Below are 288,358 nucleotides of genomic sequence, written 5' to 3'. Positions count from 1 at the left end.
ATTTATAGGAAAACTTTTAAAGGCGTTTTTGATATACGCGTCTAGGTTTGATGTTCCATAAAGTTCTGTCTTGGGGTATTGCAAAAAATGCTTTCTATGGCCATGAAAGGTTATTATCTATTGACTGCATTGTTTGTATAAGACAAGTCAATAAGAATAAATAACAAATTAGTGTCTGACTTTAATTATATTTTCTTCTTTCGCATTGTAACATCGACAGGGACAATCTCTGACCTTACGAAATACAATCTGACTCAATAGTCCACCAAAGAATCACATGAGTCAACATTCTGGCTGTGCCAAATAAGGAACCTCTTAATATTGTGAACAGACGACAGCTGAACTGGTTTGGTCATATTGTGATATGACTTACTTGCAAAGGTCATCCTTCAAGGTACAGTGGAGCGAGCACAAAGTAACTGTAGCCAAAGGAAAGCGTGAAGGAGTGACCTCTAGAGTAGGCAGTTTTGATGGTCATAGGCAGCAGTCTCAGTTAACGCTCCATAAAAGACCAGTTTCGACAGTCCCATTTTTTTTTAACTTCCGGAATTCTTCAGTCTTTGAAGGACTGATTTAGCGTTGATACATTTTTATCTCAAAAACTAGAAAAGAAATTTAAAATCCGATTGCAAAGATAGGTTGTAGCGGCTACATTAGACTTTCAGAAAGCGAACCGTTTTGTTTTGAAAACTGAATATGTATTCCGTTTTTTAATAAAAATACACCATTATTCAACTAGGAACTATTAGTTTTAAAAACAACAACAAGGGAGGCTATATTAGAAAGGGAGGTAATATTTTTTTCCTTTGATTTCTGTCGAGAGCGAACCTTTAATACTTCCACCATACAATATTATTTTGTGCCACGAATGTAAGAGTTCCGATATTTGACTTTGTAGTGGTAATAAAAATGTAATACAATTACCCAATTAGCACTTTCTATAGAGTGTGCACTAAATCCACCAAAAAACAAACTAGATATATATGGTACCAGAGGCGTAGCTAGTATGGTTTCTCTTTTCTAATAAAAAATGGGATGGGTGGACGTCTAATTCTAGAGCCATTGCATATTTTTGTTTAGAATTCTTGAGTAATTTAAATAGTGTATGGCAGTGTTTTACAAACGTTTTCCTTAAGGAAACACTTCAATTTATTTTTTAAAGAGAGTTGAATTCACGTGGTGGTGGCGTACTAGTCAAGTATTCCAGTGGTAAGTGGAACACCTTTTCATGGATCGCAGAACACTACGGTTCGGAGGAACAGTTTGGGAAACACTGGTCCATGCTTCTTATTTCTTTGTACCTGACTGATTGTTTCCATCGGAACCACGCCACTCACTCTACTTTGTTACCTGACTGATTGTTTCCATCGGAACCACGCCACTCACTCTACTTTGTACCTGACTGATTGTTTCCATCGGAACCACGCCACTCACTCTACTTTGTACCTGACTGATTGTTTCCATCGGAACCACGCCACTCACTCTACTTTGTACCTGACTGATTGTTTCCATCGGAACCACGCCACTCACTCTACTTTGTACCTGACTGATTGTTTCCATTCATCGGAACCACGCCACTCACTCTACTTTGTACCTGACTGATTGTTTCCATTCATCGGAACCACGCCACTCACTCTACTTTGTACCTGACTGATTGTTTCCATCCATCGGAACCACGCCACTCACTCTACTTTGTACCTGACTGATTGTTTCCATTCATCGGAACCACGCCACTCACTCTACTTTGTACCTGACTGATTGTTTCCATCCATCGGAACCACGCCACTCACTCTACTTTGTACCTGACTGATTGTTTCCATCGGAACCACGCCACTCACTCTACTTTGTACCTGACTGATTGTTTCCATTCATCGGAACCACGCCACTCACTCTACTTTGTACCTGACTGATTGTTTCCATTCATCGGAACCACGCCACTCACTCTACTTTGTACCTGACTGATTGTTTCCATTCATCGGAACCACGCCACTCACTCTACTTTGTACCTGACTGATTGTTTCCATTCATCGGAACCACGCCACTCACTCTACTTTGTACCTGACTGATTGTTTCCATTCATCGGAACCACGCCACTCACTCTACTTTGTACCTGACTGATTGTTTCCATTCATCGGAACCACGCCACTCACTCTACTTTGTACCTGACTTGATTGTTTCCATCGGAACCACGCCACTCACTCTACTTTGTACCTGACTTGATTGTTTCCATCGGAACCACGCCACTCACTCTACTTTGTACCTGACTGATTGTTTCCATTCATCAGAACCACGCCACTCACTCTAATTTGTACCTGACTGATTGTTTCCATTCATCAGAACCACGCCACTCACTCTACTTTGTACCTGACTGATTGTTTCCATTCATCAGAACCACGCCACTCACTCTACTTTGTTACCTGACTGATTGTTTCCATCGGAACCACGCCACTCACTCTACTTTGTACCTGACTTAATTGTTTCCATCGGAACCACGCCACTCACTCTACTTTGTACCTGACTGATTGTTTCCATTCATCAGAACCACGCCACTCACTCTACTTTGTACCTGACTGATTGTTTCCATTCATCAGAACCACGCCACTCACTCTACTTTGTACCTGACTGATTGTTTCCATTCATCAGAACCACGCCACTCACTCTACTTTGTACCTGACTGATTGTTTCCATTCATCGGAACCACGCCACTCACTCTACTTTGTACCTGATTGATTGTTTCCATTCATCGGAACCACGCCACTCACTCTACTTTGTACCTGACTGATTGTTTCCATCGGAACCACGCCACTCACTCTACTTTGTACCTGACTGATTGTTTCCATCGGAACCACGCCACTCACTCTACTTTGTACCTGACTTGATTGTTTCCATCAGAACCACGCCACTCACTCTACTTTGTACCTGACTGATTGTTTCCATCGGAACCACGCCACTCACTCTACTTTGTACCTGACTGATTGTTTCCATCAGAACCACGCCACTCACTCTACTTTGTACCTGACTGATTGTTTCCATTCATCAGAACCACGCCACTCACTCTACTTTGTACCTGACTGATTGTTTCCATCGGAACCACGCCACTCACTCTACTTTGTACCTGACTGATTGTTTCCATCGGAACCACGCCACTCACTCTACTTTGTACCTGACTGATTGTTTCCATCGGAACCACGCCACTCACTCTACTTTGTACCTGACTGATTGTTTCCATCGGAACCACGCCACTCACTCTACTTTGTACCTGACTGATTGTTTCCATCGGAACCACGCCACTCACTCTACTTTGTACCTGACTGATTGTTTCCATCGGAACCACGCCACTCACTCTACTTTGTACCTGACTGATTGTTTCCATCGGAACCACGCCACTCACTCTACTTTTAACAAAAAGTATTGTTGGCCTACAAGTAACACTGTCTGATTAAAAAAGGTGTATACTTGTGAAGAAATTACACAATTAGTGAAAAATAAATTAGAGTGTTTGTGCTGTCTTCGAATCTACCCATGGGCAAGGAATATTTAGGTCATATTTTTGCTCTAATTGTTTAAATTAATACATTTCAAAGAATCATTTGGCGTTGTTTTTCACTTGAAAACAAATTGGACAACGTACTATCAATAATAAGACTTGTATACCTTTTTGCTAGGAAACTAAAATAAACGTAAGTCAGAAAAGCGAGTTCAAACGAATCATTTTGGTGTCGTTGTTTTTTTTTTTAAAGCAATCAGCTTTTTCAATATCTTTTCTAAAACAAGACAGACATATAGACAACGCAAAACTAATAGTGGCTTGTCATCAAACGGGGAAATCTTAAAAAAAACAACAAATAAAACAACATAAAAATATAAAGATTCTGACATCGGGATTTGAACTCTAGCCTCCTTGTTAGCAGAGTTGTGTGTTTGCTGAGCTCATAAAGACGGCACGGAGATCTCCCCCTCCCCAACAGGTCCACTAATGATATTGTTTTAGTGCCTAATTAGTGACGATTTTACAATACAATACTTATTTCTCTTTTGTGTATGTATAATGGCACAAACAGAATCACTGGCCTGGTAAATATTCAACGACTAAAATACCCTGAAGAAACTTCTAGACTTCTTTTTTCTTTCTTTTAATGAACTCCTTCAAAATATTAATTGAATAAATCAGCACTACTTGACATCTATTCTTACAAAAACATTGAAGTAATAAATCCCCATTGCAATAGCACTTCAATCTACTGATACAACTGAACAACTTCAATCTACTGATACAACTGAACAACTGTGATGCATTTCAAACTTTTTTATTTAAACTTCTCTTTCACTAATAATTGACTTCAAAGATAAAAAGTAGGCTGATTACGACTTATGGACCCGCATCAACCCAAAGACCCGTTACAACTCAAGGACTACGACAAACTCACTTTCCCACAATTTATACCCTTTTAAATAGTCTTTTATAAAATATTAAAATCTTCTATCCTTAGTATTTCTATTAGCTATGACCTTCTAGAAACTGATGTTCGCGACTTTTTTTTTTTCCTGACCCCTTTTTCTGGTTAATTAAAATCAGTGCTTTTTTTGTAAAAAAAAATAGGTGCCGGTACTCAGTGATTGATTGCCTAACTTTTAACTACTAATAAATTAATAATAAACGTTAAAATACAAGAAAAGTAAATTTTTTTTCCTTACCGGTGCGTACCGTCACAAAAAAAAAGCCCTGATTATAATTAACACATGCTTACCCTGTGAACTTCTTTTGACCTAACCCTTTCTAGAAAGAAGTAGAATTCTACCTCTTTGTACTATGTTCCCATTTGCAAACTTGTGTTTTTTCCATCTAAGTGTCTTTTCAGAGTTGATTTAGAAATACCATAAAGTCTAGACACTTCATTGAGACCATATTTATTCCTCAATGCCTCTAAGGCTTTCCGAATAATCTCCTGGGACCAAGTTGCAGCTCTGCCCCTGGGGGAAAAAAAAGGAATGTAAATGATTATTAAATTTATTGCCATAGTCTATATGGTATTTTATTTTTCAAAAATGTAGATCTACTTATAGTTAAGGACTAGAATTAAGATATAGCCCTAATCTCCTTAAATCTAAATCTACTAGATCTAGCACTTAATCATCTTAGTAGTCTAGACTCTATTTTTACTCTATAATTATATAGATCTAGAAGTTATAGCTACATAGATGGCTGCCTGGTCGTGCGGTTTGCGCGCTGGATGCTACGATGTTCCCTGGTTCAAACCCTGCCCGCTCCCATCCCCCGTCGTCCTGCGGGAGATTTGGACTAGGAAGTAAACTATCTTCAACTCTGAAGGAACATCCGAAACATGTAAAACATTTTACAAACAAACAAACATTTTAGAATATGATTCTAGATCTAAATTATATAGATCTAATTATAAATCTAGATAGATCTAATTATAAATCTAGATAGATCTAATTATAAATCTAGATAGATCTAATTATAAATCTAGATAGATCTATAGCAATGACTAGATCTAGATTCTAGCTCTAAAAACATACAAAAAGAAAGTTATTCGAATCTATATCTAGATATTAGGTCGAGATAAACTTTGGGGCTAAATAGTACCGAGTATCGGATAATTAATACATCCGGTACTTTTTACCCTCCTGTTTACCTCAAGTGGTCAGCCCACATAACGGTATAAGTATATGGCATTAACATGCCTAATAAAATGCTGTACAGAGGCATTCTTTCCAAGAGGAAAGGTTGGTTAACAATGCAATAGCTATTGGAACATGATAGGTTGCTTCATTAGTTAATTATACAATTTCAAAGATCAACAAAAATTACATCAAACTTTCAATGAATCAAACCAAACAGTTTTGGTGTCTGTTGATGAAACTCCATAATTTTAACATCGATGACGACGCTGTAGATGTAGGTCAATTTATAAAGCTGTTTTTTCAATCTTTAAAGACAGTTTCTAAATATGAACATGGTCGGTGTAATGAATTAACTTTAACAGTGGTACGATTTACCCCCCTTTCCCAGACATGTAGACCTAGATTTAGACCTACATTATTTAAATTTCGTTTTCAGTTTATTGATTAGATTACAGCCCCATCTTTAAACATATGTCTTAGTTACGAATGGTGATGTTTCTTCTTTCAAACTGTTCCTGGACAAGTATTTAATGTGTTAGTATTTAAAAAAAAATAAAATGTACATGCTAATCACTTGAAAACTTTGTATCAGCTGTTGTCGCATCCAGAACCTTACAGCGGTGCCTCGGGAGCCACCAAGAAAGCAAATGAGTCGAATAACTTAAATTAAATAACTTATAGCAAGACAAAGTTTATCTTATTTAAAGGGATAAACTTTTTTAGTCTTTAGCTTTGTTCACAGCCTCGAAATCATTGATTAATCACAACAATTATTTAAGCAGTTAAACATGTAACCAAATATAAAGCGAAAGGGTAAGGTAAAAAGAAATAAATAAAATGACATAAAAATGCTGGAATCTTCTGAAAAGAGAAGCAGTCAAATTAATGATTTCCTCGCCAGTAAGGTGCAACCAATTCAGGAACGTCGCTGACTCTCGTGATAACTTTCACGAAGGAACATTCACAACTGCATTTACTCCTGGAGAGCATGTTACATTAGACGACACGAATAAAAAGATGCAGACTTAAACGCTATAATATCTACATGTGTAACTTTAAAAAAAAAGGGGGGGGGGATATCTGTTTTTAAGTAATTGTATAGACAGGAGTGATTACCCTTAAGCAGGTTACATATCCATGTAATGTGTTTAAGTTGGTACTTGCTACTGAGTTTCCAGCCTGACCACCTTGGTGTGTGTTATGAGAACTGTATATAACATAATACTTACTTAGACTTAGGTCCTCCCGCGCCGTTCGGCGCATTGGGCGGCAAGCTGTCTCCATAATGATCTGTCACTGGCAATGTCTGAAGCCTCTTCCCATCTGGTGTCCACTGTTCTGAGGTCCTCCATGAAGGTGTGTCGCCAGGTAATACGAGGACGTCCCTGTTTGCGCTTTCCTCGTTTTGGCTTCCATGTTATCGCAACTCTTGGTGTGCGTAATTCATTTTGACGTAGAACATGTCCCGCAAACCTCATGCGACGCTCAGTCACAACCTCACTAAGTGTTCGACTCCCAGTTCGGCAAAGGATTTCCTTGTTTGAGATCCGGTCTGTGTAACTGACTCCCAAAATCCGTCTCAGCCATCTCTGTTGAGCCACATTTAGTCTTTTCTCAATTTTGACAGATGACTTCCACGTCTCACATGCATATGTAGCAGTTGGAATGACGATTGTGTTGAGAAGGTGTATTTTTGTCTCGAGTCCAATGGCTTGGCTAGTCCAAATAGGCTGCAGCCTTTGGAAAATGCTCCCTGCCTTTCCTATTCGGCACGCTACATCATGGTAAGCATCTCCATCATTTGTTATGATGCTGCCAAGGTACGTGAACTTGTCCAGCTCTTCAAGCTTTGACTCGCCAAGTCTGACGGGGACACCCTTTGCCTTATATCCCACTCGCATAATTTTAGTCTTATCCAAGTTTATGCGGAGGCCAATTTTGGGTGCCTCTCTGTCTAGGCTCTCCGTCATTTCTTGAATGCATTTATTTGTAGCCCCGAGTAGTGCAACATCATCAGCAAAGTCCAAGTCCGTCAATCGGAGTTGTTCATGCCATGGAATACCAAAGGCAGTCTGGTTCATTGCTCTCCTCATTATGTAGTCGATGGCTAGGAGGAAAATAATAATACATATATATATATAATTTATTTTTTTTAATCTCTTGTCTTGTTTCTTTGGGTTTTCAGGGGAAGTGTGCCCTGCTCTGGAGATCTTTGGGCTAAGTAATATCTTTAATCATTATTGAATTTCATATATTTTGATTAATAATAAGGCTTGTCTTCAACTCCGAAGATTAGTGAGGAATGCAGTATTTCCCGTGACGTCAGACCCGTGACATGGCAACATATTATTATTCTAAAATTGTCCATAGATTACAACACTGCTAGTCAGTGTTGAGGCCTTCTGTAACTAGTGGTAAAAAAATAAAATAAAGATAAAATGTTTGCTATTGCTTTTACCTTTTTTTTTCTTAAATCTTTCTTTTTTAAGCGTACAAGTAGACGTCTACAATTTCTTCTGGTATTTATTATTATCTTTAGTAGGTGCTAGAATTTAAACTGTTTTATGCAATAAACAATGAATTTCAAGTAGTAAATTGTTTATCGTTGTTTAATGTAATTATTTATGTCCCTTTATGTACTTTCAGGCCCCTTAATGTTAGCCCCATTCAGGCCCCTCAATGTTCTCTCCTAACTGACACCAATGAGGGTTCCATCAGGGCTTCATCTGGCCCCTCAATGTTCGCTCCGTACTGACACCCATGAGGGTTCCATCAGGGCTTCATCTAGCCCCTTAACTGAGCCTAAAATCACTGTATCTTTGGACCAACAAGTCCACTCCCTTACTGACCCTACTAGGGTTTCACAAGGGGTTAGTCTGGACCCCTTGACTGAACCCAATCTCAGCCATAAGGGACCGTTTGTGTCCTTTTTCATTCCCCAAATGGGCCCCATGTTGATAGTATGGGTTAACCCAGGTGGGCCCTTACCGAGCCCAAAATCTTTGCTATCATGGTATGAGCATGCAGCTAATTGTTTGCACATGTATTCGACTCTTTTGTAAATAAACTATTTGCATATAGGCTATGTTTACCTGGGACTTGTAAGTCTTGTTATTTGCTCACATTAGTGTAATTATATACTAAGAGGTTATACTTAATTAATAACCTAGGAAATGATCGGTTGATATTAAAAACCTAATTCTAGCTATACGCTTTATGGAAACTCATTATTAACACTAAAGTCGCTCGGGGACTGTTATTGACGATACATCTCATTGACTCTTTTAGCTATACCCACTACTAGGTAACATTAATAGGTTGATTTTGATTTGTAACATGGGGTGCTCAATAGAATAGCAACCTCCATCTATATGTAACAAATGTGCGCCTTCAGCTTCTGTCGTATTTCAATGACTTAGTGTCTCTAAACGCGAACAGGAAACATTAGTGTCCTGACGTAGATTTACCCGCGTAGTCATTAACAATTTACGTCACGACTTGATGAATAGAAATATAGACACTTGGAATATAAGGACGATGGCTATTGTGGAGATGGCTTTATGGAGATGAAAGAGTGCTGTCTTGTAATAACTGTCCCAATGGCTGTTAATGAATAGAAGGTACAACTTATTAAGAGAAAGGGTATTTTGTAATGATCAATCTAGGTTTTTGAGATAGTGCTAATGCTGCACTATTCGTAAGTAACTTGTGAAATGTTTCTGGACGTTTCTGCATGTAGAGAAATAGACCGCAAACCATCATGACACTAGAACACTTGCAGGATTTCATGTTGAAGGTTTTGGGAGAAAGACTTTCACCAGAAATTTTAAACCTGTCATAAACAATTGTAAGTTAGTAGTTTAAAATGTTTATGATCATAAACTTCTGTTACCCATTCAATGTGGAGACATTTCTCTGTTGCAAGAACGTTTCGTAATACTTCCTTTTCACATTTTTGGTTTCTTAAGTTTTACGTTTTGGTTGTTAGCCTACTCCAAAATAGCTCAAACATTTACAGATGGGGAGGTGGTGGCTGGCAGAGTTCGAATCAGGAACCATCGAGTCGACACACTACGACTAGGCAGCAATCTAGTTTTATGCTTTACGACTCTAGTTGTATCACAATAATAGAATAGTAATTCATTTAGACTAAAATTGCGATTGCATAGGCCTAAGTCTTGTTTTATACTATTTTTTTTTTTTACTATTCTATTAAATCCACTTTTGCATAAGATCAACATGCGTTCAGTTTTATGCATATCATGTTGTGGCCGAATCGTATGGTAATGTGAGGGCCGATTTAGATACAAATTCCGCCCCTGAGCACCATGACTGTGTCTCTATTACTGAAATTAAAATTTGAAATTCATTTATTTTGTCGATTTAGATGAGTGATTAGACAGGTTTTTAAAAACAAATTGCGTAATGGGATTTTTTCGTTATTTCTTTTCATTTTTTTTTTATTTCATTTGGGGCCACAAAATTCACTTTGCATAAAGTCTCCAGTAATCGAAGGCCGGCCCCGATAGACTGATTGATTAATCAATGGTTTCCATATAAGGAATAAAGGAGCAAATCCAATAGTTTAAAATTAGTATCTTAATAATTACCGGACTTACCGGAAGCTATAGTTTTTAAATAACAGTGTAAACAAATAAGATTTCCTACCGTATAAGCCATATAAGGGCAATCTACTACACTCTCTACACTAAAGTGTGACTAGATTATTAGAGTCTAGATCTAGATCTATATCTAGATATATTGATCCTGTTAAGGCTAGTCCCATATTATAGACTCTATATTTAAGATTGCAATCGACTTTAATTTAAAGTCTTGATCTAGGTAGGTAAACCTCAGTCATCAATGATTTGAATAATGATTTTAATTGAGTATGTAGATTTAGATCTAGATTTAGATGATAGTAGATCTACTATGTTTAATAATTAGATCTAGAACTAGATCTAGATTTAGATCTCTAACTTTAATTTGATTATGTTACGACAGTTACTGAGTTACGTAGATAAAAAAAAATAGACCTAGACTAGTACTAACTAGTAGATATCTATACTAGTATACTAGATCTAGATTCTATAGTATAGATCTAGTCTATATATAATATTAATATATATAGATCTAAACTAGACGACTAAACTCTCTAGATCATCTATGTCTATGACTATGTTAGTATGAGTATCATGAGTATGATTGAGACTGATGTTAGACTGAGACAGATCTGATGGTCTCACTGTCAGCTCTTGAAAGTCTTGTCTTATGATTATCTCACTGAATCACTGTCAGTTTTAAATTGAAGTTTATTCTGTGTTATTGATGTGTGTCTCAGACTCTGAGTTTCACAGGCAAGGGCGTTTTTAAGAACTGTAGATTGTAAATCAAAATATAATATCTATAGTTTAGTAATCCTATATATCTGAGATGAACCCTGCAGTGGTTTCCAGATCAGGCAGTTCTCCTTGTACATAGATCTAGTTTTTGTTCTACTGGAGGGTTTTGGGGCCAGAGTCTTGTTTGGGCCTCTTGATGTAGTAACAGAAGAGATATTAATGAATATCTTGATTTTTTTCATGGTGGTGATGGTGGCTCTGCAGGTCTCTGCTTCATAAAGTAGTATTGGCTTAACAATGATGTTATAATAAACAGCCGGATCTTGGTGTTGACGCTTACTTCCCTAGATCTCCAGGTGTTCTTCAGCTGATGGAAGGCTGCTCGAGCTTAACCAATGCAGGTTCTGACATATCTGCATATGTTTCTCCATGGTTTCCTAGGATAATGCTGAGATAGGTGAAGCTTTCCACCTCTTCCAACACCTCGCAGCTTTACCAATGCAGGTTCTGACATTTGTTCCTCCATGGTTTCCTAGGATATTGCTGAGATAGGTGAAGCTTTCCACCTCTTCCAATGCCTCACCTTGGACTGTAATGGGTGTATTGTTGGATGCCTTTATCTTGAACACCTTGCTCTTCCCTCTGTTTATAGTAAGACCCATTCTAGCTGAGTTGTCCACAATGACACTTATCTTTTCCTGCATCATCTAGTCTTTATAGACATCTAGAATTCTAGATCTAGATTTCAATATCTAGTGTATATAGTCTAGTCTATTTACTAATAATAGTGTTTGTCTAGATCTATATATAAATAAACCTGGTGGTGACACAAATGGGGGTAGTGGTATGTGTGTAGTCAGCCGACGCAAATCGACCCAGGCCAGCGCTAGACGAGCAGTCAACCGTGATGAGCCAAGACGGTCAATTACTATGACTGGCAAAGTTTAAAGAAACATCTAGAGTGAATAGAGCTCAGGAGCATCACGAGGGATGGGGTCATGTGATTAACCAGAACGACCAGTACAAGTCCGGGATGAGGCGGAGATGCCAGTGCCAGAGTTGATACTGCGGTTCGGTTGTTAACAGAGAGATATTTGTACAGTCTGTGTTACATGTTGCCATTTGCACAGTATTTGCTATTATTTATTGAACATTAAACCATTACATTATTTTGAAGCCCTGAGTTGTCAAATTCTTTAAGTTAGTGGTGTGTGGTGCAGTTTGCAGAGAACCTGGATAGAGAGATTTGTTACAATATATATATATATATATGTATAATAGATCTAGCTCTAGATGTCTAAGTTTTATATAATATATAATCTAGATCTAGTATTCTAAATTCTAGTCTAGATTAGAATCTCTATTGAAAATTCTATAATGTGGTAATTTTAAAATTGTGTGTACATAAAATCTATTTATTATTATATATATCTAGATCTATATAATATATTTTAAATCTCCATATTTCCATTAGAGATTAGAGTTTCACTTTGAAATGGAACACAAGGACTCTGAAGAATCTTTTGATCCTACACATCTCCCAATATCTTATGATGAACCATACGTTACTATTCCTAAGAATGAAGATACTATATTCAAAGCAGTACGATTCAATGACACAAACACCATTTTGAAGCGTCTTCGTGAGGCATTTGACATTAATGACAGGCATAAAGGTGAGAATATTGTTTTTCTTAGATGACCCAATATTGTAATGCAGTGAAATCATATTTTTACCCTTTCTGAAAAGATGCATCTATGCAGATATCATTCTTCACACCATTCTAGAAACAATGGGCTCAAGACCTCTCTATATTTGTGACTCCTGGTCTAGTGTAGTAGCTATTAAGATTGCCATGTTTCCCCTCTGGTAGATATGGATTTGTGTGGCAGGTTTTTACATTAATCGTTTGGCCCTGGTAACAAGTGCAATAACCATTTAATAATGCTTATGTGTAAATAACTGAAGTCATAGCTAGTTTCAGGAAAAACGTTGTTTAAACCTCCCAGTTGTATATTGTATTATGTACCCCCTTGCCCTTTGAACTCTAAGCAAATAAAAGTAAAGAAAAAGTGAAAAGTGTGTGGAGTCGAACCTATTATATGACATTGTCTTTTCTTCTTGTTCCATTCCTATTCCATATTATCTACTTCGCAAATACAGCTTCAAAACAAATATGTTTGTTTGTAAAATGCTTTACATGTTTTGTATGTTCCTTCATATTTGAAGATAATTTACTTCCTAGTTCAAACCTCCAGCGGGATGATAGGGGAAGGCAGCGGGAAGGAGCTCTTTTACAAATTTGTTGTAGCATAAGGAATAATAAATGTGCCTCTTTCTTTGTGTCTGTCTGAGTGTTTTGTTAGTGGCTTGTTTTCTATTTGTAAATTATGGTTTAGAGTTTTATGTATTATAGCTACTTTACTTTTTATTCTAATTTAAATAATCTAACAGTTTAGTAAGTAATAATGAATGGTTTAAACTTAGTAAGAAAAAAAAATTATGTTTAGTTTCTAGTGTAATAATTGTTCATTAATGTTTCTATCTTTAAAATAAAAGAAATTCAAGGGGACGAGGTCTATACAATTCAACAAAACACTAGAATGGTGCGATCATTGAGATTAAAAGAATATACTGCACTGCACATGGCAGTTATCCATGGAACTTTGGAGGTGAGAACCTCAGGCACTTGTATTGTCAGTAAGAGATATTTTTACAATTGCTTTGTCATTCTTTTTATAAGAGGCTAATTAATTCTAGAGGCTAGAATCTAATTCCAAATCAATGATTTTGTGTTTTAGAGCATCTGTAGGTTTGCCTATTAAATTATTAATATTTTTTTTTTAATTTTTTTTTTTTAATTTACAAATTTCCAAGTTGTTCTATTACCTAAATCCAATGGGCTTGGATTTTTACTAAAGTATTTTAAAGCATCCCTTCACCTTTATCTATAGTTTGTTTAAATATTTCCTTTGATAAAGACTTCTAATAAACAGTTGTTTTTTTCCCCCAATGACTTGAAAGCAAATGTAAAGTATATTTTCTGGCTGCTAGCTGCTATGAGTAGGTTAGATATTAAATTAACATGCAGACATGAGTTATATTGTTTGAGTTGACATTTCATATGAAAACATTTACTTGGTCTTGTGCAATTTTAACATTATAACTAAATCTTTGTATGGTGATCTCTTTGGAATGTGAATGGTTGTTAGCAAAACGAAAGTTAGCTAGTTGGAAAATGGATTGATGTTATTAGTTAACAAAAGACATAGCTTGATTGTCAACTACTTTTAACATTGTACTGTACTGAAGTTTTTGTGAACAATATTAAACTAAGGTCAATTAATAAAGTATATCTTTGTATTATGGTTTAAAACTCTCAAAACAATTTTTTTGTCTTAAATAGTTATGCATGACAAATTTTAATAGAAAGCAGAATTCTTAGCAGTCTTCAAATCTTAGGATGTGAAAAGTGTCTTAACAAGTCTCTCCAGAGTAGAAGCTGCAACACTTTGAATTCCATCTCCCCTTTCAATTTTCAGATAATCACATTTATAAGCGAAACAAACAGATTAGTATTGTCTCATGTAAGAGTTTTCAATGTCCCAGACTTTGTTTTTTAAAATAAAATATTTAATGTATGTTTGTAATATGTTAGTGCAACATTTTTTTTTTTTAGCAGACCCCCGAAAGGGGAAAAGACGCTATTAGTGTTGTGTGGCCTGTTTGTCCATTCGTCCCATTTAGATCTCAGAAACTAGAAGAGAATGAAAATCGGACATCATGATAATTTAGATCTTTCAAAGTTCTGATGCAATGGCTACTTTTTTCTTTTCCAAAAGTGAACTATCTAATTTTTTAAATCATATATATATGCAAGCAGATTTAAAAAACAAAATTACACCACTTTTCAATGAAAAATTTCATGGGAAGTAAGTCTCATTAACTCAATGAGTGCGGAGCGTCTATCCCATAGACGGTCTGTCTGCCCTAAACGCACGGAACGTCTATCCCATAGACGTTCTTACCCTACCTTTGTTTCGTTGCATTTTTAAATTAAAATTTTTAACTAACAACAGTGGAACTATTTTTACTTTATAAAAGAGTTCTTCATCCTTTGTTTACATAGAAATGAGAAGCTTTTGGCTTTATTTAGACATTAATTTATTACTTTTTTTACAATGTAAAAAAACGTCGCCATGACTACGCTAGTCCAAGATACACCCACAATGTTGACTTCTGAAGAAACTTTATAATTATTCTAAAATTTATCACAAATAAATAGTAATAATGAAGAATTTGATCTAGATATATATATTAGTTAGATCCAGGCAGGTCTAAATTTAGCGTATTTATATCTATATTATTAGTATTTAGATCTAAATCTATATTATTGTCAGTAGGTTAGGTGTAGTCTGTAGATTGAGATTGACTAGATCTAAGCTTTCATCTATAGACTTGGACTCTAGATCTAGATATATCTCTAGATCTAAGCTTATGGTAAATAAAAAGAAAGGAAATGGTAGATCTACATCAAATAATCATCCACTGTGGGCATTTTTTCCCCATTTTCTTTTTTTTTTTTTTAGTATTGTTTATCTGTAAAAATCTACAACATCATGGCTATGCTTGTCCAAGACACAACCAGAATGTTTACTACTGAAGAAGCTTTATTGTTTTATTTATACTTCTATGAATTGTAATAATGAAGATCTTGATCAAGATTTAGCATAGGATGAAGCAGACTTGGACATTATTAGCATTTAGATTTAGATCTAGTATTGCCTTATATGCTTAGGCCTTAGCCTTAGTCTCCCTTAGACTAGGGCTAGGTCCTGAATGTAGATCAAGGTTGACTAGATCTATGCTTTTATCTTTACACCTGTGTAGATTCCTATAGAACTAAGCATAAGATAAATGAAAACAACAGAAATGGCAGATCTAAATCCAATATTCATCCACCATGCTGGGCCTTTTCTTGGTATATTTTCTAGCAATTTTTTTTAGTATTGTTTTTTGCTAAAAATCATCACCATCACTATACTGGTTCAAGTTGCACTCCAGCCAAAAGGTTTACTACTAAATAAAAGTAAAATACAAAACTATTCTAAATCCATAATTTATCACAAAGGAACAGTAATAATGATCTATTCGATGTCTAAATCTTAGGTAAAATGAATTAGGATTTTTATTGTCCTTCATCTAGTTAGAGATTTAGGCTTTGATCTCTCGCTAGCCTATGTCTTGCACTGGTCTAGTATTAGAATGAAAGATGTTCTAGGCAAATAAAAAGAAGACAAATCTAGATCTATATCCCATTGATTCAAATGTACATAATATTTGAGTGCATTTGGTTGATAGATTTAGTACTGGTATCTATTGTTATTGGTAGTAATGAAAAGCGCAATAATTTTCACTTTTTTCAGACTAAAAAACCAGGTAAAAATAATAATATAATCAATGATTCATCATCTTTTATTGATTGTTTTATCACATTTCTTTTTGAAAATGCTGTAAATAGTCTAAATATGCTGTTTCAACAGTAATACAAAGAACAAAATCTAAATTTAGGTCTCAAAAGTTCTAAAGTTGGCATCCATTTTTTTTTTCTGAGTGTCATATTATTTAGATTATAATTTGTATCTTATATTTAAATAGAAAGATGTTTACATTTTCACATTCTCCATTCGTTTACCTTTACTTTGATACCAAATATGTTACTATAGCATTATTGGTACTTAAAAAATAAATTTTAGTTTTAGCCATGTTTGGAACATTTTCTTATTTTTTTTAAAAAAGTAGCATTTTTTTGAAAAAAAAACACAGCAGTCAAAGAGTTAAAAAGGTCACAGTCTTCTTCATTAATAAATCAAGCTTCATTCATAGATTCGCGCATTGGTACAAAAAAAAAATTGCATCAAAGGTCACAAACTGTCTTTGTAACCTTGTTTTATTATATATTTTTAAAAAAGTATAATTGTCTCAACAGATTATTGAGATGCTTTTATCAAATGGGGCTGATATCAATGCTATGGATGCTAATAAGTTTACGCCTCTACTGACAGCTGTGGCTGTCCAACGTCCTAATGTTGTCCAGTTGCTCATACAGAAAGGTAACACATCACGCTAGTAGCAGTTTTTCTTTAAGAGTTCTGTTGAATATCGTTAACTTTCCTTGAGAAACTACTGACTAAAGACTAAAATTGTGTATTCTTAATAGTCATTGTTTAAGATACTCAATTATTTAAGTATCTGTAAAATAAATCATCTCATTAATGTGTGATATCATTCTGCATATAATAGACTGTACCTATATACATCATCATTATTTGTTAGATTGTTAAATAATGTTATTTAAAACAAAAAGTAAAGTTCCCCTTTCAGATCTTGTTATTGATCTTACAAAAGAAAATATTTTAAAAAGTACCACTTCTAGACTATCTATGGGGGCCCAGGGATGTTATTATTTTATTTTTCACTTATAATTTGATTCAAAACTAAATATTATTTTTATTGGATTTTTTTTTTAAGGAAATAGCTCATTATTAAAGAAAATTAGGGTTTAGGGGCGACTTATGTAAATATTTTTAAATGCCAACAAAATCTGGAAATAGAAATGATATAAATTCTACTTCTAAAGCTTTTGAAATACAGTTTATTTTTTTAAATACATTTTTTTAGACTCACAAAGTTACTTTTGTTGTAAACTTAAAACAGAACTATGTGAATGCAAATTTGGAAAAAAAAGAGTGATTGACGATTAACACATTTATAACTCAGGATATTTGTAATAAGCCTTCTGATACTTTACCTTTCTTTTTTTTGTTTAAAAAAAACCCAATAAAAACAACAGTATGGCTTGTGTCCCTAACCAAAGGGGCATAACTAAAAAAAAAATCCTTAAAAAATTACAGTAACTTTGATTGTTTTTGTCTTGACAGGAGCCAACGTGAATAATGCTAGTGCCAGTGGAAGAACACCACTGCTGGTAGGAATAGAAAACACTAATTTTGTGATTGTGCAGGCATTGATAACTGCAGGAGCTGATCCAAATTTGTCAGATGCACAGGGGACTACACCTTTGTTTATGTGCTTCAAGTCTAAACAGAATGTTAACTTGGAAATCATAGATGCTTTAATACAAGGTAACTTTATCTAAGAGTATTATATAAATGTATTCATTATCAGAGGTAGCTGAGCAATAGTACTATTGCTGGAATCAACTCATGGTAAGCTTGTTACAGTGAATGGTTTGCTTGGAACAACTAAACACCTATACCAAAAAACTAAATTGTTCAGTGAGTTTGAGCTGTTTATGTTCATACATAATGGATGTCTTCCTGGTCATGTGTTATGTGCTTTGGACTGTCACTTATTGTGTGACAATGTCTTCCATATTACCTACTTATTAAATAAAGCTTCAAAACAAAGGTGGGAGGAGTCCAGATTTCTTGTAAAAGTACATTACCCAGCCTGCAAAATGCATTCCATCAGATTTTTTTTTTTTGTGTATATTATATATGGTTAGGGACACAAGCCATACTGTTGTTTTTATTGTTTTTTTTAAACAAAAATAGTAAGGTAAAGTATCAGAAGGCTTGTTACAAATATCCTGAGTTATAAATGTGTTAATTGTCAATTACTCTTTTTTTTCCAAATTCAAACCCTACATGCTTCCACCCCCTGCTGTATTTCAGACAATTTGGATTAAGATGTAAAAATCTTTATTTTTGAACTTATGTCTGAAACTCTTTTAAGTTTTATATTGTTTCAATTCTGCAACCATTTCCCTGTTGGCCAGTGAGAATTGGGGGGGGGGGGGCGCTTACATCACAGGGAGGCATTGTTTGCTTTTTAAATTCATTCATAGAAATCTGGCAAATTGTTGTAAGCTTCAGAATTGAGCTTTCATGGTTCCAAGCTCAATACCTACCAAAAGACCCCCCCCCCCCCTCCCCAACCCCAGCAGACCTGCAGGAGGTTTGGGATAATACAATAATCTTAAACATATAAATCTTATAACTTCTATTCTTTTTTGTAATTATGAGAGCTTCAAATTGTGTTAGAATTTTTACTTGATTTGTCATTATAAGTGGTCTGTATTCAGTTTTGTTAAAAAAAATGCAAATAAAAATGACATAATACAATTATTATTATTATTTTTTTAATTTTCTTATTGTTAGTTTCTGCATTTATGATGAGTTGGGATAAAATAGTGCACTATGTAAGGGGAGTTAATAACATAAACTTCATTAGTATTGCTCCTTTATTCTGAAATCTTTATTACCCGCCTTGTTTCAGGTGGGGCCCATGTTAACCACACCAACAAACTGGGGGCTACACCTTTAATGATGGCAGCACAGTTAGGGGAAATAAGAGCAGCAGAACTCCTTCTGATTGCTGGGGCTGATATCAATAAGGTTTGAGATTTTGTATGTTTTTTTCTAGTGTTTATAAAACTTGATAAAACTTACTTAGACTTAGGTCCTCCTTTGCCAGTCGAAGCATCAGGCAGCAAGCTCTACCTAGAGAGATCAGTCATATGCCTTAGCCTGTTCCCACCTTGTGCTCACAGATTTTAGGTTTTCTAAGAGCCATGTTATACATTATACTGTTTTCCACTTATACATTATACTGTTTTCCACTAGAGATCTAAGTAAGCCTAATCTATGTTTTCCTTTAGAGATCTGAAAAAGCCTAATCTATGTTTTCCTTTAGAGATCTGAGAAAGCCTAATCTATGTTTTCCTTTAGAGATCTGAGAAAGCCTAATCTATGTTTTCCTTTAGAGATCTGAGAAAGCCTAATCTATGTTTTCCTTTAGAGATTTGAGAAAGCCTAATCTATGTTTTCCTTTAGAGATCTGAGAAAGCCTAATCTATGTTTTCCTTTAGAGATCTGAGAAAGCCTAATCTATGTTTTCCTTTAGAGATCTGAGAAAGCCTAATCTATGTTTTCCTTTAGAGATCTGATAAAAGCCTAATCTATGTTTTCCTTTAGAGATCTGAGAAAGCCTAATCTATGTTTTCCTTTAGAGATCTGAGAAAGCCTAATCTATGTTTTCCTTTAGAGATCTGAGAAAGCCTAATCTATGTTTTCCACTACAGATCTAAGTAAGTGTAGTGTAACTGAGTTGTTTATTTTCTGTGTGTGTCCAGCGTGTCAGAAGGTCATGTCCAGTGTGTGTGTTTATAGTACTTCAACAATGTGAGACCTATTCATTCACTGTTGACTGTTGCCTAATCTTGTTGAATAAAGCCAACATAATGGTTTTCTAGTATTTATTTCATTGCAGTAAGCCTAATCTTTTTTTTTTCCTCTAGATATGTAAGTAAGGCTAATCATTGTTTTCCATGAGATCTGAGTAAGCCTAATCCATGTTTTCCACTGGTTTCTCTGTTGCTATTTATTGACTTTAAATTTTTGCTCACAACAGATGGATGTTTTGGGTAAAAATGCCTTACATCTCACCTCTGGGGTCAAGATGGCTCTGTTTCTAGTAAACAATGGAGCCACCAGTGACTACCCTGATAAACATGGTAATACATATTAGTTTCTTTGTACAGCATTAGCATTTTTTTTTTTTTTTCAAATCTATTAAACTTTAGTTTACACAGTAGCTTCCTTAACTATTAAAATTTATAATTCTAATTATTATTATTTTTTTTATTTTTGCATACTAATTTAAACAACAATGAAATAACATTTAATCCAAGCATAATTTGTCATTCATTGAAATCTTGTTAATATGCACAAATTATTAACTTTTCTTTTAGGTTTTCGACCCATTGACAGCGCAGTCAAAGTGGGACATTATGCAAGAATACGGTTATTTTTAGGCTCGGACTGTCAGCGCAAATCAGACATTCTCGACAACCCGAAGCTGTTTGAAGCCAGGAAAAATTTTCCACCATTTGATCAGTGGCTGCATGAAGAAATCTTGGAACCAAGAAATTTGAAGCGACTGTGCAGAGGGGTGATCAGACATTGCTTATCTCCCTTCAATACTACCAAAATAAGTAATCTCCCCTTGCCTGGCCTGTTGAAGGACTATCTGCTAGTAAAACATATAGACTTGACTTACGAAAATTTGATACAAGATAAAAGAGTCTTGATCTAAAAATAACAAAATGAAATATTTGTTTGTTTTTCAATGTTTGTTTTACAAAACCTGTAATAATATTATAATTTTTTTTTTTTTTTGCTATTTTTTTTTCTCAGTCATATTATTTAATTCAAACAAAATCATCCTGTTTGTAAAACATGCTCACTTTACAATAAATGGGTCAATATATGAGGTGTATGCTATTATAACGTGTTTTTGAAGGATAAAGCAGACATTTCAATTACATGTTTTTTACAGTCAAACCTGAGATAGTGTGTATAATGCTTTATTTCTTTAGTTGTTTAATTCAGTGTTTCCAGAAGTGGGGTAGTCCTTCCCCCAGGGGTACAGGAAGAGTTTGAAGGGGGTATGTGTTGCACATAGCTAACTATGCAGATTTAAAAAAAAAAAATACCCATCTAGTTTATAAATTAGTATAAAATATAAGTTTTAAATCCTTTTTATTATTTATTTTAAGTTTTTACAAACTCAAACCTGGTGCTATTTTACATCTTTAAAGACTAGTTTCTACAAAGATCAGGAAATGAATAGGTATATTACTACTTCCGATGACACCAAACCTTTTTCAATGTAAAAACTGTTTCCATTTTTTAAAAGTGTATTTGATGTGAAGCATGCACAAAATATACTCACTAATTAAATACTTAATTGTGATAGAGTAATTATTATTTTGTGCATGCAGGCCTACAAAACAAAAATAAAATACATTTTTATTGTTATTTTAATAAAACCTTTTTTTTTTGGGGGGTGGGGGGGGGGGGGAGGGATGCTGAGTGTTACGAAAATTCTAGAAGGAGCATGCATAGGTCAAAAGTTTGGGTAACAGTGGGTTTAATTCAAGCATGGAAATCCTTAGATTTCCCGTAGAACGTGTCCATAAGACAATCACTTCTTAAATAGAGTAATCTGAGCGCATTTGAAATCATTATTGACCTTTGATCGTAGGCCTAATACGAAACAAATATGCTTTTCTTATATATTAATTTACTATGTTGACTTATTATTTTCATGAAAAAAATGTTTGCAGTTATCTATATTATTCTTCTGGTGATCTACCTTACAATGAGTTGTTAAGTGCTCTGTGATTCAATGATATTTATTTATTGATATATGTATACATATCATTTTTATATTATTGTTATAATATTGTTATATTATTGATGTAAATCACTGAAAGGACATAATGTTTCTTGTTCATTTTATTTTGATAACTTTTAAGTTTAATGTTTATGCTGACAATGACACAACCCTCATCAGATTGTTTTCTCAATTCCTTTTTGTTATTCTCAGTGCATATAATGTTTAAACAACAATACTCTCCATTCTGTACCCTGCCATTCATTTGATTTCTAGCAGGACTGCATAGAATAAGAGTTGTCATTGTACCAGTAGTCTTAGGCACAGGAAATATGAGCAGAATCATTTTCTTTTAAAATAACTTACATTGATGTAATGCTGGATTTATATTTACAAATGTTTAAGCTTGGGAAATGTTCAGTATGAATTTTTTGTTACTGTGTTAGATATGTATAATGGTGTAAGTTTTGCTTTCATCTAAAAGCACTATCATTCGTGATTGTCCTGTGCCCCTGTACATCCTATGCAAACGTTGAAAGGTTGGTATTCAAAATACAAAGCAGTTACAAATGTGAATAATAATTTCATACATTAGTTACATTAGTATTTATACAAAAATAATACACCTCACTCATAGTACCACTGCCACCACAAGACTAAGACATATTGCACTATTATGTAATAAAGATTGCTATTTTGGAATATTGCTCTCTGGCACTGTCTATATTAAACGCAATATATTTATCTGTTTAGAAATCTTAAGTGCTACATTTCGTCGCAGCTTCTAAAATTTCAGCTATCATATTCTGCCTATCTTTATTTTTTTGGAGTACAATTCTTATGTCATATTCGGCAGCTTGCATCCAATATAAATCTCATGTAAAAATTTTTTGTTATGTCCCAGAGATAAAGGGAAGACATTTGACATTAAATATTAAGTAATGATAAAACCTGAGTCTTTGCCACTGAAGCTGAATCTAGATTCATTTAGCAACATTTTTTGTATACTTCTAATGAATACTTAAAGCTATTCAACTGTTAAGCTATTAAACCCAGGAAAACTTGTATAAAAACTTGTATAATAATAATAATAATAATCTTTATACATAAAGTATAAAGGGGACTAATTCAGTTTATGCCACCTCATATCTAGTACAAGTTCTTCCCCTTGTTCAATACCAAACAAAGTAATGAATTATCATAGTTCTTTAACTTATTTGTTTATTTATTATTATGTTGTTTTCTTGGGTACAAGAAATACTTTTGCAAAATTTAAACTTGATCTGAAATAGGGTGTGGGAGAAAAAATGTGTACAAACTTTTGACCAGACAGACCTACAGACAAAATGAGTTGATTTAAGCTTTGTAATAAAACTTTTTCCCCACAAATCTTTTTCTAATCATATTTTCTATGTTTGTTTGTCCCTGCATATAGAATAAGAACTGTAGTTTCATCATTGTATCTTCATCTGTATTTAGTTTGGAGAAAACTCTTTAATACAAATCTCTGCTACTTTGTGGCTATATCCTAACATTGGAACGGCTTCAGGCTTCTAATGGGTACCTGACAAACATTGGGGTATTAAAGGCATTTGGTCATGCTGACACCCTCATGAACACAAGAAACATGATTTTCACTTCATCTATCCCAGTGATGCCCAAAGTACGGCCCGCGGGCCGGATGTACGTGGTTCCTTCCGGCCCACAAGACATCGGCACATAGTGAAAAAATCTGTCTCCGCCAAAAAAAAATAATAAAATTATTTCATTACGTTAGGATTCTCAATGTTATTATTTTAATGTTTTGGTTGTAATAACAAATCAGCTTATTTATAGGAAGAGTGTCTCTATTTAAAGAAAACAAAAATATTCAATAACTTAAGTAAATGAAACATACAAAGAAGTCAGCATTCTTAGTTTGAGACGCCATTGCTATATAGCACCTAGAGTTGAGGATTGATAAGAATATTTACCGAAAGAGACAAGAAAATGAGTCGAGTGTAAGACAAGCCACAGAGTTTCTGATATTGCAAGTAGAAACCCGAAACCATTTGTCAACGATGGATGAAAAAAAGTTGCTTGTTAGCAATGATGGTAGAATCAGAAGAAAGCTGTTGGAGCTGCCTCGTGACAAGAACAAGGCGATTAGAAGATATGGGTAAATATCTCCATCCGCTGACAGAGTCTACTCTACTGACATACCTAATACCTCTCAAAATCATGGTATTTAAATTGCCTTACAAACAGAAGTTTTAAGATCAGAGAAGTTAGTAGTTATAAGAAGCATGTATGGGGCCACTACTGGCGAAGTCCTGTCAAAGAAGTTTCAATTATCACAGAAGATCTTCATTGGAAGAAATTAGTGGGAGTGACACTGATGGTTCCAGAAGTTTGGTAGACAGCAAGAATCATTTGCAAAGTTGGAACCGAGTCTATGTGGATTCATTGAATTATTCATTAACAAATTCTATGGGGCAAGGTGTTCAGTCTGGACGATGTGATGATGGTCGTGTTTAGATTGAACATTGTTAGTCATTTCAAAAAGTCATTGTGTCAAGTGCCCAGACAAAGCTACAACTGGTAATGATTGGCATACAAAGCCAGACATCCCAGCTAGATAAAATTCAAGTAATTCAGAAACTGATTTCTACTACGTGTTACTTTTAGAAACTTTTTCTAAATCTCTGATAACAGGTTTTAAGGATGATCACTATAATTACAAGTACTGAACACAAACTTTTTCAGCAAATTTTTCTCACAAACAAACATCTAGAATATTAGATTCAGTGCTCCGACTTGGTATCTCATCTATGCAGCTGTATAAGTAAAAGTTGGTTTAACATAGACGTCTCGTGAAGTACTAGTAAGTACTAGATTCACGGGTTTCTAATAAAAATATTTTTTTAATTTTAACTTTTTGGTGATGTGGCCCGCGACACGGGTGTCGGAAATTAAAATGGCCCTCCGACCTAATAAGGTTGAGCATCACTGATCTAGCCCATTTATTTAGTGTTTATACATCTAACAACTATTATATTCATTCTGTTCAATTGGTGACACTACTTAAACCCTGTTTGTTAAAATGTTTTCCATGTTTCGGATGTTTCTTCAGAGTTGAAGATAATTTATTTCCTAGTCCAAACCTTCCGCAGGATGAGGGGGATGGGAGCAGGCAGGGTTTGAACTCGGGACCATGGATAAGTCTGAACGACAGTCTAGCGTGCAAACTGCACAACCAGGCAGTCATCCAATATTTTTGGATTGGATGAATAGTAATCAAGACAATCATTTTGGCTTAGATCATTTCTCACTTGTGAATTGAGGGGATTTCATGTGGAAAATTAAATTTAATTTATATTCCCTTTTACCATTTATAACTTGTACAGTACCAGTACGCAACTAATAGAACACATAACTTGTACAATAAAAAACTACTTAAAGTAAAAACTTGTATATTAATAATAATAATCTTTATTATCCATAAGGAAATTTGTCTTACAATTTGTGCATTACACCAAACAAAACATTATAACTATAAAAAACAAAATATACATTCACACCAGACTCACTCATAATTTACATGTAAAAAGTTTATATCAAATAGTATAACACATTACTTCATAGATTGTCCAATATTTTTTACAAAACAAAACTTTTCAACACTTTCTATTTTATGAAATTAGGATCTTATACAATGATTTTCTTTGTATTTATTTGCTTTCAATACCCTCCACTCGCAGCAGCACGGTTAGGGTTATACTATGGGAGTTGTGTCCTATAAAGATGTGCAGTGTAAAGGCTGATTTTCATATTTTTTACTATCCAATTGTTTACAATGTACTGAGTGACATGCATCTCACAAGTGAAATGACTGTCTGCAATCCATCAACAAAAGGCGGACATGTTACAATGTACTGAGGGACATGCATCTCACAAGTGAAATGACTGTGTGCAATCCATCAACAAAAGGTGGACATGTTACAATGTACTGAGTGACATGCATCTCACAAGTGAAATGACTGTGTGCAATCCATCAACAAAAGGCGGACATGTTACAATGTACTGAGGGACATGCATCTCACAAGTGAAATGACTGTGTGCAATCCATCAACAAAAGGTGGACATGTTACAATGTACTGAGTGACATGCATCTCACAAGTGAAATGACTGTGTGCAGTCCATCTACAAAAGGCGGACATGTTACAATGTACTGAGTGACATGCATCTCACAAGTGAAATGACTGTGTGCAATCCATCAACAAAAGGTGGACATGTTACAATGTACTGAGGGACATGCATCTCACAAGTGAAATGACTGTGTGCAATCCATCAACAAAAGGTGGACATGTTACAAGCAAATTGAAAGCCAAGAACCTCCCTCTCCCCCATTTTCTACGTTTTTCTATTTTTGTTCTAAATAGATCTTGTTTACAATGAACACTTAGGGCCACTACAGAGTACAGACCCATACCCTACTCTTTCGTTCGCAGTATTCTCTCTTCTGTATAGCACAATAAAACCATCGTTTCCCCTGTAGTTTCTGTTGGATATTATGTGAGTTGAACAGGGCCAAGTCGGACTTAGTTTATAACATACAATAGACCACAGGAACTAGTTTATAACATACAATAGACCACAGGAACTAGTTTATAACATACAATAGACCACAGGAACTCGCCAACATTTTGTATTCAACTCTGAACATAATCGACAACTTATAAGTTAAACAGCTCTACTACATTGAAATAGTTTTTCTTCTTAACTTGCACACAAGTACTTAGGTTCACAGTGCTTATAGCAAGGTTTGATATCTTCCTATGGACAGATACAATTAAATAGTTTGATCACGTCTAAAAGAGTTTATATAATCAATAGAGTGTAACCGTCACGTCTAAAAGAGTTTATATAATCAACAGAGTGTAACCTGGAAACAGACCACCTGGTAGGCCTCTATTCAGTTGAAGTTTGATGTTACTATCGAGTCTACTAATGTCTTAAATCATTTTATTTTTACATGTTACAGTAACAAGCAGTTTATGTCCTGTCGGTCTGTAAACTGTAGTTTTTAGAATGACAGTGATGAGTCCACAGTACAATACAGTACTGGTCATGTTGTATGCGCGCTTGCCTGTCGTTCTATCGACTCGATGGTCCAGGGTAAATACCCTGCCCTCTGCCATCACCCATCGTTCTGCGGGAGGTTTGGACTAGGAAGTAGATTATCTTCAAATCTAAAGGAACATCCGAAACCTGTTATTGTTAAGCATTCTACATACAAAATTATAAAGCTGTGAAAAACTATTGCAATAAGCATCAACACATTATTTAACTACATGCTTGACCGGTTTATTTGACAAAATATGCACGATGTTATTAACCACAATTAAGTGTCATATTTACGTCTCGCACAGTCACTTGCAAATGATTCATCACAGCAATGCACACTATGAATAGGGATAGAGCAACTGGAACTGAAATGTTAATGCGAAGTAACAAACTCGCTATAATGATGATGATGATGAGTACATAAAGAAGAACTCCATGAAGCCTCATATCCTTCACCACTTGCTGTAGTCTGCCAGTGTGGTCGGCATGTTCATTAATTGTATTTTGAAGATCTTGCAAACACTGTATAAGATCACTGGACAGTTGAACCTCCTGACACAAAAATCTCTCAAACGTCTCATTATATATACCTCCCAGTTCTCTAGAAATAGTACAAGATAAAAACAAGCAAAATGTAAAAAAAAAACTTAGACTCTGCACATACAACAATATCTCTAACTTAATAATGTAGAAGTTATTTCCCGTATTCAGTTTCAAGCAAAATAAATAATTACCAATATATGGCCTCCTTTAGTCGCGAGGCGACTATGGATCGTCTCATGGAAATGAGATGAATGCCTGACAATAGCTGTGGTCGGAGCGATGTCGCCCACACAGCCGAAAATAATTTAAAACAACAATTAATAAGTAGTTTTTCATATTATCGTGTGAACTGCGTAGTCGCGTCAGGACTATGTAACTCTTAACTAAAGGATTTAAACATTTTTTTTTTTACGTAAAATGTTTTTTTTTCTTGAGACTTTGAATAAGAGAGTGACCCTTACAAAACAATTAGATTAATTAGATAATCAAAATAAGACAACATTCTTTCTCCATTCTTTCCTGTCATTTGCCTTGGATAGAATTTCATTCTGACATTCTTTCTGAAAATATTGAAACCTGCCTTTTTACCTGCCAGGGAGGGGGACCACTTCGGGGCCCGATTTTAAGTTTGTGTTTCCACACAAACTGTCTTTGTAATATTGTTTTTTTCTTCATTTGTAAGATTCTATCCTAAATTAGGATGCTTTGTTTTGGTGGTGTTGTTTTGTAATATTTAAAATAGATCGGTTCACAGTACAGAAAAGCACACGTCTTTACCATGAACAATATTTATTTATTTCATGTTGACAACACGAGATATATCTTCTATTTTTCTTAAAGCATTGCTGTAAAATGTGTATGTCTAATCGGACTAATCCAACAGTGCCGGTACTTTTATATTCAATACTACTCTTTTTGGCACAGCTTTAAAACAAAGTGAATGCATCTACCGGTTGAGTAAAAACGTAAGTAGAATTTAGTTCTCAATATTTCGACATACCGATATTGGTAATTTGAATAACATTTGTTTACAATAGTTTACATAAAACATTTTTAGAAATACAGAGAATGATTTATTTACCATTTTCATGATCAGAGTCGATAATATAAAATATAATAAATATATATACCCTAGACCAGGGGTCGGCAACCTTTTGAGTCGGAAGAGCCAAAAATTACAATTTTAAAAATTTCGAAGTTAAAGAGCCACAAAGTTTTTTCTTGCTAACTTTAAATAGTTCTCAGACGTTTGTTTTTTAATGGAAAAACAACGAATTCATATATAAGTAATGTTCTTCACCACACATTAGATAATATATATGATAGTAACAACTAAAGAAGTTAAACATTTTCTTACAACACTAACTTCTACTTCAATTACAAAGCAATTTGAAAGATTATTCTGTGCGCCCAATCAACTCGCAACATTCCTTTTATTTTTGAAAGCTGTCCACTTTTGTTGCGTTACATATATTTCTGGACCTCCAACACTTCCAACTTGCTTTTCAACTGTGTTAATTCTTAACCCCACAAAGCTTTACTTTTAAAATCGATCAATTACATTTCTCGAGATCCAGTATCAATTCCGCATGGATCAATGTGGATTTCGTTACTATTTGTTTTGAGATGGTGTACTTTGAATGCTAGAATATCTCAATATCTTTCAAGAAATTCATCTTTAATTTTTTTTCTAACTGTGCTGAAGTAATTTGTGTAAAAAGTTGCAGATTTTATCGCGATACAGTTTTAGACACTCAAAATGAAGTAATTGACCGCTCTAAATATCTTCTGCAAAAAGAATCAATTTTTCTTCAAAACAAACCAATTCTTTTAGCGAAACATAGGATGGGTTTTCCTTTCCTTGCAGTTTTAGATTCAGCTCATTTAATTTCTCTGTTATATCAATCATAAAGTAAAATGTTTGCAACCATTTGTCGTTCTCTAATTCGGTGTGATAAATGCCTTCATCATTTAGAAATGTATATATTTCATTGAAGCACAATGCAAAACGTTTCATCAAATTACCTTTGGAAAGTCATAGCTTTTATTTTGGGAAGAAGGAGGTCGGAATACTGAGTCTTCATTTTCTTTAGGTGGTGGAGTGCTTTTGACAAGATGCTGTTAATAATCTTTATTACTAAATTCATGACCTCGTCTATTTCGGTCGGAATCGTTTTGGGCACAAAGCGTTTCTTGGTGCATTATTCTGTGAAATGTAAGAATTTCTTGGTTTATTTTGCTCAGACGAATCGTTGTTGTACTTGTAGTATTTTTTCCTGTCATACTTCTGGCTCTATCAGTTGCTATTTAAATGATTTTATTCATATCGATCTTATTGTCTTCAATGTATTTTTGCACGGCATTCGCTCTATCTCTTGTTTTGTCATGAGAGCGGTAGCAATCCTTCTTCTTCTTCTTCTAGCCAGCTTTTTGCTTCTGAGCTATGAGCTCTTTTGTAGACTGTGCCAAGGAAAAATAGTGTGCTGTTTTCTATAGTTGTTCAGCATAGCCGTACAGGGTGTTGGTTATGTTGGGCTGTAGTGATAGTAGGGTCTGCCTAAGGTGGATTAGGAAGGGGCATTCAAAGAGGATATGGTTGTAGCAATCCTAGGGAAGACATATACATGACAAAATGGGCAACTTGGACCGTGTCTTTATGTCGCAAGACTAATCTATAGCAACTGATAAGGCAGAAGGAAGTTGAATATCTTCCACTTGCAAATATGTTACATTTGAAGATATTTTAGCTATTCTATCTTGTACTGTTTTAGAGGATACTGGCAAATATTTTTTTCAAGATTTCTGGTTTGTTTTTGTAATCACGAAACAGTTCTTCAGATGGACGTAGGAAGAAGTCTTTGACATACTTATCATCTGTAAATGGTTTGCATTTTTGTGCAATTTCTAGTGGTACGCAAAGCTTGCCCAGATTAGCATTACTTGTAGAGTGCTTCTAACTTTGAGAAAATAATTCGCCTCTAACACATTTACAAACAACAGCAAACTATACGTCACGGTCAAAGCACGTGGTGAAAATGCAAAATTTTCTTGCGTCAAAGCGAATTAAAACCTACATAGAAACATCTGACGACGGCCGAGAGCTTCCGACGGACTGACAACAGTGACGACGCATGTAATGGGGGCCGGTATGGTGAAAAGCAAGTACAAGGGGCTCAGAGATCGAATCGGCTCCTTATCTTCGTTAAAAGATTCAGAATTATTTTAAAAAATATTTCGATAAAATAAATAATATTTGCTTATGGAACTAAAGAGCCGCAGTTTCACATCCAATGAGCCGCCTGTGGCTCGCGAGCCGCAGGTTGCCGACCCCGGCCCTAGACAGAAGTTTCATAAAGTTTATAGATACTGAAAAGTGTTTTCTAAACATGTACATTTTTGTAGATGTAATCAGTGGAAAAAAAAACTAATTTCTGAGGCGTAATAGGCTCTATTGGGCCACCCCTGGGCCCTGTCTTAATGTAATCTCAGGCATATAGAAATAAAATTTAGGATCTGGTATAGGGCAAAATAAGTCACTAAAAGAATGTAATATAAACAGGTAAAATATAAAGAAGAAAAAAAAAAAAAAGCTTATCTTAAGGTAAGAAGCGTAAAAAATAACTGGCTTAATAACCACAAAATCACTGGCTTATCTCTCATTACTGCAATTTTGAACTGCTTTTTTATATATGCCAAAATTAATTAGCGTTAATTGATTAACTAGTTGATTGATTTTTTAAAATTTATTCATACATTTATTACCTCAACGAAATGAAAAGTTGTGTGAAAATTCATCTACATGCGAGAATGGGAAGTGGGAGAAAAAAAAAGATGTACAAACTTTGTTTCAGAAAGACTGACGGAGTGAATAGAAGCTTTTTTTAAAAAAAAACACTTCAATTTACCCTAAATAACATACGACATATTCTTCTAGTAGATGACATATATTCTCAATGTCCTTATTTAACTTGTAGGTCTCCCAACATGACTGACCAGGGGAAGATGATGCAACAGTGTTGAATCCTACAAGAAGAAACATGAATCTTTTGTTGAGATTGGTTCATAAAAACTTGTTTAATAAGAACAGAATATACATATTTTTTTTAGAGAAGCTTTACTGTTGTAAGAACAACGACTTTCCAAAGTATATATTCAAAATTTAGAAAAAAACAACAAATATCAATAAATTATAATTAGACTTACCATAACAAATAAGAGAGTAAAGAAGGATATACATATCTGTAATATAATTGATTAAACAATGCATACATGGCAAGTTTGAAAAATATCGATTTCATTGAGTCATTCTTGTACAATGTATATCTATATATGAAGTTCCTAAGAAATCTAAAAATGTTGCTTATCTATACTTTAATTTTGAAGTCTAGAACAAAAACTGTTCACCTAGAGCTTATGTCCTGGTTCTTTAACATGTCTTTAGAAAAAAAGAAAGTAAACTTTCCCTTTCAGACCTTCCGATTTATGGGACAGATGATGTTAAGGTCATCTGTTACAATGGCCAACGATTAACGAACAGAGTGTCATGTGGTCAGCACAACGACCAACTGCCGTAACTTCTCCAAGCCAAAGTTTGGTACGCATTTGAATTGGGGCGCCCTAAAAATCCCGAAATTCAAAATCACAGTCTTCACCGAGATTCGAACCCAGGACCCCATGTTCGGAAGCCGAGCGCTTAACCACTCAGCCATAGCACACCCTTTACAGGTCTTTAAAAGTAAAGTAAAGTTCCCCTTTGAGACCTTGTGATCTATAGGGCAGATGATGTAAAGATCACCTGTTTCTTTGGCCTACGGTTAACGAGGGTGTTATGTGGGCAGCACAACGACCAACCACCTTTACTTTTCCCCAACTATTGTCAGGTTCCCATTAGAGCTCGGTGGACTCAGAGGCGCCCAAAGATCCCGAAATATAAATCCCATTCTTCACCAGGATTCGAACCCGGGACCCCCGTAACGGAAGCTAAGCGCTATACAGCTCAGCCACCGCGCCTCCTTACAGGTCTTCAATTGAATATTAAATAAATAAATAATATAGTTAACAGCGCCAAAAGAAAATATACACATGTGTTTCGGATTGAAACTTAAAAAAAAAATACACATAAATAAAACAAGATTACAAAGACAGTTTGTGTGGAAACACAAACTCAAAATCGGCCCCCAAAGTGGTCCACCCAGGCAGGCTTCAATATTTTCAGAAAGAACATCCAAATGAAATTATATCAAAGACAAATGAGAGATAAGAATGGAGAAAGAAGGTTGACAGATCTTGTGCAGTGCCCCAACGGTACAGCAGATCAAAGGATAGGTGCAAGTGAATGCAAAGTGAACCTGGCCTAGCTTGTTCCCCTTTCAGACATTGTGGTCTATAGGGCAGATGATGTAAAGTTCATCTGTTTTTGTGGCCTGCGGTTAACGAAGAAGTCATGTAGCCAGCACAACGACCAACCGCCTTTGCTTTTCCCCAACTAATATCAGCTATCCATTGGAGCTGGGTGGACCCAGAGGCGCTTAAGGATTCCGAAGTTGAAAATCCCAGTCTTCACCAGGATTTGAACCCGGGGTCCCCGGTTCGGAAGCCAAGCGCTTTACCGCTCAGCTACCGCGCTTCTCCTGGCCTAACTGAAGTCTTATAATAGATGTAATTGTTTTGAAAAGGATCAATCTCTTATTCGAATGCTAAAAAAAAAAGAAAAATTTTCCTCACAAAAAATTTGTTTACGAAAATGACATTTACAAGATTACTATTCGTTTTCACTTAGGTCTAACTTATAATGCATACTAATTAGCTTTTTCTCTTTAAAAACTGCTTGCATAACTGATTTTAAAAATCAGATTTTTTCGCTTTCAGAAAAAAAAAGTAGCCGTTGCATCAGAACTTTGAATAGTCTAAAATATTGTGATGCCGGATTTTCAATATCTTTTCTAGTTTACGAGATCTAAACTGGACAGACGGACAGACGGACAGACATTTCGCACAAAACTAATAGCGTCTTTTCCCCTTTCGGGGGCCGCTAACAAACTACATCTAATTGAGACTGGATTTCAATCAAACACATCTCTTCCAAATCAGAGGCGGTTATTTTTTGTCTTTCTTCTCGTACGTCAGACTTTGAAATTCTATTCATCAAGTTGTCCACATACAAGTATACAAAAACAAGCAAAGTATAACAAATAAGAATAAAAATAAAAACTTCCCAAAAAAGGAAAACTGAACATCGAAGCCACATTTCTCAATACTGCTCGATTTATTTGCCTTATTATATCAAACAAAATAATAAACTACCACTAATAATGATTTAATCGGTTGAATTTTGTATTGATTCGTGTTTTGTTAGGTACAGGGAAGAATTAGGTTTAACTTGATCCGAGAATGGGAAGTGTAAAAAAATAAATTGTCCAAAAATAAATTGTACTAGATAGACCGACACACAGAGTATGTTGGTATAAGCTTTGTAATGACCGTTAATGAAAACAAAAAGGGAACTAACGCTAAAAGAAAAATAAAAAAAAATAATATTAAAAAAAAATCGGAGATACATTTAAATTTCAACTGCCAATAACTTCAAATGTAAACTGAAATGTGCACGCTAGCCCATACCATGTAACAAGAACCAAGGAATGCATTTTTCTAAAAAAATATTTTTAGACCTTAAGTCACAGGTAACTGTAACGGTTGGAGAAAAGAAAGTTATTGATTAACCGTGTAGGGGGTCAAAGAAAGGGTGTGTATGTGCGTTTTAGTTGTGTGCAGGAAGTCACAGAGACATTGTAAGTTCCTTGATGTAGACCTATTATCTATATATATAATTCTCTTCTTCCCTCAACATGTCAAACGAGTAATAAGGGGTAAAGGAAAGATCACTCTGGGATAGTCCACGAGAAAACAAGAGTAGTGTTCACACTACGGATGACTGGCTGCGCGATGGACTGTCGTATCAAACTATGCCCGCTCATATCCCCTTTGTCCAGCGGGAGGTTTGGACTAGGAACTAATCTAAGTAATCTACTATGTTTATATATATATATATATATATATATATACATATATATATATATATATATATATATATATATATATATATATATATATATGTAAACAGCAGGGCCGGACTTAACCATTGTGGGGCCCTATGCGAAACGGATTTCGAAGGGCCAAGTTTGGGTAGGGAAGAGGATAATAAGTGAAATTTAAAAGTTTGTTTTAGAAAATAAATTTGTCTATAAATTTTATTCATTCTTTACTACGTACAGAATTACTTTACGAGCCTTGAGTGTAGCAAAGTCATACAGTATATCATAATAATCACGCTTAATAGCAAGAATTACCGAATGTTTCAATCCATCTTTGAGAATTGTTGACCTTAAGTAATTCTTCATTAGTTTGAGGCACGAGAAGCTTCTTTCACCAAATTACACAATTACGGCTGATGCATAATGCCGCGCATAAGATTGGCGTTTTCCATATTGAATAACACCCCAAAATGACAATTTTCGTGTATATATATTTCCGTATATTTTTAGGACTTTTGTAAATCGACAGAAGGGCGCGGGAAATCTGTTTTGTTATAAAATGGTTTAATTTAATAATTTATACACCTTAAATTAGAGCGGGTCCTATGAAAGTGCGGCCCCACTGCGGTCGCATAGGTATCAGTGGCCTAAGACCGGCCATGCAAAATAGCTGCGTATGCTACGCCGCCGGTCGACTAGTAATTAATAATAATTAACTTAACAAATACAATAGAAGTCTTCTTCAAACTTAACCGCTGTCGATTGAGGCAACATTTGTCAGTGAAGGTCTTTCTGAAATCTGCATTAAAGAACATTTTTGTTTCATTCCAAATTTTCTAGATTGTTTTATTTTGATGCTAAGTTATTAATAATAAAAGAAAAGTAAAGATACCTCTTTTAGAAATTGCGATCCATGGTGACAGATGATGTAAAGCTTATCTGTTTCTATGGCCAACGGTTAGCGAGGGTGTCACTTGGTCAGCACACAATGAATCGTCTTTACTTACCCAACGCATATCAGGTTCTCATTAGGGTTGGATTGACACAGGCTCCTTTTGAGGATCCCGAAATTTGAAATCCCAGTCTTTATCGGGACTAGAACCCTAGACGACTCGGCTTGGAAGCCGAGCGCTTAGCCTCGAAGCCTGGACGCCCCCAAATTGGAAAATCCAGAATTCTAATTGAGTCAGTAAAACATGGAATATGATGGATACGTTTGTATTTTGCCTAGAGCAGAAAAGCAGCACTCTTTTTCATTTTCATTTTGGTCATTTATTTAGCCGCTTCCAAAAGGGGAAAAGGATCTAGTTGTTTTTTGTGATCCGTCTGTTCGTCCGACCCATTTAGATCGCAAAAAAAGTAGAAAAGCTATGGAAAATCTGATATCATGATATTTTAGAACTTTCAAAGCTCTGTTTCAATGGTTTCGTCGTCCTGCGGGAGGTTTGGACGAGGAAGTAGATTATCTTCAACTCTGAAGAAACATCCGAAACATGTCAAACATTTACAAACAATTGAAAACAATGACAAATATTTTGGTAAATGTCTACTAAAATTTAGAACCGTCGATTTTCAAATAATGGAACACTAGATCATAGGTATGCCAATGTAGACCCACGGGCTGTGGGTAACATTCAGCTAGTCAAATATGTAAATTATTAAAAACGTAATCACCCGATTTGTCAAAATAAAGTTTCTTTCTTTAATAGAGATTTTTTGGGTTATGTTTAGGGCCCTCTAGTTAGTAGATGGGCATTAAACATATACTAGGGTCTCCGCCTTGTCCTAAGGAACATTTATGCCAAATTTTAGCAAGATTTGTCAAACGGTTTTGATTTCTATTTGGGACATACAAACTTACATATAAACATACAATACAAAAATAAATATACATTACACTTAATAATATTTATATTAAAAGGTTGATTTCTTGCTAGAGTTAGAATTAAGGATTAAGAATTAAAAGTTAAAAATAAGAAATTGTAAAACTCTTTCCCTTCGTAACATTTAACAATCTGAAATATTCAATAAACAACAAGAACACAAAATCTCTTTGCTCCAAAAATTGAGCTGTTGAACGCAAATAAATGTGTTTCTCTTAAAAAGACAACTTTGATTAAAGATTAATTTTAAAAAATTATAAAAAAAATCAAGTGCCTTATCAACAAAATGAAAAAAAAACAAAACTGAGGCTCTGAGATTGAACAGAACCACACACATACAAAAGTACAGTTGTGGAAGCCTTTTTGATTTTGTAAAGAGATGAAATTTCTTGCATTCAAGTCTATAAAGGTAGATTAGGGTATGAATCTAATGCGCTTAATCATACTTATTAATGAAATAAGTTCAATATTGTCTCAGATTTTTTATTGCTGATATTTTTTTTAAAACAGCCGATAAAAACAAAATATTGAAAACTGATTGCAGAAACAATAATTTTCTAAGGACATGTCTTTGTACATGACAGTTTATAAGATTAAAATAATTGTAAGATTAATGTATTAACACATGTATTTTATGGAAGGTATTCTTTCTAAAGACTACACAGGCTGATCTGCTCTTCCCAAATATTTGTTTTGAAATTTGAAAAGCTGTTGGAAATCACAAACTTACGGTGATGCAGAAATTCACCAACTTGGGATCAACAATCGCCAGCAATCTAGATTTAGTAACTGAGCTGACAAAAAGAATAGGAAAGGCTTCTGCAGCAATAACAAAGCTTTTCAAACCATCTGGGAAAATTTCAAATTAACTACGGCACCCAAAATCGTAGTCTACAATGCCTTTGTTGCGAGTACTCTTCTGTACGGTAGTGAGAGCTGGCTTATATACATGCGGCACATAATGCGCGTCTCCTAGAGGGATCATGTCTTCAACAACGACGTTTTGAATCTGGCCAGTATGCACAGCATCTATTCTCTTTTGATACAGAGAAGACTACACTGACTCAGACATGTCACTTAGATGCGAGATAGAAGAATCCCTAAAGAATCATGTATGCATAGCTTGCGGAGAAAGTCAGACCCAAGAACCCCTCAAGACTAACCTACAAAGATGTCTGCAAGTGACGCATGAAAGCCACAGAAATCAACGAAAGTTTGTGGGGGGAGATAGACCAAGACAGGACAGCTTGTAAACAGACTACGTGCTGATACGAATTTTGCCGAGAGCAAAAGAAACAAAGCTACATCAGTCAAGAGAAAGAAAAACAAAGCTGCCCTATCAGCTAGCCCTAAAACAGATACAGACACAGAGGCATACACATGCACGAACTGTGGCAAACTCTATTGCTCCAGAATTATCTTAATAAGTCACTTCAGATTCTGCCCCGTTTCAAGAAGAAACCAAAGCCAGTGACTTATCTGGGCGCATCCGTTGTCTTCCGAGACAGAAGTGGCCATAATTGTAGAATACATCACTAACGGATCCTTAGTGAGTGTCTAGTAATGGTTGAGGTGCGCCTTTTTATAACCTTCACCAACGGAAAGAATTTCATTCACATATTAGGAATGAAAAATAGCCTTTCACCAATCCCTCTGGCCTGAGGTTCTCCAACTAGCTCACATCTGTTATCTTAAGACACGACTCCTTTAGCACATCTTTTGTCTTAGGTTTTCCTTTAATGTACGCCAATATCTGTGATAGGGTAATTACAACCCTTATGATAGGAGCTGCTGAGATACGCTCTCATGGAGTGTATCCCATTAAAAACAATTCACAAACTAAGTGAAATATAGTAGAGAGAGAGAGAGGACTGACATTGAAGTATTGGGAACAATCCAAGCACAAAGAGCTTAATGATAGCTTACTGCTCTATTTGGAGAGATGTTCGTAATTTTTATGATATCATCTAGTTAATAAAGACGTTTTGAAGGCTCCCTTTTTTTTTTTTATTAGCAAAATACAAGGAGGATGCTGCAAACAAATTTCGTAGATATACCTCCGATACGTAGAGTTACTTATTCCCTGTGGATTTTTTCTTGTCCTATATCTCGAGTATCAAGCTATTTACCTTTTATGTCTGTGATCGAAGGGTAGTCTTATATTTTACAGTTAATCTAATGAAATTTAGAAAATCATTTTTCAATGAATCCCATGGCTATAATTTGCATCTTTTCTAGTTTCTGTGCGTTTTAAAAGTTGAGGGGTATTCATTATAGGACGCATAATCTGATACTGGTCAAATCAAGGTAAAATAGAATTTCTTCTTTCATTTGTCCATTTCATTAAAATAGCTCGTGGAGCTCATTATGATTCTTCACTAATTATAATAACTAGGGATTTTGAATGTTTAGTCCATGTAACTAAAGCACCATAAATAAATAGGTTTTTTTTAAAAATAATTATTTTAGGTGGAAAACATGCTAAAATTTGATTTTCTTTTCTGTAGGTATAGTTTATGTAAGATATTACACTTGTGAGCATTCAACTGTTATTTGATGGACCCACGAGTTTGCTGTTGCGTTCATTTAGAACCATTTATTATTACAGCTTGACCTCTACCTAATAGGAATTCCTGCTTCCATTTGTATAACGAACTAATAATGTCAAAGTATTGTATTTTTATAAGTTACTGTAGTGTATGTCCACAAAAATTAAGATGTTTATGTATTGAATACTTGATAGTGGACCTCAAAACTTTTGTACTAATGAATGAGAATAGAAGGACAAATAGATTTAATGAGATAGAAGGGGAGGGAAAGAGATAAAAACAAAGTGCGTGTGTGTGAGAGAGAGAGACTGTTATTAATAGACATTCAAATAAAAAGCAAGACCTTTGTGAATGTTATTGACATTCGAGTACACTTTTATTTCTATCGATAGTTTCAGATCTGTTAAAGTTTACACTTTCGTTGTCTAAAACAAATCTCTCTCACACAGGACTCTAAGTGCAGTGTTACATGAAATATCATTCATTCTGCCCCGGAAGTGAAGCGGTGACTTGAGTTCAATGCAATCTTCGTTTCCACTTGTGTCGTTTGGTTCGCCAGGGATCCAATCAAAAACACTCATCTTAACTTGTGTTCTCTGAAAGACCCAAGTGAGTTGACTTTTGGCGTCGGAGCCTGCAACGAAGACTCTCAGGTCAGTCACATTTTTCACCAAATTTTCCAAAACCCCCATTTCCTCGACACTATCAATCTCTGCCGGGTAGCCTCCTCCATTGGTGGTACAGAACTCTTTAGCTTTGTCAAAGTTTGCTACTGTATCCTTAGAAGCGTAGTAGAGCTTATTCAAGAGAGCTTGTTGAAATAATATTTTCGAAATATCCAATGTAACATTAATATCTGTAAAGAAAAGAAAAACACTTATTCAATTAGTATAGGTATTTATTCATACTATTCAAACTAATAAAAATACCATACTTTTTAATTAATGTAGACCAGTGGTCTTCAAAGTGGGCACTAGTGCGCCTCTAGGGGTAATTACGTAAAACTGGAGGGCCCTGCAGCCAAAGGGGTGTCAAGAGTCTCTAGGCACAATGGGAGCGGTAAGGGGCGCTGGTCATAAAAGGAGGACGTATTGATTAAAAAAAGAAACTAGAGGTGCACTGAAGCAAAACAAAATAAACAAAATTAACACTGTCAAACTCATACAGACAAATTACAGTTAGCTTGCTTCTTTTTTAAGAACTGATTGAACTAAACTATATATACAAAAATTGCTCGCTTAAGAATTTAGGATTGAAATCGTATAAAATGTATCTGTGACACAAAAAGACTTTTATTTTGTTTCGGTTAGTGATGAATTATTATTTTAAAATTATGTAGTTGTATTGCTTAAAAGGTTTTATAAATAATATAGACTAAAGAAAATACAAATCTATCTACTATTCATTTGAAAGTTGTGATACACAGGTAATATCTTGTTAAAATTTTTGCACACTATTTCATTCCTTTTTTAGCGGCCCCCGTAAGGGGAAAAAGCCGCTATTAGGTTTGTGCAAAATGTCCGTCTGTCCGTCTGTCCGTCTGTCCGTCTGTCCGTCTGTCCGTCTGTCACACTCAGATCTCAAAAACTAGAAGAGATATGAAAAATATTATTTCATCATTAAATCCGGCTTGAAAAGTTTAGGTGCAACGGCTACTTTTGGTTTTCTAAAAGCAAACCGTTTAATTTATAAAATTAATTATGCAAGCGATTTTTTCATAAAAATACACCAATTCTAAAACAATTACGTAAATGTAAGGGAGGCAATGTTACAATATGCTAACAAAGATGGACAATTTTTGTGTATTTTCAGTATCACTAAGTCAAATATATTTTTAAAATGTACAGGAAATGTTTACAACAAATACAAATAATAGTTAAAGACGTTTTTTCTGGTCAACTAGCTGCTAAAATTAAAAGAAAACATTTCTGTTTGTTTATAAAGGCTAATAATGAACTTTGTATGTAAATATCACGCACATTTTTTTAAATGGACTTTTTATGCAGCGATTTTCGTGCAGTAGCGTAACGTCGCAACATGATCAGGTGCTAAACCAATTCCTTAAACTTTTTTTAAAAATCAGATTTTATTTATTTTTTGTTTAGTGCCCCCATCCGAATAAAAGAAGCTTATTTTTGTGCGTTTTGTCTGTTGGTCGGTCTGTCCGTCACGATTAGATTTAAAAAACTAGAACTCTAAAAGCTATTGAAAATCTGATTTACCCTTTAATGTTCCTCCCATAACATCTCAATAGTTTTAAGTATCTAAAATTGATTGTTCCGGATTTTTTTGTGCAAAACTAATCAACGCCAACAAATGTTTGTTTGCTCTTCTAACTTATATTACATTCAATTTCCATGCTTAAACGTTGCAAAAACACATTATCAATAATATGTTGTTCCGTTTTTTATGTAAATAGCATATTAATGCTAAATCATAATCTCTATACTGACTTATATTTATATGTAAAAATGTTCCGGATATTGTTTTATAAAACATGAATTATGCCTAATGATTGTTTGAAATCGCATAAGGCTTTTAAAAAAAGTAATTTACTAGAATTGATTACTGAAAATTACTTTTTAGACATTTAATTTTCTTGTAAAACATAACATTGAAGTTTTGTAATCGATAAAGAAAGTTCCGGATTTTGTTTCTTACAAATCGTCGCCAGAAATTTCCGAATTTATTTAAAAATCTACTAACGCCAAATAATTGTTTGAACTCCCTCTTCTAATTAATAAACAAATAATCTTCTCATTTACGAAATAATGTTTTTACGGATTTTTTTGAAAAATATTTTAACTCACTACTCTCTTACAGTACATTTAACTTTCTACCTAAAACATTAAAAAATCTAATTATCGTTAATATTATGTTCCGATTTTTAAGGAAAACAGAATCCAAACACCAAAGTAAGGAATGAAAATCTCTCCACGTGGCTGTAGTACATCTAATTTTTATACGAGACCATCCAAAAAATTTAATTAACGGTATTACATTTATCTGAAATTCTCTTTTTCTTTTACTATTTATACAAACATCCGGAACAATCTATTATATAAACTTTTCAATTGTGTTCCTACCTAAAAATTATTGCGATGTTTTGAAACGTAAAATAAAGGTTAATCAATTTTTAATAACTTTTAGTTGTTTTTTTTATATCAAGATAACGGACAGACCGACTGACAGACAAAACGCAAAAACAATGTGGCTTTGATCCTTTTTAAATAATATCTATTAGAACTCAGTGCACCAATGTCTATGAACCCTCGTTAAATATCTCGTGTAAATAAAGACATTTTTTTATGGTACCGGTACTAGCCTATTGTGAGGTAATGGAATTTTTTTTCTTTGACGTCATATGAATGGACTCTTTAAATGTAATGTTAAAAGAACGCACTCGGTGCACCAATGTCTATTAACCCTCGAAAAAATTGCTTGTATTAATGAAAACATATTTTAGTCTAACTAAGCCGTGTGACGTAGTGTTTTTTTTTTCCTTTGACGTCACATGGAATGAATTCTTTAAATGAAATGCTAAAAGAACGCACTCGGTGCACCAATGTCTATGAACACTCGAGAAATGGCTCGTGTTGATAAAGGTGATTTTTATTCTAGCTAGGCCTTGTGACGTAGTGTTTTTTTTCCCTTTGACGTCATATGGAATGAATTCTTTAAATGAAATGCTAAAAGAACGCACTCGGTGCACCAATGTCTATGAACACTCGATAAAAGGCTCTTATAGATGAAGGCGATTTTTAGTCTAGCTAGGCCGTGTGACGTAGTGTTTTTTTTTCCCTCTGACGTTATATGGAATTAATTCTTCAAATGAAATGAAAAAAGAACTCGGTATAGTAATGTTTATTAAGCCTCGTTATGTGACTCGCGTTTAAAAAAGGAATGATATCTTGATTTAGATCTAATCTAGATTTTTAAAACTAGATCTAGATTTTTATTACAGTATATCTAGATCTGGATTTATATTCTAATTAAAATTATTTTAGAGTCTAGATCTAGAATTTCTAGATCTAGTTTAGACTAAAATAGACTAGATTAAGATGTAGAATTTCAATTTCTAAACTTAAAGTGTAAAAAAAAAGTGTAGATTTTCATTTCCAAACGTTTTGATCATTATTGTAATGTTTTAATATACTAAAACTAATCTACTATTTTTTTTTATTAAATTTAAATTTAAATTTACGGCAAATGAATCTTTGAAACATTATTACATTTGACCATCGGATGGCTGCCTGGTCGTGCGGTTTGCGCGCTGGACTGTCGTTCAGATTTATGGATGGCCCAGGGTTCAAACCCTGCCCGCTCCCATCCCCCGTCGTCCTGCGGGAGGTTTGGACTAGGAAGTAATTATCTTCAACTCTGAAGGAACATCCGAAACGTGTAAAACATTTTACATCAAAATTAAATCACCTCTTGAATATTATTTGCGAATATGCAGATCCGACAGGGATCCGACTTCGACGGGGGCCGCCTCTGAGTTTGTGTAACACAAACTCTCTTTGTAATCTTTTAAATCTAATTTTAAATATTGGAGTACGGGGAAGACAAAAAAACGCATCCTTTAACAGTTTTGTGAAACAAGGGATAAGCAACATGTTCAACTCTCATTGTAAACTAAGGTTCACTGGCTTTCGAAAGGGAATTGTATTTGACTTTTACTGATTAAATCATTTTCTCTTTTATTGAGATATTAAATCTTTTGTAAAGAGTTTTACAATCTCACATAACTTGTTTGTTGACAAATGAATTACTATCCAAGGACATTTATGCTTAAGCAATTCACCTACCAAAACTTTATGAGGAAATAACGGTTCGTTTCTAGGATGTAAAATTTTTTGAAAATTAAATATAAATGATAATTTTTGAACATCCTTTTTACTGATGTTCAAATTGAGTTGCAGGAAAAAAAGATTTTCAAAATTATGTCTTCAGCAGTAAAAAAATTACCACATGAGGCACACCAGAGATATGGCTGCAATATAAATATAACATTCCAAAACTAGGGCCGAAAACGGTATTATTTTTTTGCTCTTCCATGAATATACATGATGAAACTGGACTTAGTACCTAACAAACTTAATGAGTTAGCTAAGAAATCGACTGGATGTAGCCACTATAAAAATTAATTCGCCTTTTTGTTTAATTTCATTTTTCAGTGAATTCATCAATAATAATATTTATATTAAAATAAAAAAAACAACAGCTACACCTAAATATAGAAGGCCTTATTATTCATTAGCTTAAAAGCTATTTGAAAGAAGGTCATGAAATTAATAATGACATTAATTTTTATATGTAATTACTGTAAGTTATTTGAGATACTTTTTCTATAATATTTTAAAAGTTATCGTTCTGTTATTGACAGCATGATAATGAATGAATAATTGACATTTTATTCCAGTTTGCATTATCACCCACTCTTTATTAGCATTTACTTTAGATTAAAGACTTTATATAGCGCTACTTTTATGCTTATTGCATGAACAGAGCGCTATGGTCCAAACTTATTTGTGGACCAGTGTGCGGAGGGGGTATCTAGGAGTAGGTTTTTTGTGATGCCTTTAGGCGCTCAGAAAACACAACTCTGTTCCAGTAGGGTGTCGAACCTCGAGTCCCCATCATAGGTAGCTAAGCCAAGCCAAGTTCAAGCGTACTTAGCCACTCAACCACGCTTACAACAAAAACACTTAACAAATTTTACAAAAAATACTTTCTAGTGGCAAAAAATTTACACATCTTCTACATGTCTCTCTCTCTCTCGCTTTTAATCAAATATCTATAGATCTCCATATTAACAAAAATGATTTAAAATCCAACAAAGCATTACGATTAATTAAAAAAAAACTTTTATAAATGAAACATCATAGAATTTGGAGACTGTAGTTTGATTTAGTTTAATATTGAAGAGGTTTTGTTTTTATCTTCAAAACAATCTGGAGGAGGGTAACCTAAGAACCCTTTGGAGTGGGTTTGAAAATTAAAATATTCAAAAAAACCCTTGGCGACTTTGCTTAATTTTTATATTGAATAGGTGACTTAAAGTGAAAGCACCATTGCTTCTCTGGGGCAAGTGATCGTTGAACATTAAAATCTCCCCTACAATAAATAAAAGAAAAAATATCATAAATCCCCCCCAACCCGATTTTATTTTAGGGGAAATTTGAACACCAAAACTCCCCCCCCCCCCGCCATACGCCCATAATTGGCAATATTTTTAATTTTTTTTTTGTTACTCGATCATCTAGATTTGGAGACGCAACTTAGTTTGAATAACACATTGCCACATATAGTATCAAACACCCTTACAAAAACAACAACAAACACACACACACACACACCTTAAATAGGTTTTTAGATTAGTTGTGCCAATTTTTAGTATCATTAATATTTTTATTTATAGTACAGGCCTACGTGTAAATCTAGATCTAGTCATTATAAATTGTTCTACACAGTATCATTAGTTTAAGTCCTTAAATTTCAAACTGTAGTAAGTTTTTTTAAACACACACTCATGCACACACACACATGTTTGTAACAACACATGTGATAACCACACAGATCTTTGGAGATTCCTTTATATTTACTTCAGCAAGCATCTAGATCTAAAGGAGAATTAGATTCACATCTAGATCTGTGTAAAAAAAACCCAACATTAATTACCCATTAAAAAAAAACCGGATCGAAAGAAAATTACGCTACAAAAATAGTATTGATAAGTTTTTCAAGTGGAAATATAGTGTATTTTAGACATAGTATGGTGTATTTTAGACATGTCGGTTAAAAACATTTATGTCAAAGATGGGATTAAGAAAATTGTTGTTGCTAAATTTAACCATTGCGGTTTTGAATTTAAAAATGGCTAAATGTATCGTCCACGAATAGTGAGTCATCAGGGCCAATAAAGTTATATACTAGAATATAAATAGATACACACTATATATATACACACTTTATAAGGTCACTAGATTTATGCTACTTCTAACTGATTACTTGGTAGTGTAGAAACACTTTCAGTTAATTTACACTGTAAATCTATTTAGTGATCTTTACCTGAGGCTACATGGCTGATGAAAGTTCCAAACAAAAGGAAAGAAACCAATCCTAGAGCCATGTTTAAGTTTTTCTTCTGAACTTGAGGTTTAGCTCTGCAGGTTGAAACAGAAATATCAATAAAAGAAAAACAAATTATGCAAATGAAATTTTAGCATATTCTTATTTAGTTTATAATTGTATAGTGGAAAAATAGTTACATTTGCACAGACATTGCAATATAGTTTGTTTTTTATTTAAAGAATTTACTTCTATTGGGCGGCAGGCTCTCTCTTTAGAGCTAGGACATAGTCGACATTCACAGTCTCTTCCCAACTGAGGTCCCAATACTTTAGGACTTCTAACAAAATACGACAACTTGTTATAAAGCTTGTATTCGACTTTCTCTATTGGGCAGTAATGCTAAGACTTGACTTTGGTAAACGTATTTTACCATGTTCAAAGATAAGACTTGACTTTGGTAAACGTATTTTACCATGTTCAAAGATAAGTCTTGACTTTGGTAAACGTATTTTACCATGTTCAAAGATAAGTCTTGACTTTGGTAATCGTATTTTACCATGTTCAAAGATAAGACTTGACTTTGGTAAACGTATTTTACCATGTTCAAAGATAAGACTTGACTTTGGTAAACGTATTTTACCATGTTCAAAGATAAGTCTTGACTTTGGTAAACGTATTTTACCATGTTCAAAGATAAGACTTGACTTTGGTAAACGTATTTTACCATGTTCAAAGATAAGACTTGACTTTGGTAAACGTATTTTACCATGTTCAAAGATAAGACTTGACTTTGGTAAACGTATTTTACCATGTTCAAAGATAAGTCTTGACTTTGGTAAACGTATTTTACCATGTTCAAAGATAAGACTTGACTTTGGTAAACGTATTTTACCATGTTCAAAGATAAGTCTTGACTTTGGTAATCGTATTTTACCATGTTCAAAGATAAGACTTGACTTTGGTAAACGTATTTTACCATGTTCAAAGATAAGACTTGACTTTGGTAAACGTATTTTACCATGTTCAAAGATAAGTCTTGACTTTGGTAATCGTATTTTACCATGTTCAAAGATAAGACTTGACTTTGGTAAACGTATTTTACCATGTTCAAAGATAAGACTTGACTTTGGTAAACGTATTTTACCATGTTCAAAGATAAGACTTGACTTTGGTAAACGTATTTTACCATGTTCAAAGATAAGTCTTGACTTTGGTAAACGTATTTTACCATGTTCAAAGATAAGACTTGACTTTGGTAAACGTATTTTACCATGTTCAAAGATAAGACTTGACTTTGGTAAACGTATTTTACCATGTTCAAAGATAAGACTTGACTTTGGTAAACGTATTTTACCATGTTCAAAGATAAGTCTTGACTTTGGTAAACGTATTTTACCATGTTCAAAGATAATTCTTGACTTTGGTAAACGTATTTTACCATGTTCAAAGATAAGACTTGACTTTGGTAAACGTATTTTACCATGTTCAAAGATAAGACTTGACTTTGGTAAACGTATTTTACCATGTTCAAAGATAAGACTTGACTTTGGTAAACGTATTTTACCATGTTCAAAGATAAGTCTTGACTTTGGTAAACGTATTTTACCATGTTCAAAGATAAGACTTGACTTTGGTAAACGTATTTTACCATGTTCAAAGATAAGACTTGACTTTGGTAAACGTATTTTACCATGTTCAAAGATAAGACTTGACTTTGGTAAACGTATTTTACCATGTTCAAAGATAAGTCTTGACTTTGGTAAACGTATTTTACCATGTTCAAAGATAAGACTTGACTTTGGTAAACGTATTTTACCATGTTCAAAGATAAGACTTGACTTTGGTAAACGTATTTTACCATGTTCAAAGATAAGACTTGACTTTGGTAAACGTATTTTACCATGTTCAAAGATAAGACTTGACTTTGGTAATCGTATTTTACCATATTCAAAGATAAGACTTGACTTTGGTAAACGTATTTTACCATGTTCAAAGATAAGACTTGACTTTGGTAAACGTATTTTACCATGTTCAAAGATAAGACTTGACTTTGGTAAACGTATTTTACCATGTTCAAAGATAAGACTTGACTTTGGTAAACGTATTTTACCATGTTCAAAGATAAGACTTGACTTTGGTAAACGTATTTTACCATGTTCAAAGATAAGTCTTGCGAAGATTATACGACGCTCGGGCATCAGTTCACTCTAAGGAAAAGTGCATGTGCAGGAAAGGATTTTTCTAGTGGTGCCTTGATTTCGTTACTTTATTTTTAGGATCCTTCTAAGCCAGTGGTCGTCCAAATCGTCACCCAAAAAAGGGAAATTTTAAAAATTACAGAAATAAAGCTGATTTAAAGAGCCATTTTTTTAAGCTAAGCTTTGATTTATTAGATACATCTATATGGAAATCATTAAGATTTAATGTACAATCTCTAGCTTACCTTTTCTTTGTCTTAATTTAATTAACAATTTATCAAATAAAACTTAAGTATTATACTTATATAAATATATAATAATTCTTTTAAAAAAAAAGACAAATTTAAAAAGTATTAAACGTATCCTTGAAAACAAACAAAAACAATATTACAAAGAGAGTATCTCTCTCCAACAATTTCTCTTAATATATCGGAGTAGCGTACAGCGCACTGAGCATGCATACAAATGAAAGTTGGGGCTATAGGCATACAAATGGCTTTTAAAAAAAATATTCGATCGTGATTCCAATTAAGCGCACCTTCCCATTCAATCACATAAGTTACTTTAAAATTAGGAATTTCTATTTTGTATTTTCACAAAACCTAATGTTCTAATTCTATAAATTGTTTTATTATAATAAAAGCTTAATTTGCATAAGTTGCAAAGCAATCATTTAAATAGCAAGTATGATTGTTCCAAATTTCAAGCTGATATCTATCCCAGTGACAAAGTTATGAAGTTATGAACAGCTAAAGACATGAATTGATTTTTCAAACACAGATTTTCAGACATTTTCTTTTTAATGTTCGCTATTAACATATAGATGTAATAATTAAAGAATCACTATGGACGTGTTATGTAACCTTAATGTCCTTATTCTCTAAATTGTTTTATTTCATTACAATTTTAGTTTGCGTGCAATGTAAAGCAATGAATTTGAAAAACATTTGATGAAGTACAATTGTTCCAAATTTCAAGCAGCTATCTATAATGGTTACAGAATAATGACGAGTTAATGGCCTGTATTTATTTTTCGATCACATTTTTTCGGACACTTTCTATAATCCTTTTTTATAAACATAAAAATGCATTAACTTTTCTCCCATATGACATATAAAGATACTATTGGTATCCGTGTAACCCTCGCAGTTTGCGACCACTGTTCAAATCCATCGTTAAGAAGCCACATTTAGTCTCTTTTCAACCTTCGGTGTTTTTGCAAGCGAAATTTATTCCCTGGCCTATATTTGCAGCTCTTTTCAAAGGCGTCTTCCGTTTTCTCTCTTAGACATGCAACAACGTGATATGTAACGCCATCGATTTTAATAACACTGCCTAAATAGTTGAACTGCGCTGTTTGTTGAAGTTCTGTTTGCCCTGTGTTGACCGAGCTATGTGTTTCACTTTGATTTGATACAGGTTTATCCAATGGTCTATTTTGAAGTGTGTCTCTATTGAAGTTATCATTCATCGTCGTCATCATCAAATGTCTGAGCAAAAGCCCAAGATAGAAATCCTGCTGTTTTGAGTTGAGCATTCATGTTTTTTATGCATTTGATTGTATTTTCATTAACGCTAAATTGTCTGCAAATTCAAGGTCCGTTCGTCGGTTTGGTTCATCCCATGGCATACCTAATGCAATTTGATTCATAGTCTATGGCTAGTGTAAAGAAATAGAAATGATACACCACTGTTTCACAGCCCGTCTCAATGCTGATTAACTCATTTATTCCGACATTATCTCTAGCTTTACTACTTGATTTGCTGTAGAGATTTCGCTGAATCTGGACGAAATGTTGCGGGATGCCATATTGGCTTGCTACTTTCAAGATTATATCTCGATAGACGCTGTTAAACGCTTTTTTTTAAATCTACAAAACTGACCATCAGCCTTTGTTGGTATTCAGGTCTTCTAAGACGGTTCACAAGGTGAAAATATGTTCACCGCATGATCTGCATTTTCAGAAACCTGCCCGCTATTCTCTGAGCCTTTTATCTGCTACTGTTGTATCATAACTTTGTTGATAGAATTAATGCTCTTCTATAACGTCCGAGGTCTCTCAAAACTGGCAAAAAGGAATAATAAAAAGGCTTTTAAAAAAAGGCATCTAGGCAAACTACAACAATTGGAGAGGCATCACTATTATCTAAGTTCTGGATAAAGTATTCAGTATTATCCTGCTGAAAGGATTACAACAGACAGCAATACAAAAGTCAAGATAACAAACAAAAAACATGTGAAAAAAAAAACATAAAACTTAATGTCAACAAACATAGACATAGGAGAATGCAGTCTAAAAACAAATGATATTTAATATTAGCGAGCGTTACAAATATACTTTTACCTTGCACTGGAGAGACTTCTGGAAGTGCAACTGAAAAAGGAGCCTATATCTTTAGTTTATATAGACTTTGTTTTTTTCGCTGGTATTTCTAAAAAGCGCTGACGTTGGCTTAGTAATAATTAATTATATTGATTTATTTCAACACTAGTCCATGTTAAGTTCGTTTGATTGACAATAGTCAAGGTCTAATTTCGACCAAAAAACAACAACAACAACTACACCTAAACTAGCACAGAAAAGTATACATGTAAGCAAACATGATGGTGGGAAAGTGTTTCAGTAGCCAACACACATAACTTTGGTTTTATTAAGATTTATCCTAAACCAATTCCTTAAACTTTTTTTAAAAAATAAGGATTTTATTTATTTTTTGTTTAGTGCCCCCATCCAAATAAAAGAATCTTATTTTTTTTTGCATTTTGACTGTTGGTCGGTCTGTCCGTCACGATTAGATTAACAAATAACACTAAAGGCTATTGATTTAACCTTTAATTTTTCATTCAGGAATATTGCAATAGTTTTAATTAGGTGACCCGTCAAAATAGCGCGGACAAAATAGCGCCGACAAAATAGCGCGGACTAAATAATGCGGACAAAATAGCGCCGACAAAATAGCGCGAAATTTCCCGACAAAATAGCGCAAGACAAAATAGCGCCGACTTATATATGATGTGTATAAAAGTACCGGATTATTAGTAATTTAATGTCCTGGGAATCATTTTTGTTGATGTCTCTGTCATTTTCAATATTAATAGATCTGAAATTATGCCATATTTGCAGAGAAAGAGAGTCCTTACATTTTTATATCATTCCCCTTTTTTCACATTTGATTAAAATGCATAACTTGCTAAAAAATAGGATTTTGAAATGTGGTGACCCGACAGAATAGGATAGGAAAATACGAAAGTGTGTTCTACTAGAATCAGAAATCTGCGGCATCTTTCTTTGATCAAAACAGGGCGTCATTGGCAAACTTAGGTGTGTCACGATTAGTTCAGATGGCGATCACATTTCTTATCGTTTGTTTCATCTCAGGCAGTGACTGACCAATTCAATCACTGATTTTCCTATTTCCTGTCCGTCTTTGTCTAACACCATCAAATAGATGTCAAATTTGATGGAATTTCTATGTGACATTTATTACAATTTAACTTTGTGAAAGTTTGTGTGTGTGTGTGTGTTTGTGTGTGTAAATTTGACAAGTATCTTTGCGTGTTTTCGAAGTACACTTTTATAATGTAAATAACTGCTTTATTTTGAAATTATTTTTTTCTTATTTATGTTTTAAGATATCTAAAGTGTTTCCTGCAAAATGCCTGAAAAATTATGATAACATTAAAACAAAAAAATTTTTTGATTCTGTTAATATTTTACGATATCTAAAGTATTTCTTTCAAAACGACTAAAATAGATTTTTTTTCTGCGCTATTTTGTCGGCGCTATTTTGTTCGCGCTATTTTGTCCGCGCTATTTTGTCCGCGCTATTTTGTCAGCGCTATTTTGTCAGCGCTATTTTGTCCTCGCTATTTTGACGGGGTACCTTTAATAATCTATAATAGATTGTTCCGGATGTTTTGTGAAAAAACAAATCAATGCCAGCGAATATTTGTTTGCTCTTCTAGCTTATATTAGATTTTATTTCCATGCTTAAATGTTGCAACAAACACATGATCTTTAATACATTGTTCCGGTTTTTTAATGTAAATAGCATATAAATGCTAAATAAAAATATCTATACTGATTTATATTTCATTTACTATAAAGTTGTTCCGGATAGTGTTTTATAAAAAATAAATTGTCAAATGATTGTTTGAAATCGCATAATTAACTAATATTACACTTAAATTCTTTGACACTACGTCACTATAATTTATTTATCAATACCAATTGTTCCGAATTTTTTACTTAAAACAAATTTATGTCAAATGCCTTTTTTTTTTCAAAAATATCGACAATAGGTTGTTCGGGATTTTAAAATAAGAAAGTAATTTACTAGAAACGATGAATGAATTTTCTTGCCGAAACATAATAAAAGTTGTTTAATCGGTAAAGGATTTTCCGGATTTTGTTTCGAAAAAGAAATTGACCTACATTACCTTAATTCTCTTACAAATCGTCGCCAAAAAATTATCCAAATTTTTTATGAAAAATCTAATAACGCTAATAAATGTTTGAATTTCCTCTTCTAATATATAAAATAAATAATTTTCTCATTAAGAAAATTGGTTGTTCCGTATTTTTTATGAAAAATATTTAATCTCTAGTTTAGTAAAATCGCACTTCTCTCTTACATTTTTTTTATTTATAACTTTCTAACTAAAACGTTAGAAAATCTAATTATCGTTAATATTATGTTCCTTTTTTAAGGAAAACAATTTCCTAACACCAAAGTATCGTTTGATAATCTCTAAATAAGACTATGGTACATATAATTTTCATAACAGACCATCCCACAAATTAATTAACGGTATTTGATTAATCTTGAATTCTTATTTTCTCTTCCTATAAATATAAACATATCCGGAACAATCTATTATAGAAACTTAAAACTAATGCGATGTTTCGGAAGGGAAATTAAATTTTAATCAGATTTTCAATAGCTTTTAGTCTTTTTTTTCCTCGCTATTCACATGACGGACAGACAAACTGACAGATAAAACAAAAAAGCGTCTTTAATACTTTCATATATATGTTATATACATATTTAGTCTAACTAACCATCAAATGAAATGCTAAAAGAACGCACCAATGTCTATGAACCCTCGAGAAGCTGCTCGTATAGAAGACATTTTTTTAGTCTAAATAGGACTGTGAAGTAATGGAATTTTGTTCCTTTGACGTCATATGGAGTTAATTCTTTAAATGAAATCTTAAAGATCTCACTCGGTGCACCAATGTCTATGAACACTCGACAAGCTGCTCGTATAGAAGACATTTTTTAGTCTAACTAGGCCTTGTGACGTAGTGGATTTTTTTTCCTTTAACGTCATATGGAATTAATTCTTTAAATGAAATGCTAAAACAACTCGGTATAGTAATGTTTATTAAACCTCGTAATGTGACTTGCATTGTAAAAAGGCATAATAACTAGATTTAGATCTAATCTAGATTTTTTATACTAGATCTAGATTTTTTTTTTATACTAGAGCTAGATTTTTAAAACTAGATTTAGATTTAATTTCTAATTAAAATCATTGTAGAATCTAGATCTAGAATTTCTTGGTCTAGTTTAGAATGTTTGTTGTTTTACATGTTTCGGATGTTCCTTCGGAGTTGTAGTTTAAACCTCCAGCAGGACGACGGGAGATGGGAGCGGGCAGGGTTTGAACCTGGGACCATCGATGAATCCAAACGACAGTCCAGCGCGCAAACCGCACAACCAGACAGCCATAATTTAGACTAGATCAAGATCTATAATTGTAATTTCTAGACTTAAAGTGTAGATTTTTATTTCTAAAGTCTAGATTATCAATATGTTAATATTGCAATGTTATAAAATACTAATATTTTAAAATTTAATATTGTGATTAGTCTATTAATTGATAATCTAGTGTGTTTTTTTTTTACATAAATGTTATCTAAATTACATCTACATTATCCCAAACATATATTTAATATCTAGATCTAGTAGATATAGATATTGAGAGTGCTAAATTAAAAGTTAAATTTAGGTAGATCTACATCCTCATTCTAGTTCCATTTAAATGAAAATGCTCAATACCAAAAGATTATCTAAAATCGCTCTTCTGACATATTGTACATATCCGGTAGTTGTCATTCCGTAATGTGTAGGTATATTATCAATAATAGGCTATTAGTTTGTAACCAGTTGTCATTAGGTTAAGAGCAATACCTGGTCGTGCGGTTATCTCTACGGTCTCGGTTTCATACCCTGCTCGATGCCATCCTCCGTCGATCAGCGGGAGATTTTACATTAAAACATTTTTTTACAACGCCAAATGAATCTTTCAAACATTATTACTTTTAACAATCAAAACAAATCACGCCTTGAATATTCCTTGCGAATATGCGGATCCGACAGGGACCCGTCTTCCACGGGGGCCGCCTCTGAGTTTGTGTGGCAACACAAACTCTCTTTGTAATCTTGTTGTTTTTTTTTAAACTGATCAAGGGTAAGAAAATGTGATACTAAAATTTATGGGCCCAAACTATGATGCTTGTATTTGTCGGGTCTTTCCAAATCAAGTCAAAAGTCTGTGTCTAAGAAAGTACGATGCATAGGTTAAAAGAAAACAAAATGTGGGTTCCAGAGAGCAAACAAGAGAGAAATAAGTAAAGAGAGAGCGGAAATTTTTTTCCCCCTTTTGTGAAGTGTAGTACCTTGCAGAATATGTGTATAATATAAAACACTACTATTTAATTGTTGCTTTAAATTATATTCCACTTGTATATATAACAAACAAATTTCATCTCTTTCAAAATTAAAGTAAACAGTTGTGTGTAAATTTAAGTAACTTGTATGACTGAGAATATTTATCTTCATAATACGATTTAAAAACATTTGAAACCGTTTGCATTGTTAAGACCTCTGCGCGGTGTTGGTTCTTGACAATCTATCTAGTGTAGATCTGAATGTAGGTAACGCTGAACTCAACACTTCAGTAACACCGGCGAAAGGCCGAAACAATCAAATATGTAGTCGACGCTGATATGTTGTTCTAACAATATGTTTAATACTCAAAGGGGAATCGTCCGATGTCAATAATGTCGTACTCAAGTCTACTACTTTATAATAAGCGTCCTCCTTCTAGCGTCGTTTAGAGCGTTCTTCTTTTTAAAAGATCTGTCACGTCACTTGTCGCTAATTAAAACTTTACCCTATTCCCGAAACAAATAACTAATTCCTAACTACTTCCTAATCATGTCATAACAACTCCTCCCCCTCCCGCTAAAAAAAATTGCCTGTCAATTTTTTAATCTACTGTCTTAGTCTTACAATGTGCAAGGGCCAAAATGTAGGGAAACATAAAAGACAACACAACTTGAGTCTTGATTGCGATTTCAACTTCTCTTTTTGTGTCCACAATCAAGTTCCTCTGAACACCTATTTCCCTCAAGTGTCACTAACTGATACTGTCCAATGTGATGTGCCATAGGTGACCGCCGACATAGTTCGTTTGCGCTGACCCTATAGGTGTGTCTATCTATACATCATCACATCACGTTCCGGAGGTTACACCGCTTTCCCTCACACGTCAGGACAGACAATTTACCTAATATGACAAATTGACATCAATCAATATTCGTTCTCCCACTATACACCTAACGTTCTTTCGGGCATTTACAAGTGTATTTTATTTCCTCTCTCCACTTACTTGTCCCCACACGACCTAACTCTTTACTGATGTATGATCATGATCAAATCCAAAGAATAAATTATAAAACTTACTTTTCCTTGATATCACTACATCGTCGCCTTATAAATGCCCTTTCTATTCATACACACATACATGCAATGCATACATACTACCCGAAATTACATAATTAACACGAGTCCATCTAATGATAACCAAATTACCTGTATATTATAACATAAATATACTATTCAAAGATACATTAAACAACCTAATACCCGTCTAGTGATGACTACTAGTTAGGTCAATTAATTAAGAATAAACAATCTAAATAAAATCCAACTTATTTACACACTACAGTCTCATAGTGCTATGTTTCACAGGCTATCTACACGACTCATACATTTGTTCTCTCCAACTGGAGTTAACATCTCTTCTTACACCACTATAGCCCGCGTGCGGCCTTCTACCTCGGTATGACTTGCGATTACCGCTACCACAGTCATCTCTTCTATCATCACTATCGGATATAGACCTGCGCCTCCTATCCGAACTCGCAATCTTCTGCTCAGACTGTTCTGCCCTACTCCAACAGTCTTTAGCGATGTGCCCATGTTTATGGCAGTTAAAACAAATTCTGTCATTTCTAGGTTTATTTCGCCTCATGTTGCCATACCTGCTTTTCCAACTTCTAACCTGTTTGTCAGAAGCGGCGCTGACACCTGCTACATTTCCAAGTAAAACATCCCTAGATAACCTCGGCATGGCTACTCCTTCGCAATACCCTGTGTATAATGGAGATCGAAGGAACACTTTGCACGCTTCGAATCTCTTAACTGCGCCGTCTGCCAACCTGACTGATTTGGTATAGCCTAAATAATCCTTAGATTTCACTAATCCCCCTCGAACTGCGAGTGTACTGCTAGCTGTGTCCCGGATCACATTTACCTGTTTATTATTTATCATGCCTGGATATAGTTTAAATCTATCTTCCCCACAATCAACGTAATTAATTTCTTCATCTGGTTCACTATGTCCGCTATCACGATCCCTGTCTTGGATGCTCCTTACAAAATTAACCCTATCTGGTGGCCGATTATCCCTCTCTTGTCTACGGTTTTCTTGATTACCTCTCCTATCCCTAGTGCCACTGTTACCCTGTGCATTTCTATTGCCAGCTCCATTCCCTCTATGTTTCTTACACTGGTATGCCATGTGTCCCTTTTCCTGACAGTTAAAACATGTAACATCCCTAAGGTTTCTATCACCCGCTTTAGGTCTATCTATTCTCCTATCATAACTTTCCCTGCCCTTGTTTTCATTTTCCCAAGGTCTATCATTTATGCAATCATAACTATCCCGACCATTGTTCCCACGTTCCCTGGACCTATCATTTCTCCTACCATAATCCCTATCATTACCATCATTTCTCTTTACATAATTTACCAGGTCAATGACTTTTTTATGGTCGCTAACTGAAAGTGGATTGTTTGGGTAAGCATTCTTAAAGATCCTAATAATTTCTACCAAGTCTTCAATTACCTTAGGGTTTCTTTCTTTTACAAAGGACTGTAGCTGAGGGTCGCACTTATTGATAAAATTATCAATCAGAATGAAGTTCTTCAACCCCTCGTAGGTGTTCTCCACATTCTCGAATGCGAGCCATTTAGTGAAGAAGTCCTTCTCTGAGTTGATGGTTGTCTGCGGATCAACTTGGCTGGATGGAGTGTTTTCGTAATACTTCTTTCGGAATGTTTCCGCGTTGTGCCCGTATGCGTTTAGCAGTTCCTTCTTTAGCACCTGATAGCTGTTTTGCATAGAGTGGTCGTGGTTTTGGCAAATCGTGAGGGCTTTCCCCTGTACGAAGTCCAACAAGATTTCGGACCACTCCTTCTCCTGAACATTAAACTTTGCAAGTTTTATTTCAAAGCGTTTCAGATAGTCGCCGATGTCGTCCTTGTCTTCCGCAAAAGGTTGGATTTTCTTTTTCATCCAAGCGGCGCTACTATGGCTTTCTATGTTGGCACTATTGTTGCTGTTCCCTTCGGTGGGCACACTTACACCAGCCTCTATCCTCATCTGTTCTACTTGAATTCTCACTTTTCTGTCCGCCTCTTCTTTTTTCTCCCTCTCGATGCGTTCCGCCTCTTCTTTTTTCTCCCTCTCTACACGTTCCGCCTCTCTAACCTTTTCCCGTTCTACACGGTCTGCCTCTTCTTTTTCTTTTTCTCTGGCTCTCTCAGATTCTCTGACTCGTTCCCGCTCTCTGCGGTCTGCCTCTTCTTTTTCTTTTTCTCTGGCTCTTTCAGCTTCTCTGACTCGTTCCCGCTCTCTGCGGTCTGTTTCTCTTATCCTCTCCTTCTCTAAGCGTTCTGTTTCTGCCGCCACCATCTGCTGCACATAGGCGGCCAGTTCTTTGCCGCGTAGTTCCAGTTCTGTCTTGGCCTCTTGGATTAGCTTTTTCCTAAACTCTTCTAGGTCGTACCCTGGAGCAGTTGCCATATTACCTTTATGTTACTTTCCCTCGCTTTTTATTTAAATTGTCTTACACAAAAGCCTAATAGCTTCTATTCTTCTTGATGTTGCTGCCCGTGAGCTCCGAGTCTGGGGTCGCCACGTTGTTAAGACCTCTGCGCGGTGTTGGTTCTTGACAATCTATCTAGTGTAGATCTGACTGTAGGTAACGCTGAACTCAACACTTCAGTAACACCGGCGAAAGGCCGAAACAATCAAATATGTAGTCGACGCTGATATGTTGTTCTAACAATATGTTTAATACTCAAAGGGGAATCGTCCGATGTCAATAATGTCGTACTCAAGTCTACTACTTTATAATAAGCGTCCTCCTTCTAGCGTCGTTTAGAGCGTTCTTCTTTTTAAAAGATCTGTCACGTCACTTGTCGCTAATTAAAACTTTACCCTATTCCCGAAACAAATAACTAATTCCTAACTACTTCCTAATCATGTCATAACAGCATAAATGAGTTTAAAATAAGGTAAATAGTCATCATCCTTACAAAATAGTCTCCTGTGTTTGTTACTAATAATAGTAAATAATTATAAAGAAAAAAAAACTGTTTGCAGAGATGATTTTAAAAATTAAATTATTCATTTACAGAAAAAAAATAGCCGTTGCATCAGAACTTTGAAAGGTCTAAAATATGGTGATGTCGGATTTTCAATATATTTTCTAGTTTACGAGCGGTACGGACGGACGGACGAACGGACAGACAAACCACACAAACTAATAGCTTCTTTTCCTCTTTCAGGGGTCGCTAAAAATGAAAACAAAAAACAGTGTTACTTTTTGTATTTAACGCTTACATGTTCATAAAAATGTTTGCCTATAGTTTCCTAAAAGCAGTTCAAAAGTGGAAAATTCACAATAAAAATAGCCTGAAGTGTCTTTCCGTCTTTCATATAGCCGTCTGTCTGCTACGATTAGATCTCAAAAACTGAAAATCAAATTAGGAATTCTATTTATGATATCTTGCAGCTTGCAAAGTGTTTGTAGTACAGCCATTTTTTATCTTCTAAAGGCAAACCGTCTAGTCTTTAAGACTATTAATAAAAATACATTATTTTAAAAACTATATACTGGTGCCTGCGACTCATCGTGTCTCCAATTAAGACATTTTGAAGTTGACCAAAACACAAAGTATCTACGTCTTACAGAGAAGACTCTTTTGTCTTGGACATGTCACCACGTGAGCTTATGGAGGGAGCCATACCAAAGGGCCGCCCAAGACAAACCTACATGTCTGCGAGACATGAGAACTAATTGCAAGGAGGCATCAATAAAATATAAGGAAAGAAATAGCACAAGATAGGATAGCATTGAGACAGACTGCTTGCTGGTACGAACGTCGCCGAGAGCAAAAGAAACGAAGCTGCCTTAGTCAAGCACTCAAAAACAAAGATATACTTCTGCAGGGATGAACAACTGTATCGAAAGCACAATAAACATGCATATAAGTGACCCTGCGGGGCAAATAAAAACAACAAAAAATGTTTGGGCCACGAGGCCTTCAAAAAACACACGTCTACAGATCGAAAATTATTTATCTACATTGTAAGAAATATATTTGTAAAAGATAAAAAAAAAGTAATTAGAATTGACTTTGAATAACTTATTGTTAAAAAAATATATGATCTTTTACGTTGAAGCTAAATATTTTCACCACCCTCCTGTGTAACATGGCGTAGCACCTATGAAGATTATAAATTCGTCGGTAAATTGCTGAGAAAATCACATACGACCGTCGCAGGAGAGCCAAAATATTTGTCCTTGTAAGTCAATCAAGACTGCTTAAAATCTCTTTTTTTTTAAATTTGAAAATTAGGTAAAGGCTGCTTTAGGTCAAATGTAGTAAACAGGGCTTTTGAATGACATAAATCGATATAACTAATTTTTACCTACTTAAAGCCGTACTAATTAGACACTCCTGCAAAAAAAAAAAAAAAAAAAGATATTTTTACTAGTTTTTAGTGGTTTAGAGAAATAAAAAAGAAATTGTTTAACTATAATTATTACATTTGCTCAGTAAGGTTAATATATATTATTTTATAAAATAAAAATGTAATAAAATAAGCATCAGATAATCTCACTATATCGATGGCTTTGGAGCTAGCTATGACTTTCGTAAAGTAATGGAGAGACGCTTCATTACTATGAGGTTTAAAATATAGTATTGGTATTTTAAATACTATTTTTCTTTTCTGTTTAGATATTCATGTTACATTGGACAGTATGAATGTGTTGTTTCAAAAAGCTCTCTTAAATAAGCTTTAATACGCTTCTAAAGATACAGTAGCAATCTTTGACAAAGCTAAAGAGTTTTGTACCACCAATGGAGGAGGCTACCTGGCAGAGGTTGATATTCTTGAAGAAATGCAGGTTTTTAAAACATTGGTAAGCTTTTTCACCAACCTCATAGTGTACATTGCCAGCACCGACTCCAAAAGCCAACTCACTTGGCTCAAGCAAAGAACAAATGTAAAACAGAGTGTTTTTGATTGGATCCCTGTCGAGCCAAACGACACAGTTGGATATGAAGAATGCATTGAGGTGTCTTCCCAGTTCCACTTCAAGGGCAGGATGAATGATGTGAGATGCGTTATTGAACTTAGAATTTTGTGTGAAAAAGATTTGTTGTAGACAACAACCAAAAGAAATACTAATACGTATGTGAAAGTATTGATCGCAATAAAGTGTACTCGAATACTACTGATGTGTTTAAACAACTCTCTCTTATTTTTTTTTGTCTTTATGACTTATATATCTTTACTAATTAGATTTTTTGTATTACAGATTATTTTATTTGTTTTAGACTTTAACTGCCATAGCTTACTAACAAACATAATATTTTGACATCATTAAGAAATCACTCCAATGGAATAACTCTTTACTAATGGAAAAAGAATAAAGTGTAAAAGTAATTTGCTTTAAATCAACACAAGTAACAATCTACTGTTCTAAATCAATAAATGACCTACATAGGTGCATCAGTTCAGGAACAAACATTCTAGTATGTTCATTTTACATAGAGCAGTGTTTCCATGGTTCCGCGAGGCCTGACTAGGTGTTCCATGATCTATTGGAGTATTTAATTGGTAGGCCTACACGCGAATTATAATAATGTCCTTACTCCATACCAACATGGCTTTAGGAAAAATAGTTCATGTGAAACACAATTAATAGGACTAATTGATGATTTTTCAAAGGGTAAACAGTGAGCAAATAGATGCTATCTTGCTAGATTTTTTCAAAGCTTTTGATAAAGTTCACCACCTTAGTTTGCATAATAAATTAAAATATTTTGGCATTGATGGTCCATTGCATCAGTTGATTAAAGATTTTCTGATAGGGAGAGAACATACTGTAATAATATATGGCTCTAAATCAACACCAATAACAGTAAACTCAGGCGTACCTCAAGGAACAGTCTTAGGTCCACTACTATTTTAATTTACATAAACGATTTACCAAATTGCATTGCTTCAGGAACAAAAGTCAGATTATTTGCAGACGATTGCATAATATATTGAACAGTAAAAACAACACAAGATACAGATATTTTACAAAGAGAATTAGATGAATTACAGAAATGGGAATCAAATTGGAGAATGTCTTTCCACCCATAAAAATGTCAGCTATTAAGAGTAACAAAAAAACTAAAACAAATTATTCCACTTATCTTATTCATGGTAAACCAGTAACACAAACTAAAAACGCAAAATACCTAGGTGTTATAATAAATGAAAAACTGTCATGGAATCACCATATTGATGAAACTATTAAAAAATCAAACAAAACATTAGGGTTTATTAAAAGAAAATTCTATAAATCAAATAAGAACATAAAACTAGAATGTTATTTAACCTTGGTTAGGCCAATAATAGAATATGCATCCTCTGTGTGAGACCCCTCAACTCAAGAAAACATTAAGAAACTGGGGCAGACACAAAATAGAGCAGTGAGATTCATAACAAACGAATATTCACATTTGACTAGAGTAACACCTTTAGTTAAATCCCTAAATTTAGAAAGCCTTCAGGACAGAAGACGGAAAAGTAAAGTAGCAATCATACATAAAACACTGAACCATAATCTTCAAATTAAAAACAAAATTTTATAAAATACTCTGAAAGACACAAAGATAAAGGCGCATTCCTCATCCCATATGCTAGGACAAATTTGTACAAATACTCCTTCTTTCCCAGTGCTATTAGAGCAGTGAAAACCAGTGACTTGGCAGAATTTAAGTCATGCATGACTAAAAGCATGACGCGTAGGACGTAATCATCTTCTTTTTTGAAGTAAAGTCTGTATTATATAAGATAAGATAATTAATTACACAGTAAATACCGAAAAAACCAAAAGCAGTCTTTTTTTGAAGAGCTAAAAGTTTGTCGACGTAACAGAGGTGCCTGACGAAAACGCGTTAAAGACCAGCTTACGCACCAACTTGCTTTAGCTGACAGAAGAGAGCACCTGGTTGCATGTGGCCTCAGAACAAGACAGTTGGAAGTCACCCACAAAGGCCGCGGGATACACATTTGAGTCCAAAAGAAAATCCGTTTGCGAAGGCAGACGCAGAAGACGAAAAGAAAATCGTAATGGTTTGCTTGGATGTGACAAATATGTAGGTCACAGCTGGGGCTGCGTTGCCACGGGAAATACTGCATTCCTCATTTAACTTCGGACTCGATGACAAGGTTACTGAGGTCAGTCTACACACACCTGAATGTATGCCATCAATACTGTTACAGTGAGACGAGAGTGATCTACAGAGACTTAATTCACCATGGATAAAAGTCGTCAGATGTCTGGCACTCGCTGATCTTGGATGCTGAGTCTATCACACAGTAATCACACTCATAGGTCGAAAGCATCCTCTACCAAATTGGAAGATACAAGTCTCGAGTGCTGCCTCTGTCTCTGCTACATGCGCCTACATTGGGGAACTCTCTCTCTCTCTCTCTCTCTCTTAGTGTCGTTCTTGTAGGAAAAATAATTTGCTACATAAACTCAATCTCGTCCATCACAAATTCTGTGTCAGCACTTTTACCGCCATGTGTAATGGGATGAGGAAACGCGCGGGATTTAATCATAACCTTTCTCCCATTGATGGAATGAAATAAGGAACAAAAAAACAAACAAAGATTAGATTAAAAGTAAATATAGAAGTGAAGCTAGGTGCTGAAACAAATGATAATACCCACTGAAGCTTCTATATGTAATGTATTTATGTTGTCCACTTGTCATTATGAGAGATACACAATTAGATAGAGCCATTGTTTGTCTAATACATGCCTAACGGCTGTCGGTGTCGGCTCTATTGAAGTTGTTAGTGAATGGATGCTGCGAGGTGGGGGAGGGGCTAGCTAGGGCTTGTGACCTTTGACCACTGGGGTGGTAATTTGCATACGGGCGAAATGACTCGGGATCAGAAGAATGTTATTGTTGGACATTCCGATGGTCTGGAGGTTAAGTTCGCTTTGAGCGTTATCGCTAGGCGGTGTTGTGGTTTCCAAGGTCACCGGTTCGAGCCTTGGTCGGCGCAGTCCTTTATTTTCGTCGCATTGAATTCACTACTTTCTCTCATTTAAAAACTTAGTCCCTGGTGCTGCTGTTCATTTATGTTTAATATGTATGTATCATCATAGATAAAAAATAATTGTTGCAATTAGTTTGGATCAATCATAGAATTAAATTAGATTTAGACTATCTAAGTAGACTAATAATAACAAATCTGTGCGAATAGAAATATGTTTACAAATTGTTTTGTTTGATTGACCAGTTTAGAAAAAAAAATGGGGGGGGGGTAGAAAGAAGGAGGCATCTGGTTTGAATGTTACCATGATCGCTCTTTAAATGCATTTAAAAAAAATAGTTTTATGACTTGAATTCAAATTTGTGGACTAAAGACCTCCTCAAGCCAACACACTAACCACTGTTCAATCGAACTGGTTATGAAAATAGAAGGTCTTATAATTATTTGTTATTTTAAAACTTTTACTCTACACTTAAGGTTAAGGCTTTTTCAACTTCGATGACCCCCATCTGTCGAGTACAATTTCTTTCCTTTATTCAATGTAAAAAAATATTTAATTACTAATAATCGAAATGGCAATGTATTCGATTCCGAAGATTAAGGGTGTGTGTAGTGTTTCGCATGACTATGCAAACCCAGCTGCGACCTACATATTTTTCAAGCAACTCATGTTGACAAAGCCGTTGTCCGCTGGCGGTCTATTTTCTTTCCGCCTTCTGCGCCTGTCTTACATAATGTTTCTTTGACTCTTAAACGTTTGTCCCGCAGCCTTTGTGAGAGCTCTTCAACTGTCTCTTTCCAATGTCCTCTTCTGTCAGATACTTTGGCCCTCATTGGCATAATTACCGATAGTTAAAATTGAATATTGTCTTGTAAGGTAAGAGAAGTAATTATGCGAAATGTCATCTTGAACCGAGATTGGGTGTCGGAGAAATAATTGGTACGAACAGACAGACAGACAGACAGAGTGAGTTGATATAAGCTGAGTAAGTTAAAGAAAATAGAAGATCTATATTTAGATGATGATTTGTTTAGCTAGTGGTTTTCACTAGAACATTTTTGTAAGCATTTACTAGATTTAATTCTGACATTACCGAGCAGAATAACAAAAAAAAATAAATAAAAACAAAACAAAAAACCTTATGGGAAAGAACCGCAAAGATCATTGCCATATATCTAAATACTACTGGAATAGGCTTCCTTTAATTAATTTACACTATTTGATTAATTAATTTGTATATTTTATATTGATTCATTTGTACTTATCGACAATACATAATTTTGCCAAATTTCAACTTGATCCGAGAATGGGAAGTGGGAATAAAAAACGTTTCAAAACGTAGCTAGCGAAAAAAACTCCGCATATACAGCCACATCTCTAAATAGGTAGCATCTATTTCTCTTTTTTTATATAAAAAATAATTAATTACTAGTAACTAATGACCTAATTAGTTATGTTTAAACTGATTCCTGTTTAGTTAGGTACAACAAATAATTGTGCAAGGATTTAACTTCATCTGAAAATAGTTGTGGGAGGAAACAAAACGTGTACAAGACAGTGGACAAGACAGTGGACAAGACAGACAGACAAAAGTTAGTTGGTATAAGCTTTTTAAAAAGAACTGTTTTTTGTTTTGTTTTTATGTGAAATTTACCTTTTTTATTTCGATGAGGTCAAACTGACCACCTACAAGTTCGATAAGTCAAGTAATTGGCATCTATTTTTAGATGGTAATTAAGGTTAAATATTGATAATACCATTCTTCTCTAGTTTTATACTTTTGGACATGTTAATGATTATCAAACTTTGGATAGGCTCTTTTTAAGATAAGGTTCGAAAATAGTGGTAGCTTTTAAATAGCCGTAGGTGTTATCAGAGGCGTAGTGAGTGAAACGTGAGCCCGAGTTTAAAAAGTTTATTTCCCCCCCCCCCCCACACACACACATTTTTTCATGAACATCATAAAGAAATATAGGTTTATAAAAAAAGTATTTAATAATAATATAACACAAATAACCTTAGAAAGTATTACGTAACTTAAAATATCTACAATAATATTTATATTTTTGGCTCCTCGCTGCGTGTTGCGATCTCTGAGGGTGGCGCCCGGGCATCGTGCCCCTTTGGTCCCCCTTACTACGCCTCTGAATGCTATTAGATCCAGAAAAAAGATTTAACTAGAATACTTGGCACAGGAGTAGAAGAGTTGTGGTTCCTTAACAAGAACGGTAAATCGAAAATCTCCCCACAACCCTAACTTTTACTTTCATTTTTTTTTTGGTCTTCTTTACACATCTCACGTGACAAGACTGTCTTAAACAAAAAATAATTCAATAATTTCAAGGCTTGCTTTTTATATTCTTATATAAAAGTTTATTAAAGTTGATAATGGCTGGGAAAAAAATGAGACAAATACAGCAGTGGAAAAGATTTACAAATAACAGTTATATATTTCATTTATACATATTATAAAATAGTCGCTCACTTCAAAGTTCTATCATTTTGTAATACATAAAAATGGTTGCACCTTTCCAAAGAAGTCATTGCAGAAGTAAGAAGATTGAAGAGATAAAAGAGTAACAAGCAGGGTGTCATGTGACCAGCACAACCACCCACCGCCCTTACTTTGCCCCATCTAACGTCAATTACCCATTAAAGTTGGATGGACCCAGGGTTGCCTTGAGAATCCCGAAATTCAAATCCGAGTCCTCTCCGAGATTCGAACTCAGATCCCCAGGTTCGGAAGGCAGACGCTTAACCACTCAGCCACTGCACCCCCATACCTCTAAAAAAAAATGAATGTACGAAAAGGTTGGAAAATTCTGACATTAAAAAAAATGTTTTGGGTTCAATATTCATCTCTATTTTTCAACTTTATAAGCTCTATTTAAATTTTATAAAAAAAAAATATAATTTTCCCAAAAAAAAATAAAAAAAAAAAAACTCTTTTTTTACTTATTATGAAATATATATAAAACATACAAATATTATCGCCATGGAAATAAGAAAATATCATTCAATATTTAATTTATATATATTGATACTGATTACTGTCTACATTTTATATATACTAATATTTGCATCTTGCATTTGAGAAGAAGGCGATTGAATATAAGAATATAAATACAGCATTTATAAAAATTTGATGAATACCATTTTCGACTCACATTGTGTATTTTCTCCATAAATAGTTGGGAAGTAAGATGAAATGACCCCCTCCCCAACACTGCATCTATCATGGTGAACTTGAACTAGAATTAGGTCATAAGAACTGGCAAGGTAGTCGTGTGGTATAAGTGATCCCAAATTATATTACCTAAGCTATTCACTATAGCCCCTAGAGTCTAGCTATATAGCTAACTGAGACATACAAATAATGGACTTAACAAAGTCGCAGTTAAACGAATAACGATAAGTAGTTAATTTACAATGCCGTAATGGTCGTGCGGTGGTCGTTCGATAGTCTCGGGTTCAAACCCTGCCCGCTCCGATCCCACGTCGTCCTGCGGGAGGTTTGGACAAAGAAGTAAATTATCTTCAACTCTGAAGGAACATCCGAAACATGAATAACAAAACAGAACAGTTTTTCCAAAAAAAAAAAAAAAAAAGAAAAAGTGAAAATTATAATAAATACGTAAATAAAGACTTTATTCTTATATACCAAAACAAAAGTAACTAAAATAAGGAAAATTCAAAAGAGTAGGACAGCTGCAGGTCAAATAAACATCCTCTTTGAGACACCCCTCAATAAAAAATAATGTATTTCTTAAAATAACACTCAAACCTAATCTTGTTATTAGAGTATTAACTAAAATACTGTTTAACTCATTCATACAGATGAGAATAACTTCCTAACAAGAGACTAAGTAGATAAGGGCCGGATTAATAGGAGGATAGGCTGGGCTGCTGCCCTGGGAGATCCACAAGAAAGGGACCCACACAGAGGAGAACAAAAAAATCCATATTTTAATCGGTCAACAACTGAACTGCTTTTTTCCCCTACATTTTCGCAAACACTTTTTCGTGTGACTATTGTGCCCTACTTCGGAGAGACACTCCCGTCTACATATATCGCAGGTTAAGGTGGCTTTCAGTGGCGTAGCAAGGTGATTGTGGGCCAGGGGCGGACTGGCTATATGGGCATTCGGGCAAATGCCCGGTGGGTCGGTACCGAATGGGCCGGTCTGGTCGTGACCAGAGAATTTTTTTTTTCAATTAAGACAACTAAACAAAAAGGGACAGCAGCAAGAAACAGTTACCTAAACAAGTTAATTTTTTTTTTGACAATTAATTTTCTTTGAGGAACGATCGAAAGCTAGTGCTTCCAAGCTTTCTTTGTAGCGCTTGTATTGGCCTCCCTGGGAGCCCTTTCCTGCACACAGCTCCCCATACAGTAGTCGTTTGGGAAGGTGTTTGTCTGGCATGCGGACAACATGTCCCGCCCATCGAAGTTGGGACCTTTTTACTGTCGCATTGATACTGGTCATGTTGGACAGTCTTAAGATTTCTGTGTCTGGTATGTGGTCGGACCAACGCACCTTATGGATGCTCCTTAGACAGCGTAGGTGAAAGGAGTTTAGCTTTTTGGTGTGACGGGAATATAGGGTCAAGGACTCTAATGCATATAGGAGTGAAGTGAGGACTACAGCACTGTAGACTTTCAGTTTTGTGAATATGCTGAGTCCTCTTCGTTGCCACACTTGTTCATGACGTCTGCCAAAAGCAGCACTGGCACGAGCAACACGGAAGTCCACCTCATCATCTAGGTTGGCGTTTGCTGATATGGTGCTTTCCAGATAGACTACGTTTTTGACATTTGCTAATTGTTGTCTATCTATGAGAATGTCTGGCTCTGTGACTGATTTATTTGGAGGAGGTTGGTGCAGCACTTCTGTCTTTTTCACATTAATGATGAGGCCAAAATTTGTGCATGCATTAGCGAAGAGGGACAGGCTCTTTTGAAGGTCTTCTTCGTTTGCAGCATTAAGAACACAATCATCTGCGAATAGCAGGTCTCTGATGCAATCGTAGTTAACCTTGGTCCTTGCTTTGAGTCTCTGAGCATTGAATACACTTGCATCCGTGTGATATCGTATGTCGACTCCGATGCTTTCTGTGCGAAAGGCATCTTTCAGCATAGCGGTGAACATAATGCTGAAAAGCGTTGGAGTCAGCACACAGCCCTGCTACACGCCGAGACAGGAAAAGGCTTGGAGCAGTCTCCGTTGTCTTGGACTCTTGCTTGCATGTAGTCATGGAATTGACGCACTATTGTTATGAATCGATCCAACCGAATTTGGACATGATTTGCCAAAGGCCTTCACGACTGACATTATCAAAAGCTTTAGTCAAATCTATAAATGCAGTATAGAGATTTGAATTTTACACATTACATTTCTCTTGGAGTTGGTGGACTGCAAAGTTCATGTCAATCGTGCCACTACCTTGCCTGAAGCCACATTGACTCATATGTAGTAGGCCAGTTTCTAGGTGGTGGTGTAGTCTTTTAATAGCACCATAGCCAGAATCTTGCCACCAATGCATAGAAGGGATATGCCACGATGGTTATCGCATAACTGTCTATTTCCCTTCCTCTTGTAGATATGAGTGATGGAGGCGTCTTAGAAGTCTTGTGGTAGTTTCCTTTAATCCCACATTATCTGGTAGATTTCTGTTAGTTTAGCTGTCAGCTCTGAACTGCCAAGTGAGTATATTTCAGCAGGGATGGAGTCTAGTCCCAATGCCTTACCAGTTGAGAGGTTAGATATTTCAGTCATTACTTCATTGAGCCGGGGAGGGTCAGCGAGTAAATCGTTTGTTAGGACTTGTTTTAGGCGTGCGATGGCTTCGGCGCTAGTGCTTGATGAACAGTTAAGGACGGTACTGAAGTGTTCAGCCCAGCGAACAAGTATGTCCTCCTTGCCTGTGAGAAGTTTGTTTCCATCAGCACTAAATATGGGGGATGAGCCATTTTGCTGAGGACCATAAAAAGGTTTGATTGAATTGAAAAACATTTTTGCCTTTTTACTGTCAGCATATGACTGGGGTGTTTGGTGTTCTGTAGGAGGAGGAGTACCTCTGTCTACTGGGCAGTCGGGCTCTCTGAGCAGCTCATTGACCTTGGTCTCCACTAGAGCCCAGCTCACACCTGTGGCTCCAAGCAGTTGTCTGCATGCGGCAACGGCCACACCCCGGCAAACCGTCTCGACAGACGGGCCAAACCAGGTGAGGGTTAGCCAGAGCTAGTATCTGGTGAAACTATGGTCTCTGTCCACCACCAGCATTTGAAGTCTAGTTGCGGCTGCATGGCGCTCAAGTCGATTTGGACTATCAGGGCCATCAGTCGTCATCTAGCAAACGCCGTGGAACGTTTTGGAGCACTGTGGGACATGTAGAGCACACTGGTTATCCACTGCACCCCAAACCAGCTCTAGTCGTCTGTTCTGCCAATGGATTCAGCTGGCAAGGGGCGAGAGAGTGAGGCTGATGCAGTGCAAATCTCCCTCACATGTTCATCAATTAAAAGCCCTGCGGTATCAATAATTTTATCGAAATCAATTTTTTCCACCAGCTCTTGTTCAATGGACAAAATGGCCAAATTAGTGAGTCGTAAATTTGTCATCGTTGATCGCAAGTAATTCTTGATCAGTTTAAGTTTGGAAAAACTTCTCTCGCATGTAGCGACGCTTACCGCAATAGTAAAAAATATGCGAATCATGATGACGATATTCGGGACTGAATCATCTAGCTAATATTTTTTTTTTAAATTCAAGATCTTAACAGGTCCTTGTTTTGGAAGTGCGGAGGCTTCTGATGAAACTGTGACAAACCGTTGAAGCCTCTTTCGCTCCAGCAGAAATTCGTTTTTATCAATGTCGCTAGTAGTACTATAGAGATTGATTTCGACCTGAGGATTTAATTGCTGGGAAGGAGACAAAAATTCATATCTATCTGCTACATCATGAAGTTGCTCGAATCGGGTGATTATTTCTTTAACAATCCTTCCAAGGTAGAATAAATTTCCTTTCGTAGCTCTTCTTTGTGTGTAAGTACAGAGTCGTCACTTTTCTCACCAGGCATCTTTTTCTTATGGCCAACACGTTTTTGAGGTTCTGTACTGATTCTCATTTCTGAGCACACGCTTTCGGCAAAGGTAATGCTGGCTTCAGCGATATCCTCTCGATTACTACTTTAAAATGTCTCTAATTTTTTTTTTAGTTTGAGTGAGCAGTCTCGAATAGACAATCCTTGTTTTTGAAGGTAGACTTGCGTATCATTAATTTCAGTTAATACAGGAACCCAAAATCCAAGATAGGTGAGAAAATTAAAAGACTGAATAGCAACTAATAATCTATCTGCTTCAGATATAGCCATTGAATTTTCATCTCTGATAGTTAATGTCTCCAGAGTTTCTATAATTTTAGAAAATGTATCCCTAATCATCTAGACGGCTTCTCCTCTGGCGCTCCAGCGGGTCTCAACTAAACGTTTAAGGCTAGTTCCGGTTATTTTGATGAGGATATCTCAGCGGTGTGTTGAGGTTGAGAAAAGCGTGTAAACGGTCCAGTGTACCAAAAAATATTACCGAATTGACTTCAGCTTAAGCAGCTCGAATTCCTGATAAATTAAGAGAATGGTTTGAGCAGGCAATGAATAGTGCTTTGGGATTGACTTCTAGAATACGTTTTTGGACACCGTAGTTTTGACCTTTCATGACCACATCATTATCATAGCCTTGACCCCTGCAGTCCATTATGTCTAAGCCATCCGAACGCAGTTTCTCTAGAATCATCTCAGCGATTTCAGCAGCATGCTTGTCCTTTGTGTCGATGAAGTCAATAAAAGACTCACGAACTTGCACCCATGACAACGTACCGTAAAATTTATTTCGGAAGTTTGATCCAGCTTTGAGATGTCAGGTGTACTGTCAAAAATAATAGAGAAATATTTGGCTTGTTTTACTTGCTGTATGATTTGTTTTTAACGTGATTCTTCAATATTGTAATACATTTATTTTGTATTTGTGGAGACATGTATGTATTCGGTCTGGAACAAAGCTTAGTTCGAAGCACATGCTCCCTCAAGAGTGGATCGTACTTTGATAGTATTTTTACTAACTCCAAAAAATTGCCTTGATTTTGCCCTTTCAACACTTCTTCTGCTCACTCGCGATGCCCACGAAGTGCCAGATTTTGCTTTGAGAGAAAACGAATGATGTCCAAGATTCTCTTCAGATAGTCTCTCCAGGTTTTCGTCTCTTGTATAATCAAATCTTGGGCCTTGTTGTCAATACTGTTCCCTACTCTCAGGCGAAGTTCAAGCTCCACCCCAAGCAAGCGATGACTGAATGTGAACTCTGCTGGTCTCATGTTTTTCTATTTTCGGGGATAACCTCCACCAATCATTGAATCCATCTTTGGATTTAAATGAAGATTTGGTACTTGATCTTGTTGAGAAGAGTATGCAGTGGAAGCAAAATTAGGATTCTTTTTTTGGCGAATAACATATCCACTTTCTAAGAACTTTCTCGCCGTTTGACATTTGCCAGAAAAACCAAGCCTTTGGAAGCTTTCTAGCCTTTCCTTTTGCTGATTTTTGATGTCTATACACCTCTCTGAATTGACTGTCCATACACTGAACTGTTTCAGATCCTTGAGTGGCAAGGTGTATGCGAATATTATCTTTGATGACATCATGCCAATCTCCAGTGTCGTCCAGTCTAGAGTTTATTATCCTGCTTTCTGTATTGTTTACAGTGTCTGATGGTTCAGCTTCTTCAGTATGAATTTTTGAGGAGTTTACTAAAGACATGCTTGTGTGCTGTCCTTTAGTCTTTAGATCCTGCGGTATTCTTTTTCATCATTCAGGATGTTGGTCTCATCATTTTTTTCTGGATTCAATGATAACCGTCTCATATTTCTTTGTTGATTTTAATTGTTCAGTTATTTCATACACAATAACAGCTTGCGCAATATGTAACAGATTTTCACCATCTAGACTCTATATCTAGATTAAACTAATGGACTAAACAATAAAGTAAAAAAAGGTTGGCCTATCTTATTCTTCTTTTTTATATTACAGAGCATTGATCAGTGTAGTAACAACATGTACCGTGTGTCCGAAATAAATCTAGTAAATTAGATTTAAACTGTTCTATAGCTTACATTGTATTGAAGAAATAGTCAAGGAGATGAAACAAAATAGCGACATGACTAGTTTATAAATCGTTAGTTTATGTTTAAAATACAGTAGTTTATGTTTGTTGGTGTCCATACAATTTATCGTTTTTACTGAAACGCTCAGGGAAATAGGAAATTAATACACACTGGGGGAATTTTGGTGCCCCTCTCCACTTGGTGCCCTGTGCGGCCCGCACCACCCGCACATTGGTAGCTACGCCACTGTAAAATACTGAATTACTAAGCTTACATGTAATATTAGATTGAATAGCTTTTTTTTTTTTGTTCAGCCGTGTTAAGACACGCTAAAACTCAAGATATACGAGTCGTTGGCGAATTAACCAGAAGAAAAACAAAAGATATTTTATTTTCTCTTTAATATAAGTAGTGCCACTATAATTTAACAATTTTAGCCAACGTAAAACCGGTAAAACAAAAATTTTTGTTAGTCCAATCTGTATCTTCCATTTTCTTTTTTTTTTTTACCGTTTGTGATGAGATTGTGTTGGTCTAAAAGTTTCCGCAATTGTTTTGGTATTCAAAACAAACGCTGGCATAAAAACAAACAATATTAAATCAGTAACAATAACATAACATAAGACATATTTTATTAATCATCTTACACTAAATTACATCAACGTACCTTCAAACATATAATAATAGTTTCAAAGTATTTCATGTTTATGATAAATTTTACAATGACAATGTATGATTATTCTTTTGAGTATATACTAATTTATAGGCCCTGCCCAATATATGATATTATATATATATATATATGATATCCGACACAATTAACAACTTCAGTGTAAAACAACAACCATGATATGAAAAAAAAAACAAAAAAAAAAAAAACTAACAAACAACGAACCCTCAACTTTCTTTCAGGACCTTTGATCATTCCAGAATTTCCAGGTAAATGTCTGGATGTTGAATGTATACTTTTTTTTTGTTAAGAGAGAGAGAGAGAGAGAGAGAGAGAGAGAGAGAGAGAGAGAGAGAGAGAGAGAGACGAATTCAAGCAAATTAGTTTCAGTAAGTCTATTAGATCTACCCTCTCTATATAAAATTCTCTTCTTACTGTCGAGTTTTGTCGAGTAGTAAGAAGTAAAGGAAAGATCACTATGCGGATAGTCAACGAGAAAACATGAGAGAGGGGGAGAGAGAACACGTAGTCACAAAACAGCAGGGCTGGACCGTTGCAATATCTTATTTTTTTTTTTTATTTCTACCTCAAGTTAAAAAAAGGGGGAGTAATCTACTCTGTAGTCACTATCGAGGCGTCAGAACACGCTCAAGACTTTGGACACAATGGAAAGATCACTCTTTTCTTTCGCAACTCGGACGGAGGGAGTTATCCTATGTATTTTAAGAGGCGAAAATAAATGACAATTTCGCCTATATATTTCAGGAGATTTGTATGTGTTTTTAAAAGATTTTAATAATTTCCGGATATTTCCAGGACTTTTTCGTATATTTTGCAATTTCAGGAGATTTCCAGGACCTCCTGTTAAATCGACATGAGGCCGTGGGAAATCTGTTATAAGTTATAAAATTTTTTTTATTTATTATACACCTAAAATTAACGCGGGTCCTATAAGAGTGCAGGGCCAACTGAGGTCGAATAGGTTGCAGTGGCCTAAGGTTGGCCTTGCAAAATAGCGGCGTATGCTACTCCGCCGGTCGACTAATAGTTTATAATTGCTACAAAGACTAGTTGAATGACTATTACACGCCAGTTTTTTTTATCATTTTTATTTTGTTTTTAAACAAACAAGTTAAATGGGCGGCATCGAGATACCAGGTTGGCATGGCAGACGTGAAGACCATTTACACCTCCGATGTCTCGTGATTCGCTATGATAGAGATGTAGTCGTGCGGTTTGCGCGCTGTACTGTCGATCGGATTTATGGTCCTGAGTTCAAATCCTGCCCGCTTCTAACCCCTCCCCCCACCCCTTTGGTCCTCCGGGAGGTTTGGACTTATCTTCATCTCTGAAGGAATATCCGAAACATGTCAAACATTTTTACACAACAAACATTTTACATTGACACCCAGTTAAAACAAACACTGACTTTGATCTTACTACTATCTTCTAAATATAAATAATCCATGATGTGTGAATGACAGTTTAAATACTCAGTACGAAGATGCAATTTAAAAACATTAAAACATTACTCATTCATTGATAAGGCCTTTCAGCACAAAGTAGACACTTATAAATAGTTTAACAGCGTAATTTTTTTTAGGGTCTGTGACATATGCAGAAGCATAATTTATATCGGAATGTCTTTATAATGTATTTAACAAAATGTAGTCATCACGCAGCTTTATAATAAACTAAAAGCGGTCATTAAAGTTTTGCATATAATTATATTATAAGATGTATTAAATACTGGTTATAAAGAAGATAGTTTGTATATAAATCGACAGGGTTATCACACGCTAAAAGCAAACAATTTTAAAGTGTTTAAAAAAAAAACAAATGCTTGTTAATTGAACTATTCGAAAGTGTTTTTTTTTTTATGTAAACGTTATTACGACATCGGCACCCAAAATAAACAACAACAAATATTGTCATACTGCAGTAACAAGTTTAAATTTAGCAGTACAAATTTACATAGTAAAGTAAGAAATACTCTAGATATTTTTTTTTTAATAAAGCAAATATGGATCTCTTGAGTACCTTCTCTGTGGGTCATTGGAGCTTGCTTTATTCACTGAAATAAAAATATATACTAATCAGTTGGTGCTAAAAAAAATGTTGCGGTAATATTGCCACTATCTTAGTCTCTGGGAAAGCGCTTGGCTTCGTAACAGATGGGTCTTGAGTTTGATTTATTTAAGACGCACTAGTCTACCAAACTCTATGAGTACGTAACTGTCTCGCTTTAATGTCTAGGCGGTACACAATGTCAAGGCTGGTCGCAAGGATGTGACGTCGCATGATCCGATGGTTATGAGTGCAGGTCAACATGCCTGAATAGAGGTGCTATCACAAAAGGCGGAAAAAGAAAGGTGAAGGTTTAGAAAGGTGAAGGTTAAGATAGCGTGGGCGTGGAAGGAAGGTTTTAGAGATTTCTGAGACGAGATTATAAAGGGGGTATTGTAGTTTTTCATTTTTAGTTAGTCTGAATTAGACTTTGAGAGAGTTAGACTTAGAGAGTCAGAGTTAGGCTTAGAGGGTCAGAGTTAGACTTGAAGAGTCATAGTTGGACTTAGAGAGTCAGAGTTGGATTTTGTTAGTTAAGGTAAAAAGTTTATTAGTTTTATTTAATCATCGTCAGTACTATAGCATTCAGTATCTGAAAAGTACTTGCTGCATCTAAATTTATTGTTTTATATCTGCACTGTGTCGTTTTATTGTATCTTAGTCGTGTTGTCTTATAGCAAGGACAGCTTCCAAATCCACACGTCAGATGATTTGAAAGAGATAAAACAAACGTCTATCTCAGTGTTTCCCAAACGTGTCTTTAACGGAACACCGTCGCGCATTTGGATAATTTAGCGGAACACTTTGATTTTTTTTTAAGTTCAATTATTTCCTATTGGTTTAAATAAAATAGTATAAATAATTACACCGTATTTTCAATTTAAAAATAAAAAAAATATTGCTTTTATATAGCGCTGCTCTCATGCTGATAGCATGCTCAGAGCGCTATGGTCCAGTCTCATTTGTGGACCAGTGTGTGTGTGTGGGGGGGGGGGAAAGGGGGTATCTGGGAGAAGGTTTTCCGTGCTGCCTTTAAGCGCTAAGTAAACACAACTCTGCTCGAGTCGGGTGTCGAACCCCCTTTATAGGTAGCCAAGCCAAGTTCAAGCGTACTCAGACTCTCGACCACGCTATATTATTAATTTTCAAATAAGGTTGATTAAATTTGATGATAAGGTGTGTTTGTGGATCATTACTTTTTTTCTATCAGGCTGATATGGTAAGAAGAATTGTAAAATATGATGTGGTGTTTTTAGGCCTTGACTTTGTTGCTACGTAAAGAGAAAACCCTGCTGCGTATAAAAGTTTGTAAAAAGTGGAAGTAAGAATACTAGTATCTGTAGTTTGTTTTGAGATCGTGGAAGGCCTACTCTTTGAACTAGATCATAAATCATTGATTGGCTTATCTTTGTATCGTTGTTTCAAATTAGAGTTAAAAATTCATACCAATGTTGAAATAATTTTTTGTCCGTTACCGAGAAGAACTTATAAAATCAAATTTCATTTTTCGTATTTACATTAATTGTCTTAGAGATCACAAAGTCTGAAAGGGGAACTTTACTTTTTTTTATATATATTTACATTATAATTAATCCACATGTTGACTTATTCGTTAATTACTCGATTGGTTTGTAGAACACCTAATCAGGCCTCGCGGAACACTGAGGTTCCGCGGAACACGGTTTGGGAAACACTGGTCCATCTCTTCAAACAGTGTCGTGACACTAGCTTACGCTGAAATAGTAAAGACGTTTGATTATTCAGGTAACACTTGCTCTCGTTACACTGGGATCTCTGCTGGTCTCGATCTTCTCGCGAATGTCACTGGGAACTCTGCAAAAGTCTATTTCATCGGCTAATAAGGACTATCCTCCGCTTGAGGTTTCAAAGGCCAAGCGAGCGGGGTTCGTAAAGACCAGAAAGTCCAGCCCATTATATTGGACTGAGCATGCCGTTACGCAGAGGTGCGCTCAATAAGCGTCGTAGGATTTCTAAAGTAAGTTTTCAGACATGGAGTGTTTTTGGACGCTGAAAATAACGGTTGCTCAAAACCTTTTCAAATACCTTTCAGGTATGCGCGGCATGGCAACAAGGGTAAAATTCTAACCAGAGTGCAACTGGTGTGACATGTCTAACATGCAACCAGAACTTCCCCGTTGGGAAACTATAAAAAAATATAACAAGTACAAACTAAAGTTTATGACCATGTCACAAGTTTCTCAGGGCTCGCAAAGACTTTCCTTTAGGGAACAGAGCCAGGTAAAAGAAGAAATAATAATGCGATGGGAAACAACATAAGAGAATGTAAGGGCCTGTCATTGAAAGAATTATACCAAAGGCAAAAAGAAAGAAATGAAGAAAGACGGTCGATAGTTCAAGAGTGAAAAGTTGTTTGTTTTTCTTAAAGACAGTATTAAGTTCTATTGCTTCTCTAGCAACGAAAATTCATGGTTTACACAAGAATTATGCGACCAGAAAATAGCGATGACCTTAACTAACATCAGCATGAACAGAAATTATCAAATAGGGTTTATCTGAGAAAATGTCTACAACATGGCCTAAATTGTGCCGACTTGCCATCAAATCTAATTCTGGAAAATGCCTAGATCTACCATTAGATTTAGGTTTGGACGTAATTGTTTGTAATGCTAGAGGAGCATTAAATATTTTTTCGTATTCTGGCATAGACCTACACTGTTTAATAGTCTACTTATTTAACGATTATATATAACAATATCACGGTTTGCAAATCTTACCCCCATTCTGTGGTTCGGCGGTTCTAGTATTTGCCAATTGAAAATTATTCCAGTCAGTCTGCTCCGGGACTAGACTTTCTAACCTGCTTCTCCTGTTTGCACCTGCCTGCAATCCATTATCTGAGGCGTACCCCCTGTCATTGTGGTCCAGACCCAGTCGAGGGGTATTCCTTTCAAGTATCATCCCATTGCTGTGTCTCCTGTCATAGGCGTAAGCGCTGTTGTTGGCGTCAACGTTCCTATAAGCAGAGCTGGGCCGCATCACACTCCCCCGCCTGATATCTTCTGTGAGCACCCGCTCACTAAAGTCCCCGTACTTTTGAGCTGCATTGGACTGGGTGATCATGGTACTGCTCCGCCTCATGTCAGTCGTGTATGCTCGGTCATTGGAGTCCCCGTATTTGTGAACACCAGAGGGCTGATATATCGTGGTACTCGGCCTGCGGTCATCATTCGTTTGCCACATTGAGTCTCGATGATTCGTTCTATTGTGGTTTAGTCTGTTGTATTCATTTGATTTAGCGGGGTAATTGTCTAGCGTAGAATCTTGTCTGTTTGGTGCACTAAGATCTTTTATACCTCAGATACAGAAAAAGTAAAAGTATTATACAATATTTCTAATGGCTGAAAATATGCAATTTGTTAAAAATATATTTTAAAAATATATGACCTTTATTTTATTAAAACTAGTATTAAAATTGATGTAAGCATCTAATTGTAATTTATTTAAATCTATTTAAAAAGATAAAGAAACTATAATTCTACCAGTTGGTTTTGGTGCTATTACAGAATATTCCTGTAGCCTGTAGCCTGTGGGACTGGTAGCATGTCTTGGTTCTGTGCTCTTGTGTCCCTGCCTAGACCGGGAACGTTCCATTTGCTTCTCTTGTTGAACAGAGCTTCTCTTACTCTTGTCTGGGCTGTGGACAGAAGACAACAAGTGAGAATGAGAAACTTATCTCTTCTGTTGCTTGCTTTATACTTACGTTATTTAACCTAATTGGAGAGATCTTTTGTTTAGTTGTTTTTTTTTTACAATACCTCTCACCTCTATTTAAGTTACACTTTCAGGGTGGAAAATTCTGGGTTGTTGGGTTGAACTCGCTGAACTCAAAAAAGGCTCTAACGATTTCCTTAGACATTTGATAGGTGATGTATACCGCTGAGAAAAGAATTCCTAGCTCGTTGGCCACATGGGGAAAACTTTCGATGTAGTGACAGATCTACAACAGCCAAGAGTCCGGGCATGGAGACGTAATGCCCAGGATAGATCAGAATAGACAAATTCTCGACATGTATGGTGACATATACACACTACGCAAGAGAGTAGGGTTTCTGTCCAGAGCTTTTGCAAGAGAGGATTTGAGCCTGTCAAGCACTCACTCAAATGGAGTTTGATGATGATGATCAGAATAGAAATATGTGCTAGGGCAGGCCAGGGCCCTTTATGGGCTGTAGTGCCAATAGGATGGATTAACTTTATTGATAGATTATCTCAAATTTACATCTAGATTCTAGATCTAGAAGTAGATGTAGATATAGACCTTAAGAGTTCTAATACAGCAGTATAGATCTTAATCTAGTTTTAGATGTCTACATAATGAAAATACCATTGAATAAATAAACAATTACAATTATATTAAGTGCATCGAGCTGACGATGGCAAAGTATAATTTCGATACCCTGATGGACCTTCATTTTTGTTTTATATATATATTTTTTTTTACTTTTAAGTTGTATTTTTAAAATACTTATTAAGAAATAAACTTTAAATATCTTGAACAAACTAATCGTGTGAACAAAAAACTTTAATACAATATTCATAGCTTTAACTTGAAATGAGATACATATCTAATAGTAATGCTATAAACTGATATTTAAACAACATCTAGATCACAACAAAAACACGTCTGTACTCTTTCAAGTCTCTAGATCTACTTTTGTTCTTAACACCTGCATTACAACAAATCAGCTCATATTTCATCATTCTACACCGCACAGCCACCAACAAAACGCCTAACCTCTCATCATCGCCACCTAGGAAACACACACACTCTAAAACACCTAAAAAGGGAGGAAATTCAGTCACCAAGACTATACCAAGTATTGAAACGTATTTATAAATGAGCTTCACCCAACAAGGAACAGGCTGACTGGTGAAAATAAAATAAAAACACGCATATTTATCTATGAAGGTTGTACGCTAATAGTTTAATTGTATATTATCATGAGTGACTGTGGGCGCTGGGATATTATAGAACGAATATATTACAGTGACTTTTTGTCTTAGTTTATTTCTATATTTCACCTCTAACCAACATATTTAATAACAGATAAAGATAGATACCGTTTTTCTTCTGGTTTCGATTTCCTTTTCTGCAATGGCAGGTCATGACTTTGGTGTTTCTGGGCAAGTTTCTTGTTTTTCTTGACATGGAAGTTGACAAGTATGGCAATGACAGCAGACACCAGCACAAAGCCGAACAGGCCAACAGTCATTCCAATGATGAAGTTGACATGGTCTGGTAGAAATAAGAATTAAAAACATTCGCAACAAAAACCTCGGACTGTATTAGACATTTTCATTAATGGCGAAAAACAAAACTATAAATAGCTAGCTATTTGGTGTATCCGGTGTGATCAGCTCGTCATTTGTTAAAGGTATAGGATCATTTATTTTGGCTCTATTTAGCCCTGCAGAATTAAATTCCACTTGTAGCTTTTATTTAGTTGGCAACACTAAAGTTTAACTGAGCGTCCTTGACATTGCTTAGCTGATCGTGAAAGTCTCCAATGCACTGCATCATTATGCTATTGTTATGTTTTCTTGTGTGTCACACAGGCTATAGCCACGTTGTTCTTACCTTTTTTAGCAAATGGTCTGAAAAGAAATAACAATTGATTAAAATAGAGATAAATTGAATTGTATATTTTTCTTACACATACAATTAAAAGAAAACGCATTAAAAATAGTGTTGGCTATTAATCAAGAATCATTGGAATTTTTTCAAAAGGTAAGTATAACATTTCAAGCGTTAGTTCCAAAATAGTATAATTGGACAGGTTGATATACGAACAGAAAATGAGCATAAAATATTGCAAACTTGCATCCCAATTGCATAGCATGATAAAGCGAAATCATTAAATAAGAACAACCTGGTATAAACTTTGTCACATGTAAATTATGAGTGAGTCTGGTGTGAATGTACACTCTGGTTTCTTATAGTTATAATGTTTTTTGTTTGGTGTAATGCACAAATTGTAAGACAAATTTCCATACGGATAATAAAGATTATTATTATTATTATTATTATTATTATTAAATTCAATTATATCATCCATTTCATAAAATAAACAAAAAATGCAATTTTAAAGAAAAATTATAATAGCTAAGCGAAGATGAAATTAAAATAAAAAAAAAGACTTTAAAAAAATATAATTTTAATAATAATGTGACTTTTGAAATTACAATCTGATTTTGTCTTTGAGATTTTCTATTAACATTCACCCTTCGTCACTTTATCATGCGAATAGAATTAGTCCAAGCTCATCAGCAACTTTAACCCGAGACCTCATTGCACATAGAGATATAGTCTTAGAACTATTGTTAACAAACGAACCAACAAATGACCACCTTATGTGAGTTAGCGTACCATCAAAACAGAAGAGGGAGTTTTCTGTTGTTCTTATCGATATTTGGTTTGATTTTATAAGTGTTAATTTTTTATGATATTCATTTTAGTCTCTAGCCTTCCCCGATCTCCTGCAACCTTATAATAGAATGTCATTAATACCTAAATGTAATAGAAATGGCAAGTCATTAACAACTACAAAAATAATAATAAAATACAGCACTGCAAGGCCTAAATAAGTCACTTTTCAATGTGATAAAAATGTTATGAATACATTATCACGATCAGTCACTTACAGTGGCGTGGCTATGAATTAGCCATCATTCTGGAACCCAGGGGGCTTGACCTCTTTGAGGGCTCCTGCATTTTGAGTAATATTTAATATTTAATGTACAAAAAAATTCGAACACTCATCCCCAACCGTGGCTACACCGCGAACTAAAAGTTGACAATCAATTTCCAAAGGATAGTGCGTTCAAACCTTTTCCAAAAAAAAATAAATATAACTTTATTCAAGGTTAGATGGACATTTTCACAAGTAGCAACTTACACACAGGTGGCTTCACCAGCTTGCTCTTGACAGGACTGACTTGCTGAGCAAGGATCAAAGTTGGTTTTTATAGTACAAGGACTTGTATCTTTGGTCACTGTACAACAGACATAATGTTTCAATATAAGGTTGTGTACTAGTTTAGTTAGAGAGTATATTAATTTTAACTGTGAATAGACCTTGCATTTAATGATTTAACTGTATGGAATTAAGCTCTGGTGATATGAAGGGAGAGTAATCATTGAAGGATTACGGGCGCGACAAGGCATAAATTGTGCCAATGTGCCAAAACTCAACACTCAAACTCAATTTTGGTAGATACATATATTGTGCATTGTTTTTTAGTGACGGTAAAAGTGGTGATGTAGTAAGACAGGTGAGTGACGTAGAAGAGAATAGGCCAATAAGGAAGAACAATCAGGCGATAGTTTAGAAGAAGGTTGATTTGTATTATAGATTAATAAAGATACATAAATAGCGACGGAGAAGAAGATGACACAGACACCCCAAGTGTTATTAAATGCATCTTTTAAGGTAGTAGCCAGTCTTAATTAAGTTTATATTGTTCATTGTAATGTTCATTTGGCTAATGTGGAATAGTTCATGAAATAGCAGTGAAGTTGCACAAGATACTAGCCAGAACAATAAACGTGATATCGTTTTTATTTTAAATCATTAAATAATTGAGATCCAAGAAAAACAAGAAAAACATAAAAAAAAATACTTTAAAAAAAAAAAAGCTTATGCGAGGTGTAATTGTATCCCTTAGTTTGGATCAGTCATGGAATACATTTGTAATAGATCTAGACAATAAATATAAATCTATGCTATTATAAATATTTTTACCAATAGTTTTTGTTTAGCGTTATTTCCTGCTTTTCACTTTCTCAATATGCTGTGATCCTATCACTTGTCTGGACCAGTTGGGAAATAAATATCTGGGTGAATTTTACCGTAAGCAGTTTTTAAAAGCATTTGCAAAAAAATAAATAAATAAAAAGAATGGGGGGGGGGGATCGACCTGAATTTGAATTCATGGCTCGTACCTCACTCTGTTAGTGAAATGCTTATGACTACAGAAGATTGTTTAGTTATTTATTGGTTGTTTTAAACTTACTTTAAAGCGGCGACCTATATAGGGGAATAACCAGCGTATACGACCCTACAGCCAAGAACTATTTCTTTCCCTTTTTCGAGATACCAATCAAAATGATTAATTACCAATAGTTAATTAACTAATTAGTTGATTTTTTTTCAATGAATCTTGTATTGTTAGGTAAAAGAAATAATTGTGCAAAATTTCAGCTTTAACCTAGATTGAGTGTCGGAGAAATAACGTGTACAAACTTTTTACCAGTACAGAGTGAGTTGATATAAGCTTTGAGATATGGAGCCCTTTAATAGCACAGCACCAAATATGATTTTTGAATACTTAGTTGACAACACTGATATACAACTATAAGTATTGTTATAAACTTGGTGGTGGCACTGGCCTCTCCGTCTCGTTCCGGACTTGCACTGGGTTCAACAGTTCAGGACTGACTGACAGTGCAAGAGTTGATACGGCGGAACGGTGTTATCGGAAAGATATTTGTACAGTGTACGTGTTGCCAATTGTACAGTATTGGCTGTTATTTATTCAACTATTAAAGTGTTACGTTACTTTGGAGCCCTGAGTTGTCAAGTTCTTTAAGTTGGTGGTGTAAGGTGCAGTTTGCAGAGAGCCTGGATAGTGAGATTCGTAACAGTATATAGATAAGAAAATAACAAATATGTAACATAAATACATTAATATTCATAAAGAATTTCCTCCACCGTTTTTTAAAGGAGGCCTTTGTGTGAGTGGGGGCGCTTAGTCATAGTTTTTGTAGCTTATTTGTAAATCTTGAAAAAAAAAACAGGAGTAAGTAAATAAATAAATCGAAAAATATGAATCACTTGACTAGTTGGATCACAGATTGTTGTGGTCACTGACTCAAAATCTGTACGACAGGCTTTGCAAAGCCCCGGACCATGGCCCCCCCAATATCGACACTGTTATCATAGCCGCACACAACATAAAGCAGCGCTATGGAACCCCTGTAATAATGCAGGGGGTACCGAGTCACATAGGTGTTGTCGGCAACATTATTGCAGACTCCTTGGCCCACCAGTGAGGTCAAATTCCACCAACTGAACAGGCTCATCATGCCCTGGCTATAATTCAAAAAACAGAAATGGAAAAGTGGTGCCCTGACCGCATTTCCCCGAGGTGGAGGCTACCAGGCCTGAGCAAGCTATTATAGTACAGTGCAGGACAGGCCACTGTCCTGTTGGCTCATATTTCTCACGGCTATGGCCAAATTTCGATTCACTGCTGATCTCCGCCTCGACAGGTCTGGTTAACCAAAAATTCTCGACCTGTATGGTGACGTATATGCACTACGCAAGACAGCAGGTTTCTGTCCAGGGCTTTTGCAAGAGAGGATTTAAGCCTCTCAAGCCCTCACTTAAATGGAGTTTGTTGATGACTACTTGGAAATCATCAAATTATCGTGTTTTGACTTAAGTGATATTATAGGCCTATCCAATCTAATCTATGTTTAAAACATTCAAATAAGGTTAATTTGCTACAAATAAGAAAACATAAAAAAAGCAATAGGGGCCGATTTCACAAGTACAAACATTTCTAGACATAATAAGTGTTAGTTCAATTATTTAGTGTTAATACATTTTTTTCGACCAGATAAAAGCTTGTGGATCCAATCAGTTTGACTGAGTCATTGGATAAGTTTAGGCCGTGATGACCTTTTGTGTGTCACCTCCTCAAGTAAGAGTATAACATTGGGTACGAGAGGTGGGAGTCAGGAGGATAGAAACCGCAGAACTAAGGCCCCGTCGCCTCAGTGTGACGCCTCCGGTTGAAACGTCTAGTAGTGGAACTAGATAGGCTAAGTGTTGTGATTGTTGTGAACTCTTTACTGCAATTATACTTGACACAGAACGTACTACTAGTACTTCTTTCAACAACTCCAGAGATGAATAAACAACAAAATTATAGCTTTAATAAACATAATCAGGGTATCAGTGGCTGAAGACAAAGCATCAAACGTTAACTAACTGAATATATACATAATTATAAAACTGACTTCTATATTACTCATATCGTACGACTAGACTCCATAACTCAGCCTCTAACAACAACAATAACAAAACTCAAGCGCCGTCACTCGGTCCCAACCAATGGACCAATGAAAAATTAGTAAAATAATAAATAAACATAGAACTCTTTGAATCTTATAACCCAGGTTTTATCAACTGCTGTTTACAATCCTATATACAAACATAATCACCACACTAAGTACGAGAGCTAATGAGGCCCCTGCAGGGAACCATGGGTGATTTTTTAAGTTGTTTTTTTTATCTGACTCGGGTTGGGTTTGAACAGAACCCCAGCACTCCAGTCCAAAAAGTCCACCACACCGTCTCACAAGGAGGCCCACAGCTAAAATGGCAGTCGCTTCAGGGATATGTGGCGGTAACAGTATAGAAATATGAGACAATTTACCAGTAGCCAAGTCAGCCTTCGGCTGTTAAAAGGGAGCGGGTTCTTTTCCGTAGCTGAGCTCTAAGTAAATTTTATGGCCGGTCCAGATAGCTTTATGGTTGAGCTATCAGACAGGGCTGGGAGTGGAGACCTCTCGGTCCATGCCCAACTTTCAGAAGAAATACTTTCCGGTAGCCTAACGGAACAATAGCGCTTTGGCGCCAATTCTCTACTTGACTTCACTGAAGGTAGTATAGAGAAACTCCGAATAAAAAATAATGGAGAGATATAAGGGCGCTATAACTACAGGAGCTAAGATGCAAGGAGCTAAGAGCAATCGAGCTAAAGATTCAGCAATTTCTCAGCATTCAGCTCTCCACGAAGTCATTCAATATATTACTAACTGGTTAGGTTATTGTCACATATAAATACATAAAATAGTTAACTTATAGCTTTTGTTACTTTGGTGAATTGTGTGAATGTAGAGCGTGAAAGTGTTAATAGTGAACACCAGCTAGGAATGAGCGGAAGGAGGTCAAATAAGAGATCAAGAGTTTAGTTGGTTAGGTTTCTAGTCAGTTGTGCGTGCAGCAAGTTTGTTTCTGGTCAGTTGCTAAAGCAGTTAATTTCTGGTCAAGTAACAAATAATTAAATTTTTAGTTGGTAAGTGGAAAAAGTGAAATAAGTTTTGTGAAGGCAAGTAGAGGACTTACTAACGTTACCGTCTTACAAGTGAAGTTAGGCAGTAAACGTTTTAATAAAACAGTAAGAGAGTCTCATCTACAGTTGTGTACAAAGTATATTTAATATATGCATATTTCAGGACTAAATGGAGCTCATTACATGTATTATATTCATTATTATATTATTATTTTCAAGGAAATAACTGTATGTAAATAAACGTTCTAGTATATCACGTTCACTGTTGTTTGTCCAGTCTCCGGACCTTCACGCTGCCTAGGACTGATATGTCTACAAGCATCCTACAAAATTAATGTCAAGATAGACAGCATGTCATTGACAGTTATCATTAGATTTCAGAGTGATTAAATTATTGTTATTTCAAATCTTGCATTTGGCCTAGTAATTGGTAACGAACTAGCAAGTGCTCTGTAACTTGGGTGCAACATTCAAAAATAGTTATTACCTTTTATGTCCTCAATCATGGCTTCAGTGAACCGTGTAGTGATGTTGTTTATCGTGATGGGATCGTCAGATGTCTCAACCTGATACAAGGCTTGGGCCAAATTATCCAACGATGACTTCTTATCATTATTTCTTGTTTTTAACGTTATTTCAGTGTCAGCTATAATACTACCCTTCCTGCGAATGTATGCGTTTATTTTTTAACTTTATATTTGAAATAGTTATGACAACATGTGTTGTTACTTTATTCTGCTAAACCAGTAAGTGTCCACACTATAACAGTTAAATGCTCTACAGATGGAGTTGTACCTGACTGCAATCACCTTTACGTCCTCAACATCAGAGTTGAGTGCTTTCATTTTAGTTAAAACCTGTTAAATAGTCAAAAGAATCTGTTTACTGTTAAGTAGTTGTTGTTTTTTTTTTAGATTAATTTTACTTAAATGAATTAATAATGAAATTTAAATCCTTTCCGCCTTTAAAAAAAAAAAAGAAAAATTAATTACAACTACAAAATATGTTTTAGAAAAGGTTTTAGGCTTAATAATAGGATATACAAGAAAAAGAGAAGAACTTTGAAGAGTTGTGTATTTGGTTCTTTATATTCTAAATTTCTTGAAAGTATTTTTGAAATTCCAAATTGATTGTGTTTCGTCTATTTTATCAAAAATTTTTGCCATGAAACACATAAATAAATAAAAATACTTTATCAAATCGTGCAAAGCAGTATTAATTCATTGGTAAAATGAGTTCTTCACCAAGTATTATATAGTTTTCCGAATCTGCAGTCAGTAATAAATATTACAAGAAGTTAAATAAGCACCCATTCCACTGTCATCTCGCCTAGACTAAGACTAAGACTGCTTTATTGATCCTTACGGAAATTTGTTGTGATTACAAGGACTCGTTTCTCATATAAAGACAACACAACAGAAAAATACACATAAATACAACAGACAACATAAAGAGTTCATTCAGCGACTACACACAGGTATCTTGGTGCATTTCATGTTCCCTGATCAATGAGTGGCGGTGATAGAGTCTGACCGAGTGAGGTACGAACGAGTTTTTGTATCGCTCTGTTCTTGTTTTGATTGACAGCAGTCGCCCACTTCGCGACGACCTGACGTAGTTCTGATGGAGCGGTTCCAAAATTTTTTCGATTTTTCTTAGGCACGTTTGTTCAAAAAGTTCCTTTAAATGTGGTAATGTTGTGAGTGTAATTTTTGATGCTTTTTTAATGATGTTTTCTAGACGTTGCAACAGTTTAGATGAGGCGTTGCCTTGCCAACAACTTATTCCGTATGTTAGCAGATTTTGTACAGTCGCGCCGTAAAATGTCTCAAGGATCTTCTTGTTTAATTTAAAACTGTTGAGTTTGTATAGAAAAAAAAGTCGCTGGGCTGTTTTCTTTGTCAGAGTTCCACTAAACTCAGTGTTTTGAGATGCAGTAATATATAAGACTTGCTTTAACCGACATAGAAAAGGACGCCTGCCTGCAGGCCTGTTTGGAACGAGGCCGTTGGAGGTAACTTATACAGGCCGCGGGATACACATTTGAGACAAAGAAAATCCACTGCCGAGGGCAGACGTAGACGGCGAAAGCAAAACCTAAATCGACGTCCGATTGAAATAGTTATATCTGCGCTAAATGTGGCGAAGTATGTAGGTTATGAAAAATGCTGCATTCCTCATAAATCTCGAAGTCAAGCCTTATTATTACTAACCTATTAAACTTCGAAAACCACTGTCACAGATCATAATTTTATTATTTTACTTTTTGGGACACCCTGACATTGCTTAGGGAATCCCCCCCCCCCCAATAAAGTTTAAGATTTCACGGACCCACTGAGTGATTCCATTGAACCCTGAGTACTTAAAAATGTCCTTGTAAATAATAGTTAATCTTGTGCATTTATCTTCATTTGTTTTGGTAAAAGTAACGCCAGCTATTATATTATATCTAGATCTAACTTCTTAAATATAACGATGGTGGTAAAATTAAAAAGAAAAAAAGGGTTTTTCTTCAGAAAGTTAAAACTGTAAACTGAGGTATCCAATATATTGTTTTAAATACTTGGCAGTGGCATCATACTACTTCCGGTGGCAACAGGAGGTAAACTTAACTCTAGCTGGTTTGACAAAGTGACAACAGAAATATTTTTAAGGTTTATTTATTTGATACTTTTCTCTTGTGACTTAGGACATACAATGTAAGGCACATATTTCACTTGTCTTGTGTTTTTTTTTATTACCTGAAACCTTATGTCAGATTTGATTCGAGTTTCATCTTTGAAGTCAAAATCACCTTCATATTGAAATGTTAAGATTACATTCACTTTTGTAATGACACTAGGAATTTCTGTTTAAAAAAGAAACAAGTAAAGTAAAAATATAACAAAAAATAAATCCCATGGAATCAAAGAGAAACAAAATAGTGAATTTCGACTCAGAAGCGATAAGAGTTCAATATTGACATTTTAACTTGAGGCATCGAAAAAAATATCTAAATTTATTTTTAATATAAAATATTTGTAAAATGTTTTATATGTTTCGGATGTTCTTTAAGAATTGAAGATAATTTACTTCCTAGTCCAAACCTCCCACAGGATATTCCCACAATATTTTAATCAGTTCCAGACTTGGGCGTACATTTTCAACTTGATCCCAGAATAGGTGTTGGAAAAATAACGTATATAATTATCTGAGGAGACTAAAGCCTAGATATTAAGCCATATCTGTTAATACTAAAGTATTAATTTTCTTTGTTAGTTTCAAATATAAAAATAAATTACTAGTATTTAATAGCTTTTTTAAAAATTGATTCCTGTATTTCTAATGCCTAGGAATAATAATGCAAAGTTCTAACTTCATACGAGAATGAGTGTTCGAGAAATAACGTTTAAAGTCTTTTCACCAGACAGACAGACAGAGTGACCGGTTATAAGTTTTGTAAAAAGGTTGCAAGAAACAAAAAAAAAACACAAGAATATCAGGAAGTCCTCGAAGAACAGAATGCCAGAGCAACCACCCTGTTCAGTGCACGGCGAGGCTGGCAAGGATGTGTTCACAAAATAACACAAGGTTAACTCCCACAAGAAATATTGAATGGTGATCTAATAGAAGTCATGAGAGCTGCCGGTCGTTGATTGGTGTATGGGAAAGCGACCTGAGGCCCTTCAGAATAGACACCAACATTTGTGAGAAATAAAACATTGAATAGATTCACATAGCAAGCCAGCATAAAGTAATGATGCTGGCTACAATTCAGTTTTTTTTTTATTTATAATAAATTCAAGAAAAAGTAGCAATACTGCTTAAAACGTTGACCATAGTATACTAATACAAATGCAAAACGTAATACAATTTTCAGAAAGACATTGAAGAAAAGGCACATTTCTTATTCCCTATGCTAGGTCACATTCGAGCTAGTGCTTCTTCTTCCATTGCATTACTGCTTCGAATGTGATGTCAAATCAGACGGAAAAATAATCCAATGCTTAGCATTTTGCAGATTTCGGATTCCCTCAATAATATTTATACTAATAAAGGTCAGACCAGAAAATTCCTCAGTCAAGGATTGTGGTAAAGTGCGCACTGTCTAAAATACAGTATCGGACATTTTTGGTGCCCTTAATTGTGTTGGCGTGAAGAGTTTTCTCTTTGTTGATTGTGTTAGGGGACGCTGGAATGAGACTTTAAGAGTTTCTTGGTTTGTTCGGGTTCGATTTGTCTTTGTGATTTGTCTTATTCTTAGTTAGAATACGAAACAGTTTTATTTTTAAATTGACTTACGTTAGTTATAAAAGTTTATTCGCGATCCTTGTGCTAGAGCGTGCATTCTTTATTTTCTATAGAGGCAGTGCCGGCCTTAAATATTTGGGGGCCTTAGAGTTGCGGCTGACAGTGGCTATTGAAATTGTCTAAGGTTGCAGTATTATTGGATTGTGACATTGCAAGGTGTGGATTGGTTGTTATACTTTGTTTATCTGATCTGTTTAGATTACCAAAATCTATATTAGGTATTCATATCAAGTTGGACTAATACCATCATTATCACACCCTACACACATTGTAAACATCCATTAAAATATTTCATCTACACCTTAAAGCGTTACTTAATCATTAAATTGATATTTATTATTCATTTTTTTTAAGAATTACGTAGATGGCAATGAAGTTTGTTTTCCTTTAACGAAGCTCAATCCTGGCAGAGCCAAAAAAGGACAAATATTAATAATTAACTAATTTCTATAAAATTTATAATAATCTTTATTACCCGTGAGGATAATAAGAATTCTGACTAAGGCTTCCTTTAGCAATGATAGATTTATGTCGTAAATAAAGGAAATAATTCAATATATTGTATGCTTGATTAAGTATAAATACAGAGACATAGTATTACCTTCACATGTCCTATTATCTGCACCTAGTTTGTAACCTTCACTACAAGAACATGTATAGTAGCCAACTTGGTTAGTACATAGCTGACTACATTTGTGGGTTTTGGTTAAACATTCATCGATATCTAGGTAGAAGATAGGAAATTAAAACACATTAATGTATACATACATTATCTTGTGTATGTGGGGATGGAGAAGAAAAAAATATATAACCATCAATATATACAAGGGAAAATGAAATAGATGAACAAATACATTTTTTTCTCTACATGATAGTGAAGTACAACGCATTTCTGCAGCCTGAGATCAAGAGAACTAAATCATTACTATGTCCATATTCTTATAGTTACAGTAGGACAACCCACCTTCGAAATAATGTACAGCACTATTTGCCCCCCCCCCCACCCACACACACACCAGTCATGCTATTAAATCATTTTCTTAAGCATTGTTTATGGCATTTTTACTTAATGAATATTCATATATAAATACAATCAGGGCCTAAAAGGCAAATGGAACCGTATGGTCTGTTAAAAATATTGCTTTCACACTCCAGAATAAAAAGGCAACATTTTATGCATTTGCGTCTGCGGCTGCTTTCAGCAAATGCCCTTCTTGAGCCTGTATTGTGTGTCTTGCGACCTTATTGACAGCTTTTTAATAATCTTGAGCTCCTGGAAATCTCCCGAAATTGCAAAATATACGAAAAAGTCCTTAAAATATACGGAAATGTATACAAACAATTTTGTCATTCAATATGGAAAACTTCAATCCTACGCGCTATTAATAAAAACGGCATTATGCATTAGCCGTAATTGTGTAATTAGGTGAAAGAAGCTTCTCGCGCCTCAAACTAATAATGAATTACTTGAGGTCAACAATTCTCAAAGATAGATTGAAACGGTATTTTTGCTATTGAGCGTGATCTATGTAGGAAACAGAATTATTATGATATGCTGTATGACTTTGCTACACGCAAGGCTCGTAAAGTAATTCTGTACTTGATAAAGAATGAATAAAATGCATAGACGAATTAATTTTCTAATACAAACTCTTAAATTTCACTTATCGTCCGTTTCCCTACCCAAACTTGGCCCCGCGAAATCCTTCAGAGCTGACGATAGTTTACTTCCTAGTCCAAACCTCCCGCAAGACGAAGGGGGATGGAAGCGGGCAGGGTTTGACAGTCTAGCGCGCAGCAATCCCTACCGTAGCGAGCTGTGATAACGTGTTCTCTCCCCCCCCCCCCCCCCCCCGTTTTTTTCGTGGGGTGACTATCCGCAGAAATAAGAGAGTGATCTTTCCTTTACTTCTCGTTTAAACTGTAGAGGGAAGAAGAATATTATATATATATATAGATGCTTTATTAAGTACTAGCAGGATATGAACCACTGACGCGGGCCTTAGTTTGTGTATCACTGATTTTGTACCATGTTCCCTTACATAGCTAATATAAAATACTATGAAAATGGGTTTAACCAATAGGCTAAAAAGTTTTGTTTTTTAAAAGATACATTTAGGCATTTTTTTTTAAATTTTTTTATGGCCTTCTTGTTGCCGGAGAGATATTTAACATACACTACGGTCTCCGAAGTGATCTTAGGAACATTCATGTCAAATTCTATAAAGATTGGTCAAACGGTTTTTATTTCTATTCGGGGCATACATACATATATACAAACATACTCCTTACATTCTGCTTTATATATCATACTAGCCGGACATTACCCGCGGTCTCCGGGCCTTAGTTTGTGTATTGCTAGTCTAGTGGATTGGATTTAGATGTATGTCAAACTTAGTTAATGTTCTTTTCAAGTTTTCGACACGAAAATAAAAGTTGTTTTGTGAAAATGGGTTTATATCCATATCAAATATAAAATACTATGGAAACGGATTTACCCGATTTGTGAAAAGTGAATAGCGATAAATTTAGCAATGAAAATGAAAGCAGCGAGTGATGAATTGGATATAAAACGGGTTTACCCGATTTGTTAAATGAATGGGATTATAAAGTACGTCAGGACGTCTAAATTCGCAGATATAAGGAACACATTTATGTAAAAATGCTTTTGAAACACAAATTTGGAGGTTAATTTTATTAAAAAAATTAAAATCAATACACAATATTTTGCATTTTCATATGTCAAAGTAAAAAACTATCTGTGCAAAATGTAGCTTTAAAAATTATATCTAGATCTAGATCCTTTCGTAGATGTACGCGAGTCATGAATGGACCTATTAAATTGTATGTCAAAAAGCTTCGCAGCTATAGCGAATGAATGTATAAAAAATGCTTTAGAAAAACAAATTAGAATGTTAATTTGATTAAAATACGTAATGAATGGACTATAATTAGCATGTTGAAGTGTTTGCGGAGAGACGTTCTATCATCTCAGAGTTGAATTAGACTTAGGAATAGAAAGATATGTAACATTTCGGTTTTGTCTAAAGTCTAATGAAAGAATGTACGTCAGGACTTCTAAATTCGCAGATATAAGGAACGAATTTATGTAAAAAATACTTTTGAAACACAAATTTGAAGGTTAATTTTATTAAATAATAAAATCAATAGACTATATTTTGTATTTTCAAGTGTTAAAGTTAAAAACTATATGTGCAAAGTGTAGTTTTAAAAATTAGATCTAGATCCTTTCGATCTAAATATGGTAAACATGACCTAGATCCATGAAATAATAATACTTTCATAGAGGATCAACTTTTTTTTTGAGGGTCTTAAGTTTGTTTTAGGGCTACAATACATACACTATGGTCTAAGTTAGTACCCAGGGAACATTTCTGCCAAGTTTTATCAAGATTGGTCAAACGGTTTTGATTTCAACGCGGGACATACACACATACATACGCCTTACTTTCTACTTTATAGTATAAGATATATACAGAGACATTGCATTACCTTCACATGTTTTATTATCTGCACCTAGTTTGTAACCTTCACTACAAGAACATGTATAGTAGCCAACTTGGTTAGTACATAGCTGACTGCAGTTGTGACTCTTAGTCAAACATTCATCGATATCTATGTAGAAGATACGAAATTAGAACACATTTATTTTTTTAAAACTCAAATTACGAATATTAACATTGGCTTTAGAATGAGAGCTCAAACCACATTGAAATGTTTGCTTTAAAGAGAACCCTTTGAATTGATTTTGTTGCTAGAGTTATTCTCGATAAAAATAATAAAGGCACTGCTTAAAATTTGCAATAAGTCATGTTATTTAATTATTTTCATAAGTATTTTAAATAATGTTATTTTTACTTGATTACTAATCCTATATAGAATACATAGGCATAAAGGTAGATACAACCGTATTTTCTCATTCAAAAAATATTGCTTTCACACTCCACACTACATAGGGAACAATCTGGGCATCTGCATCTGCACCTGTCTTCGGCAAAGGTCCTTCTTGAGTCTCACTTGTGTGTCCCGCGACCTTTGTGACAGTTTTCCAGCTGTCCCTTTCAAAGGGAATCCGCTGCCAGCTGCTTTCTTATATGCCAGTGAAAATTTTTATCTGGTTTTATATTTTTTGATGTGCTGACCACAATGACACCCTCGTTAATCGTGGGTCACAGAAATAGATCATCATCTGCCTTATAGATCGCATGAAAGGAGACCTTTACTCTTTCTTTTACTGTAGTAGAACAAGGTTATTTTTGAAACATATATACGTATAATACACACTGGGTGACACATTTGCTATTTCGGAATATACCCTAAAAATATGATAATAAACATGTCAAAGTTATATTTTGTGAGAGTGGGTGCATAGCTTAAGCCTTTCAAAAAAAAAAAGTTGTCTGCATAAGCACAAGTGCTTGTACTTGGGTGTCGCCCCCTGGTGGATGTCACCCGGTGCGGTTCTCATCCCCACACCCCCTAGGGATGAAGCTGCTACAGTCTTTTAAGATGATACAAAAAACAACATGAACATATACGTGAATCAGTCATGTTGTAAAACAAATTTACCTACAAGTCAACAAAAAAAAAACAACATTTATTTCTAATTAATATTTTCTGCGTCACTAGGATTGGTGTAACACAGTGCGATCAGCTCATTGTATCAATACCCCCCCCCCCCCCATTGCTACAAATTCTAATTGGCTTGTTCTTTTGTTGAACCATAATAGCATGATTAGAATAATTATGACAGGGCCTTTGATAACTTATCATCAAAGGCCAAGGTGTGGTGCAAGTAGAGGGTTAGGGTTAGGGTTATTCTGAATTATTGATCTTTCATTGATTTAAAGTATGAGGCAATTGGCACACGAACAATTGGCACACCAACAATTGGCACGCGAACAATTGGCACACGAACAATTGGCACGCGAACAATTGGCACACGAACAATTGGCACGCGAACAATTGGCACACGAACAATTGGCATGGATTCGGTTTGTACATATCTGACTACACATGTGACTTTTAGCTGAGCATTTACCAATATCTTAATAGAAGATACGAAAAAACAAGACATTTTTTTTAATGCAAAAATTTCCTTATTTTTCATTTATATCTGGTGCGTATGTGTTAGAAAAATTTAATTAGTGAAGACGATAAATAGGACAGGGTATACCCGATTCGAGTTCTCATTTAAGAGACGAGATGTATATTCGTAGTTTGAGACTTTTTAACCCCAGACGCCCATTGGGTCATGGATTTATATTTGTAGTTTGAGACTTTGTAATAATTATCCCCAAAAAGCCCATTGGGTCACGTGTGACCCATGCCGTAAAATGTGTTTTATGATACATACAAATGCATTTTCAATGTTGTTTTACCACCACAAGCTGGAATGGAACAAAAGGTAAAGAACTGGACACAACAGTCCAAAAAAATGTACATAATAGAATATAACTAACACTTTTTCCAATTACATTTCACATCGACTTATTGCATTATAAAGGACTACCATTAACGTTACCCAATTTCAATAAATATTATTGTAAAAAGTAGTAAATTGTTGATAAAAATAGCATTTTTCGTAAATTTAAAGAGCAAATGATATATTTTAAAGTAAAAAAAAAAGATTACCTTTGCATTTGTGTGGGTCAGTGTTGTCCACTGTATAGTTATCTGTGCAACCACATAGAACGATGGAATTATTCACTTTACACGTCTGTTCGCACTGTTGACATTCAGGCATGTACTTCTGATCTGTTTATTCCATTAGGATAGAGACTCAAAATGTTGTAGAATCGATATTATGTAAATAGATAATGGAACATATTTGACTATTTAGTAGTAATACTACATTTGGCTCCTTTTTAGAATCTAAAATTTAGAAGATTAAGAATTTTTATGATAAGTTTTTAATTTTAAACAATGTCAAGGACGGTATGTTTGTCTGTATGTGTGAAATGATGCCCAATAAAAAATAGCTTGTAGTACAAGCAAAAAAGTTTGGAAAAAACGGAAACAAATGTAACTTAAAGTTGAACCTGGAATAGAAACAAATGAAACTTAAAGTTGAACCTGGAATAGAAACAAATGAAAATTAAAGTTGAACCTGGAATAGAAACAAATGAAACTTAAAGTTGAACCTGGTATAGAAACAAATGAAAATTAAAGTTGAACCTGGAATAGAAACAAATGAAACTTAAAGTTGAACCTGGTATAGAAACAAATGAAAATTAAAGTTGAACCTGGAATAGAAACAAATGAAACTTAAAGTTGAACCTGGTATAGAAACAAATGAAAATTAAAGTTGAACCTGGAATGGAAACAAATGAAAATTAAAGTTGAACCTGGAATAGAAACAAATGAAAATTAAAGTTGAACCTGGAATAGAAACAAATGAAACTTAAAGTTGAACCTGGAACGGAAACAAATGAAACTTAAAGTTGAACATGGAACGGAAACAAATGAAAATTAAAGAAGAACCTGGAACGGAAACAAATGAAACTTAAAGCGATCTTTACAGAAATTAGATAGTGTGAAGAAACAAGTCCTTTTACGTTTAAAGTGTCTTTTAATTGCGGAACATTTTAACAAAACACATATACACGGCAACGTTATGTACAGATCTCCTGCTTCACTCGCTGACCTTTCTTTCTCTCTCTCGTGTTTACACACTCGTCACTTCCCCCAAGTCCCCTAACTCTCGATACTCAACACTTGACCGTGTGTCACGGTTGACCACACAGATAGTTAATGTATTGTTTTTGTGAAAATAAATTCTAGCAATTAGGTCACACATGGGATACCTCTAGTTATATGTTTTTAAACTATAAAAACAATAATTTAAATTTGGATAGTGGACTAGAAAATCTTTATCTAGAACAGGCTACGTCTTCGGGGATTTCCGAATGTAGGCTCAATCCATGACAAAATTTAATAAAATGATGTTCAGGAATATTTTGTGCACCGTCTCTTAAGTCTGGATCTATATTTAGGCCAATAATTAGCATCTAGTCGATGTATTTTTTTATTAGTAGATATATGCATTGGTCTAAACAGGATTTGTTTTTCTTGTTTTTATTAGTTATTGAGAGCTAAATACTTGCTATATAAGATGGTGACCGGTCACTTCATCCCCGGTCACTTCATCCCCGGTCACTTCATCCCCGGTCATTTCATCCCCGGTCACTTCATCCCCGGTCACTTCATCCCCGGTCATTTCATCCCCTGGTCACTTCATCCCCTGGTCACTTCATCCCCCGGTCACTTCATCCCCGGTCATTTCATCCCCAATTAAATATTTTATATATAAATATGATTATGTAAAATGCTTTTTGACATTTTGTTACTAATGCGTTTATAGTGTTTCCTGTTCCACTTTGTTTTCTTAATGAGAAATCTTATACTATATTGTAAATCTGGGTGTGTACTTAGCTATAGCGCTTCCAAGGGATGTGGGGGTTGTAATATCATAATATTTTCCGGATCGAAGGCCAAGGTTTGGTGGAAGTAGTAAAAAATAATTTGAGAGATAGAAGTGCTATTACAATAATTATGATCATGCCGCTGATAACTTATCATCAAAGGCCAAGGTGTGGTGCAAGTAGTGGAAATCATTTGAGAGATAGAAGTGCGATTAGAATAATAATGATCATGCCGCTGATAACTTATCATCAAAGGCCAAGGTGTGGTGCAAGTAGTGGAAATCATTTGAGAGATAGAAGTGCGATTAGAATAATAATGATCATGCCGCTGATAACTTATCATCAAAGGCCAAGGTGTGGTGCAAGTAGTGGAAATCATTTGAGAGATAGAAGTGCGATTAGAATAATAATGATCATGCCGCTGTTAACTTATCATCAAAGGCCAAGGTGTGGTGCAAGTAGTGGAAATCATTTGAGAGATAGAAGTGCGATTAGAATAATTATGACCGTGCCGCTGATAACTTATCATCAAAGGCCAAGGTGTGGTGGAAGTACGACCATGTTTCACTTTATTTTATTTTTCAATCGCTCTTTCTTGAAAATGGGCGCGTCTTTTTTAGCCTTGAAATAAGTTTGTTATTTATTTCTAATAAAGGCGGAGTTCACCCATCCTCGTGATATCATGTCGCCTGTAGAAGTTTTGATTTCATTCCTTTTAAACATTAACGTGTTACAATTTTGTCATTTAAATAAAAATGAATACATTAAATATTGCTCATTTCATAATTTTTAAAATTACAATTTGTTAGATAAAAATGATCAGATGAAAATATCAGGGGATGAAATGACCGGGGATGAAGTGACCAGGGGATGAAGTGACCGGGGATGAAGTGACCGGGGATGAAATGACCGGGGATGAAGTGACCGGGGATGAAGTGACCGGGGATGAAGTGACCGGGAACCATATAAGATGTATAAAGGAGAAATTGCCTTTATTTAATTAAAAAAAAAGGGTTGTTTTTCTTAGTTTTTTATTGTAAACATAAATTACGACCGTAGGCTATAGTGAATTAATGAGTGCATGACAATTTACTTGTGTCTTTTTGTAGAAAAAAAATTGTGATTATGACAAACGCTAATTAACACATCTTATACAAAAGGTTTCTTTATAATTGATTAACATACATACATACATACTTTAAAATCTTTACTATAACATCAAATCTTAGTTAAAATCTTTACACTAGTATATTATTTCATTCTACTCTAGCTATCTTTCAAGTCTTATTGTCTACATAGTGTTCGTCTCACTTCAGTCAAGTTATTGTTTTTCTATATATTCTATATTCAAACATAATTAATTAATCACGAGCAATTGATAAAATAATCTATCACTGTATCTATTGAGTCATGTTTTTATTTAGGCAACAAACTTTTATCTTATTCCGAGAGTTGGAAATGGGAGAAATAACGTGTATACAATTTGTACCAGACATACAGGCAGTTAGATATAAGCTTTGCAAAAGGTAGAAACAAATATATTTCTAAAAATAGAACAGTTTTAAGATTACCTATACAGTCTCCAGACTTCAAAGTAAAGCCGACAGGACAAGAACACACATATGACCCAATGGTATTGTTACACAATTGTCCGCTTGGACATGCATTAGATTTCAAACACTCATTTACATCTTGTGTACAGTTGAGGCCAGACCAGTGCTCATTACAGACACACCCAGAGACTGAACTACAAGATCCATGTCCATTACATTCACATTTCTGAGCGCAATCTTTCCCATAAAATGGAGATGAACAAGCTGTGAAGGGAAGAAAATAGAGACATTGTTAGGGTAAGAGCAGTCAGAAATATTTCACCACATCTTTTTACCAGAAACAAAAGAAAAGTTAGTAAAACTATTATCCTCAACAATAACATAAAGATGTGTTAATTCCTAGTAAAATTATGACTTTGTATAAAATTATGACTTTAAAATAACAACAAATGACAGTTTTGTTTATTAAGTATACGTTCAAGTACATTGTATTACCTTCACATGTCATATTATCTGCTTTTAGTTTGTAACCCACATTACAAGAACAAGTATAGTAGCCCACGTGGTTTGTACATTGCTGACTACACTTGTGACTTTTAGTTGAACATTCATCGACATCTAATTAGAAGATATTACAGAAAAAAAACATTTTTTTTTCTTTACTATTACAAAAGGAAACAGAAAAGTGTTCTAAGTATATTATCAATATTTCAGTTATGAAGTTTCATTGGTGAAACAAGGAAACAAATCTTGTTTTAAATCATCTTTGCATCAGCGACTCGGTTAATAATTCAGCTTCACCTTTTTTGAGGGAAGGAAGTGTGGGAAATACTGCAATAGAAGCCTAGCAGAAATGTGGTAATTAAAATTTCTACAGCTTATTCTAGGGAGTTTAGGAGTTTGAATCCTTTGACCATTCTATATTGTTCATATAGAGGTATAGGTTTAGTTATTTTTGTTACATAACATCTGCCAAAGACAATTTAATAACAAACAATTTGGTCACTAGAGGTGGATTCATAAAACTCTTCTCACCTTTTTGTGTAATCAAGCGGAACTATTTAAGATGTTAATAGTACTATCATAGTACTATGTCTCTATATACTGTCTCATAGGAAGATCCAATGGACTCAAAGAAATGGGGTATTTCTCAAAGTCTGAACATATGTTTGTTTTGTTGTTTTTTTTACCAGAAATTTTCAGTCAACATTTATTATAAATTCGCTTTTGAACAGATGTAGGGACCGCCATGACAAAACTTTTAAGATATAAAATACCTAGGTCTGATAGTCTTCAAGCAAAAATTAACCCCAATAGAAAGGGTAATAGACTTTCGGACTGAGTGGTTGAGTGGTTAAGGGCTTGGCTTCTGAACCTGGAGTCCTGGGTTTGAATCTCGGTAAAGAATTTTATAATGTTATTGAACGGAAATTAGGGCAGAGGCTAAAAATGTCAGAAAATTGTAAAAACATGTAAATATTCTAATCATTGTGCCTTTTTGGATACATTATAAAAGTAACTATAAAGATACAAGTAAATGTTGTAAATTGATTTACTTCTGGGGTGTTCATTCCCATAACATATTTTGTTTTATGAAGAAGAGGTATTTTCCATTTCCTCTGTTATTGGGGGTGAAAGATGATGAGTTTGTATTGAAGTTAGTGGTGCAGTACTACTAAACCATCATGTAATGTTTAAAAGAAAATGAATATTTCGTGGTATGCTTCACTGACATATGACTTTAAAAGTAATGTTAATATGAATTGCAGCATTTAGATATAAGCAGTGTCTATTCTACGTTTTGCTCGTCATAGTCTGTGCAAGAAAAAAAAGAAGAAAAAACTGTTTAGTTATGTAGAACTGTACAATTAGGCTTAAGTTTTACCTGTACAGACATCGTTGACCATACTATAACCTGCTTGACAGGAGCACTGGAAGCTCCCAGGTGTATTGGTACAAACTTTATGCTGAGATTGACCACAGTTGTAGCTGGAATCAACACACTCGTTTATGTCCTTGTCACATTTTTGGCCAGTCCAACCAGACGAGCAGTTACAGGTCTGAGAGACACACCCGTCAATGTTTCTAAACTCACAATCACAAGTTTGATTGCAATTTTGTCCTTTTGAGCATTCTGAAATGATGTTAGGATTGAGATGATACACAATTTCTGCATCATGTAAGTATTGTAATTCACACCTAAGTGTTGAACCTTCCACCCACAACCAGTTTTATCTGGACTAACTTAGTCAACAACCAGTTTTATCTGGACTAACTTAGTCAACAATCAGTTTTATCTGGACTAACTTAGTCAACAACCAGTTTTATCTGGACTAACTTAGTCAACAACGAGTTTTATTATTTCGTGCAGTACATTTTACAAGACATAATGCAAAGAATTTCTTACTAACAACGTTTGTATTTTTGAAAATAGAGTAAGTGACTTTTCTTTTAAGATATGAACAAAATATATTTTGTTCTTATATTTTGTTCTTCACTGTGTGAAAATCTATCAGCCCTGCTAGGTTACAAAATTACGATATATAGTGTGTTTTTATATATGTAACATATATATATATATACATATATATATATTGTTATAAACTTGGTGGTGGCACTAATGGGGGTAGTGGTGTGTGTGTAGTAAGCCGACGAGAATCGCCCCAGACCAGCGCTAGACGAGCGGTCAACCGTGACGAGCTACGACGGTCAGCCGAGTCGAGTGTCAACAGGACATGTTTCGGGAAGGATCGCCGTCGTGAATAGAGCTCAGGAGCGTCACGAGAATTGTAGTCATCTGACCACCTAGAAACGTCAAGCAGCGTTCTGTCCGGTTCGAGAAGGCCAGTAGGGACCCTATATAAGAGCGGAGGTGTCGCAGTCAAGACAGTTCAGAATGGAGGTTCACGACAGGCGTTTAGAACACGGTCGAGTACAGCACAGTTCAGCGGTGTGTTTCTGTACGGAGTACTATGAAGTACAGTTGAGACGAACGGCGTCTTGATCTTGGTCTGTGATCGAGTCCGACACAACGAGCCTAGTGTGTGAAGTCAGTCCTGAACTGTTGAACCCAGTGCATTGGCTTGAAGTTAGTGTATTGGCTTGAAGTTAGTGTATTGGCTTGAAGTTAGTGTATTGGCTTGAATGTACGACTTGAATGTCAACTCCAGGGTTCAAGCCTTCAAGCCAATACACTAACTTCAAGCCAATACACTAACTTCAAGCCAATACACTAACTTCAAGCTAATACACTAACTTCAAGCCAATACACTAACTTCAAGCCAATACACTAACTTCAAGCCAATACACTAACTTCAAGCCAATACACTAACTTCAAGCCAATACACTAACTTCAAGCCAATACACTAACTTCAAGCCAATACACTAACTTCAAGCCAATACACTAACTTCAAGCCAATACACTAACTTCAAGCCAATACACTAACTTCAAGCCAATACACAAACTTCAAGCCAATACACTAACTTCAAGCCAATACACTAACTTCAAGCCAATACACTAACTTCAAGCCAATACACTAACTTCAAGCCAATACACTAACTTCAAGCCAATACACTAACTTCAAGCCAATACACTAACTTCAAGCCAATACACTAACTTCAAGCCAATACACTAACTTCAAGCCAATACACTAACTTCAAGCCAATACACTAACTTCAAGCCAATACACTAACTTCAAGCCAATACACTAACTTCAAGCCAATACACTAACTTCAAGCCAATACACTAACTTCAAGCCAATACACTAACTTCAAGCCAATACACTAACTTCAAGCCAATACACTAACTTCAAGCCAATACACTAACTTCAAGCCAATACACTAACTTCAAGCCAATACACTAACTTCCAGCTAATACACTAACTTCAAGCCAATACACTAACTTCAAGCTAATACACTAACTTCAAGCCAATACACTAACTTCAAGCTAATACACTAACTTCAAGCCAATACACTAACTTCAAGCTAATACACTAACTTCAAGCCAATACACTAACTTCAAGCCAATACACTAACTTCAAGCCAATACACTAACTTCAAGCTAATACACTAACTTCAAGCCAATACACTAACTTCAAGCCAATACACTAACTTCAAGCCAATACACTAACTTCAAGCCAATACACTAACTACTGCCAATACACTAACTTCAAGCCAATACACTAACTTCAAGCCAATACACTAACTACTGCCAATACACTAACTTCAAGCCAATACACTAACTTCAAGCCAATACACTAACTTCAAGCCAATACACTAACTTCAAGCCAATACACTAACTTCAAGCCAATACACTAACTTCAAGCCAATACACTAACTTCAAGCCAATACACTAACTTCAAGCCAATACACTAACTTCAAGCCAATACACTAACTTCAAGCCAATACACTAACTTCAAGCCAATACACTAACTTCAAGCCAATACACTAACTTCAAGCCAATACACTAACTTCAAGCCAATACACTAACTTCAAGCCAATACACTAACTTCAAGCCAATACACTAACTTCAAGCCAATACACTAACTTCAAGCCAATACACTAACTTCAAGCCAATACACTAACTTCCAGCTAATACACTAACTTCAAGCCAATACACTAACTTCAAGCTAATACACTAACTTCAAGCCAATACACTAACTTCAAGCTAATACACTAACTTCAAGCCAATACACTAACTTCAAGCTAATACACTAACTTCAAGCCAATACACTAACTTCAAGCCAATACACTAACTTCAAGCCAATACACTAACTTCAAGCTAATACACTAACTTCAAGCCAATACACTAACTTCAAGCCAATACACTAACTTCAAGCCAATACACTAACTTCAAGCCAATACACTAACTACTGCCAATACACTAACTTCAAGCCAATACACTAACTTCAAGCCAATACACTAACTACTGCCAATACACTAACTTCAAGCCAATACACTAACTTCAAGCCAATACACTAACTTCAAGCCAATACACTAACTTCAAGCCAATACACTAACTTCAAGCCAATACACTAACTTCAAGCCAATACACTAACTTCAAGCCAATACACTAACTTCAAGCCAATACACTAACTTCAAGCCAATACACTAACTTCAAGCCAATACACTAACTTCAAGCCAATACACTAACTTCAAGCCAATACACTAACTTCAAGCCAATACACTAACTTCAAGCCAATACACTAACTTCAAGCCAATACACTAACTTCCAGCTAATACACTAACTTCAAGCCAATACACTAACTTCAAGCTAATACACTAACTTCAAGCCAATACACTAACTTCAAGCTAATACACTAACTTCAAGCCAATACACTAACTTCAAGCTAATACACTAACTTCAAGCCAATACACTAACTTCAAGCCAATACACTAACTTTCAAGCCAATACACTAACTTCCAAGCTAATACACTAACTTCAAGCCAATACACTAACTTCAAGCCAATACACTAACTTCAAGCCAATACACTAACTTCAAGCCAATACACTAACTACTGCCAATACACTAACTTCAAGCCAATACACTAACTTCAAGCCAATACACTAACTACATGCCAATACACTAACTTCAAGCCAATACACTAACTTCAAGCCAATACACTAACTTCAAGCCAATACACTAACTTCAAGCCAATACACTAACTTCAAGCCAATACACTAACTTCAAGCCAATACACTAACTTCAAGCCAATACACTAACTTCAAGCCAATACACTAACTTCAAGCCAATACACTAACTTCAAGCCAATACACTAACTTCAAGCCAATACACTAACTTCAAGCCAATACACTAACTTCAAGCCAATACACTAACTTCAAGCCAATACACTAACTTCAAGCCAATACACTAACTTCAAGCCAATACACTAACTTCAAGCCAATACACTAACTTCAAGCCAATACACTAACTTCAAGCCAATACACTAACTTCAAGCTAATACACTAACTTCAAGCCAATACACTAACTTCAAGCTAATACACTAACTTCAAGCCAATACACTAACTTCAAGCTAATACACTAACTTCAAGCCAATACACCTTCAAGCTAATACACTAACTTCAAGCCAATACACTAACTTCAAGCCAATACACTAACTTCAAGCCAATACACTAACTTCAAGCTAATACACTAACTTCAAGCCAATACACTAACTTCAAGCCAATACACTAACTTCAAGCCAATACACTAACTTCAAGCCAATACACTAACTACTGCCAATACACTAACTTCAAGCCAATACACTAACTTCAAGCCAATACACTAACTACTGCCAATACACTAACTTCAAGCCAATACACTAACTTCAAGCCAATACACTAACTTCAAGCCAATACACTAACTTCAAGCCAATACACTAACTTCAAGCCAATACACTAACTTCAAGCCAATACACTAACTTCAAGCCAATACACTAACTTCAAGCCAATACACTAACTTCAAGCCAATACACTAACTTCAAGCCAATACACTAACTTCAAGCCAATACACTAACTTCAAGCCAATACACTAACTTCAAGCCAATACACTAACTTCAAGTCAATACACTAACTTCAAGCCAATACACTAACTTCAAGCCAATACACTAACTTCAAGCCAATACACTAACTTCAAGCCAATACACTAACTTCAAGCCAATACACTAACTTCAAGCCAATACACTAACTTCAAGCCAATACACTAACTTCAAGCCAATACACTAACTTCAAGCCAATACACTAACTTCAAGCCAATACACTAACTTCAAGCCAATACACTAACTTCAAGCCAATACACTAACTTCAAGCCAATACACTAACTTCAAGCCAATACACTAACTTCAAGCCAATACACTAACTTCAAGCCAATACACTAACTTCAAGCCAATACACTAACTTCAAGCCAATACACTAACTTCAAGCCAATACACTAACTTCAAGCCAATACACTAACTTCAAGCCAATACACTAACTTCAAGCCAATACACTAACTTCAAGCCAATACACTAACTTCAAGCCAATACACTAACTTCAAGCCAATACACTAACTTCAAGCCAATACACTAACTTCAAGCCAATACACTAACTTCAAGCCAATACACTAACTTCAAGCCAATACACTAACTTCAAGCCAATACACTAACTTCCAGCTAATACACTAACTACTGCTAATACACTAACTACTGCTAATACACTAACTACTGCTAATACACTAACTACTGCTAATACACTAACTACTGCTAATACACTAACTACTGCTAATACACTAACTACTGCTAATACACTAACTTCAAGCCAATACACTAACTACTGCTAATACACTAACTACTGCTAATACACTAACTACTGCTAATACACTAACTACTGCTAATACACTAACTACTGCTAATACACTAACTTCAAGCCAATACACTAACTACTGCTAATACACTAACTTCAAGCTAATACACTAACTACTGCTTATACACTAACTACTGCTAATACACTAACTACTGCTAATACACTAACTTCAAGCCAATACACTAACTACTGCTAATACACTAACTTCAAGCTAATACACTAACTTCAAGCCAATACACTAACTTCAAGCCAATACACTAACTTCAAGCCAATACACTAACTTCAAGCCAATACACTAACTTCAAGCCAATACACTAACTTCAAGCCAATACACTAACTTCAAGCCAATACACTAACTACTGCCAATACACTAACTATTGCCAATACACTAACTACTGCCAATACACTAACTACTGCCAATACACTAACTACTGCCAATACACTAACTACTGCTAATACTAATGAAAATTGATGGATTAATACTATAGATTGTTAATTTCAAACTTTTTAGCCCCGAAGTAATTCTGTACACAAGCTATAATGGGGACTTATTCAACTTATACAGCTACATCTTTCAAGTGCAATTTCTTTCCCTTGTTTCATACCAAAGAAGCATTAATTCTCAATAATTAATTGTTTCATTTTAATATTGATACAAGAAATAATTGAACAAAACTTAAACTTGATCCAAGAATTGGTGTAAAAAAAATAGCGTACAAAAATTGTACCTGACAGAGACTGATGTGTTAATATAAGCTTTGTAAAAAATAGTTCATATTTATGCAACAGCAGTCGAAATAAATTGTATTTAGGTACGTCGAAATAAACATTAAATGATTTCATAAATACAAATTAAAACAATCACAGATCTAAAGCTGATTAATCCAAATTGGGTAAAGTTTTTATAAAAATGAATAGTAACCAAAACTATTGGGGTTTTAAAGGGAGGGAATTTAAACTAAAATGTTTTCTACCTGCACAAGTAACTCCATCACTTTGTAAAGAATGCCCTACGTCACACAGACATTGGAAACTTGTGTTGGCTTTGACTTCTACACATTGCCAGCTACAGTTAGCTTTAGCGCAATGATCAATATCTATCAGCAGACAAAGAAAATCAACCTTGATACAATATACACATATAAATAGATATACATTTGGACATGAAAGTAACAGTAGACATATAAATAAATATACATTTGGACATGAAAGTAACAGTAGACATATGCATAGATATACATTTGGACATGAAAGTAACAGTAGACATATAAATAGATATACATTTGGACATGAAAGTAACAGTAGACATGTACACTGTATCTTCGTTTACGTTTTCATGATATATTTTGTAATGACGAAAAATTAGATCGATCTCTCTATCAGATCTGATCTATCTAACTATTTATTTAATTATCTATTTATCTATCATGTTTCTATCTATCAATTTATCTCTCTAATGTTTTACTATAGCTTGCCAACTGTGGCATAATTTTAAAGTAAGATTAAAACATAAAGGTAAGTTATATATAAATATCACTAGCAGAGTTTTGAACCGTACGCAACATAAAATGCTAAGAAATAATATAAAATTATACAGAATATTAAAGTGAAAAACATTTATAAATGATTAAACAGTAAGGAATACAATGTATTATATCTATACATGATCCAGTATGAAACAAATAAAAGCTAGTACAACAAAAACATACACATTCAAGTGGTGATGGTGTGCTTGCAGGAAGCGCAATGAATTTAAAGCAAAAATAAAAATCTAGTGATTCGTTTTTTACCAATGAATTAACGTCTGTAGTTATTTACAACACATTACCAAACATAATTAATATTAGACATATATGTTTAACAATTATAAAAATGGTATCCAAACTATTAATTTAGTTAATCATAAAAAGTGGTATTAGTTAATCAGGATGTCAGTTTATTAACCCAAAGTCATATGATGCCCTTGTCTACAATATTTATAAAATGTTTTCACTTTTATAAATAAATCTCAAAGAAACTTGCCTCTAAAAGAGATACTTAACATTGTATTTTAATGTTTAAAATGTCTAAATTTGAAAAAAAATAACAATTTTTAACTACTTTGCCGTGCTCAGTTTGACATCTGTAAATTATTATATGTTATGAAAAATGTTTTAAAATGGCTGCGAATTCAGCAGAGGTAATCTCCCATGTAAACGTTATTTCTATCTCACTCATTTTCGGATCGAGTTGAAACCTTAAACAATTATTTATTGCCCCGTAACAAGATAAAAAACAAACAAACAATTAGTCAATTAATTATTGGTAATTTTTTTTTTTGGTTATAACGAAAAAGGGCAATAACCTATGCATTATTAAAAGTAATTGTAAGTGCAGAGTTCTTCCCCTTAGATAAGATTTTTGTTAAAATGATTTTTTAAAAATATTTTTCTTGTTTACATTTAATGCATCCCAAGAATCGATTCTTTTTTCCCTTGCATAATCCTCTTTTGCTTAATTTTATCTAATGGAATTTTTATTAGCGTCCCCCGTAAGGAGAAAAGCCTCTATTAAGTTTTGCAACATGTCCGTCTGTCTTACTCAGATCTCAAAAACTAATAAGGAAATGAAAAATATTATTTCACAATGCGTTGTTTAGATGCAACAGCTACTTTTTGTTTTCTAAAAGCAAACCGTTTAGTTTATACAATTCAATGCAAGCGTTTTTTTTTTCCATTTATCTAATCAAATTTTCATTGCATAAAAGTTTGTTTCAGAGATGGAGTAAAAGGATAAAAATGTTTTATATTTTATTGAAAGATTCAAAGAGAAGGTATTTTATCCTTAAAGGCTAGAACTGACAGCCGAAGAATTGAGAGACTCAGTATATGCTTCCCATAACTTGTTTTCAATGGAATTTAATCTGACAATAGACACATTAAAGCAATGTAGATATGTTTTGTCAAGGACTTGAATTAAGGTGTCAAAGAATTATTATGTGAATTTTAGATCATTACATTGCACTTACAGAATAAAAAAGTCAAGGCGTGGAGGAATTAAATCTCATTGTTGCACGTTCATTTCACACACACACACAACACGCACATTTACACACATAAACATTATCAATTACTTACAACTATTACTTATTAATTTTCTGAAATAAAAAATTACACAACCTTCAGGTCACATTTGTATTTCACTTCATTAAAAATTAACAAAGAGAACAACAACAAAAACCCACTAACCAATGCAAGTTCTACCGTCTGTATCTAGTTCAAGACCTTGTTGACACTGGCAGGTAAATGAGCCAGGTGTGTTGACACATTCTTGATGCCTGTCAGTGGAACAGTTGTTCATCTGAACGTTGTTGCATTCATTGATGTCAACGTCACAATCTGTCCCCATCCAACCAGGTAGACAGACACATGCCCCAGAGGTTTTATTACAGTATTGTGTGTTAGATTTTTGACATGAGCACTGATGCTGACAATTCAGACCAAATTGACCTTCTGGGCATTCTAAAATCAAATAGTAATACATATTAGTTGTCACAACTGAAACATCGTATTTTTTAATATCACTGCCTGGTATGGCAATCTGAACATTAAAAATAAAAATAAAAATTAATTGAGTCCTAAATGCTGCTGGTAAATTTGCTGGAAAAAAAACGACCCCATTTGGACAGCAGTTTGAGAAAAAATTTCATATAAAAGCTTAAAAATCCTAGAAATATAGAATCACCCTTTGAGTCATGATTTTGTGAATTTATCATCACAAAAGAAATACAAACTAATAGCGCATACGAACAGACACAAAACTCTTTTGTTCCCCTGGCAATCAAATCATTAAATACAATTATACTATCTGATATAAAATTTCACAAGTAAATTATGAGTGAGTCTAGTGTAAATGTATGTTTTGGTTTTCTATTGTCATAATGTTTGTAATGTAATGGACTGTCTCTCCAAAATAGGGCTCCACAGCTACATGAAAAAGTGTTTGAGATCAACCATAGTCGTTCTACGACTGAAGGAGGCCAACAAACACAATGTTGTTTTTTTTTATACACTCATTGAAAGATAATACTACTGCTGATAATAATAATCTGAAATTTTGAGGTGAGTTAGAACGGGCCCGTTGCTTCTTCCAGGACAATGACGAATAAAGAATAAAGTAAACAGGCGGTAGAGTCTAAATAAATTATTATTCACCAATGAGTCGAGTGTTTACTGAAGGTAATTTACAACCTCATGACCAAACACAAGAGGGCAATCTACTCCCTGACTCGCACCCCACACAATTGAGAGGTGCTGTTGGTGGTAGAACAAGAGGAGCCAAGAGGATCAAATGGACGAGAGAAATGAATATAGACATTATCAAATCGTTCCTCCGTATAAATAACTTTGATGATAAACCTCTTTCAGGTTATAGGCGAAAACTCTTCCAGGAATTCAACAAAATACTTAGTGCACTTATTCATTCCTAGGAACATTCTCGTTGCCTGTCAAAGGGCGGTACTTCTGCACACCTGCCACATCACCAGAAAATTCCTCGGTTTAAACTGAGAAAGGGACTACGATGAATTTTGTTTCCCTTTAACGAAACTCGACCCTAGCTTCGCCAGAGAATGAATACTCGTTCTTTTCTAACATAATAATAATAATAATAATAATAATGAGGTTCTCTCAATTAAAAGCATTTACGTTATGCCAAGCCAGAGCATTGAAAACTGACGTGAAAATAATTGGATACCCAATACATTTGACGCAATATTTTACTTTCTAAAGTTCACTGTCTTCAACTAGTATGTAGCCTGAGACAATTTCTGACTTTAGCACAGATTATCCTATTTTTACCTTGTCATTTGATTGACATTTCAGAAATGATTTTCAGTGATACAACGAACAATTACCTATACAAGTTTTCCCATCTGTATCTAACTTAAAACCTTGCTGACAGGAACATCTAAATGATCCTGGTGTGTTCAGACACACATAGTGGTCAGAGGAACAGTTGAATTTACTATCACTGCACTCATCAATATCCTGGACACAGGTCGTTCCAGTCCAGCCAGGCTTACAGACACACGTCCCATTGGTCTTGATACATTCTCGTGTGTTACCTTGATTGCATGCACACACTTGCCAACATTTCTCACCAAACAGACCGTCAACACAATCTGAAAATTAAAAATCACTTTTTTTTTTTAAATAGCTTATTGGAAGTGTAATTATATTAATTACTTTGGATAATTCATGTAACTAAATTTGTAATAGATCTAAACCAACAGTAATAAATCTTGGCGATTAGAAATATTTCTTTTTACCAATTGTTTTTGCTTAGTGCAATTTCATGCTTTTAGCTTTCTCAATACGCTATGATCTTATCATTTGTCTGGACCAGTTGGGGAAATAAAAAAGGAAAAGGGGGGGAGAAGAAAGAAGAGCATATCTTTGTGAATTAAAGTAATCAGTTTTTTAAAGCATTAGGGTTAGGGAACGCCCTGAATGCAAACTTATGACTCACGCCTCCCAAGCCGACATTCTAACCACTCTGTTAGGGAGGTGCTTATGACTATAAACATTGTATAGTGATGTATTGTTGGTTTGAAACTTACTTTAAAGCACGACCTATATATGGGACTAATTCCGCTTATACCACCAATTAAGTCGAGTACTATTTCTTTCCGTGATCGAGATACCAAACAAAAAAATATTACCTATAATTAATCAACTATTTCAGAGGTGACCAACCTATGGAGCATGCGCCAAAAGTGGCGCTTTGCACTATTACAAGTGGCGCACTTCACCCAGAGAAAAAAATCAAGAAAAAGCATCCCTGTTAAAAAAATGTATATTAACCTTCTAAAAAAATGCTCCACAGGAATTTAATAGACTAGCTATTACGACGCCCAAATTTATAAAAATGTTTATAAAACTAATCAGACCAAAAAAAGGACAGGACACTTTGATTTAATGTAATAGTTATCATTGAATGCTGGTGTCAATGGTCATGTCTTTTTCTTCGTACCTTTTGGACATTTTTTAGGTCAGGTCTACTATAATTAATGGTCTCGGTCCTGACCAATGTGTGTGTGCATTGCTAATAATTCGATAGAGGTACGCCAGAATGAGTGGCTCGCCTCATAAACACCGTAGGTTCTTCAAAGTACGTTTCCGGAAATTTGATATCAAGTCACATCACTGATCGCGGTATTGCTAAAAACGGACCTAGATAAACACTCATTTTACAGACAAGGTATGCGTGGCATCATGACGGTAGTGGGTTCTATGTAGGTAGCAATGATCTCTCTAGTAGAGATTACCAAAGTCTATTATGGGACAAGTCCACCCCTATGGAATATTTCACTCATATGGCTAATAAAAAAAAAGATATATGTGTGCTGCAAGCTTCCTTACGGTCATCAGCTTTGACCTTCTAAGCCTTTTTCATATTTGAGTAAACTCGCAAGGAAGCAGAGGTTTGAATTCACAGTGTTCCTTCTCCTATGTGGGTAGAAAGCCAAAGCTAACGAGACCCTCCTTTCAGAAGGTTTAGCTGCCAGTTTCTCGCCTTCTGTAAGTTATAACAGTTTGGGCGGCCAAACAACTGAGCAAAACGTGAAGGCCAGGAGTTGGACTAAATGTTAGAAGCTTTTCTGAAAATCATGCCTTTGGAAGCATTTTAGGTTGCAGCAATAGCAACCATAAGAAACCCCCAAGAAGGTATTTTTGAGGTGTCAATGTACAAGCCAATAAGGTAAGGGCGATAAGCGAGACCTAAAAATAAAGAAGTCTCTCTACTAGCATAGCAAGAACTGTAATGTGTATGATTGATAACCTTTCTTTGAGGTACACCTGAGTTTACTGATTTTGGTGTTCATTTTGAACTACATATTATTAAAATTTATCCTGTACCTTTAAGGAAATTCTGAATCCAACTGTAATATGGATCGGTAGTACTAAAATATTTTTTAAGCGACCTGTGGTTGTGAGCTTTGTGTTATGTCCACTTCCTCATTATTTTCTAAGACCTTTAAAATTCAAAAGCGCAATTCGCCATACTCGAGAGTCGTTTGGTACAATACGGCAGTTTCAATGCTCCGCACGGCCATACTACATTTTTAGATTTTTTTTTCCTCAAAATAGTCTCATGCGCAAGGGAACTGATTATAAGTGCTTGGAACATGCTTGGACCGGGAGCTCTTCACCCTAAGTCTTGTCAGAGGGCTTCCAGCAGTAAGGTCTGGACTGAGTAAGGGGCCTGTCACGCAGAATTGGTTAAACAAATACCCCAAGTCTTGTCAGAGGGCTTCCAGCAGTAAGGTCATGGACTGAGTAAGGGGCCTGTCACGCAGAATTGGTTAAACAAATACCCCAAGTCATGAAAATTCACCATATTCATAAAATAAATGCAAAGGCCAAAGCCCTAATCTTGCTTTTCATATGATTTGACAGTGCCATAGCGATAATTCAAATGGAGAAGATATGTAATTAACCTTTAAAGTGCTGAGATATTTTACAATGAGTGCATACTAAATGGAAACTACAATTTTAGTGTTTAGAGGCTAAACTACCAAACGCGTCTAAAGGGTTAAGTAAGTCAATTGGTGGTAACGTTTGTTTCTTCCTCTGCACATTAATGAATCTTAATCTACAATCGGTGGACAATGGTTATAGTTGCCCAGTGTGTGGCAAAATATATAGGTCACAGCTGGGGCTGCGTAGCCACGGGAAATACTGCATGCCTCATTAATCGTCGAACTCGAAGACAAGCCTTATTACATTAATGAAACCATTGATAGATTTTCGTATTTGTAATAATCAGAAGTATGCAGAATTGGCTGAACAAATTTGAGAAATTACTTTGAGAGTGTAAAAATGGTGCTTCTGAAGTAATGACTTTATTACTTAGAAAATGTGCCGATAAATATAAAATACTCCATATTTTATGTCCCACACTAAATTTGTCTTATTGAAAAAAAAAAAGAAGGGGGTGGAAACATATTTTTGAACCCGGGCCCATGGGTACCTTGGTACGCCACTGATCACCACCAGAGTTATAACAATAGTTTTCTAAAATAGTCAGTGTAGAGGGTGGTTACCAGGAAAACAAGACAAATGATGTACATTTACAAGTCAACATTCTGGCTGGCAAAAAGGAGGAACTCCCTAATACTGTGAAGAGACGAAAATAGAGCAGTTTTTGGTCATAGTGTAAGACATGAATCATTGTCAAAAGTCATCCTTCAAGGTACAGTAGAGCCAAGAGGAAGCCTGAAGAACGTGTCGTCCAAAGAAAAACTGGCTGGATATTATAACAGAAGGGATCGGCCTCTCTCTTGATATTGGAAGCGTGGTCGAGTGGCTAAGTACGCTTGAACTTGGCTTGGCTTGGCTACCCATGAAGGGGGCTCGAGGTTCGAGGTTCTTTTGAAAAAAAAAACAGCCGGAGATTTCTTACAAAGGACACACAATTGAGACGAAAAGAAATTTATTGCAAATAAAATACCAGATTTAAATTCTGTATTACGTTTAATTAGATCACGAGACTAGATTACCTGTATTAAACCAGCTTTATATGTACACATGGCCTCAATTAAGGTAAGTAATAGCCAAAGTTTTGTTATACTGATTATATAAAATTATCGTATAAACCTAGAAGCGTCAAACTTAATATTCAGCACGCGGTGATTTTGTGACTTTTACCTGTTCTGATATAGAAGTATATAATGTAGTACAAACCTTTACAAGTAAATCCATCAGTATCTACATTGTAACCTATATCACATATACATTCTGAACTTGTATTCATATTAATTTCTTGACAGCGCCAGGTACATGCATTTCCAGCGCAGAAATCTATATCTGTAAAAAAAAATGTTTACATCGAAGCAAACTAAACACTTTAAGTTTGTCTCTCTCTCTCTCTCTCTCTCTCTCTTTATTCAAATGCCAATTTATGACAACAATAATCAACTTGAATAAAATATTAACTCTATATTAGCTTTAAGTGAAATTTACAGACGAACATGTCACATATGTATTATCGCAAGAAAGACATGTCTATATGTTATCACAATCAATTGTACACGAAACAATAATATATATATTTGTATTGTATGTATGTTTTGTCATTTATGTTTTGTCATTTATGAGAAGTCAATGAAAAAAATGTTATATTTTATTTATATCAACATATCTCTACAAGGGCCAGTATAATCAACATTTTGGTTTGAGTAAAACTTGATAAGGCCTTAAGCCATTATAGATATACCTCTTGTAATCAACATTTTTTCCCTTCTTTCTCTGTTCAAAATGACTGGAAATATCTCTGGATTTAATTTTACATTGTGGCCCTAAGCTATAGCTTTTGTTGTCTATCAGCCTAGCACTTTGTAGGACAGGAGAGAATCAACCCTGATTAAAAATAATCTAATCAATCTTAAATGGTATACAATATTTCAATTCTTTTTATTGTGTTTAATAAACCAATCTTTTCTTCTTTAATTTTTTAGTATTCACTAGTAAAAGTGTGTAAAATTGTTACTTCAATACAGCTATAAGTACAACAGTATTTAACAAAACTATTACATTATGTAAATATAAGCCTATATGTTTGTAGATACAACTTTTTTAGGTCATGTTTTTTTTTTTATTTTATTCTTGTCTCCTTAGAAGCAAACAAATATTATAAACATTAATACATTAATACACTATTATTTCTCTACATTCTAAAAGGGTCAAATTATCGATTACAATTGATACAACCAAATTGATATTTTCTTTTCTTTAGGAGACACAATGCGGTGTGGGAAGCGTGAAGTGGGCAGTGGGCAGTGGGTCTTTCAGATTTTTTTTCGTTTGCGGTGACAAAACAGTGACCTATCCCGTTCATTGCTTGCTCTATAAAATTACCAAAAAGTTCAAGTTACCTTTGCACGTTTTTCCGTCTGTGTCAAGTTGAAAACCTGATTGGCAGGCGCAGTTAAATGAACCTGCTGTGTTCACACATACTTCATTATTGCCAATGGAACAATTGGAAGTGTTTCTAGAGCACTCATCAATATCTAGGTCACAATTCGATCCGGTCCAGCCAGGTCTACAGACACACGTCCCATTGGTCTTCTCACAATAGTTTGTTTTAGAAGTTATACAATTACATTTGCTGCTACAGTTTTGTCCAAAGAATCCTTCTGAACATTCTGTTGTAAGAAATATTGCCAACGAAACATAAAATATGCATGACATTTAGCGGTAATCACAGTGTTAAGAGGATGATTACTTAGCATGCCTAGAACTACATAAAGCAATGAAATTAAAAATATCTAAATTTTTCAAATATTTATCATAAGCTAGGTTAAAAAAATTGTAAAATAGCTATAGTAAGACTCGCATTAAATGCAACTATAAAATTTGTAAACAAATAGCAGAGAACGAAAAAATGGGAAAAAAAATGTGTAGATTTGATCTAGATCTGTCTTAAACCGACTATGAAAGTGTTATGACAGATAAATGTAATAGACATCATGTTACGGATAGCACGTGATACCCTTGTTTTGAAAGTGTATAGCTATAGTATCTACATATATACACATTCATTTACAATTTTTACCTTTACAAATTTTCTTTCCAGAAAGGTCAGTCAAACCAAATCCTACATGACAGGTACAGAGGTATCCGCCCTGAGTGTTGACACACAGTTCATGAGCAGACGTGGTGCAGTTGTGAGTTCCGGAAGTACATTCATCAACGTCCTTATTGCAGTCCGTGTTGGTCCAGCCGTCCTTACACGAGCAGGCACCGGTAAGTTTGTCACATTTCTGGTGACTTAAACAGCTACATCTGTGAGCGCATGACTGGCCGTAATAGTTGTCTGGACAGTCTAGGAAAATGATTTTTTAAAATGTGTTTCATTTCATGTGATATTTATCAAAATGTATGTTTTCAAAATAAAACTTTCCCTTTCAGACATGGAAAAAAGTAGGGATCACCTTTTTTAACTTCAAAAGCTAATGTTTAGCGTTAATGTTGTATGGCCACAGGCCAGTCTAATTAAAGTTCATGAACATTTTGCACAGCGTCTTCTGAGTCTAGATCTAAAAACCTATCAGTGGAGAATTATAAAGTCTAGTAGATCTATATAATATATCCTTCATACAATTTATAGAGCGATTATTTTGCTCGTAGTCTTAATAAGTAATGAATGTTCGATTTAAAAAAAAAACAACGGAACAAATTAAACTCCGCCTCATAAATAAAATTAAATAAAATTGCTATCTCTAAAACAAAAAAAATCACCATTACCAATACAGTGTCCATCTTTCATCATAAAACCAACTGGACAAGAACACACATATGACCCGATGGTATTGTTACACAACTGTCCGATTGGACATGCATTAGATTTCAAACACTCATCTACATCTTGTGTACAGTGGAGTCCAGACCAGTGCTCATTACAGACACATCCAGAGACTGAATTACAAGATCCATGTCCATTGCATTCACATTTCTGAGCGCAATCTTTCCCATAAAATGGAGATGAACATGCTGTGAAGGAGAAAACTCATTGAAAGTGAGGAATGATGATGATATTCAACATTGCCTATAAAAATGTATCTTTTGTAATACAAGGGGCTTATATTATATGTTAAACGATATGTACAATTTTCTCTTGTAATTTTCTCAGTGTATAATTTGAAAGGAACCACAGGGCTGGTTTTCTTAAAGTGAGTCTGACATGAATGGCTTTCTGTTAAAAATATTCCTAAGCAAAAATTTTTTCCCATCAATTTGAGCTATTTTTTAATTTTTATATCAATATCTATAAATAATTAAAACCATTTTAAATTCATACATAATAATGGATATTAACTGAAAGCTGAGGAAAACATTATTCGATAGTGACATTACACTTTTAACATTTTAAATAAGAAAATCAATTTATAATAACTGTAAAGTTTTCTAATTCTCTTAAGGTTGTTAACTTTATAAACAAAGCATATTAATTAAAATTAATATATCAATATATATCAATAATGTGAAAACACGATGGTACGTTTGTTTTAAAAAATATGATTACTAAGTACATTGTATTACCTTCACATGTTAGATTATCTGCACTTAGTTTGTAACCAACATTACAAGAACATGTATAGTAGCCAACTTGGTTAGTACATAGCTGACTACACTTGTGAGTTTTGATTGAACATTCATCGATATCTATGAAGATATTAAAGTACAAATACACATTTTTTTTTAATTTACACATTACTCTTTCCGTGTTCCTCTCTCTCTCTCTTTCTCTTTCTCTCTCTCTCTCTCTCTCTCTCTCTCATGAACTTTTGATCCACTGAGGCCTTCAATTTAATTTGTCGACACATACATTTGGATAACCGATCGCCGATCTGATAAATGAAAAACGATTAGAATAATAACAATGTCAGTAACAAACGAAAGTCCTCTTCCTGATTCATAAGAAAACGAATTTAATTTTCTCTGAAGAAAAAGATTGCAAAGGGTGTGGTATGAACATCACACAGAACATAACCCACTAAGGCAAGTCTTCTGGTTAGAAAGGGTGAAATCAGTGATTTGAGTTTAAAATTTTAAATCCCGAGAAATTATGTCCACATTCTAAGAGGACTTACACCAGCCATTGAAGAAGAGTAGCTAATCAGTTGATGTATATGTTTGGAAAACAATTACTTTTTTTTATTGACTATACTAGGAAAACTAGTTTGACCTATGTAATTTTCTAAGTAAATAAAAGAAAATAATTTAAATTTGGCTTAAGGAATAGAAAATCTTTATCTTGAACAGACTACTTGTTATGGAGTGTATGTGTGTGTGTTTGTGTTTGAGGTGATGGTGGGAAAAGGATACGATTGGTTGTGATGCAAGATAAGCAGCATTGTCGTCAGCGGTCTTAGGAAGGAGAGACCACTCCAGAGCGTAATATTGAAGAGACATGTTATAGTAGTGAGTTGGACATTGTTAAAAATATTATTTGACTTAAAGTCTACTACATTGATATCATTTTAATATCAAGTTGAATTTCTTTATACTGTAATAAAAGTTCTGTTTAGTTTTGTTCACAAGGAAGTTAATCAAGATTTACAAGTTAAGACAGAATACGCCTACAGTGCTTTAGTTGATGTCTACAGTCAGTTTGATGCAACAAGTCAACGACCGTCCACAACACTGACGTCTATGGGTATTTCCGCAGGTAAGTTCTAGTCATTAAATAAAGAGACACACGGGAACATTTTGCGCACCGTCTTTTAAGTCTAAGGTATACAGGCCTATAATTAAAATAGTATAAGATGTAGTACATTTAAATAATCGATTAATGTTTTTTTTTCTAGGGTGGGGGAAATATGGGGTGGGTAAAAAAAAATTGTTAGTTGTTGTTTTTTTTTAAATCTCACATTTATTAGTTATTAAGAGACAAATAATTGCTCAATAAGCTGTATAAAATTAATTTTCAATCAGCTTAGGCCGGTAGAAAAGCAAATTTTATGTCTAATTTTGGCGAGAAACGAAGCTCGTGAAATAAAAGCAAATATAGATAAAACTGAATTAAGATTGAAATTCTGTCTGACTTATTAAGAATTACATTTCAATAGTGTTTAAGACAGCATCCTTAAAACGTGTCGTATAATAATAGACGGAATAAATTCAAACGTCTAGACCTCATATCACAAATAGTTAATATTTACAACTTTAATTTGTTAACAAAACTGACTATATTCTTGAATTAAAAGAAATATTTCCAACCTTTGCATTTATGTGTGTCAGTGCTGTCCACTATATAGCCATCCTTACAACCACATGTAGTGCTTGGACCAGTTATATTACAGATTTGTTCACATTGACACTGAGTTACATACTTCTGTTCTGTTCATTTTATCCAAATAAAATTAAATGTTAAAGTTTATTCTATAAAATAATAAAGGTGACGATTGAGCCAATCAGACAATTTGGTGTTGTTAAAAAGACAATTAATTAGACAAACTATTCGATTAGACAATTGAAATACATTAACATCAGACAACTTAGTAAAATAAACAATTAAGTAGAATCAATCATAGATAAATATATTTTCAGTTCACTTTAATCATAGATAAATATATTTTCAGTTCACTTTAATCATAGATAAATATATTTTCAGTTCACTTTAATCATAGATAAATATATTTTCAGTTCACTTTTGACTTAACTTCACTTAACTCTGGTTAGATTAACTGTTTGTTATCATATTATATGCCACAAACTCCTTCAGCTCGAGTTGTTCAAAAATAGATTTTACACTTGAAAACAAAAAGTGGTTTTATTTGAAACTTATAATTCGGTATCTTTTTTCTTAAAAAGAAAATATTTGTACTTATGTAACTAACGCGTGGCAAGAAAAGATTTTTCTTGTCATTTAGTAAAATATATTTAAGAAAAAATAACACCGCAAAATATATTGATAATTATTCGCCTCCTACAGTCGACTCTTTGAATGGAGAGTTTTCCAGAGTACGCTATTATGCCTCAACGTGGCACTTGGGTGGAAACGTCCATTAGAGGAAGTGAATAGCAAAACAAAACTCCCGTGGGAGTGTCCAAGGGAACGAGAGAGTGGTCCCATAGCACGGTGCCGAGTTGAACGAGAGCTCTCACGTCCCTGTAGATAATCCATGCCCCGTTCCTCAAGGGACCGTTACATAATGGCGAGTCCTGCACTGTTTAGCTTGGTACAACATAGGAAAATGGCGGAGGTTCCTGGTATACTCGGCCTTCGGCCATGCTTTCTAGCCCATGCGCCCGGAGTGCCAGATATATCGGAAATAGCAATGCTTTACATAGACATTGACTTGGACCTCTTCCAGACAGAACGGTTTGTTCAAACAGGTTTTTTTTTTTTATTTTTTCCTGTTCAAACAGGTTGTTTTTTTTTTCAAACTTAGAGCTCGAAGAGCCATACGCTCAGCTCTTAGACAATCTAACGGTACGAATGGAGAGTTTTCTATCTGGATACTAGGTCCCTTTGGAGAAATGAACGTGAGAAGAAAAAAAATTATATTATTTTTATTTATTCTAAATTCTCCTTAATCGTTGAGAAGAGGCAACATTGAGAAGTTTTGTTATTGGTACTGTGCGGCGGAGAAGTCTGAATCGGAAACTGGCAGAGGAGTTGGTGAACCAAGGGATAGAACTCTATCGACAGAGATTCTTTGCGTCTGTCCATTGTTATGCCCCTTTGCTGTGTCCTATGTAGACCAAGCCAAGCGGAGGTAACAGCTACCTTCAATAGACATGTGCAACACAAACGTAGCTAACAATGAATGGATTGACAGTAACTTAGGGTTCAAACATTTAATGCAACTAAAGATAATTCGTCGACTTTCACTACTGTCACTACAAAATAAGTTCAAAAAGTAAATACTTCATAAAACTCGCGTATCTCATAAAACGCAATTCTATAAACCAACTTTTAAAAAGTTCATATCCCTAGTTCTTTTATTTATGATTACATTATAATTACACCTACGTAAAGAGGCTAAAATAACTCAAATGAACAATTCCATTTTTCACGCCAAATCTACTCTTATTTCCTAGAGCCAACGTCTCATTCATTGTTGTGTAAATATCATTCTTCATCTGAACTGACACCCTACTTCGAGTTGCCTTACTTAAATTTACAACATTGAAACATTTTTATATGTAAGTGCCAACTGCTGTGTGCTCTTCATAATTAAAAAACAAGATAATACTGCATCATAATAAATAAAAATAATTTTTTTTTTACCCAAAGTACAAGCAGCTTTGTCATGCTGAAGAATGTAGCCTGGTAGACAACCACACTGGTAGCTACCCTCTGTATTATTACATGTCTGTTGACATAATGAGGGTTTGAAGTCACATTCATTATTATCTGAAAAAATAATTACTTCATTATGATTTTATCTAGAGAGTCATGACGAATTATAAGGTATTAGAAATAACAGAATATGAAAAGTAATCATAAAAAATAATTGACAATAACAAATGTAACATTTCACATCAGATTTACTTAAACATAAAGTAAAAAGGTTACAAAGACAGTTTGTGTGGAAACAGGTAAAAAGGCTGGTTGAAAATACTTTGTTTTTGTCTAGAAAGAAATGATGCTAAAGGAGCTAGTAATTAATTTTTGTATATAATAAAGAAAAAAAATGTGATGGTAGTTGTGAGTTAGTAGATGGTTTCGCTAAAAGTAGGATAGGATGGTGGTGGCTGAGCGGTAAAGCGCTCGATTTCAGAACTTTCAAGAGGACTCGAGTTTGAATCCCGACTAGAGCTGAGCTGTATTTTATTAGCCCTAACAGACATTACGGACATTTTTTCCCAGGGGTACCCTTCCCCCCAGGTCTACACAAGAGAATAGACCAAAGCTCAGTGAGCATGTACAAACATGAAAGATGCACTATAACAGACTATTCAACTATATATATATAAGACGGTCCCTGGTTCGAATACTGGTGAAGACTGGGAGTTCTAATTTCGGGATCTTTAGGGCTCCTCTGATTCCACCCATCTCTAACGGGTACCTGACATTATCTGGGGATAAGGCGGTTGGTCGTTGTGCTGGCCACAAAACAACCTCGTTAACCGTGGGCCACAAAAAAAAAAATGGCCTTTATATCATCTGCCCTATAGATTGCAAGATGGCTTTTATATCATCTGCCCTATAGATCGCAAGTTGACCTTTATATCATCTGCCCTATAGATCACAAGGTAACCTTTATACCATCTGCCTTATAGATCGCAAGGTGACGTTTATATCATCTGCCCTACAGATCGCAAGGTGACCTTTATATCATCTGCCCTATACATCGCAATATGACCTTTATATCATCTGCCCTATAGATCGCAAGATGACCTTTATATCATCTGCCCTATAGATCGCAAGATGACCTTTATATCATCTGCCCTATAGATCGCAAGATGACCTTTATATCATCTGCCCTAGAGGTCACAAGATGACCTTTATATCATCTGCCCTATAGATCGCAAGATGGCCTTTATATCATCTGCCCTATAGATCGCAAGGTGACCTTTATATCATCTGCCCTATAGATCGCAAGGTCTAAAATCAAAACATTTGCAGGATATACTTTTTCGAGCTAAACGTTTGAAGAATGAAATGTGTTCTGTGTGAAGCTCATTAACAATGAACTAGTAGCACTGTACACATAATTGGAATTGGACAACTTCAAGATACACTACAATACTAATCTACGTTAAGCTCGCTAAATTTACCCTAAATTTTGCTAATCACATAAAACAAACGCGTTGGTGTCATGTGTGTTTTTGTTATTTATTGTGCCACATAGAAATGTTTAAAATTCACACATATATTTAGGTGTTGCCCATTAATTTTAAATACGCTTTTAGTTGCTACACTTTTAATAATCAAAGTCAAATGGTTCTTTCGTATTGAAATATTTACGCGCTACAAAAACAAGTGCTTAGAAAAAAGTTGATTCTGCAATACTTAAAAGTGCACTACAATGATTGTATACCTTTAAAAACACTTCCTTTATTTTGTACGCCGCCTTGTATAAACATCTATATATATAATTCTCTTCTTTCCTCAAGAGTTTTGTCGAGTAGTAAGAAGTAAAGTAAAGATCACTCTGCGGATAGTCCACAAGAAAACAAGAGGGGTGGGAGAACACGTAGTCACAACATAGCAGGACAGTTGCAATATCACTCTTTTTTTTATTTCTACCTCACGTTAAAAAAAAAGGGGGGGAGGAGTAATCTACTCTGTAGTAACTATCGAGGCGACACAGTACGCTCAAGAGTTTGGACACAATGGAAAGATCACTCTTTTATTTTTCCAACTCGGACAGAGGGAGTTATCCTAGGTAATTTAAGAGCGAAAAAAAAAGGCAATTTTCCTCTGTATATTTCAGGAGATTCGTATGAGTTTTCAAAAGATTTTAATAATTTTCCAGATATTTCCAGGACTTTTTCGTATATTTTGCAATTTCAGGAGATTTCCAGGACCTCCTGTTAAATTGACAGGAGGCCGCGGGAAATCTGTTATAAGTTATAAATGGTTTAATTTAATAATTTATACACCTAAAATTACAACGGGTCCTATAACAGTGCTGGGCCCACTGAGGTCACATAGGTTACAGTGGCCTAAGGTTGGCCCTGCAAAACAGCCACCGGTCGACTAGTCGACTAGTCTCTAATAAAACATAGAGTTACATCTCATTGCAGTTGACTGGTCGTGCGGTTTGAGCGCATGACTGTCGTTCGGGCTTATAGATGGTCCCCAGGTTCAAACCCTGCCCGCTTCTATCCCCAGCCATCCTGCGGGAGGTTTGGACTAAAAAGTAAATTATTTTCAACTCTTAAAGAACATTCGAACCATGTAAAACGTGTAAGAGAGAGTAGTTAGATACAACTAAATCGACCTATAAAATGTAAAGCGCTACCTATGCACTTCTTAGTGGCCTGGTCAAATCTGAAACCAAGTGTACAGTTGCAAGTATAGGATCCCATTGTATTTACACAGGAAAATTGACCACACGCTTTTTGTATCGTTAGACATTCATCAATATCTGAAAAAAAACATATTATGATGATGATAATCATAATAATCAACACTAGAAGTAGAATGTAAAATGTACATCTTTTCAAAAGACATACCTACACACTTTCCAGCTTTATACGCATATTCACTGGGACAGGGGCCGCAACTGTAGTCCCCTGAATGTTGAGGATTATTTTCGGTGCATTGCTGTCCGATAGAGCAAGGATGAATATCACAAACACTCTGAGTTCGTTCGCAATTTATATCTGAGGTAGTGAAAGGCTTTGTAGTTTAACAATTAACTAGGATTTTTGTGAGACATTGAGGTAATTCAAAGAGTATTAATAAAATATAAAACAACAAAACTGACTTTTTACCCCCTTTTTTTTTTAAGAAATTAACATAGTAACATTTTCAGCTTTGACAGTAACATATATATCTCTAGAATTGTTATAGACACTTTAGTAGAGTATCAAAGAATTTCGCTTATATTTATCGTATGACTTACCTTTATATGGTTGATCACATATACATTTTAATTTCCAAAAGTAACCGTTTACATACTCCAGATCTTTCGTTTGGTTACTACATCGGCCATGATTGTTGCAACCAGAACAGACTCCAATATTTACATAGGTTATGGCACTAGAAGCACCTTCCTTATCCACTGCTCTTAGGCTGTGTTACATTTTCAAAGAGCAGAGATACATTAAATCAAAACACACATTTATGATCATCGTTGTAAACAATCTAACTATTAGGCATTCGTTACTATATTGGTAAATACCAATAATATACCCCTCTCCTTTTGGGTCATAAATTAACAAAAAATAACGAGATTGCAAAGAGAGTCTGTGTCCCACAAACTCAGAGGCGGTCCTCGACGGATAAGAAATATTCAAATCGTTTTCCTTGTTTATCTTGAAGATGATTATAGAGAGCCAGTGAGGAAACAAATTGACAATATGTATAGACCCTTTTTTATTTTTACTTATTTATTACATGACTTAATTTGACCGAAAATAAAGTGCTGCTTACATAGGAACCTTTGTGAAATGAGTTTGAATCACATCTAGTACTGTTTTTTTTTTTAGCTAGTATTTTTTTTAAATGCCTTTCAGTCCATTCAAATGTAATGACACCTGAGGTTCTTTGCAAAGCATAAAGGCAATAATGTACATTTTGTTGTCCTTTTTGCACCAGTGGATCCGAGTGGTAAAGTGATTGGCTTCTGAACCGAGGGGTCCCAGATCGAATCCTGGTGAAGATTGGGATTTTAAATTCCGAGATCTTTAAGAGACCACCCAGCTATAATGGCTACTCGGCATTAGTTTGGGAAAAGTAAAGTCGGATGGTCGTTGTGCTGGTCATGTGACACCTTGTTAACCGTAGGCCACAGAAAGAGATGGACTTTACATCATCTGCCCCATAGCTAGCAAGGCAACAATCATCTGCGCCATAAACTACAAGGTATAAATGGGGAACATTTTTTCTGTCTTTTATTTATCACGAACAGAAATTGGTTTTCAATTGGGCTTAGAAAACATTTATTTCCTAAAATATTCTTTAATTTTTTTTAAAGACTTAAATGATAAATGTATCTGACATTCTTACCCAAGTACTATTGGTTCATTTGAGTCTGGCGTGTACTCAATTGTAGTTCCTGAAATTCTAACGTTTGTTCCTGCAGAGACTCCAACTAACTCAAGCTTAACATTTTGAGGATCTTCATCAGAGATATGGACATTTAGTGATGAACTTTGACCTTGATTGACCACCCACATTTTATTAGCGTCCAAACCTGAGATTTGTAAGCTAGGGGGCTGATTGGCTAAGAATAAAAAAGAAGCAAATAGTAGTTATTTTATTTAGAAAAGGATAAAATAAAACATAAAATTGAGAATCCGTATTATTTTAGGTATTGACATTAAATAAATACACGCATTGGTAAAATGTATAGGGTTAATTGACGTTTTTATTTTCATTAAACAATCTTCTAGTAACATAATAAAGCAGAAGTTTGCGAAGCTGGCTAACATATTACTATAAGCTTACGTAAAATGAAAAAGAAAAAGATTTAAAAAAAAATACATTTAAAAAAGAAAAGACTATATCTCAATAAAACAACATAAAATAAAATAAAATAAAAGACCCATTCCAGCGGCTATCGAACACATACTTCACACAGTCAGCTCGATGTCCCGACAACGTTAGCCACTGAACCAAAGCTACAATTGTGTAGATGTACAAATCTTGTTTTATCATAATCTCATAATTTAATGGTAGTTTCATTATTTCGACATGTAGAACTAGATATAGATCTACCTAAACTTCTGATTTAGAACTCTTAAGATTCTAGATCTAGAATCTAGATGTATTTTAGACTAGATTTACGTAGAAATAATAAGCTTAGGTAATCAATAAACTGAAAGCAACATTAAATTTAATAAAAAACTAAATTATCATTACACTACAACCGACCTCGCTATGTTTTACTGACAAATTTATACTTGTATTTATTGTTTACTTTTCAAAAATTTAACGGTCAAACTGGAGTTTTCCCATGGGACCAACGAGCTAGTAATTTGAGGTATTGCAAGAATAGATCTCTTTATCTAAATGCTTTAGCTAAATATGCTAACATAATGTTTATTTTGTAAAAGGTAAACCAAATCAATTCCACCTCTATGAACCTGAGATAATGATCTGATATAATGATCTGCACTTTTTCCTTTCATTTATTTCTTGTAATACTTCATTTTTGCAAAAAGTATTTTTAGTGGGCTTTAATGAAAGTAATTAATGATTTCTGAACAAGACGATGCGCATAATGTTTTGTAAGTTTATTTACAGTTCAGAGATGGTCAAATTTGAGTCGAGTGCAGTTATTCCCGTTGAAAGAGTGTTAAAAAACAACAACAAATAGGCCCAATTTAATTTTAAGATGATTATATTTAAGAAAAAAGAATAAAACGGTCGAACCAATTTTTTACTGTGCAAATTAGGTAGTTTTTTTTACAAACATATGCATACACTATCAAAATTGTGGAAAAAATCCTTAGAGCAATTTTTTTAAATCTCTGTCTACTGAATAGTATAAAATAGTAACTACAAAACAACACTATATGAACATAAAGAGACCAACAAAATATCTCGAAAAATAGATTTGTGTGACACCCATTAAATAGATTTTTTTAAGCTGTAAAGTAAGGCTTTAATCTTGTGAAAGCTTTTACAATTGCCCCATCTAACCTCCAAACTCTTCGTGGGCTCAATAATTACACTGGGTGGAAACAGGACGGATATTTCAAAACGTCTTGTAATCAATCTCATCGTAAAAATGTATTTCTGTATTGTCAATGTGTATTACTCAAATAATAAATATTATAAACTTGTTTTATGTGTCTTAAATTAGTCTGAGAGGAAATTAATATTGTTTTCATAATTATATATGCTTTGGTAAGAATTGCTCTCTCAATGTGGCATCCGCCTATGCAAACATACTAAAAATTATATTACAAATATGTTATATTTTTTTGGTAGGGCGTACATGTCACGTTACTGTACAGACATTTCCCCTATAGAGTTCTAGCCCAGCTCATTACTAAGGTAATCGTTCCTCTATTTAATATTTTATATACACTACTATTTTATACCAATAAAATATTACCTAGACGTTTGCTTTGATCTTTGTAATAGATGATAAATTGTTTCGTCTTTTCAGCCATGACACTGTCACGTGTCACAAAGTAGTCGTATTGGCAAAGTGTGTCATTTTGACAGAAAGACATGTCAAGTTGACTAGTGCTGATTTCATTGGTGTATAAAGGTATGAAAGTAGAGTGATTATGTTTGTAAAAGTTATCATTATTGTGATACTGAAATACCGTCTCTGTAGATCTCACAGCCCCTGGAATAGAAAGAAACATAGTTTTGACATGCATACAATTGAATTAAACGTACTAAATACCAAACAAACATATAGTAGTGACGCAAGCAATCACAGCCAATTGTAAAGTTAACTACTCTGTAGGCAAATAACAGAAATAAAAAAAAAATATACAAGTTTAATTAGCTGAAGAATTTGTTTCAGAAAGTCTAAAGGTTTTCAGGAATTAATGTTTTGAGAAAATCTGTAAAAAATGTTTGAAGAACATTGGTCAGCTAGTTAAAGAAACTAATTACGATGATATAAAAAACTTTCGATAAAGGCATTTGCGTTGTTAGATAGTTTTTACTTTAATTGGCAAAATAAAATTTTGGTATAGGATATTTTGTTTAAGATATTGAAATTTCAAACAATAATTTTTCTAGCATTACTAATCAAAGTATTTGGGAGGAGCTAGTCCGAGACCAGAGAGTATGGAGACAGACTGTACATGCTGGTACGAACTTCGCCGAGTGCAAAAGAAACGAAACTGAGTCAGCCAAGAGAAAGAAAAAGAAAGCTGCCCTGTCAGCTAGCCCTAGGGCAGATGCATATACATGCACTAACTGTGGGAAACTCTGCCACTTCAGATTCAGAATTGGCTAGATTAGTCACTCCTGATTCTGCCCATCTTAAGACGTAACCATAGCCAGTGACTCATATGGGCGCATCCATTGTTTTTCGAGACAGAAGGAGCCATATACATAAATTGATATATACTAACCGGCTACGCCCGTAGATTTCTTACTAAACACTAATACTTATCAAGGCCTTAACATAACCTCCTTTTTATATAGATTTCAATAAACTGGCCTCCTTTTCATATAGATATCGATAAACTGGCCTCCTTTTTATATAGATTTCCATAAACTGGCCTCCTTTTTATATAGATTTCCATAAACTGGCCTCCTTTTTATATAGATTTCCATAAACTGGCCTCCTTTTTATATAGATTTCCATAAACTGGCCTCCTTTTTATATAGATTTCCATAAACTGGCCTCCTTTTTATATAGATTTCCATAAACTGGCCTCCTTTTTATATAGATTTCCATAAACTGGCCTCCTTTTTATATAGATTTCCATAAACTGGCCTCCTTTTTATATAGATTTCCATAAACTGGCCTCCTTTTTATATATTTCCATAAACTGGCCTCCTTTTTATATAGATTTCCATAAACTGGCCTTCTTTTTATATAGATTTCCATAAACTGGCCTCCTTTTTATATAGATTTCCATAAACTGGCCTCCTTTTTATATAGATTTCCATAAACTGGCCTCCTTTTTATATAGATTTCCATAAACTGGCCTCCTTTTTATATAGATTTCCATAAACTGGCCTCCTTTTTATATAGATTTCCATAAACTGGCCTCCTTTTTATATAGATTTCCATAAACTGGCCTCCTTTATACGATCCACGTGATCTACTTTTGAACTTGTGAATTAAATGACTGTTTGTTACAATGAAATAAACTCTCTCTTTTTTCTCTCTTTTCTTCATTTTCTCTCTGGAACCCCATTGTTTATTAATTTATAAATCTGCGTATCGTAATTTGTCCGACATTGACTTTGGACTTAATTGGGAAAGACACGTTAAATAAGACACCTCCCAGACAAATACACAGCATATATGTTTATGCCCCGTAAATTCTAGTATACCTTTTACATATTTATCCGCTCCCAACTGCTCCCTCCTACAACAAAAATGTTAGTCCTACTGTCACAGTCTTAGTTGACATTGCATGATCTAAAGTTCACGTCATGTTAAGAGTTTAAAAGACACGTGGAATTCCTGATGTAGAAAACAGGAAGTAGAATGAATTAAGTTAGACTTAGAGGGCAGTCAGTCAAGTAAAGCAGACAAGTGAAGTCAAGTTAGAAGTCAAGTGTTATTCTTTCGACGGAGTGGTCAAGTATATTTTAGTCCGGGATGGACAGTAGCGACTTAGAAAAGTCTGTAGTAATTTCAGTTAGAAAGTAACTTGTGGGCAGTTGTTGCCAGTGGTCTTTTGAGACATGTATTAGTTGATCTATATTTCTACACAGTGTTGCCCGCTGAGATGCGGACGTGATTTGTTGTTAACGTATTGGATACTTTTGATACCGCTGTCATGCGGATAGGATTATTATTTCTTGACTTGTAGCACTAACAAGGAGTGCAGTATATTGTTATTATTATAGTAAAACGGACTTGAGTCAGTCGTATAGTGCTTGTCTTGTCACGTGTCTAGAGTACTTCAGGAAGTAAGAACCCAGTATTACACCATACAACCGTTCATTGACATTTTTGGTGGCCAGTATGTTGTGTTCTAGACACGCACGGACTCAAAACTCAAACACCACTCAAGCGAAACCAGTCACAAGTATTCAAGTAGATCATCATTGAACTAACCTGAGCCTGCACTTTTTCACCGGTTGACCTGACCCGTATTTACCAGAGTCCACTTTATCATTGACCAATTCGAACTTAACATCAATAGCTTGTATATTTTAAACCTGGTCAATGCTTATTTCTCCACTATTGTCGACATCTTGAGATTTAGCACGGCGTGACATCACCATCGGCAGAAACCGAAGACAGTTGATACATTTGTGTGGGTGAAAAACTGAAGGCGTCGCTCGAAGACAGCTGATACATTTGTGTGGGCGAAAAACTCAAGGCGTCGCTCGAAGACAGCTGATACATTTGTGTGGGTGAAAAACTCAAGGCGTCGCTCGAAGACAGCTGATACATTTGTGTGGGTGAAAAACTCAAGGCGTCGCTCGAAGACAGCTGATACATTTGTGTGGGTGAAAAATTCAAGGCGTCGCCTGAAGACAGATGATACATCGTTTCCACGTGAGCGCTCGTCACCAACTTTTGACACGCTCTTGCATTGTCGAGGTTTCACCTTACATTGCTATACAGAAGGTCCTCCATTTAGACCTCTGTTCACTTATGGTCATTCTAATTTGTCAGAGACTTTACATATTTGGATTATCTAAGCTGAAGTTTTCCACTTAAGTACTGTTGGATTATTTATACGAATGTTCAAGTACTTTTGGATTATTGATCTTTGACATAGAAGTTGGACTAACTTGTACCTATTGGCGCTCTCCTAGTCATCGTTGTACGCCGAAGAAATAACACGTGCCTGCATTACTACACTTACCTTCTTGATTATCTTATTGGATTAATTGGATTATACTTATTGGATTATTTACTTAGTTACCTTACCCATGGATTATTATTGAACTACTCAAGCTGTATTTGTATTTGACAAGCTACAAGAGAGGATTAATCTACATCAGTCTACAAAAGAAAGTCTGTAAGTTATAATTAAGGATTGAATATATACATATGATTAATAAAGTACATTGATTTTGCTGTGGTATAGCAGTAATTGAAGTTGATTATATTTAGAGTTAGTGATTGATAACTCTTGGAGCCATATTAAATTGATTTTCATTTTTTATATTTGTCACTTTAAAGGGCGGTCGGCGTGGGTCTGTCTTATGTTTTGAGACTGAAGCGGCACAATTTATTTGTTCCGTTCCATTTCACTTCATCTGATAGGGATCTTTAGGGATTTTCTGTTTGTTCTCCTAGTCCTAATAAGGTCCGAATAGACTAGCCTTGTTCGGTAGGGACTTCTAGATCACTAAGAAATTTTTTTGTTTAGTCGTATTTAGTTTTGTTTGTACAATCGTAGTGTGATTTCTCTTTGTATTCATATTGTTTGTTTGTGTAAGTCTTGTATTTACATATCTGTGATTCTCTTGTCAAAGTCTTCTTTTTATTGATTTCTTTTAAAGCAGACTGTATTGTTATCTATATTGTTTTTGTGTTCGTCACTTATCCTTCAATTTATCTCTTTATTCTCTCATTAATTAATTTTTTTTCATTTTTTCACTGCACATATAACATGTTACAAAGATATATTTGAAGTAATAATATTGTGTACATATATACTATCACTTGAATTAGAGCTTTATTTTTTCAGCTCTTGTACTTATTTCGTATTGATACATTTCTCATACTATGATCACTTTTTGTGTTGATACATTTTGACACAACACTTGTCACTATTGATTACTCATCTATTGAATCTATTGATGCCATATTCTACATATAACTTTGATTGTATTTGTACACATGACACTTCAAAAGGTCATATGTGTGTTCAAATTTTTGCAAATATGTAAATTATTTTTTCATGAGTCATTTGAACAGAACTCAGTCATATTGGAACCTGAGTATGTGACACTATTTATTGAAATGTATTTTTCATTTTTTTCAAATGTACATAACCTTTGTAAATTGTATAGATTTGATTGTGACATTGATCTTCACTGATGAATTTATTTTCCCACATATCAGTTTTGAAGACTATTTGAGCTTAATCTATGGCTTGAAAAGATATACTTGATGATATGTAATGCAAAGAATGATTTATTTAGAAGAATATTGTATTGATACGAGAAAATTATTGGAGCATTATTGATGGCTCGTGAAGTAATATATTTGATAGTGTGTGATGTAGACACTGATTTTTGAGAAGAATATTGTATTAATATGAGAAAATTATTGGAGCATTATTGATGGCTCGTGAAGTAATATATTTGATGATGTGATGTAGACACTGATTTTTGAGAAGAATATTGTATTAATATGAGAAAATTATTGGAGCATTATTGATGGCTCGTGAAGTAATATATTTGATGATGTGATGTAGACACTGATTTTTGAGAAGAATATTGTATTGATATGAGAAAATTATTGGAGCATTATTGATGGCTCATGAAGTAATATATATAAGGTGTGATGTAATCACTGATTTTTTGAGGAGAAGATTGTATTTAATATGAGAAACTAATGGAGCATTATTGATGGCTCGTGAAGTAATATATTTGATGATGTGTTGTAGACACTGATTTTTTGAGAAGATAGTATTTAATATGAGAAATTTATTGGAGCATTATCAATGACTCAAAGCAATATATTTGATGATGTGATGTAAGTACTGATTTTTTAAAAGAACATTGTCAATATTTTTTCATTTGACCATGTAACCATTGTCAATATTTTTCATCTGACCATGTAACCTGATTGGATAAACTAAGTATATTTGTATACGAGCATTTTTCATGGCTGCTCATTCTTTTGTAAAATTAATATTGAAAGCATTCTTTTGATAAATTGAGAATTTACTTTGAAATTTTGTGTAAAGAAAAAACACTTGCTTTTTAAGTAATGTTGACAACTATGAGTACTGTCTACACAGACAAATATTTTTTTCAAATTGTGAAGTCAAATGAGACAACATATTGGTCTCATCAAATTTTTTGATAGCATGATAAGACATGTGCAAGAGATTATAGCACACATTGTACATTTGTATAAATTATTTTTTTTCTCAAAAGATGTGACTATACACATAATTGTATTGATACTTAAATTTTGAAAGATTTTTGGCAAAATCTTTTTTGAGAGAAAGGGCGTAATGTCAAAGTCTTAGTTGACATTGCACGATCTAAAGCTCACGTCATGTTAAGAGTTTAAAAGACACGTGGAATTCCTGATGTAGAAAACAGGAAGTAGAATGAATTAAGTTAGACTTAGAGGGCAGTCAGTCAAGTAAAGCAGACAAGTGAAGTCAAGTTAGAAGTCAAGTGTTATTCTTTGGACCGAGTGGTCAAGTATATTTTAGTCCGGGATGGACAGTAGCGACTTAGAAAAGTCTGTAGTAATTTCAGTTAGAAAGTAACTTGTGGGCAGTTGTTGCCAGTGGTCTTTTGAGACATGTATTAGTTGATCTATATTTCTACACAGTGTTGCCCGCTGAGATGCGGACGTGATTTGTTGTTAACGTATTGGATACTTTTGATACCGCTGTCATGCGGATAGGATTATTATTTCTTGACTTGTAGCACTAACAAGGAGTGCAGTATATTGTTATTATTATAGTAAAATAAACTTCATGTTGTCTGCTGAACGGACTTGAGTCAGTCGTATAGTGCTTGTCTTGTCACGTGTCTAGAGTACTTCAGGAAGTAAGAACCCAGTATTACACCATACAACCGTTCATTGACACCTACGTACATCTGACTTTTATTCTACTTCTCAATTCAATATTTAATATACCATATGTTGCTTTTCGGCTGTAACATCACACACACATACACACAAACACACACACACACACACATACATCAGCTTTCACAATTTTGGGCCTTTTGTATTTCAATGACAACATAACTTTTTAATATCTTCCAAAATGATCGACTCTTCACCACACTATTTCAGGTTTTGAATCTACTACACATTTGTAAGCTATCACTTATTGGCATAACACTATTGATCACGAGATCTCTTAAACTATCGTACGTATCTGCATTAAATTTTGTTCACAGGTTCCTTTTATCTCTAGGTGATCACTAAGAACCCATTTTGACAGATACGAACCTGACCGCCGCAATTCGCTAAACCGCAAGCTCTATCAGACCTTTGTCTTTTATTTTCAGTATTTCCCGAAAACGCTGCAGTCTAATTAGAAAGCATAAATAGAAATATGTCACACATTCCGTATTTTTTTAAATTCAATTTTTAGAGGCTCCCGGGGAAAAGACGCTATTAAAATTGTGTGGCCTGTCTGTCCGTCCGTTCGTCAGTCCCGTTTAGATCTCAGAAACTAGAAGAGAAAAGCAAAATCGGACATCAGGATATTTTAGATCATTCAAAGTTCTGATGCAATGCCCTTTTTTTCTTTTCCGTAAGTGAACCAATTTTTAAAATTATCATGCAAGCAGGTTTTACATAAAAATACATCACTTTTCAATGAAAAACTTCATGGGAGGTAAACCAAGCTTTATTCATATATTCGCGCATTGGTACAAAAAAAATTACATGTAAGGTCACAATGGAATAGTTATCAACGAATCATTATAAAATAAATTTTCCATTTATGAACTAACTCATGGAATAGAACACTGATTCGAATGTTGTTTTTAAAAAATAATTTTAATACCAGCTTGGTTTTAGTTGAAAGTTAAAACGAAACATACTACTTTTATAGCGCGTAGTTTTGACATTTCCTCATTATAGGCCTACACTTGACAACAATGTAAATGAGACTCAATAGAGGCCAGATGTAAATCTAGATTTAGATAAGACTAAATGCATGACGCTTAGGACGTAATCATCTTCTTTTTTGAAGTAACGTCTGTATTATATAAGATAAGATAAGACTAACAAAGACATAACAGACACAAAAACGCCTTTGTTCCCACGGCAATCAAATCATTAAATACAATTCAACTATAAACATTGCACATGTAAACTTTGAATGAGTCTGTTATAAATGAATATTTTGTTTTCTTTTGTTAAAATGTTTTTGTTTGGTGCAATGCGCAAATTGTAAAGATTAATATTAGTATTTGTCAGGGGGAGGTATGGCGAGAATGAATGTTAGTTTGATATTTTAGTATGATTGTTATATCCCCTTGTTATGAATGCAAAGTGTTGCACGTGTTGTGAACTGAATTATTAAGTCTTCGTTGAATGTGCAAGATAGTGTTTTAGTAAGGTCTTGATTAGTAGTGTTAGTAAGTGTATCTAGTTGCTATTATTTAACCAAACCATACAAAGTATTTTTAAATTTATTTTTATCGAAGCCTTTTCATTGTATAAAATTATTTAATTGTTCATTAAATTAATACTTTAAAAAATGATAAATACTCACATTCTTTCATTATTGAATACTTATGTGGTTGTGGTAAATAGGCTTGTGCACTACTCCTATCTCGATATTTCAGGTCGTCACTTGGATCTCCATTATAATATCCCAGAAGACCTATAATACTTCTATTTAGATGTTCATCAACTTGGACCTTGAGTTCTAGATTTTGTTTTCCAACATTTGCTGTCATTGATACACCTGAAAATAATATAAAATGTTTTAGATTCACGTAATATATAAAATGAATAAGTCTTTTAGACTTTTATGTCAATAATAAACAAGGTTACAAAGACAGTTTCTGTGGAAACACAAACTCAAAATCGGCTCCCGAAGTGGTCCATCCAGCCAGGTAAAAAGGCAGGTTTCAATTTTTTCAGAACGATTATCAGAATGATTTTTTAAAGGCAAATAACAGAGAAGAATGGAGAAAGAAGGTTGACCGATCTTGTGTGGTGCGCCAACGGTCCAGCAGACCAAGGGATAGGTGAAAATCAAGGTGAAGTAAGATGTGAACCTGGCCAATTGATGTCATATAATGATTAACTTATTAATCTAATTGTTTTGTAAATGGTCAATCTCATATTCAAAGCCTCGAGGAAAAAAAAAATCTATTTCTGTCCTGCGTCTCTGCAGTTCACGCGATAACATGAAAACTATTTATTAATTGTTGTTTTAAATTATATTCCACTTATATGCATATTAGATAGATTTTTTCTCTTTTTTTTTTTTTTTTTTTTAAAGTAAACATTTGTTTTGTTACCGTAGTAGTAAATATGACAGAACTTACTTAATTTTGACAAAAAATCTAAACTATTTGCTTAACTCATTGAGTGCGGAACTCTATCCCATAGACGGTCTGTCTGCCCTAAATGCACGGAACGTCTATCCCATAGACGTTCTTACCCTACCTTTGTTTCGTTGCATTTTTAAATTAAAATTTTTAACTGACAACAGTGGAACTATTTTTACTTTATAAAAGAGTTCTTCATCCTTTGTTTACATAGAAATGAGAAGCTTTTGGCTTTATTTAGACATTTATTTATTACTTTTTTTACAATGTAAAAAAAACGTCGCGCCATGACTACGCTATTCCAAGACACACCCACAATGTTGACTACTGAAGAAACTTTATAATTATTCTAAAATTTATCACAAATAAATAGTAATAATGAAGAATTTGATCTAGATATATAGATTAGATCCAGGTAGGTCTAAATTATTAGTAAATTTAGCGTATTTATATCTATATTATTAGTATTTAGATCTAATACTATTATTGTCAGTAGGTCAGGTGTAGTCTGTAGATCGAGATTGACTAGATCTAAGCTTTTATCTATAGACTTGGACTCTAGATCTAGATATATCTCTAGATCAGTGTTTCTCAAACTTTTTTGTCTGGCGGCACAGTAAAAAAACTACTAAAATTTCGCGGCACACCACGTAGAACAACAGTTGTTTTATAATAAAAAAAGAAAAAAAAAAGATTTTACCTGTTTTGAGTTATTACATTTAATGTGAAGGGTGTGCCTGTTTTATAGAGCAAATGGGATCTAATCAAGACTCCAGAGTTGGCAAACAAACTCGCATTTCATCGTCTGTTGTAAGAAGTCTCTCTCTTTTATTAGACTTGCTGAAAATCCAAACTCACAAAACCATGAAGATGCAAATGGAAGAATTATTTTGATCGCTTTTAAACTTATTGCAGGATATAACTTTTTAATTGAAATTTAAAACACATCCAGGCTTTTCTCGGCAAAACTTAAGAACTGCATCGCTTTTTAAATCAATGAGCTGCTCTGCTTCTTCAGTTGTCAGATTTGTAGCTTCATTGTTTCCAAATGGATAGCTGACCCATCCATACTCATTACTTCCAACTGTTATAAAGTAATGCTGCAATGCTGACTGTAGGTGTGTCAAAGTTTCCAGAATTTCGGGGGTGATTTCTTTATTTGAAGAACATTCATTGTAAGTAGGAAAGCAGTCCTTTCGAGATCTTACTTTGCCACAAAGACAAATTTTCACCAAATGACTTCAGTTTTGAGGATGCAGTGATGATGGTTTCCGATGGTCCTTGAAGACTTAAATTCGATGAATTTAATTTGTCAAATAAATTAGAGAGAAATCTCGCCTTAAAACACCAGATCTCGTCATGAATAGAAATTCCAAAGTCTTTTTTTTCAGCCTCCAAGAATGAAATCAGCTCAGCCTTGAGTTGGATGACACGCTTTAACACATTTCCCCTGGAGAGCCAACAAACGTTGGTGTGATACAGGAGACATTTGTAGTCTGAATCCATTGCTTCACAGAGCTGAGAGAAAAGTCGGGATGCAAGCGGTCGAGATTTGATAAAGTTTACAACTTCCATCACTTGATCCAGAGCAGACATCAAATCTTTCGGCAAAGATTTGAAGGCAAGAGCTTCTCTGTGGATCATGCAGGAACAACTAATACATTTGGATTTTCTTGACGCACAAGAGTGACGAATCTCTTTTTATTTCCTTTCATGGAAGGACAGCCTGCGGTGCCAACGCTGACACAGTTTTTCCACTTTAGTTTGAAGAGCAGAATGTTTTCGTTCACCACTTTGAAAATATCTTCGCCTTTGCTCATAGTTGGTAAGTCTTTGCAAAATAAGAATTCGTTGACACATTTTTCATTCTTTATGAGCCGAATAAAAGCTAGCAGCTGGGCTTTGCCGCTAACGTCAGTGGATTCATCAACTTGAAGAGACCACAGCAGAGACACTTCATCAACAGTCACGTCGAAGTGTTCGCAGATTTGACCTTGTAAATCTGACGATAAGTCTTCAATTCTGCGCAAGATAGTATCATTTGACAAAGGAACTTTTAAAACTTTTTGGCGGCTTCGGGTCCAAGGATAGTTTCAACAACTATTGCTAAAGCTGGTGCAATGACTGATTCAGCCTCTGTGTAGGCTTTCTTGCGTTTTGCTAATATCTAAGCAACCTTATAACTTACAATCAATCCTTTTACTCGCAGCTTTAGATAGTTCGTAAGTTTATTAGCTTGTTTATTTTGTTGAGCCCTGATGTTTTCGAAATATTCCTTCGGTTTCGCTTTTACAGCTGGATGTTTTGTTTCCAAGTGTCTCTTCAATTTGATTGAAACAAGCGCCTAATTCGATAGAGTTGCATTGCAGATCAGACAGAATGGCAATGGAGCATCTTCAGGTCCTGAAGATATGGAACCATATCCGATGACATCTTCTTTGTAGCTTCGTTTGGTTCCTTGCTTTTCATTTAACACTTTCGCAGTTTCTTTCTTGGTAAAGTATTTCTCCATGGATAACAATGAATAATGCTTATTGATAATTTGTTTTTATTAACATACACCTAAACAATTTACATGAAACACATCGCTTATTATTATCGTTTCCAATTCAAGAACTGCTGTGCATTTGCTAAGGCGGTCTACATTTGAGTCAATATATGTATAGTGGACAATTCCATAACCTGAATAGCTAACAGCCCTTCCCGTTACTATGGAGCGCTCCACTACTATTACTGGTCGTTGTAAGAGGAGATGTCATCGCAACGTAAAATAAACATTTAATAGTAGGCAGGCCTGTGTAACGCTGCACGTGCTGCGTTCTGAAAACTCCCGCGGCACACCTGCAAATCTTCGGCGGCACACTAGTGTGCCGCAGCACACAGTTTGAGAAATACTGCTCTAGATCTAAGCTTATGGTAAATAAAAAGAAAGGAAATGGTAGATCTACATCAAATAATCATCCACTGTGGGCATTTTTTCCCCATATTCTTTTTTTTTTTTTTTAGTAATGTTTATCGGTAAAAATCTACAACATCATGGCTATGCTTGTCCAAGACACACCCACAATGTTTACTACTGAAGAAGCTTTATTGTTTTATTTATACTTCTATGAATTGTAATAATGAAGATCTTGATCAAGATTTAGCATAGGATGAAGCAGACTTGGACATTATTAGCATTTAGATTTAGATCTAGTATTGCCTTATACGCTTAGGCCTTAGCCTTAGACTATAGGGCTAGGTCTTGAATGTAGATCAAGGTTGACTAGATCTATGCTTTTATCTTTACACCTTTGTAGATTCCTATAGAACTAAGCCTAAGATAAATGAAAACAACAGAAATGGCAGATCTAAATCCAATATTCATCCACCATGATGGGCCTTTTCTTGGTATATTTTCTAGCAATTTTTTTTAGTATTGCTTTTTGGTAAAAATCATCACCATCAATATACTGGTTCAAGTTGCACTCCAAAAGGTTTACTACTAAATAAAAGTAAAATATAAAACTATTCTAAATCCATAATTTATCACAAAGGAACAGTAATAATGATCTATTAGATGTCTAAATCTTAGGGAAAATGAATTAGGATTTTTATTGTCCTTCATCTAGTTAGAGATTTAGGCTTTGATCTCTCGCTAGCCTATGTCTTGCACTGGTCTAGTATTAGAATAAAAGATGTTCTAAGCAAATAAAAAGAAGACAAATCTAGATCTATATCCCATTGATTCAAATGTACATAATATTTGAGTGCATTTGGTTGATAGATTTAGTACTGGTATCTATTGTTATTGGTAGTAATGAAAAGCGCAATAATTTTCACTTTTTTTCAGACTAAAAAACCAGGTAAAAATAATAATATAATCAATGATTCATCATCTTTTATTGACTGTTTTATCACATTTCTTTTTGAAAATGCTGTAAATAGTCTAAATATGCTGTTTCAACAGTAATACAAAGAACAAAATCTAAATTTAGGTCTCAAAAGTTCAAAAGTTGGCATCCATTTTTTTTCTGAGTGTCATATTATTTAGATTATAATTTGTATCTTATATTTAAATAGCAAAATGTTTACATTTTCACATTCTCCATTCATTTACCTTTACTTTGATACCAAATATGTTACTATAGCATTATTGGTACTTAAAAAATAAATTTTTGTTTTAGCCATGTTTGGAACATTTTCTTATTTTTTTAAAAAAAGTAGCATTTTTTTGAAAAAAAACAAACACCGCAGTCAAAGAGTTAAATGTGTTAAAAATATAATACACATTCATCTCTCTTTCTAAATAGCCTCCCTTGTTTGTTACTATTAATAGTAAATAGTAGTAAAAATGGTGTACTTTTTGTGAAAAAAAAATGCTTACATACTTGATTTAAAAAAAAAAAAAATTCGCTTTTAGAAAATAAAAAGTAGCTGTTGCATCAGAACTTTGAATGGTCTAAAATATCATGATGTCGGATTTTCCATAAGTTTTCTAGTTTACGAGATCTAAAAGGGACGGACGGACGGACAGACCACACAAAATTAATAGCGTCTTTATTCCTTTCGGGGACCGCTAAAAATTAAAACGATTAATTAACATGGTTACATCTAAATTATAACTAAACCCCGAATAGGTCAACTAAGGCAGGCAAAAAGACAGGTTTGAATTATTTCAAAAGCAACGAAGAACAAACTATCAACAATTACAACCACCGCAGTTCCAAAAAGAAGAGTAAAATTGTTGACATGATACCACAGGATCCGTAGATTCATTAACTCTTTTTCTCCGTAATTATTTACCACATTCTGGTGGAATCAACGCTGGTATAGTCAGTTACGAGAGAAAGAGTTAATGATATTATTATTATATTTTTAATAATCATTTGCATTCAATGAAGTTGTATGGTTCATTGTGAGCCTTGCCTAACTGATGTTATTGAATGATTATCCAATTGATATATAATTTAAGGCCCAATATTTGTTCAAGGCCTCGTGGAAAAAACGTTTCCCTTTCGTTAAATGTTTCCTTCCGTAGCGCACGTGTTCTGTACTCGTACGATATGAAATACTGCTTAATAAATGACGTTTTAAACTATTTTCAGCTTAATTCTCTTTAAAAACAAAAGTATACATTTTATTTAAAATGTAAGTACCTAGAATAACAAAAACACTTAATTTAGCAATACAAAAATTAAAAAAAAATTATAGTTAAGAACCAAAACCGCTTGCATAAATGTTTTAAAAATACACGGAAAATTATTTCCCTTAATATAGTCTCCCCCGTATTTTACTATAAATAATAGTGAATAATTGTAAAAATGGTGTATTTTTATTTCATGATACTGGATTTTCAATATTGCGATCTTAATAGGACCGCTGGACGGATAAACGAACGGACAGACCATACAAAACTAGTAGCGGCTATTTCCTTTTTGGAGGTCGCTGAAAAATATTTTTTAAATCACTCACTCTTTAAATTACTATTAATGCTAATAAGCATAATTTTAATTTTGCAAAAAAAAAAAATATGTTAACAAAAGAAAAACAAGATTACAAAGACAGTTTGTGATGGAACACAAACTCAAAATCGGCCCCCGAAGTGGTCCACCCAGGCAGGCTTCAATATTTTCAGAAAGAACATCCAAATGAAATTATATCAAAGACAAATGAGAGATAAGAATGGAGAAAGAAGGTTGACAGCGGTACAGCAGATCAAAGGATAGGTGCAAGTGAATGCAAAGTTAGATGTGAACCTGGCCTAACTAGTTCCCCTTTCAGACCTTGTGGATTATAGGGCAGATGATGTAAAGTTCATCACCAGGATTCGAACCCGGGGCCCCCGGTTCGGAAGCCAAGCGCCTTACCGCTCAGCTACCGCGCCTCTCCTGGCCTAACTGAAGTCTTATAATTGGTGTAATTGTTTTGAAAAGGCTCAATCTCTTATTCGAATGCTCAAAAGAAAATTACAAGAAATGCAATTTTCGCAATAAAAAAAATGTACGATAATGAAGTTTACAAGATTACTATTCGTTTTAATTTAGGTTTAACTTATAATGCATACTAATTAGCTTTTTCTCTTTAAAAAACTGCTTGCATAACTGATTTTAAAAATGAGATTTTTCGCTTTCAGAAAAAAAAAGTAGCCGTTGCATCAGAACTTTGAATGGTCTAAAATATTGTGATGCCGGATTTTCAATATCTTTTCTAGTTTACGAGATCTAAACGGGACGGACGGACAGACATTTCGCACAAAACTAATAGCGTCTTTTCCCCTTTCGGGGGCCGCTAAAAATGACGTCTATGGTTTATAGTAAGAATGACTTATACGGCTCCTTTAAATGAACTAATAATTTGAAAGATAAATTACGAGAATGTCATCATTTTATTTATTGGTCTTCAAGGATTGAGAGTATAGAAAAATACTATATAAAAGTTAATACAAACAAAATAACTATTTAATATTCTAGTCATTCATGCTAAAAAGAATTATGAATGTATATTTATTAGTGCATTCTACAATTACAACGTGTACTATTTATATTGTTGATTGTTATATTAAGCTAAAAATACTGTTAAGACCTATACATACAATAATGTATATTTACCAGAAGAAAATGTTGCAGTCACAAAGTCTTGATTATCTACAATCTCTCGAGACACTCGAAGGTTCTCAGAAGAAAAAAGAAAGTTAGAATCCCTGTAGAAATCTGTTGTGTGGTCAACCCCATTGACCAATAGGATCATCGCTGATTGAAAAAAAAACAACATCATAACGAAAAGTCACCTACTAAAGTTGGTAGCTTATCATCTAAAAGTAACATATGGTGTCTATAGTTGTTACAATATGTATGAAGACTAAATGTTATGTACTCTTGTTATCCAACGCCAGTTCTACTTGAAAACTGTAACTTTCTTCTTTAGCAGCGAAAGCCGTAAACACAGTGGCTTTAGCTAGACTTCCATTTATTAATTGTCCTCTTTCTGTTCTCCCCTAAAACACATACAAGTAATTTAATTAATTAATTAATTAAAAATATAGACATTTAGATAGAGCTATTTAAACTCTTTGAACATCTTCAAAATGTATTATATATATAAAACGACGACTGTTAAAAAGAATGTTAATTTGAGGAAACCTTTAAAGTTTAAAGTAAAGAGATGTAAATACCTGTAACGTAAAGTCCCCTCTGAAATTGTACATCAAAACAAACTCTCCCCAACCATACATGGTATACGTCCAGCCATCGAAAGTAATGATATGTGGATCTCCGAAGCCATAGGCTGTTGTGAAATATAACACTACCTATTTAAATGTTTTTATATGAACAATAATGATAACTATAAAAACAACAATACAACAACTACAAAGTGTAACAGTATTTACGAAATGAGATCGTGTCGAAAGTCTAGTCGATACTTTTCTATCGTTAGTTCCAGTAACGACCCGATACCACAGGATACGGAGATTTATTAATGTTATTATTATTACATTGTTAATGTTCATATGTATTTACTGAGCTGATAGTTACGAAGACAAAGTTAAATGTGAACCTGGCCTAACTGATATTATTTTAAAAAGTATTTAAAAATACTTATGCATACAATACTTCACGTGTAAAATATGAAACACTACTTATTAATTATTGCTTTAAATTATAATCGACTTGTATGCATACTAAATATATTTGTCATCTTTAAGGAAGAAGGCTAACATTTCAATTAAAATGTAAGTTGATACAATGACAGATAATATTTAATTTCGTAAGACAATATTTTCAAAGCATCTATGTGACAAAAATCTAAAACCGTTTGCAAAAAATGTGTTGACAGTATGTTAAATGGACTCTCGTAATTTTAATATTTAAGTGAAAAGTTGTAGGAATGGCATATTTTTATGAAAAAAAAAATGCTTTCATATAATTGATATTAATTTTTTTTTATTTAATTTCAAAAAAGAAAACTGTTGCCGTTACCAGTGGCGTCACTAGGATGGGTGTCACCGGGTGCGGTAAGATTAGGGTGCAATTCCCCCCCCCCCCCCATAGCGTTCCACTTATTCTTCCCAATAAAAACTATCGTTGTTTAGTTCTTTGTTTGCTGTTAGACAACGCTGAAAGAAGTGTCGATTCTATTTTAGTTGTTTTTTTTTTTGTCTTTAACATTTTATCATTAGCTATTATTTAGATTAACATTTAAGATTTGTAAATTAGAATTAAATTGAATCATCAGCTGAACAAGTTTTTCTGAGTAAACATTAAACATCTCTTAACGGAAACTTTTAAACATTATATTGGTAGTTTCCCGAGGACGATTAAAGAAAAGATGCAACTTTATGAAAAGTACATTGACATGTACAAAAACTTGAAAATGATTTTTTTTATTTATCTTAACATTTAAAAGTCTACAATAACTTTAGAAAATACAAACTTAAAGTTTCCTTTACAGGATTTCAAATTTGAAAACTTATAAATGACTTTAACTTTTGCGACTTCGTTTTCAATGGACAGAATTGCTTGATTTGACTTTTTCAAAAGTTATTAATAGTTCTTAATTAATTTTAGTTTTGAAAAGCTTCTTTCACATGACGCCAGATACATATAAAAAAAACATAGAGATGACAAGAAACAGTTAAAGGCTTAAATCTAAAACTGATACAGATTCGTTGAATCTCTCAAAATTAACTTTGTGGATTGTAGTTTTGGCTTTCTGTTCAAATATCTTGTTGTCTGGCTCAGTATAAAAGAGATAGATGAACTCAGCATTGACCTCTTGTTCACTATTTGAATGGTGAATCCAGCATCTCCTGATATTTTCATATTGTTTAAACTTATTTTCCTGTTGCAATAACATGCTAGTTTGATTTGACAAAAGTTATCTCAATATCATTTTGAGCTAACTTGTCACACGTTATGTAGAGTAAATGAAGTGCTGGAGATTTGCCACTACTTTGACAAGAATTAATTAACACTTTAATTTGAAGGTACTATTGTGTTTCGTTGACTTTTCCCTCTGTACACCTGCCAACAAGAAAGTCAAGCATTGAAAGGTTTGCATGTATTCACAGACAGCAGTCTTTGCGCTGCGCCAGTAGTGTTTGTATTTTCAGAGAGACGGCAAAGACTTTCGCCGTCACACTTGCATCAAATCTTTCATGAGTCTAACAGCAACACGATGAGCACATCAGCCAGTTGTTCATATGACACTCTAGCATTTATTAAAATATCCCATCGATTGGTAAAAGCGACAAAGAAAGAAAACAGTTTTTAGAAAACCGAAAAAAAATTATGTTAGAAGCATTTTCGGATTAACTATTTTGACCACATAGCTTAAATAAACGGTGTAGACATCCATTCAAGTTTCTCTTCTGTTCTTCATTAATACTGCCTACACTCCTTCATGAATTCTTGACATTGTGGATGTATTGCCATGCCCCTGAGCTCATCATATCAATACGTTAAGCCCATCTTTTTCCAGGCGTTTTAAATGATCAGAATTGATACCATCAGCTTTTGGTCCACTTCAAGAGGAATATCCCACAACTTTTCTGTCATTTTAACATTACCATTGCTACTGGTAATATATCTTACAACTTCAGAGATCTGTGTTAGGTGTGCTGTAATACAAAATACCAGAGTACCTTGCAGCTTTTATGTCTCTGATAAGTAAATTCCTTTAAGTGTTTTGCTAAAACAATTTATAAACTCTCTTGAGTTTTGTTACAAGCTTGGAAAGTCACTTTTTTTTTACATTGCTGCCTTGCAATCTTATAAGTTATTATTTCAGTACTGGCTCTTATTTGGATAACTTTTCCACAATCCCAAGAAAAAAAATCCATTATTCAATGAAAAGTCTTCTTCAATTCGCCACCAAATACCAACTTTTGCTTTGCTAGAAACAATGCGATATCAAGCAATATATAAGCAAGATGTTGCTTTGTTTTCCCGTCTATACGTCAAGCAATGACTTTTCTGTCAATTGCTTTTGTAGCCTAAGTCCTGCTACCAAAATGTTCCAAATTTGAAACACTGAAAAATGTTCTTCAGTCTTCTCACGAGTTTCTCATTGTGGACATACCCACTATTTATCAAACAAGAAAATCTTGCTATTAATTTTTCCCCCATTAAGAGTAAGTTTATTCAACCATTTCTAAGCTCTTGATCTTGATTCTGTCACATTTTTAAGTTGGTATTTATTTATTTATTTATTTTTTTGGAAAAGTGCATTTTTTCCACTTGGGTGTCACCCCCTATCGGGTGTCACCCGATGCGACCCGAACCCCCTCTAGTGACGCCACTGGCCGTTACATCAGGTCTAAAGTATCATGATATTGGGTTTTCAATATCTTTTCTAGTTTATGAAATCTAAACGGAACGGTCGAACGGACGGACAGACAGACCAGACCACACAAAACATAAAGCGGCTACTCCCCTTTCGGAAGCCCCTAAAACTTTAAGAAAAATCATGTAAATGTTTAACTAGATTAAGGCGTCTGTGTGTAGTCACTCAGTAAACTACTCTGTCTTAAAAAAAAACCCACATCTTTTATAAAAAAATAACTGTACATTTATAGCCATAAATAAAAAAAATAAATAAAAATAAATAGCCATAAATGCTGTAACATTTCCCTTGATCAATATCAAACTAAATTGATTTATTAACACTAATTAAGTAATTTATTGGTTATTTGTTTTTTTTAATGATTCATGTTTTGTTAGAAACAGTGAATTATTTCTCAATGTTTCACTTTGATCTTAGAATAGCATGTGGGAGAAATAAGGTATACAGAAATTGTACCAGACAGAGTGAATCGATAGAAGCTTTGTAAAAAATCATAACATATTTCCTAAAAGTATCTATAAAGCAGTCTTAAATACAATCTTTTTAAAACATAATTAAGACTCACCATTGGCGAAGTTCATGTGATTTGTACACTCACTGTCTGGGAAAATTTCATAAAACTCATCACACATATGTTTAGGTGTGTTTTCACAGCAGGTGTCATGTCCCACAATGCTGTCTGCTGCGTTTGAGTCTGTCATAGGATCTCCTAGCAGCACATGACCAGTGTCAGGTCGACTTCGGATGTAGGCAGCATCTTTCTGTCCCTGTGGGCTTTCACTTGGGATTTTGTAACAGCATAACTGTAGGATTCATTATAATCATAATAAAATAATAGCAAAGTAATTTTTTCATTAATGTTTCTGTGCAAGCGCGTATTAAACTTTAAAGTTACAAGAGTCAAATTAACAGATATTCAATATTATAACTTTTAGATGTAAATATGTAGTGGAAAATTTTTAAGCACACTAAGATGAAGTAGATAATTTCGTCATATTTGTATAATTCGCAGGTATAATGCTATAATGCTTTCCTTTTTCGCTAGAAAATCTCATTAGTTGTACTGTTTGAGTAAAACTTATTTATTGTTTTAATTAGAAGAAATACCCTTCCATGAGTGTAGTCAGGGAAGGGGGTTAGGGGAGGTAGAATTTATTTTTCCTTTTAACACATACACACAGACACACACATACATGCTCTCTCTCTCTCTCTCTCTCTCTGTATATATATATATATATATATATATATATATATATATATATGTATATATTTATATATGGAGAGAGAGAGAGAGAGAATTCACAATTAAGTATAGTTTGAAAACGTTTTTACTTTGAAGCCCCCCGCCCCCCCCCCCCGCCCCATAGGCTACGCTCATGAAATCTGTTAACTGTAGTTTTTTGTTGTTTTTTTAATTGGAGGAGATTTTACCTCAAGCCTGTCTTGGTTATGTCTTTTTTTTCTTTAAAACACCTCTTCCCCCCCCCCCCCCCCGCCTTGTTGGCTACACACATGGAAATAAATCACCGTCGTTTGCTTTACTTTTTTTTTCTAATTGAAAAGGGGGTTTTAACCTCGAAACCCTCTGAAGTGGATTTAAAACTCACACCCCCCCCTTTTTTTTTTTTGCTACGCTCATGGAATTAAGTGACTTTAAATACTTTTGTTTATTATGAAATAGGGGGGTTAACTTCAAAAGAGTTGCGATGACATGGATGCCAATTCGAGGAAAGCGCAAACAGGGACGTCCTCCTATAACGTGGCGGCACAGCTTCATGGAGGACCTCAGAACAGTGGACACCAGGTGGGAGGAGGCTTCAGAAATTGCCATTGACAGATCTTTATGGAGACAGCTTGCCGCTCAAAGCGCCGAACGGCGCGGGAGGACCTAAGTCTAAGTAAGTAACTTCACAAACTCCTTGGCAACGCTTTGGCAAGTAATGGTTTAAAATAAATAAAAGAAATTAAAGCAAAACAAAAGTCACAAAATTTTACCCCCCCCCTCCCTCTCCCCATTCTCCTAGTGCAGAAAAAGTACATAGTCAAACGGTCAATAATACAGTATCAACGTAAGTTACTATGTTTTGTGGTAGGTATAAATAGTCCAGGCTTATGGCTCACGGGCTCACGTTTTACACTCTCCCCGGGCCCCGCATTGACATTTGACACGTTTATTACAGAATTAATTATTTGAGTCTAATTCATGCAACATTATGATACTTTAGGCTTTGGTTCCGATTCTTAAAGCTCAAGATGTTCCATAGCCTGAGAGATTCGTTGCCTCAGTCCACATCATTGTAAGGACAGTGTTACAGTACGTCCGTCTATATTTTATTTCATTTAATGACAACAGTCAATAGACGAACGATGAGTTGAAATTATTAGAGAATCTATATGGGAATAGTGTAAGTATTTAATATAAGGTTTAAAAAAAACACATACTATTTACTCTAATTTAATCTCATTTACAAAAGATTATTAGAAACATAAGATGTAAACTTTATATAACTTGAACTTTGTACTGGAAAGAATCTGTCTCTTGTATTATAGTTAAGTTATGACTTTGAACTACAAAATAGTCTTTATTAGCATAACTTTCAAACAACTCATCAAATAAACGTGAGACGTAACTAACTTTGTTTCGTGGATTTCCTTTCAACAGTTTTGTCTTTGCGACTTGGCTAATGATGAAACAACGAATATCTGGTTGAAGTCCTCGCTTCTGGTAAGGTTCCCAGTGAAACCCCATTCTATCTAAAGTGCAAGGACACTGGAATAGCTGTTGGGTCTCGTTTCTGTATCGGTCATTGAAAAGGAGGTTTTTACTTTTACAAAGAAATCTTTGGCACTTTTCTTCTTGATTGTTGACTTGGCCCACAAGAAATGATGAAACGCCAGCTAGACCTAGAGGGTGAAATAGAAACTTTGCTAGAAATGTTAACATTAACAAAGAATTTAAAACTCACTAAATTTGAAACGTTTGCAAACTTTGTCAATCTTAGAACACTAGTTTTCATTTTACAACATTCCATCTATTTACAAAAAAATATATATTTTAATCCTAATAACCTAGTCCTAGACCAAGTTGTCTGGTAAAAATTGCTTTCAATTCCAATTTGTTAGTTTGTTTTCTTGATATAAGTAAGAAAAAGTAAAGTTCGCCATTCACACCTTAAAATTTATAGGGCAGATGATGTAAAGATCATCTTATTATTTGGCCAACAGTTAACGAGGGCGTCATGTGGCCAACACAATGACCAACCGCCTCTACTTTTCCCCGACTAATGTCAGGTACCCGAAATTAAAACTCTCAGTCTTCACTAGGATTCTAACCCGGAACCCCCCATTCAGAAGCCAAGCGCTTTACCGCTCAATGACAGCGCCTCCGTTTGCTTGATATACAGTTTGAAATAAAGCGTACACGTCTGCGTTATTCTTTTTCCTTTAGTTGGTTTTAACTATTTTATACAATTATTAAAATTCCGATAGGAATTATTATTTTGTTAAAGGCAAAATATAAACGATTTTATTTAAACTACAAATTAAAGGGAATTAGCCCGTCAATGAGTTTGTATATATCATCTCTTCATAATTCTTACATTTTACAAGTCATAAGGGAAATTTATAAGATAAATAGCTTTATGATACAAAAGACATATTTAAATCGGTTCAGATTATACATCTAAATACATTCGTGTTATCACAAAGTTCCCTGATTTTCCAAACTTTTTGTACTCCCTTATGATGGTTACATGTGTGCAGTCGCACATGTTAGAGAATGCTTGCAATGCCACTAAAGAGACCGTCTATTAAAACCAAAATAGGTTTGTCCTACGTGCATAATAACTTGCGTACCTTTGTTTCCCTTCTCTTGTGCTAACTTGGAGACATACGGTGTGTCGGTGTTTTCGAGATCAATCACATCATTTACTGCTATTCCAATGTTTACAACTCGACCAGGAACATAACTCCAAGTCATCAGATTTTCTTGATAAATGAAAATCACATAGGAGCTCTTCTCATCTAATAGTAAAAAAAAAAGTTTTAAAACAATTTTATTAACGCTCATAAGGTATTTGATAATGATGTTTAATACTCTAATGTTTGTGTACGTTTTTGTTTTTACTTTTAATAATGTAAATTGAGAATCAAAAGTTTTATAGACTCATAACAAGTTCTTATACCAAAATTCAAGATAATTTCAAAAGAGTGAAATGTTACATTATTAACATGATGGATACTAGATTAATAAGAAAACATTTACTTCAGAACGTAGACTACATATGTCAGGCATCCCAATGTATTGAATTTATCGTAATCAACCAGAGTATCTATAATTATCCATGTATTAATAATTGTTATTTTAAAGTATGAAATTTCCATTTCAACCAGTTATTAATGATAATGTTTGGGGTTAAACAAATGTTATAGAATGTGACATAGATTTTTTCTTTAGCAACATGTGCACACTATTAAACGACAACTAAATCTGTAAAAATATCTTTCGCCAAATAGTTTTGAAATAGACTTATATATACTATATTTATTATCTAGACTGGACATGGAGACTTGTTAACACTACAAAAAATGTCTTAAAAATGTTTTAGAAAGTTGGATCAAGGCGTTGTTTTGTAGAGTAGTTAAAAGAAGTAAAGGCTATTTTTTTCAACCCTAACCTATGTAACATATAATTTAATTTTTAGATCTAGATCTAACAAATGAACATCAAAATTAAAAGTACTATAGACTTATAATTATTATTTTGCAATTTTTAGATACATAATCTTCTTTATCAAATACTGAATGCAACACTAATGAGTTATTTTTGTGTGTATTTTTGATAATCAATTACTAGATCTAGATCCAAAAAATAAAAGTAAATGTTACATAGGTTAGGGTTGAAAAAACAACAACTTGACTTCTTTAAACTACTTGACAAAACAACGCCTTGATCCAACTTTCTAAAAAATGTTAACGAGCGATCAGTCGCGGATAAGAATTTATTTCCGGTTTCCAGTCTAGTAGTAGATATATAAGTCTATGGAACGATCATTATAACAAGCAAATATTAACATGAAATCATTACTTTTTGTACAACAAAATACCTGCTATTCTTCCAGCAGAGTTTTTATTCCATCCACTGATAAAAACAGTTTGAAATGTATTTTGTTCCTCTTTCTAAATAAAATAGTTAAATAAAATAATAAGCTTCAGTTGTTTTAATTGACATTTTTCTTTTTAGTTGCGCGAAGGATGAAAATAACATAAAATAAATGTAAAATACTCTTATGATAAAAGTTCTTGTCTAAAAGTAAATTATTTCTTCTATTATTTTTAGCATTATTAAAACAAATTTTTAATAAATTAAACAAGAACATAAAACTAAAATGCCATTCAATTTCAACCTCTGTTAAAAAACAAGAACCAAAAAAATATATATAAGAGCCTTAAGAATATTAAAGAAATGATATTCACACTTGACTCGAGTAACACCATTGGTACACATTTGAAAAACTTTTTAAAACTCAAACCAAACAGAAAACATAATAAGTAACACAAATGTGATATCAATTGAGTGATTTTTTTTTACTGTTTTGTGCTTTTATTTAATACAAAATAAGTACACATAATAATCCTAATAGTAATAATAATAATGTACCCCGTCATGAGAGAAATTAGAAAATGGTTCGACTTGATGCCACGTGGCCACTAGTACTGAGTCAACATCAAAGTCAGTCAAGCCATAGTACAGCTTCACCTCGTCTCTAGCTCTGTTATATACACTGTCTGTGTTGAGTTGTGCTACATTTGGGCAACTATGTTCATACAAGGAATATGAAACTCTACCTGAAAGAGAATAAAAAAAAATGTTTCAACAAGTAGAGAACTATAGAAAAAAAAAGGTTTATCGTTATCTTAACGCTTTCTCTCCTAATTGACGATACCTCATTAAATTAAATAAATCAATGATTGTTTAAACTTTAATTTGTGCTTTATAAAAAGAGCATGCATTCCCCTTTAACTCTAGACCAAATAAAACACTTTCTGGTAACAAACGAGAAAGTTATTCAAGCTTAACCATAACAGGGGATAAAAATACTAATGAGAAAAGGAAGAATTCCATCGGAACGTGGAAAATAATTACGGAGAAAAAGAGTTAACATATCTTTTAAGCAATATTAGAAAAGAGCATTCCATAAATTGTATTTATTGTGCATTTAAAATTCATACGAAATTTTTCAGTATAAGAGTAACAATTGAGATGAGTTCTGAAACCAAATATTATTTTCCTAGTCACTTTTTTCCAACATTTACTCATAGGCCCTACTAAGATTTTTCTATTGTTTAAAATAATTTGGGATTATAGCTCACAACATATGCTTAAATTCTAAAAATGTAAAAAAAAATAGAGTAGAATCTAATTGGTCCACTTAATTTCTCCTCTCACTTTCGAAATTATTTGTTTAGAGTTTTGAATTATAGTTCTGTAACAAAACATCAATTCTCACCATTGGGAAGACATAGCTCTAGGCCGCACCAGATGGAGAGAGACAAGTGACAAAGAAGGCTATGGACAGCGAAAGAAAATGGGTCTCAGCTCTGGAAGAACAACGTACAATGCGAAAAATAGCCAGGTCCTCTACCACTGAAGCGATAGCCACCTTAACCTGCGATATTTGTGGACGGAAGTGTCTCTCCAAAATAGGGCTCCACAGCCATATGAAAAAGTGTGCGAGATGAACCATAGTCGTTCTGCGACTGAAGGAGGCCAAGCAACAAAACAAAGAAACAAACAAGCCTATTGAACAAAATGTATTACTTACAAATAAGCTTTTTTTTTTAAATATTATTTTTCGATTTTTGTTTTCGGCGGCGATCCTCAAAGTCTTAATCTTAATAGGTTGGGTATCTTATCTTTTCAAGGAACAAATCGGTTGTATTTAAAATGTAGTAAGGGCCTGAAAATTCATATTAGAATATTTTTCAAGTCAAACATTATTCAAAAGGTCATTTTTAATAGGATGAATAATAAGATGTAGAGAATGAGTTTCTGAAGTGAAGAATGCAAGAAAACGCTTATGGCGTCGAGGCCTCGCCCAGAACCCTACTGGGGGAGCTTACAGAGCTCACCCATAATTATGAATGTATATATGCTGTACGCGATTTTATGCATAGGGTTAGGGTTTACTGGGCGTTAGGGTTAGGGTTTGAAAAAAAATCGCCCCTCCCACTCCAAAGTTCTGGATCCGCTAGAGGTGGACTCAGGGGCGCCACGAAAGTGCTTAACCACTGACCCTCTGCTTTCCCATTCTCTCTATATATATACAGTGTTTATTTAGGCACACACATAATTTAGGTATATTTGTATTATATATATATATATATATATATATATATATATATACTTTTTTTTTATTTATATATAAGTGTAAAATGTTCCTTAAAGATGCGATCTATGGGGCAGATGATGGTAAGATCATCTGTTTGTTAAAGGTTAGCGAGAGTGTCATGTGGCCAGCACAACGACCAACCACCTTTACTTTACCCAACTACAGTGAGGTAGACTTTATAGCTATGTGGACTCAGGCGCCCTGAAAATCCTGAAATACAAAATCCCAGTCTCCGAGATTCGAACCCATGGCCCAGGTGTTAATACATTTTTATAGGAGAAAATTCTTCTACGTGAAGCTGATGACTTTTGAAAGTGTGATTACTTCGCACTTATTAGATAAAGATAAGATTTGGGTTACCTACATAAATTCTCCCCCCCCCCCTTTTCCCTTAACCTGGCTGAAAAAAAAAATTCTGCTTGAGCCCATGGACAAATCTACTAAAAGATTGATGATATAGACCCAGACTTCAAAACAAAAATGTAAATACTGTAGTCTAGACTAAAATGTTAAATTTAGTTAGAGATTTTGTGTACAAGTATTACATACATATGTAGACTATATGGTCAAAAATTGATATTATTATGGTCACTTAAAAAATTCGTTATTTTTATTTAGTCAAGTTTGAACGAAATTTTACTCTGACAAATCCATTTTCCTAGTTAGATCGACCGTTTTTCAGAAAGTGGTTATTGATGTACTATTCACATTTAAAACAAACATTTAAAATGTTTCAACTTTTGTACAATAAAAAATTAGACATAGCAATATATGAGTTTTAAACAATTTCACGTGTTATTTATTATGAAAATATCAATATTTTTATCAATAACATACTTATTCCTGATATTTTACTTGTTTTTTTTTTTGTTACTTTTTGACTCGTCACTACTGACGACCGAATAAATTAAATTGCTGAGATCTGCTTAGAATGACTTGGATGTACATCTATTCAATTAATCAAATGTGTTTTGGGATATTGTTGAATGAAAAGATATGATGTGATGTGGTTTTGATAAATGCCTCCATGGCATGTCTATTTCCAATTAATTATTTTTAAACAACAACATTTTTGTGTTACATTCTGGTGAATTCTTAGATACCGTTGTTGATGAAATTAATGATTCCCCTTCCCCCACCCCCCAAAAAAATATATGTTTACCCATATAGAAAGCTTTTAACGAATATCATTTACCTTTACCAGGTAGAATATCTGCCCAAAATGAAGCTAAAATATGTTGATTTAATGAGTGAGCTAAATTAAGATCTGGACTTCCCGGTAAGTTGACGTCATTGTCGTCGTTAAAGTATATAACTCCATTAGACAGAACCTGAAATACAACAATATCATGCTATGAATAAGCATCACTAGAAATGCAATAATATTAAGTATATCATGATTGGGCCATCAAGGAAGGTGTATTATATGATAAAGTAATAATGAGGGCCATATGGGGCTTAAAGCATGATAGGATTGTGAAAATAAGTATATAGTATTGCTAAGCAGTGAAGTATTTTGATAAGTGGTGGCCCCTGGTCTGGACTTTTGTGGAGGTCTCAATTCTTTTCAAGCTTCAATACAAATGCAGTCACAAAATCTATTGTGAAAAAAAAGTGGAGTTATTGAATATTATATCTATGTCATTTTCATTATTTTCTCATCTTTTATATAAATATTTTTAGAGTGAGGTTCTGGGTTGTCCCAATATCACGGAATTTCCTAGATTAGGTTCTCTTGCTAAGTATAAGGAAAATTATTATACTCTCTGTAAAGAATCTATTTAGTAACAGATGACTTTTACATCATCAGCCCTATAGATCGCAAGGTCTGAATTGGAACTGAACTACTTTACTTTAATGTCAAGAATAGTGATAGATCAGTACTACCTTGAACCACTGGTGGATCCAGTACTTTAGAGTGGGGATGGGCGATTTTTTTTTCAAACCCTAACCCTAAGCATAAACACAAACCTAACCCAATATATAAATGAATATATATATATATATATATATTGTTGTAAACTTGTTCCCCCCCCCCGACTGACCTTTTGTTTTCCCACGTGAAAAACTTTTTGAGTTGTGTTTTGTGCTTGGAGGGAAACTGACCTGAGGGGTGTGTTGATGTGTTAACAGAGGAGTTATGAGTTTGGATTTCTTGATTGAGGATTGTTCTTTTTTTCTATTGTGTTAGTGAATCGGGACATGTTAATTCAATTTGGAGATTGTAACATTATTTCTTTATATCGGGAGATATTAATTGATCATAGTTGGATTGTGCTTCTGCAATCAGAGAGATACCAGCGATCCTGAGAGCACGGTAAGTTATTTACTTTATTTCAATCCCACGTCGTAAGAATATATATATATATATTAGCATAAAAAAGAAGCATTATTTCTCAATCTTAGGCGGAATAAAAGTCACACAAAAAAAAAAACCTGTTGAGACCTTCCTCTTGTCAGCTAGAGAGTCTGGGGGAGTGCTGTAAGCTGTAACGGATGCATGTGTAGTCAGATGTAGCTGAAGTATTTCTAAAGATGATTATTTAGACTAAGTGCGTGCGTACCTTGTTGAGTGTATTTCGACTGCGAGTTCGGGACATGAACATCTCGTTACAAGATTGAACAGGTACTAAACAGGAACACAGACTCAATGACCAAGTTGACTCAAGGTGAACTTCAAACAAACGTTTATTACAGAATGGGCCACAGTCTAGTCTGTCACTATAAAACGATGTTATCCACTCAAGATTCTAGCAGTAACTGATTTCTAAAGTCAATCTTAACCTCTAACCCCAAAGTCTATGTCGTCATTCTAAAATATCCGTTCACTGTCAGTACATTAAAGTGCGCCACCCAACTAACTAAACTAGCTATCTAACAAAGCTCCCCCAGTATGGTCCGGGGCGAAGCTTCGACGCCAAAAGCGTTTCCTTGCATTCTTCTTTGCAGAAAAAAAGCAGTGTTTCTCAACCTAAGGCGAAGACAAAACAGTCATGTTGAGGCCTATCACTTGTTAGTTTGGGGATATGGGAGAGCTCTGTAAGCTCCCCCGGTAAAGTTCGGGGCGAAGCCTCAACGCCAAAAGTATTTTCTTGCATTCTTCACTGCAGAAACGCATTCTACTGACGTCTACAGCTCATTATTCATCCTATTAAAAAGGACCTTTTGAATAATGTTTTACTTGAAAAATATTCTAATATGAATTTACAGGCCCTTACTATAATGCAAATACAACCGATTTGTTCCTTGAAAAGATAAGATACCCCACATATTAAGATTTAGACCTTTATTATCTCAGAGAATTTAATTATAAAAAAAAATTTAAAAAAAAAGTTTATTTGTAACTGATACAAGGTTTAGATTAAGGCTTCGAGGATCGTAGCAGAAAGAGAATATATTAGAAAAGTAATATTTTTTTTAAAAACTAATTTGTAAGTGATACTTTTTGTTCAATAGGCATAATTGTAACTTTGCTTTGTTACAGAACTATAATACAAAGCTCTAAACAAAAACTTTGGAAGTGGGAGGGGCAATTATGTGGATTATTAGATTCTATTCTAAATTTTTTGCATTTTTTAAATTTAAGCATATATTATGAGTTATAGTCCCAAATTTTTTATACAATAGAAAAATATCAGTTTGAGTAACGGTTGGAAAAAGATGACTAGGAAAATAATATTTGGGTTCAGAATTCATCTCAATTGTTACTCTTATAATGAAAAATTTCGTATGAATTCTAAATTTTCCAAAACAAAATCTTTCTTAAAATAACTAAGATAAATTCGTGTGCAATGACATAAGCTCTGTCGCCATATTTGACTTTTCTGTTTTAAAACGTCATGTTTTTGTCTGGACAGGAGAAGGGGCTGTAGAGTGAAAACGATTGATACTCGCTCTTTTTTATAATGTCTGCTAATGTTGGCATTTGGCATTAAAAAGATATAGGGTGGGGCGACTCGATATAAGAATTTAATTCATAGCATATATAAATTAAATGAAGAAAAAAAAATAGGTTTGTCCGATGGGCGTAAGGCGTTTGCACGTATCACCCCTTTCACCTGGTTCAACCCTTTTTCATTGTATACTTACTAATGATACAATTTGAGATAAGAATGTGTGTGCGACTTAATACACAGAGGGCTAGAATGGGACGGCAGCAGAAGCAATTGCCCCCACCCACCTCACCGAATCGGCTAAGTTACCAGAAGTGTAGCGACATAATATAAAAATTATATAGTAATTCAACTAAATTTGTTCACAAACTATGATTTCTAAATAAAAGTAGGACCGCCCCCCCTCAAGGACAGTATTCGCCCCCCCACCCCCACCTAATCGGCTAACAGGAGAACGACGTTATATAAAGATCGGTTAAAATATCAATAACAAGTTTAATTATATAGATATTTTATTGATTCTGTTAACAAGCTGTGATTTCTACAAATAAAATGGACCGCCCCCCCCCCCCACTCGGTTGCGGGGTGGGGGGAAGGATTAATGCCATCGACACCTCCCCATCCCACCAAATTGGCCAACATACTAGAGGGGGGCGAAATAAAATAAAAATAGGTTGAAATATAAATAATTATTATATATTATTAACATAGTTAATAAATTCATATACAAATTGTGTGATTTCTTTACTAAAATTCGCTTCTTACCGCCCCCTCCCCATCCTTGGATCCACCAGTGCCTTACAGCTCGTCTGAGTGTTGGGCAAGAATTTAGCACCCACGCACCCACAAACATTATCTATGTAAGGTTGCATAACTTAAAAGTCAAACTCCCGCAAATCTACCAATTCTTGAACAGCTTTACTTTCTATTATTGTCAAAATCCTGTCTATGGTGCTGCTAAAGAGACTATTACGGTTCCACGACAATTCGTTCACTGACATTTCGTTCACCGACTAATCGTTCACGACTTTTCGTTCACTCGACTATTCGTTCACCAGACATTTCGTTCACCCGACAATTCGTTCACGCGACATATCGCTCACGGACTATTCGCTCACAGACAACTTGTTCACCGACAGTTGGTTCACGACAAATCGTTCACGCGACAAATCGTTCACGCGACTATTCGTTCACGGCACGGACAAATTGTTCACAGACAAATTGTTCACTAGATAGTAACATATTGTTAATATATATTTTCGTTGCGTGTTTAATTTATTTACATTAAAACTTTTGTAGCTATTATTTCCAAATGCAAAAATTTCTAGAGATCAGGTCAAATCCGAGTTTATTTAATTTCGTTGTTGTTGTTGTTGTTAATATTTTGTTAATGAGGACAGTTTGTGATAAAAATTATACTTAAAAGAAAAAAAGAGATCTTACAAGCTAGCTGAAAAATGTAAACGGGCCCTCACTTTACAATAAGAAACATTTTTACTTTCACCTTTAATATACCTTTACACCCCCCTTTTTTTTTCATCTACCTGGAATCTACCCATTCATCTGGATACTCTAGTTAACAATTAGTGGAGTGCTAGTCAGACTGGCTCCTCTGGAAGTAATAAAACTTTATTGGACATTGCCTATACACATGTTCAATCTGTTAACATTGAAAATATCTACTAGACACTAGTATAGTACTTTCCATCAAGTTTAAAAGGAGTTCTATTTTATTTTTATTTTAGTTAACTTGTTTCTATATGTGACCACCCATTGGTAGACTAATTTGATTGCTTGGACTTCAATATAAAATTTATGGAAACAATTTGGCTTTGTTGTATTGCGATAAATTTATAATTTTTTAATGGGGAACCTAAATATTTCCTAGTGTTGTATATGTAATTAGTTGTTTTTTTCTTATATGTCTTAATTTATAAGTATTAACCTTAGATCTGTATCTAGTATGTGACGTTCAGAGTTGAACAGTGAATTCATATATTGTACCAAATCTAGTACCATTGTTAAAAATCTAAATTAACTCTCGTAAAAACACTGACAGGATTGTGGAATAAATACTAGTGTGTCTGTGCGTATATTTGTTTTTGTTAATAAGATGTCAATAAAATGGGTAAGTTAATTAAGGTTCCACGACAATTCGTTCACTGACATTTCGTTCACCGACAAATCGTTCAAAACTTTTCGTTCACGCGACTATTCGTTCACCAGACATTTCGTTCACCCGACGATTCGTTCACGCGACTATTCGCTCACGCGACTATTCGTTCACGCGACATATCGCTCACGGACTATTCGCTCACAGACAACTTGTTCCAAGACGAATTGTTCACCGACAGTTGGTTCACAACAAATCGTTCACGCGACAAATCGTTCACGCGACTATTCGTTCACGGCACGGACAAATTGTTCACATACAAATCGTTCACTGGATAGTAACATATTGTTTTATTAGGCTATATATTCTCGTCGCGTGTTAAATTTATTTACATTAAAACTTTTGAAACTATTATTTCCAAATACAAAATATTTCTAGGGATTAGGTCAAATCCGAGTTTATTTAATTTCGTTGTTGTTGTTGTTAATATTTTGTTAATGAGGACAGTGTGTGATAAAAATTATACTTAAAATTAAAATAAAAAATAAAAAAAGAGATCAAGCTAGCTGAAAAATTTTAACGGGCCCCTCACTTTACTATAGGTAACATTTTTACTTTCACCTTTAATATACATTTACACCCTATTTTTTTTTCATCTACCGGGAATCTACCCATTCATCTGTATAATCTAGTTAACACCTAGTGGAGAGCTAGACAGACTGGCTCCTCTGGAAGTAATAAAACTTTATTGGACATTGCCTGTACCCATGTTCAATCTGTTAACATTGAAAATATCTACTAGAAGTTTTATTTTATTTTTTTTTAGTTTACTTGTTTCTATATGTGACCACCCATTGGTAGACTAATTTGATTGCTTGGACTTCAATAACAAATTTATTGAAACAATTTTATTTTGTTGTATTGCGATAAATTTATAATTTTTTGATAGGGAACCAAAATATTTCCAAGTGTTGTATATGTAATTAGTTTTTTTTTCTTAGATGTCTTAATTGATAAGTATTAACCTTAGATATGTCTCTAGTATGTGACGTTCAGAGTTGAACAGTGAAACCATATACTGTACCAAATCTAGTACCATTGTTAAAAATCTAAATTATCTCTCGTAAAAGCACTGAAAGGATTGTGGAAAAAATACTTGTGTCTGAGCTAGCCAGGAAAACCAGTGACCTGGCAGAATTTAAGTCATTGGTTAATATGCATGACTGAATGCAGGACGCGAAGGACGTAATCATCTTCTTTTTTTAAGAAACGTCTGTATTTTAAAAGATAAGATTTGTTTTTGTTAATAAGATATCAATAAAATGGGTATGTTAATTAAACATCTGGACCGCTATTAAGAAGATAAGTAAATATGGATAGGTCGAACAAGACTACATGACGGACATGAGTGTAAAAGAAGGCCTACATGTTGAAAGTAAAAATGTTGCCCTCTAGTAAAGTGAGGGCCCCTTTTAAATGTTTCAGCTTGCTTGTCAGATCTTTTTTTTTCTTTTCAGTATAATTTTTTATCCCATACTGTCCTCGTTAACAAAATATTAACAACAAACAAACAAAAATTTACAAAGAATTTCGGATCAGGCCCGATCTTTAGCAATTTTTGTTTTGGAAATATCCAGTGAACAATTTGTCTTTGAACAATTTGTCTGTGAGCGAATAGTCCGTGAGCGATATGTCGCGTGAACGAATAGTCGCGTGAACGAATTGTCGGGTGAACGAATTGTCGGGTGAACGATATGTCTGGTGAACGAATAGTCGCGTGAACGAAAAGTCGTGAACGATTTGTCGGTGAACGAATTGTCAGTGAACGAATTGTCGTGTCCCCGTTAATTAAACATCTGGACCGCTATTAAGAAGATAAGTAAATATGGGTAGGGCGAACAAGACTACATGACGGACTTGAGTGTAAAAGAAGGCCTACATGTTGAAAGTTAAAATGTTACCTATAGTAAAGTGAGGTCACATTTAAATGTTTCAGCTTGCTTGTAAGATTTCTTTTTTCTTTTAAGTATATATTTTATCACATACTGTCCTCATTAACAAAATATCAACAACAACAAAAAATTAACAAAGAATTTCGGATTAGGCCTGATCTCTAGCAATTTTTTGTTTTTGGAAATATCCAGTGAACGATTTGTCTGTGAACAATTTGTCTGTGAACGAATTGTTAGTGAACGATTTGTCTGTGAACAATTTGTCTGTGAACGAATTGTTAGTGAACGATTTGTCGCGTGAACGATTTGTCGTGAACCAACTGTCGGTGAACAAGTTGTCAGTGAACAAGTTGTCTGTGAGCGAATAGTCCGTGAGCGATATGTCGCGTGAACGAATTGTCGGGTGAACGAAATGTCTGGTGAACGAATAGTCGCGTGAACGAAAAGTCGTGAACGATTTGTCTAGTCCCCGACTATTACACCGCCTAACTTGCTTCCGGTGAGTCAATACGGCTTTTGGCATGGTAGATTCACGGTCAACTAAACAACTCCAGTAAAAAGAAAATATTCAAATTTCTATGCTACATTATTAGTTCTGACCAAATGTTTAAAGACTTGAGACAAAGAACAAGGTAATATCATTGTAACAGGGACCTGATATTCGAAAATGACTGTACCCTAAATGCCTCAAATGATGAGGACCTTCTAAAGAGCTTGTCTTTCTTTGCCAACGCGTGTAAAAATTTGAGCCTCGGCATCAATGTAAAAAAGACAATAAAGCTGCATATACCTCCTCCAAATAGATAAGTCACAGAACCATACATTCTGATAGATGGTGATAGACGGTGTAATTACTAAATAGTAAGACGTGTAGTAATTGGCATATTGGCAATTAAATTTTACTTACTTTTAATGAGCTCATTGGATAATGCTAATCACATACCGATATGTATTACAGCAAGATTTTTAAAAAGCCTATTATTTATACCAGTGTCACAGTGTACCCTAGAAGTATGTTACTTTGTATCGTAGTTAAAAAGGCGTAGCTATGTGCAGGTGGTGCGGGCCGTACGGGGCATTTATTAAGTTGCCATTCCACCGAGCTCTAGAGTAAAATCTATTTATTGACAAACACAAACTACTGTATTTGAAATGTAAACTAGGTAATATCAGCATTATGATATAATTTCGAATATCGCCATCTTAATTCGCATATTTTTTACAATTGCATAAAGTGTTGCTACACGTATACAACAGAGTTTTTGCAAATTATACGTAATTAAGAATTACATTTGATGAAGGATAACAAATGTATGTCTTACAAATTATATATTCTTTTTCACTAAACAAAGACTGGTGTGTAAAATTGATTTCGATACAATTACTTATTGTTTTGATAGCAAAAAAAACCCATTCATTTGTAGTATCTTCTGTCATTTTGTTTTCGAATTAGAAATTCTTTACCAATGAAATCAAGTTATTTAAAATAAAAAAATAAATATTTTTTTCTTTTTTTTCTTTGCAACTTTGAGGGCACTAGCCATCATGTGCCTTAGCTAAGCCACTGCACGTTTCTTAAATTTTTTTTTTAATGTTAGACTGTGAAAAGGGAAAAAAAATAATTGTATTTTAATTTCTAAAACAAGAAAAAACTTTTAAAAATATATTTAGACTATACCTTCATCATTAAACGTCAAATATAACAAAATAATTATAATTACACCTCAGCTGCTTCATTGCCATAAATTGAATGTCCACATTTTCTGAATCGGCCAGCGACAAATTATGTGATTATTTTTTCCGTATGTTTATTAGAGATGGGAAACGAACCGAACCCGAACCGAACGAACCGAACTCGAACCTCACTTATGACCGAACCGAACCGAACCCGAACTTTGAAACTGCTTGGTACGAACCGAACCGAACGAACCCTCCTTTTCTTAACCGAACTAATTTTGCAATTTTTACATCCCTTTTTATATTTTGGGTTTTCAAAAAATTACTTAAATATTTTATTTAAATTCTAATGATTCCATTATACTTTGAAAACTTGGGAGGGGGTGGTGGTGGTATTTTGAAAAAAAAAAAGCGGCTCGCTTTGATTCCCATGGGTTTTTCCGTACGTGCCGACTCTCCCCTAACCTTGAATTTTCGCGGGCTGTTTGCAATATTGGTTTTGAGTCGAATAGGCGCCCTTTAATTAGATCTAGATCTAGATTCAAGTTCCTAGTAAGTAGAAAGTTGACATTAAAATATTGTCACTTTTATTTGAGATGGCTGTTAGTTGAGAGTAGAATATTTTTTGCAGATTAGAGAGTGTAGATATAAATAAGTTCATTTGTGTTCTAGTTTAAAATAAATTTTAATTATCTTCTATTAAGTGATTTATTTTTACAAAATTGTGAAGTATTCTATATTGGAATATTATCAGTGGCGTAGCAAGGGAGGGGGAGGAGGGGGAGAAATGTAAATCCCCCCGGGCTCCCAAATTAGTGTTTTTTACAATAAATATTCAATATTACGCAAAATGCAGGGGCCCCCAAAGAGGTCCAGCCCCTCCCGGGCCCCCAAATGATGAAAAATTCCTATCTACGCCCCTGAATATTTTTTACTATTATTCTGTTTTGCATTATTGATCATCAGTATTTTTTATGCAGCGTTTCTCAAACTTTGGGTCCTCTCCCGTGGGTGGGGATGGTTAGTACCTTGAATTGGGGGATGGGGAGATGCAACTTCTTGACAAAAAGGGGTGTCATAAAGTGTGTGTGTGTTTTTTCTGGTGGCGGTAAGAAGAGGTTAAGCGATTGATTGGTGTTAATGCATTAAGGATGATGAAATTTACGTAATGCAAATGTGAAACGGCAGACAATCTTAAGACATGAAAGAGTAAAGACGTTGTTCTGTGGTGACCTAGATTTTGTTTAAATATCAAAATATTTCATTAATATTACAACTCTATCTCAAGTTAAATATGTGGATATTGTAATAACAGTTAGGCTATATTGAGTTGTTCACATAAGAACTTTATTTTAAAGTTTATTAAGTTTATATATTATTATAAGGCTTGTCTTCGAGCCCGAAGCCGAAGATTAGTGAGGAATGCAGTTTTTCCCATGGCTGCGCAGGCCCAGCTGTGACCTACATATTTTGCCATATCCAGGGCAAGTATAACCACTGTTCGCAGGTGGTCGATTTAGTTTTTCTTTTCGCGTCTGCGTTTGTCCTCGGACTTCGGGAGTGAACTCCAACTGACTCGTTCTGAGGCCACATGTAACCAGGTGCTCTCTTCTATGTCAGCCAAGGAAAGTTGACGCCTAAGCTGGTCTTTGAAGCGTTTTCGTGGGGCGCCTCTGTAACGTCGACCACCTTTTAGCTCACCAAAAAAAAAAGACTGCCTTTGGCATACGTTCGTCTCCCATACGGGATACGTGCTCTGCCCAGCATAACTGTCGGACCATAAGAAGTCCATCTATACTATCCTTACCGGGAAAAATATAAAACGCCTATATTGGTTCAATTGTACTAGCTGTTTGTAAGCGACAAACCAACGACCAACTAACAAAGAGAGGGGGCATCGAAAAAAAAAGTTTTATTTTTATTGTAACTTATCTGAATATTAGTATAATTACATGTTTAAAAATTAAAATATTAAGTGGAGATGTCATTTTATCTTCTAATAAGACCTTGTCAACTGTAGACTGCTTTTTGCGAGGCGCGTATGCACAATATGGGTCAAAACGTTTTGAAGAAAACATTTTAAAACATCTCCGCTAGTGTGATTCTTCTGCATTTTTTTTTGTCTCAAAATAGTCAAATTTCTTCCGTATATTGCAATTTATAATAGTGACGACTTATGTGTGAAAAAAATCATCGATAGAGACGTCTTTACACGAAGAATATTTCTTTAAAAAGATCACGTCCATTATAGAAGTACGTGCGCAATATGTAGGCCTACCTAGAATGTCCCTTGCATAATTCTATTGGCCAGGTCTGCCTCTTTATTATTAGATTTAATATGGCCCTCGACTTTTTTTTTTATTATGATGAATAGTGCGTTCTGAAAGAAAGCACATCGATATTAGCCTTTTTAAAAAATTCGCTTAGCGCCTATAGTCACGCCCTGAATTAAACCACTTGCCGACTTGAGCGAAAACCTGCCGCATCTTCATTTCTATCTCCATTAAGAAATTTTTACAACGCTTTAAATGTATGTAGGCAACATTATTTTGGCAAAAGTATTGCCCATAGGCCTATTATATATTGCAAAGTATTTGTTTTATGTAAAAATTCAAATAAAAAAGTTTTAACTAATAAATTGCATTAAACCTTATAACTTAATTTTGCTATTACATAATTTCATAACATCGAACCGAGCCGAACCCGAACTTTAGACCTGACCGAACCGAACCGAACCCGAACTATACTCGTCATCGAACCGAACCGAACTCGAACTTAAATCTGACCGAACCGAACCGAACCCGAACTTTAAAAGTTGGGTTCGATTCCCATCTCTAATGTTTATGATAGGGACTTCTAGGTGTAACACTAGATCTAAAGTTCTGATTAAAAGCTCTCTTAAGATCTAGTCTATATCTCTTATCTATATTTATCTATATTAGATTTACGTTACCAAAGCTTATAAACTTCAATAAAATTGAAGCAACTTTAAATTGAATGTTATCGCATAATTACGATAATACGGCTGACTACGCCATGTTGGCTCTAGACCTAGATTTGAAAGTCTCTAGCCAATTTTACATTTATTTATTTTTTACTTTGAAAAATTGTAACGGTCAAACTAGAGATTACCCCATGTGACCAACGAGCTAGTAATTATTTTCTCAGCGATATACATCAGCTGTTAAGTTTTTAGGAAAATCATTAGAGCCGTGTTTGAGATTAGCTGTCCATCACACTCCACGAGGGAGTGACTTAAATAGAGGTATTGTAATAAAATTAAAACTAATACCAAAGTATGAGAATTCTGTAGTTTAATAATTTAAGAGACCATTCATCCTTCGTATCTCAGGGCTAAGAGATAATTCATAGAATCCCTTGACCTCCGTTCTGTTGTATCCCATTGCAAAAGCTACAACACTAAATGAACATTGAATGTGTACAAGAAACTTGGTCCCGTGTCAAGTCTAGATATAAAAGAAAGATCTCTATGTTTCTTATTCAATCCATTACAGAAACACTTGAACTACTTACGTAAGCTGTGTGAAACAGTTTCTGACCAACGGCTACTGCGGATTTGAATGTGATTGGTTTACTGACATAAATCGTTCCGTTGTTAAGTGTACCTCCTTTATTTGTGGAATCGAGAGTCTGTTCATTAGGTTCTCTGTAGACTGTTGCTAAAAAGTGTAGTTATAAGAAAAATAATGAAAAAACAATTATATTAAAACAACTATATTTCATTGTTTATCTTAATAATAATAATAATCTTTATTATCCATAAGGAAAATTGTTTCGTAATGTGTGCATTACATCAAGCAACACCCAACGTTCATGTTGTTTTTAAAAGACCATTAATTTGTATACTCTGTAACCTTTTTTATTTACCTACATGTCTTCATGTAAAAAACTAAAGTCATCCTTAATATTCAAAATGGAAGACGTCGCTATATGTGCCGTTAAATAGGACTCTTATGTACACAAGATTATAGTCGAACTATTTGTTCAAAGTGTCCGGTTTCTTAAAATACGAAATCATGCCTGATTCCATAGTTTACTCGAAAGATGTACTGTTATTTTAAACTTAGATTATGTATTTGAAAAACCTATCTTTATAAGAAACATAATGTGCTTCAAATATATTGAATACTATTGCTTATAATTCACTCTTCCGTTTTTAGTCAAGGGTTGTTTTTTTCCACAATCCAATCCAATTTTTTTGTCTTCTGATCTAATCCTTCAGAAATTTTGACCCAGTCTAATAGTTTTAACTTTATAATTGAATATAATTTTACTTATTTATGTATTACTCTTTATCAATCAAATATATTCCAATTCACTATTTAGTTAATTTACTATTGGTAATTAATTATTTTGTTTGGCATTTTGAACAAAGGAAAGAAATAGTACTTGACAGATGTGGTGGTATAAGTTGAATTAGTCCCCTTGAGGACTCTTGAGCCATAAGTGAACATTTTTTAAATGCATTGAAAAAAACGGCCATGTATATGTTCAGTAAGATACACTCTTCTTCCCCCCCCCCCCCCCCTCTTTTTCCCAACTGGTCCAGGCAAAAGATAGAATCATAGCGTATTGATAAAGCTAAAAGTTAAACAAAAACAATGGATAAGACTATTTCTAATCGCACAGATTTATTATGTCTGAATGTCGAAGGTAATCCCACATGTAATTACATAACTGATCCTAACTAATTGATACAATTACACTTAATATAACCTCTTTCTAATGTATATTTTTATATTTATATTATTCTTCCTTGCTTTCTCGTTCGTTTATTGCAACAATTTCGGACGTTCCTTTGTAAAAGAAGACTTTAACGACTTAACCCTAACCTCCAGCAGGGCGCCAGTGGACGACAGTAACCATTTCAAATCGAAACCATAGTGATGAAAGTCCGAAGAGCATAGAACATGAGCTGGCAGCCATCTTTTGTATGTTACTATTCTTTATGTCCCTAGAATACGAACTGGATATTTAAAATCAAAATGTAAATCAAGAGAAGATGCCCACTTTCATCTATAGTTCACGTTTTAATTGTAAAAGTGACAATGTATTGGCGTGAAGCAAAAACATATAATTTAAATCTATACAGTCTGTCTATTAAGTCCTTTATATTTAACTTGAAGTGTTCATCGAAATACGTGATTGACACAAACACCCACGATCTCCGTGATATGATATCGTTTGTTTACTGTGACAAGAAGAAAAACATGAAAAAAAAAATTGTTTTAATTTTTATAAAGCGTACTTGTCAAAATTTTATTAATTATCTTATCTTATATAGTACAGACGTTACTCCAAAAAAGTAGATGATTGCGTCTTACGCGTCACGCATCTAGTCCAGTTTCCCAGTGATAAATAAAGTAACATTGTATACAAGTGAAACTAGTTATTAAGTACATTTCTATTTTGTAATGTTCTGTGGTTAATGAGAAGTAATAATTAGTAAGAAGTGAAGTCAGATGATATTAGCCCATAACAATGTTGACCAATGGCTTAAATTCTGCCAAGTCATTGGTTTTTCTAACTAACTATGCTATATTTTTTCCTTCCGGAGTATATGGTGGCGATGTCTCAAATACAACGCGCCACTATCACCATTCACTTCCGAGAACGTCCGCATGACCCTCCTCGAGTTTACAATCCGGGTCAACGTCTCTCCATATCCCTGCTCTTTAGCGGTTGCATCCACAGCAACGTACAGGAGTGTTAAAACTATCGCAGCTACTACCTCACACAATTGTCCTTATTCCCCGGATATCCCTGACTCCATCAGATTCAAATTTGCCTTTTACCTTTACGCGCAGACGATTCCCTGATAGATTAGCTATTGTCATGACAATTAATAAAGCACAAGGCCAAATGTTCAAAAAGCTATGCCTGTATCTTCCAAAACTTGTTTTCAGTCATGGACAATTGAATGTTGCACTCTCCAGAGTTCTTTCTTTTCATTCACTCACAGTAATTTACCCAAATCCACCCCATTTGGACAACTGTGTCTTTCAGAAACTGTTCACCCGTCACTAAATAGCGGCGTATGCTAGGTCGTGGAGCGACACGTTTATAAAAATAAAGTTTAAAAAAAAGGTAACGACCTGAATTCGAACTCGTGAGCTAAAGATTTTTCATGATTTTTCAGCCAACGCCGTAGCCACTCTACTAGCGAAGAGTCTTATGAACATGGAACATTGTAGAGCTATTTATTGTTTCTATTTCATGTTTGTGTTCACTAAGCCTGAGACGGGGGCCTAATATAAAGGGGACTAATTCAGTTTATAACACCACTTCAGTCAAGTACTAACTCATCCCCTTGTTTATAATACCAAAGAAACTAATTTATTACCAATAGTAAATTAACTAATTGTTTGTTTTTATTGATTCTTATGTTGACAGGTAAAAGAAATAATTGTGCTAAATTTCAGCTTGATTCGAAATTGGGTGTCAGTGAAGTGACGTGTACAAACTTTTACCAGACAGACAGACTCACTATTTCATTCTTTATGTTAATTAACATAAGCTTTAAAAAAACACGTTTTATTGTATGCATGTCAGTATATAAATAACTTCACATGATATTAACAACAGGCATTATGTAAATTTAGTTATTGTCTTTTTTGGGAAATTTTTAACAACAGTACAGTGTATATATAATAATTAATAATAAAGAAATATTTACATTAGAAACTAGAATAGCTGTCAGTAATGGAGTTATATACATATATTAAACACAAGGTTACAAAGACAGTTTGTGTGGAAACACAAACTCTAAATCGGCCCCCAAAGTGGTCCACCCAGGCAGGCCTATATTTTCAGAAAGAACATCCAAATGAAATTATATAAAAGACAAATGAGAGATAAGAATGGAGAAAGAAGGTTGACAGATCTTGTGTAGTGCCCCAACGGTCCAGCAGATCAAAGGATAGGTGAAAGTGAATGCAAAGTTAGATGTGAACCTGGCCTAACTAGTTCCCCTTTCAGACCTTGTGATCTATAGGGCAGATGATGTAAAGTTCATCTGTTTTTGTGGCGTACGGTTAACGAGGGTGTCATGTGGCTAGCACAACTACCAACCAATGTCAGGTACCCATTAGAGCTGGGTGGACTCAGAGGCGCCCAAAGATTCCAAAGTTGAAAATCCCAGTCTTCACCAGGATTCGAACCCGGGACCCCCGGTTCGGAAGCCAAGCGCGTTACCGCTCAGCTACCGCGCCTCTCCTGGCCTAACTGAAGTCTTATAATTGATGTAATTGTTTTGAAAAGGCTCAATCTCTTCTCTTATTCGATTTTAATTTTGGTCAAACTTATAATGCATACTAATTAGCTTTTTCTTTTAAAAAACTGCTTGCATAACTGATTTTAAAAATTAGATTTTTCGCTTTCAGAAAAAAAAAAAGTTGCCGTTGCATCAGAACTTTGAATGGTCTAAAATATTGTGATGTCGGATTTTCAATATCTTTTCTAGTTTACGAGATCTAAACGGGACGGACGGACAGACGGACAGACATTTCGCACAAAACTAATAGCGTCTTTTCCCCTTTCGGGGGCCGCTAATAAATGGATAGCAGCACAAGGGACCAAGTTTTTAAGAGAGAAAGTAATGAATTAAATGCTACGAAAATAGGGGACTGCGCCGACCAAGATTCGAACCAGTGACCCTGGAAACGACAACACCGCCTAGAGATAACGCACTAAGCGAACTTAACTTCTAAAAAAACATTCTTCTGGTCCAGAGTCATTTCGCCCGTCATTTTTTATGTCATTTCGCAGGAAATACTTTGGATATCTTAAAACATAAATATGCAAACAGTAAGTAAAAATTATAATAAGCTAACATGAATAATTTCAAAATATATCATTTATTTACATTCCAAAATTGTACTTTGAAAACGTGCAAAGATATTTGTGAGATTTAAACACAAAAACAAACATTCACAAAGATAAATTGTAGGAAATGTCACGTAGAAATTCCATCACTGCTTGTACGGAGTCACCACATTTCAAAATCCTATTTTTGCAAAGCTAGGCATTTTTTCAACATTGGTGAAAATGGGGAATGATATAAAATTTAAAGTACTCTCGTTCTATGCAAATATGGTATACTTTCAGATCTAGTAATATTGAAAAAGACATCGACAAAAATGCTTCCCAGAACATAAAATTACTAATAATCCGGTACTTTTATATACATCAGTTATAATTCCGCGCTATTTTGTCCGCGTTGAGTATTTTCTATATTGGTTTGGTTACTTGAGTGTTACCTCCGTTAGGACTTATCTGCACAAGACACAGCCTGTAGGCGCCTAACACCGCCGATTAGGTGCGTAATATGGAGAATACTCTAGTCATTAACAAGTTGAAGAATACAAGGTGTGTGTGTGTGTGTGTGAAAGGCTAGTGTATAGAAAGTTTATATAACTATGAACCAAAAGGCATTATAGTCATCACATTAATTACTTTAATGTTTTTACCTGACCTAGCAGTCAGTACTATCACAGAAAGTAGTAACAGAAAACACACATAATCCATTGCTGTCTTTAAGAACTTTTTTTTAAACCGTTTCTTGCATGTACATTAGTCTATAATTTGAATGAATGACAGTGTTTATGATAAACCAATTGATTCTGTATACAAACTTCCATAGCCACTTAGAACACATCCAGTCAGATAAAACAATGTCATAGAACACAACATAGCACGTAAGTTCAAGATAATGTAACCTTCCGCCACTGTGATTAGTGGTTATGTGCCCTCTGTGTCAAGCTTATCTCAATGAGCTGTTAGATATATTTAAAAAAAAAAGATAATAAAAAACAGAATAGGATAACATTAAATTTCCACACTAAACAAGATTAAAACACAATATTACATCAAAGCAATTGTCAGTGAAGGCGTAGAAAAAGCCTTTAATAACAAACGAAAGAAAAATTTACACCAGTATTATTTAGTACTAGTAATTGATAATGTATATCCAGGTCAGTCTAGGACAGTGGTCGCAAACTGTCAGTCGGGAGCCGAATACGGCTCTTTGATTTTTTGGCTTTTTCACGAAATGTTTAGAGCAGGCACGGACTATTATTTTGTTAGCTTTGCCTTGGAAGAGAAGAGTAAACATTTTGAAACTCTAGCTTACGCGAGGCACGTTTTTCAAAACAACAATAGCATGGATAGCACTCACAAACTTGATCTCATGGAATAACTTAGCGGTAAAATACTTTTCTGAGGGCATCAAGGAGAATCACAAAGCTGCAGAGGTAGATAGATAGATAGATAGATAGATAGATAGGTAGATAGATAGATAGATAGATAGATAGATAGATAGGTAGATAGGTAGATAGGTAGATAGATAGATAGATAGATAGATAGATAGTTAGATAGATAGGTAGATAGGTAGATAGATAGATAGATAGATAGATAGATAGATAGATAGATAGATAGATAGATAGATAGATAGGTAGATAGGTAGATAGATAGATAGATAGATAGATAGATAGATAGATAGATAGATAGGTAGATAGATAGATAGATAGATAGTTAGATAGATAGGTAGATAGGTAGATAGATAGATAGATAGATAGATAGATAGATAGATAGATAGATAGATAGATAGATAGATAGATAGGTAGATAGATAGATAGATAGATAGATAGATAGATAGATAGGTAGATAGATAGATAGGTACAAAACTTCGAGTTGTTTTTTTTTTTTTCATAAATAAAGTGTTAAAGTTATTCCGTTGGTCGGGCGACGCAATGGCGGCGTAGGTGCATACGATTCGTCCTATTCTTCAATGCGATGCTATTTCCACTTCATGCCCTATAGAGTAACTATTGAGATTATTGTCAGTTAAAGGACAAACGCATGGAGTAGACACTATAATTGTCGTAGTTAGTACTTCAAAAAACATCGTTTAACTAGAAGAAAACATTGTCGCAATTTCAAGTTTTCAATAGACGGTGAGAAAAATATGTAAACTAATTAACAATCTAAGATTACATAAAAAGTGTTTTCATGGTAGATGTTAATATGAATGGAACTTTTGTCAGTAAGACTTTAGAAACAGTAAAACGAATTTAGCTATTTAAAAAAAAATCAAAACAAAAAAAACAAAACACGGAATACCAAGAAATACCTTTTTGACCTAATTACAAATTAAGGAAAGCCGAGTTCAATATTCGAATGGATTTGTGTCGATGTAGAGTTATTGGAGACAGAATAAATGTGGATATTAAGATTACAGCACGATTGGTCTGCTTTGAAATATTTGGAGACAAAATAAATGCGAATTAGATTACAGCACAATTGGTCTGCTTTGAAATATTTGGAGACAAAATAAATGCCAATTAGATTACAGCACGATTGGTCTGCTTTGAAATATTTGGAGACAAAATAAATGCGAATTAGATTACAGCACGATTGGTCTGCTTTGAAATATTTGGAGACAAAATAAATGCGAATTAGATTACAGCACGATTGGTCTGCTTTGAAATATTTGGAGACAAAATAAATGCGAATTAGATTACAGCACAATTGGTCTGCTTTGAAATATTTGGAGACAAAATAAATGCGAATTAGATTACAGCACAATTGGTCTGCTTTGAAATATTTGGAGACAAAATAAATGCGAATTAGATTACAGCACAATTGGTCTGCTTTGAAATATTTGGAGACAAAATAAATGCGAATTAGATTACAGCACGATTGATCTGCTTTGAAATATCGGGAGAGAAAAGAATGAGATGATTATTTTTATTATCAATTAGTTAATTACCAAACGCCTATACAGGGATGACGAATACACAAAAAGGATCAGGCAATTTTAGCACATTGTCGCAGTGGACACTTTCCGATAGAAACTTACTTCGCTAGGATCCGAGAGAACCATGATTCTAGTTGTCGCACTGTCACATGGAAGACGAGACAACAAGGTGCTCAAAGACTTATTTTATGATATTCTATGATATTCTATGATATTCTATGATAAGGCTAGTCGGCTTGATACAGAACTGGTGCATGTACGGAGACAGACAAACCCTACAGAACACTGCCAGATACCTGGACCATACTGTAAGGGATTAGCTTCAGCACAGAGCCTTAGTGCAATGAGGCTTACAAATGTTAATACCGGGAAGCCAAGGACGTCAATGGATTAAATGATTTATTGAGCGCTCTTAATATAATTTTTGATTTTAAAAAATCCGTTTCATAGAACCTATTTCTTTAATTGTTCATTTTAGTTTCTTAATTCAAGTTAACACGTGACCTATCTTAAAACACTTATGACGAATATAGAACTGTCCACAAATGAGATTGCACCATGGTGCTCCGAGCATAATATAAACATGAAAGTAGCGCTATATAAAAGCTATAATGTATATATATGGGCTTATATTTGACAAAAAGACAACTTAGAAGTCAACATTGCGTAGAGCGTAAGTTAAGATATAGAAAAAAATTAATTACTGAAGAATTGTAGAATGTCTCTTCTTGTTTCAAAAACATTTATTTCTGTGACCCTTCAAGTATATTTGTTTGGTCGTGTAGCCAATGAGATTGATAAATACAGTATTGTTAAAATATCCATCTTATCACGCATCAAGGTTGGGTACTTGTAGGCCTAGTGAACCAATTGGTTAGCCTTTTGTTTTTACTACATGAAGTAAGTATATGTGTAATCTTAGTACACTGGCGCCATCTGGTGATAAAAGTAAACGGTAACCCTAATATGACCTCTAACTCTCATTGAAACCAGTCTAAACATCAATTTAGCCAGGATTGTTTTCAGTTGGTCTCAAATAAATAACAAAGCGTCTGCGTTTTTTTTTTTTTTTGAATTACCAAACAAAATAATTTATTAGTAAATAGTTTATAAAATAATTGGTTACTTTTTAAAAATTGATTCTTGTATGAGTCTTGGGCCTTGGGTTAATGATCTTATTTAATGAAATTTTATTTTTTATTTCCAACATCGCTGAAAAATAATGCGATGTCACAAAGAATCCACACTGACGTCACACAGTCTTGGAACTGGATATATATATATATATATATATATATAGTCTTTGAGAACTACCAGTTGTTTTATTTTTGATGACTTGTTGTTGTTGTTGTTGTTTTTTAGTGTAAGTCATGAAATTGAAAACGAATGTTTTGTAAGTCATAATAACTGTGATATATGAGCTAATGAGGAACCATCAAACTAAGGCTCTACTCTTACCTTTGACTGGCTAACAATTGCTTCACCTTTAGCACCTTCACCTCTACCTTAGTCTGTTGGGCCGTTGGGGCACTACACAAGATCACAGATACACTCAGTCTAAAAAAAGTATACAACAATATATGTTTTCGTTTTTAGCGGCCCCAAAAAGGTGGAATAGACGCTATTAGTTCTGTGTGGTCTGTCCGTCCGCCCGTCCGCCTGTCCGTCCATTTAGATCAGTGGTTCCCAAATTTTTTTGCCTCGTAGACCCCTTGCCATGTTTTCTGATTTTCGGTAGACCCCCTGCTTAACTTAAATTGCATTTTTGCACATTCACAAACTAATTTTTTAAACTAATTTCTAACTGCATTGAGTCAAAGAGTGAAAAGTAATGTAAAGCTACATCATCAGTTAGTGTCACGAGTCGAGTCTGTGACCTATTTCGACCAGTTTCTAGAAGCTCGAGTTCAAACCAGTGCAAGTGTCCAGCGTAAACAAGTTAATTTTAGGTATCCAATCAAAGAAAGGGGTTAAGGAAAAAAATAGTATACGTCAGCTTCTAGAAGGTCAAAGTTATTAAAATAATTAGGGGAGAAGTTTCCATGATTCTGGAATGTACGATTAAGAAAGGTATAAATTGAGGGAAAGTCAGTTAGACGGGGTCCTCGCTTAGTCCTCGATGAGTAATAAGTTTTGTGATATTAGCGGGTCCATTAAGTAAAGTTTTAGTAGTTGAAGTTGAAGTTATACTAAGTGAAGTTTTATGTATTTTTAAGTTTTATTTATGAAGTGTCAAGTTGTTATTGAATTAAGAAGTTAATTTGATGTGAAAGTTGAAGAAGTTATTAAAGAAGTTTGAAGAAAATACAGAGAGATGTTTCTTTCTTCATTTCAATGAATTGTCAAGTTTGATAATATAATCCCCGGCAAGTGTGATCATCACAGTTAGAGAGATCTATCTTTTGTACAGATATAATTCAAATTTAAACCTATTAAAATAACAAATTAATATGTATTGCTGGAATCACCATACACATTGGAAATGTTTTTTTTTTTGTATGTTCATCATCCGTTTCTAAGGATATTGTTTCATATAGGAATTCGTTGTTCTATGCAGTAGTCCTTCAAACATTAAATATTTATTATTAATTTGCCTTATGTATTATTGTAAAAGTTTTCACAAAGATTTCTCTTGTATTTCTTGATCTTTCACGTTTGGCTCAAATATTGAGCCTGCGGAGTTGATTTCACTAACAGGAGAAAGGGCAAAGGTGAGTTACTGGTGCCTAAACTAGTAAGCTTCGGGCAGGAGGTACTCATTAGCCTTGGCTTGCAGCCTACCTAGCCGAAGGAAAATAGAATTCAAACCTCTGCTGCTTTGCAGCTATACACCCAAACATGGGAAAGGTTTCATGGGTCAGCCCTGGGGAAAAATATGGAGCTGAAGACCATTAGGCAGTTTGCAGCTTTAATGCTCATCCCACCGATGTGCCCTTGAACTGTAGTGTTACTAAAAGAAATTCGTTTCATAATATCAGATGAAGGTTTGTGTAAAACTGTTTTTAAAACTACTTCAAGGGCTGGTAAAATCAATGTTTTATCTACAGTGTTTTCCGTATTGGACTATAGGTAAAGAGATCTTGTAAAATGCTCACAAACCACCATATTTTCTAAATGATGTTGAAGAAAGATTTTGTGAATCTATTCTGAACTTTTTTCTCACTTTTCTCTTTTTATCAGGGTGGCATCGTTTCAAATAATGAAATAATAATTGGTTTCATATGGTCATAAAAAGGCTCTGATTATAGACAACCGCTTATTTAACAAGAAAATAAATAATCAACGCTTTAAAATCTAAATTTCTTTTTGTTAAACATTACTTATATGTAGACAAAATTAACTATTTAAATAAGTATTGAAATTAAATACAACTATTTTACTTTTGAAAATATACATTAGTATTAAGGTACAAATCATTTATAAGTGTTTGAAATAGTTACATTAATAGGGTGTGAACATTAAAGTCATAGACCCCCATTGACATCTCATAGACTCCAATTTACTTTTTCACTTTCGTAGACCCCTTGGAAGTCTTCGTAGACCCCTGGGGGTCTATATAGACCACTTTGGGAATCACTGATTTAGATCTATCTATAAAAAATATTGAAAATCCGACGCCATGATTTTTTTTAGACTATTCGAAGTTCTGATGCAACGGCTACTTTTTTTCTTTTCTGAAAGTGAAAATTTTAATTTTTAAAATCAACTATGCAAGCTGTTTTCTCATAAAAATACACTTTTTTTTACAACTATTCACTATTATAAGTAACAAAACAGGAGGCTATTTGTAAGAGAGGAGATCATTTAGAACATGTTTAAAACATTTATGCAACCGGTTTTAGATATTTGTAAAAAAAAATATTTTTTTTTGACAATTGTATTACTAAGTTATATAGGTTCTGTCATACTATTACTACATTGACAAAAATAATGTTTCCTTTTTTTCAAGAGAAAAATTCTATTCAGTATGCATATAATTGGAACATAATTTAAAACAACAATTAATAAGTAGTTTTATTGTATTATCACGTGAAACGCAGTGCTATGCCATAGCATGGAACACTGAAGTAAAGGAAATAGTTTGTTTATTTTTTTAACGGAATTTTTTTTTCTTGAGGCTTTGAATATGAAAATTACCCTTTACAAAACAAATAGATCAATTAGATAATCATTATAAGACATTAGTTAGGCCAGGTTCACATTTAACTTCACCTTCACTTTCACCTATCCCTTGGTCTGCTGGACCGTTGGGGTACCAAACAAGATCTGTCAACCTACTTTCACCATTCTTCTCTGGCATTTGCCTTTGATAGAATTTCATTCTGATGTTCTTTCTGAAAATATTGAAACCTGCCTTTTTTACCAGCCTGAGTGGACCACTTCGGGGGTCCGATTTTGTGTTAGTGTTTCCACACAAACCGTCTTTGTAAGCTTGATTTATGTAGTAAAATACCATAAAATGCTCATGCAAATAAATTTTAAAAAAGATATTTGACATTGACCTCGCTTTAGTTTTAAGCATTTACAAAGATTACTTTTTTAACGCGCAATCCTAAGATGTCCTCCAGGTAAATCTGACGTTATTATAAATTTGACTAAATAGAACTCAGATTTTTTATTTAGATATTAGTTAATTCAAAATTTGAAAACAATTTATAAATTATAAATTTTAAACATTTAATTATTTTTAAGATAAAACGTGTTTAGAGTGTCTAGATTTAGTCTAGAGTAGAAACTGATTACACTGACACAGTTTAGGAGTTATCATAGACCAGGAAGTAACTGTTTCTTATCGTCATGTCGTGTCCATGTTATCTTAATGCTGGCTAGCTCATTGTCTGGATGTGTCACATGTTCCCTATTGAAGCGGAAGTTGTCTGCCTGGGTTGTGTATGTGCCAGTGTGCATTGCTAAGACGAGTAGAATAGATCGATGTGATTGGTATTAATCTAGGGCCGAACTAGTTAGGTTTTAATTGGAAATGGCAACACGTTTAAGTTTGAGATTTAGAGATACAGAGATTTGATAGGATATAAATAGATGTATGAGGCATTAACATCTACAACATAAAGAGTTGTTTTGAAAAGAAAAATGTTGTCTGAACTATGTGGTATTGTAGTGACCTAGCAGCTATGTGAAGCCGCTTCTGAAGTATTGAATTTTTTTTGGATTCGATCACACAAGTATACTATTAAACAGTCTGCAAGTCTGTTCTGGAGGCGCGGTAGCTGAGTGGTAAAGCGCTCGGCTTCCGAACCGAGAGTTACGGGTTCGAATCCTGACGAAGCCTGAAAATTTTAATTAAGGGATTTTTGGGCGCATCTGAGTCCACCCAGCTCTAAATTGGTATCCGAAATTAGTTTGGGAAGAGTAAAGGCGATTGGTTGTTGTGCTGGCCACATGACACCCTCGTTAACCGTGGCCAACAGAAACAGATGATCTTTACATCATCATCTGTCCCATAGATCACAAGTTCTGAATGGGATACTTTACTTACTTACTGTCCAGAAATAACAGCACGCACACAGGCGCATGAGTGAAGGAGTTAGGGGAAGAGAAACTTCACAAGGCAAGGGCTGCTGACTTTGTGAGATAAAAATACCATTAGAAATGTTGCATTACATTTTTATGATGATTTTGTGTCTCTAGATGTAAAATTTCAGACAAAGGATGCTGAATTTGTTTCTAAAAATAAAACTATGAAAAAAAAAAAAAAAAAAGAAATCAAAAGAGGAAAAAAAATAAATAAATAATTTTCAAAAAAATTAATTAAGAATTATGGTTTACTTTAGGACATTGTCGCGTTAACTAAAATCATGTTGAGAAACCTTTTTCTGTGATTTACGTGAAATGATTTTAAAATATGACACAAGCAACCTAAAACTACCTATTTAACTGTGGGTGAATGTCGCTAGTATTAATGTTCCCAGTATGTTGTACCAAAGATGTTAACTAGGCCATGCAATTATCGAACGCGTAAGTAACACTTAAAAGTACTCAAAGATTATACCTTTAAACAAAATGTCATATCACACCAAGTTATCACACAATTGATAATTTTATTGTCAAAAAAAAAAAAAAGACTTTTATCATCGGTGTAGTGCTAAAAAAAAGATAAAAATTAAAGGGGTAACTCCACTAAATAACTGGTAGGCTACAGCGTGTTCATGTGTCGTTTGATTCTTAATGAGCTGTATCGTTGCCTTAAATACAGCATGATTCTCAAACTAATTTCGGTGGGTCTAACTACAGATGTTTTTACTCCCCTCCAAGCTTCTGCTCACAGTATTTAATTCAAGAAAGAGTTAGTTCCCTTGAAAGCTTGGTTCTATTGATAGTGACGATTAAAAAAAAACAGTACATTGGGTAGGTCACCTTAATAGAATGTCAGAGAACAGAGAAGCGAAAATTGTATACAGGCAAAAATCAAATGGCAGGCGACCCATTGGCAGACCCCCAATGCGATGGAATGGTGATGAGGCAGATTTATAGCAGCTAGGGGTTAGGGCATGGATACGAAAGGCTTAGGAGAGATCTGAATGGGAGGCAGGCCAAAGCCCTCAATGGGCTGTAGCGCCACGTTTTCATGGGAAGGATGGATGAATGGTTTTATTGAAGGCTTGGCTCCATTGAAGGCTTGGTTTATTGAAGGCTTGGCTCCATTGAAGGCTTGGTTCCATTGAAGGCTTGGCTCCGTTGAAGGCTTGGTTTATTAAATTAGTTTGGGAAGAGTAAAGGCGATTGGTTGTTGTGCTGGCCACATGACACCCTCGTTAACCGTGGCCAACAGAAACAGATGACCTTTACATCATCATCTGTCCCATAGATCACAAGTTCTGAATGGGATACTTTACTTACTAACTGTCCAGAAATAACAGCACGCACACAGGCGCATGAGTGAAGGAGTTAGGGGAAGAGAAACTTCACAAGGCAAGGGCTGCTGACTTTGTGAGATAAAAATACCATTAGAAATGTTGCATTACATTTGAAGGCTTGGTTCCATTGAAGGCTTGGTTCCATTGAAAGCTTGGTTCCATTGAAGGCTTGGTTCTATTAAAAGCTTGGTTCCATTGAAAGCTTGGTTCCATTGAAAGCTTGGTTCCATTGAAAGCTTGTTTCCATTAAAGGCTTGGTTCCATTGAAAGCTTGGTTCCATTGAAGGCTTGGTTCCATTGAAGCCTTAGATCCGTTGAAGGATTTGCTCCATTGTTTTTATTGAATTTTTTGTATTGAAGACCTGGCTCCATTAGATGCTTGATTACAGTGAAGGCTTGGTTCCAAACTTTTTTTTCGGCATCACTGACCTATAATAAAGAATTGCTTTTATATAATAAGTACTTTAATATAATAATTGTTTTTATATGGTAAATGCTTTAAAAACAAATTGCTTCCATATAGCACATCTTTTATGCTTATAACATTCTCACTGTGCTACGGTTCAATCTCTTGTTTGGACCTCTATTCGAGTGGATGTTTGAACTCTATTCAATATCACCCTTGAACAAAACGTGGCCAAGCAGTTTATTCGCCTCGATACACGTCCCAACTTTATTACGAGTCAAAGAGTATCAGGTATGCTATAACTGTGAGCGACGACTAAACTACTGAAGTTGAAAGTCTCTAGTCCGTGGGACCGTTCTCGTCCTCGGGGTTAATGTACGTTTTGTGACAAGCAGCACCGAAACAAAAAATATAATAGAGTTTCGGTATCACACAAATCAGTTGTTGCTTCCGAAAAGTCCACCCACGGTAAACATGACAGGTTTCAAAATTTTGAGAATGTACATCAGAGGTTGTGAGGTAAAAACTATCCACAACCGCAATGTTACCTTCCACCATGCACAACGGAAAGTTACCTTGCACCATGCACAACGGACGCGTGTGTGGTGAAAGAGTCCATAATTTGGTTTCATTGTTGGCCGACGGATGTAGTTTTTGTTAGACTTTGCTAAAATCAATGGAGTTCATTAGACCAGTAATTAGACCTGCGTACCATTATAATTTCCGACACTCGTGTCGCGTGCCACATTACCGAAAAGTTACACAAACGAAATGAAATCGTTCTGAGACATAATTTCATGAGAAACTAGTAGCTCTAGCACTTGCATTAATTAGTGGGATATTTTAAGTTCACCTTTTCTTTTATATTGCGGCTTCATGGTTTCATTTCTCTACTTAAAACGTGAGCAACATTGTAGCTAGCTTGACCTCCGCCATATTGGTTTCATAATGACGTCTGTGACGAGATGTTTATTTTGTTAATACTTGGGCTTGTTTGTCTAGAGGAAATTTTATTAGTTTATCCCGCTCACATATAAGATTTTGTACAGGCACGCCGCAACTAACAGTAAGAACAGACCAATATTATACGTTCATAAGTAAAATAATTTAATAAATGAAAAGTTTACAAAAGATAAATGATCAAATAAAATTATAATTAAGAAATGAAATGAAGGTGCTAATATCTAACATAATTGTTCATCATGGATTGCTAATTATTGAGTGATTGGAAGAGAAGAGTGTTCCTATGTCTGGCTACTTATTTTCTTAGCTGCTAGCCCGTAGGTCGTCTTCTGGCGGTCGAAAGACTGGCACTCAGAAGAATGAGTCATCCGGATCTGTCTTAGGACGTCGGCTCGGGATATTTTCTATGCTGTAGGTAAGCTGGCTCTAGGGCGAGGCCTCTGCCTGTTTAGCAGTAGAGGGTTGGTGCTGCAGACTAAGTTGTAGTGGGACGATCTCTCAGCTGTGATCTCTAGCTCGTAGAGAGCCGTGCTAACTCAACACCAGTTTATCTTCTGCTGAGAAGGTTGCTCTAATCTGGGCAGTGGACAGTTTTGGCCGGGTACTGGGCAGATGATACTGGGCAGTATAGGGCACTGTGGGCACTGGGCAATATGTTAAGGCCAAGGACAGTAGGCAATGCCTTCTTGCTAACAGGTATATAATTGGGGGGGGGGGGGTATCTGGTGTGGTCTGCTCCGGTTACAGCTTTGGTGGAAATCTGGTAGTTATAGCAGTCGGGTGTAGCAATCGTGTGTAGCAACCAGGGGTAGCAACCGGGTAGCAACCAGGGGTAGCAATCGGGGTAGCAACCAGGCTGGGGATAAGACAGACAATTAGGAACCTCCTAAAGACATTGAGTAGGGATTCCCATATGCCTTGCAATCAATCAGATGTAGGCATTGGTATCAATCCCAATAAGGCATTTAAGACAATTAAGTAAGTATAAAATCTCAAAGCATGCATATAACTCAATAACAAAAAGATACAAGTAAGATAACCACAATAAATGCGTCATCATACAATGTAGGATGATACTAGTCATGATTCATCCATTAAATTTGATTATGACGATAAGCAATCAGTTATAGTAAAATGGGGAATGAGCATATTATATAGTAAAGGATAAGATGAAAGTAAAATACTAGGGATCGAGATACCATATAAGGGTTTGCTCTAATTAATCAAAATACATTCATCCAAGGAACTATAAGTTCACAAGCGTGTGAGAAATAATAATATGTATGTGGGATATATAACAGAGATGTGAAATAGTTAATTTCACATGGGCTCTGTAAGTTTAGAGCACTGTGATCTAAGTTCTAATCAGTACTTAGATTCACGAAAGGTTATTGTTTACATCAATCACTAAGATACAGGAATGGATGAAACATAACAAATCAAATATAATAACTATGGCTTCAAAGGTAGACAACCATAGCGGCATTAATAATACTATATGAAGATATAGCATTGACATAGAATAGCACAATGTACATACATAATAAAGTCATAATGTAATGACGGGGAACGTGGTTGTGTACTAATGTGTACTCACACATTCCTATAAGATAAAATAAGTATAGTAAAATGTTTACACTTACCCGTTTGTCCCTAACGAAACATCACTAATAAATTTCCTAACGGAGTAGACTGAATGAATCCTAGCGGGCCTAACTCAGAATGCTTAGGTCTCTCTCTATATATAGTTGGGGCATTTTGTTTAACGGGTGGGGAAGATACCTAGCTGATTTTCTCACATGTATCGATGTACCGGAGATGTCAGGCGTCAGGTCAGATTTATGGTCAGTATTCGTTGCCCACCGTGAGAGTAAAGTCTTAAGCGAGTGCAACGCTATTCTTAGGGCGATGAGTATCCTGCGGGAGGGGGGGGGGGAGAATAGGTGTGAAAAGTTATTAGGCCGCTGCGTGCAGCGAGTATTGTGTACTGGTCATCTGCACAGCGGTCAATAATTAAAAGTTAGCCCTAGAGAAGCTAGTTAATGTTTTACGTCGAGATTCGTCCCGTGAGAAACAGTGCGAGGGGAGATAAATCCTAAAAGAAATTAAGTATGGGTGGACATGAAAATAATTGATTAAGTTAAAATTTAAAGTTTCTCACGGTTTGCTGGGAAAAAAAAACTCAAATGAACTTTTGCATGCAAGTTTCGTATCGTCACAACGTCTATATATTACGTTTCTTTTAAATGACATATATGTTGGCTTATTATCATGTTCCATGAAAAAGTAAAGATCCGCTCACTTTTCCTGGTAGATTTTACATCAAAGTGATAAAGGTCATGGTGCCTATTGATCAGAGAAAAAATGAGGGCTCTAACATAGGTAAAGATATATTGTTAACCTTTTTTTTGTGTGTGGGGTTGGGGGGAATATTCTACATTTGTGCCGACGTTTTATCGGGCCGGATGGAACTTTGTTGCGACTGGATCTGGTCCGCTGGCCGTATTTTGAGCATCACTGCATTAAAATGGTTCAGTATGAGCCCTAAAGAATGTGATTGAATAATTATCTAGTATAATAAATATTTCGTAGAACATTATATTTTACAATAACAAAGCTGTTTATCACTGAATTATAAATAAAATATCCCCCTACCTTTATCAATATAGCCTACCTTTTTAAAACTATTTACTATAAATAGTTTTTAAAAATAGATTTAGGGATTAAGAACAGCGGGAGAGCAGGACATAATCTGATAAAATAATTTCTAGGCCAGAGTCCAGAAAAAAAAAATATGATTAAAAAATAAGGGAAGTAATGACTTGTAAACGTCAAAGCGAAGCAAGAAATGGAATTTCGTTTAGCCCCCCTGAGTTGTATATTTTATTTTTCAATTGCTTTTAACAAATCTTTACTTTTAATGAAAAACTGCCACGTCCTTGTTCTACTTTTTTATAAACATTCTCCTCCTCTCCCTCCTTCCTATTTATCTTATAATGTGAGTATTAGGAGGTGAAACTTAGCGTGTAAATATTTATATCTACTGAATGTTTATGAAATATAATGAGTGGTACTTTACAGCTTCCTTCAGAGTTAAAGGTAGAAGATAATCTACTTCCTAGTCCAAACCTCCCGCAAGATGACGGGGGGGGGGGGGGGCAGAGGGCAGGGTACGAAACCCCTGACAATCGAGACTACTGAACGGCAGTCCAGTGAAGTCCAGTCAGCACGACCTTATCTACCTTCATCATAATGCATGCACATAAACATTACATTAACAAAATATGTACACACATTGTCATGGACTCAGTGCCTATGTCGTCCCTAGCATTAAGCATAAAATTCAGCCCATCAAATACATCATTTCATATAAAATGGCACATATATTACATGACACATATATAACATGACACGTATATAACATGACACATATATAACATGACACATATATAACATGACACATATATAACATGACACATATATTACATGACACATATAAAACATGACACATATATAACATGACAAGTATATATCATGACACATTTATAACATGACCCATATATAACATGACACATATATAACATGACACGTATATAACATTATACATATATAACATGACACATATATTACATGACAAATATATAACATGACAAGTATATACCATTACAAGTATATAACATGACAAGTATATAATATGACACATATATAACATGAAAAGCACATAACATGACACATATATAACATGACAAGTATATAAAATGACACGTATATAACATAACACATATATAACATGACACATATATAACATGACACATATATAACATGACAAGTATATAACATGACAAGTATATACCATGACACGTATATAACATAACAAGTATATAACATGACACATATATAACATGACACGTATATAACATGACACGTATATAACATGACAAGTATATACCATGATAAGTATATAACATAACAAGTATATAACATGACACATATATAACATGACAAGTATATAACATGACACATATATAACATGACACGTATATAACATGACACGTATATAACATAACAAGTATATAACACGACACATATATAACATGACAAGTATATAAAATGACACATATATAACATGACACGTATATAACATGACACGTATATAACATGACAAGTATATACCATGACAAGTATATAACATAACAAGTATATAACATGACACATATATAACATAACAAGTATATAACATGACACATATATAACATGACAAGTATATAACATGACACATATATAAGATGACACGTATAAATTTTTATCTGTTTTTTTTTTGTTTTTTTTTGGAATAGGCTTGGTGATGCCATACAGACACTTAAGCCTTCAAGCTTTGGTTTACGTTTCGTGTTGTATGTCCATGTCTAGGCCATAACATTAGGACGGAGAATAGCGTAAAGTCTTTTATTGAAGGAAAGGAATGGCTGATCACTTCGTCTAGTAGGCTTCTTTTATCATTTTTAACATACTTTAAAAATTTTTATACAATCTTTAACAATGCGGGGAAAAAGGGGGGTGGGATTTTCCCTTCTTTGAGCCGACTTTTCGGTGGGCCGGATGAAACCACGTCGCGGGCTACGTCTGGCCCGCAGGCCGTTTTTTGTCCATTACTGTGTTAATCTATTTGATTCATGTTTTGTTAGGAAGTTGAGTAAGAAACTTTCAACATGCTTCTAGAACACAAAGTGGGAGAGATAAGGTGTTCAAAATGTGTACAAGACAGACAGACATAGTCATCTGATATAAGCTGATTAAATTATTTGTAGCTTTTTAGCTGAAGAATTTCTACCCCCTCCCCTTCACGTTGATCTTGTATATTGGTCTCAAGCCTCTCTCTACCTACCCCTACTTTACTACTTAAGTGTGACTGATCACATGCCATAATGACAGCACTCAAGGTCGTATTTGTGTTGCTGGTGGTAAAAGCAACAGGTAAAAACAAAATAAAAGGTGACACCTATGAAAACAATCTAGTTTGGCATTATCGTAAATAGAAACTAAAAATGGTCAAACTAAAATAAAAAAATAAACAAATACAATTAGTCTGAGAAACAATAGATCAAAGTGAAAACACAATTTGCATTATTTCAACAGCAAATCTAAATAAATAGTTTTTAAAATTGAGTCAAAAGTAGAATTCAACAGTAAAAGCAATCCTGAGTTGAAGGCTTAAAACATTGTCGTACAGTGGCGTAGCTAGGGTGGGGAGGTGGAGGAGAATTAAAATTAAAAACTCCCCTGGGCCCCACTTAAGGGGCCTCAAAATTATTTTTTTTTACATTAAATATTAAATATTACGCAAAATGCTGGGGTCGCCAAAGAGGCCAAGCCTTCCGGACCCCCTAATGATGTCAACTTCCTAGATACGCCCCTGTTGTCTTATTGTTTCATTATACACGTTTGTTATGTTCAAACAGAAATGAAGAATACTAGAGCTTAGTCTAAATCTCCTGCATGATGACAGGGGCGTAGCTGATGTTTGAACTCATGACCCTCGCCCTTCGACCGCACGACCAGGAGGACAAGATAGTAGCCTAAATAAGTAACAAATGTAAATAGTTTTTGTTTTCTTATCGTACTTACAACATTCCATCACTTTCAGTGTCAAGTTCCTCTGTCTTGTACATGTAGACCAGGTATCAACATGTTGACACTCTACTTACAGTTTCAAGTTACAGCTAAAGAAAAAAACTGCAAATAACTAGAATAAGAGTCAAGGGGAGTTCACTCCCTGACTTTTCACATACATCATATTCTTTTTTTTTTTTATTATTTGATTCAGTAATTAGATTGCATTCGGTCTATGAAACATGAGACATTTTACCGGTCTAATTTCATTTGATTTCAGGCTGTCTCTATTTTATATCAACGCTTAAATAAATGCCATAAATGTTATTAATTAATGAAATAGTTTCAATATTTTTAGCGGCCCCTAAAAGGGGAAAAGACGCTATAAGTTTTGTGTGGGATGTCTGTCCGTCCCTCTGTCCGTACCGTTTAGATTTCGTAAACTAGAAAAGATATTGAAAATTCGACATCATGATATTATTTTTTCTTTGAAAGTGAAAAATTTAATTTTTTAAAATCAACTATGTAAGCAGTTTTTTTCATGAAAACATACCAATTTTACAACAATTCACTATTAATACAAACAAACACGAGAGGTTACTATTTACCATCTATGGATAACATTCATTCAAACGGTTTTAGATTTTTTGTGAAAATGAAATTGTTTTTACAATTGTATTGCTAAGTTAAGTAAGTTCTGTCATACTAACTATACATTTACAAAAAAAAGTTTACTTTTATTTTTAAACAGAAAAAATCTATTTAGTATGCATATAATTAAACATAATTTAAAACAACAATTAATAAGTATATTATTATAATTATTGTCGGTGAGGATATGGTGAATGCCATCATAATACATACAATACTTAGATCAATAACCTTTCCCTTGGTCTGCTGGACCTTCTTTCTCATTTGCCTTTGATAGAATTCTAATCTGATATTCTTTCTGAAAATATTGAAACCTGCCCTTTTACCTGCCTGCGTGGACCACTTCGGGGGCCGATTTTGAGTTTGTGTTTCCACACAAACATTTTTTTATAGTCTTGTTTTAATCCTAAATTAACGTTTCCTCTTTTGGTTCTTACTATTATCTTTGAAATTATCTCTCTTTCTCACTCACTCTCTTTCTGTTTCTTTTCCTCTCTCTCTCTGTCTGTTTCAGTCTCTCTCTCTTTTTCTTTTTCTCATTGTCTGTCCCCCTCTCCTCCTATTTCTTCTAAGCTCCATATTTAGTCCCCCCCACCTCTCTCTCTCTCTCTCATTCCCGTCCTCCAGTCTATCATGCTACTTCAATCTCTCCCCCCCCCCCACTTCCACGTAGCGATCAAGGAAAAAAAAGGCACAGTGCGAGACTTGTGAATAATAAACTTCTTTTATTTTCTGCTGCAGTAAACATGAAGTATAACGTCATAACTCCACCCTTAGCTAGTAGCATTTCTGATAGCCGTCTCAAACAAGCTCGACATGGCGCTCAAGAAAACAACTAAGCATACTTCTTCTTAGAAATCACATTATTAATATTGTTTTTATATTGACAACATTTACTATAATACTTGAGTTCTACTCAAATATGAATTGATAATTTTTTTTAAAACGACAAAAAACAAAAAAAAAGGTTACAAAAGACAGGTGTCAGGTACCCATTAGAGCTGAGTGGACTCAAATCCCAGTCTTCACCAGGATTCGAACCCGGGACCCCCAGTTCGGAAGCCAAGCGCTTTACCGCTCAGCTACCGCGCCTCCCCTGTCCTAACTGATGTCTTACAATTGATCTATTTGTCTTGAAAAGACTCAATCTCTTATTCGAATCCTTATATACTGTGTGGTACTCCGGAAGATAAGTCAGGAAAATGAAGTTTACAAGATTACTATTCGTTTTAAATTAGGTTTAACTTATAATGCATACTAATTAGCTTTTTCTCTTTAAAAAAGTGCTTGCATAACTGATTTTTTAAAATTAGATTTTTCACTTTCAGAAAAAAAAAAGTAGCTGTTGCATCAGAACTTTGAATGGTCTAAAATATTGTGATGTCTGATTTTCAATATCTTTTCTAGTTTACGAGATCTAAACGGGACGGACGGACAGACCGACAGATGGACAGACGGACAGACATTTCGCACAAAACTAATAGCGTCTTTTCCCCTTTCGGGGGCCGCTAATAACACTTTCGCATCACTCTGCTAAGCGCATTACGTTGCTATATGGCCTTCTCCCGGCTTGAAAACCCTGGTGTTTTCTTCCAGGGCAAAATGAAATGCCAGATTCTCAGTACACCCCTGACATTGATGACTGACATAAAGTACTAGAATTCAAGTAACACACTGTTAAAGTACAGGCGATCAATAATCTAACATAAATAAGTACACCAAACTATCCACATGGAATAATGACTATAGACGTATGACCGTGATGACTAAAGAGGACCTAGCTACGCTCCTTAAATATGACAATACTGGATTCTTCTGGATTCTTTACGTCATTGATATTCAATTCTACAAGATTCCCAAAATTCCACCTTTTCCCTGCATTTAGTTTATGTTTGTCTAGAAGGATCAGGCTTTTTTTTTTCCACGCACGCGCAATGTGACCTAATAATTCTGACAGTTCACGTACCACTGGTCAGCTATTATCATGTGCTGTCAAGCGTGACATGCACACATACACACACATGCTACAATCTGTGATCTAACCAATAGAGATAGTTCGATTTGGTCTCGAAAGAATCAATTTATGAAGCTCAGAATCCAGGAATACACTTGGCTAAGAATCTCGCTGGCACTTCCCCTGAACTCCTTGCTTGTTTAGAGAGGCGCGGCAGCGCCACCGTCACAAGTAAAATTTCAGAAAAAGCAGAAACACTGCCAAACTCCATCTTTATAAACTCTTAAGATATTAACTTATTTTTTACTTGTACAGAAGCAACGTATATGTATAATGATTAGAATCAAGCTTTAAAGTGCTCTCCATTTGTCCTTCGCTGACGATGATCATTAATTTATCGATCTGTTTATCTTGCATGTCTATCTTTCAGTTTGTTTTCTCTGCACTTAATGCACCTAATGGACGAGTCGACAGTGATTTCTTTCATTAGTAACACGTAGGAAAATAGAGAAGCCGCGACATAGTGCATGCACTTACGCAGAAAAAAAAGGGAATTATCTCATCTACTAACATATGCAAACATATGTGTATACATACTTAACGTTGTACATTATAGAATCATTCTCTTTTTTATGTATCAAAGTCTGTTTTAAAATATTGAATAGAGTGTTACCAGTGGAAGACCTCTGTACATTGGTCGTAATCTTATATATTATTGCAGTAAAGTGTACATACAATATTTGAATTGTGCCAATAAACAAAAAAAAAAGATGAATACATTTTTTGGTTCTTAAATGTATATGTATTTATATGTAAGTGTGTAAAAGTGCATACGTATTTTTTTTTCATTCCTTACTTTAGTTGGAGCAGCAACGTTTCCTGCTCTTAGAAATAATGCTTATAAATACAATCGACTCTCAACTCTTTGTCAGTCAACTCTCTGTCATTCAACTCTTAGTCAGCTCTCAGTCAGTCAACTCTCAGTCAACTCTCAGTCTGCTCTCAGTCAGTCAACTCTTAATTAACTTTCAGTCAGTCAACTCTCAGTCAACTCTGAGTCTGCTCTCAGTCAGCTCTCAGTCTGCTCTCAGTCAGTCAACTCTTAATTAACTTTCAGTCAGTCAACTCTCAGTCAACTCTCAGTCTGCTCTCAGTCTGCTCTCAGTCAGTCAACTCTTAATTAACTTTCAGTCAGTCAACTCTCAGTCAACTCTCAGTCAGTCAACTCTTAATTACGTTTCAGTCAGTCAACTCTTAACTACCTTTTAGTCAGTCAACTCTTAATTACCTTTCAGTCAGTCAACTCTTGATTACCTTTCAGTCAGTCAACTCTTAATTACCTTTCAGTCAGTCAACTCTTAATTACTTTTCAGTCAGTCAACTCTTAATTACCTTTCAGTGAGTCAACTCTCAGTCAAATGAACGAGTTGCAGAGACAGAAACAAGTCTCGATAATTAGTTTATTATCTATATATATAATAAGTAATTAAAAATTTGGTTTTGTACTTGAACAAGGGAAAGAAATCATACTAGACAGATGTGGCGGTTTAAATTGAATTAGTCTCCTTGCTTACACTTATTGCGCCCTAAGTGATCTTTTTTTTTTTAATTCATTCATTCACTAATTTGCACCCTTCTTCCCTTCCCTTTCCCAACTGGTCCAGACAAGAGAAGGGATCATAGCAGCATTGAGAAAGGTAAAAGCTAAACAAAAACAATTGGTAAAAATATTTCTAATCGCACAGATTTATTATGTCGTATCGATAGCCCATGCAATTATATGACTGATCAAAACTGATACAATTACAGTTACTATAAGCTTAGTTTTTTGTTTAAATATTTTTTAAAATGTTTTTCTTATTAATGTTACAGGCGAAGGAAAAATATACACACAGACACTAGCCCACAACTAGCCCACAACTAGCCCACAACTAGCACTCATTAACTTATCCGACCTGATTAGGCCCCATTACTTGCGATCTTTTTTCAGGTCGATAAGTAACTCAGTCATGTTAACCCTGGGACTTAGATCGGGATCTAAATGTTTCTTTTCCACTTTGCTAAATGTCATCATATTATTGATTATAGTGTTGCAAGTTAGAAAAGCTTACGTCCATTCAATCTTGTTATTTACACGTACGCATATACTAATACAACACACACATGCACACACACACACACACATAAGAGAAACTATGTTGATATTGTTTAAAACACATTTTCAGTGTCGACAGCTACGTACCGTGTATTACGCAAAAAAACAACAATAACAACAACAACATGATAACAATCCATTTACCAGTCAGCATCTAATATCCAGAAACTATCATTTAACAAAAAAGTTTACGTCTGAGAAAAATTATTTTCACTTTAAATTTGTTTAAAAACTAATTGTACGGCTCAGTGTTTGGCTTCATGTGTTTTCCTAATAGGAGACTAAACTATCTGACACAATGATATCTTTTATTAATAAATATACAATATAATCAATAAAATGATGAACATAAATAGGTAGATAGATAGATAGATAGATAGATAGATAGATAGATAGATAGATAGATAGATAGATAGATAGATAGATAGATAGATAGATAGATAGATAGATAGATAGATATAGAGAGAGAGAGAAACAGAGAATGAGAGAGAGAGAATTAAATCGATAAAGATATAAAAAGAGAGAGAATCAAATAGAGAGAGAGAAACAGAGAATGAGAGAGAGAGAATTAAATCGATAAAGAGATAAAAAGAGAGAGAATCAAATAGAGAGAGAGAGAGAGAGAAACAGAGAATGAGAGAGAGAGAATTAAATCGATAAAGAGATAAAAAGAGAGAGAATCAAATAGAGAGAGAGAGAGAGAGAAACAGAGAATGAGAGAGAGAGAATTAAATCGATAAAGTGATAAAAAGAGAGAGAATCAAATAGAGAGAGAGAGAGAGATCGACAAAGAGGCATAAATAGAATCGATTTCAATTAAATAGGTCGATATAGAGATTGATAGATCTGTAGATGAAGGCTTACGTTGGAGCTGAGTTTGTCACAACCACACTTGTACTTACCTCATTGTTACATTACTTAGTTACGTGCAGTTGGTATTTTATTGTGGTCTACAATCAGTTGACATATATTTCTTTTAGTCTTCAAGACATACTTGTAACTAGGTCAAGGCTGTTTTGGCTATGGCTGCAGGGCAGAGGGTTATTTGGGGCGGGGGAGGAGGAGAAAGGGGGTTAGTTCTTTCAAGTTTATCTCATACCATTATGTCGTGCTGATTCTGTTGGAGTACCTGGTCATAGTGCCGACTAGGTAGGGCTTGTAGCACTTAGCATATCACAAGGGGGGATCTTCCTTTGAGCTATGCAAACACATGGAATGTAATAATGACCTCTGCCGATCAAAGCGGAAATAGAAAAACAAACTAGCACACATTATTTGATAGAACATTTTTACGTACGAAAGTTTTGATTTCATGGAATTTCATAGTTGGGATTTCTTTTTCATTACAAACTAAAACAAATATTTCTTTCCTAAAATACAAGATAATTTATCTGTTCATTCCATGATGTCATCAATACTAGGATTCTGATGACGGTAATGATGACAATTTGTCATAGATGTTGACGCTATCAACATCAAAGCTCTGTGCAAGCAGGTCGACCTTCAGTACTAGACAAGGACTGGGTGGAGATCACTTTAACATGATGTGTCTAGAAACCTAACTCACCAGTGACTCACCACGTATGTTGGTCGTAAAGGGAAAATAAAGTAGATTTCACCTTCAGCTACTCCAAGCCATAGATGTCTTACAGACAGCTTTTAGCGAGAGCTACATTGCATCTCAACTGAAGAGACGTTAGTCTGTACCTTGTTCCTATTACGTAGTATAAGCCCTGATGCTGCCTGGTTGTTACGTTGTAGTAGGTCTAGATATAAATCTAGCGACACAAGATTCAAGCGTGGTGGTGGATACGTCGAACAGAATATACTGACAACAATTCCAACATAGAGAACTGAATGTTGTAGTATCGAAAACTTGAATTAAAAAATATATTACGGTTAATAACACCAACAATGTGGCATACAAAAAAGATGCAGCAATAAGTAATCAATCATATCACCATTAAGGAAAACTGAAAAGATTAAAATAAACTTTAAAAAACAACAACAGAGTAACTAAAACCACAAAAGCAACAACTGAGTTTACATTAACATAAAGAACTGACTAGATTACATCAATATAAGGAAAACTGAGTAGATTACATAAACATTAGGAACAACTCATTAGACTACATTGACTAGATTACATGAACATAAGGAACAACTGACTAGATTACATTAACATAAGGAACAACTGACTAGATTACATTAACATAAGGAACAACTGACTAGATTACATTAACATAAGGAACAACTGACTAGATTACATTATTTTTGTTTATATAAAGTTGTAATCCTAGTTGATAGCTCTAAGAATATATAAAGATTATCCATTACAATGTACTTTAACTTACTTTTAAATTTTTCTTCAGTAACTACTTGTTCGTTTGTACAACTTATAGGTAAGTCTGATAACTCTTATTCCATCAATTTTTCTCCTCTATTAGTTAAATTAATTTTATACAACTATTCAGTTTTAACATATTTATATTCTTGGAAGAAACTGCCGAATAAATAGCTCTCCCAAGTACATCATGGTGTTTGCTAAAGTGACCAGAAGAGAATAACATACTTAGTTCTGGTGGGACAACTCTTGACTCTTCATATTTTATTTTTGTCTGATCTATGTCACTTTGTCTGTAGTTATTCTTCTTGAAATTGTTTCCTGGGGTTTCATTATAAACGTTTAGACACGTGAACATTAGATCACTGGTACTTTGTTATTTTGACTGTCTTTGTACTACTTGAGCAAAACAAAATACAATTACGAACATTGTTGAATTATAGTCAGTCGACTTAACTTTACAACCATATTGTCCACACTTTTGACACTCACAAGTCTCGATTTTTTTTTAGTATGGACGGACAAAGGGTTGTGGTAGTTGATAGTATGTTCTTCATAGCTTCATGCTAAATATAGTAAAACCTGTCTTTTACCTACCTGAATGGAAAGTGGTCCGATTCTGAGTTTGTTATTTCACACAAACTATCTTTGTAACCATGTTGATGCTACTATTGCTATATTAGACTCGGAATATGTGCGAGTTGAGCCATTAGTTTATAAATCTAGTTTCCACTTGAAAGTGATGTTTGGAAGCCAATGATGACTTTGTGCTCATAAAAACATGTAGACTCAAATTGAAAGAACTCCACATTTATAACTACGTCTACAGACTTTATGTCTCATGAAAGTGTAGAGAGACGCCGAGCGTATTCTTATCAAAGCTGTGCTTTTATTATTTTATTTGTAAACCATTGTTGCTGTTACGTCTTCATATTGGATGAGACTCTTTAGACATGAAAAACGACAAATCACAGTTTATAAATACTTTACTCTTTATTAATACTGAAAACACTTTCTTGTTCATATTCCTCCATTTTGGTTCTTCTCTCCTTTCAACACGCATTCGCACCATTTCACATTTACACTAAGATGCGCACGCGCACGTAACACCCCCCCCTGTTTAACAAGTTCGATGTACATCGAACGTCCAAAATACTAATCACCACATATCTTATCAGCCTATCCCAAGTTAAAAATAATCTAAATTCTCTGTAACATAGTGAACCATAATGTCATACAAAACAAAATCATATTAATACCAATACAATTCTAACATTAGCTTTAACATATAACATTTATATTCACCAATTGTGATAGTAACCATCACAATACTAATTGTTATTATGAACAATTGACATATATATATCTATACATATCTCTATGTAATCATGCAGATTTCGTTAATACCACTCCCCGCCTATAATTCAATTCAAATCTATATCTGCTCACTAATCATTGTTGTGTACACTCACAATTGAACAACTCTCTGTTGAATATCTACTACACTCCGTGCCAGAATTTACAAATGTACACAATAAAACAGCTTAATTCTTAACAGAATGTCAGTAGTCATGATATACTCTACACAATCTCCCCAACCTTTAAGTACAGCGTGATAATGTATCTGCCACAACATTTTCTTTCCCCGGTATTGTTTTGATCTCAAAGTTATAGTCCATCAGTTGTAACGCCCACCTAGCAATTCTATTATTACCACATTTATTTAAATTAATGAATGCTAACGGAGCATGATCAGTCCATAATTGAAATTTAGCCCCCATCAGATAAAAACTTAGCTTTGTTATGCACCACACAATTGCCAGCCCCTCTTTTTCAATAGTTGCATAGTTTAATTCTGCAAGGGTTAGTTTCCTGCTTACATAAAAAACAGGGTGTGCAATTCCACTATACTCTTGCATCAAACAGCCCCCTATAGCTATGGATGAAGCATCCGTTGCCAAAATAAATTCTCTAGTACTATCGGGCAATTTTAATATTGGTTTTTCAGAAAACACCCTCTTAATCTTGTCTAGCGATCTTTGACATTGTTCAGACCAAATTATAATGTTAGATTTCCCTAAGATTTGTAAGAGGTTCAATCATTTCTGCAAAATTTGGAACAAATTTTCTATAAAAATTGCAAAGACCTAAAAGACTTCTAATTTGTTTTTTTGTTTTTGGTATACTAATATCCATTATTTTTGCAACTGTTTCTTCCAATGGTGTAATTGATTCATTTTTTATCTTGTATCCCAAAAAAGGAATTTCACTAAGTCCAATTTTTATTTTTGTTGGTTTCAATGTCAGATTGTTTTCCTTGATAATAGCAAATATCTCTCTTAGACTCTGTAAGTGTTCGTTCCAGTCCTCACTGAAGATGCAGATGTCATCCAGATAGCAAATAGTGTCTCTTCTGTGACCCAGTATCTTTGCCATCATCCTGTTAAAAGTGGCTGGGGCATTTACTAAGCCAAAACTCATCACATTCCACTGATAGACGCCGAACGGTGTCTTAAATGCGGATAGTGGTTTAGCCTCTTCCTTTAGAGGTACTTGCCAGTATCCTCTAGAAAGGTCCAACGTGGTGAAAAGTTTCGCTTTTTTCAATTTAGTAAACATTTCCTCTGCCTGTGGCATTGGGAATGGGTCAAATTCTGTAACTTTATTTAGTTGACGGTAATCCACACACAGTCTAATGTTGCCACATTTTTTTTAACCAGCACAACTGGTGCAGCACATGACGAATTAGATGGTTCTATTACTCCCAATTTAAGTAGCTCATCTATTTCTTTCTGTAACGCTTCTCTGTGATGTAATGGTACAGCATATTGAGGTAGTTTATTTGGAACTCTGCCTGTTAATTTGATATCATGTTCTATGATATTCGTTCTTCCTGGTAAATCTGTAAAAATATATTCTTAAAATCTTCCAATAATGTTGTTACTTCCTTCGTTTTGTCTGACGAGATTCCCGTCACTTCCACATCTTTCCATGTTTGACTGGCATTGGTTGAAATTGTTTCTATGTGTCCCAATCTTTCCTCTGTCTCAAAGTCTACACTCACGGATGCACCTATGACCAATGGGTCTTCTTTACTGCTTTTTTCACTTTTTTGTTGCGACCTAAATTCTTTTAGCATATCCACATGAAATATTTTCAGCCTTGAATCAATTTTAATTTCATAATCCACATCACTAATTTTCCTTGTTACCTTATAAGGACCCAACCATTTCGTGAATAGTACATTCTCCTTATCCTTTAGTAATACCAAAACATCTTGACCTACTTCTAGTTTGGTCAATTTCCTGTGTTCATTCACCCTAGACTGTGTTAGTTCACTTTTATCAAGTACATGTTTGTTCGCTTCTTCACAAGCCTTTATTACTTTATTTCTGGTTTCTGTCACTATATCGTAACTTTCTTTATTTCCAACATGTTCTTGTGGGAGTGTTAGTTCTTTAAGAATTGTCATTGGGCCTCTTGGATTTCCTCCATAAATCATCTGAAATGGTGAAAACCCCGTGGTTTCATTACGGCTCTCTCTGTATGCGAAAAGGATTTAGGGTAATGCCACATCCCATTCTTTGGGATTGTCATCTGCTACTTTCGATAACGCTTTCTTTAACGTACAGTTAAAACGTTCACAAATACCGTTGCTCTGCGGGTGATACGGGGCTGTAAACCTTTGCCGAATTCCAAACATTTTCAAAAATGTTGTCGTTAGTTGACAATGGAACTGTGTGCCCCTATCTGACAGTACCTCTTCAGGAAATCCAAACCGTGTAAATAATGTATATAACGCTTGAACTATATCACTGGCTTCAATTCTTTTTAGTGGAATAGCTTCTGGCCATCTTGAGCACACGTCTATCACAGTTAGAATATATCGATGACCCCTATTTGATATCACCGGCATGGGTCCAATCAAATCAATCGCAATCTTACTAAATGGCCTTTCTGGTATATCTACCTTTTGTAATGGAGCTCTGATTTTTTTAGTGCCTTTCATTTGACAAACTTTGCACGACAACACATAATTTTTAATGTCTTTACTAATAGATGGCCAATAAAAGTCCCTAAATATTCTTTGTTTCGTTTTGTGAATTCCCATGTGGCCTGCATATGCTTCATCATGCCCATTCTTCAATATGATATTTCTAAATTCAGCTGGTACAACAACCTGTATAATTTTTCTTCCTTGTGACTCAATTTCTCTTACCAAAATTCCTCTTTCTATATAAAATTTTCCTCCTCTACCTCCTTTCTGGGCCAACTGACGCATCTCTAGGTCATTTTTTTGTTCTGTAATAAACCTTTCCTTGTCGAATACTACATTATTAAGTTCTAATGTTTCTGAGTTTTGTAATAATCCTTCTTCTTTTTTTTTCTTATCTGGTAACTGGAATAATTTTTCCAGATCTCCTGCATCCAGGTCCTTACATTTGGATCGAGTAATACTCATTCCTGTCGGTGCGTAGATTATGGCATTCTAGCACCAATGTGTATTAAGTGCACTATTTTTGAACACAATTTCTTTTTGTTGCCTTGCTTGTAAGTTAATGGAGTGTTTTTGTTCTGCTGGTGTAACGTTTGTTGAGATTCTTCTGTGTTCCTCTGTTTAGGGTGAGTATCTAAGGCATAACTGCGTTTCGCAGTTGTTTCGATGCCATAGTGATAGTCTACTAGACCTTTCTAGTTTGTCTTTACTTTGTCTTTACAGGGAGTTAGCTTGGGATTGGAAGTCTACGCTGGTGACTAAAGACAGCAGTGTCAGAGTGTGTTGTGTTTTCGAACATTAATGTGTACGTTGTGGGACAGCAAGGGGTAGAATTATTATTTAATTAGTAAATTCACAGTATTAAAATGTTCCAAATTCAATGTCATTACTTCATCAGTTTGTCATCATACTTATATTTATATCATTAAATATTTACATTGTTACCAGTGAGTCATTTATTTTATTGTAAGCACGAAGGTGCCTGGTTAAATGTCAGGGGCCCGGGCAAACGAGCTAAGGCCTTAACATAACCCTGACAGTTGGGGGCTCGAGTCCGGCTGTGACTACCAGTCACAGAACTATAATTTCAATCATTATATAAGTTTTAGTTACTTGATTATGTAGCAGCAGTGTCTACAATCTAATAATTGTTTACATAGTATTGCATCACAATATACTGTACTAATATTGAATTGTGTACCATTGGCAACGATGTATATCGAAAGTAGCAGATAAATACAATAAATACATCCTTTGTGATATAAGTGATATAACACTATAAATATACTGTACTATATACTATATAACTATTGTATTGCAAGATTGAAATGCATTTGTATTTTCTTGTTTTCTATATTGTGCTTCACCTTCGAACGAGTGTCTTCTCGCTCCCGGCAACAAGCGAACATGAGTGTAAAGTGGCTGTTGGTAACTACTGAAGTCTGAGGCTACTAGTATTGTGTTGAATTGTCCTGTGGCAACTATATTTCGACGCTGTGGCCTGAGTGAGGCACTTTCCTCCGACGTGGGATACTGCACTGATAGGTTTCTTTCTTTGCCATTTAACCGCAGGCTCTAGGCTTTAGTTGATCTCTTGTACAATTAGTAGAATTTTTTTGGTTCCCATATTGTATATAATTTAAATATAATACAGCCAAGTAGTGTACATTGTATTTACCATGGAAACTAGGTTGACAATTACTGCCCAGTTTATAAGTGATGGTCGTTCTCTGGGGTACGAAGGTGAAAGGTTAGAGAGGTATGTGGCTGAGCAGAAAGAAGACTATGAAAAAGCCAAGAAAGAGGATTTTGAACGAGAAAAGGCTAGATTTGAGAGAGAGGAAAGATTGAAGGCAGAGGAGAAGGCCAGATTTGAACGTGAGGAGAAGGCCAAGCGTGAGGAACACGAGAGGTGGAAAGAAAGAGATGCCAGGGAGGAACTCAAGAGGAAAGAGGAGATGGAACTAGAAAGAATGAAGGAAAAGTCAGCAACAGCGGCTGGGACGGCAACACAGGCAGAGGTGCGGCCTAGAAATGTTTTAGATAAATTTGACAAGAGCTTCCAGGGAATGAAGGAAGACGATGACCTGATGGCATATTTAACACACTTTGAGGCCGTCGCAACAAGATGCAAGATCGATAGAAAGGAATGGTCGTTGCTCTTGTCCTATAAACTAACTACCTTTTTAAGAAACTGTATGCTACGGGACAGTCTGTTTTTGAATGAAAATTATGAGGAAGTGAGGGTTGTATTACTGCGACATGCGGATATAAACGCGGAAACCTGCCGCAAGAGGTTCCACCGGGTGAAACCACGACAGAACGATTTTAGGGGTTTTGTCACCGAGCTGCGAAACGCGTTGGACCATTGGTTGAAAATGGCTGAAGTAGGCAAGACTGTGGAAGAAGTGAAAGAGTTGCTGGTAAAAGATAGGATACTTGAGAATGTGTCAGGAGATGTGTACAAGCAACTGATAATAAGTAAGAGAGGCACAGTTGATGATATGATTGATGTTATTGAAGGTTTTAAGGTTGCTAGTGCGGGTGTGTCGCTTGCTAAGGAAGACAAAGTGTATGTTGCGGCAGCGTGTAGTGAGCCTGTGATGAATCGGAGTCCTGGGGGCAAAAGGATGGAGATCGCTTGCTTCAGTTGTGGTGAAAGGGTTCCAAAGATTTACCCGATTAATTCAACTGATAGGGAAGACGATTGTAATACTGTGGTCAGAGCACATGAGCAGAGGCCAAGTGATAGATGACTAGAGGTCCGTCGCGAGTCCAAGAGTCGTCGTGACTATAAGCTGATTCCGGATCGTTACACAGTGACAGTTAGAAATTTACCATATAATGTTAACTGGCAGAAGTTAAAGGATAGGTTTAGAGATGTTGGTTTGGTGGGATTTGTGGAGGTTTTGATGGCGAATGGAAAGTCAATGGGTATAGGTCATGTTAGGCTCAGGAACCTGGCAGACGTTGCGAGAGCAGTTAAATATTTGGACAAGTCCAAATTTGGAGGTAGGAATATTGTGGTTGTCCCTCATCGTATAAGCACGCGGGGATAACGTGATGATAACTAGGGTACTCTGGTAAATCCATACTGGGTTGTTTAAATATCGAGACCTATGGATGAATGGTGTTGGTATATTTAGATGTTGATGTAGTCAATATTCTTGACGAAGCTTTATTTTTTTTTCATTCCACTTATATCTTAATATATACTTAAAGTAAGTTGAGTATATACTTTGTTATTTAAAGTATCGGAACCATATCTGTTAGTTATGGGAGTAAAAGTTTATTGGTGGATACGTGGATTTAGTTTTTCCTTTTAAGCATTCTTACGTCGTTTAAAATCCATGAGAGTAGACTGCAGCTGTGAGTGTGCGGAGGCATTGAAGAGAGTACAGGCCTGTCTATGTAAGTATCCTATTCTTCGTTTGCCTGATCCTTCTCTACTGTTCTATCTCCAGACTGATGCCTCAGACAAAGGGATCTACTAATTTCTTATTAACACCCACTATTGTACTGCCAGAATCTCGTATCGTCCTTGCTATTTTGTTTCCCACGAAGGTCTCAAAATACTCAAGGCTTCCTGCACATGTTAACATTGACAGGCTTTGATCTCTTCTATCCCTTACTCCGCCGAATCGTCCCTGTACATTTCTTTGGTATCGACCTCGGTTACTATAAAACTGTCCTGGTCTACTACCCATTTGGTTCCTTCCTTGTCCTCTAAACCTATTTTGTTCATCATATCTATATCGTCTGCCGTTGTTGATGTAGTTGTCTCGTGTATCTCTTGTTCTGTTAAATGCAACTATTTCTTCTATGTCGCTGCCTCTGGATAGTTTCTTATCTGGATGTGCCACCTTTTAGGCCCTTATCAGTCTTACTATGTCTTCTATGGATTTTGGTTTCCTCTCCAACAAAAATATTTTTAATTCCTCCTGACACTCATAAATTGCTTTGTCTATCATTAGAAATGTCTTTAGACCGTCAAATGTCTTTTCTATTTTGGCGGTTTCAGTCCAATTTTCAAAACTACTGGTCATTCTGTCCATGAATGTCTGTGGGTCATCATTTGTTTCTATCGCACAGTTAACAAATTGTTCACGGTAATACGCCTCTGTTTTTTCCGTACGTTCGTAGTAATTGTTCTTTCACCACGCTATAGCTGCTCTGGTTCATGCATATCTTCGATGGGACCTCTGCTACAAATGACTTTGATAATAAGAATGACCATTTGTCTTCGGGGTATTCCAGTTCTCGCATTTCAATTTCAAATTTCTTCAAAAAAATGTCAATGTCCATTTTAGCTTCTTCGAATATCGCTCCTTTATATTTTGCTAGTTTATTCCCTGTAGTTTCCCCCTTTCTTTTATCACTCTCTTTTTCTTGGTTTGTTTTTAACTTTCTCTCTGCTGTCTCTTTTTCCAACGCCAATCTTTCTCTTTCAATGGCAACTAATTCATTTTTCTTTTCCCTTTCAATTGCTACTATCTCCTTATCCTTTTCTCTTTCTCTTTTGTCCTCCTTATCTAATCTCTCCTTTTCTTTGTCTCTTTCCATCGCTAATCTCTCTTTTTCTTTGTCTCTTTCCATCGCTAATCTCTCCTTTTCTTTTTCCCTTTCTCTTTTGTCCTCCTTATCTAATCTCTCCTTTTCTTTTTCTCTTTCCATCGCTAATCTCTCCTTTTCTTTTTCTCTTTCCATCGCTAATCTCTCCTTTTCTTTTTCTCTTTCCATCGCTAATCTCTCCTTTTCTTTTTCTCTTTCCATCGCTAATCTCTCCCTCTCCATCAACCTTTCTTGTACGTATTTTCTTAGTTCTGCCCCTTCAAGCTCCAACAACCTTCCCTCTTCCTTCAACGCTGCTACCTCAGCCCTGTCCGCCATAGTCTATTTCTAATAATATCGAATCGAATGTTCTCCTGTCTCTAGATCTAGATTTTACTATCTCTACTGTCTGCTGACAGGAGATCCCCTGTGAATAGAGGGATACGTGGGTTACCTTTGCGTTGGGCGCCACTTGTTACGTCTTCATATTGGATGAGACTCTTTAGACATGAAAAACGACAAATCACAGTTTATAAATACTTTACTCTTTATTAATACTGAAAACACTTTCTTGTTCATATTCCTCCATTTTGGTTCTTCTCTCCTTTCAACACGCATTCGCACCATTTCACATTTACACTAAGATGCGCACGCGCACGTAACAGTTGCTAATAGTAATCATTTATAATCATTATCATCTGTAGCTTGACTTTCGTCTTATGGGCAGCTGTTCTTAGCAGGATATGTAGAGAGGGGCCGGTCCATTCTTTGATAGTGTTCAGCCAGCTTTTCTTTGGACGACCGATTCTCTACTGTGAATGTAATTAAATAAAATGAACTAAAATTTCTAATCAAAGGCCAAAATCTAGCTAAACAAAATGAGACAAGTAACAGTTAAGGAATCAGTGGAAATAATAAGTTGATTTTAATACTTTAATGTTTGTAACATAGCCAAAAAAAAAAAAAAAAAAAACAGTAAATATACACATACATGTATACCTATGCATAAGTGTCAAATTTTTCTCACTAACCTAGCTGTCTCTTGTTATTTAAGAAATACAGCTCACTATTGTAGATTCTTGTATATTTCGGAATACATTGTTTACTTTTTTTTTTGCATGAGAGAAATAGGTGAGTCATAGGCCAATTTATGTCACAGATTTATAGGCCCATTATTGTCCATTATTGCATGATCGATCATCTTGCCTTTCGTCTGTTCTGAAATCGATAAAAAGAAGTTGTCACAGGTATTTAATGTCATTGGTGGAGTAAGATAAGGTTTTTTAAAAAAAGAAGAAAGGTTTTGGAAGTCCTGCGTTTTAAAAACAGCAGTCTTTCAGTTTCGCGCTCACACTCATATACACACAAGTCTAACTGTTGCACCTAAAGTCATTTTTAACTTCTTGTAAAAATAGATTTTTTTAAATGGACTTCTGGAAAGTGCAAACGGTATGTCGGGTACATTCTTTTACAGAAATTAACATTTTATCCGTTTGACATGTTCAATATCATTTTTCTCATATAGAGCAGATAAGGTTGTCAATATGTAGATCTAAATATTATTTACCTCATGATGATCTGACTTAAGCCTTTGACATGGTCAGCAGAAGTGGCATTTTCAAACTCCTAAAGAAAATAGGTTTCCCTCCCAAACTACTAAAGTTCATTGAGTGCTTTCATGAGGAAATTAAATTTACTGTCAAATTCAATGGAGCCCAATCAGCACCTTTTGAGGTTTACAGTGGTGTCAAGCAGGGATGTGTGCTCGCACCTACTCTGTTTGGCATATTCTTCTCCTGTCTACTGCATTATTCGTAAAACGACATAAACGAAGGTGTGTTTCTCCATACAAGATCATCTGGAAAACTATTTAATGTATCAAGGCTGGGGCAAAAACCAAGGTTAGGAAGCTACTCATCAGGCACCACCTGTATGCTGATGATGCAGCTATTGTGGCTGATTCTAATATTTAGCTACCGTCCCTGGTTGACAAACTATATGCTGCTTGCCAGAAGTTCGGCTTAAACATCAGTCAAAGCAAGACTAAGATACTTGTCCAAAACACAAACACTGCACCTCAAGTAAGCATTAATGGCCAACCAGTAGAAATTGTTGATCACTTTTGTTACCTTGGCTCCATCATATCCAACAACACTCTACTGGATAAAGACATAAACAACAGGATAGCCAAGGCAATGGCCACCATGTCACGGTTGCAGAAAAGAGTCTGGGACAACATATTGCTGACTAACAGTACTAAAGCCCTAGTCTACCGGACCTGTGTGTTGAGCACCTTGCTGTATGGAAGTGAAACATGGTCAACCTACTCATGGCAGGAAAAAAGCTGAATGTCTTCCACCTCCGATACCTAAGACGGATCTTTACAATAAGGTGGCAAGATAAGATAACCAATGAGGAAGTGCTACGAAGAGCAGAGTGCCAGGACATCCGCTCTGTTATCAGCAGCAGAAGCCTTGGCTGGCTTGGCCACGTTCGTAGAATGCCAGTAGGTCGACTTCCACAGGACATTCTGTATGGCGATCTAATATAAGGCAGGAGAACCGCTGGTCGCCCACTTTTACGCGACATGAAGCTCTTCAAATTCGACACTAGCAGCTGGAAAGAGGTGGCACTGGATAGATCCACATGGAGAGAGAGCATAAAAGAAGGGTCACAAATTGCAGATGTAATACATAACAGAAGCAGAAAGAAGGGTGAAAATGCAACGGCGCTTCGTGATTATATATGCCCAACCTGCGATCGCAACTGTGTATCAAGGATTGGCCTCTTTAGTCACACAAGAAGTTGCAAAGGGAAAAGATCGTCTCTCGAGACGAAAAAGGCCACAGATAGAGCAGATAAAGTTTCCAATATGTAGATCTAAATAATATTTTCCTCCAATTTTTTCGAAAGCTAAATTTACATTTCGAAGGATTATTTTTAGACAAATTGAGGAATGTTGCGGTTGATTCTTCGCAGTGACGTTTTTCATAGCGTCTTGTATTTCTTGAAGCAGTACTTTCTTCACTTCAATTCGTCGTTGAATCATACTAGTTCCAATGACTTTTGATGGCACATTTTGCACCAAGCGTTGAAATCCAGGCCAACATATTTGTTTATTTGGAGCACCATCTGTGCCGACTTCATTTATTTTCTTTTCCAAGAGATTTTACACTTTTCCAAAAATGAACCAACTTTCTTATGCTGTAGTAGTCGTTTCAAGATGTTTGCTAAAATGCAACTCGTTTACTGCATAGATTTAGCGAAACAACTTCGTTGCAAATGAAGCGATTGGGCTTTTCAATTCCTCCTTAAAGTACGTCACAGTCTCGTTTGATATTGAGTGTTATTTGTTGACCTTGGGTCAAGATGGTGAAAGCTCGAGTAACCTCTGGGTAGAGAGAGGAAGTGAAGAGTTACTAAACTCATTTTCAGTTCGTCTTTCTTCGGTACTTGGAGCAGTACACATGTATTAGAGTTGCCTTTCTTCGGTACTTGGAGCAGTACACATGTATTAGAGTTGCCTTTCTTCGGTACTTGGAGCAGTACACATGTATTAGAGTAAACTTTCTTCGGTACTTGGAGCAATACACATGTATTAGAGTAAACTTTCTTTGGTACTTGGAGCAGTACACATGTATTAGAGTAGCCTTTGTTACACGCTGTGATGCGGACGTAATGTAGTATTCTAGTTGTACTTAGTGTGAGATTTACTTATTCAAAAGGACTTTATCATTTTCTTACCCGCCGTGGTACGGATGTAACTGTACCTTGTTATACATTGGATTGTGTTTACATATCTTGGACGTAGTGTTACTCAGTCAGTGATTTGTAACTGGACGCACGAAGTAGTTTCAGTATTTTGTATAAAATAATCGCCACATAATTTCTTTTCTTAACATTCTTTTATTCGAGATCTATTGTTATGGGTTGTTACACAATGAACACATTACCTTAAATAATATGCATTTTAAAACGATGGCATATTATTAATTATTAACGACATTGCTTTTTGTATTACACCTTGCGTAGAAATAATATGTACAATCTTTAATCAACATCTTTATCAAATAGCATTTGAAGTTTAAAAATAATAGCTATAACTATGGTAACAATTCGCACAATGCCAAGATTTAAACTGAAACGTTAGAACAAACCTACAATCATTCTTAGCGATGGTCTTAGGCGACCTCTGGAAAATCGTCATTCGACCCCCATGAGGGTCGCGACTCACAGGTAAGGAACCCCTGTCGTACGCCAGGACGCCATACTACCGATCAGATAGCCAAGGATACCGTATCTTTTGAAAGAATTGGATAGGCAGAGTTCCCTTCCCTTGCTAGAGAAAGAGGTGTCGAAGTGCATCACATTACAGAAAATAATACCACGATGCATTATCTCCCCTTTCCTGCCTTCAGCGATCAAGCTACGAAACTAAAACAAACAAACAAAAAAGTGGTCTGTTCTCTTGAAGTGATTTCAAGTTACACTCATGCTGAATTTTATGCCATTTACGGCCGTAAAAAAGAACAAATATTTCGGTGGATGAGAAAAAAAACTTTTATTTCAAGGCAACGATTATCGAAATAAAATAAATGTCTGTATAAGGAAATAGTTGAACAAAATAAATCCACGCAAAGTGAGAAATGATTTCACCATTTCATAGTTTGCCTAGGCAATGTATAGAATGACCAGAACTCTTTCCGGCAATGTGTCAAAGGTTGATTTAAAGTTTTTTAATGTTATGGCACGATTAGGAATTAGTTATTTGTTTCGGAAATAGAGGACGCTTTGACTTAGTGACAATGACGTGACTAGTAAAAACAAGACTAGGTTTTAGAGATAGAACGAAGTAGCAAGTCGACGTAAACAGACTACTTCCAGGACAGATAGGTAGCATTTTATGAACGTCGAGAGTTAGCTGACATTCGATGGTTCCCTTCATTGCTATTAAACTTGTTCAACATTTAGTATCAGCGTCGACTAGCTTCTATTGCTAGTTCGGCCTTTCGCCTATGTTATTGTATTACGTATTACGTTGAGTGTTACCTGCATTTGGTTTATTTGCATTACACACCGCGTGAGCGCCAAACATTAATTATAATAAACATTTCTCAAAGGTAGCCAAGCCAGGCCAAGTTCAAGCGTACTTAACCTCTCGACCACGCTTCCCAAATAACTTGTTCAAACATTTTACCAGTCAGACAGACAGAGTGACTTGAAATAAGCTTTGTAAAAAAAAAAACTTATTTCAAAACAAAACTAGATAGTCCATAGTGGTCAGGAGGTTACGCTCGTACAAAGGGAGACTCGAAATAAATCGGTCGTCATCTAGGTTAATGGCAGATTACTGGCCAGGTTGTTATTGATCTGAATCTAACACTCACAGACAATTAAAGATTTACTTTGATCAAATTTAAATTGATCTGTTGTTTTTTTTTTTTGACAGGTATAGTTTTTTACAGTACTGCATAGAGTCTAAACCAGATTAACTTTATTTTGAAACCATGGGTTTATATTGACGACAGCCATGAATAGATTGAAATAATCATAATGATGGCCAATCTCAGACTAGACCTTATAGGTATTTTCAATGCAACATAGTTCTGCTTATTTTGATGATTTTCTTTAAATTTGTCAATCAAATTTGTTTAAAGTTTCTCTCAACTGCCTGTGTTTTTGGATTATTCTGACCCGGTTATACCTTTAATATTTAGACTTTAAAAAAAAATATTTTCTGTTCGTTCGCAGGTTTGATAATAAAATTGTAAATAAACAATGGCTAGAGACGATCTTTGACTTGTGATAACATTTGGCATCATTGCATGTTTCTACTTCTAGTGATGTCTATAATGATAAAGATAATTATATAGCATTTTGGTATAGGCTTGTGATCTTCAGAGTTACGTTTGATTTAAGAATTGTATTCTGAAATAATTTCATTATGGACCTTGATTATTCGGAGCAGCCAGCATTTCTATTTTAAGGCTGGAGTCATATATAATCTCCATGATACAAAAGGAATACTTTTTTTTCATTGTTCCAGATCAGGGCTGCCACTGAAACCTCAAAGAAAAAAAAAAAGGTTTATATTTAATTACAATGAGATGTAAAGAACATCTAACATGACACTAGCATCGACTGAAATATTTTGTATCTATTTTACATAACTTTTATAGATTTATCAATATTCATATAGATTCTGAATATATAAAAATGATCTAAGTATACTAAGGTGTCTTTTTACTGATCAATTTCACACAATAGAAACAACTTTGGAGAAATAGATAGATCAAATTAGCTCCAAAACATTTTTAAAAAATAAAAACCTAGTAAACAACACTTATCAACATAGGATACAATAATATTGACAAATGGGATTAACAAATACTTGGTTAGTTGGATAAAGACAAATCCATGGTAAATAATCAAGTTCGATCTACACCACGAGTAAAACTAGAGGGCTCTAACAGACTGTAAAGTAAAACTTTCAAATTCCCCTTCAAGGCAAAGGTTAGCAAACTAGTACAGCTAAAGTAAATGAAAAGAAATGAAAACACATCTGGTGTAAACATTGAGATATAAAAATGACCTTTTCCCTTCTTGACCCTTAGGATAGAGAAAAAGTAATTAGAAATAAAATCGTCTAGACCACTATGGCGGATGAGAGTGTCAGAGGAAGTGTGAGGACATGAGAACGTCTGACACTTTATTGCACAAAACTCTCTTCTCAATAACTATTTCGACAGCCCTTCCATCTATTAGAACATATCAATAATGATCTGCATTGCGCGAGGCTGTGAGCTGTCCATTCTGTTGTCTTTATATTTGGTTCGCTCAGTGCACTAGAGTGTAAGACATTTATTGAGTCTGTGAGTCTCACACGTATCACGGCATGTAATCAGACATCACAAGCAGCCGTCCAACTTTCAGGTTAACCCATTGTATCCCATCTCCGTCCAACTTTCGGGTTAACCCATTGTATCCCAGCTCCGTCCAACTTTCAGGTTAACCCATTGTAGCCCAGCTCCGTCCAACTTTCAGGTTAACCCATTGTATCCCAGCTCCGTCCAACTTTCAGGTTAACCCATTGTATCCCAGCTCCGTCCAACTTTCAGGTTAACCCATTGTATCCCAGCTGCAACATTAAGTGACGAACAACTCAAGTTTGGATGAAATAAATTTCCATCGGTAAAGAAAGTATCAATAAATCATCTAACGAAAGGTCAGGCCCCAGACTAAGATGTTAGCCTATGAGATTAACACTTTGGATGATCATGCCAACAATCATAATGACAAATCTTGTTTAACCCACGGCGGCCTGTGACGAGATACAAACAGGTCAGATGAAACTTCATAACGAGGCCTGCGTGTTGGTGTGTAACATAAACATTGTTTTTCATTTTAATTTCTAAGTAACTCCATCAAGAGTAGTAATGGTAAATCGCAAGTTATAACAAGGGAAACATCCTGGCTTTTGGTTCGGTATTAAATAACAACTTATAATGACCCTAAGAAAGAAACATCTCTCTTTTTCATCAAGCTTGGACAAACTCGTAAAATTGTCATTAGAGCATAGAACTGGTTGCCTGAATCAGCCAGGAAAAGCAATGACTTAAATGAGTTTTAGTCACTAATTGATACGATTTTGGTGTTTTTTTTTAAGTGAACCTGCGTCTAGTTATCATTGTTGTTTTTTTTTTGTTTTTTAAACCATCAGTTAAGTTGACCTTCACACCTCATTCAAATGAACTCAGTAAGTACTTCACTATGGTACATCTAAAGTCTGCAAGTGTAGACTCTGAATGTAATTTACTAACTTTCATTGAGGTGATCCACCAACCCTTTTGTTTTTCATCCGTGCTAGACATTTTCAATTTTGTATTATTTATGACTTTTAAAAAATTGAAATATATACTTAAGTGTTTATTAATTTCCTGAAGCGATTTCATTTTGTTTTTGTTGAAAATTAACTCTAAAAACAAGACCCAACCAATAAATAACTTGTTCTCAACACCCGTAATGCTGTAAGGGAAGAGTGTTGGTGCAGTGTTGGAGCTGACCACATCGTTCAGAGAAGGAGGGCTTCCAATCTTTGATGCACCGTAACCCTTTTGATTGTGTACCAATACGAGCGGGTAATATTGCCCCGGGGCAGACAATTGGATTAGCTTGTCATTTATTTCCCCAACTCCCCTCCAAGGCGCACACACACGCACTTTCCTGCTATTTACTGTAAACACGAACCAAACTACGCAGATACATTCACACACGCTTCATTTGACTTCCAATTACTTAAAGCTTAGTGTCTGAGGTTGAGTTACAGTGCTGCTTCGTCTTCAGAAATAAGATCTTTTATTTTATTTTATTTTATTGAGCAATCTTATAGCTAAATGGCCAAACACATTGTAAGAGTCCAGCGAATATTTTTACAAAGCTTATATTAACTGACTCTGTCTGTGTCTGTCTGTCTTTCTGGTAAAATGTTTGTACACGTTATTTTTCCTACGCCCAATCTCGGACCAAGCTGAATGTTTGCACACTTATTTCTTTTACCTTACAAAACAAGAATCAATTTTTTTTAAGTTAACCAATTAGGTAATTAATTATTTTGTTTGGTATCTTGAACAAAGGAAAATATTGTACTTGACTGAACATAGGTGGTATAAGTTGAATTATTCCCCGTTATACTTTGTAGAGAGAAAAGTTTGAAACTAACAATAGATAATTATAAAACTTTCTGTTTTTATAAGCACTTCTCTGATACAGTGGTTAATGTGTTGACTAGAGGAGGCTGAAGAGGCTTTAGCCTTCGATTTCAAATTTAGATTGTTTACCTTTTTTTTTTACATAAGTGCATTTAAAAGCCATGACCCACATGCCCCTTCTTTCTCACCCCTTTCCCACTGGTCCAGACAAGTGATATGATCCTAGAGTATTAGAAATCATGAAGCATGAAGTTGCGATAAACAAAAACAATTGATCAAATTTTATTAATCTAGATGTAATACACATTTAATTACATGACTGATCCAAAACTAATTGATACAACTACACTTAATGTAAGCTTTATTTTTTTAAAGTATTGTTTATGTTTTTCTTGTTAAAGTATAACAAAATGTTAATACTGAACCTACTAATTCTAATATTAATAGCAGCACTAGAATGCAGTCTTGTTATCATTGCGATGAAGTGGTGAATAAGCTATGGTGAAACAAGACTCCACAAAGATTTGAACCAGGGACCTCCTACTTGGTGACAGTGCAATAAGTCCAGCGCTAATATCGGACTATCCAGATGCCATAAAAACAACTTCACATGAACAGCACAAAACCTACCTAAAATCCTTCACACTTGCCTTTTTACAAAATTTATATCATCTCAAAGCCTGCGCGAGCCAATTTTCACTTTACAAATAATTTGCACAGGCTGAGTCGATATTTTAATCGACCACAGGCGGATAAAGGTTATGCTTGCCCTTGATGTGGCAAAATATGTAGGTCACAGCTGGGTCTGCGTAGCCACGGGAAATACTGCATTCTTTACTTGGGTGGACTTAGAGGCGTCCGAAGATCCCGAAATTAAAAATCCCAGTCTTCACCAGGATTCGAACCCGGAATTCCCGGTTCAGATGCCAAGGTCTTTACTGCTCAGCCACCGCGCCTCCCGTCTACATAGAAAAGGAAAGATAAATCTTACATTATTGAGATATATGCTTTTTAAAAAGTATTTGTATATTTTGCTTGTTTCCCATTTAAAATACTTACAAAACAATACTATTCACGTTTCTCTGTTCTCTGTTTCCCATGTTATGTTTGCTCCTATGTTTACCGAGATAAACTTCAAACGTATTCATAATTCTAAGATACTTTCTACACGCCGTAATGTCAAGTTGGCCTCTACTTCTGAATGCTTAGAATATCTGTACTAATTACAAAGCAGACACGAGCAATGCTTGAATCTATTCTAACCTGACAATTCAAACTGAAAGCTGTACGGGCAATGAATGGAGAATACGATGTACAACAACAACAACAAATACCCAGAGTTCACCAAATGACACTTCGCTACTGACATTGCGTCAGTTTCTGACATTGTTTAAGCTGGGGAATGTTACATTGCCAACTTCCCCTTCCCCAGCACGTGCGTTCCTTGGCAGTCGTGAGCACTCCTGTTACTCACGCCTTACATTCCGAATTGAAGAATACAAATTGATCACTTATCAGCTTGCTAGACGTTATACAGGCGGATGCATTCACATGTTATAGACGTTATACAGGCGGATGCATTCACATGTTGATTGTCTCAGCAGGAACACAAAATCAAGAATGTTTACATTTACTAGAGAATAGCGTCGTTTATTAGAAAAAAAAAGCAAACAAAAAAAAAAAAAAAAAAAAAAACTCTATGAATCTGTATGTTCACATTTGTTTTGTTTTTGTTTTTTTTTCTAGATGATCAGCTGTTTCAATAATGAATGCCAGGCTACAAGAATAAAAATTGAGCTATGTGTAGTATCATTTGGATACACTTAGAAAGATAATGGTAAATCTCTTAATAAATCTCTAGTGGTAGAACTTACTCTGCACTTTATTAGTACTTAGGTTTGTGTTGTGGATTGGTCAAAGAGAGGCGCAGAAGACTAAAAGAAAACTTAAATAAACTGCTGGTGGACAACTTTGTCTGCCCGAGATGCATATCTATAATATAATATATTATCGCCCTTACCGCCCCCCCCCCCCCTGGATCCGCCAGTGAGTTTATTAGAAGATATTCTTGCGGTGTTACTCAACTCAATACAACTCATCCGATACATTCATCATACTTCTCATCGATACATTCATCATACTTCTCATCGATACATTCATCATACTTCTTCTATCAAAGGAAAAAGACAGAGAGACATGGATAAAGACAGTCAAGAGATCTTGTGTGGTGCCCCAACCGTCATACAGTCTAAGGGATAGGTGAAGGTGAATGTGTCTTAGACTGAATTGGAATTTCATTTCCCTATTGGCCACTTTTTTGCCTCTGGCTTTTCCTGCTAATTGCAGACACGAATAGTTGAGTGGCAGACTATTGATGACAACAGTAGGATACACATGTAGCTTGTCTTACTGTATATTGATGGGCTGCCACAAGTTAAAAACAACTTGATTAAATGCGTTATAACTGTCCATTTCTAATTCTGGACTGCCCAATCATTGGACATTAAACAGATGCATAATATATATATTTATATATATATATATATATATATATATATATATATATATATATATATATATATATATATATATATATATATATATATATATATATATATATATACGTCTGGTCTGTTTCACCCTGGACTTGCAGAGGTTACATTATACAGGGCGGAAATGATGTGAACAGAAGCGCCCTCTAATTCGAAATTCTAAATTTAACCCTTTGACTCTCTAGCTAAAAAAATAATTGCCTTAACACAAACCAGATAATTCAAGTTTACTTTTTTTTTTCGGCTTGTCAGCTCTGAAAGACATTACTGAGTAACGTGTTCACAAAGAGTTTGCTTGATTTTAAATATTAAGTCGGACATGAAGCAAATGCTTGAAAATGTCTCCTAGGAAGTGAACAAAAAATGTCCAAGTTGACGCCTTAGTGAGGAGTGCTGCAAGCTTAGTCTTTGTCACTTGAGCCTGATGTCTTCATTGTAACACTTTATAAGCAAAGTTAGGATTTGAAGAAAAAAATATATGAAAGAAATTAAAAAACAACAACATCAGAAATGTTCAATACCCTGCAAGAACCAATTCAAGATCAAGGGTCATGAAAGTTAGAACGAAATTGTTAAGGACCCATTGACTCTTTTGGTATTAGGCACGTACCTTTTTGTGATGGGTCATGTGACTTGTGCAGTAGGTCAGTTGACTTTGTTATAGGTCATATGACTTTTGTTATTAGTCATTAGTCATTTGTTCCTCTTATTTTCATGTGACTTCTATGATGGTCATGTCGCTATTGTTATTTGTCATGTGACTTTCGTAATAGTCATGTGACTCATGTTAGTTTCTCGTAGCCTTGAGAATAAAAATCAGCATAAAAAAATCATGTCTGGCACTTATCATATTATGAAAACAAAACCTTGCATTAAGGTGTTAGTAATAACGTTACGGGACGAAACCAGTAGATATATTGTTTTTTATTCAAATAAACACGAGAAGTTTTAGATTGGGTTTAAATTGATTGCAACATGTACACAGAAAAATACATGAGAAAGTAGATAGCTACCCAACTTCAATCGCTACTATTGTCAGGAGTGTATGTCAGAATTCAGAAGTGTAAGTCATGTGTATGTTTCATGTGTAGGATTGTTGTGTATTTTTAGATGTGCATGTGTTGCGTGTAAGCCTTATTACGTATTATAGGTATGTGTATATGACGCCTTTGTATATCATGTGTATATGTAAATGAATGACATAACTATATGTTAGATTTGTAATAGTGTGTGGGTCATATATGTTTATACCTGTGTGTGTATATAATGTGTGTATGTAATGTATATATGTGTATATCTCTTGTGCATATAACGTACGTGTATTTCCGTTCTCTATGTCAGTGGGCTAGTTGTACAGTTGTTCTCAAGCAAACCTTGTAGTAACCATTGATGTGAAGAAGTTTATGTCTCAAATAATTGCTTGACTTGTCTAAATAGACCAGCACTAAAACACATCCAGACAAACTTTACTTGATGTTTATGACCTAAAATCCTAAATAGTGCTTACAAGACTTGTCTAGATTAATTAAAAAACAGGAGTGGGTGAAAATAACTAAGACAAATGATTGGTGTCTGTCTCATAGAGCTATCTCATTAAATTTGCATGCACTGAACTTTGTGGAGAGATCTTAGAGATAAGAAACATATAATTTTATTGGCCCAAACAATGGAAATTCAGTTTGACTACAATTGTCCATCTCAGTATTACTACTATAACAATAACACTATAAATATTAACTCGAACATGCGTAATATACTCGACCAGCGCTTTATGAATTCGGCTTATATTTGTACTTTTTGGTGACGACAAGTGACCTTGAAACACCTTGACTGAAAGTGTCATAAAGGAAACTTAACATTTCTTTCCTGCTTCTTCTATCCTAAATGGAAAAAAAGCCAACCATTTCATCTAGATCTGATGTAACTGTTTTACAGGTGCAAATGGTCTTTAAGAATTGTGTGTTTTGAAAATGCATCTTTCAAGAGATGGAAGCTGTGTTCGAGTGATATCGGATGCTTGTTTAATTAGTCTATTTAGTCGATGTCTTTGTGAAAAGGGAAAGATCTGAATTCGAAATCCTTGCTCAAGCATTCTCAGGCTTCCCACACCAACACCGTAACCACTCTGCTAGTGGAGAGCTTATGAACTTGGAAGATTGTATAGCTATCTATTGTTTCCAAAGTCTCGTCCTATCTTTCATGTTTTTGTTCACTCAGACGACGACTTATAAAAGGGAACTAATTCAGCGTATACCACCACTTCAGTCAATTACAATCTTTTTCTCAAGTTTGAGAAACAATATAATTTATTACCAATAATTAATTAACTAATTGAATAATTTTTATACTGATTCTTGTGTTGTCAGGTAAAAGAAATAATTATACAAAATTTCAGCTTAATCCGAAATGGATTGTGCGAGAAATAACGTGTATTATTTATTTTTTTTGTACCAGAGAGAGTGAGTTGATATAAGCTTTGTAAAAAGTGAATATAAGTGTCAAAATCCAAAAATAAACTTTTGAATTTATCCAGAGGAAAAGTTTCTTCTTTAAGGCACCTTGAGAGTTGGCCAAGTGGTATCGTCCTCTTAGTCACACATTCTACAACCCTCATTCAGGCCAAGCCCTAAATTGACTTCATTCTTTCATCGGTTCTGTCTTTACTCAGTTCATTCTTTACTCAGTTCATTCTTTACTCTGTTCATTCTTTCCTCTGTTCATTCTTTCCTCTGTTCAGTCTTTACTCAGTTCATTCTTTACTCAGTTCATTCTTTACTCAGTTCATTCTTTACTCAGTTCATTCTTTACTCAGTTCATTCTTTACTCTGTTCATTCTTTACTCAGTTCATTCTTTACTCTGTTCATTCTTTACTCAGTTCATTCTTTACTCTGTTCATTCTTTACTCAGTTCATTCTTTACTCAGTTCATTCTTTACTCTGTTCATTCTTTACTCAGTTCATTCTTTACTCTTTACATATTAGAATGTCCACGTTTCACGTGTCTCTCTATTCCTTTCTTCTTTCAACCATCTCTTCTCCTTATCCAGCTGTGTTCTTTTTTTTTTTCTTCCTTTTTCTGTTTTTTTTTTTAAATTAATGTCATCCCTTTGTTTTTTCTCTGATTCTTTTTCTCATTTTCTTTTTTGATCTCTCTTTTTTTGTCTCTCTCCTTCTCTTTCTCTCATCTGTCTCTCGTCTCTGTATCCCCCCCTCTTTTAATTCCAATAATTTTCTGTCATCTCAACAACCTATTATCTTCCCATAAATGTTCCCCACATATGTTTTATCGTTGCCAATTTTGAAGAACAAGGTATGTTATATGCAACCCAATCAAATAAAGACACTCATAACTTAATGAAAATACTTGAAAAGAAATAAGGACAAAATGTAGACTGGTGATATAACCAAGACCGAGGTAGCCATCAGCAACAAAACAAAAAAGCATAAAGTAAACTAAAATAGTATTGCTTTTTTTTTTTTAGGGGCGGGGGGAATTGACCTGTTAAGTCTTACAATACTGAGGTTAAAATCACCGGGATTAGTAAACCAAACAGAACCAACTTGTGCATGGACCTATAATTATAATACTGACAATTATAATAACGTCATTAAATAAGAGAGAAAGGGTACGTTTTCAGTTTTGAAAGTTCACAAATTGCTGCAAAAAGTAACATTCTTTAAATCATCGTGTAAACTTATGGCGTCATGGGAATATAACCCCAGGTTTCCGGTGCCAAAAAAAAAAAATAATTAAATTTCGATTTCTAAGTTTGGACAAACTTAAAATAGACGTGCTTGTATCAGAACTCCAATCAGTTCATTGAGTCTTTACATTTCGAGATTCCTGTTAATTCTTCTGCTATGAACTTCTTAGTGAATTTTTGTTTCGTGATATAACTATGTATGTTCTATGATTTTAGACAGTCAAATTCGTATATGTTTCCATAAGATTAGTTCTGTTGGTTCCAGATCAATACTAGAATCCCTGGCACACAATAGTGTATTGCGTCATTAGATGTAACTTCTGAGGATTGAGTCAATAGTTCACCAATCAAAACCGTTGTTACATTAATATTAATATTTTAGTTTACAAACCTAATTATGTGATTCTATATCCTGTGTTATTTCAATTAGATTTTTTAAATGAAAATTTCTATTCTTGGATTAGGTGTATGCTTTCTTAAGTTTTAAGTTTCCAATTTGTGTTTAATACGAACAAAGTAACCAATAAAATATTTTATCTAAGTAAAAGAAATAATCAATAGGCTTAAAACCGAAAGGTAATAGGCGCCCGTTGTTACAGACGTTGGTAAATATAATTTGATTCTTGAGTAAATTTGACACGCATTAACTGCTAACGAGTTTCTTGAGAACACAAACTCACTTTATTATTTAGATAGCATGTATGGTTGAGATGCAAAAAAGTGCATGGCTAAACGCGGCACTGACTCTCCCAGAAACACCCGTCCTTCAATGTCCACACTAGAGAATTCAGGAAAAATGCGCTTTTTTAAATGCATCATTACTTTTGTTTGTTGAAAACAGTGACCATTTAAACGTTATAATAGAAACAGTTTTATCATAGACTATAACATTGGATGTTAAAATCTTCACATTGTTTGGTTTACTGATGCTTTGAGTGACGAAATGTTCTTCTTTTTGCCATTTCGTCACTGGTTTGAAGTGTTGGTACTATCGCTGATAACACAGCTAGTAAACATTCTCTGTACAAATATTACAAAGATAGCAGCTTGCAAGGTAGGAAGTTATGAGATTTATTCCTGATTGGTAAATGTTTGTTGTTTTTTTTTTCGCGGCCCTCGAGAGGGGAAAAGACGCTATTAATTTTGTGTGGAATGTCTGTCCGTCCGTCCGTCCCGTTTGGATCTCGTAAACTAGAAAAGATAGTGAAAATCCGACATCATAATATTTTGGACCATTCAAAGCTCTGATACAACGGCTACGTTTTTCTTTTCTAAAAGCGAAATATCTAGTTTTTTAAATGACATATGCAAGCAGTTTTTTCATAAAAATACACCACATTTACAACTATACACTATTAATAGTAACAAACACGGGAGGCTCTTTAGTAGGGGAGAGTATTGTTTACTATATTTATAACACATTTATGCAAATGGTTTTAGTTTGTTGTTTTTTTGTCACATTTTTTTTCTTACATTCGAATTGCTAAGTTAGGTAAGTTCTGTCATACTAATTACTACATTTACACAAAAACAAATGTTTACTTTTGTTAAAGGAAAAAAATATTTAGTAGGCATATAATATGGACATAAGTTAAAACAACAATTAATAAGTAGTTTTTTTATATTTTCACCTGGACTACAGATTTACACACTCTCGGTATGGATTTTTTTTAATTTTTTTTTACGGAAATGTTTTTTGAATAAGAGGTTGATCCTTTACAAAATAATTACATCAATTACATAATCATTATAAGACATCAGTTCGGCCAGGTTCACACCTAATCTCACATACACTTTTATATATCCTTTGGTCTGCTGGACCGTTGGGGCACGGCACAATTTCTGTCAACCATCTTTCTCCATTCTTCTCTGTCATTTGTCTTTGATAGAATTTCATTCTAATGTTTTTTCTGAAAATATTGAAACCTACCTTTTTACCTGCCTGGGTGGACCACTTCGGGGGCCGATTTTGAGTTTGTGTTCCTACACAAACAGTCTTTTTTTTTTCACCTTGTTATTTATTCATTTATTTTCGTCCTATTTTAAAGAGCTAAAAATGATATATTTCATAAAATTAGGAGACGATATTTAGTTTAACAACCTGCCTCAATATCGTTTTAAAATGGGTATATAGTAGCCTACATAAATCTATTTAACTACATTCAGCCGACACATGTAATAGCTGGGATAATCTGGGAATCAGGAAGCGCTCGTTTTCAAGACTGCTATCTCCTTAGTTGTCGCTTTCTTTGTGGTCCAGTCCCGTAAACCTAATGGTCCTTAGTTTCAGGGGGTTTGAGTACTTCCGTCAATAGGACTATTTGATCATTTACCTTGACAACGTAAATAGAAAAGTGGTCGTTCTCGAAGATGTACACAACCCACACAGGCGTTCATCCGCGTTGAGTACTCCATTGTTTGTTTACTGGGTAGAACATAAAGCGGCACTAAACCTGTATATGTGTATTACGTTCTTAGAGTAGAACTTGAAATAAACTTTAACAGAAATGACAAAATAAATACATTACATTTAATAAACTAGCGTTATCCACCGGCTGCGCCCGTTGCTTTGGTTCCAGGCTATATATTGTTTATTTTTCCCAAGAAAATAAAACAACATAAATCTGAATATTGGTAAATTGTATTTCTGTATTACGACTATACTTCGTTACTCCATTATCGTTAATGTTTATTTTATAACGGTCAAAATGCAAAATTGGTTTGACCGGAAATACATTTCCCATCCTCGATTTGATTATCATTGTATGAGACTTATCAAACCAACTGGGAAGATACACCTGTGGAAGACTATCAGAGTATTGGGTTACAGTGAACTCACAACAACAAGCAGTCGCAGACTTGACACTTAAGTTTAATCTAATTGAGGCTGCACTCGGTAGACGCGGCAGCGCAAGGGAAACATCATGTTGAACATTCAGATTTATGACCTGGAACTGAACCGTATGGAGGTCAAGTGGTCAATCTAGTCTCGTGAATCTTGGATAGAAGAGTTGCCCCGTTCCCCCAAACACACACTAAGTTCAATACACTATGGAGTTCTTTCTGGGATGGTTAGGCAGTCAGAAGACCTTCTGACCTACTGAAACACACACACACTTTCAAACACAAACACTCACACATTTCAGACAAAAACACTCGTACTTTTAGACACAAACACTCACACTTTCAGACACAAACACAAAGAAAACGTAAAATGAATTCGACCAAATCCAGATTGTTGGCTTCTTGATGTCTTAAGCGTACGTGCTTCCTTAGTTACCCGCTAGTAATGGAGAGGTACTTTCTATCGACCTCAATTGGGAAAAGTACCAATAGGTTTTGTGGCAACTTTGACGTTAAGATCTAAATAAAAAATATCAATAGATTACATCAAGTAAACTTAATCACGTTTTACAGATCACATCAAGTAAGTATATCCTAGTTTCACAGATTGCCTCAAGATTAACTTTTTGTACTAAAAAAAAACAGTAGATGCAACAGAGTGTTAAAGGTGCGTGGCTGCGCATAGGAAGAGGAACTCGTGTTCCGATAGTCTCCCTGCCTGACCTAGATTGGACGAATTCTTTTGCTTCGAAGTCACGTTTTCTCGACTTGTGAAATGCTTTTATTACGCACCACCGCTGGGCTTTTTTTTTCCAGGGCTTTTGGATGAAAAGACTTTGGAACTCTGAATTCAGAACACATATAGAATTTGATGATGATGTGATGATGTTTCTTTAAATATTGTCTTACATCACTGAACTCTGTAGTTTGTTTTTTTTCCTTCTTTTTTTTTGTTCTTCCTTTTTACTTTTGTATTGTCGCTGTGTTTTTAAATCCGTATTTTTTTCATCTTGGATCATTCTTGTTAGTAACTTTGTTCTTGTATGCAATATTTTTATTAGCTGTTGTTTTTATTGGTTTTGTACAATTCATTCTATTAGCTTATAAACACGTTTTGTGTGGACATTTCGTGGTTAGACCAGTATTTTGAAAACGACTCTAACTATTTTCTTACCAATTCGAAAGTTAATGACTGATATTTTGATACTCCTCTTATCTCCCTTTAGCACTGCCGTGCACTGATACTCCTCTTGTCTCCCTATAGCACTGCCATGCACTGATACTCCTCTTATCTCCCTTTAGCACTGCCATGCACTGATATTTTGATACTCCTCTTATCTCCCTTTAGCACTGCCATGCACTGATATTTTGATACTCCTCTTATCTCCCTTTAGCACTGCCATGCACTGATACTCCTCTTATCTCCCTTTAGCACTGCCATGCACTGATATTTTGATACTCCTCTTATCTCCCTTTAGCACTGCCATGCACTGATACTCCTCTTATATCCCTTTAGCACTGCCATGCACTGATATTTTGATACTCCTCTTATCTCCCTTTAACACTTCCATGCACTGCCATTTTGATACTCCTCTTGTCACGATGTTGTTGTGATATAGCTCACACTCTCTACGTTTATCTCAGATCCTATAAAGTATTTAGTCTCATATATCCACGCTAGAAACATCTGCTCTACGTCGAGTTATCCTTTGAACTATAACGGTGAATAGAAAGTATAAATCAAAGCAACCTGCTGAGTACGTAACGCAGTCTTTGTTTCGCTTCTATGGCTTTTGTGTTTTGTTCTACATGAGTTTTTGTTTAGTCATGAAGGTTATGGAGGTATCGTAACATCCTCTAAGAGATGCATATAATACACAATTGTGTATTTGAGAAATCAGCTTACTTTTAATGGGTTCAAATTGTTTGTAATTATTGTGAGATAAAGAAGGTTTGGGTTTTGTTCCTTTTCTCTAATATTGTGCATATGAGAAAGTCTTTAGCCTAAATCTTTAGTGAGGTTGCTAGCGAAACTTGGTTGATAACAGGAATCATCCTGTGTTGAAAGAAATCTCAGTGAACCATACACAACAGTCCGACAATAAAGAAATGATTGAAGAAATGATTGAAGAAATGATTAAAGAAAGAAATGATTGAAGAAATGATTGAAGAAATGATTGAAGAAATGATTGAAGAAATGATTGAAGAATTTATTGAAAAAAAATATTGAAAAAATGAGAGTTTACAAACAATGAATGACCACCTCCCAGTATTCCATAGTGAAAAGGAAGAACTTTCTTTTTTTCAATTCTGTATCTTGCACACACACAAACACAGACACTCAAATACACACACATAGGCAAAGACTCACTCAAACATAGACTCAAAACATCTTGCTTTAGAAAAAGATATTTCTGTTTATCTTCCAATAAAGACGACCTGAAGTACGGCCAAACAATTTCAATCATTTTTGTTTTGCCCCCCCCCCCTTTAGCTACAAGTACACAACGTTAATACTATTATGTTATATTTCTGTTGTTGTCAATCTTAGAGGATATGATGTCTGTAACATAATAGTTCTAGTGGTGCCAATCTAACAGCAAAGATGAAAAAAAGATTCGTCATGAGTAGGAAGGGAATCTAACAAGATCATGCGCAGAGTGGACCATGGGCACGCTCTTAGCCGAGATGAAATTATTTTGTTGATATTATTTTACACGGTCTCCCAGCTACTCAGTAGCGATCTGGTCCAATCTTCCTTTTTTTTTTTCTCTTAGAGGGCAGTGGAAAAACAAATGGTTTGCCGTGCTTCTTTAAGACGCACACAAGACACAATACAAGTGTGAGTGAATCTGAAAGTGTTTGTAAGAGAGAGAGAGAGAGAAAAAGAGAGAGAAAGAGAGAGAGAGAGAAAGAGAGAGAGAGAGAGAGAAAGAGAGAGAGAGAAAAAGAGAGAAAGTGAGAGAAAGAGAGAAATAAACAGTGAGAAATAGAGAAGACACACTATCAGTACTATAGAACAAATAAACCAAGACACACAAGTAAATTCTTGCTCCACTTTTTCCCACCGTTTGTATAGATAGTGTGTCTCTCTCTTTCTGACTATTTCTCACTTTCTATTTCTATGCTTGTCTGTCTGCCTGTCTCTTTCTCTCTCTCACACACACACAAACACTTTCACAAGCACGCACAATTTTCTCCACACCAATGTTTTGCCATTAAACTCTGGTACAAAAAAAATTGTCGAAGGGAATAGAAAAAAAAAAGACAGACATTTAAAAAAATCTGGACACGTGGATATCACAAGGACATTTTATTAAATGGCCAGACCGCATCTAAAACATAGATCTAGACCACCGTCCAAAAGCTTCCACAGAAAGTAATCATTAAAACCAACAAACTGATCACGTTATCTGATTGAAACAGACGCTACAGACACAAGTTTCAGTTGTCCCGAATGAGACGGTCCTCACTACTAGACTAGAACAAATGAAATCTTTGTTTCCCTGCAATTTCTTTTAATATACACAGATGTCATAAATAAATATACAGCCTGGAGCTTCCTCTCTGGTTTGTTCATTGAAATACGGATTCTTGTAATGCTCATTACTGAAAAAATGAAACTCCTGCTTGACAGGAAACTTTCATTCAGCTTTATGAGATGGGCCTGACGTCAGGGCTGTGAGAAGGCTGACATGCAGAGACATTTTAATTACCTTTTTTTTTCATAAAGAACAAATAACCGAACTCAATGTTAACTCAGCTCAATCCATACACATACACATGTCACTATACACTTCATTGTACACTTCACTATACACTTTATTGTACACTCAACTGTACACTTCAGTGTACACTCACTGATCAACTCAGGTGCAATTTCGTCCTCACTGGCCTAGAGTGAATTAATTGGCAGCCTTTGAAAGAGACAGTTGGAGAGTTTTGTTTACAAAAGCCTCGAGACATACATTTGAGACCCAAAGAAAAGACCTTGTCGAAGACAGGCATTGTAGACGAAAATACCCCAACCCTGGCCGACAACGGTTTTGTCTACACCATATGCGGAAAAATATGCAGGTCGCAACTGGGTTTCAATTTGCCCATAATCTTCGGCAACAAAGACATTCTCTTATCTGATCTATCGAAATAGGGGGGGGGGGGGGTTTAGAGGTATTTAGAACAAATTGGTCCTGAATTTTTTAGCCAATGCTAACATTTCTGGAGGTCTGACAAAAAAGTCTATGAGAAAAAAAATGTTCTAACAGTTGGGAGGAAAACAAAGTGTTTCGTTACTCTACCGAAAGTGGCCTAAAGGTGAGAACATTTCAATAAGCAGGCCAACTTAAACAACAAGGAGTAACGCTGACGTACGAGTGTCTTCTATGTACTATTCAAAGTTCAATCTTACAATATCTTACACGATATGTAAGAGTCTTATAGGCAGTATCGAGGTGAAACACTGCTTCTTCTATTTACAAGGAAATCTTTTGAAAACTATAAATAGTTAGTTACCTCTTTAATGTTTTGTTTAGATTTCAGTTCAACTTATCCTTAAAGTTAGCTTCACAACATCAGCAGTTATATCTTTCTGCATGTCTCTTGGTGTAAGGAATGTAGCTGATAATGTTAGCAAGTTATGTGTGTTATAGTTTTGTTTTTAAAACACGATGTTATGTTGCTTACTAAGATGTTTCCACCGAATGTTTCTATGAGCTAGTTTTAAAACAAGATGTTATGTTGCTTATTAAGATGTTTCCACCGAATGTGTCTATGAGCTAGTTTGGAATAAAAAAGCAAGTCTTGTTGGATCAAATGTTCATATATTCAAATCTATACATAATGTGAGATTGAGAAAACATGGAAAACAGAGGAGAGGACAATTCTAAAAGAAACGAGAAAAGCTAAACAGAAAATGGCGAGATCTAAGATCTATTGGTAACGATGAAAGATTGTGGCAGGGAATAGCCCAAGATAATACAGCATGGAGACAGACAGTGCATGCTGGTACGAACCTCACCGACAGCAAAATAAACCAAGTTACCTTAGACAATAATATAAAAGAAAGCTGCCCTATCAGCTAGACCTAAAACAGATTCATGCAAAAACTGTACATTTTACCGCTCTTGAATCGAATTGATTAGTTACACCAGACTCAACCCTGACTCAAGAAACCTAAATCAGTGACCATCTGGTTGTATCCATTGTTTGTCGAGACAGAAGGAGCCAGAAATATCGAAATGAATCAATCAGCCTCCAATACTTAACATTGTTAAAGGAAGACTTTAAACAAGAAAAAAATACAAAAACATATTTTTTCAAGAGACAAAGCGTATATGAAGTGTAATGGTATCAATTAGTTTGGATCAGTCATGTAATTAAATTTGTAATAGATCTAGATAACAATTTAACAAAACCATTTCTAAAAAAAATATATTTAAACAAAAAAGGGAAGAACCTAAATTCAAACTTCTGAGCTATAGGCGGTAACCACTCTGCTAGCGAAGAGTCTAAGAACATGGAAGATTGTAGAGTTATCTCTTGTTTCTGTTTCATGTTTGTGTTCACTAAGCCTTAGACGGCAGCCTAATATAAAGGGGACTAATTCAGCTTACACCACTAATTCAGCTTATATCAAAACGTCAGTCAAGTACTATTTTTTCCCTTGTTCGAAATACCAAACGAAGTAATTTATTACCAATAGTTAATTAACTAACTGGTTTTTTCAATTATTCTTGTGTTGTCAGGTAAAAGAAATAATTGTGCAAAATTTATTATAGCTTGATCAGTGATTGTGTGTTGGACAAATAACGTGTACAAACGTTTGGGCAAACAGACAGAAAGACACACACAGACAGACAGACAGACAGAGTGAGTTGATATAAGCTTGGTAAAAAAAGCTGAACAACCTGAATTTGAACTCGAGGGCCCTAGCTTCCTGAGTTTATCGTATTACCAACTGTGCCAGTCATGTGCTTATGAAAATAGAAGGTTTTGTAGTTATCAATTGTTAGTTTCAAACTTTAAAGTGGCACCTTTTGTCTCTACTAAGTATATAGGGAAATGGCTCAACTTTTTCTACTACATCAATCAAGTACAATTTCTTTCCCTTGTTCAATACCAAAAAAAATAAGTTAATTAACTACTGGATAATTATTTATTCATTTATTTTAAAAAAAATTTCAGATAGAAGAAATAATAGTGTAAAAGTAGACAAACTTTTTAGCAGACGACCGAGTGATTTGATAGAAGCTTTGTAAAAAAGATAAACTCCTCCTAGCGTAAGCCACTCTTATAAATGTCCATCTGTAAGTGCTGCCCCATCAGTAGAGTACTTTCTATGCTACTAGGAATTCGACTTTCTTTTGTTGCTAATGTCACTTTGATTCCATTTCGTAAGATTCATAATTAAACTTCTTAGAAAAGTGTACCATGTAGAGTGCAGTATTGTTTGTGTAGACTAATGACTTACCAAGACAGTTTGGATGTTGAAATGATTAAAACTTAATTTAATAAACAAACCAATGCAAAACCCTAGGAAATGCATTAAAATCCAACAATTTTGATTGGCAGGCTTAGCTTGAAGTCTGCTCATCTGCTAAGATGTTTTCGAAAGACTGTATCAAACACGTGCAGAAATGAGTAAATTTATTGGCAATTTAAGTTTTACCCTCTTTCTCACATGTCCCTTTGCACACACATACACACAGTCACAGACACACACACCACAAAGATACATTCATGTTTTTTCCTATATTTCTCAATGCTGTAATATAATTGCCTGTGGTCTACTTCAAACACTGATTGATGCTGGATAGGGAGAAAACTTTTTTTTGACAATTTTAATCGTAGATTACAGAAACAAAAAAACATTCATTTCAGATATGGGTGTGTAATAAATATAAAATAGAAAGATTTTATTTTGTGTAATATTCATTTTGTTTTATTCAAAAGAATGCCTCACAAAAGATCACAACAATATCTAAGAAATATCTTACAATACCATTTATATCACAACTATCTTGATTATATCATATCAATATCCCCCAATATTAGTCATTCGGTATCGACCAGTAGCTCATAAGTATATCATCAAAGAACTCAACAGTTATTCACCAATATTTCATCAATTTCTTACCTTTACCTCAATATAAATCTCTTTGAAAAACAATATACATAACGATTGGGAACAAACATTTTTTGAAGCAGTTTGTAAACATTTTGTTTTTCGTTTCTATGTAACGCATAAGTTACATCCTATAAAACTTAGACAAAAAAAAATAAAGCAAGCAAATCATTTTATTTTCGCTTGATATCCCCCCCCCCCGAGTTGACTCTAATTAAGCTAATTAAGGTTTCCCCGTACATCTGTTATTGTTTGCTTATATTCTGAAGGCAACGTCAACTCGTTCCTGGATGGGAGCTATTCGTAGCAAGAATGTAGAGTGTCTAGACATGCACACATTTTAGAGCTATAACTCTAATAGCCATTGATGAGTAGAACTGATGAACGCTTCCGAGACGCTGCGGTCTTACACTGGGCGATACTTGAAGAACGGCTAATACATTTCTTAGAGGCGCATACTATAAAGGCCATTACAGAGACGAGAGATGGGCCATGGTCGTGCTACCGAAGACGGGCATCAAATAGTTATCACGGACAGAATGAAAAGAAAAAGAAAATTATATGACCTGAAAGTGACCCAAGTTTAGGTTTTAGAAAAAAGTTGTTCCAGTATTTCTACTGCAAAGATTCATATGATATACGGGCAGTTTGATGTTTTAATTGCATGTACAGTCTAGGATTCTCTGATGTTGGCAATCAGACATCGACGGTATGAACAGAGAATGAGCAAAAGAAAGGGAGAGAGACAGAGAGGGAAACAGGGGGGGGGGGGATATTGAGAAAGGAAAAAAAACTCAGAGAGACTGAGAGACGGACATAGAAAGAGAGAGAGAGACAGACAGAGAGAGGACATAGAGAGAATGGCTGAGAGAGAGAGGGAGACAGAATGGAGGAGAGAAGAAGAGAGATTGATAGAGAGACAAAGAGAGAGAGAGGGATAGAGAGATGGAGCTACATGGACAGATTGGCAGAGAGAGGGAAGACAGAAGGGCAGAGGGACCTAAAGAGAGAAAGAAAAAAAATATGTTTTACAATTTATATTTTTACAATTTATGATTACAATGTCAAGGAAACTGAATCACTGACCTCTTTAATACGTTAAATACTAAAACATAAGAGACATTTCTAGAGCTTTTTTTTTTAAATATAAGTGCACCACAGAGCGAGTGAGAGAGAAAAAAACACACACTCACTCTACTCAAACACATGTAATGAGAAAACCTTTCATTTTAAAACCTGGAAGGTGTGGGTGGGGGGGGGACAGGTCTTTAAGTACTGGGTAAAAAGTTGACACATTACTTAACATTCATATCCACACGAAAGAAAAACAACAGCTTAAAAATGGACCCAGTCCAAATAATAAAAATAATAATAAAATAATAATAATATATTAATATTACCCTTAATTAAACCAAAATTAAAACTGGAAAAAAAGCGATAATGAAGAATTTTGAATTTGGAACAGCAGCGTTTGCTCCGGATTCAACACGCTAAGCACCCCATTGACCCTTCTGCCCTCGATTCAGATGGATAGGATCTGTTTCATTAGATCTTATGACTTTATGTAATGACTTTATGCTCTTGTTTTATGTGATAATCTTATGCGATGTTTTTATGAGATTATTTTATAAAATAATTATATGTGATGTTTTCATGAGATGATTTTATGTGATGATTTTATATGATAATTTTATGAGATATTCTTATGAAATCATCTTATGTGATGACTTTATGAAATGATGATATGCGATGACTTAATGTGATAATTTTATGCTGTTTTTATGACATTAATTTATATGACATGTTTTTATGTGATAATGTTATGAGATATTTTTATGAGATGATTTTATGTGATGATTTTTAGAGGTGATTTTAGTGATGATTTTATGCGATGATTTTATACGAAGATTTTATGCTAACATTTTATGAGATAATTTTATGTGTTGGCTTCGCCCCTGGAACAATAGTCGGAAATGTATATGAGAAGAAAAACAAGATTACAAAGAGAGTTTGTGTTACACAAACTCAGAGGCGGCCCCCGTCAAAGTCGGATCCCTGTCGGATCTGCATATTCGCAAATAATATTCAAGAGGTGATTTAATTTTGATGGTCAAAAGTAATAATGTTTCAAAGATTCATTTGCCGTAAATTGAAATTAAATAAAAAATAGTAGATTAGTTTTAGTATATTAAAACATTACAATATTGATCAAAACGTTTGGAAATGAAAATCTACACTTTTTTTTTACACTTTAAGTTTAGAAATTGAAATTCTACATCTTAATCTAGTCTATTTTAGTCTAAACTAGATCTAGAAATTCTAGATCTAGACTCTAAAATAATTTTAATTAGAATATAAATCCAGATCTAGATATACTGTAATAAAAATCTAGATCTAGTTTTAAAAAATCTAGATTAGATCTAAATCGGGATATCATTCCTTTTTTAAACGCGAGTCACATAAAGAGGCTTAATAAACATTACTATACCGAGTTCTTTTTTCATTTCATTTGAAGAATTAATTCCATATAACGTCAGAGGGAAAAAAAACACTACGTCTTACGGCCTAGGTAGACTAAAAATCGCCTTCATCCTTACGAGCCATTTATCGAGTGTTCATAGACTTTGGTGCACCGAGTGCGTTCTTTAAGCATTTCATTTAAAGAATTCATTCCATATGACGTCAAAGAAAAAAAAACACTGCGTCACACGGCCTAGCTAGAATAAAAATCGCCTTCATCATTACGAGCCATTTATCGAGTGTTCATAGACATTGGTGCACCGAGTGCGTTCTTTTAGCATTTCATTTAAAGAATTCATTCCATATGACGTCAAAGGAAAAAAAAACACTACGTCACACGGCTTAGTTAGACTAAAATATATTTTCACTAATACGAGCACTTTTTCGAGTTTTAATAGACATTGGTGCACCGAGTGCGTTCTTTTAACATTACATTTAAAGAGTCCATTCAAATGACGTCGTGGAAAAAAAATCCATTACCTCGGAATAGGCTATTACCGGTACCATAAAAAAAATGTCTTTATTTACACGATATATTTAACAAGGGTTCATAGACATTGGTGCACTGAGTTCTAATAGAATTTATTTAAAAAGGATCAAAGCCCCATTGTTTTTGCGTTTTGTCTGTCAGTCGGTCTGTCCGTCATCTTGATATAAAAAAAGAACCACTAAAAGTTATTAAAAATTGATTAACCTTTATTTTACGTTTCAAAACATCGCAATAATTTTTAGGTATGAACACAATTGAAAAGTGTATATAATAGATTGTTCCGGATGTTTGTATAAATAGTAAAAGAAAAAGAGAATTTCAGATAAATGTAATACCGTTAATTAAATTTTTTGGATGGTCTCGTATACAAATTAGATATACTACAGCCATGTGGAGAGATTTTCATACCTTACTTTGGAGTTTGGATTCTCTTTTCCTTAAAAATCGGAACATAATATTAACGATAATTAGATTTTTACATGTTTTAGGTAGAAAGTTAAATGTACTGTAAGAGAGTAGCGAGTTAAAATATTTTTCATAAAAATCCGTAAAAACATTATTTCGTAAATGAGAAGATTATTTGTTTATTAATTAGAAGAGGGAGTTCAAACAATTATTTGGCGTTAGTAGATTTTTAGATAAATTCAGAAATTTCTGGCGACGATTTGTAAGAAACAAAATCCGGAACTTTCTTTATCGATTACAAAACTTCTATGTTATGTTTTAGCAAGAAAATTAAATGTCTAAAAAGTAATTTTCAGCAATCAATTCTAATAAATTACTTTTTTTAAAGCCCCGAACAACCTATTGTCGATATTTTAAAAATTTGTTTAAAGATGAAAATACGGAACAATTTGATATTGATAACCAAATTATAGTGACGCATTGTCAAATAATATAAGTGTAATATTAGTAAATTATGCGATTTCAAACAATCATTAGGCATAATTCATGTTTTTAAAACAATATCCGTAAGATTTTTACACTTAATGAAATATAAGTCAGTATAGAGATTTTGATTTAGCATTAATATGCTATTTACATAAAAAACGGAACAACATATTATTGATGATGTGTTTTTGCAACGTTTAAGCATGGAAATTGAATGTAATATAAATTAGAAGAGCAAACAAACATTTGTTGGGGTTGATTAGTTTTGCACAAAAAAATCCGGAACAATCAATTTTTAGATACTTAAAACTATTGAGATGTTACCGGGATTTTCAATAGCTTTTAGAGTTCTAGTTTTTTTTTAGTCTAATCGTGACGGACAGACCGACCAACAGACAAAACGCACAAAAATAATCTTCTTTTATTCGGATGGGGGCACTAAACAAAAAATAAATAAAATCTGATTTTTAAAAAAGTTTAAGAATTGGTTTAGTACCTGATCATGTAGAGACGTTACGCTACTGCACGAAAATCGCTGCATAAAAAGTCCATTAAAAAAAATGTTGTGTGATATTTACATACAAAATGCATTATTAGCCTTTATAAACAAACAGAAATGTTTTCTTTTAATTTTAGCGGCTAGTTGACTAGAAAAAACATCTTTAACTATTATTTATATTTGTTGTAAACATTTCCTGTACATTTTAAAAATATATTTTACTTTAGTGACACTGAAAATACACAAAAGTTGTCCGTCTTTGTTAGCATATTGTAACATTGCCTCCCCTTACATTTACGTAATTGTTTTAGAATTGGTGTATTTTTATGAAAAAATCGCTTGCATAATTAATTTTATAAATTAAACGGTTTGCTTTTAGAAAACCAAAAGTAGCCGTTGCACCTAAACTTTTGAAGCCGCATTTAATGATGAAATAATATTTTTTCATATCTCTTCTAGTTTTCGAGATCTGAGTGTGACAGACGGACAGACGGACAGACGGACATTTTGCACAAACCTAATAGCGGCTTTTTCCCCTTACGGGGGCCGCTAAAAATAGTATTTCACTTTCAGATGTATTACTAAATTATTCACTTTCAGATGTATTACTAATTTATTCACTTTCAGATGTATTACTAATTTATTCACTACTTTCAGATGTATTACTAATTTATTCACTTTCAGATGTATTACTAATTTATTCACTTTCAGATGTATTACTAATTTATTCACTTTCAGATGTATTACTAAATTATTCACTTTCAGATGTATTACTAATTTATTCACTTTCAGATGTATTACTAATTTATTCACTTTCAGATGTATTACTAATTTATTCACTTTCAGATGTAATTACTAATTTATTCACTTTCAGATGTATTACTAATTTATTCACTTTCAGATGTATTACTAATTTATTCACTTTCAGATGTATTACTAATTTATTCACTTTCAGATGTATTACTAATTTACTCACTTTCTGATGTATTACTAATTTATTTACTTTCAGATGTATTACTAAATTATTCACTTTCAGATGTATTACTAATTTATTCACTTTCAGATGTATTACTAATTTATTCACTTTCAGATGTATTACTAATTTATTCACTTTCAGATGTATTACTAATTTATTCACTTTCAGATGTATTACTAATTTACTCACTTTCTGATGTATTACTAATTTATTCACTTTCAGATGTATTACTAAATTATTCACTTTCAGATGTATTACTAATTTATTCACTTTCAGATGTATTACTAATTTATTCACTTTCAGATGTATTACTAATTTATTCACTTTCAGATGTATTCCTAATTGTGATTTCAACCAAAGGAGTTGTGACAAGCAAGTGTTAATAGAAAAATGACCTCAGACATCTCTGGACCATCTTAAAATTCTTATGTCCTGTCAGAGAGAGCTACTGATACACAGGTGCCTTTAGGACATTTATCAGTGGACATTTTTACTGGGTCTACAATGTCGATTTTGGCAGCGTCAGAGAATGACTTGTTAGTTTAAAGAGGAATAATAATAATAAATAATATTTCTAAAATAGTATTGAACGTATGAGATGATATATTTGTACAAAGCTTATATCAACTCATTCTGTCTGTCTGTCTGTTTGTATGGTACACACTATTTCTCCCACACCCAATCTCTGATCAAGTTGAAAGTTTGCACACTTTTTTCTTTTACCTGAAACCACAAAGATCAATAAAAAATAACCAATGAATTAATTAACTATTGGTACAAAATTATTTTGTTTGCTATCTCGAACAAGGGAAAGAAATTCTAATAATTTGAAGTGGTGGTATAAGCTGAATTAGTCCCCTTTATAGGTCGTCGTCTGAGTCTTAGTGAACACAAACCTGAAAAATAGGTCGAGACTAGAGAAACAATAGATAGCTACACAATCTTCCAATGTTTATAGAGTAGTTACCGTGTTGGCTTGAGAAGCATGAGTAGGCTTGAGCCATGAGTTCGAATTCAGGTCGTTCCTTTTTTTTCTTTTAATTTTTATTAATGCTTGTTTATTGTTAGTCTAGATCTATTACAAGCCTAGTTACATGACCGATCAAAACTAATTAATACACGTACGATTGATATAACCTTTTTTTTATTTTTCTCTTGTTTTATACTCTTTCCTGTAGGCCGTATTGGACATTCCAAGGTAGCTTAATGTGTTCTGGAGTAGCAGAACTGTGGGGTCTGTGAGATGTACTTTGTTGTTGAATGAAATAATACGGCATTGGGTGCCCATGCAATATCGTAAGATTACTATGTGCGGTATTTGTTGACTTATTGAGTCTAGTGTGAATGTACATTTTATTTTTTGTTATTGTTATAATGTTTTTTTGTTTGGTGTAATGCATAAATTGTAAGACAATTTCAATACGGACAATAACGATTATTATTATTTTTTTATTAGTTAAGTTTTAAAAAAGACTTTAAAAATTATTTTTTCATTGATTTTTACCAGCTACACACGATAACGAGGCTACAAAATAAAATAGTTATCTCCCTTTTCTTGTCTCAACAATGTTCGTTATATGTGTGTTGGGCTATATATAGTCAACTACCCCATTCAAGGTTGACCTCCCCTTCGATTTACTGACCTCTTGTCTAGAGCATCTTCTGATCTATATAACTTCCGACTAGTGAATGTCATGTCTGGTTTACTTTGTAAGAACTAAACTTCCTTGTACAGTAGGATGTGACGGAGTGCTAAGCGATAAAAGATAAAATATATTTGTTCTATTATTAAAAGTTTTTCCACTCACTGTAACTTAGAAAGTGTTTCTTGTTATTTCTAGAACCTGTTTCGTTATAAAATATTCCCATACATGGTGTAGTATTTTTTATTCGAATTTGATCCAGTTTTGCACCAGAGCACCCTTAATTTCATTTCAATTATTTAATTATACATGACCAGATAACTGTTGGTAGATAATATTTTATTCTATGACCATGTTCTTCAAAATTACACAAATAAATCTTGTGAAAACAAAGAAATCTGTTAACATTATCAGGCTAATTATTTTTTATTTATTAGATTTCAAACATATAAAGATAAAAGGTAAGTATTTTTTTGTTTGTTATTACTAAGATTAACTTCGTATGTCTGTCTGCAGAGGCGACTTAAGGGGATGGCGTGAAGGACAACCACCCCCAGGCCCCGCACCCTAGGACGATAAAGAGAATCTTTTGTCATCGTTCGCCCCCGCGCCTCTATGGCCGGTTCTGCAGTCTGTCTGGTACACATTTTGTACACGTTTTTTTCTCCCACTTCCCATTCTCGGATCAAGTTGACACTTTGCAAAACTATTCAAAGTTGATACCATTACATGAGTCAATAAAAAAATTAACCAAATAGTAATCAATTCGTGGTAATTATTTTATTAGTTTTATATAGAAAAGGGATTAAATCTAGCAATTTTGTGAGATAGAGCAGTGATTTTGAGGTTATTCTCTTTACATGAGGTTTGTTTTGTTTTTAAAAAGGTATTTTTAACAACATTAAGAAGTTGTTGTTTTTTTGTGTGTTGTTTTTTTTTTACTATAAAATAGACTAGGCCAGATATAAGCAGCCCCATGCAACCTTTCGAAAATGCTCTAAGAAATAACCTTTAGACACATTGATGAACTCTGTACACATGCTCTGTATCAACGTGAAATGACTCTCTATAATAAGATACTACTAAAACAGTTTGTTCGTTTGCAGCTTATCCGCACTTACAACAATTTAGATCGAAAACTTGAGAGTTGCCATAATTACCTCGCGTGTGTCAATCTTCTGCGTTGTTTGAAACAGGACATTTTATCGTTACATTACACACAAGTCTGTGATTGTTTCCCCTGGCCTGCAGTTAGCAGCAAAATGAATAAAGACAAGCCTAAAGTCTCAGAGCTCATACAAACAAGACAGCAAACGTCCAACTAGTTAAGGCTCATACAAACAAGAAAGCAAAAGTCCAACTGGTTAGGGCTCATACAAACAAGAAAGCAAACGTCCAACTAGACAGGGCTCATACAAACAAGACAGCAAACGTCCAACTAGTTAGGGCTCATACAAACAAGACAGCAAACGTCCAACTAGTCAGAGCTCATACAAACAAGACAGCAAACGTCATACTAGTCAGAACTCATACAAACAAGACAGCAAACGTCACGCTAGTCAGAGCTCATACAAACAACATAGCAAACGTCCAACTAGTTAGAGCTCATAAAAAACAAGAAAACAAACGTCCAACTAGTCAGGGCTCATACAAACAAGATATCAAACGTCCAACTAGTTAGAGTTCATACAAACAAGACAGCAAACGTCCAACTAGTCAGAGCTCATACAAACAAGACAGCAAACGTCCAACTAGTCAGGGCTCATACAAACAAGATATCAAACGTCCAACTAGTTAGAGTTCATACAAACAAGACAGCAAACGTCTAACTAGACAGAGCTCATACAAACAAGACAGCAAAAGTCATACTAGTAAGAACTCATACAAACAAGACAGCAAACGTCACACTAGTCAGAGCTCATACAAACAAGACAGCAAACGTCCAACTAGTTAGAGCTCATAAAAAAAACAAGAAAACAAACGTCCAACTAGTCAGAGCTCATACAAACAAGACAGAAAACGTCCAACAAGTCAGAGCTCATACAAACTAGACAACAAACATCCAACTAGTCAGAGCTCATACAAACAAGACAGCAAACGTCCAACTAGTCAGAGCTCATACAAACAAGACAGCAAACGTCCAACTAGTCAGGGCTCATACAAACAAGATATCAAACGTCCAACTAGTTAGAGTTCATACAAACAAGACAGCAAACGTCTAACTAGACAGAGCTCATACAAACAAGACAGTAAACGTCCAACTAGTCAGGGCTCATACAAAGAAGACAGCAAACGTCCAACTAGTTAGTGCTCATACAAACAAGATAGCAAACGTTCAACTAGTTAGAGCTGATACAAACAAGACAGCAAACGTCCAACTAGTCAGAGCTGATACAAACAAGACAGCAAACGTCCAACTAGACAAAGCTCATACAAACAAGATAGCAAACGTCCAACTAGTCAGAGCTGATACAAACAAGACAGCAAACGTCCAACTAGACAGGGCTCATACAAACAAGACAGCAAACGTCCAACTAGTTAGGGCTCATACAAACAAGACAGCAAACGTCCAACTAGTAAGGGCTCATACAAACAAGACAGCAAACGTCCAACTAGTTAGGGCTCATACAAACAAGACAGCAAACGTCCAACTAGTTAAGGCTCATATAAACAAGACAGCAAACGTCCAACTAGTTAGGGCTCATACAAACAAGACAGCAAACGTCCAACTAGTTAGGGTTCATACAAACAAGACAGCAAACGTCCAACTAGTCAGAGCTCATACAAACAAGACAGCAAACGTCCAACTAGTGAGAGGTCATACAAACACGACAGCAAACGTCCAACTAGTCAGAACTCATACAAACACGACATCAAACGTCCAACTAGTCAGAGGTTATACAAACAAGACAGCAAACGTCCAACTAGTTAGGGCTCATACAAACAAGACAGCAAACGTTCAACTAGTTAGGGCTCATACAAACAAGACAGCAAACGTCCAACTAGATAGGGATCATACAAACAAGACAGCAAACGTCCAACTAGTTAGGGCTCATACAAACAAGACAGCAAACGTCCAACTAGTCAGGGCTCATACAAACAAGACAGCAAACGTCCAACTAGTCAGATCTCATACAAACAAGACAGCAAACGTCCAACTAGTCAGATGTCATACAAACACGACAGCAAACGTCCAACTAGTGTGACAGTCAAAAACTCGCTGTCAGAGTCACTCAAATTTATCACAGCATTAATTATTATTTTTCCTTATTTATTTATTTTATTTTAATCATTTCCCCATCGTACCCCTAAATTCTCCACCCGCACCACCTTTTCCTCTCCAGGCTAGACTTAGTTGACCACATTGGAGATAGCTAGGCCACGTCTTTCGATTTATCTTACCTTGACCGGGGCAAAGTTACGCACAGACTCTTTGATCTTATCGGCAGGATGTCTGACAGCCGCAGTGGACACCACCTTGTGTGGAATGCAAGTCACTCCTCCCCCCCCCCTTTTTCCTAGGTCTCTCTTTGATCTAGGAGACCACGAGGACAAACACGCCCATTGACCTCCCAATGTGCGAATCCCATCTCTTGTCGGACTTCACCCACGTGTAAGATAATTCTAAGCCTAGGACATTTCCTGTTTCCGCCCACATTTTCCAGGTCTTTGTATATAAGGTATATAAAATCAAGTCAGACTCTCTCTCCTTTCTCTTTATATCTGAGCAATCGAGTCTGGACTACTTCATTTATTCTCACTCCTAGAGGAATACCTGGTGGTAAGCCGAACTTAATCACAAGTTCCATCTTAATTACTTTTGTGCTATTTCCATTGGATATTATCATGTGTAGTTTATTATTTCATTTATATTTAATTAGTGCATTGTGTATTTCTCACTGGCGTAAGTAGAAAACATGAACATGGCTAATGTATGTTTTATGTATTGCATTAATCTATTAATGCTACGTTGCTCAATTGATCGTTGATGCAACCATGTATATATTTGTACATCTTATTCTATTTCCTTTATCTCGGTTGACCGCCTTGATAACTTTACTAGCGTACTAACACTGCGTCTAGAAAAGAGATATGAGTTATCTCCCCTGCATTGAATTAGCTCCCCTGTAGTCATTTTACTCTAACGAGAGTTGCGCCGCTTGAACGGACACCCTCTCCATTCAAGCGCGCTCCATTGTTCTCGACCCACGGTCGTATGTAAACAAACCGTCTTGGTCGCTGACCACCGCCCAATTCACCCCCCCCTCTTTCTCTATCCACCTGTGTTGTTTATTTGAGATTATTATTTCCCCTTCTATGTACATTTTATATTATTATTTCCCCTTCTATTTACATTTTTATATTGCTACTATCAGCCATCTATTTTCCAAATCCCATTTGTCATCATCTCCCTATTGTGCTCTAAAGCAATTTCACCAATCTGACGAATGCACCTCAGTCGAGGGCATCGATAAGATGCATGAGAGACATGTCCTAACTTGTCTTTATTTATCCGCAGCCTCCCTCAGGTGTCTGCCTATTTATTGGATCAACGATCTATTTACCTATTTATGTGCTTAGTGCTATTCAGCACTGCACTTGCCTACTGAGATCTACTCAACTCTACCACTTGGCGCTATCGGCATTGCCCGCCTATTCGACAGCCCACCTGTCAAGCTATTAGGTGCGACGTCCCTATAGACCCAGATCTGTGTGAGACGCCATAGCTACGCCAACCCTCTGCAACTCACTGGACATATCCTGTCAACTACGCTGCCCACGGCAGATCAGCTATGCCCGCAGTAACCTTGTGCCCACAGTAGCCGGCCACCCGCCCTACTGTGCCCACTACAGATACTAGAACTTGGGATTGAGACTCCACAAGAACTATATCACCGGCGTCCCTCTATCCGCTAGAGCGCCACCTCCAGCTGCAGAACCTCAAGCCAGGACACAGCCAGCTGCGACATCAACAGGAAAACCAGCTAAGTCAGAGGACAAAGTGACATACTCTCTTATTCAGTGCAAGAGTGATGATTAAATCTAGTATTATTTAGAGATAGATGCAAACCCTCCCCCGTTTTATTCTTATATGTATATTTATGTAAATAAATGTTCTTTATTTTTAACTTTTGCATCTATCTTTCATTGCTTGTCTCGTTGCGTGTCTGCTCCCGATTCATATGCTGATCGGTTGGTGTGTGATAGCTTTAAAAATAATCATCCCCTAGACATTAAACGCGCCAAACATCTCCCCACCTGTCACAACTAGTCAGAGCTCATACAAACACGACAGCAAACGTCCAACTAGTCAGAGGTTATACAAACAAGACAGCAAACGTCCAACTAGTTAGGGCTCATACAAACAAGACAGCAAACGTCCAACTAGTCAGGGCTCATACAAACAAGACAGCAAACGTCCAACTAGTTAGGGCTCATACAAACAAGACAGTAAACGTCCAACTAGTTAGGGCTCATACAAACAAGACAGCAAACGTCCAACTAGTCAGAGCTCATACAAACAAGACAGCAAACGTCCAACTAGTCAGGGCTCATACAAACAAGACAGCAAACGTCCAACTAGTTAGGGCTCATACAAACAAGACAGCAAACGTCCAACTAGTCAGGGCTCATACAAACAAGACAGCAAACGTCCAACTAGTTAGGGCTCATACAAACAAGACAGTAAACGTCCAACTAGTTAGGGCTCATAGAAACAAGACAGCAAACGTCCAACTAGTTAGGGCTCATACAAACAAGACAGCAAACGTCCAACTAGTCAGAGCTCATACAAACAAGACAGCAAACGTCCAACTAGTCAGGGCTCATACAAACAAGACAGCAAACGTCCAACTAGTTAGGGCTCATACAAACAAGACAGCAAACGTCCAACTAGTGAGTGCCATGAATTAGAAGAAATCAAACTTTAAAGGTCATCTTCGTGTTCATGGAAATCATGTTGTGATAAATCTATGGGAGGCAACACAACGAGGAGTGTTGTGAATTACAGGGCATCTCAAACACAGATCTTTCTGAGCTCTGCGACTTGCATGGATCTTCGATGTTTCTCTGTCAACATTCTTCCTAAGTCTAGACAAAGAGTAAAATAATATGTATACACAACAACATATATATACATATACATTAGATGTGTATATATATTATATATATATATATTGATATCTAGATGTAAACTTTTGGTATATTGGCCATTTATACGGATATCAAGGACTGAAACCAAAAACTACACTCTTAATAGATTCCATTTTGTTTTAAGAATATTTACTCTTCTGCAGAAATACTTCTACTTGCATAAGAACTTTTACCATTTTTTATTTTACAATCTTTTAGTATATATTTATAGTCTTTTTTTTTTAAAGTGGACCACAAGTACAACCCAAATTGACTAGCTTTGAAATAATAGAGCCTATCCAAGAAACAGATGAAAGAATTCAAGGATACTTTTAAAGAGAATGAGAGAGTCTACGTAGGCCAGGAATGGATTGTGATATCAACATAATTGTTTAACTTGCGAAGTAAATCAATGTTTGTGACAATAAAGAAGAAAAAGAATTTGCTGATGATGAAATTGTAAAGGTCATCTGTTTCTGTTAACCCACTTGGTGGACTCATAAAGATCCCGAAATTAAAAATTCCAGTCTTCCCGAGGATTCGAATCGGGGACTCTCGTTCGGAACCCAAGGGCTTTACCACTCTGCCACCGCGCCTACTAATAAGGGAATTGATTATTTAAAAATAAGAAACAATTGCAGCATATGGTAAGAGCTTTTTAATTTGAAATTAGCATAGAAAATATAAAATAGATAAAGATGTACTTCCTCCTTTAATGGTAGACAGGCAAGAAGAGATTACTGCTTGAATCCCTGACCTATACAAGCTGTGTAAAGTGTGATGCAACACGCGCTAGTGATCAAATAAACGTTATGAAAACAACAAAACACTTTCTAACCGCTGGGTGCACCCGGTGTTGACTGGCTCAGTCACGATCAAGTAGAGCTTTAAATCAGGAGGATGTTGCTGAGGAATAAACCTTTGCTTTATATGTGAGTTGCGGCGATGAATTGACTTTGACAGAGGACATACACAATGACATATTAATAACAATACATTTCTAACGTCAGATTACATGTATACTCATCAATTGTGACAGTAACCATCACAATAATAACTGTTAGTATGAACAACTAAAACAACTTCAAGCCGAATTGTCTATTCTGTATCAAGACGTTTCTTTATTTTAATGTTCAACATTGTTTATATTGCAATGTTGTTGTTTTTTATTATTGTTATTTTATATTTCCAGGATTTCCAACAAAATATGTTTCACACTCATCTGCTCTTCCTTTACATTTTTAAAATCCAGTTTACGGTTTCTAAAGCAACATAAAAAGTAAATTAAAAAAAAAAAGGAAAAGTGATATGGGGAGATCTGGAAGTAATATAATGCAACCTTAACAAAAACTGTAGAAAATGAAAAGAGGACGCTCGCGAGAGATTCTGAAATAGACAACAAAAACAACAACAATGTCAAGGACGCCGTATCGAGAGCTTAATGTTGCCATTTAAATTAGACAAGCAAAAGACGTGAACATTCGATTCTTCAGTGGTGAATGGTGTTGAGAATTCATATTGTCTTTAAATGTATTGTCACGGACATTCTCATAGTCTGTACACCGGTTACACCAAACTATTTCTATTTATGTATTTACCACAATGTTACACTATTCTCCTATCTTCTCGTTTGTTGTCTGTCGTCATTAAAAAATACAGCCTCACTGTGTTCTATGGCGCTCACTTTTCAATTTCTACTAGGAACTCACTCACAGTTGCCTAGTGTTCAACATGAGAAATAGACTGCTAATAAACTAGTTGGGATGTAAGTTCCCTCGGCATATTAGATTAGTAGTAGGCCTACAAGTACCGATACAACCAGATACTTTAATAACTACCAAAAGTGACCCCTCAGGCATGAGATCCCTCTATTTATTTATAGCCCAGCCACAGATCTCCCAATGACCGCTCAATACTGGCCAGGCTGTATAAGCAACAACACATTAATTGATAGCTCAACCAACTGTTGTTAGCAATTAATGACGCAGACCATATTATTCTAGTGACGTGATGTTGTCTCCCTTTGTGTCTTTTGTAGCCCGGAACTCTGGACAGTGGAGGAGAAGGGAGATGATGATTTATCGCACTCAGTTTATTTTGCTGTGTTTCACGTTCAAGAGTTAGGACCTTCTCTGTAACTCTTGTTGTGAAGCGGCTGAACATTGTTTTTGTTCATTGTTCATTGCACACTGTACAGTGTGAGTTTTTGAAAGATGGAGCTTTCAGATTTAGTGGGTTTTTTGTTGCTCTATTTCTAGCTTTCTATATATTCTATATTATATTTAAGTTATTTCTTTGTGATTGGTTCATCTCTCTAAAAAAAAAAACGTTTAGCGTTAAAGCATATATTTAGTCAAGTAAGTCAGTAAGTCACTGACTTTCGAATTTAATAACAAGACGCTGATGTTGTAAAGCGACGTACGGCCATTTTACCTCGCGGTGTACTGTGAAAGTTTACATGCCCTTTTCTGTAACTGAAACCGTACTGTTTTCTCCGCACGATCAAAGCCGTGTAGTGTGCAAGCAGCGTTGGAATTTGTGTAGACACACCCAATCTATTTAAGTTTAACTAGAGGATGGATTCCTAACATACATTGTTGAGTCTTTAAAGCACAGACTGAATGACGTCTATCAATCTTATTGACCAACAAACCCATGGGCGTAGCTAGGAATTTTTCATTATCTCGGGGCCCGGGGGGGGGCTTGACTTTGGAGGCCCCAGCATTTTGCGTAATATTAAATTTGTAATGTATAAAACACTCTTTTGGGGGCCCCCCTCGAAGTTCTTGTATCTCTGACTCTCACTTGCATATTAGATTTATTTGCGAATGGAATCAATATTGAATGATTGATTTTTAATAACATGTTATTTCACTCAAGTCCCAGATATGGTGGAGAGTTCTGCCGAAGTATAGGCCTAAGCCTGGCCGCAATGTCTTACTTTGACTCGAATAACAAACTTCTTCTCGATCTGTCACTTTTGTTTAGGGACATGACACGTGTGACTGAGGGGTGAAAACCGCTTCGTTTCTTAGCAAAGGAACTCGAGGTCGAATCCCGAAAAAGACCAGAAATTTTAGAATTGAGATCCGACCTGACCTGAGTGCTCAAATACAGCAAGGAAGCATTATTTAATTTCCCCTCCTCCCCTGTCTACAAAAGAGATTTGACCAGAGTGCACTTTGCTGATCTCTATGGCCTCCTTCAGTCGCGAAGCGACTATGGATCATCTCGGTGAGATGAACGCCTGGACATCAGCTGTGGTCTGTGATGTCGCCCACACATCAGTTCCCCCCTCTCTCCACGCAGCTGATGTATCCAAAGGAATGGCAGTGCCGATACAGTTTGGGGTCAGCGGCGTCGCAGGTTCTGCCATAGTGTAGCACTGGCTGCTGCAAACTGCCTTAGGGTCGCCAGCTCCTGATTTTTCCTCAGGGTTGACTCCCGAAGCCTTTCCCATGGTCGGGTATAGCTGCAAGGCAACAGAGGTTTGATCTCAGAGTTTTCCTTCTCCTAGGTGGGTAGCCAACCATGGCTAACGAGCCCCTCCTGCCCGAAGCTTACTGCTGATATAATGTGATAAACCCGATAAACAACATCCTTTTTTTTTAAACTCCAATAATTCAAAATCTGAATGTCGAATAAGAAGTTTAATAATAAAGAAGAGAACCGTCGAATGTCGTCAACCTAAATCTTTACGTTCATAAAAACTGCCTCTCTCTAAAGCCGTCGAAAGTATTCTGTTTAAACATTTCACTATTATTTGAAACAAAAATTAGAAAACAAATAATTCTTCAAACCGTTTTATTTATAGAGACTATTATTGGAACGAGAAAATAAATCATTCTTCTTTAACTATTGTGTTTACGAGACTTATATAAAGTCCAACACACGGGTGTCTGGCCGCATCTATCACCTCATCAAAAAATGTTTTAGTCTAATCCTATTTCTGTGGCTTGATTATTAAGTATGGTGGTCAGCTATTTGAAAGGGCTGGTCAGGGCTCGGAGTTTGTAGGTAAGTTGGAACTGCTTTATCAAAACCAATAAAATGTTACACAGGAGTATGCAGGGCCGGTCCTAGCAACGAAACGGGTTGCGCGGGGCCTATTCTGGGTAGGGATAAGGATAATAAGTGAAAATTAAGATTTGTATTAAAAAATAAATTCGTCTTTGCATTTTTATAAATTCTTAAATAAGTACAAAATCACGATCAAATTAACTTTACTTTACGAGCCTTGTGTGTAGCGAAGTCATACAGTAGATCATCAAAATTCTGTTTCCTACATAGATCACGCTCAATAGCAAGAATTGCCCCATTGTTCAATCTCTCTTCGTGAATTGTTGACTTTAAGTAATTCTTGATTAGTTTAGGACGCGAGAAACTTCTTTCACAAGATGCCACAGTTACAGTTCAAATCTCAGCTGCAAGGAGTAAATTGCAGTGTTCAGAATTCTGTTGAAGCATTTTATCCTGTAGCCATCTTCAGCTTTTTGATGTGTGAAGTTTTTCACAGATTTATCATACTGCCTTTTCCTTGACTTTTGGCTGAAAAGATTACAACAACTTCCATGTTTCCAGCCAACTATTTTCGCTGTCACAAGAAGAAACAACAGGAAGAAACGTTCATACACAACCACAAGCTCTTTCACATTAACCCTCATCTGAGAGATAACATCTGCTCGTTGTGACATATGTCTGGAGTACAATTCAATATCTGCATTCTTGATATCTCGAAGGATAGAATTCACAACAGCATCAGCTACTACAGTATTATGTTCGTTTTGAATCTTCTTTCCCAAGTAACGATCATGAATTTCTGCATTGGTAACACGAAAAGTTGTTGCCCCATTACAGCCTTTGCGATTTTTCATGCTCTGCTAGCCTTGTGGTACAGCTTTGCCACTGGTCAAATCCTTCATTTAAAAAGGAACCTTTTTGTTTTTCCAGTAGACGACAGTAGAAACAATAGATCTTGTCTGCTGACGCAGAATATATCAGCCAAGGACGCAAAACACTTTCACCATTACTGGAGTTTGGTTTGCAATGCATTTAAGAGAAATGTCTACCAACCTTATTTTTTTTGGAAACTTCTCCAAAGTTATCTCAGGTGGACCTTTTTGTAATAAGTAGTTAATAAAAGATCTTTCCATTTTTTTTCTAGACACATGGCAGGATAATCCAGATTTCTCAATGAATCGACCACATTTAGCTCATCTATAACTACATGTTGATCAGTTGTTACATTATTGCCTTCATTTCTTACGACATGTTGATCAGTTGTTAGTGTTACATCATTTTCTTCTTCTCTTACGACATTCACCACTGCAGTTTTTGCATTCTTCATAGAATCTGTTTCAGCTGTCTCACTAGAAGTGATTATGTTCTCATTTTTGGGTTTTGATCGTTTTAGAAACGTATTCTAGTTCTATTGGAACTTTCGTTTCTGTAAAAATTCGCACTATTATTATATTTTTATTTAAATATGAAATCTGACAATTCTGTTTTTTTTTCGCGTATGATTTATGTTTTCCATATAACAATTTAGTCTAATTTTCAGGAGATTTTAAAAATAATTTCCACGACTTTTTCGTATATTTTGCATTATCATGCAATTACATATATACTTAGCGCGGGGCTTATGCAAGCGCGGGGCCCACTGCGGCCGCATAGGTTGCAGTGGCTTAAGACCGGCCCTGGTAGTATTAAGCTGCTATTATTGTCAGCTTCATACATAAACGGAAAGATCCCATAACTTAAATGACAATTAATGCCATCATATTTTTGTTTTTGCATTGCATACATTAAAGAAAACATGACAGGATTATGCGTCCAGATGTTGTTTTCATTAAGGGACTCCGTCTCCTGGTCAGCAGAAAAAGAAACAGCACCTCCTAACCCCGCCACTTTCATTATGTCGTGACCGATGGTCAATTCATTTTACTCCACAGCTAACTTAAGTTAAAAACCTTTCATTTCCAAAAGTTTTACTCACACCAATTAAGGTCACGAGAAGTTTGGGGCGTCTTGGCACCAGAGGTTCTGATGATACTTTATAAATACACTAAAACCTTTTATAACAAATAGTGTTGTTTTATCTCTATACAATACTAGAGTGTCTATATTATACATTCTCCCGCTCTCCCGCCTTTGGAAAGAAAAAAAATATCTCAATAATTTGGACTATTTCATGAAAGTATATTGGAAACTATCGATGTGTGTTATGTGCTCGGGACTAGTTGTTTCAATGGTCCCGGGTTTTGAACCCTGCCAGCCGCAATCCCTCGCCATCCATCCTGTGGGAGGTTGTGGCTAAAATCTATTAAACTTTAATTTCTAATGATACATGTAAAAAAAATAGAAACGTTAATATGCTTTTCCCAACCCACTAAAATACGTGAGGTGTGCCAAACACACAGGTCGACATTTATGTTGTTTTTTTTTTAGATTGGAGGTACTATAATCTAAATAAATTTAAATAAATAATCTTCGTGTGAAGAAAAAAAATTGCTACGATTTTTTTAAAATCATTGTTTAGATAATATTACCCCCCCCCCCCACACACACACACACATAGGCACACATTATAATGTTAGTGACATAACAACTCAAGGTGACCTGTCCCTAGAAGAGGAGATAAAAAAAAACGCATGGCAATGCTGCCTCGCCTTTGAGTTTGCTAGACTCAGACCAAGAGTTTAGGAAAAAATAGAAGCTCACTACAATGACCAAATCGTTTTATCACGCTACTGTACGGCAGTTGCAAAGCAAGAGAGAAAACTAAATTCATTCCACTTGAGCTGCCTCCGACAAATCCTGAAAATCACATGGTAAGAAAGAGTGTGTAACACTGAGATACTCTGGTCTTCCCAGCATCTTTACATTCCTCAGACCTATGATAGACTAGCTTGGTCATGTCCGCCGGATGGACGATGATCGTATCAAGAAAATCATCTTTTATCGACAACTCGCAGCTGTTTCAAGAAACACAGGTCGTCTCCACCTCCGATATGTGAATGCAATTAAACGCGACCTAAAAGCAGTGGATATTGATGTTGACTACTGGGAAGATACAGCCAATGTGGAGAGAGATGATGGCCCAAAAAAGCTATAACAGAGATAAACCATTGGCCTCGGTTCAGAAGGACAAATGTGCCAAACGAAACATGCTTGGTTGCTCTACCACCAAAGCGAAAGCCACCTTAACGTGCGACACATGTGGACTGGAATGTCTCTTGAGAAAAGGTCTCTACCTATTGAACAATAGTCGTTCTACGACGGAAGAAGAGCCAACTAGTTGAAATAATGCTTTCTTATAGAGTTGATTAATCCATTTATCTAGGTATAAGTATATATATATACTCATGTATATATGTGTGTGTGTTTGTGTGTTGGCTTGATTCGTTGTATTGTCTAGCTAAACATATTGATTTCTGTCAGCCCCTGTCGGTCTTTTGATCCACGGCTCTCTTGTTAACATCTCAAACTGTTTTGTGATTTTCTCGACTTCTGAGATCTGACCCGCTCACGTCCCCTCAGAGACAATGGTATAAGCCCTTTCAGTTCGTAGATGAGCACAATCTCATTTCCTTTGAATTTGAAGATGTCTGTGAAGTCCGATCTTCGTTTTGAAAAGCCGATTGCACTTAAAGGACAATTACGTTGAGCCAAACGGAAGAATTGTCTGCCTTTGTCCCTTTGTTGTTTTTTATTATGTTCGAATCTTTACTAGAAACACGGCTCATAGTGGCAGAGTAGCGGCAGGTGTAGACAGCGATACATGTTGCTAATGGACTATTAGTTCAGTTGGTAATACGCTGTGTAGGGGCAAATGACAAAATAAAATGCCTGGTCAACGGTACACTGAATAAAGGAACAATGCGTGTTAACAAAATGATGTTTATTGATAACAATATGAAGATTTAGCATCAGTTTGAAATAAACATTTTACTGTACAACGTTTAACAAGTATTTAGTTTTCTAAACACAAAGCACGTCTTAACAAAATGAACTCTTTTTTAAACCACCAATTAACAAATCTTACAAAAACATCACACATTATTGATTCACAAACATACTTCAAAACAGCATCCCAAACGAACGTTATAAAACAATTTTATTTCAGTTAAGAACGCATCTCATCGTTAATTTCACATTACATTTTTTTGAGAGATGTCTAATTAGTTTTTAAAAGGTTTATTTCCGATAAACTCTGTATATTAACAAAAAAAGTTAGCATTATTGAAATTTACATAAGCAAATAATTTGTTTTTGGTTTCAACCCAAACCTATAAAAACTCACAACAATGTTTCCCAAACCTTTTTACGTAATGGGCACTTCGCACATTCTTTGTGTTGAACATTTGTTCTAGAGAAGTTAGTGCACGCGGTGGTCAGCTAGTTAATTACTGAAGTAGCTCGTGGAACACCTATTCAGGCTTCTAGGAACACTGGGGCTCGGCAGAACACAGCTTGAGAAACACTGACTTCCAATATGGATGCAATCTAACAATGCAACAAAGCCTAAAACCATTGAATGTGTTGAAAGAAGTAGATGTAGCGGAAACAAGAACTAACAATCATCATCACTTTAGACCACTCTTTTTCCACAAACGATTTTCATAAATAAAGTTTTTATTGTTTGCAGCTCATTATTACTCAAGTCACATTTAGACAGTATTTGCTTTTAATTGTGAGCTTATTTATTTAAAAAAACAAAAAACAATACGCTAGTCGCTATGAGAAAGTATCATTTTCTAGCCTGGAACATTTTATAGTTGTAAATTTTACACCTACTTATGTATACCAATCAGACATGGCTTATAGAATACAATAATGATTGGGATTTCTTTAAGTGTGAATGATTTCATTATAGGCTAAAGTACATTTTGAAATTTAAACCAAATAAACATTTGGTTGTGTTTAAAGTTTAAATAACTATTTAATTTCCTTTTTTATAACTGAGATTTTCAGTTGTACATTAACGTACAAATATAAAGGATATGTTTTTGCAATGTAATAAAATATGCACAACTATTCCATCCTGTAAGTAACAATTTATTAGTTCTAGTTCATTAGTGTTTCCAGTAAAACTTTTCTCACATACAATATCGCAAAAATCAAAATGTATAAAATATTTCTTCTTTTTGAGGAACTTTCTAACTAAAGCATAAAAGGGAACACTCAGTGATTGACCATTAGTTCTAAACAGTTCATTCCTATTTGAATATCCTGTAGACAACACACGAATGGAGCCTGGCCATAAACTTTGTTAGAAAACGTGTTCCACATTTTATAGAAACCTTTCTGAGAACACTGGCAAGTACTTTCAATAATCCCACTAACATTAAATGAGCATGAAGTAGACTTTATCCAACTATTTTGTTGGAATACTAGAATTGTATCATCCACTGAAGAGGTAGACTAATCTTTTGATCATCCTACTGACACTTGTGGATGTCAAAGGTCATCCAGTTTCCTGCGTCTTTGTTTTACGACATTGGAAATCACTTTGTACAGGTCACTTCTGAAGCCCTTGACCAGCGCGAAGTAGACAAAAAAGTTTAAGGCGTGCGATGAGTCATTGATGACGTAGAGCAGGTCCTTGACGTAGAACCAGACGTGACGCGGGATGCAGGTCGCCGGCCAGATGACGGTGTAGAAGAGACAAGATGGCGCGTTCACGATGAAGTAGAGTAAGGAGGCGCCGATCATGAGGAGGCTCATCTTGTTCTCTTGACTCTCCTGCCGGAGGATGGGCGACTCGTTGATGGAGCGCTTCCTCCGTAGCTCCTGTCGGTTGTTACGCATGACGTGAAGCTGTCGTATGACCAGCACTGTGAAGCAGCTGATCAGAATGAACGGGGCGATGATATGTGAGGCATACTGGACAAGGAGGAAGGTGTAGATGCCGATGTTCTGAAAGACGCAGACAATCTCCCCGTTGCTGTCCACCATGAACAGGGCGTAAAGTACGCTGACGTAAGTGCCCAAGACCGCGGACATCACAGCCAGGAGACATTTGCTTCTTCTTGTCGTCATGAGATACAGACGTTTAAGTGGGTAGCAGACAGCAATGCAGCGCTCGGCACAGATCAAGGCCAGAGTCCAGTTGGCGATAGAAGCAGTCACAGTGCTTGGAATGTAAATCAGCTTGCAGCCCAACCATCCGAGCCTGAATTTGTTGTAAAGAATCTGTGACTCTATCAGCTTGGTGATCAAGGCAGCGCTGTCAAATATCGCCAGGCAGCCGAGAAGTAAGGTGGCCGGCCTGTAAGGCTTATGACTCAGTACAACCAATATAGTGAGTAGATTGCCAGGCAGCCCAATGCCACATAGAAACCATAAATAATGCTTTAGGAAGCCATCTGTTTCGTACATATAACTGGAAAATAGAAACAAAAGAAAAGCCTTTAATAAATATGCATACATGTGAAACCTTATTGCTCTTATTTAATTTTTTATCTATTTTTTAATATGTTAATTTATTTTATTAATGTTGCTCGAGTGTGAGTGGTCCAGATATTAGTTTTGCTTCTAGCAGCTTGGGATATATTGTTTAATTGCAGGTTGCTCAATATGCTGTCAAAGGTCTGGCTTTTTTAAGTGTTGAACATTATTCAGTAATGATAATACAATGAAACTGAATTAAGTCACACATTGAAACTGAATGAATTCACACATTGAAACTGAATAAAGTGACACATTGAAACTGAATTAAGTCACACATTGAAACTGAATTAAGTCACATACTTTAATAAATCAGACAGCAGTAAAAAAGTAAGTAAATGGCAATTCGGATTTGTTATTTAACAATTAAAAAAAAAATTAAACAAAGATAGAGAGATTGATAGATAAAAAGTCCCCATTTAAGACCTTGCGATCTATAGGGCACATTTAAGACCTTGCGATCTATAGGGCAGATTGTTAAAATCATTGTATCTAAGAATCCCGAAAATCAAAATCCTATTCTTCACAGACATTCGAACCCAGGACCCTCGATTCGGAAGCCAAACGCTTCACCACTCAGCTACAGAGCACCAGATGACATGATAGAGAGAGATTTAGAGAGAGAAATACAAGGCTATTGTTTATAGTTAGATATACAAATGTTTATTATTGCTATCATTAATATTATCATTATTATTTATTATTATTTTTACTGCTACCTGGGTAAAACCTTTTTTTATTGGCAAAGTCACAACACCCTGCAGACTAGCTGACTCGTAGAAATAAAAAAAAAAAATTCGCTGGAAACTAAAACAGTTGATTACCTAAATTATCTCCCCGTGTCTACGAGAAATGACAAAAGTAATTACCTGTATCCCTAAAAACAAAAAATTAGAGTCACGTAAATTTCCTAACACAGCGACAGATTTTTGTTTCATTTTCAGGATTCAACGTTTGAAATAGAAATGTCCACGTCTTATAGAGAAGAAGTTTTTTTTTCTCATGAGTAAAAGATTAGAGATATGAGATGAAAGTAATATAGATATATAGATATTATTACATATTATGATTTGTACAATATAACAATATTTATATATATTTACAATAAACAGAAAGTAAGGCGTATGTATGTATGGGTGTATGTCTCGATATAAATCAAAATCGTTTACCCAATCTTGATAAAACTTGGCAGAAATGTTCCTTGGGTCCTAACTTACAAAGTACAAAGTTTCGTTCTGCAGTAGAAATAATTTAAGTTGTGTTTTATTTTAAGCCATTCTTGATGTGGTAGAGACATTTAATCGTGATCAAAGGCATATTCATGGCAAATTTTATCAAGACTGGTCATACGGTTTTGATTTTTATTCGGTGCATACACCCATTGTGACCTATACATACATACATACATACACCCATACATACAAACATACATACAAACTATATCTTCCACTTTTCAACTTTATTCATCTTGTCTCTCCCCATGTCCATCTTTACATTTTCCTTTTTTTAACTCTTTCTGTCTTTCCAAATGTGTACCTTTCAAACTTCCTCTCTCTCTCTCTCTCTTCGCCTCTTTTACTTTCTCTATTTCATTATTTTGAACCTTTTTTAGTCTCTATCTGTCTCTCTGCCCCGCATTCACTCTTACAGTTTTAGTATCTCGTTCTCTCTCTCTTTCTCCTTTTCTCTTTCTGAGGGATTGTGTTCCACTTTTCAACTAATACTCTCTCTCTCTCTTTCTCTCTCTCTCTAATTGTCTCGTTTCTCTTTTTCTCAATTACTGTCTGTGCATGTCTGCTAGTGTGCAGAGTGTCTATGTTTAAGTATGTGTGTGTGTGTGTCCTTCTATAATTGAACAACATCCCTATAATTACAGCGGCCACTTTCAAAGGACTGGAGCTGGTAGTTACTTGTGTCTCCAGATGTAGCTCCTAGCCCAGATATTAATATTCCGGACAACGTGAGGATAATAAATGAAACATCTGGCGGAAAGTTGAAAAAGGAGAAATCTATTTATACACTGGTAGGCCCTCATGTTGGTCTGTGTTACATAAAAGTGTAGAAGTGAAAGAATGCGTCATTTAAATATCTAGAGACTCCGGTATGAACAGTTCTAAATAAATATGGACTTTTGAATTGTGTTATTTGTTTAGTTATGAGCAGGTCATTTGAATATAAAGTTTCGATAGATGGATGTTAGAGAACAACATACAACTAAAGCATCATTTGTTACTTAGACACATAGACTGAACAAATAGGTTGACATTGACATGACATTGAAAAGTAGGAAAAGAAATAACACTATAAACTATGAACATAAACTGCAAACAAACATTGATACAAGTAATCAAACACTATAAACTATGAACATAAACTGCAAACAAGCATTGATACAAGTAATCAAACACTATAAACTATGAACATAAACTGCAAACAAACATTGATACAAGTAATCAAACACTATAAACTATGAACATAAACTGCAAACAAACATTGATACAAGTAATCAAACACTATAAACTATGAACATAAACTGCAAACAAACATTGATACAAGTAATCAAACACTATAAACTATGAACATAAGCTGCAAACAAACATTGATACAAGTAATCAAACACTATAAACAATGAACATAAACTGCAAACAAACATTGATACAGTAATCAAACACTATAAACTATCAACATAAACTGCAAACAAACATTGATACAAGTAATCAAACACTATAAACTATGAACAGAAGCTGCAAACAAACATTGATACAAGTAATCAAACACTATAAACAATGAACATAAACTGCAAACAAACATTGATACAGTAATCAAACACTATAAACTATCAACATAAACTGCAAACAAACATTGATACAAGTAATCAAACACTATAAACTATGAACAGAAGCTGCAAACAAACATTGATACAAGTAATCAAACACTATAAACAATGAACATAAACTGCAAACAAACATTGATACAGTAATCAAACACTATAAACTATCAACATAAACTGCAAACAAACATTGATACAAGTAATCAAACACTATAAACTATGAACATAAACTGCAAACAAACATTGATACAAGTAATCAAACACTATAAACTATGAACATAAACTGCAAACAAACATTGATACAGTAATCAAACACTAGAAACTATAAACTATGAACATAAACTGCAAACAAACATTGATACAAGTAATCAAACACTAGAAACTATAAGCTATCAACATAAACTGCAAACAAACATTGATACAAGTAATCAAACACTAGAAACTGTAACAAAAACAAGAAACAGTATTAAAAAAAAACAACACTATAAACGCTAAAAATGTAAAACTTAAAGTAAACAGACACAAGAAAGGTAAACAAACATATCAAACAGTAAACAATCATAAGGAAACAAAGTTGCAACATTAAAAAAAAAATATTATTTTTAAAAAGGGAAATTAAAAGTGTCCTCTTACATATTGGATTTCCTATTTATTTTAGACTAATTTTAAATTTCAAAAATATTTACAGACTTTGTGATGCAACTTTTTACCCGCCTATCAAAGTCTATATAATGAAAAATTAATATAAAAAAAAAATAGTTTCGAAATTACACCAGGAATGTTGTACAGGTTAAACTACTAGATCAATGAGGGCTTTTATTCCAATAAACATGTACTATTATATTTTTGACAACCTCGAGCTCTTGACTAATTTCACAACGTTATTGAGAATAAATGTTGACTTAATTGTGGCTCCTGTTTCAGCTACTTGATTCAAAGTTATCTTCTCTTGCGAAGTCTAGTTAAAACAGCCCGCATAAACACTAACATTCATCCGAGCTTTGAATGAGCTTTGAGTGATACACCTTCACATAAAATACACATTCAGCATTGATGACATTGAAATAGAATCTAGTCCTCGAACAACTTTGTGCATGTTAAGGGATTGCAAAATACAGTCTTATATTTGTAACAAACGTGTGAATAGATAGAGGCCTTGAATCGACGGACCAAATACTTTGTGCAATGCGTTTTTGTGAGGGCACAGATAGATAGCAATTCATGAATGTTATGATTAGTAAAATATAACAATAATAATAATAATAATTATAATAATAATCTTTATTGTCCGTATGGAAATTTGTCTTACAATTTGTGCATTACACCAAACAAAAAACATTATAACTATAACAAACCAAAGTGTACATTCACACCAGACTCACTCATAATTTACATGTGACAAAGTTTATACCAGATTGTTCTTATTTAACGATTTGATTGCCAGGGGAACAAAAGAGTGTTTGTGTCTGTTTGTTTTTGCTATCGATGTCTTGTATCTCGTTTGTGATGGTAAAATCACAAAATCCTGACACAAAGGGTGATTCTTTATTTCGAGGATCTTGTTAGCTTTTTTATAGATGTTTGTCTCAAACAACTGCCCAAATGGGGTTTGTTTTTTGCCAATGATTTTACCAGTGCTATGATTTGTACAATATAACAATATATGAGTGTTATGATTCGTACAATATAACAATATATATTTGTACAATTTAACAATACACGAGTGTTTTGATTTGTTTAACAATATATGAGTGTTATGATTTGTACAATATAACAATATATGAGTGTTATGATTTGTACAATATAACAATATATGAGTGTTATGATTTGTACAATATAACAATATATGAGTGTTATGATTCGTACAATATAACAATATATGAGTGTTATGATTTGTACAATAAAATAATATATGACTGTTATTATTTCTAAAAATGTTTAACCAATAAGATGGCTAACCTTTATCTTTAGCTTATATCAAGTCACTCTGTCTATCAGTCTGGTAACAAATATGTACACGTTATTTCTCCTAAACCCTATTTAGCTGAGATTTTGCTCAATTATTTCTTTTCTTGACAAAACAAGAATAAAAAAAAAAAAAAAACAATTAGTTAATTTAGTATTGGCAATTAATTATTTTGTTTGGTATCTCGAAGTTGAATTAGCCCCATTTATGTTTTCTATGTCCTCGCTTTAAAGTTTGAAGCAAACAATAGATAACTCTAAGGCCTTCTATTTTCATCAGCGCTTTCCTTGCACAGCAGTTTGTGTTACAGGCTTGAGAAGGATGAGGAGACATGAGTTGATAAATGATAAATTGATAAATGCGTTTAAAAAGCGATCACCTCTTCTTTTTTCTCCTTCATCCCTTTCCAACTGGTCCATATAATCATAGCGTATTCAGAAAGATAAAATCAGGAAAATTGCGCTAACCCCCAAAAATTGATAAAATAATATTTGTAATCGCATAGATGTATATCGGTCTTGATCAATTTCCAATTTAATTACACAACTGTCCAAACTAATTGATACAACTACGCTTAATAAAGCACAGCTTAATCAGCACAGTTAAATACAGAGAAGTCAATAATGGAAATTAATTGTTAAATGTACACTGGAATGTTCAGTGCAATCACTCAGTGCACTTCTGATCACACTGATGTGTCGGATATTTGATTAACTTGTTTATAAATAACAATGTGACGCCCTATCCACCACTGACGTCATACAACGAATACAAAGTCGTTGGACCTGATTTTGTCTTTCAAATGCATGGATTGCGTAAGGGAACTCCACCCTCCCGGAAAAAAAACGTAGCAGAGGACAGACGAGCGCTAATCACCTGGACGGCTAATAGCTAGACCAAAAATAAAACTGCAAACAGTTGACCTTGGCTTCGATTATTCTGATTCTGAGGTAATGAACCCAGATGGGGTTTGAGACATACATTTATTCTATTCCCTATTCCAGCTAATGATTTAGAGACTGTACTAATACTATTCCTAAAAAAATACAAGAAAGAATTTTAATTCCATCTCTTCATATTTAATGTGACAGTTAGGAACTAAATAGTTTAACCATTCTCTAAGGTTTTCAATTACTTTCTAATCTCGATGTGGTTTTGCAGTGCATAACGTTACTAAACACAAGTCTTGGATATTTTTACATTCAGTTTAGGATTTAAAAACAGTGTCTAAGAAAATATCGTTTTACATTGTAGCATCATTATTGTTTTTTTATTTATTATTTTATTTATTGTAAAATATTATGTTTTGCACACTAAATGTATCAAAGGAGGTGTGCCTTGGTTACAACTGCTAGTAAATAACATTGAATCATGCACTACTTTTCTTAATTTCTAGTCCACCCCTATTTCTTGTCTGTATTCTAACAATTTATGTTTTTTTTAGCAAGATCTAAATATTTGTAATTTGCCATATGTCCATAAATATTCCTCATCATATCATTTTGTCTCGAGACCGAAAGAAAAATATATATCTATATGGGGCAGTGATTGAGTATTTGAGTGTGTTCAATTTTGTTTTTATTTGAAATATTTATTATACTATTTCACTATTTAATCTTTTCAATTATTTTAAATTTAATTGTTAAGCTTTCGGCATCAAATCAATATTTCAATTTAAGATTTAAGGAAATGTAAAAGTGTATTAAGAGTCTAAGGCAATGTGGACCCCCTTGATTCTGCATGTCAATACAAATAAAATTAATACTTGAGTTATTCAAACCCGTACACTTTTTTTAACAAATGGTCGATTGATTTCAATCTAATGATGTTGTCTGTAATGTTTCCAGTCAGCAAGTATTGATTGAGAGGAAATGAGGTCTACAGAATCTTAGTCTAGGTTTAATGCAAATGGTTGACCTATCTATCTATCTATCTATCTATCTATCTATCTATCTATCTATCTATCTATCTATCTATCTATCAATTTATCTATCTATCTATCTATCTATCTATCTATCTATCAATTTATCTATCTATCTATCTATCTATCTATCTATCTATCTATCTATCTATCTATCTATCTATCTATCTATCTATCTATCTATCTATCTATCCATCTATCTATCTATCCATCTATCAATTTACCTATCTATCTATCTATCTATCTATCTATTAATAATTAACTATCACTGATTCGATCAACTTTAGATGTTTTCTTATCTTATGTATTTTAACAATTCCTCTTATTAGCTTGCAAATTCATGGGTAACACTTGAAATCTGGACATGAATTTCGAAAACTGATTTAATGATTTTCCTAGAAATGTGACAGTTTATGTATATCTTTGGAGAAAAAAACTAATACACACAATGAAATATATATCCATCTTAAGATTAAATTTAGTTTATTTTGAACACGAGACAGTGGAAATTCACTAAAGAGTTGAACATACTTGAACATCTTTTGTAGAAATCATTAGATTGACTGCTATAATTAATTTGTGATCACATGTAGTTACATAATACATCTACAATTTTTTACTACCTAATAGCAATGCTATATCATCTCTAACTACATCCAGTATTCTTTCATTAGTTATTGAGAGCAAAGTAATCGCTCTTACAAAAAGCCATTAGCTTTATAAATAATTACTTTCTTACAAAATATGATGTGTAGAGTGCAATTCAATGGTGCCAGCTCTGAAATTTTCAGTATAAACTGTGGAGTTAAACAAGGATGTGTCCTCTTTGGAATACTATTTGCACTGCTAATCCACAACGCGTTTGACTAATCCACAGAAGGCATCTATCTCCATTACAGATTTGATGGCAAACTCCTAAATATTGCCAGACTGAGGGCCAAAACTAAAATCAGAACCACCCTCGTAAGAGACATGTTATTCGAGGATGACGCAGCGGTAGTGGCACACACACAAGAGGAACTTCAGTCACTAATGTCCCGCTTCTCTCAGGCCTGTAAAGAAAACAAATGTTATGGGACCACCTGCTGCAGCACCACCCTCCATCCTCATAGACGATAACAAGCTGGACGCCGTAAACGAATTCTACTATCTGGGATCCACAATTCAAGATGACCTGAAAATGAGGTAAAAAAAAACGCATAGGGATGGCTGCCTCGACCTTCGCTAGACTCAGGCCAAGAGTTTGGGAAAACCAGAAGCTCACTAAGTGACAAAAATGGAAATCTACAAGGCATGCGTTATGAGTACACTACTGTATGGCAGTGAATCATGGACCACCTACGCAAAGCATGAGAAAAAACTAAACTCATTCCATTTGCGATGTCTCCGTAGGATCTTGAAAATCACATGGAAAGAAAAAGTGTGAATTCCAAGCATCTTTACAGCCCTCATGAAAACATATAGATACTGGAAACATGGGCTAGCAGGGGGGAGGCTCTTGGGATTCACCCCCCCCCCCGAAATGAGTTTTATGACTGATTTTTTGCTTTGATTTTGTTTATTTTTTGGTTAGACTTTAATGTTAAACCATCACTTGCTTCAGCGAACCAAAGAAGGGTTTTGAGGTTAGAACCCCCCTCTTCTATAAAACAAAATATAAATACAAACGACAGTCACCAAATTAAAAGCGCATATCCAAGGGAGATTGTGAGTTTAAAACCCCCTCCGAATTTTTTAAAAACATAAATCCCCTCTTCAAAATAAGACTAAAGCATACAACAGTCACCAGATACTATGAGGGTAGCAAAGAGGGGATTTGTGTTTAAAAAAAACCCTCCAAAGAATTTTGAGTTCAAAACCCTTTCAGTTGGGTTTGTAGCTAAAATCCACCTCTATAATATAAAATTAAAGCAAACTACACAAACAAAATTCTATCAGGGTAGCCAAGATTTTATTCCCCCCCCCCCCTCTAGAAGGCGTTTAGTTTAAAACCTCCTTCAGAAGATTTAGGGTTTATCGCCCCTTACAGATAGCTTTGAGGTTTAAAACCCCCTCTTCAATAGTGTTCTAAAGCAAAAAACAGTCACCAAATTCTATGAGCGTAGCTGTCGATAGACAAGGGACAGTACTGCTAATAACCGCGAATATTACCCGTGTTATGGTCGTGGGATCAAAAGCCTTCACGGACGAGAGACAATGCGTAAGAAAGGACAGTTGAGTCCAGGACAGCAAGATAGTAAGGACGGTGCGATACTGTGAGTCCTCGAGACTGTAGCTGTACGAGGTAGAGAGACTAGTAATGTTTAGTTAGGCAGTTCTGTTGTGTAGCAAAGCGTTGGAAGTTAGTGTAGCCAATTGTGTTGTATTGGCTGGTGATGGATTTAGTCATAAAACCGCCACATTGTTATCTGAAACTCTTGCTGTCAAGTTCTTGTGTTAGATGTGAGTGTTGTTTAGCAGTGTTTACAGAAGGCCTGATAGAGAACAGGGTAAATATATATATATATATATATATATATATATATATATATATATATGGGGGGAGAAATTCCCACCCCCCAAACCCTACAAAATGTAGTTCTGTCTACACCAGGGGTGGGCAAATTACGGCCCGCGGGCCACATGCGGCCCGCCATGAGTGTTTTATGCTGCCCGCGGACACCAGCAGTAATTAGGTGTGCTCACAGATTGTACATAGAAAAATTGCAAATATATTTTTAAAAATAATTTTCAAAATCTAAATTTTTGTTTCTTATCTCTTATGATGGAGAGGCTAAAGAAACATTGTCTCTACATGTCATTCTAAAGAGTTTAAAGCAAACAAAGATTATTCATATTGGCACTATTTCAAAACATTCAGTCAAAGACACAAACTTAGTCCAGTTTTTAATCAGTGCTATGGAGAAACTGTGGTGAAAGTATTGGCTTGCAACAAGAAGTCAAATGTAGCAACTGTAGCCCAAGCCTTGATATAGAACAAGAACACTTTTCCAACAATTAACTCTAAACGGGAAAGTTTAAGCAAAGTTACATTGATTATCAAACCTATTCATTCTATTATCAAAATAGTCAAATTTATCAGAACTAGGAGTCTCAACTAAGAAGTACTTGAAGATTGGGAAACAAAACATTCTGTTTTTCGGTACCACAGTAGTATTCACTGCCTTAGCATGGGCAAGGTATTGAGAAGAATATGGAATCACAAAGAAGAAATCTTAATGTCCCTTGACGGATATTGACTGTTGCTTTGTTACTAATATTTCTCTAATGAAGAGTAGAAGACAGACTTCATGTTTCTCATTGTTCAGATTGCAATGGGTGGTTTACACATGAAATGTATGTGCATTTTAAATGTTTACAAACACATTTTCCCTTCCTCAAGGCAAGGAAGTGAAAACAGATTTTGTCGTTTTTGCTTGGCTGAAAGGTGAAACATATTTCTAGTGAAATGGTTGAAAAGTACAAGGCTTATTTGGATTCCTTTATTGTGGAATTTGAAAGCAAATTTTATGACGTGAATAACTTGGAACCAGTTTTCAATCCCCGCAGTTCACCATTTAGTGCAGAAGCTGATTCAGCTTCAGGGGGCATACTTCCAACTAAGTTATGACATGAAAGAGAGGGAGTTTTATGGGTGCGAGAGGCTGTATTTCCACAATTTAAAAGATTTTATCTGTTAACTTTCACATTATTTGGGTCTACACACATCTGTGAACAGGTCGATGTACTGACTGACTGTAATTTGACATCAGTCACAAGGATAACAACTAGTAAGGTAGTAGTGAAATGTTGTAGTGTAAAAAGACAGTAACAAAATTTAGAATCTATATTTGAAAAATTCCTTTCAGAAACTGGTAAATCTTGTAATTCCTCAATGAAAATTGTACAAAAATGAAATGTAAATGTACAATACAGTATTTATATAATAAATGTGAATTAAAAGACACACATATAGCAAGCATATTTTTCTAAGTACATATTATATGTAACACACTGTCTCTTTCTCTCTCTCTATATATATATATATATATACAGAATGCAGCCCCCCATTCCCAAAATGTTTTTTAATGCGGCCCTCGATAGAAAAAAGTTGCCCACCCCTGCGCTACACCCATGCCTGGAAATAATTGGAACCTGAACACAGATCTCGAAAACGGTTCTAACGATTTTCCTATAAAATGTACAGCCGCTATGTATCGTTATGAAAAGAATTTGTAGCTAGTTTGCCACACTTTAGTTTGACTGATAGAATTTTTAAAAGAATAAACAAAAATAATTACAACTTGTCAAGAGAACTGCAGTCATCGGGGTTCTTCCGTATGTAGGCTCAGTTCGTTACCGTGTTTAATAAATGAATGTTCAGGATCCATTTGCGCACCATCTTCTAAAAACTAGGTCTAAAGACCTATCACTAGAAAATGATAAAGTCTAGTAGATCTATACATTCACTTCACCAGGAGTCTTTTCTCGGAGACGGGGAAGGAGAGGGGAAAGAGGCGGGGGTAAAAATGTATAGTGAAGGAATCATCTTTTTTAAAAAGTATTTTTTTTTTTGCATCTTTCTTGTATAAAAACGTAATCTTATCTCACTTGTTTAGATACGAAACAAATTATTTCTAAAAATATCGCAATATTTCCTGTACATTAACCACAGCAAAATAACAAATTTGTTTATAAATACACTCATATTTTTTAACTTATCGGTGCTTACCATATCATATAAAATATGGATTGTTAAAATCTATTTAATAAATAAATAATTAATAAAATCCCTCTACTATTTTAGATTCGGAATTTCGACTAGTTTTCTGTCTTCTCAGACAGCAGACGACTACATGCCCATCAAAGCCAATGAAACTAAAAAAGTCGATAGTGCAACGGTCCGGATATGTCTTTGTATATTTTTTTTTTGTTACGGTGAATTGTGGGGAATCAGCTCTGACATTATTTCCATTGGATTGATCAAAGAGGCTCTCACGTCTGTTAGTTTCATAACAAGTATGTGTGAGTAGGATTGATTCTGTTGGGGCGTGGATGTGGCTTCATATTTGTCTCTTTAAAAAAAAATTACTTATCTTTTTTTGATTGAATGTATTGTGTTGTATTACTAAAAATAGTTTCATCACGTGCTCCTCTTATGGGGAGATCATTATAATGAGAAATGGTGAATCATTTGCCTGTTCAAAGAAGGTAACTTGAGTTATTTCCCCAGAGAATACTTCAACAGTAAAATCGTATAAATCTTCTTCCTCTTATTATCCATTCGGGAAATGTTTCCCACAATCAGTTTAGTATCTGAGAAGAACTGCGCAACAGTTTCCAGGCCAGGAATTTCTCTCTTTGCCTTTCTGTCTTTGACATGTACGTCGCTTTCTCTAGATTCTTGATACATTATTTGTAAATCACAGCAATCGAATGGAGCATTTAAAATTGAAATTGCTGATATATACTCCATTACAAAATGTGTATTTTAAAAAAGCATTTCGCGATGTAACATTTAAAGTTTGTATTCCTGTTGAAGCTTTGTTTTTCAATCTTCAGCATTGTGACATTTGAAAGTATGTATTCCTGTTGAAGCTTTGTTTTTCAATCTTCAGCATTGTGACATTTGAAAGTATGTATTCCTGTTGAAGCTTTGTTTTTCAATCTTCAGCATTGTGACATTTGAAAGTATGTATTCCTGTTGAAGCTTTGTTTTTCAATCTTCAGCATTGTGACATTTGAAAGTATGTATTCCTGTTGAAGCTTTGTTTTTCAATCTTCAGCATTGTGACATTTGAAAGTATGTATTCCTGTTGAAGCTTTGTTTTTCAATCTTCAGCATTGTGACATTTGAAAGTATGTATTCCTGTTGAAGCTTTGTTTTTCAATCTTCAGCATTGTGACATTTGAAAGTATGTATTCCTGTTGAAGCTTTGTTTTTCAATCTTCAGCATTGTAATATTTTGACATGAACCACAGAGATCGAGATGGTCTAGAGCAGTGTTGCCCATACATCCCTGCTTGACTAATTTCAAGTGATGCAGACTATTGACTTCTACTCCATGTTACCTGCAGAAGCGTTTCCAAATCTTCGAAAACAAGCGCTAAGGATGATCACAATGTTTTCGAGCACTTATTTGTGTGAACAAACTTTCTCAATGATAAAACGGGCTAAAAACAATGTTACTTAATCGCCTCACGGATGAACATCTAGATTCAGTGCTCCGACTTGGTGTTTCATCTATGCAGCCAGATATTCAGAAGATGGTTTTGGTTAAACTTCATGCATCACATTAATTTATGTAAGTAGTTCCACAAATAAAACTATTTAAAGAAGCTTATTGTATTTTTTTTTCTTTTTGGAGATATGGCCCGCGACACGAATGCCGAAAATATTAAAATGGCCCGCAGACCAAATAAGGTTGGGCATCACTGGTCTAGAGTCTTGAGAAAGCACAAAGGTCTTACTGAACGCTTTCTTTTAAGTTGCTTGCTATCCAAAAGCTGCAAACGTTGGAAGACGGGTCACAAATATTCATGTGTTGCTGGTGTCAACAGTGTAGAGATACTTATCACATATGGAAAATGACAAGCTTACGAAATGACGACCCGACAGAGGTTCACCCGCCCCGGAAGCGCTAAAATCGTATGCGTCAGATTGCCCTCACTGGCATAGGGGAAAATAGCGGACAGCAAATGCTGGAGAACATCCACAATGAATGCGAGGCACACATTTGAAACCCAAAGAAGAGATCTGGCAGAAGTAAGGCGCAGACAACGGCTTTGTCTTAATCAATCTGGTGAAATATGCAGGTCTCAACCAGGTCAGTGTAATCACATGTAATACTGGAAGGCATTGCCTGTATACAAAGTGTATTTTAAAAGGCCATTAGTTATGCACTATTACCAACTGGAGCTCGCTGGTAAGCAAACATTAGTTCCTGCGAAACACAACGTTATAACTCTACCAGGTACTTCAAACAAAGCACCACCCCCCTCCAGTTCGCAGTTACCCCAACATTTCCTGGTTACGATTGGATAACATCACAGCAGAAACGCGTCACTGCGTTCTCGTTGGTCATGAGCTCACTCTGTGTCTGTACCATGCATTACTGAAATATTGATAATGATGTCTGCCTGAAGTTAAGATCTCAGAGGAGAATTTTAAAAATCTTTAATGGACACCAACACTAATTACTGACATTTTTATTTTAGCAGGTAGTCTGTATTTCTATTGATTATGACATGACCTGGTAGGGAAACAAGCTATCCCAATTAGCTAAATGACTCAGACAATAAACTTGTGTATCTCGATCTAATGTCATTCATAAACAGAGTTATTAATATGGCAATACTTTGTGCTCAGTCTGGCCAGCCGAAATGAGTTGATATTACGGCTATTATGGCTGACCCTTGTTATTATGTATTTGTGTGTGTGTTTGAAGGGGTGATATATGCATCGCAGACTCCACCAGGAACCTTTTCAGGAGAGACCCCCCAACACCCTTGAGACTAGGGTTCTGTCTCGACCAAGTCTTCATTAGCTTTTTTTATACAGCAATGAGACAGGCACTAAACAAATGAATACAATAATATATTGTTTCACCTACTTGGAACCCAGACATATAGAGTTATGTAAATGGGTAACAGTTCAAGATGATTTTATTGATTGATCTCAGTGCTTTGATAGCAGTTCTTTAACAATATACTGACCACAACTGCCCATTCATAATCACACAAATTCGTGCACAAAGAAAATAAAATTTTTGATAATATGCAATACTATAGTTACTTTAATAATGTTATTTAGTGGTTTTAAATCAGATTGCTTTTAAGGGTAAACCTGTGAAAGGAAATGAAGTATTTCAAAGTTTATTTATATTTTTTAAGCAATAAAATGTATCAACCATAACGATGATACAGATCTAGGAGGGAGGTATCTGATCTTTCTCATGAAAAAACAGAAACAATAAAGAGAGTCATAAAGATGTATGACCATTATAAAGTACAGAACATGTAAGCCTATAAAGAACTCAAGTAGATGCCCTTGTCAAAATAATATTTTGGTAAACATCTCGTTGTAATAGATACAAAGAGGGAAAATTCTAGCAGACGATACAATGATATAAATTCAGAACGGCAGGCATGTTATGAATCCTTACGAAGCAGTCCAACTCTGAAGTACATAAGACACACACTCTGAAGCAGTTGTCAATATGTAACATTTATTTAAGAAAGTTTAAGTACGAAAACAATAGGACTTCAAACGAAACCTATTTGTTTAAACACAACACCACACTACAGGCTGAACATATATTAAATTACATTCTCTCTCTCACACACACATATATATATATATATATATATATATATATATATATATATATATATATATCGTATATAAACAAACATCACTGTGATTTTATGTCATGTATATTATTTTCACACCTGTGAAAGCTTTTGTATTGATCAAACGGATAAGACTAAAAAGAACATCTAATGTGAATGCACGAGTGAAGGCTTGGATATAAAGGGTCGTTTTGTTATTCTATTTCCTTCAAGTCTGCCTATTGTCATGTCCATATTTAATATTTAATTTTATCATTTTTTTGGACATATTACAACACTTGAATCGAAAACCATGTCCATAGCTTTAATACACTATATGAAATAACACAGTACACATCTCTAGCATGTGAACATTCTCACAACACGCTAGAAACATTACAACACAGAAGAAAGGGTTACTGATACAATAAATAGCATGTTTCACTAAAATAAATATTCCAAAGTCGAAATTTGAACAGCGCCATTTTTTTTATTTGCTTCTTTCAATCTAGAACAAATTCGTTTCGTTTCCGGTTTCGTTTTTGTTTGTATAAAAGCATTTTCTTTTCTATTTTCTTTGCTGCTAACGAAAACGTTTTGGTTTCTATTCACGGGCATTTTCGTTAACTGAAACGTCAGTGACACGCCTCAGCAGACAAACGTGATTAGTGAACTAGTTGCTTTAAAGATGTTGAGCTCGTGAGAGACACCAGAAGCAAACGAGATACTTAGTATTACATTTCAGAGAGGGAGACCTAGAAGAGAGAGAGAGAGAAAGATAAGAGAAAGTTAGGGAAAAGAAAAGGTAACAAGAGATAGAGAAAGTGAAACTTCAACCTATCAAGATAGGCATGGAGAACAAAAGTCAAGCAAAATAAATAAAAAAAAACAACTTAAAAAAAAAACCAAAGCTTATCGAAGGGAAAAACCGCAAAATTACTGCCATATGTCAGTAATGCAAGAATATGCTCCCTTTTTCCTATACAAAACAAAATTAATTAATTAGCACTAAAATATTAGATTATTGGAGGTTTTTTTTTTAAATTTATTCATGTTTTGTGATGGACTATAAATAATTGTTATTGTTAATTGTTTAAACATTACCCGAGAATGTTTGTATGTAAAATGTTTTACATGTTTCGGATGTTCCTTCAGAGTTGAAGATAGTTTACTTCCTAGTCCAAACCTCCCGCAGGACGACGGGGGATGGGAGCGGGCAGGGTTTGAACCCTCGACCCTCGATAAATCCGAACGACAGTCCAGCGCGCAAACCTCACGACCAGGCAGCCATTGAATTGGGAGATATACATACTCAAAACTTAATAAATGAAATAGCTCCACATATATAGCCCCATCTCTCAATAAGTAGCATTTCTTTATTTCCCTTTTACAATACAATACAAAATTAATTTTCTACCAATAGTAAATGAACTAAATGATTCATTTTTTTATTTCATTGCTTCTTCGTGTTTTGTTAGGTACAACAAAGTTTGGTGTTCAGATTGATCCTAAAATGGGTGTGGGAGAAATGACGTGTACAATCATTATAACGAACAGACAGACAAAGAAAGTTGCTATAACCGTCGCTAAGAGAGAGAGAGAGAGAGATGAAGAAAGACGAATACAATCAGATAGAAAGATATATTAATTTAAAAAAAGAGAGTAAGACAGAAGAGAACGATGAAGAGAAAGAGTAAGATAGTGATAAAAAGAGAAGTTAGAGATGGTGGAAAGAGAGAAGATTAATAAATAGAAAGAGAATACACAAAACAGCAAAATGAAGAAAAAAAACATACATAAAAATAAACAGAGACTGTATTCATTGGGTGAACAAAACTATCCCTGCAGCAACTTCATCTCCAGTCTAGTCAAGAAGACCACGTGACCTCCTAGGGGAGATATTGCGCACTTTCAGGCCGGAGTTTTTCTTGTGGTTCTTAAAACTGTGCAAATACACCATCAAATACACCATCAAATACACCATCAAATACACCATCATCTCTTTCATTGACTAGGTTTACATTATTTTTAGCAAGTATTCATATCTTGTCTAATTTGTCTCCAGACTTGAAATGCCGTTTGAATGAATTAGACAAGCTCAAGTTCTGATATATATATGTATGTGTGTGTGTGTGTGTGTGTGTGTCTTAACATATGAGAGACTTTACTTTTCCTATAAATCTATATTTCTGAACATTGTAGTGCTAATTATATGTCATGAAACCTTTTTTTACCCCCCCCCCCGGATACGTTCATTGAATAAGATAACTACTATAGCTTTTTTTAGTATTATTATTAATATTGAGAGTTCGGGAGGGCTACAATTGTGGGACTGTAGTTTGCTTTAGTTTTTCTCAGGCCGCTGCTTGAATTCTCGTAGATTTACTTTATGAATGGAGCCCACGGTCTTTCCATTGAGCAGATGTTACTCCACTCCCCGGCTACGATGGTGGAATTGGGTATCTATAGTTTTGCTTTACTTTTGTTTTAATTTTTTTTTTTTTGAAAAGGGGGGGGGGGAGTAAGAACCTCAAACCATAAACCCTGGTTTTTCTCTGGCTGTAACTAAAATTCTCGTAGATTTGCTTAATTAATGTAGCCCAATGACAGCTACTGGAAAAAAGATCAGCGTGTTAAGTATCTTATTCCGGGGAAAGGTATGTCTTCTTATCTTCTTATCTTATATAATACAGACGTTACTTCAAAAAAGAAGATGATTACGTCCTACGCGTCATGCATTTAGTCATGCATATTAACCAATGACTTAAATTCTGCCAAGTCACTGGTTTTCCTGGCTAGCTCAGGCAACCCATTCCATGCTCTAATAGCACTAGGGAAGAAGGAGTATTTGTACAAATTTGTCCTAGCATATGGGACGAGGAATGTGCCTTTATCTTTGTGTCTTTCAGAGTATTTTATTAAATTTTGTTTTTGTATTTGAAGATTATGGTTCAGTGTTTTATGTATTTATGTCTTTATGAACATGCACATTAAGATTACGTTCAATCTTCGTTCACTACAGAATGGTCCAATCATATTAATCAAAAAATACATTAACATTTTAGTAAAGATAGAATTAAATGTATTAACAACCTTTTCCAAGAATAGAGTCGTCAGATATTCAAAATATTATTACCTAATGTACAATGTTAGTAACAAATATAATTAAACAAAATATTTCAAATTGTTATCCCAGGTTATCCTCTCAAATATCTAATATTAGCGGCCTCTTAAGAGGGGAATTCCGCTAAAAAATCCTTAAAAAAAAAAAAAATCCGATATAAGTTTGTGCAAAATGATAGTTTGTCCGTCTGTCACAATCAGATCTCAAAAAAAACCAGAAGAGAAATGAAAAATATTATATCACCATGCTTTGTGGCTTGCAAAGTTTAGGTGAAACTGCTACTTTTTGTTTTCTAAAAAAAAAACGTTTAGTTGATAAAATTAATTATGTAAGAGATTTTTTCATAGAAATATGCCAATTCTAAAACAACTCATAATTGTAAGGGAGATAATGTTACAATATGTTAACAAAAAAGTATAATTTTGTGTGTATTTTCAGTATCACTAAGTCCAGCGCATTTGGAAAATGTAAAAGAAATGTTCACAACAAATATAAATATTAGTTATTTATGATTTTTCTGGTCAACTAGCTGATGAAATTAAAACAAAACATTTATGTTTGTTTATAAAGGCTAAGACTGCACTTTGCTTGTAAATATCAGGGAATTTTTTTTAATGGACTCTCTACACTTCTGTGCTGTAGTGTGACAGCCATTGCAAGACGTGGTGTAAAATTAGTGCCCTCAAAAAGTTTTAAATAATCAGATTTTATTTATTTTTTTGTTTAGTGCTCCCATCTGGATAAAAGCAGCTTATGTCTGTGCGTTGTCTGTTGGTCGGTCTGTCCGTCACGTTTAGATAAAAAAAAACATTATTATTATAATTTATAAAATCTCGTCAGCTTTCTCGTATTAAAAAACACATACTACCTAGATTTAGATCTAATCTACATTTTTTACTTTAGATCTAGAGTTTTTAACACTAAATGTAGATTTTTTACACTAGATCTAGATTTATATTCTAATTAAAATCATTTTAGATTTAGATCTAGAATTTCTAGGTCTAGTTTAGAATGATAAAGACTAGATCAAGATCTTGAATTTCAATTTCTAGATCTAAATCTATACTTAAAGAGTAGATTTTGATTTCCTACTGTAGTTCAATATTGCAATGTTGTTAAATATTAAAACTAATTTTTTTTTTAAATTTAATGTTGCTTTCAGTATGTTGATAGATTATATAGCCTTTATTTTTACGTAGGCCTAAATCTTATCTATATTACTTCTAAATTATTCCAATTTAGATTTAAGATCTAGACGTATTAGATATAGATCTTAAGAATGCTAAATCAGAAGTTTAGTTTAGGTAGATCTACATCCTCTTTCTAGTTCCATTTAAATAAAAATGCCAATAGATCTAATGGTAACTATGCTGGGACATCGAGCAGATGTTGCGAAGTACAAGCTCGATACCTGTTTATTTTCAATCACAAAGCAATGCCAAAGGATTATTTAGTATCGCTTGTCTGACATATTGTATATATACGGTAGATGTCATTTGTAGTATAACTCTTTATCAATAATTAATATTAATTTGTTATTAAGTTAACAGCAATGCCTGGTTGTGCGGTTGGCGCTCTGGACTGATTGTCTCGTGGGAAGCTTAGACTAGGAAGTAGGTTATCTTTACCTTAAAAGGAAGATCCGAAACATGTAAAACATTTTACAGGAAAAACTAAACATTTTTCCAATGCCAAATCAAATTTTTAAACAGTATTACTTTTGACAATCAAAAGAAAATCACGTTTTGAACATTCCTTGCAAATAGGCGGATCCGATAGGGATCTAATGGGGGCCGCCTCTGAGTTTGTGTGATAACACAAACTCTCTTTGTAATCTTGTCTTGTAATGTAGCGATGTTTCGTGCAGATAAAACAAAACGACGCATTTCTGTTAAACAGAGATATTTTGAATCTAGGACATGGAATATCCTGGAAGCATTGAGAAAAGGTAAAAAAAAAAACAAATCTTGTTTGGAACTCTGAAAGTGAGACGAATTAGAAATAAATTTGGACGTTTCCAATATATTGAAGTGATGCTTAGTCTAATTGTACAATTTCTAGGATTTTATTTTCATTTCATTTTTTTTTTAAACGCAAAACCATTTTTTTCTTTTTTCTACCTCTGAGCTCCGATAGAGTTTATACTTGAGTGTGTGATTCAAACAACTTGGGTCATACCAGTTCAATAGTTGGAGTGTAACAAATAGGTTCAACTAGAATTTAAAAAAAAGATTCCTCAACCATCGCATGTATATGCATGGCTACTATGGTCTCTTTCAGGTCATCTCATGATAAGTCTCTAGCAAACAATTAATTTTCTAGCACGTAATTAAGCTTAAATGACGCTCTTCTATGCAAAGTTAAAAAAGTTTTACAGAGATTATGTAAATTTGTGTGTATGTGTGTTGTTGCCAGGTGCTTTGGTGTGCATTAGGGTTGATATTCAGTCGTTGATTTGTAGCTCCAAACAGTTGGTCCGTGTTCTAGTATCAGTGAAGAACGTGAAATATAACTTTTAAAATCTTTCACTTTCCTTTATAGATTTACATAGCTTTCGACTTTTATACAGACCTATAGAGAAACACTAGTTTAAAACTAGTTAATTTTTTAAAATACTTTTTAAAAATACCTCTCTTGTATAAAGTCAATTGCATTAATTAATTTCAATCATCCAATTTTGAAAAGCAATTAAATAAAAGCAGAAAAATTGTTTAAAAAAATTTAAAAATTAAAAAAAAAAGCTCATATAACAGAAAGAATTACACAATAACGGTATGATTTTGTTTTCCTAAAGTTTAACTAAACTTTTCAATTATCACTAATTTACATATTAATTGGTTCATTGTTTTTTTCACCCATATGTTGTGAGGGGCAAGAAATACTTTGTGCAATGTATTGTGGAGCAAGCTAACATTTTATTTCTAAACGTATACAGAATATAACAAGTAAAACATTTTTAAGAATACTTTTAAAAAAGTATTATTGATCTACAATAACAATAATAAATCTGTGCGATTAGAAATATTTTTACCGATTGTTTTTGTTTAGCGCTATTTCATGCTTTTAGCCATTTCAATACGCTGTGATCTTATCACTTGTCTCAATACACTATGATCCTATCACTTGTCTCAATACACTATGATCCTATCACTTGTCTCAATACACTATGATCCTATCACTTGTCTCAATACACTATGATCCTACCACTTGTCTCAATACACTATGATCCTATCACTTGTCTCAATACGCTATGATCCTATCACTTGTCTCAATACACTATGATCCTATCACTTGTCTCAATACACTATGATCCTATCACTTGTCTCAATACACTATGATCCTATCACTTGTCTCAATACGCTATGATCCTATCACTTGTCACAATACACTATGATCTATCACTTGTCTCAATACGCTATGATCCTATCACTTGTCTCAATACACTATGATCCTACCACTTGTCTCAATACGCTATGATCCTATCACTTGTCTCAATACACTATGATCCTATCACTTGTCTCAATACGCTATGATCCTATCACTTGTCACAATACACTATGATCCTATCACTTGTCTCAATACGCTATGATCCTATCACTTGTCTCAATACGCTATGATCCTATCACTTGTCTCAATACGCTATGATCCTATCACTTGTCTCAATACACTATGATCCTATCACTTGTCTCAACACGCTATGATCCTATCACTTGTCTCAATACACTATGATCATATCACTTGTCTCAATACGCTATGATCCTATCACTTGTCTCAATACACTATGATCCTACCACTTGTCACAATACACTATGATCATATCACTTGTCTCAATACGCTATGATCCTATCACTTGTCTCAATACACTATGATCCTATCACTTGTCTCAACACGCTATGATCCTATCACTTGTCTCAATACGCTATGATACTATCACTTGTCACAATACACTATGATCCTACCACTTGTCTCAATACGCTATGATACTATCACTTGTCTCAATACGCTATGATATAATAATAATAATAATAATAATCTTTATTGTCCATATGGAAATTTGTCTAACAATTTGTGCCTTACACCAAACAAAAACATTATAACTGTAAGAAACCAAAGTGTACATTCACACCAGACGCACTCATAATTTACATGTGACAAGGTTTATATCAGATTGTTCTTATTTAATGTTTTGATTGCCAGGGGAACAAAAGAGTGTTTGTGTCTGTTTGTCTTTGCCATCGGTGTCTTTTATCTCTCTTGTGATGGTAAAATCATAAAATCCTGACTCAAAGGGTGATTCTTTATTTCGAGGATCTTGTTAGCTTTTTTATAGATGTTTATAAATGTTAGTCTCAAACAACCACCCAAATAGGGTTTGTTTTGTGCCAATGATTTTACCAGCAGCATTTAGGATTCTATAAAGTTTATTTTTATTTTTAATGCTCAAATTGCCATATCAGCCAGTGATATTGAAACTTAAAGTATTGCAGATGTTAGCATGATCCTACCACTTGTCTCAATACACTATGATCCTATCACTTGTCACAATACGCTATGATCCTATCACTTGTCTCAATACACTATGATCCTACCACTTGTCACAATACACTATGATCCTACCACTTGTCACAATACACTATGATCCTACCACTTGTCACAATACACTATGATCCTATCACTTGTCACAATACACTATGATCCTATCACTTGTCACAATACACTATGATCCTATCACTTGTCTCAATACACTATGATCCTATCACTTGTCTCAATACACTATGATCCTATCACTTGTCACAATACGCTATGATCCTATCACTTGTCTCAATACACTATGATCCTATCACTTGTCTCAATACACTATGATCCTATCACTTGTCTCAATACGCTATGATCATATCACTTGTCTCAATACACTATGATCCTATCACTTGTCTCAATACGCTATGATCCTATCACTTGTCTCAATACACTATGATCCTACCACTTGTCACAATACACTATGATCCTACCACTTGTCACAATACACTATGATCCTATCACTTGTCTCAATGCACTATGATCCTACCACTTGTCACAATACACTATGATCCTACCACTTGTCACAATACGCTATGATCCTATCACTTGTCTCAATACACTATGATCCTATCACTTGTCTCAATACGCTATGATCCTATCACTTGTCTCAATACACTATGATCCTACCACTTGTCTCAATACGCTATGATCCTATCACTTGTCACAATACACTATGATCCTATCACTTGTCACAATACACTATGATCCTATCACTTGTCACAATACACTATGATCCTACCACTTGTCACAATACACTATGATCCTATCACTTGTCTGGACCAGTTGGGAACATTGAGAAGGGGAGACAGAAATAGATATATGGGTGAATTTTACCGTAATTGGGTTTTAAAAAAAAAGGCTTGACCTGAATTCGTGCTAATTCTTCTTCTTGTGAGATACTTAAGACAAGAGAAAATAGTATAGTTATATATTGTTTGTTTCAAGTTAGAGCGTCGACCTATAAAGGGTGCTAATTCAGTCCACTTCAGTCAAGTACAATTTCTTTCCTTTCCTTTCCCAAACAAAAAAGTAATTCCCATTAGTGAATTAACTTAATTTTTTTTTTTTTTGTTGATTTTTGTGTTATCAGGTAAAAGAAATAATTGTGCAAATGTCAGCTTGATCAGAGATTGGGTGTCGGAGAAATAAAGTGTATTTTTACCCAGACAGACAGACAGACACGGTAAGTTGATATAAGCTTTGTAATAAAAAAAAAACCTGTAAGAAAGTAGGCAGCCTTGCAGATCAATCACACTCTGACAAGAAGTAGCACGCAACCAAATCTATATACAACAGTCGTTTTCTCACATTTAACACTAAACTGTGGCTTAGTTAGCGATGTGCGGGTGGTGCGGATGCGTGGCGCAACGGGTGTGAAAAAAGATTACGGTGAAATTTACCCAGATATCCTTTTATTTCTCGCCCCCCCCCCAACTCATTTTCCCATTTAGTCCAGTTAAGTGATAGGATCACAGATTATTTAGAAAGTTAAAAGCATGAAATAGCACTAAAAAAAAAACAATTGGTAAAAATATGTTTTAATCGCACAGATTTATTAATGTTGGTCTAGATCAGGGGTGGGCAACTTTTTTTTTTGTATTGAGGGCCGCATTAAAAAAATTTTGGGAATGGGACTGCATATTATATATGTACTTACAACTTAGAAAAATGCGCTTTCTAATTGTCTAAAACGTCCTTTAATTCATATATAAAAACTGCATTATAATTCACTTTTAATTTTTTCACTCCCAATTGAGGGATTACAACATGAGTTAGCAATATCTGAAACTAATTTTTGGATTGAAAAAAAAAAAAAAAAAATTACAAATATCTTGCCACATCACATCTCACCACAAATGTTCAGTTGTATTGAGTGTGAAGTATTTAACTGTTTACGCTCGTGCGTAATATTTCAGAACTGTGGAACTAGCTTACTAGTTGTTATCCTTGTGACTGCTGTCAAATTACAGTCAGTCTCCATCGACCTGTAATTAAACTTATTTAGTTTCCATTCACACAAAAGAAGATTGTTCTCGTATGTGTTTCCAAATGATGTGAAATTTCAGCTTTCTTTACTCTTCTGGTACCCAAAAACCTTTTAACCATTTCACTAGAAATAGTTTCAACTTTCAGAACAAGAAAATGACAAAACTTGTTTTCACTTGCTAGCCAGGAGAAATGTGAAAGCTATGTTTGAAAAGATTTAACATACACTTACATTTCATATGGAAACAACCCATGGCAATGATCATTATGAAAAACATGAAATCTGTCTTCAACTCTTCATTAGAAATATTAGCAACGATGTCACAGTAAATGTCCTTCAAAGAACACAACAATTTCTTTCTTGAGATTTTATATTCTCATTTCCTACCCATGCTTAACCAGCGGATACTTAGGAATATTTTGTTTCTAAATCTTCAAGTACTTTTCGGAACTGCCTGTGGTTAAGACACCTAGCTCTGATAAGTTTGATTACTGTAGCATTCGGATCAGTAATTTATTGATATTTTATGTAGCATTGTGCAAACGTTTCTGTTTATAGTTTAAGGTTGGGATATTCTTTATTTTAAACAACAGTTTATCTCAGTCAAAGATCAAACTTCATCAGTTTTTAGAATTGCAATCTTATTCCGAGCTTACCCAACACTCAACACAGTTCTTCAAAGCATTGAGTAACTACTGGCCTGAGATAGTATCTTAGACTGACTGTATTGAAGTAACTGAGTGTATTGAAGTAACTGAGTGTAACTGAGTGTATTGAAGTAACTGAGTGTATTGAAGTAAATGAGTGTATTGAAGTATAGCCAATAAGATTAATCACCGTTTACTTGACACCTTTTTATAACGAGACAGTTTCAATCATTTATAGAGATATTTACAATTATTTTAATATATTTATTTTTTATAAGTATATATTGTTGGCACAACTTATTTCTCTAGGTCTACGCGGGCCGCATAAGAAACTCGGCGGACCGAATGTGGTCCGAGTGACGTAATTTGGCCAGCCCTGGTCTAGATCTACTACAAATTTAATCATACGACTGATCCAAACTAATTGATACCATTACACTTTATATAAGCTTTTTTTTTAAAGTGACTTTGAATAAGTGTTGTTGTTGTTGTTGTTGTTGTTGTTGTTGTTGCATACTTCACGGAACATAGAATGTAAGGTCACGTGTATAGTAGTTGTCTAGGATAATAAAAGTTAGCTTTATTTGGCTTACGTTACCTTAGAAATGTGTATGAAATGTCACTTACCGAGATGAGTTGGTTGAAACGTTAGAATGGATTTCATAGATTTCATATTCATCAGGATAATAACACATGATGACATTTTTATGTCTCTGAAATAGAAAAGTTCAGAGAAAACAATTATGCAGTTGCTCATCAAAACTCTACATCTGTTGTTGTCAGTTTTGTTTGGGTTGTTTTTTTGTTTCATCTAGCTTATCAGAGACGATAATAATTTTTAGTTTCTATCTCGGAGTTGGCACGCTCGTAAAATCCTTTCTTCAGAACTGGTTGGGATACAATATTGGTTTGAGATCAAAGCACGTGCTAGCTGAGAGAACAAATGACAAACTGGGGATTGTCCACTTTCAATACTCGGACGTTGTGCCCTTATCCTTGGTGGTCATTGTGAATTAATACAGAATCCAGAATTCTACTTCGGCCTCATTCGGAGACTGGCCTTCTTTACTGCTAGGATACATGTATATTCAACGCCAGACCACAGACGTGAGATAAGCGGTAAAGATGTGCCATTCCTGGCAGCTTAACATTCTATCTAGATGTCTTTGTGAACAGAAAGTAGAAGTCTGTTTTAGTTGCAATGTGTCTAATGAGTGAAAAGTTTATCTAAACTAAATTTCAAACAAACCAGTAGTTTTCCTCTCACATAAAGTACCTCTATACAGATTGAATTTCGAGGCCTTCGTAGTTCGAGTGATCTAGCTATTTGACGACGTTAAATTACTTCTGCTCTTGTGAATGAAAAGAACAGCTTCTATCTTTTTCTTTTAATATTTATTATATCTATTACCTGACAATAATATCCATTAATTTTTTGTTGTGTATGTGAGCGTGTGAATTCCTAGCTATGCTACTGAATGTTTTTTTCTAGATTGTAGGTTTAAGAATTTGTTTTCTTCTTAATCATATATAAATAAATAAATTAAAAAAAAGAAATAATATATATATATATATATATATATATATATATATATATATATATTATTGATACGACTAAGCTGAAGACTGTATATCAGAAACATAGGACGCATGTTTTAAAGTTCGAAATATATTTAAATAAGAAAGACAACGAAGGAGTTTGTCTCGTAGCTAAAGTCTTCAAGACTCTGTAATGCAATACTAAGTAAATGTTTCTCACTAGTTCAAGTCTTAGCTAATCAGAAAAGGTTCACGGAATTCCACAATGGTTGTTATGAAGTGTGTGTGTGTATTTCTTAGATGACAGTGAGAAGAAGTTAGCGATTGGTTCATGGCTATGCAGTGATGAAATATGAACTGAGTTGTCGTAATGCAGATGTTGAGATTAGAAACAGTGTGGACGTGTTATGTAGTGAGCAAGATTTTGTTTCAAATACCAATTTATATCTGTACTACTAGATTTATTTCGTTTCATCTCAAGTTGGTCTATATCGTAATAAAAGTTATATTTAGTTATGTTTAAAAAGAAGTTTGTTAAAGTTATTTCACGTTCTAAAATAAAATATAATACGCTTAAATGTTTTTATGAGGCGCGGTGGCTGAGCGTTAAAGCGCTTGGCTTCTGAACAGGGGGTCCAAGGTTCGATTCTTGGTGTAGACTGGGATTTCTAATTTCTGGATCTTTGATCTCCTCTGAGTCCACTCAGCTCTAATGGGTACCTGACATTAGTTGGGGAAAAGTAAAGGTGGTTGGTCGTTGTGCGGGCCAAATGACACCCTCGTTAACCGTAGGCCAAAAAAACAAGGTCGGAAATGGAAACTTTAAAAAAAAATGGTTTTAATTGTACAAGACGTATTTTTGTAATAGTCAAAGACCGACAACAACAATGGTTATAAGGCAAGAGAACTTCAGGTTGCCCTCACTTAAGGTATACTAATGTATCTAAACGCGACATGAAGCTCTTCAAAGTCGACACCAACACTTGGGAGAAAGAGGCGCTGGTTAGATCCACATGGAGAGCAAGCATAAAGGAAAGGTCCTGGACTGCAGATAACTTACAAACCAAAAGTAGATAGAACGGCGAAAATGTTGCGTTGTGTGGTGATTGCAGATGCCCAACCTGTGACCGCAGTTGTGTATCAAGGACTGGCCTCTTTAGTCACATGAGATATTGTGAAGGAAAACGTATCTCTCTCCATAAATGAAATGCCAGAGCCTAAGAAAAAGATACTTCAGACTTTGCGGTCTGAAGGACAGATTAAGTAAAGATCATGTTTCTATTAGTGTTAGAGTTAAGTGGACCCAGAGCGTCCTAGAAAGTCACGAAATTCAAAATCCAAATCTTCACAGAGGCTCAAACTCGAAACCGTTTGAACTCCAAGCACATACCACTCGGCCACCATCGTAAAAGAATGATACTGAATGATTTTTAATGTTAATGTTGCGCCAAGGGTCGGATTCAAGGGAGGGCAGGTGGGGCTACAGCCCCTGCGCCTCCACATACACTTCAATCCGCCCTTGGTTGAGCCTCTTCTCTACAGATTATCTCTCTTTATCTTACTTTAACACACACACACACACACACACACATATTCTGTAAACAATAAACGGCACTACTGTTGCATTCCAAGGCTATCGTGTAAATACACAGATATGAACCAATATTTTTCTCCTTTGCCATGTGCGCAAGTTTGTATTTATTTATTTCTTTGCTTTTTCTACCAGTTTCTTTTTTAATATTGATGTAGCCTCTACACTTCGTTACTCCCAACCAGGAAAACGTAACTCTTACTGATACAGCTACAACGTCACAACTCTGTTAGGATTCTTTCTGTTTGCAAATTCATAGCTAATGTTTAAGATTGCTCCTTCTTTTACTCCACGGAGTTAACCATTTACCGAAGTTCTATTTACATGTACAATACATTGTCCCATAGAAAAAGAAAAGAAAAAAGTATTTTATATTTTATTTTTTAAATAAAAAAGTTTTTTTGATTTTTTTTTTTTTTTTGATTTTTTTTTTTTGGCAGAATGTTCACAAGTTTTTATTTTCCTAGCCTAAAATATTGATTCTCTCTCTCTCTCTCTCTCTCTCTCTCTCTCTCTCTCTCTCTCTCTCTCTCTCTCTCTCTCTCTCTTCACCTAAAAAAATACATTAATTCCCAAAATAAAAATTAAAAAAAAAGTTCTTCAATTATACAATGCACAGTTGATACAATTATTTTTTTTACAAAGGGTTAAACTACTGTCAGACTTTACTTTATCAAGGTATAGTAGCGAGGAATTACAACAAAATAAAGCTGATCCAGGAACATACAGACCAGTCTCATTCACCAGCATTACATGCATAATACTCTAACCTATAGAAACAAACTTAAATAAACATACTATACTTTCTCCCTACCAATATGGTTATAGGAAGTGCAGGTCATCCAAATTTTAACTAATTGATAACTTTTCAAGTGGCTAAACACTAATAAGCAAAAAGAAGTCTCTAGGTCTAGGACATTAGACAAAGTTGACCACCATAGTTTTCTTAAAAAATGATAATATTTTGATCCCGTATTAGTCCATTAATTAACCAATCGACCCAGGATTTCATGATAGGATGAGAAAATAATATAATAAAATATTACAATAATAAATTGCTTTTTATCAACACCAAAACCTTTAAACTCAGTTTTGCATCAAGAAATAATTGTATGCCCACTACTGTGTCTAATTTACAAAATAGACCTACCTTATTTAATTAGGCTATTTGAAGGTGATGACAGAATATATTGAACAATAAAAACAGCATAGTGTACTAATATTTTACAAGAGAATTAGATGGATAACAGAAATGGGAATCCAGTTTTTCATCCACGCAGAAAAAAAATTATTTATAAGTAGTATCAAAAGACTATGACAAACAAAAAGTTATCTCTTAATACTTGGTAAACGACTATAAAACTCAAAATGGCTAGGTCTTCCAGATTGACGACATTTTTAAAAGATCCGTACCACCAACAATAAATCTGTGCAATTTATTTTTACCAATCGTTTTTGTTTAACGCTATTTCATGCTCTAAGCTTTTCTAATATACCTATCAGTTATCTGGACCAGTTGGAAATATGTAGGAAACAAAAATAAAAATGTAGGAAAGAAAGAAATCTGGGTGAATACCACAGTGATCGTTTTCTAAAAGCATTTATAAAAAAAAAAGGCGAACGACCTAAATTCGAACTCAAGACTCAAACCTCCTCAAGTCGACATTCTAACCACTCTGCTAGTGAGGTGAATTTGAAAATTGCAAATTGTTTGTTTCAAACTTACTTTAGAGCGGCGACCTATAAAAGGGACTAATTCAGCTTATACCACCACCGCAGTCAAGTACACTTTTTTTTTACCCTTGTTCGAGATACCAAACGAAATAATTTATTACCTATAGTTAATTAACTAATACTTTAATTTTAGTAAATTGATTCTTATGTTCTCATGTAATAGAAATAATAGGGCCAAATTTCAACTTGATGCGTTATTGGTTGTCGGAGAAATAACGTGTACAAACTTTTTACCAGACAGAAAAAAAAAACATAATACTTACACTTACAAAAAACACAATCTAATCAAATGCCCAGAAAGACACAGAGATAATGATTATTTCTTATTTCCTATATGCTATGATAAATTTGTAGAAGTTCTCTTTCCTGCACATATGTCATTAAAGGATGGAATGGGTTACCTAAATATGCAACAAAACCATTGACTTAGAAGTGTTCAACTCTCTAATTGAAACACAAGAAAAGGTTAACACATGGGTATACTTAGGATTTAATTATCTTAGTTAAGTGATGGAACATCTGTACAATAAAAGACAAAAAATTTCATAATTTACTGTAAACATTGTTTTCTTATTATGGTTTAAATTTATAATTTATTAATAATAATGTTTTCATCTTATCAGCTAGTTGCCTCCTATTTTTCTTATTAAAGTAAACTCTATTAACCTTCGTGTATGCATATGTAATTATATGTATTCACAATCTTCTTACTATGTATATAATTTCCTATAGATCTCACGATAGTTTTTTATTTTTTATTTAACATTTTATTTACAACTCTTGTCTTAATTAGCCGTAAACTAATGAACAGAGTACCACCAATTTAACTGGTCAATTACCTGTACGTGATGTTCTGGTTTGCGTCACTTTGACTTTTGGTATACACGAACTCGTGCAGACGTATGTAGTCCACTCTCACTGAACACTGAATGAACTGGGGCGCTGCACCGACGTCTGCTCACAGTCAAGTGCTGGATAGGGGAGATAACACATACCGTCCTTCAGTGCTGTAAACATTAAAGGGAGGAAACTCGAATTTTAGTGACGTTACAGTGGTCTGGGAACTTTCGTGCTGTTACCAAAACTATTTTTAATCCTATTTGTTTTCAGATTCACAATTTTACTGTACGATTTTAGTTTGACAAAAAGACGATTTCTGGTTAAATAGGCGGTTACTTTTCATGCACTGTCATCACTACATATTGTACATTTAAATATTTCGGAGTGTAATTACTTATTTCTTTGCCTGTTTTATTTTCGAACATAATCAAAGTCATCATTTACCTTAATAGAGTTCTTCACAGAGATAATAAAATAATTTTAAAAATATGCTGCAAATACATGGATGGCATGTAAATCTAAAAAATATTCAGGAAACCACTACTTTCTACTAATTTGCGTATTACTGATATAGTCACTGAGAGTCACTAATCGTCTCATTTTACGGCCGTTTCCACCCGAGCGCCACAATGAGGCTGGGAAAAATTGCTCTAGATCTTTAATAGACAAAATATCCATGTGCAAAAATGACGGCAAATCATTCAACCTTAATATTTATTGGAGTTTTTTAAGCGTACTCTCCATCTAGATTTTAAAAAAAAAGAGATTAAACAATAAATAAATAAAAACAAACGGAAGAATATGTGAACAAAATAATTTTTTAAACGTCGTCTCGTCTTAAGCTTGCGCATGTCAGGGACTTTAAGAGCTTCCGGTAAAAAATTAGCCACGATTAGATACATGTAAGCAACCTCTTTGCAGCTTAACAAAACAACTCAACATCTTAGTTTTGTGCAGAGCAAACTAAAAAAATAAAAACATTAAAAAAAACTCAAGTGACGCTCTTTCAAAGAAACAATTATATAACACACATAAAAAGACATACTGTAGACATGCACTTCAGATGCACAGCAGTAAATGCAAAAAAAAAACATGAGGCTAACAAATAATTACTTTTCAGCAGATACAGTGAAAGAGAGAGAGAGAAAGAGAGTGAGAGAGAAATAGAAAGAGAGTTAGAGAGAAACAGAGAGAGAAAGAGAGAGAGAGAGAGAGAACGAGAGAAACAGAGAGAGAGAAAGCGGGAGAAAGAGAACAATGTTAGATGGCGCATTTCATATATAGGCATCTTTTTTCCTTCCTATAACTTTTTCAAAATCGACATACATGACACTATTAGCATGACTCGTGAAATGAAAGGATCTTCTATTTCCTTTAGAATAATAAAAATATAACAAGGTTACAAAGACAGTTTGTGTGGAAACACAAGCTCAAAATCGGCCCCCGAAGTGGTCCATCCAGGCAGGTTTCAATATTTTCAGGAAGAACATTCAAATGAAATTATATCAAAGACAAATGACAGATAAGAATGGAGAAAGAAGGTTGACAGATCTTGTGTAGTGCCCCAACGGTCCAGCAGATCAAGGGATAGGTGCAAGTGAATGCAAAGTTAGATGTGAACCTGGCCTAACTAGTTCCCCTTATAGACATTGTGGTCTATAGGGCAGATGATGTAATGTTCATATGTTTTCATCTGTTTTTGTGGCCTACGGTCTAACTTATAATGCATACGAAATCGCCTTTTCTCTTTAAAAAACTGCTTGCATAATTGAATAAAAAAATTACATTTTTCGCTTTCAGAAAAAAAAAGTAGCCATTGCATCAGAACTTTGAATGGTCTAAAATATTGTGATGTCGGATTTTCACTATCTTTTCTAGTTTACGAGATCTAAACGGGACGGACGGACAGACGGACAGACGAACAGATGGCTAGACGGACAGACATTTCACACAAAACTAATAGCGTCTTTTCCGCTTTCGGGGGCCGCTAAAAAAAAGTCCTAAACAAGCAAAAATAAATTTAAAAAGAAATGTTAATGTCCACTACACTAGTGGCTTTACAGATTCTTTCTGGACACTAGGGTGTTGCCACATTTTCTCTAAAACTGGATAGCCACATACATTCTTACAATTTTGTGGATTTCCCAAATTTCTAAGATATTAGTGAACCTCTTGATTTTCTTGAGCTATTAACGGAAA

At 34.8% G+C, this 288,358-nt stretch overlaps 4 protein-coding genes and 1 long non-coding RNA gene across 9 annotated transcripts; 1 reads left to right on the top strand and 4 right to left on the bottom strand.

Moving 5' to 3' along the window:
• Nucleotides 1–9,811: 9,811 nt before the first annotated feature.
• On the top strand, nt 9,812–22,890 carry LOC106079118 (ankyrin homolog). The gene is made up of 8 exons (XM_056004689.1): nt 9,812–10,485; nt 12,460–12,661; nt 13,546–13,658; nt 16,976–17,099; nt 17,928–18,131; nt 19,288–19,406; nt 20,422–20,524; nt 20,762–22,890. Exons 2-8 carry the CDS (start codon nt 12,481–12,483, stop codon nt 21,103–21,105), a joined length of 1,188 nt encoding a protein of 395 aa, XP_055860664.1. The 5' UTR covers nt 9,812–10,485; nt 12,460–12,480; the 3' UTR covers nt 21,106–22,890.
• A 2,746-nt stretch (nt 22,891–25,636) lies between these two features.
• LOC129921801 (uncharacterized) lies at nt 25,637–32,181 on the bottom strand. The gene is made up of 3 exons (XR_008773781.1): nt 32,041–32,181; nt 31,743–31,860; nt 25,637–27,895 (listed from the first exon to the last, which is right to left on the bottom strand). It is a non-coding gene; the product is annotated as an uncharacterized LOC129921801 (long non-coding RNA).
• A 7,471-nt stretch (nt 32,182–39,652) lies between these two features.
• LOC106073405 (collectin-10-like) lies at nt 39,653–51,063 on the bottom strand. The gene is made up of 3 exons (XM_056004652.1): nt 50,918–51,063; nt 46,372–46,466; nt 39,653–40,156 (listed from the first exon to the last, which is right to left on the bottom strand). The coding sequence occupies exons 2-3, from the start codon at nt 46,430–46,432 to the stop codon at nt 39,726–39,728; spliced, it is 492 nt and encodes a 163-aa protein (XP_055860627.1). The 5' UTR covers nt 46,433–46,466; nt 50,918–51,063; the 3' UTR covers nt 39,653–39,725.
• A 23,365-nt stretch (nt 51,064–74,428) lies between these two features.
• On the bottom strand, nt 74,429–175,024 carry LOC106063092 (mucin-like protein). 5 transcript variants are annotated; one of them, XM_056003630.1, is made up of 42 exons: nt 174,768–175,021; nt 169,813–169,958; nt 157,839–157,974; nt 154,912–155,099; nt 154,358–154,430; nt 153,108–153,275; nt 151,888–152,156; nt 149,818–150,055; nt 146,083–146,195; nt 145,785–145,905; nt 145,520–145,660; nt 138,143–138,337; nt 130,165–130,404; nt 128,109–128,325; nt 127,003–127,172; nt 126,611–126,760; nt 126,397–126,522; nt 123,714–123,839; nt 121,697–121,816; nt 120,017–120,139; nt 119,222–119,467; nt 118,530–118,799; nt 117,850–118,119; nt 116,660–116,782; nt 112,828–113,094; nt 111,161–111,433; nt 108,908–109,030; nt 102,480–102,728; nt 101,090–101,212; nt 100,613–100,858; nt 97,252–97,374; nt 95,110–95,232; nt 92,198–92,320; nt 90,048–90,154; nt 88,102–88,163; nt 87,794–87,969; nt 83,121–83,217; nt 81,803–81,819; nt 81,286–81,460; nt 79,704–79,858; nt 78,939–79,508; nt 74,429–76,189 (listed from the first exon to the last, which is right to left on the bottom strand). In XM_056003630.1, exons 1-42 carry the CDS (start codon nt 174,823–174,825, stop codon nt 76,125–76,127), a joined length of 7,101 nt encoding a protein of 2,366 aa, XP_055859605.1. In that variant the 5' UTR covers nt 174,826–175,021; the 3' UTR covers nt 74,429–76,124. The 5 variants fall into 5 exon arrangements, with proteins under 5 accessions (XP_055859605.1, XP_055859604.1, XP_055859606.1 ...); XM_056003629.1 differs by having other exon boundaries at nt 78,939–79,517; nt 174,768–175,019; XM_056003631.1 differs by lacking the exon at nt 108,908–109,030 and having other exon boundaries at nt 78,939–79,517; nt 174,768–175,020.
• Nucleotides 175,025–252,526: 77,502 nt separating this feature from the next.
• On the bottom strand, nt 252,527–286,311 carry LOC106060520 (rhodopsin-like). Its single transcript, XM_013218429.2, has 3 exons — nt 286,159–286,311; nt 281,083–281,168; nt 252,527–255,027 (listed from the first exon to the last, which is right to left on the bottom strand). Exons 2-3 carry the CDS (start codon nt 281,148–281,150, stop codon nt 254,103–254,105), a joined length of 993 nt encoding a protein of 330 aa, XP_013073883.1. The 5' UTR covers nt 281,151–281,168; nt 286,159–286,311; the 3' UTR covers nt 252,527–254,102.
• Between the last annotated feature and the right edge of the window lie 2,047 nt (nt 286,312–288,358).

The sequence above is a fragment of the Biomphalaria glabrata genome, chromosome 11 (genome assembly GCF_947242115.1).
Source record: "Biomphalaria glabrata chromosome 11, xgBioGlab47.1, whole genome shotgun sequence".
NCBI lineage: Eukaryota > Metazoa > Mollusca > Gastropoda > Planorbidae > Biomphalaria > Biomphalaria glabrata.
Note: the sequence above shows the minus strand (reverse complement) of the source record. Positions and strands in the feature narration are given on the sequence as shown.

Coding starts and splice junctions, on each gene's coding strand:
- LOC106079118 (XM_056004689.1), top strand. CDS start 12,481: ATGGAACACAAGGACTCTGAAGAATCTTTTGATCCTACACATCTCCCA. Junction 13,659..16,975: donor TTATCCATGGAACTTTGGAG/GTGAGAACCTCA, acceptor TTGTCTCAACAG/ATTATTGAGATGCTTTTATC. Junction 19,407..20,421: donor CTGGGGCTGATATCAATAAG/GTTTGAGATTTT, acceptor TGCTCACAACAG/ATGGATGTTTTGGGTAAAAA.
- LOC106073405 (XM_056004652.1), bottom strand. CDS start 46,432: ATGGCTCTAGGATTGGTTTCTTTCCTTTTGTTTGGAACTTTCATCAGC. Junction 40,157..46,371: donor CATCAGCCATGTAGCCTCAG/GTAAAGATCACT, acceptor TTTTCTTTACAG/ATATTAATGTTACATTGGAT.
- LOC106063092 (XM_056003629.1), bottom strand. CDS start 174,825: ATGGATTATGTGTGTTTTCTGTTACTACTTTCTGTGATAGTACTGACT. Junction 87,970..88,101: donor GTAAAGGTGATTGCAGTCAG/GTACAACTCCAT, acceptor ATACATTCGCAG/GAAGGGTAGTATTATAGCTG. Junction 83,218..87,793: donor CATGATTGAGGACATAAAAG/GTAATAACTATT, acceptor TCTGTTGTACAG/TGACCAAAGATACAAGTCCT.
- LOC106060520 (XM_013218429.2), bottom strand. CDS start 281,150: ATGTGTTATTATCCTGATGAATATGAAATCTATGAAATCCATTCTAAC. Junction 255,028..281,082: donor GTTTCAACCAACTCATCTCG/GTAAGTGACATT, acceptor TCTATTTTCCAG/TTATATGTACGAAACAGATG.